Source organism: Hyaena hyaena, unplaced genomic scaffold (assembly GCF_003009895.1).
Source record: "Hyaena hyaena isolate Hyena2069 unplaced genomic scaffold, ASM300989v1 scaffold_61, whole genome shotgun sequence".
Classification (NCBI taxonomy): domain Eukaryota; kingdom Metazoa; phylum Chordata; class Mammalia; order Carnivora; family Hyaenidae; genus Hyaena; species Hyaena hyaena.
Window position 1 is genome coordinate 671,041 of NW_024080693.1, and position 286,912 is coordinate 957,952.

General features: G+C 50.1%; 2 protein-coding genes and 1 long non-coding RNA gene across 5 annotated transcripts; 1 reads left to right on the forward strand and 2 right to left on the reverse strand.

Annotated features, from left to right (window-relative positions):
- Nucleotides 1–59,070: 59,070 nt before the first annotated feature.
- On the reverse strand, nt 59,071–78,978 carry KCTD15 (potassium channel tetramerization domain containing 15). Of its 3 annotated transcripts, none has more exons than XM_039231941.1 (7): nt 78,960–78,978; nt 71,800–71,895; nt 70,138–70,230; nt 69,329–69,504; nt 64,297–64,441; nt 61,603–61,908; nt 59,071–60,498 (listed from the first exon to the last, which is right to left on the reverse strand). In XM_039231941.1, the coding sequence occupies exons 3-7, from the start codon at nt 70,201–70,203 to the stop codon at nt 60,340–60,342; spliced, it is 852 nt and encodes a 283-aa protein (XP_039087872.1). In that variant the 5' UTR covers nt 70,204–70,230; nt 71,800–71,895; nt 78,960–78,978; the 3' UTR covers nt 59,071–60,339. The 3 variants fall into 3 exon arrangements, with proteins under 3 accessions (XP_039087872.1, XP_039087871.1, XP_039087870.1); XM_039231940.1 differs by lacking the exon at nt 78,960–78,978 and adding an exon at nt 73,541–73,669; XM_039231939.1 differs by lacking the exon at nt 78,960–78,978 and adding an exon at nt 73,541–73,669 and having other exon boundaries at nt 71,800–71,898.
- LOC120231721 lies at nt 64,649–68,359 on the forward strand. The gene is made up of 2 exons (XR_005528391.1): nt 64,649–64,920; nt 67,405–68,359. It is a non-coding gene; the product is annotated as an uncharacterized LOC120231721 (long non-coding RNA).
- A 21,079-nt stretch (nt 78,979–100,057) lies between the features above and the next one.
- Nucleotides 100,058–225,170, reverse strand: CHST8 (carbohydrate sulfotransferase 8). Its single transcript, XM_039231895.1, has 4 exons — nt 224,905–225,170; nt 161,635–161,850; nt 102,204–102,241; nt 100,058–101,647 (listed from the first exon to the last, which is right to left on the reverse strand). The coding sequence occupies exons 2-4, from the start codon at nt 161,762–161,764 to the stop codon at nt 100,538–100,540; spliced, it is 1,278 nt and encodes a 425-aa protein (XP_039087826.1). The 5' UTR covers nt 161,765–161,850; nt 224,905–225,170; the 3' UTR covers nt 100,058–100,537.
- Nucleotides 225,171–286,912: the final 61,742 nt, after the last annotated feature.

The window sequence follows — 286,912 nt, forward strand, 5'->3', positions numbered from 1 at the left end:
GAGACAAGACCAAATGACCCCAAACCAAGAAAAGAAATAGATAATAGAAACTGACCCACAGGAGATTCAGTTATTAGAGTTATCAGATAGACTTTGGGATAACTGCTGATTGATATATTCAAGGAAATAAAAAGACAAAATGGAAAATTTCACAAAAGAATAGAAATTTATTTTAAAAATCAATGGGAAATTTATAACTGAAAAAAATAATTAAAATTAAGAACATATTAGATGAAAAGCACATCAGACACAGATGAAGAGAGGATTAGTGAATTGGAAGATATAGTGGAAGAAAATATCTGGATTGAAGCACAAAGAGAAAAGAATGGAAAATACAGAAAGAGTATGTTGTATTTTGGACAAAGTGAAAAGGTTTAGCATAATTGTAATTGAAGTTCTAAAAGTGGGCAGGGAGAGAAATAATAAAACAGAAGCAATATTTGAATAGATAGTGGCCAGGAATTTTCCAAAATTGATGAGAGTTGTACATCCACAGATTCAAGAAGCCTTGTAGAACCCTAAGCAGTACAAATACAAGGAGAGTCACACAAACACATATTATAGTGTAACCACCAGAAACCAAAGAGTAAGAGATAATCTTAAAAGTAGCCAAGTAAAGAGGTGCCTGGGTGGCTCAGTTGGTTAAGTATCCAACTCTCAATTTCAGCTCAGGTCATGATCTTGTAGTTCATGGGATTGAGCTGGGCTTGGTGCTGACATCGTGGAGCCTGGTTGGGATTCTCTCTCTCCCTCTTTCTCTGCCTCTCCCCCATTCTCTCTCTCTCTCTCTCTCTCTTTCTCTCTCTCTGTCAAGATAAGTAAATAAACATTTAAAAAACAAGTCACCAAGTAAAATGACAAATTACCTCCATTAGGGCTACCATAGGACTTATAGCTAACTTTTCAACGAACCAGGAAAGCAAGAAGAAAATGAAATAACATCTTTAGAGCACTGAAAAGTCAATCTAAAATTCTATGACCAATAAAATACTCATCATCATTTTATTTTATTATTATTTTTTTAATTGTTTATTTGAGAGAGAAAGAACCCATGCACATGAGAGGGGGAGGGGCAGAGAGAGAAGGAGGGAGGGAGGGAAAGGGAGAGACAGAAACAGAGAGAGAGACAGAAAGAGAGAGAGAATCTCAAGCAGGTTGTCAGCACTGAGGCTGATGAGGAGCTCAATCCCACAAAATGTAAGATCATGACCTTACATTGAGAGTCAGTTGCTTAACTGACTGAGCTACCCAGGTACCCCAGGATATTTTTAAATCGAGGGGGGAAAATGAGAATATTGGTCACCAGCAAATATGCACTAAAATAAATACTAAAGGAAATTCTTTGAGGAAAAAGGGAAATAAATGATCACAAATGGAAATTTAGATATGCAGAAAAAGAGAGAGAGAACTCTCTGGGGTCTTTTCTTATAAGGACACTAAGCATATCAGATTAGGGTCCTACCCTATGACTTTAGTTACTTCTAAAGGCACTATCTTCAAATATAGTCACATTTGGACTTTAGGGCTTCAACATATGAATTTGTTGTGAAGACACAATTCAATCCATCACATAATTTCTAGGGTATAGTCACTAAAAGAATGGTAAAAAGATATAACTAACACGCTAATAATTGTGGGGGAAATGATATGAAAATAATTACTCCAAAAGAAGGTAAAGAAGGTGAGGCAATCAGAAAAAGAAATCGAAACATTGTAGATTTAAACCCAAGTATATAAGTAATTAAATTAAATGTCAATGAACTAAATACTGCCATCCAACTACAAAACCTGTTAGACAGGATAAATAATCCAAACCCAATTACATGCTGAGACATACGTTAGGTATAAGGGTAAGGCAGGTACAAATCGCAAAGATGAAAAAGGTATGTAAGAGGCAGAAAGGTAAATATTTCTGATGTGACCACACAAATTTGCCACTTTCAATAGCAGTTAGTGGAGAATGTACTTTTTTGACTTTTACTGCATCAAATCAGCTGTTCCCGGATGTCTTTGAGGCCAGTCATTTTCTCAAAGTGGGGTCCTACTCCGTCTTACCCACATACCATCCACACTCCCATGGTCAGGTGCCCAGAGCCCGGCAAACCATGCTATTGGGTCTGGCAATCTGTGTGTAAGGAAGATACTCTAGGAACTAGACAGCTTCCTTTCTGTCCCCCCATATTTGCTGAGCTTTGCCAGAGCTCAGGCTCCATGTTGGGCAGTGCCTGACCTAGCAGAGCCCACAACCCCCAAGAGGTCTCGACGTGTGCAGAGAGGGCCCCCAAATCTAGTGTGCCCTGTAGGAAAGGTACAGGAGCCTGACAAGAAAGTGATCCACTCTCCCTGGAGAGCTCTTTGTTCCCTCCTTTCCCCCGTCTTCAGATGTTTATTGAATACTTACTAAGTGCCAGCCTAGTCAACATTTTCTTTCTAAGACCCATATTCTTTCTAAAATACTATGACATGTTAGAAAAAAAAGTGGGGAAGATCCTTCTCTCTGGTCAGTGAACTTTGTGAAATACTGGTAAAATTAAGAGCAGATGGGGGCATCTGGGTGGCTCAGTTGATTGTGTCTGACCCTGATCTCAGCTCAGGTCCTGATCTCAAGGTCATGAACTGAAGCCCTGAGTTGAGCTCCACGCTGAGTGTGGAGCCTATTTAAAACAAATAAATGAATAACAAATACATACATACATTAATTAACTAATTAATTTTAAAAAGCAAATGGGCAAATACAGAGGCCAAGTTAGGAAAAGGGAGAAAGGAAACCAGCCTCTACAGAGTCTCTGTTATTTGTTATCTCACTGATCCCATAGTAACCTGATGTTGGGGCTGTGGGTACACTTTACAGATAGGAAATTAAGGCAAAGAAAGGTTAAGTGACTTGCCCCAAGGTCCCAGTTTACAAATTAAGGAGCTGGTCTATAAACATCAAATCTTTTGGGGCACCTCAGTGGCTCAGTAGGTTGAGTGTCCAACTTCAGCTCAGATCATAATCTTGTGGTTTGTGAGTTCAAGCCCCACATCAGGCTTGCGCCTGTCAATGCAGAGCCTGCTTTGGATCCTCTGTTTCCCTCCTCCTGCCCCTCCCCTGCTTACGCTCTCTCAAAAATAAACATTAAAAAAAAAAAAAAACCCAAACATCAAGCGTTTTGAAAACTCTTGGTCCAGTGTTCTTCCTGGCATGCCAGGCAGCCAACAAGTAGATGTCCTGGAGATATTTCTCCACAATTGTGGAGACCCTGGGGTTAGGGGTAGCATTTGTGAAGTGGCATAAGGAGCCCAGGGGACATACTTCCGACTCTGCATCTGCCATACTGATGGGCTGAAAAGCCCAGATGTCCCACGGGGGGTGGAGCCTAGGGCCGCCTCCACACCTTGCTTACCCCGCAGCCTCCCTATCTTTGGGACTTGGTGTGAGCCCGTCATCTGCTGTTAAGTGATGAGATAGAGCATAGGGAGACTGGTGAATACCTTGGTTCTTGTGAGTGATCCTCTCGTCATCAGGGTCCTAGCATTTCCCTGACAGTTTCCAGGAGGTTCCATAGCCGTTAAGAACTCTGTGCAAGGTTCTCACCTAGTCCTTTGGGCTTGCAGTGTGGCTTCAGAGCCACAAACACAGCAGAAAGAAGAGAACCCCATTCTAAGGGTGTCTTAGCTCAGGCTGCCATAACAAAATACCAGTGGACTGCATGGCTTCAGCAATGAACATTTATGGTCTCAAAGTTCTGGAGGCTGGATGTCTAAGATCAGGGTTCTGGAATAGTTGGGTTCTGGTGAGAGCTCCCCTTACGGGTTACAGAGGGCTGGCTTCTCCCGGTGTCACCACCTGGCAGAGAGAGAGAGAGAGAAAGAGAGAGCGCAAGATGGGGCTCTCTGATATCTCATAAAGCCTCTAATCCCATCGTGAAAATCCCACCTCCAAATACTATCACGCTGGAGGTTAGGGCTTCAACATATGAATTTGGTGGGACACAATTCAGTCCATAGCTATTTTTTTTTTTTGCCTTTGGGCAAATCTCTTATTCACTTACCAGTGTAATGGGCATATTGTGATTCCAAAGGGGTAGCAAGTATGGGCTGCAGCCCTGTGGGCTATCTTTTCCCCCTGTCTTTTCAGAGGTCCTTTGGCAAGTTCAAGGCCAGAATCAGGAAGGGCCTCAAGCAGCTGCCCACTTTCTCCAAGTGAGTTGAGGGGTGAGGGGACATATGTCCCAGGTAGTGTAGAGCCTGTGTTCAGACACCCGGAAACCTAGAGGAGTTGGCTACAGCTCCTGCCTGAAGGTCAAGTCACTGATGAAGTGGCCTTTGTATCTTTTATAGCTTTCCAACTTAACTTTTTCTCAAACCTCCGAAGTTGGAAGCTTGTGGGCTCAGCAGCTGAAAACAGAGATGCTGTCAGAGGCTGCTGCCCCATTTTTCTCTCGGATGAACTTAGTTCAGTCTCCTTGACCCAGTGCCCTTCCCTTCTGCCCTCAGCAGACTCCAGCTACTAGATCTTTCTTCCTGGGTCTCTGGCAGGATCTCCCCCTGTGGACTTGAGGGTCCCAGATGGCCCAGCCATGCCCTGCCTTGGGTGCTGGGCCCGCACCATGTTTGGAGTGGGGGTGCCCACACCTCAGTGCTTCTGAGCCGTTGAGGATTCCTGGTGCTCGGCCTGGGACTGCTTCTGACCAGGCTGGACCTCAGCTTCCCCCTCAACTGAACACCAGGTCTGATGTCTGCTTGGTGATGCTTCTGCCCTGGTGCTCCCGAGCCACTGCCAACTCGTCACTGCCTTCCTAGCTGCACCTCTGCACAGCCCCGCCCCTCCCCAGGACGGGAGCAACTGTCCCAGGCCTTCCTGGGGCCCGAGTCTTCCCTTGCCGCCCTGCGGGGGTGTCTCTGTGACCACACCTGCCGGGTGGCTCGTGGGGAGGCCCGGGAGGGCAACCGGGCGGGGCACTTGAACAGAGCTGCCAGGGTGTGCATTGCTCTGCTGTGGCCTAGAAACAAGGTGTGAGAAATCTGCCCTGCACTGCACGTTCTCCCGGCCCCTGGAGCTTCCCAGCGGGATGCTGGGCTCACACACAGCATAGTAAGGAAAATCAGCACTTTGTATTTTGACTACTAGGCTTTGACAAAGTGGCACCGAAACAGCTGGATCAAGGAGGTACTCTGGGGCAAAAACAAGGGTTTCATGAATGCTCTTTTACATAACCTTCACAGCCACCCTGTGGGGCACACAGCACTGTCTCTCTGAAACCAAGGCTCAGAGAGGTTAGGTGGTTTGGCCATCGTCACACAGCACATCCATGACAGGGCTGAGGATGAGGCTTACAGGGCACTCAGGCTGGCATCTGCCTCATCTGTTCTCCTCACTGCGAAGGCCTTCAGCCGGAGTGTTCTGGCAGGTAAACAGACCAGCAATGTTGGCAGGCAATGTGTCTCACCCTGCCTGGGTGCCAGGAGCTGCCCAAACCCCACCCTGAAGGTCGAGACTCTGCCTTGATGCCCACCAGAGCTGTGCCCACCCTCAAGCCTAGGCAGCTGGCAGGTTAACCTTCACCTTTACCAAAGTGGCCGTGTATCCCAAGGGGTACATTTGCTCTAAACAGCACTTTCTGAGACCCCGTGCCCCCTCCTGAAGGGATGACACTGAGTTTCAGAGAATCTGGAGGAGGCTTTCTGGTCAGGCCCCTCCTGGGACAGAGCAGAAATCTGTGCTCGGTAGCCTCTGGACATGACTCAGCCCTCCCTCCCTTGATTGTTGAAATGCCCTTCCCCCCCACCCCCCAAAAGGGCCTTAAATCTCAGGCCCTCTGACTGCTGGCAGCCACATCTAGCCACCACTCCCAGCTTCCTGGCCGCCCCCGCATCGGGCGTGGGGCCAGGCTCTCTGACAGTGGCTGGCCTGATGAGGCAGAGGCCAGGGGATGGTGGCTGCGGCTGATTGAAGTCCCCGTTTCCCTTGTACAAAGGCAGCATAATTAATCAGGTAGTAATGAATTCAGGTACCACCGGCTTGTCACCTCGAGAGATAGCCTCTCTGAGAGGGCTGGAATTCAAAAGAGGGAATCAGGTCACCATTAGTACTTTTCAGTATTTAATGTTAATATTGAGTGGAAGATTTATTAGAATTTGACCAAAATTTGGTCTGTTGGCCTTCATGAACCGTGCCCATCCCCTCTCTGTCTTGAGATCTTGGGACGGGGGCACCCGCGGTGACTCTGGCCTTCCACCGAAGGCCTTCTCAGCTCAGGGATGTCTCTGCCTTGTGCACCTGTTACTCAGCATCCTCTGAGGTGGTGAAGAGCCTAAGTAACGTCATTTTGAGATTAAGGCCTCCATTCGGAGCAACCTCGGGCTTCATGTAGCCCCAGTTCCAGAAAAAGCACCTTCCCTGGAGGGCCTACTGGCGTCCTTCAGACATGTGCCCACCCTGCAACCCAGCAATTTCCCTTCTGCCGTAACTCCCCTCAAGAAATATATACCTGTATAGAGGGTCACTGCAGGAGACTTAGGCAGCAGAAACCTGCCTGCCCATCAATATTGGAGTGCCTAAGTAGACTGAATCACCTTCACAGCATGGAGTTTTATACAGCAATTTTTGAGATGGATCTATAGGCACGCAAATAGATTTCACAGATGTACCATTGAGTAAAAAAACAAAACAAAACCCCCAAAACCCAACATTCTGTACAATAATATATGTAAAGTCATCAATAACAATGAATACTACGTAGTTTTAATAGAGTCCCATGCGTGCTGTAAAAGCATTGAAAAATTCAGAAAGAACATACAGTTGACCCTTGAACAACAGAGGTTAGGGACACCAACATCCCTGCGCAGTAGATTATCCACGTGTAACTTCTGACTCCCCCAAAACCTTCATTACCAATAGCCTACTGTTGACTGGTAGCCTTCCTGATGGCATAAACAGTCACTTAACCCATGTTTTGAAAGGGAATTTTATTATATACAGTATGGTATACAATAAAATAAGCTAGAGAAAAGAAAATGTTAAGAGGGACACCTGGGGGGCTCAGTCAGTTAAGCATCCGACTTCGGCTCAGGTCATGATCTCGCTGTTTCTGAGTTTGAGCCCAGTGTCAGGCTCTGTACTGATGGCTCAGAGCCTGGAGCTTGCTTCGGATTCTCTGTCTCCCTCTCTCTCTGCCCCTCCCTGACTTGCGCATGCGCTCTGTCTCTCTCAAAAATAAACATAAAAAAAACAAAAGAAAAGAAAAAGAAAATGTTAAGAAAATCATAAGGAAGAAGAGCATCTGGATGGCTCAGTTAGTTGCATGGCCGGCTCTTGGTTTAAGCTTAGGTCATGATCTCATGGTTCATGAGTTCGAGCCCTGTGCTGACAGAGTGGAGCCTGCTTGGGATTCTCTCTCTTCCTCTCTCTCTCCCCCTCCCTGCTCATGGTCTCTCTCTCTCTCAAAATAAATAAATAAAAAGAAAGTCATAAGGAAGAGAAAATACATTTACAGCACTGTACTGAATTATTCGAGAAAAAAATCCATGCATAAGTGGGCCTGCACAGTTCAAACCCGTGGCGTTCAAGGGTGACTGTACACAGACTGAGAGCTTACCTTTGAGAAGGTTGAGAAGTAGGCTCCAGGGGTCCTTGAGCCTTCTGTGCAATGCAGTAGGTTGTTTGAGGCACGTGGGTTATTGTACACCATGTAGGATGGAGGTTAATTTTTTTTAATTTTTAAATGTTTTTTTTTTATTTCTGAGAGAGAGAGAGAGAGCAGGGGAGGGTCAGAGAGAGAGACACACACACAGAATCTGAAACAGGCTCCAGGCTCTGAGCTGGCTGTCAGCGCAGAGCCCGACATGGGGCTCGAACCCACAAACCGTGAGATCATGACCTGAGCCAAAGTCGGACACCTAACCAACTGAGCCACCCAGGCGCCCCGGATGGAGGTTAATTTTAAAGAGACTTTGTTGGGGGAGGTCCGACAGTGCAGGTAGGGCTCTTGGCAGAATACAAGGTGGAAAGCTGAGAGAATGGCCAAGAAGGAATGGAAGGGCACTGGGAGCACATTACCCTGTGGGGCTCACCTAAGGGAGAAAAGGACGGGGAGCCTGGCCACACAGACAGGACTCCCAGGGAGGAGGGAAGGTGAAGAGCCCACATTGGTGACTGTTTCCATGTTAGCCCCACCGAATTTTTGGCAGGCTGGAAGCTTGACAGAAATGCATTTCTTGATGCTTAAGTTTCTAGTTTTAACAGCCAATGTTCCTTCCCACACCCCTCCTATCCTCTTAAGCGGGAGATCTGTTTATCTTACTCCTTAGTTTTGATTATTATTGCACAAGGTTCCAGAAGTAAAAATCAGTGCTCCTGAAGCATCATCCAGTGGAAGTAGACTTCAGTCTTGGGCATGCCTTTGCCATCCAGGGCTGCTAGCGGGGCAGAAGAGCCGGCCTCCGCCCACGGCCCTGTGGATGGGGAAACAGCCTCTGCTGGGCGATGCTCAGGGCCCCTCAGCTGCGGAGCCCCAGGCTTACAGGGTGGTGGCAGTGGCATTGGTAGTGGAGAGCCTCAATTGCAGACACCTGGCCAACCTTCAGCCCTGGCTCAGAGTGAGGCCAGTGAAATGTGCCATGAGATCATGACTGGAGCTGAACCACCAAGGCACCCCTTCCACCCTGGATTTCTTAAAGTTGAAATTTCATTGTTTCAGAAATCTTTATGAGGGGCTAAGGCCTAAGAAGAGAGAGTGCAGTTGGCCTGGATTGAGAAGGGCCAGTAGGGAAACTGCTTCCAGCCTGTTAGGGAGGGAGAAATGGCCGCTCCTCCGCCACGTTGGCTGGTCCAGTCAGGGTTCTGCTCAACTAGTATAAGGCTAGGATCAGAGAGAGGTGGGCGAGGCACTTGCTGCTGGAAAAAAATTAAGAAAATGCCAAATACTCAGTAATCGAGATAAATATTTTAATGCATACTTTTAAAATAAGAATTAATGACAAAATTCTATGATGAACAAAATGTAGCACCTTACAGCTGGCTCCTAGCCCCATCTTACTGACCAATCAGCGGCTCTCAAGCTCCTAACATCCTCCTTCCCGGGCTCTCTGGGGCCAGCTCTAGGCCCCGGTCCAGGGGAAGGGAGCTGGGAGCTGGGCTCTGAATCTGGCCTCCATCAGCCTGGGTAAGAGCCGCGCATCCTTTCTGGATAAGTATCTTTTGACTGTGTATGTATGATTAATTTTTTAAATTTTTTGTTTTTTGGTGACCCTGTTGAGGAAATGAGAGATTTATACAAAACAAAGCATGGGAACAAGGGAGAGGAACATCAGAGTCTGCAGTAGAAAAGGCAGATTTGCAAAACTGTTCTAAGGAAGCCTTCTAGTTTCTGTCTGATCTTTCCCAGAAAATACCCAAGGGTTTGCAGAACCACGAGCGGTTTTTGAGTTTTAAGTGCCTTCCCGCCCACCACCCCAACAATGCTGTTACAATAAATAAGGACAGGTTCAAGTGTATATCATGTCTGCCCCTGTAGGATCTGAGCATTCTGTATACTCGGCTTGAGAGTTCAGTTGCTTGGCTCTCAGACACACAGCATTTTCAGTCGGAGGCACGTCTCTCCATCCCTGACCGATGGGGCTGTATGTCCGGCTGGCCAGCATATTTCCCCCCAAGAAGAGACAGGAAACACAGCAATCTAGATGTTCGTTTGATGAGACACTCCATTCGTTGGCTAAACCCCTTCCCAAAGGAATGGAATTAGGGGGAGAAAAACACCCCACAAAACTATTTCTGCAAGTTAGACGAAAACCATTTCTGTGGCAACAAAATATATTTTACCCAAACGAAATGAAGGATGACCATATACCGTATGCATTTCTCCCTGCATATTTTTTTAAAACTAAGTTGAGAATACTTAGAAACGAGGTAAGCTGTTTGTGGCCAATTATCTGTGGTATGTGTCTAACTGCACTGCCGAGGGGCCTCCGGTACTGTCAACAAGGACATGGGGGTGCTGGGTCGGGGTGGGGGTGGAGGAATCTGGGGGGAAGGACCCCACTTCCAAAAGAAAAGGTACCGTAGGCTGGGAGGTGGGCTTTTTGTTTCAAGCTTTCAGGCGAACACTGCTTTTTCGACAAATGGATTCTATAATTTGTTACATTAATGGTATTCTTTAAATTATTACTAAAAACGCCATATAAGTGAACGACAAGGTAGAATCCCTTTTGTCCTTTCCTTTAGCTGTTAGACTTCACTGTAGACTCCCTCTATTTTCAGCACCTCGGTTTTGTTGTTTTGCCAGAAAGTAACTTTTCTGTTCGACAGTATATTAATGCAGAATAGAAATAAAGATGCTTTAAAAAATTCTTTCAAGCACAAAAGGAGATGGTTTTCAACAGATAATTTTACATATTTACATATTTTACCTTAAGCATTTTGTAGTCTCTGCCTACTGGTGAATGGATCAGATTTTTACACTCTTTCAAAATGAACGAGTTTGGCTTCTGAGTCATTGCAAAGGACAGAAATGAATTCTAACTTTTTTTTTTCCAGTTCATTTTCACATCTTCACATTTCCTTATTTCACATGGTTTAAACTAAAGCGCCTCCAGCATTATTTTTCCTTTCTCAAGAGCAAAGCGAATGTGACTTTTCGGAGGGGTCACAGGATGCCCGGGAGGCCTGTGGGTGTTGGTGAACTGCTTTCTGCTTTCAGTTTGACTGAAGGGCTTGTCAGGGTTTTCATCTCCTAAGAAACGAGCCCCCGGCACTGGCCAGAAGCAGGAGAAGGCAGCAGTATGAGACCCACGCTGGTTCTTTCCCACTGACATCAAATCCTGAGGTTTTAAAATTAATCCCACACAAAGACAGCCCTTCATTGTGGTGCCTCTGTGAAATCAGACCAGCGATAATGACCTTTCTAAGATGTCTTGTTGTTAAGATAGCCCCCTGTTGAAGCTGAAAGGCCGCCAGGGGAGCCCCCCCCCCAGAGTGGGGGAGACGCCCCAATGGCCCGGTCAAGGTGACCGCCTGGCCTGGGGTGCTGCCGGTTGGCAGGAAGTGGCCGCTAGCCCAGATGGCTGGGCTGCCTCGGGCCCCTGTGACCCGGAGCCACCGATGCTTCTTAGGTCTGAGCCGGTGGCTGTCCCCAGCTGAGAACCCCTCTTCGCCTCCAGGTCAAACAGATTCCTTGAGTTCTAACCAGGATTTTCATTAAAGGGGACTGGAGACGTAAAGGGACAAAAACCAAACAGGAAGTAGAAAAGGTAAAGAAAGTAGTCATCCCTCCAAGGATGAGAAGTCCCCAAGGGACACAGAAGGGGAACCAGGTGGTCCTCTGCAGGACCCCCATCCAGTCCCCCTTGTGCTCATTTTGCACGGTGAGTTTTCTTCCCCACTGCAAACTGCCTGGCCAGGAGCGTGGCTGAGGTTGGGTGTAGCCAAGTGGCCCAGCCCGGATTCCGGCAGCTGACTGTCCCCTCTGAACTGGGGGGCAGCGCGGCCGCCCTTCGGCTGGGCACTGGGCGTGCATCCGTGGTCTCTGCAGTACCCGTGGGCTGGCTCTTCACACGGCGACTAAGAAAACATTTCCCAGGGAGAACAAACATTAACGGCAATGTCTCCGCACATTAAGAGTAACTGAGGAGTATTTAGAGCTTATGTGGTTTGAATGTGACCTTCTTACCAGACTGGACCGGAATAACAATTTAGTTATTCTCTATTACTGCCATGCTACTAAATAACTAGATACTGTAATCACTTCCATCAGTGACTCCGTCCGAAGCCCTGTCTCGGTTAAAATGGTCATTGTGCCACCGTGGCCTGCATGTGGGTCGTGGTCTTTAGAAACAGAAAGTGCCTGGTGCGGCGATCTAGTGTCTGTGCCACACACCGTGAGCGGCTGCTCTAATTTGCTCTGCGTGCTTATTTGGACGGTTCTGTGGTGTTGGATTTTGAGATTCCAAGGGTAACGTCCTCTGCGAAGATTTCATCTCTTGCTTCTTTTAACCCCTGGCTGCGGTTTTGAAGAGAAGAGGCATGCGAAAAACCGTCTGAGTATTTTGTAAACAGCAAGAGCTGATGTTTTTCAAGGGAGCACTTTTTACAGCCCAGTGGTCTCCGTCAAACTCCTTCCTCTCTTCTGGGCGCAAGAGAATGTGCTGGGTCTGGTCCTCGCATTGGGACAGTTAGAATGACGCCTCCTTCTCCGTTTTAATATATTTCACCTCTCTGAGGCAGACGGATCAGAAGCTCACAAGGAAAACCGATGCCCTTTCCCGCAGTGAAATTAACCAGAATCACGTGGAAAACAATCCAAGCCTTGTAGGAAAGAGGAGCCATTAAAATGTGCCCTGAGCGATGGGCTGCACCCAATCTTGCAGCCTCGCTCGGCGGCGGCAGACAGGAGGCTGCTCCCCGGTTTGGAGGGAGCCTTGTTGTAGTGCCACAATTAAAATCGGCTCCTCTGCCAAAAAATAAAAGGGAGGAGGGAAGAAGGAGAACATCAAAGACAGATTGAAATGTGTAGTTAGTAATAAGAGTGGTCTCCTCTTGAACCAAAGCCTGCAGCGATTCACGGCCCCCTTGTTAATGAGAAATTTTGACCTCTGGTTTGTAAGTTAAACTTGTAATCCCGGCTAATGAAGTAAATCACTTCCAACTTGAGTCTGTTGTTCCTCGTCTGCTTTGCACACTGGGTCTGAGAGTGAGGATCCGGGTCCGCACACACGCATGGAGGGGAAATATAATTATTCGGTGGCTGCGTGGTTCCTCGCGTGGTGAGGATGTGCTTGCGGTGACCCTTGCAGGCACGTATTGGGGACCTGTGTGTTATTTTATTGTAGGCTGTGTGTTGATAAGGGAGCCCGATTGACCCTGGGTTGAGCGGCGGGACTGAATGGCACTGTGCGGGGAGGTAAGCTGGGGACCCTTCGCACTGCATTTCTTCAGTTCTTTAGCAAACAGAAGCACGTCTTCCTCGGCTTCATGCATCTGAGCACGAGTCCAGTGCTTGCATATGGTAGAACTCAATGTGTATTTGCTGATGGAATCCTGCCGAATGAAGGAAAGGCTCTTCGGGCGATTTGGGGCTTGTGAGGGGAAGAAATCACCGATTAGGACTGTGAGTCCAAGAAAAGCAGGGCTGCGGAGTCTGTGAGCTCCTGACTTCCGGCTGCACTGAGAATTGGTAGGAGAAGAAAAGCCATTGTGTGAAACTGGATACAGCTGGGACGCTAAGGGCCTTTCTTCGTATAGTGACAGATTATAGCTGAGAGAAACAGGCTAAAAAATTACCCTGTTTTAATTGCGGGAGGGCAAAAGTAGGCATTAGGCTATTGTTTCGTCTGAAAGAGATTTCATTCAGATAGCTGTTGACATTCTGGCTAACACTCGGAGGGACCTATTTTTATTAGATTCCATGACAGATCACGTTCTGTTCCTCCCGGCTGGTCTAAATTCTCTCAAAAATTTCCAGATTATTTTGTAAATTATCTTAGGTTCTGATTGGGCAACAATATTTGTAATTCTCTGCCAGGACAGACAACTCAGCCACACAGCATGGCACCTTCCTTGGGGGCAGTTAGCTTGGGGCACGGGCCGTTTAGGGGGTGAATCTCCTGGTCTCTGGGGAATATTATCCCTCCCCACACACAGAGGATGCCTTTTCTGGAGCTCAGGCCGCCGGCCTCCAACCTAGGCCGGCTTTACCTGTGGTGGGGAGGTGGCAGCCCCTGGAGTCGGCTGGGACCATGAAGAATCGGTGGGTGTCTGCCCACCCTTCCCACATACGGGACCTTTGTGGCAAAATCCCCCGGTGGAAAATGGCTCTTGTTCAGAAAATATGGGGAAGCTGACCCTATTTTTCCTTCTCTCCTATGTCGGACACCCTTGTCCCTGTCATATTCCTTGACAGCTACAAGCCTAAAAGTTTCTGGAATCTTCTTCAAGCTGTCTAGGCATAAAGAGAGAGTTTGGAAGAGAAGATTTTTTTTTTTAAACCAGCGACTTCTGTTATTTCTGTTGGAGGACATTGAGCCCTGGTGCCCCTGTGTGTCTCTGGTTTTCCATTAGCCGAAGCAAAGCATTTGGGCATTTGTCCTGTTTGTATGACCCTGCAGAAAGCTCTGGAGTGACTCCCCAGGTAGGAAAAAAAGTCACTGGCCAGTGTCTGAAATCTGAGGACGTCTGGGGCCCGAGGCTGGGCATTTAGATGTACTACAAACAACAGCACATTATACATAAAGTGATTTGAATAATCTAATTTCTCCTCTAAATTCGAGCATGAATAAAATGTTCATTTCGTCAACAAGTGGAGAAGATGCCACAGCGAATCTGTTCTCAGACGGCATACCTGGTGTGTGGAGAAGCCTGTCGAGAGGGGCCCCGAACATAATCACGGTTTATTAGCTGCACTGGCTTTTTCCTTTGTTTCTTTTCATTTAATTCAAAGTGAAACAACTCAGCATGCAAAACTAAAATTAGCTGGAAAAAAAAGGTGTAAGTGAATACACAGGCAGATCCATTAGAGTCGATGGGTTATCGGATCCCTTTGCCGCTCCTCAGATAGAGGCCTATTAAAAGTGGTAATGTCCGCTGCCGGCGATGCCCCCGGCAAAGAAAGAAGACCGAGGCAGGCCCTATTTCACATGCATCAGACACAAGAATTAAATAGACCAATGTTCCCTAAAAGACTGAAGTACATCTCTTTCTGACGTTCATCTCAGGCAAAAATTCATTGATCTCAGTATGTCCCTTGGCAATTATAAAATATTAAATCCAAGTCACACTTTTTCTAGTTGGCTTAATTTTTTCTCTTTTCACAGCCTTCTATTTGATCAATTTTAACAAGTTAGGCATAGCATCTAATAATAAAAAGTGCAGAGTTTAAAAGTTTGTTCTTTTGACATTCTTTCCTCTTTATTTTGTTTTGGGATTTGCATTAACTTTGTGTGACATACAATGGCATGAATGGATGTTAACAAACGGAAAGAACCCGAGCGAGCCAGAAGGTTCTTTATTGAGAATGATATTCATTAGTAGGCACCCAATGATAAGGACAGCCTGATTTAAAGATTTTTTTTTTTTTTAGCACATGCCCAAACAGCCTTCTTATTGTTTTGTACTCATTAACAGAACGTTCCTTATTCCAAAATTACCATGTGGTTTGAGCTGGGAGTATCTGGTAAGGCTAGAGGTTTGAGTCTGTTCCACTGAGATTTACAAAAGATGCATATCCCTTTCCCCATTTTTATGCATATGTAATTTTTTAGCGTTTGATGTTTGTTAGCTCAGAATATACCATAAATGCTAGCACAGACACACATGATAAAAATGCAGAATTTGGGGAGCCCATTTTCATTTGAATATTAATACAGGAATTATTTGGGGGAAAGCCTTGCATAATAGTGATTCTACTCTCCAGTTCTCCTTGCCATAAACTAGGAGAACATTCTCCCAAATTTCTAAATTCCTTTTTATAATACATAGAATCATTTTTTAAGTTTCTTTATTTTGAGACAGAGAGAGCAGGGGAGGGAAAGAGAGAGAGGGAGAGAGAGAATCTCAAGCAGGCTTCGCGCTGTCAGTGCAGGGCCTGACACAGTGGCCCGATCTCACGCACTGTGAGATCATGACCTGAGCCGAAATCAAGAGTCAGACGCTTAACTGACTGAGCCACTCAGGTGCCCCGATATGAAGAATCGTTTTATATGAAGTAATGAACACTTTCTTTAATTTTAATTTTTTAAAATGTTTATTTCTGAGAGAGAGAGAGAGAGAGCATGAGCAGGGAAGGGGCAGAGAGAGAGGGAGACAGAGGATCTGAAGAAGGCTCTCTGCTGACATCAGAGAACCTGATATGGGGCTCGATCTCCCAAACCATGAGATTGTGACCTGAGCCAAAGTCAAGAGTTGGACACTCAACTGGCTGAGCCACCCAGGCACCCCATGAACACTTTTGAAACAATAAAACCTGTAATAATTTTCTTCCTATGTTTAGCTTTTCATATATGAAAATGCCCACCATGTACCAATTCTATCATAAAATATTTTGTTTATATTATTTCATTTAATTCTTACCACAAACCCCTGAGGTCATGGCCTTATCCCTACTTTTCAGATGAGGGGCTCAAGGGGCCCATGATCATCCAGCAACTTCTCTCTCTGGCCAGACAGTCCTTTGGAGTTTTATACAGCAGGATCAGAAAGAAAGGGAAAGAGAGAGAAAGTCACAGTCAAGAGGGAGAAGCCTAGGGGAGAGCACTGAGGACTGTTGAAAAGTATGTCAGAGAAGAAGCAGTAGAGAAGGGACAGGTTTCAGAAGCAGTGCTGTGGTCTATGTATCTCCTTCCGATCGTTGGAGAAATGTCAAGACTGAAGCTGGCTTAGTTTGAAATGACAGCTGACCCTTGAACAATTCAAACAATTGCACTGCACAGATTCAGTTATACACAGATTTCTTTTCGGTAAATACAGTACAGTGCTGTAAATGTTATTTCCACTTCCTTATGATTTTTTAAAATAACATTTTCTTTTCTCTAGCTTACTTTATTGCAAGGACATGGTATATAATGCAAATAGCATACAAAATATATGTTATGTTATGCTTATGTTATTGTTAAGGCTTCCAGTCAACAGTAGACCTTTAGTAGTTCAGTTTGGGGGGAGTCAAAAGTGAGACTGGGATTTTTGACTGTGTCGGGGGGTCAGCGCCCCTATAACCTGATATTATTCAAAGCTCAACTCTACATTTCAGTTGGTGGATTGTGTTTCTTTGTCTGAGACACTACTCTGTTCTTGGACCCCATGGGTGATGGCTTTATAAGTACAGGGTTGTTTTGAACAGCCAATTACAAATAACATTTCAAAGAGAATTCAGAATAGGGGTGGAGCACGGAACAAGACAGCTCCAAACCTGGTGCCTTCTGTGCTCCTAATAGGCCTTGCCTGGGTCTCTAACTGGCCTCTGATGAAGAATTTTCTGCGGTCTCATTGTGGCTGTCATTATCACTGTCTTCTTATCCTTGTTTTTCCTACATGCCTTTCCTACACTGCCTTCTCTCTCTTACCATGCAATGATTATGAATTGCATTTTCCTCTCTGAGAGGAGAGGTGATTTGACTCCTTGAGGAGATGATTAATGCTCAAGAGGCCCAAATTGTGCTGTGAGCCAGCTCTCATAGTGGTCCAAGCAACATGGGGGCCATCAGGGTGTACAACCATGGTGGCTCACCCACCTCTGAGTCTCTCATAGTCTCTCATAGTCCACTTTCTGAGTCTCCAGCCCTGCCAAAGTTCTTCCCTCATATGCATGCTGGGACCTCTGATCACTCCAGTACCTAGAACCTGGCCTGACACAGAATAGCTGGCTGGGAAGGATCTGTTGACCAGAAGGATGGATGGATGGATGGATGGGTGGGTGGGTGGGTGGGTGGATGAATAGATGGGTGGATGGATGGATGGAAGCGCAGATAGATGGGAGAATGGTTGAGAGTATCTCACAAACTCACATAAGAAACTGCATCAGAAGCATTTCAAAGAGCATCAGCATTTTTGGAAGACCTATGAAGGATGCCACACACAAAGAAATGTGACCTAAAATTGAGGTTTCTCAAGGTGTGCTCCTCTGACCACTTGATGCTGATCTACTGGAGGTAGTGTGGAAACCCTTACCTGTCTCTGTACCACCTGCTGTTAGCTGGGCTAACACAGTCCCAGGATCTGTCCCAGCCTCCTGGGCATGAGATGCCCTCTCTGCCACCTGGACCCATCTCTCTCAGCAGCAGGCTTCCTTACCCTGGGATCAGGGTGGATCTCTCAGCTTTGCCCTGCCTCCCTTACTCCCCACATTAAGATCCTCAGGTCCAGGGACCTTGTGTGGTGAGAGGCTCCCATAGGTTAACTATAAGCTTGTCCAATTCCCTCAAAGGAGGGAGGCTAGACCTTCCTTCTGAGATTTCATCCACTCCGGAAGGGGTTCCTGGAATATAGCAGCTGTTGTTGTGGACTAGCAAAGCTGTTTCTTCTTGGGTGGAACCTTAGTTATGTCATCTGTAAAATGGGAGTAAAAATAACCTCCTTGTCTCACTCAGAGGCTGCTTCACACCTCATCAATGCGAGAGCCCTTTGCACGTATTAAAATGTGCAAACCTGAAGCTGCTATGCACATTGTAACCTGAATCTTGAAGTTTATTTTGGGTGATTTCCTTCCTCCATTAGTGGAGCTGGGGCAAGTCTCTCTTCCTCCCTGTGTGTCGTGGTGGGGAGGGGGTGGGGGGAGTGTCTGTTGGAGATAAGTGTGCAGGGAAATTTTGCAAAGGCTTTGCAAGCAGAAGGATCTCCCCACCTTCCTATTCTCTAGTATTTCAATGTTCAATGTTTGAGTCTCTTGTTATACTAGGAATTTGATCTGGTTTGTCGTCACTGCACTCAAGTACCTGTGAAAGCAGTTGCCAGTACGGATGAACTGGTGGCTGTTTTGGGTGTGCATCCGTGCCTCTGTGTGTGTGTGTGTGTGTGTGTGTGTGTGTACGTGTGCGTATAATGTATATTCGAGGTAGGCAAATGGTTTACATATTCCCAGCCCATGTTAACATGATGTTCTTTCCTGAACATAACATGTGTCTGAAAATCCCCAAATCCTTCACTCGGAAACACAACAGCATTGTTATTAAAATGGTTCTGTTTATAAAGAACACTTGGGTGAACTTTATCTCCTTTTAACGATACACTCATTTTAAAGGTCATGGTGTTGAGCTGCCAGAGCAGTGACCCAGGAATAACCCCTGTCTGCTACCTGCGTTTCTGATCCGTGGTCTTAGCATTCGGAAATGCTCTTTCCCTTCCAGTTTCAGCAGCTAAATAAGTTGCAGCCCCTTCAGCTATACTCATAAAAATTTGCTTCCAGACAACAGGGTCTGTTTATTGTGTAATAATCGAAATGGCACTAAATTGCAGTGATTGCCGAACACTTAGGAATTGTATTAACCTCTTAAGTGCTAAGTGGCTTTCTGTCGTCTCCGGCTCAGGCGTGCAGCCGGACGCATTTCTATCACTTGGCTTCCCCCTCGGTCAGTGTGACCGGGGAACTAAGCGCCCTTAAGCCCAAGTCCTGCCCAGCTCGCTCACAGGCCGGCCCCTCGCTGGGCACCGTGCTACCCAAAGAGTGTCCTGCCCGGGGCCTGTGGCAGAGGCGGGAAGCTGTCCCTCCCCAGGGGATCCTGAGGCTGGATTTGCAGATCTCGGCTCACCAGGTCCCACTTCTGTCCCCTGGCTTTGGCGGTGCTGTGTGTTTTATGACAGCTGCTTTCTAGCTTGGTTTGAGAATAGATTCTTTAAAGCACATAGTGGATAGCTGGCCTTCCTGGGGGAGCCGCCACCTTGAAGAAGCCGCTCCCCGCCGGGCTGCGGTGGCCTGGGCGTCCCCGGGGCGGCCAGCCCTGTCCGCACGGCTCCCGCGCGAGGCGGGCCCCGGAAAGGAAGAGTTAACCAGAAATGGAGCGGCGCCGCTCCGGGGCAGGCAGCCTCGCTGCAGAACAGAGCTGCGTTCGTGCAAAGGCAAGTCATTTCCCGAAACACTGCAGACACACGGCCTCGGGCAGCCTAAAACCTTTGGAGACCAAAATGGCTCGCAGGGGTTGGAAGTAATAAGGTGTTTTTCCCTTCTTTCTCCTTCACTGAAATTCTGCGAGGTCGCTCTGCCTTGCTGGGGAACAATGGTGCTGTTTTTGTGTTTTCTGTGGGTCTTAAGATCCATTACGCGGTGACATTTTTAAGATTGGTTATCCTGTAGTTTGGTGTTAAATTGAAGTTGTTTGTTTTGAATTTAATTCTTTCATTTTTCAAATGGAAAAAGGCAGCTCTGGGGTGCGGTGAGGCTGGCTCGCTGAAGTGTGCCTGTACCGGTTCCGCAGCCGACCTGGCCGCCGATCCCGGACCTCAGCAGAATTCGCCATGGAAGAACATGACCTATTTCTCCACCGGAAAGTCTGCACGGATCCTTGGGGACGACTTTCCAAAGTAGGAACCAGGGGTCGTCTCCACTGTATCTCCAGAGAAACAGGGCACGAGCTGGGTTTTAACAGAACGTTCCAGCATCCAATCTGTTATGCCTAATGCAGCGCGCATGTAATTATTACTACTCTCCGTTGACAGCAGCAACAAAATCAGCTTCCATCCCACAAATGACCCAGCAGCAGTGGGCCAGCAGCCTCCGAGATGACATCTGTTAACTCTTTGTCAAATGTCCTCTCGTTGTCCCCTTCTCTGAAACAGCTCTGTGGTTAATTATGACCTGGGCATATGACACAGTCTTTCGAGGGGAAGAGAACAGCTTACGGCAGGGAGGAATCTAGCTCCAAGAAGGAAGGGGAAAAAAAAAAAAGCCATAGCAAATTGTTTTAAAGTAAACATTCATTTGTAGCACCAGAATGAGTTGTTGGAATATGTTTTGATTAAGTCCCAAGATTACAGGGTTACCGTATAGCATTGTGTCCAGAGGCCCAGCCCCTCGTGGAAAAAAAGAATCACATCAAATTCTTGTCAAACCATAAAAAAGTTTCCATCAGAGGCACATGGGCAGCCTTGGTGACTGTGAGCCGGGGACCTGGTCACACGTTTGTGCTGTAGTGATCAACTTTGTTAATGGTGAAAGGCAGTTTCATCTTAATTGGTCACTGGAACTTGGAAAGATCAATCTGATAAACCAAAATTTAGGCCCAGCCCCAACTAAGAGGTAAAGTGACATCTAAGACCTGCTGCCTGGGGCACTTGGGGGGCTCACTCGACCAAGCGTCTGGCTCTTGATTTTGGCTCAGGTTGTGGTCTCACAGTTCATGAGATCAAGCCCCATGTTGGGCCCCATGCTGACAGTGTGGAGCCCCCTTAGGATCCTTTCTCTCCCCCTCTCTCTGCCCCTCACCTCCTCATGCTCTCTCTCTCTCTCTCTCTCTCAAAATAAGTAAATGAAATTAAAAAAAAAAAAAAGTGCAGGGTCCTAGGCCTTCCCTTCTGTATGCTGGTGCAGGGCTGAACTTGTGCAGATCCAGTGTTCTAGATCTCTGTGTTCTCTGCCTGCTCATGGCCTTGAGTTCTTGCTGTGTCTCTGCTGTGATAGCTTACCAGCTTCTCTGCATGGGGTTCATCAAAGGATTGGCCAGGAAATGGGCTGAGCCACACACACACACACACACACGCACGCACGCGCACGCACGCACGCACACACACACAGAACCAGAGCAGCTCGAGCCTGGCGCAGACACCAGTCCTTGCAAAATCCAGAACGGCCTCCCTACTTTGCTCATCTGTGAAGGGCCCCAGTGGAGTGTCGCTGTGTCTCCGGTGGGTCTCCCAGACCCACCCAGCCTTGAGGAAGCTCCTGGTAGCTCCATTCTGGCCACAGCTGAACCTCTACCTTAAGACGGAGAAGAGTAGCTGGTAGCCTGGGAGAGTCCAAAGCTTCCAGGGTAAGACCCCAGGGAGCCCTGCCCTGCCTTGGGCGGAGGGGACCCTAGGAAGATTGTCCAGTCACAGACGTGAGCAAGGTCCACCAGTCACAGTCGTGAACAAGAGCTGGTCTCCAGTCTGTGGACAGGAAATGCAAACCCATTCCATGCTGACATTCTGAAATATCGCTTCCATTTCTTTGGTTGTTTCTGATAGAAATACATTTTCATATAATTCAAAACCCCTGGGGCACCTGGGTGACTCAGTCAGTTGAGTGTCTAACTTCAGGTCAGGTCACAATCTCACAGTTCACGAGTTTGAGCCCCATGTCAGGCTTGCTGCTGAGCCACTGAGCCTGCTGCGGATCCTCTGTGTTCCTCTCTCTGCCTCTCCCCCCACCCTCCACCGCCTCTATCTCACCGTATAATCTGCCCAATCCCTTCTTTTCAGTGTCATCCTTCGAGATGCTACCCCAGGTGGGTTCTGAGGGTGTTCCTGGCGCTTCCCAGGTCTGAGGCCTCAACTCTTGGAAGCCACACGGCTGGGAGGAGTCCCTGAGGGTCGCAGATGCAAGCTGCTTGTGTCAACCCTTGCTCCAGCACTGCCTCGGACATCAGTTTCCTCGCATGCCAGCATTTAAAAGTGCCTTTGCTCAGAAATCAAGGTCGGCGAGTGGACGGCGAGTTTCGTTGTAGACAGAGCCACACTGGAGGTGGCAAGCCTGGGGAAGGTGGCTCAGCATCCCCTTGTGGGTCAGTTCGCCAAGAGCCTGATTTGTAAGCCATACGAAGGTACCAGGTCCCGAATCAAAATGAAACACGTCAGCTCTGCCCTTCAGTGCCTCGTCTTCAACCTGAGTTTGTGTGAGTCCGGTTTTATTTTCTCAGTTTTGGTTATCAGTCCTTCCAAATAATATAATTACGTTCAAAATGAGTTATGGGACAGGAGCAGAATTTGTGGCGAGTATTGAAATGAGCGCACTGGCTCTGTTCCCTGCTGGCCTCTGCCAGCGAGGTGGGGCCGCAGGACAAGTTTCCGCAGCCGCGTCTATCACGCGCCAGACTTTCGGGCGAGATTGCATGTGGACTTGAGGCCCGTCGCAGAGCCCTGGGCCTGGGTTCTCCCTGTTTCCGTCCCACCGACGGCGTGTCCCCCGGGTGATTGGATAAACCGCCTCATGTCACCTCTGCTTGCTTCGGAGTTTCCAGACCTTGATCCTGCAGAAGGGGACCGAAGGCCCCTCACGCCCAGGCCCCTTCCCAACCCCATGCCTGCTGGCCTCCTGCTCTTTCCTTCCCGCCAGGGAAGTGGTCAGTGGGGCAGGGACAGACCCCCCTCCTGCCTGCTCAGGACACAGGTGGAGGGGGAACTCGCTTTAGGAGGGTCCCTGAGAGGGGGATCAGGGCCAGTCCTGAGGCCAGGGCCCTCCCCTGCCACATCCACGGGGCTGAGGACTCAGGACCTAAAGTTTCCTTTCAGACTCTGTCCTGGGGATGCACATTTGGGTTAAATTAGAGCAATATGTTTTTCTAACAGCATCTTGGCTGAAAAGTCAAGCAGATAAATGGAAACAAACACAGCTTTATGTGAATGAAAAGGGGATGTTGGGGGGCTGCTGCGCTTCTGCCTGAGGCACCCTAGCCTGCAGGGCTGTCCTCACCCCACTGTCCAGCCTCCCCCCTCCAGCCCTGACCTGTCAGCCTGACCCAGGAAGCCCTCCCCATGGGGCTTCCCCTGTCTCTCAACACCCCTCACCAGGCCCCTGCTCCAGCCCGCTGACTTCCTGCCTCTCCCCTGTGCAGTCCCCCCCCACCCCCCCCACCCCCGGCCCTGGCTGTCACCGTTGCTGTGCCCCGCCTCTCCTGTCCGGCACCGTGGTGAAAGGACCCGTTCAGGGTCACCGTGGGGAGGTCATTTACCCATTTCACCTTTGGTCTCCTCCCCTGTGAGTGGAGATGACCGTGACTCCCCTACAGGGCGCAGGCAGGACCCAGTGAGCTAACTGAGGTGGAGCCCTTTGCCCAGGTAGCACTCCTGCATCCCCGTGTCCTCACCCCCACCTCCACCTCTCCAAGTGCCACTCAGCCTCAGGGCCCAGCTCTGTCCCTGCGCCACTGACCACCCCCACTGGATGGGATCACCCCCTCCCTTTGCGATTCTTTCTGCACCTTCAGTGCTGGTTTCCCTGCTGGCTGCGGACAGGGAGCCCCCCGGGGAAGGTCCCTGGCAGGTGGCAGCAGGGGTGAAGAAGGCAGGGTATGTAGGGATACTTGCTTCGTGATTATGGGCTGTGTTGTTGTTTTTCATGGTGGGAAAGAGGGGACCAGGCTCCCCCACATAAGGCGGCTTGCATCTGCCCCTCCTAGGCCTGCTCCCTCGGGAAACAGGTGGTGACTTCCTGGCAGTTGAATGCCTAGTCACGAATGGATGCATCACGGGATGACCCCAGAATCCAGCGGAAGTGTGTCGTGTTTTTTTTCAAAATCATTTTCATGGACTTTCACTGAAGGAGCCCCTTCTGGTATAAGAAGAGCTTTATTGAAATCCCTCGTCTATGGCCTTCCCTCCTGTCCCCGAAAATTCCTCAGAAATCTTTCCCCCTCAGGGCGCCTGGGTGGCTCAGTCATTAAGCATCTGACTTCAGCTCAGGTCATGATCTCACGGTTCATGAGTTCAAGTCCCACATTGGGTGAGCTCCAGCCCCACTTCATGGAACATGAGCCATGAGCCCCGCTTCAAGTGAGCCCTGCTTTTCTTTCTCTCTCTCTCATTCTCTTTCTGCCCCTTGCTCACTTTTGACCCCTCCCTCTTTCTCTCAAAAAAAAAAAAAGAAGAAGAGCCCTTCCCCCAGATGGCCCCCTTCACCAGACATCTCCCAATAGAAGCCAATCTTCAGGAAGGCAGGGAAGGGGTTGTCGCCCACCTTGTGCACCTGTCCCCATGCAGTGGGGCTTCATGTGAGGCAAGTGCTCAGTGACTCTTGAGTGACTGGTATTCCTTACCCTGTGGTACAGAAAGACACAGAGGCCAGCTTTCAGGTGGTTGGGCGGTCAGAAATGCTCCTCTCCTGGCCCTCCCAGCTCTGCACCTGCACTTCTCTGCCCGACACACCACGTTCTCCTTGGAGGCAGGGCCCACGTCCCAGTCCTCACTGTCACCCTCCGCCTAGCACATCGTAGATGCAGCATAAACCAATGCTGTGAGTGAACACAGAGAGGGAGACAGATATAAAGAGTGAGGGAGTGGGGCGCCTGGGTGGCTTAGTCAGTTAAGCGTCCGACTTTCGCTTAGGTCATGATCTCGCGGTTCGTGGGTTCGAGCCCTGCGTCGGGCTCTGTGCTGACTGCCAGCTCAGAGCCTGGAGCCTGTTTCAGAGTCTGTGACTCCCTCTTTCTCTGACCCTCCCCTGCTCACGCTGTCTCTCTCTCTCCTAAAAATAAATAAAACATTAAAAAAAAAAAAAGAGTGAGGGAGTAAAAGATACAAATTGGTCTCTGCCCTCTAGGTTTCTGGCACAGGACTCCCGAAAACCCTGGTAATATCCTGGATGATGGGGTGTCTTTTGTTCTAATGAGGCAACTGTGGATGAAGGCTGGTCATAGGAAAGGCCAAGCCGTGATTAGAAGCTTGGCATTTTCAGCCTCACCCCCCATTCTCTTGAAAATGGAGTTAGTGATCGACCATGTCTATGTGATGAAGCTTCCAGAAAAATCCCTGAAGTATAGCATTCACAGAGCTTCCAGGTTGGCGCCCCCCCAATTCCACAGGCACAGACGCTCTGTGCCAGGGGCCCTCCCAGGCCTCCCCGCATGTATCTCTTCATCTGTGTCCTTTAGCATATCCTCCTTTTAAACACTGGTAATTGTAAGTGACTGTTTTCCTGAGTTCTGTGAGCTGCTCTAGTAAATTAATTGAACCCAGGGAGGGGTCATGGGAACTTCTGATTTACAGCCGATGGGTCCAGAAGCATAGATGGCTATAGGTGATTAGCACCTGAAGTAGGGGGGCAGCCTCGTGGGGCTGAGACCTTAACCTCTGGGGTCTGGAGCTCTTCAAGGTAGAAAGTGTCGGAATAGAGTTTAATTGTAGGACACCCAGCGGGTGTCACAGGATTGCTTCTTGCGGGAACCACCCACCCCCACTGCCACCGCAGACACATTTGGTGACTGAAAGTGTCAGCAGTGTTCTGTGTGAAAGCACAGGAGAGAGACACGGGAGGGGGAAGGACTGAGGTTTTTTCCCTAATACAGAGAAAGAGAGGGAGAGATATTGCTAAGAAAATGGCAATGCAGGTTTATTTCACTTTTAGGATATTGTCACATGGGTCAAGTGTGAGTATGAAAGAAAACAAGGGTGTGTGATAGCCCCTCTGAGCAGTGACCTTCAACGAGGGTGATGGCCTCCTCGTTCTCTCTCCTTCCTGTCTGGAGCAGAAGAATCCCAGGGGCTGGCCCAACCAGACACCAGAGGCAAAGGAGCCCATCCCTGTGGTCCCCAGAGTCCATCCCAGAGGACAGCCAGCCAGGTGGAGGGGGGGCCGAAGCGGAGAGGAACACATTTAGCTCTTGGGAGAAGGCAGGGAAGTGGTTCCCACTCCGCCGTGTTCTCTAATTTGTACAAAAAGAGCCTTCATCGGTTTTGTTGATCTGTGCAGCTCAGATACTAATGTTTTTAAATTCCCCATAGAAGACAGACAAAGACAGACTCAGCAGGGCAGGGTCGTGGTCAGAGACAAACCTCAGACACAGCCACCCACCTTCCCACACCCCAGCCTGTCTCCAGCAGGGGATCAGAAGTCACCAGCTTCACCCGCACACACACACTGGTTTGGGATTAAGGAGGTTGGAGCGCGTGGGAAAGAGGAAGTAGGGTTTGCTCTTCTCGGCTGGGAAAAAGGTGACAGTGTACAAATCACTCCTCCTACATGGATGTGCTTTTATGGAGGCAAAAGGCGGGTGGAAAATTAGGAAGTAGGGCTTGGGATTTTTTTTTTTTAAATACGGATTTGATGCTGGTGTCTTAAGAATCTGAGTTTATATTAAAAATCTGAAAATGCCAAACCTCAAAGCAAGTCCATGGAGCCAAAGTGAGTGGAATGGCAGTGAAGAAGAAAAACAAGGCAAGTTGAGATGCGGGGGCGGGGGGGGGGGACTGAAGGCCCTTTGGGTCTGCTCTTTTCGGATTCTGCCACGCGCGGGCTGTGGGATCACAACGCCTTCCATCTCTTTTTCATATCTTATTGCCAAGGGTGACACAGACGGGCAGCAGCATCCCACACATTCAAAAGACCTGTACTGCTGATAGAAAGCTTGTGCTGGGTCTCTGTTGGAAAGTCCTAGGGCCTGGGAGACGCCTTATGCTCCACAGGCGGTTGGCACCTGCTTACCCCAACCGCCCCCTTCTATGTCCATAAAGTGGGGATGCCCTTCTTAGCATCCTGCTAAACACCTCCCTTTCTGGGCAGCATATATCTTTTTGTAGCTTGCTTTTTTACTTTCTCTCCCTTTAAATATGCATGTTTAATATGAAGATATATATACTTTCTGGATCTTGTCACGTTGACATCTATAGATCTAGGTTATTTGTGTTAATTACTGACTATTCCCTTATGGGACTATACTGCCTTTTATTTATCCATTGCTCAAGTAGTGGAAATTTATGACATTTCCACTTTGGGACTAATAAACAATGCTGGGCTCAGCACATTTTAACATCTCCTTATGCACCTAGACTTGAGGACTCTGGGGTAGACAGTGAACTGTTAGGTGATGGGAAGTGCATCTTGAACTTCCCTAGCTCTGGCCAAATTCCTCTCCAAATTGATACACCTCCCCTCCCCCCTGGGAACACAAAACTGTCCCCATTTCCCCATGTCTTTGCCAACAGTTGGTGCTATCAGACGATCACATTTTGCCATTCTCATTTATTATTTTCCTGTTTAATAGTGAACTTGAATATCTCTTCTTAGGGTTATGGACTATTCAATTTTTCCTCACCTATGATTTGCTCGATGATCTCCTGGCCATTTTCCTATGAGATTGTTAGTATTTTTCTTATTGATTTGTAACAGTTTGTGAAATATTCTCGATACTAATCTTTTTTTCAGTTATATGGGTTATAAATATCTTCTCACAGTCTGTGGACTGTTTTTCTTTTTTCTTTCTTTTTTTTTTTTTTTAACATTGCTGGATTGCTGGTGGTGTCTTTTGATGTGGAGAGGTTTTGAATTTTAATGTAATAGAATTCTGCCTTTCCTTTGTGGTTTCTAATTTTTACATTTATTTAAAAAAACTTTCTCTACCCTCGACATAAAAATATTTTCCTATATTTTTCTTCTTCATTCAAATTGATTGAGGCATAATTTACACACAACAAAAGGCATGCATTCTAAATGTAGAATCTGACCACGTCCCCTCCCAGAATATATAGACAGCCCTGCCAAGGCAATCTGCCTTCCTACCCTTTGGCCCCACGCAATGCCTCATCTGCTTTTTGTCACTATAGATGAATTTTACTTTTTTTAAATTTCATTAAAATGGACTAATATGTCATCTTTTGCTCAATATAATGCTTTTGAGATTCATCCACACTGTCCCATGTACTGGGTTCATCCCTTTTCTTGCTAACTAGTATTTAATTGTATGGATAAATCAGTGTGTGTGTGTGTGTGTGTGTGTGTGTGTGTGCGCGCGCGCTTCATTTATCTGTTTTTAGACACTTGGGTTATTTACAGTTTGGGGCTATTATGAATAAAGCTGCTATGAACATTTGTGTACAAGTCTTGGTCACATATATACATTTTTCTTTCTCTTGGTTGGATACCTGGGTGTAGAATTTTCTGGATCATTTGTGAGTATATCTTGAACATTGTGAAAATTGCTAAACTGTTTGCAAAGTCGTTGAACCACCTTCCACTTCTGAGATGTTAGAAAAGCTGTTGCGTCACCAAGACTTAATATTGGCTGTCTTTTCAACGTGAACCCATTTTAAGTGAGTGTTAAGTGGTATCTTCCTTTTTTTAATGTCTATTTATTTTTGAGAGAGAGAATTGAGTGGGGGGGAGCAGAGAGAGAAGGAACAGATGATCTGATGTGGGCTTCTGTGCTGACAGCAGCAAGCCCGGTGCGGGGCTTGAACTCACAAACCATGAGATCATGACCTAAGCTGAAGTTGGACACTCAACTGACTGAGCCACCCATGAGCCCCAGGGGTGTCTTAACTTATGTTTTAAGTTATCTTCCTCTAATGCCTGATAATGTTGAGCATTTATTCATGTGCATCTTAGGGTGTGAAATGTCTGTTTAAATCTTTTGCCCATTTAAAAATTGGGTTGTTTATCTTATTATTGAGTCCTTCATAAGAAATTATACAAGTCCTTTGTAAGAAATGTGTATTAAGAGTATTTTCTCAGGGCATCTGGCTGGCTCAGTCAGTTAAGTGTCTGACTCTTGATTTTGACTCAGGTCATGATCTCACAGTTGTGAGTTCAAGCCCCATGTTGGGGCTCTACACTTTGCTGACAGTGTAGAGACTGCTTGTGATCTCTCTTTCCCTCTCTCCCTGCCCCTTCTTCATTCTCTCTCTCTCTCAATAAAGAATAAACATTTTTAAAAAAGGAGTGTTTTCTCCCAGTTTATGTCTTGAATTTTTAGTTTCTAACCAGTGCCTTTCAGAGAGCAGCAGTTTTTTCATTTTGATAGTCTAATTGATCAAATTTTTCTATTGTGAATACAAATGTGTCTTGTCTAACAAATCTTTGCCGACCCCGAGTACACAAAGACTTCCTCTTATATTTACTCCAAGAAGTTTTTTAATTTAAAATTCTACATTTAGGTTCTGTTTCAAGTGAATTTTTCCATAGGCTGTGAGGTAAGGGTTAAAGCTCATTTTTGTCCCTATGGATGGCCAATTGTTCCGACACCATTTCCTGGAAAGGCTTTCATTTTCCCACTCAAAAAACTTCAGCATTTGTGTCACAAATCAAGTAACGCTGTAAGTGTGGGTCTGTTTCTGCACTTCTGTTCTGATCTGCATTTCAGAATCTATTATCTACTGATCCGTCCTGAGATCAGTACCGCATGGTCTTAATTACTATAGTTTTACTGAACACCTTGACATCAGGTAGTAAAGTCCTGCAACTTTTCTCGTCTTTTTTTTTTTTTTTTTTTCAAAATTGTGTTGGCTGTTCTAAGCCTTTACACTTCCATAGACATTTCAGTGTCAGGTTCTCAATATCAACCCAAACAAACAAAGCTTACTGACATTTCTACTGGGATTGTGTTGTATCTCTAGGGATACCTGAAGAGCATTGACATTTTAGCAACATTGTTTTTAATCCAAGGATGTGGAGTATGTATCCACTCTCCACTTATGCAGGTCTTCTTTAATTGGTCTCAACAAAGTTTTGTAGTTTTAAGTAGAAGGTCTTGCAAATCTTTTGTTAATTTAGGCCTATCGAATTTCATGGTTTTAGAAGCTATTACAATTTTTTAAAATTTCTTTTCAATTCTTTGCTGCTATTATGCAGAGAACTATTTAGTTTTGTTTGTTTTTTCACATTGAGGTGGAACTCTGAGGCTTTACTAAATTTATTATTTCTAGAAGACTTTTGGACATTCCTTAGGATTTTTAAAATGTATACTATCATGTCATCTTAAAAACAAATTTTTTTAATGTTTATTTATTTGTGAGAGAGTGAGAGACAGAGTGCAAGTGGGGAAGGGGCAGAGAAAGAGGGAGACACAGAATCGGAAGCAGGCTCCAGGCTCTGAGCTGTCAGCATAGAGCCTGATGTGGGGCTTGAACCCAGAATACACGTGATCATGACCTGAGCCAAAGTTGGCCGCTTAACTGACTGAGCCACCCAGGTGCCCCTATCATATAATCTTTAAAGAAAGAAAAGTGTTCTTCATGTACAAGTTGCCTATTTTTTAAATTTCATTTTCCAGAAGCGGAGGGCAATGGGCAAAATGGGTGAAGGGGAGCGGGCGATATAGGCTTCTAGTTATGGAGTGTAGCATGGGGGAAGATATAGGCTGCTAGTTATGGAGTACAGCATGGGGAATATAGTCAATATATCATGACAGCTAGCATTGCATGCAAGCTGATGGTAGCTACACTTGTGCTGAGCACAGCATAACATATAGAGGTGTGGAATCTCTATATTGTATGTCTGAAGCTAAGTAACATCATGTGTCAAGTATACTGAAATTTTAAAAAATAATACATTTCATTTTTTTGCCTTATTGCATTGGCTGAGATATTAAACACAATGTTGAAAAAAGGTGGTAAGAATGGACATCTTTTTATTCCTGATCTTAGGATGAAAGCATCCAATCTTTCATGATCAAGTGTGATGTTAGCTGTAACTTCTTTGGATGGCCTTTACTGGGTTGAAGACGTTCCTTTCCAGTCCTAGTTTGCTGAGCATCTTCTTTTCATGGATGAATGATGAATTTTGTTAAGGCTTCTTTTTGCATCTATTATCATATGGCTTTTTCTCTTTCTTCTGTCAATACAGTGAATTACATTGTTTTTTTAATTTTTTTATTTTTTATTTTTTTTAGTGTTTATTTTTGAGAGAGAGAGAGAGACAGAGTGTGAGTAGGGAATGGGTAGAGAGAGAGGGAGACACAGAATCTGAAACAGGCTCCAGGCACTGAGCTGTCAGCACAGAGCCCGATGCAGGGCTCAAATTCACAGACTGCAAGACCATGACCTAAGCCCAAGTCAGAGACTCAGCCAAGTGGGGGTGCCTGGGTGGCTCAGCCGGTTAAGTGGCCAACTTTGGCTCAGGTCATGATCTCACGGTTCATGGGTTCAAGCCCCATGTTGGGCTCTGTGCTGTTTCAGATTCTGTGTCTCCCTCTCTCTCTGTCCCTCCCCAGCTTGTGCTCTGTCTCAAAAATAAATAAAGGTTAAAAAAAAAGAGAGAGAGAAAAGAAAAGGCGGCTCAGCCAAGTGAGCCACCCAGGCATCCCACATTGTTTAATTTTAAAATGTTAGACCATCGTTGTATTTCTGGGGTAAACCTCATTTGTTGAAGACTTATACATGAAGTATAGCAGTCTGGAGTTTTTTGTAATGTCTTTTTCTGGTTTTGTTAACAGGTTAATATTGGCTGCATAAATGAGTTGTGGGAATATCCCTTCCTTCTCTATTTCTAAAAGAATTTATGTATACTTATGAATGATTTCTTCCTTAAGTGTTTGGTAGGGGTTCCCAGTGAAGCCACCTTGGTTTGGATTTGTTTTTTTGTTAGAAGCTTTAAAAGTTATTAATTAACAAAAATTTCAAAAGCAAATGGAGAACTATGCAGAATTTCTATCAAAGTTTTGATACTTTGTATTTTTCAAGGAGTTTGTTCAGTTCATCTACATTTTAAAATTTATTGACATTAAAGTTTTTATATTTCCTTATTCTTTTAATGTCTGTAGGATCTTTAATGATGACTCTTCTTTAAACCTAATGTTGGTAATTGTGTCTTCACTCTTTTTTTCTGATCAGTTTAACTATAAGTTTGTAGGTATTATTGGGGTTTTCAAAGAATCCAGTTTTGATTTCATTAATTTTCTTTATTATTTGTTCATTTTTAGTTTTATTGATTTCCATTCTTTTTTATATTATTTACTTCCTTCTACTTCCTTTCAGTTTAGTTTGCTCTTCTTTTTCTAGCTTAAGGTTGTACAATGATCTAAAGATCATTGATTTTAGACTTTCCTTCTTTTCTAAATATATGCATTGAAAGCTCTTAGTTTTCCTCTAAGCACCATTTAAGTGCACTCAACTCTACATTAGATGTGTGCCGATAATTTAGTGTGTTGCATTTCCATTATTATTCAGTTAAGATATTTCTAATTTTTTGTGATTTCTTCTTTACTCACAGATTACTTAAAATTATTGTTTAATTTCCAAATATCTGTGAAAAAATATCTTCTTGTTATTAATTTTTAATTTAATATTTTGTGGTCAGTAAACATCTAGGATTTAAATCTTTTTAAATTTATTGAGACTTGCGTTGTATAACAGCAAGTAGTCTATTTTGGCAAATGATGCATATACACTTAAAAGACTGTGTATTCTTATTAAATATAATGTTCTATGTCAGTTATGTCAAGATGGTTGATAATACTGTTCAATTTTTCTATATACTTACTGATATTATATGTACTTATATTATTAATTATTGAGAGAGGAATATAGAAATCTTCAACCATGATTACAATTTTACATATTTCTCCTTTTAGTTAATTTTTGCTTTATGCATTTTGAGACAGTGTTATTAAGCATATATGAATTTTTATGTCTCCTTGATGGATTGATCCTTTCATTATTATGTAATGCTCTTGTTTATCTATAATAATATTCTCTCCTGGTGTCTACATTGTATGATATTAATGTAGCTACTTCAGGTTTCTTATGCATATTTGAAAGATATGTATTTTTCTTTTTTCTTTTTTTATGTTTAAACTATTTGTGTTTTTGCATTTAAAGTGTTTCTTAAATAGCATATAATTTTATGTTGCCTTTTTATACAGTTTGACAATCTCTGCCTTTCAGTGTTTCGATCATTTATATTTAAAGTAATTATTGATATAGTTGGTTTTAAGTCTACTGTCTTGCTGTTTGTTTTCTTCTTGTTCCATGTTCATTGTTCTTTTGTTCCTCTTTCCTGTCTTCTTTTGGATTAAGTATTTTTTTTATTATTCCATTCTATGTTGGCTAACTATGCTTCTTCATATAATTTTTAGTCATGCTCTAGGGTTTACTTTGTGCATCTTACCTATCATAGTCAGCCTCCAAGTATTATTATATACTACTTTATGTACAATGTAAGAACTATAGAATAGCATATTCCTTTTTACCTCTTCATGTGCTTTGTACAATTGTTATCAGAGTTTACTTCTATATATGTTATAAATATCAAATTTGCTTTAAATTATCAAATCTTTTAAAGAAATTTTTTTTTAAATTTTTCAAATGTTTATTTATTTATTTTTGAGAGACAGAGCATGAGGGGGGAGAGGCAGAGAGACACAGAATTCAAAGCAGGCTCCAGACTCTGAGCTGTAGCATAGAGCCTGATGCAGGGCTCAAATTCACAAACCATGGGATCATGACCTGGGCCAAAGTTAGACACTTAACCAACTGAGCCACCCAGGTGCCCCAAAGAAATTTTTTAAAAGACAAGAAAAGGGAGAGCTAATATTATCAATCTATTTACCATTTTCACTTCTCTTCCCTCTTTTGTGTTGATTAGATTTCCATTTAGTTAATTAGATTTCCATATTCCTTCAGATGTAGAACTTCTCTTACCTTTTCTTGAGACAAAGTCTGCTAAGTGACATATTCTCTGAAATGCTGAAAGAAAAAGACTCAGCTCTTTTTTTCTTAAATGCCTATTTAATTTTGAGAGAAAGAGAGAGAGAGAGAGAGAGAGAGAGAGAGAGAGAGAGAGAGGCAGAGTATAGCAGGGGAGGGGCAGAGAGAGACAGAGACAGAATCTGAAGCAAGCTCCAGGCTCTGAGCTGTCAGCACAGAGCCCAACACAGGGCTCAAATCCACGAATGGTGAGATCATGACCTGAGCCAAAGTTGGACACTTAACTGACTGAGGCACCCGAAGAAAGGTCAATTCTATATCCAGTAAAAGTAACCTTCAAAATTGAAGTAAAATAAAGACAGATTCCAACAAACACCTTTGCAGATTATCTTGTTGGATGTAGAATTACAAAGTGACATTTTTTTTCAGCATTTAAAGATGTTATTCAATTTTCTTCTTGATTGCTTTGTTTCTGACCAAAAGTCGGCATTAACTATTTTTTTTTAGCATTAGCTATTATCTTTTAAATCTTTGTATGTAATGTTGTAATGTACCTTTAAATAAGTGAGTAAGTAAATAAAATTTCTTCTTCACTTGCTTTTAGCTATTTAAGTATGATTTATGCTTATCCTATTTGGAGGTTTAGAGATTCTTCTATCTATGGGTGGACATTTTTCATCAGATATGGGATGTTTTGGATCATTATTTCCTGACAAAAAAGTCCCTCCTCCACTTTCTTCTTTGTTTCCTTTTATAGTTGTTTTAGACAGCTTGATTTTCTTCCACAGGTTGTTGAGACTCTATTCATTTTTTTAAGTCTCTTTTCTTTCTGCTTCTATTCTATGTATTAAAATCCTATGTCTTCATGTTTGCTGATTTTTATATTCTTGTGTGTTTATTTTGATATTAGTCCTATCTAGTGAAATTTTCATTTCAAATGTGAATTTTTCATTTTCAGAAGTTCTATTTGGCTCTTCTCTCTCTCTCTCTCATATGTGTGTGTGTTTGTGTGTGGGTGTATTCTCTTTATATATATATAAATATATATTCTCTTTATATATATATTCCATTAATTTCATTGTATTTCCATTTAATCCTTGAATTTTTAAAAATAAGTGTTTGAACTTTTGTCTAATAGTTTTATCATCTTTGTTATTTCTGTTATATTGTATTGACTCATTTTCCTCGTGGTTCTAGATCACATTTTCACATGTCTAGTAATTTTTTATTGGATGCTAGACATTGTTTAGTGCCTGGATTTTGTTGTCTTCCTTTAAAAAGAGTTATGTTTTGTTTTGGCAGCCAACTAAGTAACCCATGGATCATTTGAGGCATGTTTTTAAAAGTTGTTAGGATGAGTCTAGAGTTGTCTTTATGCTAGGGCTAGTTTAGCTTTAATATCACACTGTGTTCCTTCTGGAGTATCAACTGAATGGCCTCAGTGCTCAATAAATTTTTTCCACTCTGCCTATTAGAATTCCAAAGTCTCCCAGCTCTCTGTGAGCTCTGGGAATTGTTCCACTTATTACTCCTTAGTACTTGTTCTTTTCCCAGTAGTTGTTCCTTATCTAAACTCTTTGAGTCTCACTCTATATATGCACAGCTAAATACTGAAGAGGATACATATGCATATTTCTGGAGATTTTTCTGAGCATAGCTCCGTCTTTGCTTCTAATGTGTCCTGCAAACTCCAGTCCCCTTGGCCTCTCTGAACTCTCTTTGTCTTCTCAATTGAAAGGAATGCCATGCTCTGTTTGAATTCCTTCCCCTGTGGCACAGGCCAGAGGATGCCTCCAAGCAGAAAAGATGGTGGTTATGAGTCCACTTCATTTGTTTTCTTTATCTCAGACATTACACTCCCACACTGTTTGTGCAATGTCAGAAAACAGTTGATTCATATATTTTGTCCAGTTTTCTAATTGTTTATGATGTATGATGACCAGAAGTAGAAATTCACCTATGTTATCTTTTGAAAAGATTTTACATTTTGCTTTTTACATTTAGGACTTTACTCCTTCTGGAATTTATTTTTACATATAGTGTGAAGGTGGGAGGAGGTGATTTTATTTTTTTCTATACGTGTAGCCAGTAATTCCAACAGCATTTACTGAATAGTTTCTTTTCCCCACTAATTTTAAAGTCACCCTTGTGACATGCCAAGTTTTTATATTTATCTTCATCAGTTTATTCTGTTTTTCTTCCCCCCTTTGGCTCTTCTCTTCTACCCATGCTAGTACTTCATTGATTTAATTACCATAACTGTAATAAGCCCTTATTTCTGGTAGAACAAGTCCTACTTCTCTGTTTTTCTTTATGATTTTCTTGTCTATTTATTACCTTTACTTTTCCATGTAACTTCTAAGATCAGTGTTTCAAGTTTCACAGCAAAAAAGTTGGCATTTTAGTTGGAAATACATTGTATTGAATACTTATGTAGGAGAATTCAATGTTTTCATGATGCCATCTTTCCATCAATGAACACTGTATATATCTCTCCATTTATTTAAGTATTTTATTATGTCCTTCTGTAAAGTTTTTCTCCAAAATATCTTGCATGTATTTGGTTAAATTTGTCCCTACATACTTTATGGTTTTCTTGTGGTTGTGAACGGGATTTTTTTTAAATTGTTTTTTCTAATACTTTGTTGCTGACATCAGGTCATGCCATTTTTGCATACTGATTAGGTTTACAGCAAATTTGCTAAACGCCCATTAGTTCTACCTGTTTCCAGCTTTTCCCCCCATGTAGGTAATTATGATGCCTCCAATCCTTTTACCACTACTACTTCTCCTTCACCTCCTTCTCCTCCTCCTCCTCCTCTTCCTTCTTCTTCTTCCTTACTGAGGTGGCTAGAACTTCCAGTGCAGGGTAAAATAGGATCAGTGATAGTAAGCACCCTCATAGTGTTTCTGCCTTTAAAGGGAAGATTTCTGGGATTTTTCCATTAGCTATTATATTTGCTGTAGGTTTAGCTGTAGTACGTTTATCCTAATTTTTATAATGAGTGCCTATAGAATTTTATCAAATGCTTCTGCATCTATTCGGGTGATTATGTGTTTCTTTTTTTCCTGTAATCTATTTTTAGTTAATTGTATCACAACTTTCTAATGATAAACCTTCCATATATTATTGGGTTAAACCCTACTTGGTTTTGATGGGCTTTAAATTGCTTTATTCAGTTTGTAACACTTTATTAGTATTTTTGTGTGTATGTTCATGAATAAGATTGGCTTATAATTATGTTATTTTTCAAACCTGACTGTTCTGTTCTCATGGATTTATAGAAAAAGCAATCTGTTTTTCATTTTCAAGAATATTTCTGTCTCCATGGGGCACCTGGGTGGCTTAGTCGGTTAAGCGTCCGACTTTCGCTTGGGTCATGATCTTGCGGTTCGAGCCCCACGTCGGGCACTGTGCTGACTGCCAGCTCAGAACCTGGAGCCTGTTTCAGTCTGTGACTCCCTCTCTCTCTGACCCTCCCCTGCTCACGCTGTCTCTCTCTCTCTCTCCTAGAAATAAATAAAACATTAAAAAAAATTAAAAAAGAATATTTCTGTCTCCAGATTGTTCTATTTTCATGACCTCTTGTTTTTCCTTTTTAGGTGCAATCACCTCTCAAAATTATGAATATTAACTAACTCTTTACCATTTTTCCTGTTTCTTACCTATCTCTCTTGGACCACTGTGGGAGAAATCCTAAATCCTAGGGATTCCAGGGCTGAATACTTTCTTAGAAGTTTTAATAATTGCCTCAAACTTATCCTTGTCTTTAGCCTCTGAAATTCTGAGTTAACTGAATTAACTTTGTTCCACTCAGATCTGCTAACTCTCTACTCCTCAGATGAGATTTCTCTTTATAAGAAATTGAGAGCTAGTCTCACACCATTTCCTAGTTTATCACTATAATGGGGAGTTTTCCCTCTTATGTTAGGCAGTAGATGTGATCCTAGAAATCCATATTTACATCATGTTTGGCTGGCTAAACTGGGCCCATGACAATACTAGTGTAGATCATCCTTTTATCAGTCAGGACTCTATGTTGCAAGGCAACAAAAACCCAGTTCAAACTGCCTTAAGAGAGAAAAGGAAATCTGTTTGCTCAAATAACTGAAAAGCCCAGGGGCAGTGGAGCGGGCTGCTTCAGACAAGGCTGGAGGCAGGAGAGACCCTCCTCAGGTCTCAGACTCCTCCTCCAGCCCTCAGCTCTCTCTCCTGGGCATCTGTTTCCTTTGTAGGCTTTTCCAGAGGCAAGGAAGCTGCCAGCAGCTCCAGCAGAAGCAGGATCTGCCGTACACATACTAGAATTCCTTTTTGGAGTCACTTGGGTAGCATTTCCATCTCTGAAGCAGCCACTGTGAGTGGGAAGGTAAGGATATGCTCCCTGTCACTGCCCCTGGCCAGAGACAGGCTCACAGTGGGTGCCAAGAACCGAGACAGAGGCAGAGGGTGCCCCAGAGCATGTCTGTATACAATTCAGGAGGTCCCGTGTGCTGAGCCCATGTGAAATGGCCACCCTCTACTCTCATCTCAGTAACTGCTTGCATTTGTTGCTGTGTGTGCACTAGAACTCTTGTTTTGTAACTACAAGAAGAGAAAGAAGGTGGTGTGTGCCGTGATGAGGAAGAAAGAAGATGGCGAGAATGCAAAAAAGCCCGCCCCGCCAGCCCACAGATTGGGCATAGGCCCCTAGGTTTACGGGATGAGGACTGGAAGCGAGAAGTCTGCTCACCTGGAGATGTTAGCCACAGCCAGAAGCCTAAAAGGGCTGTGTGTGCCAGGGCTCCATCTTCTCTCAGGGCCGTGTGCCGGCTGACCGCATACCTCCCTGCCTCTTCTCCTGATGCCCTCGTGCCCACCATGACATTCTGTGTCTTTGGCCTCACCTGGTTTCCGATGCATTTCTCTAACAGCAGCCCCTCCTTCCCCCGGCTCGAGGAAAATGGGTGCACTCCTGGCACCCGCCTGCCTTTACTGAAAATGCCAAAGGAACAGACTCCTGTTTGGTGTTCTTTCCATGTTTGCATCGTTGGAGTCACATGAGCTCGTTCAGCAGATGTACACTGAGCACCTCATAGGCACTGTGCCAGGGGCATAGGATAAAATGGAGAGCTTCTTTCAGAGCAGGAAACAGAGCATGGACACTGGCCTCCCAGAGTCCGAGGAGAAACCCCACGGCATGCGGCATGAGCTCAAAGCCTCAGTTTTTGTTTTTATTTTTTAAATGCTTATTTTGAAATAATTACAGATTCACAGGAAGTTGCAAGAAATGTATAGGGAGGGGCCTACCTATGCTTCACCTAGTTTCCCCCGGTGGTGATATCTTACATAACTATATGCAATAGAACATTAGGAAACTGATGTTAGTATAATCCATAGAGTTTGTTCAGATTTCACCAGTTATACAAGCACTTGTGTGTGTGTGTGTGTGTGTGTGTGTGTGTGTGTGTATGCAATTTTATCACATATATAGCTTCATGTAACCATCACCCCAGTCAAGATAATGAACTGTACCATCACACTGGAACTACCCATTTATAGACATTCCCACTCTTTCTTCCCCATTCCCCTCATCCCTGCTGGCAACCATTGATCTATTCTGTCTCTATAGTTACGTTACTTTAACAATGTTATATAAGTGGAATCATGTGGTATCATCTTTTTGAGATTAACTTTTTTTTTCAATTTCCTCAGGTTCAGCCAAGCTATTTTGTGTTTCAACAGATTTTCTTTCTTTTTTTTTCTTTTTTTTTTTTTGCTGAGTAATATTTCATGAGATGGATGTATCAAAGTTCGTTTAACTATTTACTCACTGGATGACATGTGGTAGGTTCCAAGTTGGAGCTTTTATTATGAATAAAGCTTTTATGAACACTCATGTGTTTCACAACTTCTGCATGAAACTAAGTTTTCATGTCTCTGGGGAAAATACCCAGAAGTGCAATTGCTGTGTTGTATGGTAAGTCCACTTCTAGTTTTATTTTATTTTTTTAAAGTTTATTTATTTATTTTGAGAAAGAGAGAGGGAGGGAGAAAGAGACCCTAAGCAGGCTCCATGCTGTCAGTGCAAAGTTTGACGTGGGGCTCAATCTCATGAACTATGAAATCATGGCCTGAGCCAAAATCAAGAGTCGGACACAACTGTCTGAGCCACTCAGGAGCCCCCATTTCTAGTTTTAAAACGGACTGTCAAACTAATTTTCAGAGTGGCTGACCATTTTATATTTTCCCACTGGCAATTGTGTGAGTGATTCAGTTTTGTCATATACTCAGCAGCAGTTTTATTTTAGCCATTTATACATTCAGGTGTACAGTAATATCTCAGTGGGGTTTATATTTGCATTTCTCTAACAGCTAATGGTCTTGAGCATTCTTTTTTTTAATTCCAGTATAGTTAACATGCAGCATTAGCTTAGTTTTAGGAGTACAATATAGTGATTCAACACTTCCATACACCGCCCAGTCCTGAGCATTCTTTCATATGCTCGTTTGCCATATGTATGTCCTCTTTAGTGAAATGTCTGTGTGTTTTTTTTCCTCCATTTTTAAATTGAATTGTTTGAGTTTTTGAACGGTTGAATTTTGAGGGTTCTTTATATATTCTAGATACTAGTCCTTTGTATAAAGTGATTTCATAAGTAATTGATAAGTGATTTGCAAATATTTTCTTTCAGCCTGTAATTTGCCTTTTTCATCCTAAGTTTTATGCAGAGCGAAGGCTTTTTCATATTAATTTTTATGAGGTCTACTTTATCAAATTTTTCTTTCATGGGTCAGGCTCTTAATGTCATTCTAAGAATTTTTTTTTGCTTCATCCTGGGTCCTGAACATTTCTTCCCATGTTTTTTCTAGATGTTTTGTGAGTTTACATTTAAGTCTAGAATCCATTTTGAGTTAATTTTTGTATAAGGAATGAAACTTAAGTCAAGATTTATTTATTTCTTTTTTTGCTTGGGAATGTCCAATCACTCCAGCAGCATTTATTGAAAAGGCAAGACCTCCACTGAATTGCTTTTACTCCTTTACCAAATGTCAACTGGGCATATTTCTGTGGATCTATTTTTGTGTTCTCTACTTTGTTCTTCTATGTGTCTATCCCTCTGCCAATAGCCACACTATCTTAATTATTGTAACTATGTAGCAAACCTTAACATCAGGGAGAATGTTTTCTCCTGCTGTATTCTTTTTCAAATAGTTTTGACAAGGGAGGGCCTGTGTTTCTCCATATAAGTTTTCAAATAACTTTGCCTATGTCTACATAAAAATCTTGCTAAGAATTTGATAAAAATTGCGTTAAACCTATAAATCATTTTAGGGAGATCTGGCATTTTATGATGTTGAGTCTTTCAATCAATGAACATGGTATATCTCTCCACAAATTTATATCTTTTGATTTCTTTCATCAGCATTTGTAATTTTTATCACAGATTGTGTATGTCTTATTAGGTTTAGATCTCATTAATTTTTGAGCAATTTTAAATACTATTGCATATTTAAATTTTAATTTCCACTTATTCATTGTTAGTATATAGAAATGCAATTGATTTTTCTTTGATCTTATCTCCTGCAATCTACTGAACTCACTTATTAGTTCTAGAAGGTTTTTTTTTTTTTTTTTTTTATCAGTTCCTTTGGATTTTACTCACAGACAACATGTCATCTTCAAATATGGGATATTTTATTTCTGCCACTCCAATTTGTATACTTTTAATTTCTTCTTCTAGGTTCTTGAGATGGGAGCTTAGAGAATTGATTTGATGCTTTTCCTTTTTTTTAATGTAAGCATTTAACGCTCTAAATTTTCTTCTCATCACTTCTTTAGCTGCATCTCACAAGTTCTGAGATGTTGTGTTTTCATTTTCACTCAGTGATATATGTATATTTTTAATTTCTTTTGAAAGTTTGTTTCTTGGCCCATGGATTATTCAGAAGTATATTGTTTAATTTCAAAGTGTTTGGAGACTTTCTTGCTGTCTTTCTGTTATTGATTTCTGGTTTGGTTCCATATGGTCGGAGAACATGCTCTGAATGGGTTCAATTCTTTTATTTATTTTTATTTTGATTTTTTAAATGTTTATTTATTTTTGAGAGAGAGAGAGAGACAGACAGACAGACAGAGTATGAGCCAGAGATGGACAGAGAGAGAGGTACACAGAATCTGAAGCAGGCTCCATGCTCTGAGCTGCTAGCACAGAGCCAGAAATAGGACTGGAACTCATGAACTGTGACATCCAGACCTGAACTGAGGTCAGACGCTTGACCAACTGAGCCACCCAGGTGCCCCTCAATTCTTTTGAAGTTGTTAAGCTTTGTTTTATGACCCAAGATATCATCTATCTTGGTGACTATTTTGTTGGTACTTAAAAATAATGTTTTCTGCTGTTATTGGGTGGAATATTCTATACATGGCAATTAAATCTTGCTGGTTCATAGCTTTGTTCAGTTCTTTTATATCTTTGCTGAATTTTCTGTCTAGTATATTCATTGTTTGCTGATAGTGGGCTGTTAAAGTCCCCAACTATAACTGTGCATTTGTCTATTTCTTCTTTTAGATCTGTCAGTTTTAGCTTCATGTATTTTGAGGTTCTGTTGTTCGATGCACATACATTAAGGATAACTAGATATTCTTAGTGGATTAAGTCATGTTGCTCTTTGTGCTTGGTGACTTTCTTTGATCTGAAGTCTACTTTATCTAAGAATAATATAGCCATTCCTGTTTTTTTTTAATTAATTTTTACGTGATATATCTCTTCCATCATTTTATGTATTTCTTTTTATTGCGATATAATTGACATTTAATATTAGCCTCAGATATATGACATAAGAATTTGATATTTGTATATATTGCAAAATGTTCACCAGAGTAAGTCGAGTTAGCATCCATCATCACCCTCGGTCACAATTTTTTTTCTTGTGATGAGAACTTTTAAGATTCACTCTCTTAGCAACTTTCAAATATACAATATAGTATTATTAACTATAGTCAGCATGCTGTGCATTACATCCTCAGGACTTATTTATTTTATAAATAGAAGAACCACTGCCACTCATTTTCCCCAGCCCAACCACTGCCTTTGACAACCACTAATCTATTTTTTGTATCTGTGGGTTTGGTGTATTTTCTTTGTTTGCTTGTTTAAATTTCACATATATAAGTGAGATCATATGGTATTTGTCTTTCTCTGTCTGACTAACTTTGCTTAGTGTAATGCCCTCAAGGTGTCATCCATGTTGTCACAAATGACAAGATTTCATTCTTTTTTTATGGTGGAATAATATTCTATTATATAGCTGTACCATATTTTCTTTAAAACATTTTTTTAATGTTGATTTATTCTTGAGAGAGAGACAGAGCATGAGCAGGGCAGGGGCAGAGCAAGAGAGGAGACACAGAATCTGAAGCACATTCCAGGCTCTGAGCTGTTAGTACAGAGCCCGATGTGGGGCTTGAACTCGAACTGTGAGATCGTGACCTGAGCTGAAGTCTGACGCTTAACCGAGTCAATGAATCACCCAGGTGCCCCAACTATACCATATTTCCTTTATCTCTCTATCCATCAGTGTACACTTAGATTTGCTTCTGTGGCTTGGCTAGTGTAAGCAATGCTACAATGAACATGGGTGCATATATCTTTTTGAGTTAGGTTTTCATTTTCTGCAGATAAATACCCAGAAGCAGAATTGTTGGACCATATGGTAGTTCTATTTTTACTTATTTGAAGCTTCCCCATACTGTTTTCCATAGTGACTGTATCAGTTTACTATCCCACCAACAAGGGGATTGTACAAGGGTTTCCTTTCCTCCACATCCTCACCAGCATTTGTTTTATTTTTGGATGATAGTCACTCTAACAGACATGAGGGGGTATCTCATTGTGATTTTGATTTACTTTTCTATGATGATTAGTCATGATGGGCATTTTTTCATGTACTTGCTGGCCATCTCTATATCACATATCTTCTTTGGATCCTCTGATCCTTTTTAATTGTTTGTGTGCTTTTGTTATTGAGTTATATGATCTCTATATGTATTGTGGATATTAACTCATATAATTTGCAAATATTTTCTTCCAATTCTGTAGGTTACATTTTCATTTTTGTTGATGGTTTCTTTTCCTGTGCAGAAGCTTTTTACTTTGATGCATTCCCACTTACTTATTTTTTGGTTTTGTTGCCTTTGCTTTTGGTGTTAAACCCAAAAAGTCATTGCCAATTTTTCAAAAAAATTAGTGTTTGCATGATGTCTCTTTTTCATCCTTTTATTTTTAACCTACCTATGTCATTATGTTTGAAGTAAGTTTCTTGTAGAGAGTATATCCTTGGGTTGTGGTTTTGCTTTGTTTTGTTTTACATGCTCTGTCAATCTCTGTCTTTTAATTTGTGAATTTAGAGCATTTATTTTTAAAGCATTTATTGATATGTTAGAGCATAAGTCTGTCATTTTATTGTTTGCTTTCTGTTTTGTTTTGTTTTTTGTTTTTTGTTTTTTTTTTGCCTCTGATTCTCATCCTTCTGTTCCTTTGCTCTTACCTTCCTGTGGGCTATTTGAGCATTTTAAGTTTCATTTTGATTTTTTTGATTTCTTTTTTTAGTATATTACTTTGTATAGTTTCCTTTGTGGTTGCTGTAGGAATGACTATACATATATAACATATCACAGTCTACTGGTGTCAGTGTTTGACCATTTGAAGTGAAGTGTAAAAACCATTTGTTTTACTGGTTTTTAAATGTAACGGTCTCAAGCATTTCCTCTCTCTCTATTGAACACCACGTCAGATAATATTATAACTTTTGCTTTAACCACGAAATATGATTAAAGAAACTCATGAGGTGTTGAAGAGTTTATTGTATTTACCTTTATTATTATTTTTTTACACATTCCATTGTTTTCCCTTCTCTTCTGAATGTCTCAGCTTTCTTCTGTTATCATTTTCTTTCTGTTTGCAGAGCTTCCTCCAAGGATAGATCTGCAAGCAACAAATTCTCTTAGCTTCCCTGTCTGAGCTGACTTTATTTTCTCTTCATTTCTTTTTTTTTTTTTTTTTACAAATTATTGTCAAATTAGTTTCCATTTTCTCCTCATTTCTAAAGGATGGATTCACTAGATAGAGAAATTTGCACTTGACAGTTCTTTTCTTTTGGTGCTTAAAAAATATTAGGCCCACTTATTTCTGGTTTCAGATGAAAAAACCATACTCATACTAACTGATGTTCCTTAACAGGTAACATGTCATTTCTTTCTGACGTTTTAAAAGATGGTTTTCTTTGACTTTAGTTTTGAGAAGTTTGATTATAATACATTTTGGCACGGGACTGATTTATTTTTATTAGTTTTTAATCTATTTTTTAAGTAAGCTTCACACCCAGCACAGAGCCCAATGTGGGGCTTGAACTCAAGATCCCAAGATTGAGCTGCTGAGCCACCCACATGTGCTTATTTTAATTTCTTTGTAGTATTTCTTCAAGTATTTTTCAGCCTCACACTCTTTCTCTTCTCTTCTGGAACTCTGATTGTATGAAGGTTATATCTTTTGTTATTACCCCACAGAACTCTGAGTCTCTGCCATTTTCTTTTTCAGTCTATTTTCCGTCTGTTGTTTAGATTAAATAAATTCTGTTGACCTGTTGTCAAGTTTATTGTTTATATCTTCTGTCATCTCCATTCTACTGTTGAGTCCATCCAATAGGTTTTTCTTTTTGGTTGTATCTTCCAGTTCTCTTTAATTATGGCTACATTTTGCTGATTTTTTTTTCATTTGTTTCAATTGAATTTGTAAGCGTTTGGTGAAACACTTTTGTGCGAATGCTTTAAAACTCTTGTTAGATGGTTCCAACACTGATTCATGTAGATATGGGAGTCAGTTGTTTTGTATCATTCAAATTGTGATTCTTTGGAAAAATGAGTGATTTTCAATTGTATCCTGGACATTTTGGTTATTATGTGATGACACTCTTGACCTTCTGTATTAGTAGGCAGTTGCTCTGTTTAGAGTTAATGTATAGGTTTTGGTAAACATCTATTTGTGATGGTTTGGTTATCAGAAACCTTCCAAAGTGACTCCTGTCTTCTAGCGTTTTTCTTCTAGAACTGCTGGGGCTCAGTCTCTGTTGATGTTATCTGTTGGTGTCATTTACAGGGGCACCTGGTGTTGCTGGGTCATTCTCTTCAGTTGGAGGGCTGGGGGTGGGGGACAGAAGCTTCTGGGCCTGGGTCTTGGTATGCCGCTAGGGTAAGTAGACACAGGGCTCAGCTGATGCTCCTCCTGCATTTGGACCAGCTCACCAACCTGTACTGATTGTACACCCGCAGGGGGATCAGACTGCCTGCAAGTGCCTCCGTCACAGGGCAGCCGTTGAGGCTCCCCACTGGGTCTTCTTCGGATTCTTCCTTTTCTTGTCCTTGGTCCAGTGAAAGCCCGCTTTCCTGGTTTGCTTTTGTTTTTGTTTGTGCCTATTGGTGGTTCTGGGTTGTAGGAATCGTCAGTGCCCAGTCCTTGGGAAACCAACTCATTGTTGTTCCTCAAGTCCTGAGGTCCCTGGCAAGGCCACCTTCCACTTTCCAGCTATCGGAGTCTTCATCACTGTCTGTTAAATCCTTTCCAGGATATTTAGTTGTAGTTAGAGGGCAATGTTTTGAACACCTCTTCTTTACCCCCTTGGTGAGGGAGGGTGTCCTGCCCTAGGGTTGTGGGGATGGTTGAATACACAACTGATGAAACCGGGCAAGTGAGATCAATAATCACATACACTCATAGCCTGGAGGACACCATATGCCACACAGGGGCACATGAGGGTTGCACTTGGGAACAGAGTGAACAGGCAGGGGGTACAGGAGGCGGGCTACATAGTGCCAAGAGAGTGAGGGACCCCGGTTCTTGCAGGAGGATATGATCAGCTTGTTTGAATAATTCCACAAGCTAGTAGGGCACCGAAACCTGACAATCAGGGATGACTAGGAATTGTGCCTGGTCACGTTGATAAGGATAGCTGTCTGGCTGGACAACTTAATTTGAGTGCAAGGTGAGGTGGAAACTTCAGTTTAGCCACGAGGTCTTCCTGATGTCAAGGCCGCACATAATATTGAGCCCTCCAACGTGGGGAGAAGCAGGGGAAAGTATCATTTCCCCCCAGAACTGGAACTCAGGTGTTGTTTTTAAAATCCACGAGAACTGGGGCACCTGGGTGGCTCAGTTGGTTGAGTGTCCGAATTTGGCTCAGGTCGTAATCTCACAGCTTGTGAGTTCGAGCCCCATGTCGGGCTCTGTGCTGACAGCTCAGAGCCTGGAGCCTGTTTCAGATTCTGTGTCTCCCTCCTTCCCTGCTCACGCTCTCTCTCTCATAAATGGATAAATATTTTTAAAAAGTGAATTTGTATAAAATTCATGAGAACTTTGTATTCTGATCTAGGTTTGTTTTGATATAAAACTGCTCTTCTCCAGATCTTCTATAAAATTGTGGGCATCTTCAATGCTGTGACCATCAGCATGAATCCTGAGCATGCTACATGCAGCTTGAGATGATTTAGAAAGTGCAATTTAAATTATGTTTTCCTTGAAATATTTTAATTGAAAAGCAACGTAACCATATTACAGATAATTTGGGGAGTATGGAAAAGAAGAAAAAGCCTTCATAATTTTAACCCACAACCATACCAATGGTAATTTTAGGATGGTTTCTACAAGTTTTCTTTCCATGCAAAATTCAAAACTATAAATATAAAATGTATGAGGTCTGTTCATCTGCTTTTTCTGCTTGCTGTTTTATTACAGTTCTTCCTTTTTCTCTTTCTCTCCTGAACGGTTCAGGCCAAAATGTATTATGTGAAGCTGAGCAAGGGAGGAGGCTGCAGTGGTCCAAAGCTCAGCATTTGCACCCTCAATGGTGAGGACATCTGCACAAGGGAGGAGCTCAGAGCAGGGGTAGGGAGGCAGGGTGTGAACCCTCAGGGGATGAGGGGAGCATCTGTGCAGGGGTGTGACCTAGCACATGCGTCAGAGCCCAAGCAGGATGAGGAAGGCGTCTGAGTGTTTGTGGGGAGGGCAGTGACTGTATATTTTAAAACTATGGGAGCAATTTTTCTCACTGCTAGAAAAGAGAGTTTCAGATATGAAGAGGGGAACACTGGACTGAGACATGTGGTGTTGGATTGGAATTGGAAGTATTGGTAAGAACTCACGATTTTCTATATATATAGAAATAATATGCGTAAAAGCATGAGTATATATGTGTACATGCACACATGTATTCCCTGGCATTGGCCACTCAGAAGCTCTGGGAAAACTGACACCTCAATAATAATGAGTACACCTAGCCCTATATCTTGGCCTCTAAATACTATTTTCCATTAGTATTTATCCATTCGTATGCATCAGGATGAACCAGTGTTCTTTGCCAGAAGGACTGACTGAGGGTCTAGAGCAGGGAAAACACAAGATGAGCTTGTTGTGCCTGTAGGCAAGGAGGTACTAGCAAAGTGAGGAGGATGTGTCCAAAGAATATGAAAGCCAACCTAAGGGGGCTCCCACTGGCCAAATCTGGGGCAGGTGCAGCACCAAAATAAGTAATGAAAGTAGCAGATTATAACCCCCTGAATAGAATAGAAATGAATGACTAGAAGTCACTGACCTAAATAGATAAACGAATAGATGGAAAATTCTATGAGGAACAGGTATTGCACCATTTCAAAGTAGCCACCCACAGTGTGCTATTAATTACAAAGAGAAAAGAAGTGACTTATGGAAGAGAAACCTAGTAGACCCCATCTTAATCTAGTGATCAAAGCAAGCACCATCAGTAACAGGAGAAATAGAAATCATGTGCCACCTCATAGGACCAATGAGAAGAACAGAAAGATCCTTCTTGGATATTCCTGCTGAGGATGCATGATCTGGATCTTTTTTAAAACTGAAGTGAAATTTATATAACATAAATGTATCCATTAAATTTTTTTTTTAATTTTAGAGAGAGAGAGTATGTGTGAGTGTAAGCAGTGAAGAGGGCAGGAGGGTACACACACACACACACACACACAGAGAGTGAGAGAAACTGAGCTCAAGTAGGGCAGAGAGGTAGAGGGAGAGAGAATCTTAAGCACGCTCCATGCTCAGCATGGGGCCAGACACGAAGCCCAATCCCACAACCCTGGGATCATGACCCGAGCCGAAATCAAGAGTCAGATGCTCAACAGACTGAGCCACCCAGGTATACCCTAAATGTAACCATTTTAAAGTGAACAATTTAATGCCATTCAGTATATAACAGTGTTGTACAACTATCATCCCTATCTACTTCCAAAATATTTTCATTACTCCAAAATAAAACCTCCATACTCATTAAGCAGTCACACCTCATTACTCTCTTCCCCCACTCCCCGCCCCTAGTAACCACTAATCTGCTTTCTGTCTTTATGGATTTACTAATTCTGATATTTCATATAAATGGAATCATACAGTATGTGTGTCTTCTGTGACTGACTTCTTTTACTATACATACTGCTCTTGAAGTTCATCCATGTTGTAGCATTTATCAATACCCATTCCTTTTTGTGGCCGAATAATAGGACACTGTATGGATATACCACATTTTGTTTATCTTCTCAGCCATTGGTAGATGTTTGGGTTGTTTCCACCTATTGGCTGTTGTGAGTAGTGCTATACAAGTCTCTGTTCTGTCACCTGTTGGCAATCTTTAGGTATCTTTCTAAGAGTCGAATTGCTAGCTCATATAACCTGTTCTTACTATGGAAAAATATCAGACAATCCCCAAATTGTGGGACATGTTGCCAAATAACTGGCTTGTAATCATCAAAAATGTTAAGGACATGAAAGGGAGGGAAAGGCAGAAGAAGCTTTCCAGACAGAGGAACTAAAGAGACATGAGAGCTGGACACCTGGATAATAAGGATGCTACCAGAACAGTGGTAAAACCTGAATGAGTCAGAGGAGTATCAGTGTACCTTCCTGATGTTGATGAATGTATGGCAGTTACATAGGACAATGTCCTTGATTATAGAAAACACACACTGAAGTATCTGTGGGAGATGGAGCATCATGCCAACATGTTACTGTGAAATGGTTTGTCAAAAAAACAATTTTGCATTGTACCTGCCATTTTGTTTCACAAATTTGGGATTATTGCAAAATGAAACAAACCAATTTAAAAAAATTTTTAGGGGCGCCTGGGTGGCTTAGTCGGTTAAGCATCCGACTTTCGCTTAGGTCATGATCTCGCGGTTCATGGGTTCGAGCCCCGCGTCAGGCTCTGTGCTGACTGCCAGCTCAGAGCCTGGAGCCTATTTCGGAGTCTGTGACTCCCTCTCTCTCTGACCCTCCCCTGCTCATGCTGTCTCTCTCTCTCTCTCCTAGAAATAAATAAAAATAAAAAAAAATTTTAATGTTTATTTATATTTGAGAGAGAGAGAGGAGACAGAGCACGAGCAGGGGAGAGGCAGAGGTGGGGAGTGGGGGCGACAAAATCTGAAGCAGGCTCCCAGGCTCTGAGCCATCAGCACAGAACCTGATGCAGGGCTCCAACTCACCAGCAATGAGATCATGACCTGAACTGAAGTCGGATGCTCAACAAACAGCCACCCAGGGGCCCCGAAACAAATCTAATTTAAAATAAAGTTGTCCATGTGTATTTCATTTTTCTCCTGTTCTCTCTTGAATAATCTCCCTTGCTATCCTTGCCTCCTCATTCTACTTGACAGAACTGGTATGAAAGTCACTGATGAGCTGAACACTGCCAGATTCAGCCATCTAGCCCCAGACTGCATCTTACCTGCCTCATCAGGAGCATCTGGAAGGTTGATCCCTTTCTCCACACTCAGCCTCCTGGCCCTCCTCCCCCATCACTGGCTGTTCCTTCTGGACTTCTCTGCTGGTCTCATCTTCTCTCTTCTGACTTCTGGGTGTTGGGTGCCTGCGGCTCAGTCCTGGGGCTTCTGCTTTCCTTTCCACACTCCCTCCCTTGGAGCCCGCATCCAGTCCTGACCATACACGCCACATACCTAGTGATGACTCTCGACTTCTCCCTGCAGCCTGGACTCCTTTCTGAGTTCCCTGCTGGCGCATCTGACCATCTGCCTGCTGGGCATCTCCACTCACATGTCTGACAGGCATCTCAACCCAGCATGTCCAAAACTGAGCTCCCGGCCTTGTTTACTTTGCTCTTCCCCAACCCGTCGTCCTCATCCCAGTAAAAGGCAACTAACTCCGTCCTTCCTTTGGTCAGGCCAAAAACCTTGAAATCACCCTAGACACCTTACTGTTTCTCATATCCCACAGGTGAACAGGAGCCCTTCCCTTAAAGAGTATCCCCAATTTACCCACATCTGACTACCTGCGCTGCCTCTACTGTGCTCCAAGCCATGTCTTCACTCCTCAGAACTATTACAGTAGCATCTAGCGGGTCTCCTTGGTCCCCTTCAGCCCACATCAATTCCTCTGCTCACTCCTCTCCTTCTCACAGAAGCCCAGGTTCTAATAATGGCTCACAAGGTATCTTACATTGGGATGCTCTAGAAGCTGATACTGAGACAAGGGATTGTGTATAGCTAGTTTGCTTGAGAGATGATTTCTGGGAGCACGGGGGTGGGGATAAACAGGGAAGTGAGACAGGGAAAAGGAAGGAGGCCAGTACAGGGTGTGTTAATAGGTGAGATCCCTGGGGATCTCAGAGAATCTGCCTAGAGTATGCCTCACAAGTGTCAAACCCAAGAGCCAAGGCACCTGGGTATTTATTCAGCAACTCCACATAGGTTGGAGGCTACCCCCAGGAGCATTAACACCCTGGCCTGGTCCATGCACAAGAGTGTATGCCTGTGGCCAGCAAAGGCCCTCAGAGAGCTGCAGAGGCAGTAGGAAGCCATAGAGTCGGTGTGCATCCAATGGGGAGTGTTGAGGAGGTACAGGTAAAGGACTCACAGCACCTTCTTCAAAGGCCCTACATGATCTGATATCTGTCCTAACCCAGGTGTTCCAGTGACATCGTCTGCCACTCTACACTCTCTTACTCACTCCAGCCACGCAAGCCTCCTTACTGTTTCTCCAGCACATGCCTGCTTCAGCCACAGGGCCTGTACCACCTTCCCCAAAGTGCTCTTCCACCAGGTATCTACATGTCTCCCACCTTACCTTCTTTTGGGCTTTCTCTAAATGTCAGCTCAGCCAGTTATTCCAGGGAAAACAGATGGCAGCCTCCAGTGAAGACTATCTGAGGGGAGTTTAATAAAGTACTATTTACAAAGGTTTGGATAGGGAAACCAGAAGAGGTAGTGATGCCTCCCTGGGGATAGGAAAGGCAACCATAATTATCATCCTTAGGTCTGAAGGAGCAAGGAAAGGAAGATATTCTTGGAGCTGGGTGTTGGCTGTGTAGGAAAAGCTTCCTTCTAGGGGTGAGGCCTTTGGAGGAAGACTGAGGGATGCCGACCTCCCTTGCATCCCTCCAGTCTCCTGAAGGTGTTTCCCACCACCATGCCCAACAGGAAGCCAGAGGGTAAGGGGACCTCTTTGTGTTGTTAACAGATACCAACTGCCAGGCACAGGGCAGGAAGAGGTGCAAATTACAGATGCCCAGCACACTGACCAAAATAGCAATACACACACACTGCCTATCCCCTTCCCTGCTGTATCTTTCCCCTTAGCAGTTAACACTATCTAACTTCTGTTACATTTTGCTTATTTATTTTATTTATTGTCTGTATCCCGCCACTGCAGTGTAAACTCCATAAGGTCAAGGATTTCTGTCTTCTTCATTCACTGCTGTATCCCCAGCAGAACCTAACTGGCACATAGCTTGTATTCGAGAAATAGTTTTTGAGTGGATAAAGTTGCTACCTAGCTGTGGTAAACAGTATAATGCCCTAAATATGTTTACATCCTAAATGTAGGAATCTGGATATGTTAGGTTACATGGCAAGGGGGAATTAAGGTTGCAAATGGAATTCAGGTTAATAGGTTGACCTTAAAATAGAGAGATTATCTCGGATTATCTGGGTGGGCCCAATGTAATCATGAGTCCAGAAGAGTCAGAGTCAAAAAGATTTAAAGAGATTACACTGCTGCCTTTGAAGCTGGAGGAAGGGACCATGAATCAAAGAATGTGGCAGCCTCTGGAAGTTGGAAAAAGCAAGGAAACACATTCTCTCCTAGAGTCTCCAGATGGGGATACGGCTCTGCTGACACCATGATTTCAGCCTGATGAGACCCATTTCAGACCTCTGATCTCAAGAACTGTCTGATGATAAATTTGTGTTGTTTTAAGCAGTAAAACAGTAATATGTCACAGAAGCAATAAGAAGCTAATAAACTAGCCATTGTTTTTAATGGCCAGATCCCAGGCTCTGGAGACAGCTGCGGCTGCTTTTCTGGCCCTTGTTAGTTGAGGGACCTCACACCTTTCTTCTTCTGTGTAAATAGGACTATTGATTGTTCCTTCATCACGGGTGTGGCTTAAGGATTTGGGGAGCAGACGCGTGAAATGCACGTGGCTCAGAGCCTGGCCTCCTGCAACCCCTCTTCTTGACCAGAGGCCCTGCAAGCGTCTGACTGTAGACAATTTCTCCTGTGGAAGGAGAAATACATTTGATCGAATGACGTTCCTTTCCTCTGCTTCTAAGACACAGGGGTTTCTCCCCCATGTTATTTATTTATTTATTTTTTACTATTGTAAATAAAATTTGAGAATCTTTGTGCGTGCAGCTTTTTTTTTTTTTAATTATCTTCTACTTTTCAAAACAAGAGCCCATGTTGGCTGCAAGGCTGGTGCTCACACACACAAGATGCGCTGCCAACAGCTGCCTTCAGTGCCCAGCTCGCTGGGCAGTTGGGCACCGCGCAGGACGGTGAGCCCCCCGGGTGGCCTGTGGGGCTGGGGCTGGAAGGTGGAGAGGACAGAGGAGGCCGGCTGGAAGCTGTGTCTGAAAGCACTTTACAGAATTCCCTTCCTGGGCTGGGCTTCCGCTGGGCTCCTCCTCCAGGGCAAGGGACTAGGGGGTGGGGGTGGGGGGGGGACGCCAAGCAAAGGAGAACAAGGAGAGCGAGTGATGGTAATTGCCAGCATCTGAGCGGAGGAAGTCTCTCCCTAAGGAAGGAGAAGTGTCACGGGAAGTTCAGCAGCTCTGGTGGTGCTGACCAGGGTGAGCGTGTCCCAAGCACCCTCCCGCCTGGTGTGCATCCAACAACGGTGCCCTGCAGGCTGCACACCCACCACCTGTGTAGGGGGGGGGGCTTCCCCAGCTGCCTGGGGAGGGGTGAGAGACTGCGCCCTGAAAGGGCAGGGACGCAGGAAGCGAGAGCGGCAAGTTCCATTTTCTGCAGGGCCAGTTCGCCTACCTGTGTGCTGCTCGCAGCTGGTGCCCCTAAATCCCGCAGGACCTGAGTTTGCAAGTGTGAGGGGAGGAGAGGGTTGTGAAGTGAAGCCAGCAAGAGAACAAAGGAGGCTTTGCTGCAGAGGGAGGCACCTTCAGCTAAGGCCTTCGGGGTCTGGGGAAGTGACTCACTGGGCCCCGGGGGAAGGACCCACCCATGGGGTTCCTAGAGACTGAGAAAGCAGCCCAGCTGTTGGGCACAGACCCCATGGGGTGGGAAAGGTGGCATTAGTTGGGTGGGGCTTTCCCCTGGGACTCCTGCCCTCCCAGGGGGACCTGGTGTGAGTCCTGCCTGGGGGCCTTCTGGGGAGCCCTGTGCTCACTGGCCTGGCAGCCAGGGCTGTTGCCACCATCAAGGCTGGAGGAGGAGTGGGGGGGCGGTGGGCGCGCAGGCATGGGGCCCTGTCCCCAGTTCACACTCCCATGGGCCCAGCTCCTGGGGACCTGGGCTCCCCAACCCTAGGCAAGAGCCTGCTGGAGCAAGGCCATCAGTGCCACCCAAAGGTGACAATGTTGGCATCTGGCCCTGTCCCTGGGCTCACTGGACACCTGTGATGAGAACGTGGAGAACCCCGGCTTCTCGGGCTGTTGCACAACCTCCCCCAATTATGCTCCGTAGACTGTGTGGCAACCGGGCGAGAATTCCAGGACCTTGTATATACTCGTACAAATCTGCCTTCCTGCTGTTTTGCTGCAGGGCGAGGCGTGTCTCTGTGGGCCCCGGGAAATGGGGGGTGTGTTCGCGTCCAAGAAGGCGTGGCCCGCGTCCGGAGTGGGAGCGGCCGCCCCGCCCTGTTGGTGCAGACTGCTCGCCCCAAACCGCAGCTTCCTCGGGAGCCCTGGACCGCATCCAGGACACCAAAGAGGAAGCTCTGGTGACATTGTAGACACAGGCTTCGAGCAGCAGGCTTGGCCCGGAGCAGCTCGAGAAGTTGGCAGGTGGCGCACCTCCGGCTGTCCATGCAGGGACGTGGGGACCCGTGTTCTCCTGGGAAGGGGATGGGGGGCGGCGGGGCGAGGGTGAGAGCATCCTCCCAGGCGCTTGGCTTGGGCGTCCTGGCCCTTCCCTGGCTCCGCCCCTGCTCTTTAAGACTTTGTCCTGGTCTGTGATGTTTGTGTGAGGAGGTCTTAGGAGGCAAGGCCTGGATGACCCAGCTCCTATCACCCCAAGCAATGGCTCTGGGTCGAGGAAGAGCATCGTCCAGCATGGCCACCAGGCCCAGAGAGGGCTGTCAGGACTGGCCGGGCAGTTCTGTATAATGGAAATACAGACAAAAATCCAAACGCAGCTGACCTCCAGCTCTCTCCTTTGTGTTTCCTCTGGGAGTGTGCCCTCCTCTGTCACTGGGTCTCATTAGAATTTCAAAGAAGGCTTGTGCACCGTGGAGGTGCTAGCCTTGCGAGGTTGTTGGCTCTATGTGTGAATCAAGGAATTGGGGGTAATCTGTGTGATGCCAAGATAAACTTGAAAACTATAATATGAAAAATTCTCTTCCAGATAACTTTATAGAGCCTCAGTCCTCGTGGGAAAACAACTGTCTTCTCTCAGGTTCTTGGGCTGTCTTGTCCCCCAAGCACCCGCAGTGACTGGCACGTGCTGGCCATTCATCAATGGTGCACATCAAGTGGTTGGGGGAGATGAGGACCTTTGCAGGAAGCAGGGACCCTTCTGCTAGCCAATGTCCAAAGCGTGAGCAGCCACATCAGCCCACTCCTCAAGTCAGTTGCATGACCCTAAAATAGCACAAATACTGACCAAGATGTCCTTCCACAGGGAGGTGGGGGGGGGGGTAGGAGGGTGGGAAGAGAAACACAGGAGGCCTTTGTCCTGGTAAGTAAACAGCTGCAAGTGGGGGAGCCACTATTGCTGGCTGCCTGCCACTAGCCATGCCTAGTGACTCCCCACTCGCCTGCAGCTCAGAGATGGTACCTTGAGCTGCTCAGGTGGCTCAGGCAGGTACCTTGCTGGTCTGGCTCTGAGGTTCGAGGAAAGAGAGCTGACATTCTGTGTTCCCAATAAGATCGGCTACGAGCAGGGGATGGGGTTGGAAGGGCTGCCCAGGGGCTGGGGTCTCCGCTCTGCTGAAAGCTCATGGGGAAATGCACCTGGCCTTCCTGGGTCTTAGGGCAGGGACGGAGGCAGGGGCTATGAGATCCAGGGAGAGTCTCTGGTTAGCCTTCCCTTTCTGACCTTCAACTCTCACTGGGGTCGGGTTTCACTTGGGCCACTTTAGAACTCACCTGGCTCCCAGCAGGAAGCCACTCTTAACTGCTACCAATACCTTTCTCTTTCTCTTGCTCCAAAAAGGGTTACCTCATGGGTCCCAATCTCCAGGCAGGGCAAGGCTTCCCTCTACCTGGAGCTGCCCCCTTTGGATGGGGGTGAGGTAAGCAGAAAGAGGGGCAGCCATGTCCTCATAAGTGTTGTGACCTGGCCAAGGCCACCATTATGTAGCTGTCATGAGCTTTGTGGTCCACCCACCTTAAAGTCAAATGGAAGTTATGTATGGCCATCAAACTGGATAATAGTGTCTTCAACACCCCACGTTAGCCCAGGTGTCAAGCTCAAGGCCAGCAGCTGCCCTGTCTGGCCAACAGTTGTCCCTCTAACTGTCTAGATCTCCCATTGGGTTGAACCAAGGGTCCTGCCTCAAACAGAAGATCCTCTGGCTTCTCCCATTTTCGTATGTCCCATCTGTCACCTACTTAGGAGAAACTTGAATCTTGTGTGTCTTAGTGTCCTCCAGGGCCACTGTAGCTGTTTTCCTATTTCTGGAGAGTCAGGAAGGAAGACAGGGCCCAATGGGAGGGGGCCATCCTAGCCTAGACGCAGGTCTGCCTTCTGGATGGCAGAGAGGGTAATCCCCCAACCTCATCCTCATTAGGCTCCACTTGGCTCGGCCAGATTTGTCTTCCCTCGGTCAGGGGCTCAATGGAGATCCTGTTCCCACTCTCACATCTGTGCTTCTCTGCCCATTTTCCAAGTGTACTACTTTGTTTCACACACATGCACACGTGCACACAATCAATGTAGTGCACCCTAGACACAGGGATCAGGGCTGGGGGTTTGGGAGAGGTGAAGGAAGCCCATGCCTTCGCTGCCCTCATTCCCAGGTCTGCCAACATGGTGTAGGCTGGGCTGCCTGGGGACCGTGCAGCCGCTTGGGGCCCAGCCCTCCAGGCAGCTCCTCAGGTCAGGTCAGCATTTGGGACATGGGCTACTCAGGGCTCTTCACTGGCCAAGCCAAGTCCCAAGTGTGAGGAGTGCTTTCAGAATCATCGAAGCCACATACCTTCTTGTGGCTCCCTCCATGGATTAGACACAAAGCATTCGAGCTGTGTAACTTATAAAATAGCCTTTATTTATCCCAACAAACACAGTCAAGTGGTAGCTTAAAAAAAAAAAAGAACAACCACTTTTTAAAAGATATGTAGTGTTGTGACCTGGCTTTTGCTTTTGCTTTTCTAATAATTTTTTTAATGTTCATTTATTTTTGAGAGAGAGAGAAAAAAACATGTGGGTGGGGGAGGGGCAGTGAGGGAGGGAGACAGAATCCGAAGCAGGTCCCAGGCTCTGAGCTGTCACAGAGCCTGGTGTGGGGCTTGAAGTTAAGAACCATGAGATCATGATCTGAGCTGAAGCTAGACACTTAACCAACTGAGCCACCCAGATGCCCCTGTGACCTGGCTTTGAGCCCCATGTGAGGACAGTGACAGAAGCCACCTGATGTGGCTTGCCTCGTCCACCCTGCACTGGTAGAGGTTTGGCAGCACTGGCTTATAAGAAATAATCAGTTTTGAGGCTTGTGAAGAATAGAAGAAACGTTTACGCTGCTGGTATCAGATCAAAAGATTGCTTAGAATATATTCATTCCAGAAGTAAAAAATGTTTTAAAGGAATCAATAATGTGTGCTGTTCAAGGGACTGTATATATTAGAATTTTAGAATTACAGGAGCACAGTATTTGTCTACAAAGTCTGGCATTACCCGATTTATGTAAAATCGACTTTCTGATTTTATTCAATTGGTAAAGAATAGGAGTAACATTCAGTAAGGTAGTTACTCTTTTTGTTTTTTAGCACAATGGTTTAATCAAAAAGGTATTTTGCTTGAAAATGCCAGGGAATCTCCCACAATCAGTAACCGTACTGGTCATCACACCAGAAAAAAAATCCAGAAATGCACATGGCACTGAGCTATTTTCACAAGGCTTCTAATAAACACAACACTTTCTCCTCTCAGATGTGAGCCTCAGATGCCCAAATGCAGATGTGCCAACCGCAGGCGCGTTGCTAAGCAAAGGAAAAGGCTAGCAAGTCTGTCCAGCAAATTAGATTGTCTGATGGCGTCTGCTCTGTGGCCTCAGATGGGCTGAGGCTGCTCTGTGCTTCCTTCCGGCAGGCAGGTGGGTTGAAGCTGGTGCCCCTTACCGGGCATGGAAAAGGGTCCTCGCGGGTTAGAATGTAAGGACTTTACGGAAAAACACAAAAAGACTCATTAAAACAGGGGGCGCACCCCTGGACAGAGACCCAGCGAGGTCTCGCCCCGCGCTCCAGCGACCTGCAGTTCTCATGCTGGGGGCTGCGTGTACCCTGGCTGGCCACCTTCTACTGCTCTCTGGGGCTCTAAAGAGGATGCCAACCAACCTCAACCAAAAGCCAGACAGGGGAAATCTCAAACATTTAAGAGTGGGTTCAAAAGCCCTTGGACACCTTCTGTCTGCCTTTTCCCCGCTCACATCCGGTTAGGGGCTGTGAATCAGAATTCAGAATCTGTGCTGCCCAGAGGCGACAGGCACAGCGGAGAGGAAACACCCAAATGCAATAAATAACGGGCCGCTCAGGACCCTGCGCCTCCCCCTCCCCCAGCTACCACTGCAGGGTCTGCTGGTTCTCCCCAGCCCCCAAACCACCCCACGCTACGTGGAATGTGGGACACGGCTGCTGCTTCTGCACAGGACGGAGCCTGAGTCATTCGCTTTATAGCATCATTTATGGCATGAACTAGGAACGTAATGTGTTTACACAAACACACGACAATTGTACATCGGCATCTTTACAATATTAAAGGAGTCATATACAAGTCTACAGGCATTGTTACACAGCACGGTGCCGTTGGGGGCGCCCCTCCGAGGTCTCCCCACCGGGGGGGGGGGTTGGGGGAGATGGGGAGCCAGCGCGCAGGGAAGGGTGACAAGGCCGAGGTGTCCATCTTTGGGCCTGTCGTCTGGGAGGGAGCAGGTCTGTGAGGACCCCGGGGGCCAGTCCTTGTTGGAATCAGGGGCCAGCAGCCCCAGGTATGCCTTGTGTCCCAGTCTTATTGGCTGGCTGGAACAGTTTAATGCAAATTCAGTGTGCATATTAGTGTGGGGAAATCGGAGCTGGGGACGGCTTCCTGAGCTGGGGACCTGAAGAACGCTGACACATGGGCCCCTTTGCCGTGGGGCCCGTTCCTGAGGTAAGGATGCGGTGTGGCCCTGTGGCTGGTCTGGAAGCCCCTGGGTACCGTTGGGTCAGGTGACTCCCCAAGTGTGGCCTGCACCCTGGGTGGCAGCAAAGGTGAGGGTCTCAGATGGTTCCAGAGCCACCCATCCCCCCACACCCACCCAGCCCTCCTCCGGGCAGCCCTGCCCCCCAGGAGCCCTTCTTCAGTTGCTATGGTGTCGCCACTCTTGCATCCATCTCTGGAGCAGGGGCCAGGGGTCTCCCAAGCCCCACTCTGCGGGCCCCTGGGCCACGGGGAGCACGCGGCACATCCAGCTAAGAACTGAGCACCACATGAAGAAGCGTTGGTCCCTGTCGGCCTCTCTGGCTTGTGCAGTTAGTTACTTCCGTCTTAAATACTGTAGAAAAATAAGCCATCTGTGACGCAAGGAGGCCCGGCGGAGTCCGCCACGCGTGGAGAAGGATGAACGGCTCCTCTGGAGCGGGCCGGGAGGCCGCTGCCGACCCTGCCTCGCGGAAGGCTGTGCTGGGCCGGGGAGGCACAGTGCCCCCAGAAGCGTCCCCACCGCAGCATCTTTGGGTCACATCAACGGTCCTTCCGCAGGCGTGCCTCTGGCGTCCCACGTTCTGTTGCCGGGCTCCCTGGGGCTCCCTGGGCTGGCTTTGGACCCTCCAGCCCCACCCTCAGTCTCCTGCCCACCGCTAAGCAGGCACAGGCAGAGCTCCCCAGTGCCGTTTCCGGGGCCCTGGGGGGGACCCCCAGGGCCACATGGCCTCAGGTGGGCACTGAGGCAGGGCCTAGTCCAGGGGCTCCTGCTTTATCCGGACCGCAGTAGGGGTGGGCTGCGGTCGCCGTTCCTCCCGGCAAAGCACATACTCGCTGAACTGGGAGGAATCCACGCCGCCCCCACAGGATGCGGCCACGCTGAAGCCCCTCTGGAACAGCCTCTCCAGGACCTGCCGGGGGAAGAAAGAAGTGGTCAGCAACACCCCGCTGCAGGAGCCGGCCTGGCCTGGCCAGGACAAGCTATGCTCTCCTGACAGAGACGGCCAGGCGAGCATCCACAGGAGGGACAGGGGCAGCCAGACCCCGGGTCCCCTTGAGTGACCAAACCTGGGAGGCTGCCCCACCCTGCCACTCGCAGGGGTCCTCGGACTCCATCAGAGGCAGAAAGAGTCTTTGGGTCCCTTCGCTTCTCCAGGATGCACTGCCCCCTCTCTCTGGAGGCGTGGTCCCAGCCCCCTCCCCCACCTCACTGAGGCCCCACTCAATAGAGACCCTGCCCTTGGCCTCTGGGCAGCCACCTGCTTCCCCGAGCTGTGAGTCCCAGATGGTGTGAGGCCTGGGGGCTCATCAGCTCAAGGGAACTCGGGGTGGGGAGAAGGAGGAGCCCTCTTGGTGCCTTGAGTCTCTACAAGCCTCCATGTCCACAAGCCTCTATGAGGGTGGGGTCTTGTCACTGTGTCTGAGGCCTGTGTCCCACAGGTAGTAAGAGCTGACAGACTGTGGAATGTGTGCATGGTGGGGGAGGACGGGCCTTTCCCCCGCAGTGCCCACTCTGCCCGAAGCCTAAAATAGGAGTCTGCTCTTAGGGCTGGAAGAGCTGGTGCAGAATAGGCCCCATGCATGTGACACCCGGAACTGCCCTGTGCCGCCATCTGGGTCAGCAGGGTGCAGGAGGGGGGCTCCGGGCCACCTCCACTCAGCCCATCTGAACTGCCACTCCTATGGCCTGGGTTTAATGTGAATCTAAAGGAAGATTCTGGGTGTCAAATGAAGCACACTTTGTTGAAAATACTCTGGGCCATTTTTATAGAACATCCTTTTGGGGGAAAAAAAAAAAAAGCACAGATCAATTTTTTTTAAGTCCATCCCCCAGGCGCCATCATTTAATTATGAGCGGGACATAAATTATGCATCGACACATTGTTGCCTTTTCTGTGAGATGGCACAGAGGGCTTCACCATTTCCTGGACCGCGCCTCCCTCCACCCAGCCCTGCTGCCGGAGGGCTGTGGAGAGGCAGGGGTGAGGCGGGCGCGGCGGGCGCAAAGCGCTCACCTGCACGGAGTTGAGCCGGCAGTAGCCGTTGAGCGGGAAGCGGATGACGTGCGTGGGGTCCTGGTTCCAGCCAGCGTTGACGGAGTTGCACATGACGTCCCCAGTCTCGGGGAAAACCTCCTCGATGAGGGCCTTCTCGCCACTGAGCGCGATCCGCTCACCCAAGTCCGGTGTGACCCGCACCACCAGGCAGTCGCAGGCGCGGCTGCGGCGCCGCTGCTCCTGCTCCTGCTGCCAGCGCTCCAGCTCGCGCACCATGGGCTGCAGCTGGTAGTACCGCGCCTCCTCGTAGAGCAGGCTGAAGTCCTGTGGGCATGCGCAGAGGGGGTGGTGGCGGGTGGGGGCCGCTCTTTCCAAGGCCAGCTCCCCTCCGTGTCGCGGCCCTGCCCCAAGCAATTTCGTGTGGACTGGGATGCTTGTACCCATTGTACAGATGGGGGAAACGAGGCTCAGGTGAATGTGTGCAGGCACAGGGGTCTGGCCCTGACCGAAAAGCAGCAGTTGGTGTCCACCTTTGCCAGATACCTTGCACTCTTCCATGTGGCCCCAAGCCCCTGGAGCAGAGGGAGGCTTCTGGAAAGACCGGAGGGCTGGACTAGTGGAGCCTGAGGCTGTGCCTATGCCTGAGGACCTGCTGCCTTCTGAGAATCCCAGAGAAGTGAGGCTGGGCTGGGCACAGAGCACCCTCGTCTGCCCAGAAGGAGCTCACAGCCCAGCAGCGAGGCAGAGCCCACCTCCCTGGGTTGGATTTCCTGCATGCTGTCTCCCAGCCCTGAGGTCTCTGATCATCAGTTACTGACCTCAGAGCCTCAGTTTCCTTGTCTATAAAACAGACATAAAGACTTGGCTCAGAGAAGGGGGGAGGGCCAAAGGGCAACAAAATGCGCCAGGCACCGGGCCCACCCTGCTCTAGCAGGCAGGTGAGGAGGTGTCTGGGAGTGGGCAGCCCAGCTCATGCTGTGTCCCCCAACACATGTGCACCCATATCTGATGCCCCAGCCCTGAATAGCTCAGGACCCATGACTCGGGCCAGTCACTGGGACTCAGCTCAAGGCTGAGCTGGGAGGCCCAACCCCCAAAGCAGGGCCCATCCTGCAGGCCCTAAGTCCCTTCCTTCCTGCTGCTTGCCCCAGCCTCTGGAACCGGTCTGAGGGAAGCCCAATTTCGAGCCCCTACCCGGTCCTGTCGTCTGTCAGGAACCCATCCTGTCCCCCTCCACAGGGGTTCCCCAGGGTGCCGTCCTGGGCATCCACTCTTATCCACACCAGAGGTTTTAAATGGTATCAGCACACATTTTTCTTGATGGACCAGAACTTCTCCACCAGATGCCACATCACCAGTTCCATGCAGGAGTGAGGTGGACACTCCCTCCAGCCTGGCTTACCCCTGGGCCTCCATGCATCCCCCCAGGCCGCGAGCCAACGACCGGGAGGCAGCCTCAGGAATGCCCCCACCCCCACGGATTCATACCGCAGCGCTCTATGGCCGAGTCCTAATGTAAATCTAATCTGCCCCTTGCCTCCATCTTTGCTGCCTCCAACCTGGACCAAGGCCTTCAGGAAATCTCCCTTGGCTTCCTGCTCCGGCCCCTCACCCTCCATCATCTCCACACAGCAGCTATCTTTCTGATCTGCAGATCTGTCATTCGCTGCTTACATCCCTGCCTCCGCGTTCAGGGTAAAATGCCAGCCACATGGCGAGCTGGCCACCAAGATCCTACTCAAACAGCAGCCTCTTTTCCCGGCCCCGTTCCTATAGCCCCAGGCTGACACCTTCTCTCTGCCTCTGGACGGTACCACGTTTCTCGCCAGCCTACCCGCTCACCAAGACCCTCACAGCTGTTTGCCCCTGCTCCTCCTTCACCACCCAGAGCGTCCTTCCCTCTCACCCCCCTGGGGCCAGGCTCTCCATGCTTCCCCTTTACCACACTCGGCTTCTAGGAAACATTTGCTACCCCCCCCCCCCCACTTCCAGGGAATTCAAGCATTTTGTTGTTGTTCAACATCTGTCTTCTCACTAGATTGTAAGTGCGATGGGGACCCATATCTGCCCCAAATTTCACTGTATCTTCGGCCTGACTTTGGTTGTTGGGACCCAGCCTCAGTTGGATGGACGACAAAACAGCCCCAGGGCCATTGGTCCTCTAGGTATAGCAGGGAAGGAGGGAAGGAGGGAGGGAGGGAAGAAGGAAGGAAGGGAGGGAGGGAGGAAGGGACATTTGCTGTTTCGAGCCAGGCCTAAACTTCCTTCCTCTGGGATCCCGGAGCTACGGAGGGGCCCAGCACTGAGGTGAACCCCCGGAGCCAGGTCGGCTGCCCTGGACAGGCTCACTCCAAAAGGGGGTAACCTTTTGTTTAAAAGGTACTGGGTTTGCATCAGGCTTTCCCCTGTAAATTGCTGACAAGGAGCAGGCGTGGGAACCTCTAAGCCCCATATCTCTGGCGCACGACTGTCCTTCAACACAGCAAACGAAACAGGGTAAACGCCGATGCTTAATTGTTCTTACACCCTGATAAATAAGCTAAAAACGTGAGAAAACAAAATTAGTTTAGAAAAACTGATTTAGCCCTCGGCTCCATCGTTTAACTTTTTATGGTTGCCATGACGACCATGGGTCCATTTATGAAGTCACAGCGTCCCCTGTGTAATGCCACCGCACAGGCAGCGCTGGGGAGCTGCCGGCTGCAGACTTACCTTGAAGTCATCCGGGAGCAGCAGTTTTGACGTCCGCAGGAAGCTCAGGACGTAGCGGAAAATCTCCCCATCCCGGTCGATGAAATAATGTTGCTTTAAACTGTCCAGGACGATGGGCTCAGTGCCATTGAAGAGGCGGCTTATTCTGGGAGACAGAGAGGTGGGACGTCTGACGGAAGGGCCCGTCCACCTGCCCCGCCCCCAGCCCTTAGGGTCCGTCCTGCTGGAGGGGCCAGGGGCCTCACGTGGGTAACTCTGGGGCTGCGCCAACCTGTGACAGATGTGCGCATACACCAAGGGCGGCCAGGCCACAGTCCGACGGGACACTGGCACTTGTCGTATACTCAGCCTACACTCACAAGCCACAACCAGAGAGAGACGCACCTGGCTGCAGGCACCCGCCTGCGGATGTATGGAAGGCCTGGAAAACTACAGTGACTCAAAGACACGGCCTCCTTGCCCCATGCACACCAAGCCTTGACAGACAGACCCACCTGGAAAACTCCCACTGACCATCAGCCACCCCAGCCCACAGCCGCACACCCAGCCAACACGTGTAAGCCAGGCAAGATGGTCTTGGGTCCCGCACGTCCACCGCGCCCAACCCCCACGGATGAGCATCAGGTGGGACACACCTGGGCAGGAGGTGCAGGCTCACATGGTCCCCTCCCTTGCAACACGCAAATCACACGCAGACCCAGACACACCCAGGCACAGGACATGCCAGCCAACACGAACCAAGCAGAGACACAGCCACGTACCCTGGACAAACTCACAGGCAAACCATGCACTCACACGGGAGACCCTGGGGGAGAAAGGGAGGCAGGCAGGAGGGACAGCAAGTGCCACATCACACATACGCTCAACAGTGTGCCGTGTTTGCACACGCCGCGGAGTAAACCGTCTACACGCACCACAGTCTACACATATGCACGCCCTCCGGAGTACCCACACGCATGCAGACACAGGTCCCAGCCCAGCACCCTGTCCTCTGAAGGGCAGTGGGTTCTGAGAGAAACACAGGACCTGCAGGATGCTCGTGGGGAGCCCCCAATGCCTGTCCCCATCCACTCCAAGGAGGACCCCTGTGGCCTCTCTGGTGCCCAGGGCAACAGGCCCCATCTGGCTAATTCCCCCAGGCCCAGCTGTGGACAGTTAGGAGCCCCCAGAAGGGGTGGGGACAACCAAGAGGTTGACTCAGGAGCAGGTGGGTGGTTGGCCGGGTCCCCTCAGTGACGGCACCCCCAGACAGCCTTCAGCACGCAGGGCTCCACACCAGCAAACCCTGCCAAGGTGGCGGCTTGCGGGTACAGCCCGGGAGAAAGGTGGCCTGGTCTGGGACTGAGGCCTTCTAGCCCAGCCTGCATGAGCTGGTGCCTAAGCCTCCTGCCTCACCACCCCTACCAGCAAGCACCCTCCGGGGCCACTCCCCTGCCCACCAACAGCTCAGTCCTCTGTCCACTCCAAGTCACTGCTCCACTGTGTGCCAGGACACGTGAGCTGGGCAGAAGCTGGGGGGCTCGGGTCCTCAGAGCCTCTCTCAGAGCTTCCCATCGATACTGTCCCCCACTCCGGTAGCCTGGCACACTCAAGGGCCCGCTCTGCTGAGGAGTAGCCCTGCAGTCAACCGTTCTCACTCTGGGCGCATGGCCCAGCCCCTTCCCAGTGGGGCTGTAGAAAGGGCAAGGCTGCCTCATGCACGGGCGTGAGCAGCTCAGAGCCTATGCTAAGGCGTGGAGAGGCCCCAGCCTATGGCACCCAGGACTGCGGTCACCCAGACACGACTCATCTCAGGACTCCTAAGGCCATGGAGCCCTCTCACCTCCCCAGGCCTGGGGGACACAGCCCCTGCTGGAAAGCCTTACGGGCTTCATGGCCTGTTCCAGCTGCCAAAGTCCCCAAGACCAGACGTCCACAGAGCTCAGGCATTCCACTCTCAGAATGAGGGCCACCCAGCACCCCAGAGATGAATGGGACTAAGCAACACTGCCCGTCCCATGGGCAGTCCTCAGCAGCAAACAGCCGAGGGCCCAGACATGGCAGCAGCCACATGCACAGGCAAGCCGGCAAGCCCACAGCCTCAGTCCCCCTGTGGAACTTTCTCCACTGCTCCTGGCTGAGGTCAGACCTGCTGTGTGGCAAGCAACGTTTGAGGCTAGGCTCTGCCGCAGCTCTCCCTGATGCCAGGGCTGGCTGGGTTCTAGGTGGTCCCGTTGGTCCACAGCTAGAAGATTCTCAATCCACCTTACTTTAAGACTGGTTCTAGACCTTTCCATCAGTGTCTCTCCAAAGGACAAAGGCCCTTCACGCCCTCAGGGTCTGAGGCTACCAAGGATGTGAACAGTTTGAGGGCAGGTTAGGACAATTGCCACAAAAGGACACGCCCCATCACCCCCCATCCCCGCCATCGCCTACAGGGTTTCGGGAGCCAGCTCCTCCTTTGGGCCACCCTCTGAGAGAGGCTACAGGGTTTGGGGATGCCTCTGACCCCAACTGATGGAGGTCTTTTGTTGAAGCTTTGGCTCCAATTTCCTGGATGTTTCAGTGGAAGGTTTTATTAGTAATTTGCTGCTTCCCACGGCCAGCATGGACACCGGCTCAGGACAGTGATGGCAGCAGCTCACGGATGTCCCACAGGGATGAGTGAGGTAGCAGCTCAGGGAGTTCATTTCCAGCCCTGGGCAGCCATGCTCTGCTCTCTATGGGCGAGGGCTCATGGCTGTCCCTGGGCCACCCGGTGGCAGCACTTGCTCCCGGGCGAGCCAAGAACCAGAAGCCCGGGCACAGTCCTGTGGGCACAGGGTCCCGAGGGTGTGGGGGGCCAGCCCCCTGGTCTCACAGCACTGCCCAAGGTGGGACTTTCCTGATACCCAGATTCCCCCGGGGTGACCTTAGCAGTCTTACTTCTCCATCCCTTGGTGACTCATGCATCAGTGCCACCGGGTGAGGGATTGATCTCGGTTTCCGGGATTGGTGAAGAAACATTTTTTTAATTTTAATGATTCACTGAAAGAAGGATGAGAGAGATCTGAGGGGCTCCTGCCAGCACAGCAGCCCCACCCACTTCCCAGGCCCGGCCTGACCCAATGTCCCCTGACTGTCCTATAGGTCACGCCACCCGTTGGCCTCCAGCTGAAGCTTCAGGCCCAGGGAGCAGCCCTGCCCTGATCCAGAAGCCATCCAGGCAAGAACAAGAGATTCATCTCAGAGCCCCAGCCCTGGGGAAAGCCTGCAGGCCGCCGTCCCCTCCAGGCACATCCAGCCACTGAGGGTCCCACATGCCAGATCACTGGGCCACATGGCCTCCGCTCCCCGGCGAGGGGACCTGCCCCACCACAGAGCAGGATGCTGGGCAAGGATGAGCTGCACTGTGGGTACAGGAGGGGGGGCCACCCCTTATCCTCGCTGCTCCCAGGCAGCAGCCTGAGGACACGAACGAGGCAGCCACTCCCCTTAGGCCCGAGCCATGATGGCTCTGGAAAGGCAAGTGTCTGATTTTCAAGAAACACTCTTCAGAGAGGTTGTGGGCAAGGGTTTTATGAATTTCACTCACAAACGTCGTCAACCGATTAAGGGATGATCTATCTCAAGCAACTCGGGAATGCCGCAGAAGGCAAAATTGAAATTAAATAAGCAGAATCCATCTCCCATCCTAGACAGAGCAAGCAAGCTCGCAGGCCACCACTGCCAGTGTGGCCTCATGGCTGCGGCCCCCACAAGGCCCCAAGTTCACAAGTGCCTGCCCCAGGCCTCAGCCTCTGCTGGGCAGAGGGAATGAAGTCTCAACGGCCATCTGTACCCCAGACTCCCCGAATTCTGACCTGGACTCTCTATCCACCTCCGGCATCTGCTCCTAGAGGGAGCACTCCTGCCCCGATGGAGGGCTCCGCCCCAGCCTGCACCAAGCTGCCACATGCTACGAATCCGCCATGCCGAGCCAGCACGCCAGCGCCGAAGCGGAATGACAAGAAAGCTTCCCAGAGATGATCCCTTGGTGTCTGGGGGATTAATTAACTCCTCTTGTTTTTTTTTTAAATGTATAAAACAAGGGCGATGCCCCGCAGCCCTGGCCTCCTGATGCTCAGCCCTCGACGGTAGCCGCCTCGCTGCGCCAGGAGCAAGCAGCCGTGGGCTCTGCGAGCAGCACGTTGCATCCATCATCTCCAGGAGACGCTCGGAGACCCAGCCCAATCTCCAAATGAGCCCTGCTGCTTTGCCAACGGGAAACTGGGTCCCTGGGATGGACATGCCTAAGTGGCAGGAGCAGGGCAGCTGGCAGTGCCCGGCACCTCCCACAATAGGCCCAGAAGCTCCAGGAGCTGGGAGGAGAGCAAGGTGCACTGTTGGGAGGCTCCTGGTCAGACACACGTCATCTACTATCATGGGTATGAGGCTCCTGCTTATCCCTGCCCCGGGTATCCCTGAGCATCCTGGAATTCCTAGCTACCCCCTGCAACTCTCCCTACCTACCCCCCTTCCCCCCAAGCCCAAGGGAGTTGGCTGCTACCCCTGAGGGTCTAGCAGTGGCCACTCAAACACACAAAGATGGGAAATTGCAGCCCCACCGGTCCCTCCCCTTGCGTCCTTAACCAAGGGTTAGAGCAGGAAATGGGATGAAACGCTTCTCTTCGACAGGGTCCCGAGGAGTATGCAGCATGGCTCACAAATGATCCTTTGCAAAGGCCAGGCCTGAGGCTCACTCAAGGGGACCCTGAAGGTACCCAAGATTCCCCCAGCCAGCTGCTGGCCACTTTCAGGTGGGGCTGGCCCTGAATAGGGGGCTCCTGCCGGCGGGTCAGGAGCTCCATCAGGCATGTTGGATGCCACCAGCATAGAGTCACAAGTACCTGTAGAAAGCATCTTTCAAGAGGTAGACTCGGCCTCCCAAACTCTAGTTCCCCAGGTCCAGGAGAGGCGGGCCCTGGAGAGGCTGCATGTTGGCTGGCAGAGGAGACAGAGCCCCCTGGCAGCGGGCTGCAGAGGATGGCACTAACCACCGTGCGCTTGGTGCTCCAAGGGGCTCGGCTCTTACCTGGAGTCAGGGTACTTGGTGAGCGTGGCCAGGCTGCTGGTGTACATGTGGCCACCCACATCGATGTGCACGGGCGCGTTGGACTTGGTGAGCTGGGCTGGCAGTGGGATCCCCTGGGCGGCCAGGGGAGACACGGGCGACCGGGTAAGAGACAACCGGGACATGCTTCCTCCCTCCTGGAGATGGAAACAAGGCGAAAACAAGAGTTTCTCCACGACAGGACTGCACACTCCCTTTTATTGCCAATGTGATCACAGATCTAATCAGATCACTTCTGCCTGTGCCTGATCACATATTCAGCTGACAAATTATGGCCACCACTGTAATTAAGTGTATTTGCATCATTTTCTTCAGAGTACCAGAGGGAAAAAGAAAGATGCTTATTAGCAATAAGAAATCAAGAAAAAAAATTTTCAAGGTGTCAGCCTCCAGGGGCATAAAACAAACTGCAAAATTCTAATTAAAGGTCGCGGGCTTATGTGTTAGATGTGAAATATCCCCTGACAAACGAATCACCAATTTGTGAATTGGGATTCAGGGGTTTTTGCAAGTTTGTCTCAGTAACGAGACACCTCTAAATTAGTGACTTCCTCAGCACCTAAGGCGTTGAGTTTTATACATGTAGTAAATTTCACATCAAATTAAGAGCATTTTTGTTTCAAAAAATACATAATCGTACAGCCAGTCAACAGCCAGCTCTTGACTGTGGCGGCGGGGAGAAAGGGCGGCGGGTGAGCAGGCGGGCGCTGGGGATAAGGGCAGAGAGGGGGCCCCCGGCCGCTGCCCCAGCCCACCCTGCTGGCTCTCACCGCAGTGCCGGCGCTGCCGTGGGCGTGAAGCGAGGACCCGCTCGGCCGCTCCTTGCGGTGAGGCATCTAGGCTTCCATCGCTGCCCAGAGTATCTGTGGGAAGCACCGACAAAACCACAGGGCATTTACTCCTCAGGAGTCGTGGGCGCTGGGTCGCCCAGAGTCAAAGACGCCTGGCTTCCTCCTTTCTGCATATGTTCTCTGGGACCCCACACCACACAGCCCTCTCCAGATTCCACCCGCCACTACCCTATCCCCACGCTCCAAAGCCGTAGCAGCTTACACACACACATTCACACACACACACACACACACACACACACACACACACACACACACACGTGTTTTCTGGGCAGCCCCATGTCTGCTAATTCGGCTAATGACAGTGCTGAAACATATGCTCACCATTATTGCCCCAAAATGTTTCAGAACAAATCTGATTTTCCTGGTATTTTGGTTCAGAGCCATGTTACCAAGCGTGTCTCCTCTTGCATCAGCAGAGAGCCCTGGGGACCACAGCTCAGGGAGGATCCCCCAGCCTCCCGAGCCCAGGACCCTGAACACTGGCTCCACAGGGTTAGGAGGCAGTGTGTGAAAGGCCAGACACAGAGAAGCCTCTTGAGGCAGAAGCCAGGGCACAGGGAAGAGTGAAAGTCACTTAGGAAGCCACCTCTCCCCTAGGGCACCTAAGAGAGGAAACTTATCTTTGTCTGCCTGGCCTCCACCTCTGCAGTTTCAACCCAGACCCCCAGAATGGTCTTGTCTGTGCCTAATGTATTCCAGACCCCCTCAGGATCATACCCCCCAAGGCACTAGAGAGCTGGCCAGAAGGAAACAGACAGCAGTCAGCAAATGGACCCTCTGTTCTGCTCCTCTCCACTCACAAGCGACGTTCTTCTGTGCCAGACCACCTGAAATAAGACTGTCCCTCGTCACTAGAAGCCGCCCCAGGACACTGCAGAAGGGCGGGAGAGGTCTATGCAGCCCCCTGCACTGACTTGAGCCTGTCTCACGGGGCACAGTGAACCCCCTCCCACACACCTAACACACACGCTGGCTCCCACAAGCCTAACCTGGACTTCTCTCTTGCAGGTTTGACTTTGTGCCTTGAAATCCAAACATCCAATTTTAAAACGTGGACCGAGGTCCAATGAGCATCAATACTGCAAATTTAAGTGAGCTTACTCTCTCCTAGGATCTGTTCTGCCCTCAGTGTCCAGGCACGTTCCCTGACATGAAACTGGGGTGGGGTGGGGGTGCTACTAAACAGGGATGTTTAATTTATACTCTCACTGGGGGGGCTACTCAGGGTCTGTGGCTTTTGGCATGCCTGCCTTCTGGCCAGCTCAGAAAAGAAAGGCAGGTCACTTATCTCAAGGAAGTTCTGAGAAACCAAAACAGACCTCAGGATGGGTTATCCTGAGGCTCTGCTGGGGGAGGAGTCACAAGGAGAGCCACACGGAGGATAAAGTGTGCTGGAAGGGATTCCCGTGGAAATTCTATCACGGCGGACTGCGCAATGTTTTCCCAACTACGAGGACACTACTCAAGTGACATTTAACACCAAGTACCCATCACAAAAGCTGCTCAACCCTGTTCTCATCCAGCCTCTTCTCCATCACAAGCACAACCTGAGGTCCACCCGCAAACCAAAAAACTCACCATTGGAAGCCCCAGGCTTTACGCCTCCACGCGAACCTCCAGGGCTGCCTCGGGCGAACGCATCTGTGCTGGACAACGACCCTTTCCCCGACACCACTGCTGAGGTCGGAAGCACAAAAGTGGGTGCAGTAAGAGACGCAAGTTCGTTCCTTCAACACCACCGGCAGACCCACGACCCAGCCCCAGCGCGCCCCGGCCCTCCCGAGGCTCGTCCAAACCGCCTGTTGCAGGGGCCTCCGCGCTGGAGCGTGCTCCAGGGCCTGTGGGTCTCCAAACTGGTTAGGTGTTGACCCGCTTCCCTGAGCTGCGGTGGGAGCCCCGGGTCCCGCGCCTGCCCGCCGCCGCCGCCGCCGCCGAGCCCCGCCCGCCAGAGCGGAGGGAAGCGAGCAGAATGCCACGCTCATTTACACACAAAATGATTTTGTGTCCCATTGTGTTCGCAGTTGTTCAGCTCTCTGGGGGTGATTAAACTGGCTGAGCTGCGGCAGCTTGAGACGATTTCACTAAATCGCTTCTTCGTGAAGTCGCTTCTTTGCTAAGCTGTTATTTTAACCATAAAAGGTAAACAGAAGGCGCCTCGCGAGCTCCCTTCAGCTCTGCGCCCTGGGCGCCAGCCGCGGGCGAGAGTGCCAGGGGCCTGCGGAATTATCCGGGATGGAGGGGGGAGGGCGGCGGGCATGCCACCTGGTGCGCGCCAGCCCAGCCGCAGAGCCCGCCGGCCGGTGTGAACTTCGGGGCGGCCGGAGCCGGCTGGGCCGAGGCCGGCGGCGCCGCGGGGCGGGGGTGGCCACGGAACCCGGAGTGCCTGGCCGGGCGGGGAGGGGTGTGCGGCGGGGGCGGGGCGGAGGACAAAGTTAAATCAAGAGGCAGACACTTAGAGACCACAGATGGGAAGCTCGCCTAATTAAGGACGTAAAAGCGCTTTTGTTCTCAAAGTTTATTGTTGCCGGGATTAAAAAAAAATTAATTGAAACTAATGCTGTTATTCACTCGTGCAGTTAAATTCCTTCATGCACATTTGAGACACGGAGTGAAAACTTGAAGCTTATCTTTCTGCAGTCGAGGTGGGGGGGCAAGGGATGACGGAAAGGCGTTTCGGCTACGGGAAAGGGGCATTTCCGAATGGGTGCCCCGTGCGGGCGTCCAAGTCAGGGAGTACCCACCGGCAGCAGGCGCCTGAGGCGTCCCCGCGAGGCCCGCCCAGGCCCCCCAACCCCGCGCGCCCGGGACCACCACCAGCTCGGCGGCCCCTCCCGCCCCGTCTCGGACTCGCGTGGTGGGCGTCAGACGACGCACATCTGTCCCGTTAGAGACTTTTTCCTCTCTGATTTGGGCGCCAAGCCGGCCCTGTGCTCCCCGAAGCTCCAGAGGCGTGAGCCTGGTGCTGACCCCGGAAACTCGCTGGCCCTGCGGGGCGCTCGGCCCTGCACTGAGGCCCGAGTGCCGGGACCTGCAACACCACCCCCCCACACCCCGCCCCGCGCTGCAGGAAGCTCGGCGCCCGCCAGCGTGGGGAGGGTCCACCCGGGGCCAGGGCCAGCCCACGTGGGCAATCCCCCCTCCCGCGCCAGGCCTTTGTGCTGGGTGCCCCCGCGCCGCCAGCCCCCGGCGCCCGGCGCCGGGACAAAGCAGCCGCCCCCACCCAGGTCCGAACCCCGGCCGAGCGACTTTCTCGGTATCATCGCCACTTTGGGGACAGGGGTGCGCGGCGCTGAGCGGTGGCCGCCCGCGCTGGGCTTACCTCGGAGCCGGAGCGGCGGATCGGGCTCGGGCGCAGCCCCCGCCCCCCGCAGCCGCCGGTCTCGGGCGCCGGGCGCAGCCTGGCCGCCTATGCTCGCTGCGCGGGTCGCTCCGGTCTCGTCCTGGAGTTACTTTCTCTCTCGCCCCCAACCCTCCCCCCACCCACCCCTCCCGCCCCGGCCCCCGCTCCGCGCGGCCCCTCGCGGCGCGGCGCGCCGGGGCCTCCCCTCCCCGCCCTCCCCTCGCCTCCTCCCCTCCTCGCGGCCGCCGCCGCCGCCACCGCCGCCGCCTCTTCGCGCCGCTCTCCGGCTGCCCTCCCGCCGCTCCCACCTCCTCTCCTCCCTCCTCTCTCTCCAGCGGCCTTCCCTGATTGCTGGCGAGAAAACCAGCCCCCCGCCCCAGACCGTAGCCCGCGCCCCTTCGCGGCCGAGCCCGGACGCAAAGGGCAGCGATCCGGCTCCAAATTACCCAGCGCGGCGAGCGCGAGCGGGAGCGCGCGGCGACTCCTGGCTCGGGGCTCGGCTGCGCCGCGGGGCAGAGGATTAGAGTCGCAATTAGCTCCGCGCGCCCGCGCCTGCCGCGCTCGGCGACAAAAATGCGCCGTTTCCCCTCCTTTCGCCGGGCGATTCCCACCCGCCTCTCCCGGAGCCCGCGCCTTTCCGCCGGGGCCTCCGCCAGGACCCTCCCGGGAGCGGTGCGCCCAGGCCCCCGCGCCCTCCGCCGCCCAGCCCCCCGCCCCCCGCCGGCCGGCCACGCGGCGCCCGGGCCTCCTCCGGGCTCGGGAGGGGGCGGGGGAGAAGCTGATTTTAATCATTGTCATTTCATCTGATGTAATATTTCCCCGGGCGCTTTCAGCTGGGCATAAATTTTCGGCTCCCAAATAAGTAACACAGGGCACGTTTCTCACATTTCTTGACTCTTCGGTTACAAAGAGGAGAGCAGCCGCCGCCGCGGCGCCCGGGGGTAGGGGGCGGGACTTGGGAAGAAACTGGGCTGCGAGTCGGCCGGGGCTGGAGCAGAGCCGGGGGCCAGGGCCGCCCCTCCCCCTCCACGGCCTCCCTCCCCGGGTCTCGGCCCCGGCTGCCCCTCTGCCGGGGAGCAGCGCCGCCCGTGACGTCTGCGGACACGCGGTCGGCCACCGCGGGGGAGGGGCGCGCGGGGGGCGCCCGGCCTGCAGCCCGCGGCCAGATGCGCCATTTCCTTTCCGCGCGCGACGCGGCAGAGAGGTCTGCGGCCCAGGCTCGCCGCGGCCGGCGCCTGGGGCGCCCCTGCCGGGTCCCGGGGTCTTTGGCCCCTTCCTCCTCCGCTCCTACCTCCTTCCCCACCTTCCTCTCTCTCCGCTTTCCCTTGCGCCCCGCCCGCCCCCGACCCGCCCCCACAACTCCATTTCCCGACTCCTAGGAAACGGTGCGCCGAGTCTCTAGTGCGCCGGGCCTGCACTGCGCCCCCGTCCGGCTCCGGGGACGCCCGGGCCGGAGCCAGGCTCCCGCTGGAGGGCGGGTGCGCTCCGGCCGGGAGCGGCGCGGGGCCCCCCCTCGAGCTCCAGCCGGACCTCGACGCCCTCTAGTGGCCTCGCTCACGGGGGACGCTCGGGGCGGGGCCGGGGGGGGGATGGCGCGCGTGGCAGGGGGACCGAGGCAGGGCCTGCTTCCCTTCGCTAGGGCACCTCGCGCGTGGAAAGAGCGCACGGACCGCGCTTCTGTAACTTCTCCACGCGGGAATAAGCAGAAACTTTCCTCCTAAGGGAAGGTTTTATTTATTTATTTATTTTAGAGCTCGAACTACAGGAGAAGGGGGGAGATTTTCTCATTAAAGTTACATCCCTGCAGTTAGTTCAATTACTTGATATATGCAGAAGATGTTGTAAATTTATAGATTTAAATAGCTTACAAAGATGCCGCAGGCCCCATCAGTTAATTTCCTTAATTTATGGATTTTTAGCTGCTCCTAGAACGGAAAGGGGGCCTGGAAGTAGGTCAGGGATGTGTGCACCAGCGCCAGCGCGGCCCATGGGCTGCCCACTTAGCTCCCCACGCCCTGGCGCCCCGGGCTTCTGGGCTCCCAGCTCTGGCCTGACAGCACCACTCTGCCCTCCGCGCTGTGGCCAGGCCAGGCCCGGCCCGGAAGGTCGGCTCTGGTAGGTGGTGGAGAGCCCCAAATTTCTCCAGGGCTGCGCGGGGCCACGAAACAGCAAAGCCCCCGTCTACGCTCACCCAACCCGGCCCTGAAGGAATAGACCCAAAGAAGAAACGAAGCAAGTATCCAAATACTTTGATTTCCTGTTTCCTCCCTTAAATGCTGGCTGGGACCACCAATGGAGCAGGGTGTGGGTACCGCAAACTTATTCAGGGACAGAACTTACCCCCTTTCCAAGCTTTGCGGTGCTTGGGGGGAGGCGGAGCATGAGGAAAAATGCACCAGGCTGGTGTTTGAGGGGCAGCCCCACTGAAAACCTGTTTGTCATGGCCCTGGTGGCTCCTAGCGTCCCTCACTCCTCTCTCACTCTCTCCTAAGGTGGCTGATAGAGAGTCTTTGTTTTGTGTTCGATGTGGATGAATATATACATATAAATTCATACTTAAAAGATTGGTATAAACCAAACTGTTTTAGGAAGCCACATGGCAATGTGATTAGTATTGGTATTCATGATTTAACATTTCTTTTCCCACTAGATGAAGTTTCTAAGATTTGCAAGGTACATGTCAAGGACGGGTGTATAAATGGATTTTTATTTATTCACAACTCCAAGACTAATTGCTTCTCTTTGCCTCAAGGCCATGAGATTGGTTTTAATATGACACTTCAAAAGTATTCATGGAACTACAGAGATACTAAGTGTCATTGTTTAAGAGACAAATCTCACTGTGGTACTGGTGACCCTGAAAATAGGATGTTCCACTTTATTTTAAATTCCTACGTGTTTTTTTTTTAAGAGTTTCACTTTATACCAATGATATTAAAAATGCACGATTTAATCGAAACGAGAACTGACCATTTTGCAGGACCTTTATTTCCTTAATATCGCTGGGAACTTTGTTTTCATATTCCTGAATCCTTTTATTAAAGAGCTGAACTTTATGTGTGTGATTAAGAAGAGTGAGTTTGGGTCATAATTTATTCTCAAGTGTTTTAAAAGTTCCTGGCTAAATGTCAACCATCTTTTACATTGAGAGACTTGTGTATGGGTTGTGATAGGCATGTAATGATCTGTGGTATGTAACGCAAGGGTGAGGCTTTGTTTTGTTTTGTTTTGTTTTGTTTTAATTGAAGAGGTATAATTAGGACTGAAAACATATTGAAACATGTTGTGAAATGCATCTGGTTTCATTACTGTGGTCCAAGAGGCGAAATTGGATGTGAATCTAATCAGAATGTCACTTGCTCTATCAGTACATTGGACTAGAGCTTAAACCATTACAGTTTGTATTTTAAAAAGTGGGTTCAAGCCTGTGCTTGCTTTGAGGCCTCTCCGCAGGAGCTCATGTGAAACACGATGCAGGTCAGGCCCTGCATACAGGTGCTGCGGACAAGACCTCAGTCTCCAGATGCTTCCTAGTGGCTTCTGGTGTGATTTCAGTTGTGGCTGTTTGCAGACCGTGTTTAGAAACAAGGAGCTCAAGGGGCGCCTGGGTGGCTTAGTCGGTTGAGCGTCCGACTTTCGCTTAGGTCATGATCTCGCGGTTCGTGGGTTCGAGCCCCGCATCGGGCTCTGTGCTGCCTGCCAGCTCAGAGCCTGGAGCCTCTTTCGGTCTGTGACTCCCTCTCTCTCTGACCCTCCCCTGCTCACGCTGTCTCTCTCTCCTAGAAATAAATAAAACATAAAAAAAAATTAAAAAAAAAAAAAAGAAAGAAACAAGGAGCTCAATAAGGAAAGTAAAAGGAGATCCCGCAGTCTGCTGGACTAACTCAGCCTTCTCAGGAAAGCTGAGACCAGACAGCAGATAAGTAGGCTGAGACAGAGCTGCACAGCTGCTGCCCTGAAAGGGGGGGAGGGGGGAGGTGCTGGGGTTTTACAGTAGGGCTCCTCCCCCAACTCTAGGACCCCCACCCCCACCCCGGGGTGAAAGCCTGGCCCTCTTAGGTCTGTGACCACCTCGAGGCTCAGAGATGGCCCTTGACTAGGATAGGATGGAACTGACACCCACGTGGCCTCCACCCCAGAAATCCTCCTGGTTAGGACCTCAGAGAACCTGGAGACTAAACAGAAAGCTGAATCGTGGGATTTACTTCACACACACACACACACACACACACACACACACACACACACACATCCAAACTGGGTCTCCTGTCAGCTGGAGATCCACTCCTGGGAGAGCAGAGGTCCAGACGTGTCTCAGGGGTGGCACTGGGTGTGGGGGGGTGGTTGGTGGCCAGCATGCCCCTGCCTGTCCTTGAATCAGAAAATACAAGACCAGCAGCTGTCATGGAGCTCTGCCCTGTCCCCAGCACTATGCTCTGTGGGCACTTATGGCTTCTGGTGGGACGGTGAGCAGGGATTGCCTCAGGGTGCCGCAGACCACCCCGTCCTTCCTGCTTCCGCCTGTAGCCCTGGCATTCTGCTCAGAGCCAACCCAGCCTGCTTTCCCTGGGAGCCAGCAGCGGGCAGACAGGAATGACAGAAGACTGAGCTCTCCTGCCCAGGCATTCTTATGTAGTGGTGGCCTGTGGATGGCCTCTGGGGGACCAGGAACCACCTACCCAAACCCTGCAAATTGTTCAACACTTTGCATTTGAGCCTTTTTGCCAAGGGAAGTTTTAGTGTTTTTACCAGACTCTCCAAGGGTCTACCTGAATGTGGGTGCAGAAAAACCAAAGCTACCTCTGAATGGCTTCAAGATGGGGGAAGCTGATTCTCTCATGTAAGGGCAAGTGGAGGCTGAGTGGCCCTGGTGTAGACCCAGGGGCTTAGCAGAGTATTCAAGGACCCATGCTCTCTCCACACACTGATTGGCCTGCCCTCCTCTCTGGTCTCAAGATTCCCTCAGCTCAGTGCTTCACTCCTACTTGGGCTCTCTTGGAAGCAGGGAAATGATCCCATTGGCCAATTTACAAGCCAATCCCTGGGAAAGGGGTTAGCTTGGACCAATCAGATTTAGCCCTTGTCCTGCCTGGGGTTTAGTGTGTGTGAGCCCTGGGGAGGAAGAGGGGACCCTGGGCACAGTCAGGCTCTGCCTGGGGGAAGGGGGAGAGAATGGACTTGGTTCTGGGGCCTGCCAAACACTGAGCTGGAAGGAAGGCAGAAAGAAGCCCCAAACCCCAAAGGCACCTCCAGGGAAGTTTGAATCAGCAATGCCAATCCATGTCCTTCTAGGTCCCAGGAGACACTAGACCCAAACATGGAGGTGGCCCGGTAGAGCATGGCTACTTCCAGGCAGCCAAGCCGGGCGGCCGACCCCAAGGCCCCCATGCCTCCTCACCTTTAGGTTCCTCTAAGGTCTCATTCTTCTTTCCAGCTGCATTAGTGAAGTCCCAGGTCCTCCCGGCAGGATGGCGTGAGGGATGAGGCTGTTCGCTGTTCCCTGCTCCCTGGAGCAGCACCTGCTCAGTAAGGGAGTGTAGAATGGCCTGAAATGCCAAGCCTTGCCCCCAAATGACTTTGTGCGGCTGCCACTCTGGCTCTAAGCGACCAGTGAAGTGGCCGTGAGCTCACAGCACAAAGGGCACTTACTACAGATGGATTTGCACTGGTCCAAGGGTAAAAAAGAGTTGAGACAGTGAAGAAAGCAGCCTTTGGTCTGTTGGAAACCCTGCCCCAGGTCCCTTTCTCTGGCCAAAGCTCAGTACACTCTCCCTTGTCACAGGCAATCCCTTCTCCCTGGGTCTATCCTGTAGGGAGACAGTCAGGCCACTGCATGAACTTGGAAGTCTGAGTCCAACTGGGTGACCTTGGGCTCCATCTCTCTGAGTCTCAGTATCCTCCTGTGTACCAAGTACCAAGCTGACACCGGGAGAATTCAGTGCCAGAGCAGGTGCAAAGAACTTGCAACGTGTAAGAGCTCTTGAAGTGATGATGGTGAGCCTTCTGCCAGCTGACCTTCCAAGAGCCGCCAGCAGACTGTGGTTACACCCATCCTGACTCTGGTTGCAGTTGGCTAGGCATGCCCTCCCCCTCCTCCCCCAACAGGGGATGCTCGGGAGCCCCCTTGAATGGCCCCCTGGCTCCAAGACTTGGGGGTTAAAACCTCGTGATTGTATAATTAAGATAAACATATGTACATTAAAGAGGAGAAAGTAAAAGTTGCCTAACATTTAAAGATAAGACACAAGACTTCAGAGAAATTTCATGCTTGCTTCGGGCCATGCCCGTGGGGTGGAGCTAGGAAATGTCCTCAGGGCCCTCAGGGATAGATGGAATCCACCCTGCCAGGCTGAGGCCCCCGGAGCAAAGAGGAACCCTGGAGGGCAGCAACGATCTGCTGGTAAATTCTTTTCATTTTTCAAACTGTGAAAGTCTTCACTGTCTTTTTCAAAGTATTTTGAGATTTTAATAAAGAATATATTATCATTGTAAAAAAAAAAAAAAGCCACACACACACACACACACAAAGTGTATGAAGGGGAAACCAAAATCCTGTTTCCTTTTCCCAGAGAGAAATGTGTCAATGATTTGGTGTTTTCCAGCCAGTCTTCTTCCCGTTCATACACACAAAGGTGCACTAGCACACACAGACACACAAGTACACAGAATCACACACATATGCACACTCAAAGTCACAGACACAATGAGAGATGCGATCGCAGACACACATAAAGTTGCACAGATACCTGCATATAAATATGCAGAAGCACACATGTTCACACACAAGCAGCACACCTGAAGGGACACACAGCACACACACGTAATGTACACAGACACACAGAGCCACATAGAACCCCAGGCACGTGATGTTTAAACTATGGCATCGAACCATTTGTACTAATCAACAGCCTGTCTTTTCCCTACTGTATATTTCAAAATACAGAAAGTACGAAAAACACCCCTATACCCACTACCCAGATATAACAAATGTTAAACTTTTGAATATTTGCTTCAGATTCCTCTTTTAAAAATCAAATGAGGGGTGCCTGGGTGGCTTAGTCAGTTAAGCGTCACACTCTTGACTTCAGCTCAGGTCTTGATCCCGGGGTTGTGGGATCAAGCCCCACGTTGGGCTCTGCACTAAGCATGGAGCCTGCTTAAGATTCTCCTCTCTCTCTCTCTCTCTCTCTCTCTCCCCCTCCGCCTCTCTCCCCCACTCATGCTACTATCTCCCTGTAAATTAAAAAATAAATAAATCAAAATTAAACAATCAAAATCAAGTGAAATGATACAGACCAGTTTAAAATCCTTCCCTTCTCCCCTCCCTTAGTTGCTGCCCAGAGGTTGCAACACTCCTGAGCACATTTTTATACTTTTTGCAACATATGAATGCATTTATAAACACTGATAACTTCTATGTGAGCTTTAAGCTTTTAGATAAATGATATTCAACATTTATAGCTTCTTGCATTTTGTTTTTGCTACTCACTTTTGTCACATTACTGGGCATGGTGGGTGCCCTCCCTTTGTCCCTCCTTTGATGCACACTGGGCCTCTGCCTCCTTCCTCATCCCTTCCCTCAGCCAGCTCTTCTGTGTCTTATATGCCAGGGGCCCCAAAGGGCCTCTCCTGCTGCAATTGGGTCTTTGATGCATCTGCTGAAACCCGTGGTTCCTGACCACCTCAGTGTGGAGGGAAGGAAAGACTCTACTTCCCACCTCTCACCTCCCACCTCCTACCCCCCACCCCCAGGCTGCTTTTGGAAGAGGGCAGCGCCTGGCAGGTGATGTCCACTCTTTCCCTCCTCCCTTCTACGTCCTGCCTGCTCCCTGCGCTCTCTCCTTCTCCCTCCTCCTCTCCTCCTCCTCCGCCTCCACTCCACCTCCTCTCCCCCCTCCTCCCTCTCCCCAGCTTCTTCCGCCCTTTCCTCCCTCTCCCCCCTCCTTCCCTCCCTCCTCCCCTCCCTCCTCCCCTCCCTTCTTCCACCCTCCTCCACCTCTAGGCAATGCAAGCCTCTGGCTGAAAAGCTGGAAGGTCACCCAAGGAAGTGAAAAAAGAAAAGGCATCTTGATATATTTCAAAATATGCTCTCCCTGGGATGTTTTACGATTCTATTTTTACACTTAGGTCCCTTATCCTTTTATAATTAACTTTTGCTTATAGTGTGAGGTCAGGATCTAAGACAGAATTTGTTGTTTGAAGATGGCTAGCCAGTCTTCTAGGTGAAGCAACTAGTAAAAATTTTCTATTAGGATTTTGTTTGGGATTGGAGAGAATCAAGGTCTTCTTATTTTTGCTTTATTGCAGAAGGGATATCGGAACGCATGTATGTTGTAAAAAATTAAAACATCTATCCTTTTAGTATTTAGAATAATTACAAATTACCCCCCTCCCTTCAGCTATCTCATTTTCCTCCTAGGGGAGCCTCAGCTTAGTGTGTGATAGGTTAAATTATTGATTCCAATTTTTCCCTGCCCTGTAGGAGCTTTAGACATCTATACCCTTGTTACGGCTTCATGCTTGGCAGAATGTACTTTTCTGCTCTCTGATACGGGGCTGCACCAAAGAGAAGTTAGCTAACATGGCAGGAACAGAGACTTAAAATATACTCCTGTGGCTGTGGCTGCCTCTTGAACTCCTGGCATTGCAGAAGGAAGAAGTACTGATCTTCGAGGCTGAGCCCTGGAATAAGACCCATGGGGTAGGACCCCACCAGCTACCACAGATGCATGAGAAATAAATACCTTTTGTATACCACTGAGATTTTGTATTTCTTTGTCACACAGCAAAAGCTGACTGATACAGACTATATCCTTCTGTGTGTGTGTGTACACTCCCAATCTAACTTGTGTGTGAATGTATATAGAGCTGATCCTTGAACAACTTGAACAGCATAGATCTAAACTTCATGGGTCCACTGATAGCATATATTTTACAGCCTCGTACAGCAAATGTATTTTCTCTTCTTTTTTTTTTAATTTTTTAAATGTTTTATTTATTTCTGAGACAGAGAGAGAGAGAGAGCGTGTGAGCAGGGGAGGGACAGAGAGAGAGGGAGACACAGAATCTGAAACAGGCTCCAGGCTCTGAGCTGGCTGTCAACACAGAGCCCAAAGTGGGACTTGAACCCACGAACCGTGAAATCATGACCTGAGCCAAAGTTGGAGGCTTAACTGACTGAGTCACCCAGGTGCCTCTGTATTTTCCCTTCTTACGATAGTCTTAATATCTTCCTTTTTTACCAGCTGACTTTATTGTAAGAATATAGTCTACTGGGGGACCTGGGTGGTTCAGTTGGTTAAGCATCTGACTTTTGATCTCAGCTCAAGTCTTGATCTCAGGGTCATGAGTTCAAGCCCCGCATTAGGCTCCACACTAAGCATGAAGCTTATATCATACACAATGTGTATAAATTGACTGTTTATGTCATTGGTAAGGCTCCTGGTGAGCAGTAGGTTATTGGTAGTTAAGCTTTTGGAGAAGCAAAGTTATCCATAGGTTTTTAACTGTTGGGGGGCCTACTGTATGCCTGTTTACCGACTGGCACATTGGGTGCGGTTGGAATTCTTGGGCCCCTTGGAGCACTGTGCTGGAATCTGGTGCCCCAGGAAGAGCTGGCCTAAGTCCACCCCCTTTTCATCTCGCTTGACTCTGCCCCACACCTTCAGGGGCTTCATCCATACTGAATTCACATTGCCCACAAATGGCGGCCCTGTGGCTGGGATACACACGCTGGTGGCTGCTGTCCACCCTCAGGACAGGGACCTGAGGCATATGGCCAGGGAAACCCCAGGGTCTCTGGCGCACTGGTGCACACCGACGCATGTGTCCTCTTCATCTTGCCCAGTTAGTCTCTCCCTTTCAATAGATCCTCCCCCTTGGCTGCAACACATGTTCACATTCCCTCCCACTACAAGCACAAACAAAACTCTGCTCTAAGCCCCTTCCAGCCTCTTCCCTGCCTCCCTCCACCCATCCCAGCTGACGTGTCAGAAAGGATGGTCCACACTTCTTGTCTCCTACACACCTCCAGTCCCTCCTCAACCAATCCCAGTCACCTTCCAGGCTTAGTCCCTTCAACTCTCCAATGTCACCTCTTTCTCAGGTCACCAGGGACCCACGTCTGCTCGTTCCAAGGGCATTTCTCCATCTGCACGTTTCCCGGCCTCAGTGGCATCTGGCTCAGCTGCCACTTCTCTGTCCTCAGTGTGTTGGAGGGTAATGCCACCAAGTCCCCCCCCCCTTCTATTCCTGTGTGGGTTCCAGGACAGCACCGTCCTTCCCTGCCTCCTTTGAAGTTAGGTGAGGCCATGCAATGTGCTTGCCAGTAAAGTGTGGGATAGAGACCCAAGGAGCCAGCACGACTTCCCATGCCCCATCTCTGCCTGGGCAGTTATGGAAGCTGGTTGAGAGACGGAGCCTCCATCAACCTGGTGCCCGACTGACCATGATGAGTGAGTCCCTGCTGACCCACACAGGACCTGCACAGCTAGGGAGAAATAGACTTTTGTCTTTTTAGGTCTTTGAGACGTTAGGGACATTCGTGTCTGCATCATAACTTCACTTGCACTGCCTGTTGCACTTGACATCTGCAGAGCAGAAATCACACCTGTTCCCTTTCCTCCTACTCAGCTCGCTGTTTGGTTTGCTGGCTCCTTCCCCTCCCCTTCCCCTCCCCTTCCCCTCCCCTCCCTTCCCTCCCCTCCCCTCCCCCCCTCCCCTCCCCTCCCCTCCCCTCCCTCCCCTCCCATCTCCTCCCCTTCCCTTCCCTTCCCTTCCCTTCCCTTCCCTTCCCTTCCCAATCTGCATCTCTGCAGCATCAGTGACCCTCAGACTTACACCTGCACATCCCACCACCTGCCTGATGCCACCCCCAGGATGTCTCCCAGGCTCCTCAGACTCAACATGTCCCAACTCCAGCTCATGATCGTGCCCCCTCTGAGCCTGGCTGCCACCTCAGCGTCCCCATCTCACCCCACCACTCATTTGTGTGAACTGACACCCCAGATCCTCCCCCTTCCGTACCCCCCTACCCCGTCCATTCTCAACTCCAGCCTATCACCACCGCCTGTCCAGTTACTCCTCAGCCCCACCCACATTTCTCGGTCACCATACCCTGTCCAGCTCTCATCACCTCTCATCTGGATGTTGGCCGCTGCCACCCTTCTGGTCTCATGGCTGTCATTTTCACCCTCACGATCTGTTTTCTCCACAGTGGCCAAAGAGATCTTTTCAAAAGATCATGTAGTAGCTGTTGCTTCAAGCCTTGCCAAGGCTTCCCCCCATCTGAGGGCCCCCCCTTCTCCAGCCCATTCTCACAGCAACTTGGGAAGCAGGCTCTGAGGGTGAGGTTATTGCAGGTTTATTAGGGGGCGCTTTTCTGTGCCGACGTTTGTGAAAGGGAGAGCAAGGGAGGGGTGGGCCGAGGGAGAAGCTGAGCTCTCATACATTCCCAACAATGACACCATGTTTGACCTCACAAAGAGCATAGGATTGTCTCTCATTTGGGGCGAGCATGATGGGCCTCTGTGTCACCATATTGATCACTGGATGTGCCATGGATGGGGGTGGGACCTTGGGCGAGCAAGCACTCTTCACCTGGAGCCTTCTCTGAAGGGAGCTGATGGCAGAAGGCTCTCTGCAGGCCCCACCAGCTGGGGAGGTAAGTCCTTCATTACTGAAGGGGGATCTGGGTGCTGGGCCACAGTGTCCAACACAGTCCATCTCCTGCAAGGCCAGGCCCTACTTCTTCATGCATGTTCGGGGAGTAGCTCCCCGCCCCCCAGGATCCTGGTGTGCCTATCCCTGGGGGAGAGAAGAGGAAGCTTAGTGGGATTAAAACCTCCACTGCTGCATGAAGTCTGAGGCTACAGCTGGTACTCATGTCCTCTCACCATGGTGATCTTTTCAGAATTCCCCACCCCCACTCCCACCCCACCCCACCCCCCGCCCTCAACTGACGACTGTCCTGACCTCTGTGGCTTACCTGGTGGAGTAACCAGAACTTCAGCCCTGAGCGGGCTGAGACCCTGGCCAATATGACCTCAGTCTAAAGTTGCTGCACACAATTGTCCACTTACTGTCAAACTTGGGGAGTGTACCAAGAAGGACCCAAGTGGATTCACGAGGAGCCCCTACTGTGTGTGTGTGTGTGTGTGTGTGTGTGTGTGTATCTCACAACTATTTCTTTCTGATGACCAGGGTCCTTTACCTCTGCCATTGCTGGTCCCTTGGCACAAGTTGCCTAAAGTGCCCAGCCAGCATCCATAGCTTGTAGCTCATGAAACTTGCTGTGTTCATTGGCAGAAGCCAATGGAACCAGGGTTTCTAGACGCTTGGAAGCTAGGGGAGTGGGAATAGAAAGCACAAATTCCCCAAGTAGGTGGCTGGTAAGCAGGACACTCTTCTGCTCCATGGCTCCCAGACCCATCTTACCTACGATCTAGTATATTTGTTTCCTATTGCTACTGTAGCAAATTAGCAGAAACTCAGTGAGTTAGAACAACCTACTTTGTTATTTTGTATATAATTCGGGATGTCAGATGTCTGAAATAGGTCTCACTGGGCAAAAATCAAGGTGTAGGCAGGTCTGCATTTCCTCTGGAAGCTCTAAGGAAGAATCCATTTCCTTGCCTTTTCCAGCTCCCAGAGTCTGACTACTTTCCTTATCTGATGGCTCCATTCCATCTCAAAGCTAGCAATGGTCAATTGAGTCTTTCTCATACTGGATCTCTCTGACACTCTCCTGCTTCCCTTTTTCGCTTAATAATCCAGGATAATATCCTTACCTTAAGGTCAGCTTCATCACATCTGCCAAGTCCCTTTTGCCATGCAAGGGAACATATTTACAGGTTCCTAGAATTAGGACATGGACATATTTGGGGGAAAGAGTCATTATTCTACATATCACACATGAGTAGACCCATGTCAAGCTATTGTTGATTTAAAGTGTACACTTTGCTCTTGGGAAGCCTGGGGGGCTCAGTTGGTTAAGTGTCCAACATTTGATCTTGGCTCCAATCTTGATCTCGCAGTTCATGAGACTGAACCCTGTGTCAGGCTCTGTGGTGATGACGTGGAACCTGCTTGGGATTCTCTCTCCTTTCTCTCTGCCCCTCCACCCCCCAACTCTCTCACATGCTCATACTCTTTCTCTCTCTCAAAATAAATAAATAAACATAAAAAAACACAAAGTGTACACTTTGCTCTCAAGAATGGGACCACATCTTTGCAAAATATCACATCTGAGCTGGTACTTTAGCTGTGTTTGGAACAGCTCCTTCCATTGCTTTATCTGATTGGCAGATGCAGGGTGCTGTAGTAAGTGATCTGCCCAGTGTATCCTATGGTCGACCATCCCCCACACCCTGTGCTATAACCCTTTATCTAACATGTTTGTGGGGTCCTGTGCTGGTGCATCTATAAGTCCTTGGATGGGAGCCTGGCTGAGGCTTTGTGGTAGGAAAAGCAAACCTGTACCCAGAATATATGTTTATTCCTAATGAAATGAATTACTGCTCCTTCTAGAATGAAAGGGATCCAATGTGGTCAACTTGCCACCAGATGATCAGTTGGTGTCCTCAAGGAATGGTGCTGGGTTTGAGACTTAGTTTTGGGTTCTGTTGCTGGAAGACTGCACTCAGCACATCAGCTGATCAGCCTTGTGAGCAAGAGCCCCCACGTTAGACTTTCATAGCCTCCATCCCTGCCCCCACGGTTACTCCTTTCTTGTATTCTGTGCACCAGCAGCTGGTTGATGTCACTTGGCCAAGCCATTCTGTTGACTTAGTTGTTTAGTGCCCTTTCCATGATGGGTGCCCTCTAATGAATGTTCATATGTGAGAAAGCAAGCTTCACACTTTGAGCCAAGTCCCATCACCATGGCTGCCCCCCAGCCCTGTCCTTTCTTCTAATTGGTCTCCTTCTGGGCCCACGAGTACTTCTCTTTCTACCTAAGGGGATGACCAGGTGCATTGTCCAGAGCTCTACCCACTGGGGGGATCTCACTTTACCACCATCTCTCAAGACCACCCCTGAGTGGGGCTGTGGTGCAGACATCAGACATTTTTTAACTTGCTTCCACATCCCAAGCCGATACCCCTCTGAACCACAGTCTGGCTATTCCCTCTTTCATTAGCCGATCATATCCCCCAGCATGTGGCTATAGGTGTGAGAAAAGAGAGGCATTGTTGCAATAATGGTGAAAAAAAAGAGAGCCTGGGCTGTATCCTCACACATGCTGCATGTGGCTTCTCATCCTGCTCACACTTGGTCCTGGATGCACCACTTATGTCCTATGATGGATGCTGCTGGGTCCACTTGAACTTGTGGCTTGGAGGGTCTGACAGAGCTCAGTTGATGATGGGCAGTGTTCTATTCTGATGTTTAGGCCTCTCTTACTTAATTAAAAAAATTTTTTTTTAACGTTTATTTATTTTTGAATGACAGAGCACGAGCAGGAGAGGAGCAGAGAGAGAGAGGGAGATACAGAATCCAAAGCAGGTTCCCCTCTCTGAGCTGTCAGCACAGAGTCCGACGTGAGGCTTGAACTCACAAATTGGGAGATCGTGACCTGAGCTGAAGTCGGATGCTTAACCGACTGAGCCACCCAGGCACCCCTCCCATATTTCATATATTGATATCCTAACCCCCAAACATGGTACTGGGAGGTGGGGTCTTTAGGAGGTCCTTAAGTCATAAGGATGAAGCCCTCATTAAAGAGACCAGTGCTTTATAAAAGAGGCTCCAGAGAGATTCCTAGCCCTTTCCACCATGTGGGGACACAGTGAGGGAGTGTGAACTATAAACCAGAAAGAGGGCCCTCATCAACCTTGCTGGTGCCATGATCTTGAACTGCACTTCCCAGACTCCAGAACTGTGAGAAATATTTTTTGTTTCTTAACTACCCAGTCAATGCTCTTTTGTTATAACAGCCTGAATGGACCAAGACAGCTGATTACGGATGCATTTCCACAGTGTCTCATGATCATTCGGGTACTCTGTCTACACCAAAGTCCATAGCGCACCAGGAAGTGATTTTCAAAAGATGTGTAAATTTCCATGTGGCATGGCCTGGTGACAGAACCGTAAGAGTCTGCATTGTAATTCTCTCCTTAGGGTTTGCCCGCAACTCTCCATGGCGTCTTCCTACAATTGATACTCCAGTACCGTGGGGTCCTTGGTGTCATAGAGCCCAAGCCAGCACCTCCTGGGGCAAAGCCCTTTCCTACCCTGGACTAATGTAAAGCTGACAGGTTTTCATGTCTCCTGGTGTGTGGTTTGGAGTATTCCTGTACGTGAACTATGTTTTCAGAACCCTAAGAGATCTATCAAGCGATGTACTTCCTTCTTCGAGGTAAGGTACAAGATGCAACTATTTGTGCTTTACCCTGATTGTCCTAGAATGCCCCAGGCCACTGCAGCTCCTAAAATTTTTACTGATATGAGAGGCCCCAGAAACGTCACTGGGCTATCCTTTCTCCCACCGGAGTGCGTGGTTCTCACTAAGGCCACAATGCGCTAGGCTCTTCTTGCCCATTCTTTCCGACTGGCATGAAGCGACTGACATGGCAGACCGATGTGACATTCCTCAGGGCATCTAGCCAGTCCAGGTCTTTTGGGCCCATACTTGGGCAAAGGGCTGGAGAGTTGTATTTCTGGGGCAAGACTGTAAATGAATACTGTTACCCATTCCAACTGAAGGGAGGCTGGTGTTGACCCTCGTTTCTGACAGGGATAGAAAATAATGCATTTTTCAGATCCATGACCAGAGACCATGTACTGAGGTCATGATAATTTGGATTAGCAAGGGTACCATGTTTGGCATGGCAACTGTGACTTTGACCACTACTTGGCTAAGTTGTCTGTCCTCCATGATCTGTCTTGTTTTTGCAGGGGCTAACCTGGTCAACTCAATGGAGCTATACTGAAGACCGTTACCCTTGGGTCCTTTAAGTTCCAAGGGGTAACTCCAATATCTGCCGCCCCTCCCCCTGCCCCTGGATGCAATGCTTTTTAAAATTTTTAACAAATATTTATTTATTTTTGAGAGAGAGAGACAGAGACAGAATATGAGCAGGGGAGGGGCAAAGAGAGAGGGAGTCACAGAATCGGAAGCAGGCTCCAAGCTCTGAGCTGTCAGCACAGAGCGTGACACAGGGCTTGAACTCATCAGCCGTGAGATCATGATCTGAGCCAAAGTCGGATGCTTAATTGACTGAGCCACCCAAGCACACCTGCGATATGGTTTTTTTATGTACTATCTTGGAAGTGGGCAGAAGGCAGTTTCAGAGACTTTGTCTTGGCCAGCCCCACCACAGGCCAGAGTCAGTGAGGGAGCTGTGACAACTAAGTTGGAGATGGCTCCATCTCTCTTTCAGTCACTGAATTCCCAGCCTGAAAACTGGCTTACATCCAGAACTGGGCCTTTTTTTTTTCGGAGGATTACCCTCAGGCTCCCGATTATCCGTTCTTGATTTCTTTGATTGTACCGATTGAGTAGCACTGTTGTTGGCTTCCCATCTATTTTTGCCCCCAGGGAGCACCTTGTTCTAGCGACTGGCTCCCCGCCTCTCTACAGGTCCAGCCACTTTAGCTGCCACGCTGACCTGACCAGTCTCCACAGTAGCTGTAGCCACTGTGCTTCCGATGGAGAAGGACCACCACTAGCCCTCTCTGGTTGGGGTTCCCTTGGCCTCACTGCTGCTCTGAGAGCCTCTCCCACCAGCAGCCCTGGCCCACAGAGGCGAGCCGCCTCCCGCGCTTAGTGACGCTGGTGCTTCTCAAGCCAGCGCCCCTCCCCCCCTCCCCCATTGCTTTGGCAAACTGTGTCTACCAGGCCCTCCCAAAGAGCACACACTACTATCTCCTGGGCCTTCCATTCACTCCAGCATTCGCAAAGCCCTTTGAGACCCCTTCCACCATCTAACACGGAAGCCGGGACATTTTTTTGTTCACACTTCCGGAACACTCTGCCCCAACTCCTGTAGCCCTCGCTAGGATACTGAATTCTATATTGAGAAGCTATTTTAGTCTATGTGCTTCCGCCTGCCCCCCACCCCTCCCTGTCATGTGATCTTGGACCAAGCTCCTTCAGGATCTAGTCCCCCCTGGGCTCTCCGGCTCCTGCCAGTACCTGTGGGCTATAAGCCCTGGAGCGCCTTTGGGCCATAGTTATGTTCCTTCCTTATCAAACCCAGCACTTCTCTGGGCCTAGATATGCTGTGACTTGATCCCTGACTGCAAGTCTAGTGGCCAGGAGGAGAGGCGCGGCAGACCCTGGAGGAGCTGCACACTGTCTTTGCAGAGCAGTGACGTCTGCTCTTCGTCAAAGACTAGGGGAGCATTAGTCCTTAAGAAGGGAGACTGGCCTACTTTCTGTGGGCTCAGAGGGTTCAAGACAATCTTGAAATTTAAGACTCTGGGGGGCATCAGCTCAGATGTCCCATCTGAAATGTCACAGTGCCATTCTTTCCCAACCAGAGCACGACCTTGGCACAGCAGACCTGCTTAGGCCGTTCAGTCTTCTTTGGAACTTGGCTGCTCTGAGGTCCTCTGCTTTCTCGACCCTCTGCAGGTGGGGGGTGGGGGGGCCAAGGGGCAGGGCTCAGGTGGGGCTGAAGTCTGATGGGCTTTGAGAAGGGGAGAGATGTGGTCACATTTGCACAGCAGAAAGGACCATTAATGAGGCCGGGAGGCCATCAGTACGCATTCATGCATCCATCCATGTCAAAATTTCTTTTGACGTGCAAGCCAACACATTCACCAGTTTTGGGGATTAGGAAACGGACATCTTTGGGGGGCCATTGTTCTGTCTACACGTGCGGAGTTTGAAATTGGATAGCCCTTCAGAATTGTTGTGAGGACACAGGGCCTTTCTACTTCGATGTTGATTTGTCATTGGGTGTGATGTGACCTTAGGCAGAAAATTGTCTTTAGCCCAGGTGATCCCTTAAGGGGCCTGGCAGCGGGGCATCTGCCAGCAGCAACCCAGAGACTGGAAGTCTTTTTCCCCTGAAGGGGACCTGGGTGGCACATCATGGCATCTACCCCAGCCCCTCTGTCCCAGCCGCAGCAACCTCCTTCTGTCCGTCGCCTGCTCATAAAATCTTTCACCACAGGACATTTGCCCATATGCTTCCCATCCCCCCACTTGTCCTCATCTTGGCTCCACTGCCACTTCCTCTGGGAAGCCTTCCCTGATTTCAGTGTCTGGATTGCTTCCTAGCTCTTTGAGGGTCCTGATGTTTCACCTTTGGGTGAGACTATTTCATTAGACTCAGACTCCCCAGGTAGACTGAGCAGGGGTTTGTTCTTGCTCACTGTTGTGTCCCCTCCACTGAGCATGGTGGGTCTCACAGAACAGGTACTCAGAAGGTATCTGCTGCGTGAACGAAAGGGACTACTGCTTTCCTAACTAAATGGGCACAATGTAGCTGGCAGCCAGAGCCAGATCACACTGTTTCCATCCATTTCCCTGCTCAGGGCTATTGAGGCTGCTTGCAGACCTTTGATTGTTCACATCATGCTTCCGTGACCATTTTCCACACACCTTCATGTACCCTTGCCTGCAGTTTCTCAGGACAGATTTCTGTGGGGCCATTGGAGCCTCCTGGGGTCAGGACTGGGCACGGAGGGGCCAGTTCCTCCCAGGGAAGCAGGGCCCACGGCAAGCTCCCCGCCTGTGTTTCTGCTGTGGGCATAGAAAGAGCAAAGAAAGAGGGTCCTAATGGGACAGAGAAGCATGAAACATCCCACAAGGTGGGAGGGGGAGAGAGGGGAGAGCCCAATAGCAAAAGCCCTGTGGCACTTGGGGTCCCAGGCTCTGAGGTCCTGCTGCCCAGCTGTGTGCCCTCAGGAGGGCCTCCTTCATCGGCAGTTGGTGCCACTGATTTGTTCTACTTGTTACCGAAAGGGTCCAGCTGTTAAAAGTTCCAGTCCTTGTCGTTGGTGTCTAAACATGTGGCTGTTACATTCCCTCCTTGAAAACTGAGGGCTGTGTGTGTGTGTGCGTGTGTGTGCACATGTGCGTGTGTGTGATATAAGCTTTTGCACATATTCCAGAGGCCTCTGCAAAGACGGTGCTCCCTCTGTGGGTTGCAAAGTTATATTCACTCGAAATATAAGCATATTAGCATGAGCTCCTTGTTGGCCCCAGTGGGAGCCAGGCTGGGTCCCCAGGCCTGGCTTTGGGGCACAGGAGGTGAAATGGAAAAGTGCCCGTCACAGCTCAGTCCTGGCACCAGACACTGTGTCCGGGAGCTGAGATGAAGGTGGACATAATGGGTGGAGGGTGGGTGTCGCTGCACAAAGGGGTGAGGGACTGAGGGGGCACAACTTCTGAGTCCTGGCAGCACCTGTGGAAGGGGCTGGCGGCAGGCTGGTCCGGGATGGTCCTTTGTGACCCCCGCCCCTCCCAGTGTTCCTGCAGGCTCTAGTCTGCAGGCTCTAGACCTGAGTGGCCAAGGGCCGTGTGGGGGACCCCTGAGCCTCGCCATCATCCCTGACGCTGGACCCTGGTTCTGGGCCGGGAGAAGACGTGTGCCATCCCACGTGCTCACAGTGAGTGCCTCACACAGCACCTGACACCTGTGATTGCTCAGAAAACATGGAATGGATGCACACTGATGGCCTCCCGGCCTCATTAATCGTCCTTCCTGCTGTGCAAATGTGACCACATCTCTCCCCTTCTTAAAGCCCATCAGACTTCAGCCCCACCCGGAGCCCTGCCCCTTGGTTTCCCCCCACCTCAGTTCACCCCTGGGGACCCCATTAGGCCAGCAACCCTGGCTGCAATTCTGGGAGAGCCTAACCCCTGAAAAATGATGGTGAGCCCCTGTCCCCGTGTCATTAATTCTCTTGTGACCGAGGCCTTTCCCCCGGGGTGGGCACGGGGCTGAGGTGACTGATTGCACCTTCGTGGCCTATGAGGACTTTGGCCAGTGGGAGGTGTTGACAGCGTTTCCCAAGTGAAATGCCACATGGAGATTAATGACCCCTGAGCTGCGGGGTCTGGGTGCGCAAAGGCTGAGCGCCGCCGGGCCGGGCCTGCTGGGGCTTGCGGACCCCCCTGCTACACCCGGGCCCCTTGAAGGAGCAGGGCTGCGGGGTCTTCTCCTTCACCCCGGTACCCAGGATCTCCCAGAAAGGGTTGCCTCAGCCTCATGCCTGAAACCTCAAACACAAATAATTTTCAATTTGCCTGGGAGTTTCAATCGTACAATCCAATGTTAAATAATAGATTAGATGCCTCAGGGAGAGAAACAGGATTTAAGAAGAAGAAATAAATAAAAGGAAAAGTAAAATTCAGCACATGGGCTTGCAGAGTAAGAATGTGGCTTTCCCTCCTGGCCTGCACCCGCCCGCCCCGCCCGCCCTGCCCGCTAGGTTCTCTCTCTCCCCTGGGTCTGTGGGACCCGCCCTTGGTGCACCTGGGTCAGGTGCAGGCGGCAGCAGCCCTGGTTGCCACCCCTCGTCCCCGCTCTGGACCCCAAGGAGAGGCCTGACTTGCGGCCCTGGCAGTCGCCACCTCCCCAGGCAGAGCGGCTGAGCCAGACAGTCACGGAGCATAGTCGGGCAGACACAGGCTGTTCCAAGTGACGGGCATGATCTCATTTGGGTTAGGTGGCAAAACGGGTGTAGGATGGTGGCATCATCAGACCCCCGAGGAGGTGAAGAGGCTATGTCTGTGGGACATGACTCGTCTGCCAGTTCTGGAACTGAGGGCATCTCTGTCCAGTAACCTTTCCCTCTGCCCATCCTGGCCAGCCCCCGACCCCCATCCCCGGTCACGGTCTGCCTTTGTCACCACAGGAAACCACATCATCTCCAAGCTCACAGATTCCCAACTCCCACCTTCCCTGCATCCAGCAGCCCTTCCTTCTTGTCCATCCTAGATCCCTTGGGCCACCCTCTCTGTCCCCTTCCCTCCATCCACCACACAGGTCTAGGAGAGCCCAGCTCTGACCTCCACGCTGTGCGAAAAGCAGGATCGCACCAGGTGGACACCAGGGCCAAACTGCCAGGGTTTGAATCCTGGAACATCCTCTTAATAGCTGTGTGGGCTTGGGCAAGTTCCTCAACCTCTCTGTGTCTCAGTTTCCTCATCTGTAAAAATGAACCCTGTATCTAGCTTACAGGATTGCAGTAAGGATTACATAAGCTAATAGGCATACAATGCTTAGAGCAGCTCCTGGTAAGCCAGTGAATACCATGATTGTTTATTTTTGCTTCAGGAGCCTAGGCAGGAGATGTCAGCGGCTTGGGTTAAGATGACGGCGCTGGAGGGGGAGGGCAACACGTGGACTCAGGACTGGGGGGCAGAGAGAACGAGGGTGAAGGGGAGAGTCCCGGCTGATGCAAGGGGGGAGGGCTGAGACGGGAAGCCTGGGGCTGGGAGGCCTGCAGGGGAGAAATTTGGGGCTGGGAGGAACGTGCCCTTACACTTGCCAACAGAGGTGAGGGCTAGGCGGTTGGCCCCCTCTGTGGGGGTCTAGAGGTCAGGGGTCATATGGATGTGAGACCGCTGAGCCCGTCCAGGGCAAGTGAAGACAATGTGTCAAATTCAGAAGATGGGATAGTTGAAGGCATGGAAGCAAGCCGTTTCATTCCACGGGCGGTTGGACTGGAGGGCAGATCACGGCAGGTCCAGAGTGAAAGGCCAGTGGAGGCATAGAGCCGCCAGGCGCATTTTGCTGGGCAGGAGGTGCCAGAAATACGGCAAGAGCTGGAGGGGAGGTGGGGCTATGGCTTTGTCATTTCTTTCTTTATTTTTTTAAGTTTATTTATTTATTTTGAGAGAGAGCACAAGTTGGGGAGGGGCAGAATGAGAAAGAGAGAGAGAATCCCCAACAGGCTCGGCACCATCAGTGCAGAGGCCAATGTGGGGCTTGAACTCACAAATCATGAGATCATGGCCTGAGCTGACATCAAGAGTCTGATGCTTAACCTCTGAGCCACCCAGGAGCCCCTGGCTTTTTCTTCTTCTTCTTCTTATTTTTTAAAAGATTTTTTTAAACGTTTATTTATTTTTGAGAGACAGAGAGACAGAGCATGAGGAGGGGAGGTGCAGAGAGAGGAGACACAGGATCAGAAGCAGGCTCCAGGCTCTGAGCTGTCAGCACAGAGCCCGACACGGGGCTCGAACTCACGAACTGCGAGATCATGACCTGAGCCGAAGTTGGCCGCTTAACCAACTGAGCCACCCAGGCGCCCCTGGTTTCTTCTTCTTTAAACATGGGTTGTCGGTAGGGAAGGAGGGGTGAGTGTGTGAGCAGTGTCTCTGACAGAGAGACAAAGGGCTTGGATCCAGGAGTGAGGGAGGGCTGGCTTCCACAGGGCAGGAAGGAGAGCCCAACAGAGACAGCGAGGGGCTTTCCGGTCCTTCCTGTTTACTTCATCGCAGTGAGAGGCACGCCATCAGCTGTGCATCTTTCCGTGTGTGTCTGAGTCAGTGTGTGGGTGTGTGTCTGTGCCCATGTGCACCTGGGTCTGTGTGTGTGAGTAGGTGTGAGTTCACAAGCATGTGTGTGCATCCTCATCTCTGTGTCTGTGTGTGTGTTCACAAGGATAGGTGCGTGTGTGTGCACACCTGCGCGAGTGTGTCACATACATGCGTGCTGAGGTCACCCTGGGGGAGAGAGGAGAATGAACACAGCAGGTAGCTAATGGCCCGGTGGGGTTTGTGCTCTTGAGGGTTATCATTTCCTCCTGCAGTGTGGTGGTCGGGCTAGAGGGGGTTGGCTGGTGTGGGGTTTGCCAGGGGAGTAAGGCAGTGTTCAAGGTCCTGAGGCAGGTCAAGATCCACCCCCGTCTAAGGCTGCCTCCAGAGACAGGAATGGAGCCGGCAAGGATAGTGGCAGCTCCCTCCTCACCCGTGGTGATACATGGCCCTTCCCAGCTCCGTGTCCTCCCTGGGTCTGTCCTTTCTAGAGAATCCCGGGTCCTTGGGGCCCCATTAGGCCCATGTGAGGTGAGCCAGGTGGGGGGTGGGGAGACTGGGCCTGTTTACAGAGTTAGGGCCGGTGGGTCCTCGGTCTGCCCAGCGATATCTGGAGAGGCAGGACCCCCATGACTCCACGGGGGAGAAAGGGCAGAAGACGGACAGACTCCGACTCCGACTCCGGGGGCAGGCTGGGGACCGGTCTCCTGCGGGGCAGGGATTCGCCACCGCGCCTGGAGCTGCGCGGCCGGAGCGTTGCTGCCACCTTGTGGGCGGGCTGGGGAAGCCCGGGCCGCTGCTCAAGAGCGAGGACTTAGCGTCCCCTCGTGGCCGAGTGCTGCCCTTGCGGGCGGAGACCAGCGTCATCGCAGCGCCCAAGCCGGTACCGCACAGTCCTGGGGGGCGGGGGCGCGGTGATGGCACAGAGTGAGGGGTCCCAGCCCCACCGCGTGGGTGGGATCCCAGCTCCAGGTCCCGTTCCTATGCAGTTCTAGCAAACTCTCTGGGCTTCAGTCTCCTCACCTATAAAGTAGGGCGAGGCGCATGGCCAGGGCTGCTGGGAGGGCGTCTATGGGGGCAGTTACGGGAGAGGCCAGCACAGCCTGGCCCGCCTCCGCGCTTGATACAGCAGGCCCTAAGCACCCCTGGGTTGGAATGACTCGCTTCTGACCTCTGACCCTTGCCACTTGCCCTAGGTTTCATGTGATTTGGGGAGCTGCCTGCAGCCTGCTCTCTCCCCCTTCGCTTCAGGAGGCAGGCCCACAGGCGAGGGAGGGGACAGGAGCACCTGTGCCGGAGCGGCCCCAGCCCAGCGGACTCCTGGGTACCCTCTGCTGCCAACTCACAGGTGAGACCCCTGTACATAAAGGCCCTTCTGGGCCCCGTGAAGTCAGGGCGCAGCAGGCCGGGCCAACAGGGTGGAGCAGAGCTCAGGGCTCTCCCATGCTCTCCTCCCCTCCCCCTGCCGTTGCCTTCAACCGCCGCCGCCCCCCCCCCCCCCCCAGCTTGAGCAGTGGATCCGCCCAGCAGGAGCTGCGAGGCTAACACTCCCTCCACTCCCCACCCCTCCCCGTGAGTCTGCTCCAGGGTGCGTGTTTACTCTTCCTCTAGCATCACTGTGCCGTCAGCACAGCCCCTCCCCCCGCCTCCCTGCAGGGGGCAGCATCATTTCAGCCCTGTTCGGCCCCACACTATGTGCCCCCAGGTCCTGGAGACTACTGGGTCTGTTCTGAGGCCCATGGTCTCCCTGAGCCCCCGACGCCCAGCCCTGGGGTGGTGGGGAGACACCAGGAGGAAGTCCCCTTGAGGAGGCATGGGCGCTCCCCGGGGAGAAAAGGTCTAGGCCTGGGAGCTGGGGGAGCGAGGGCAGGCCACCTCCTGGCCCTGGGGTTCTCCTGGGGCTCCAGCCCCTCCGGTGGGCTCAACCCAGAGGATAAGGTTGGCAAAGGCATGGGAGGGGCCGTGGGTGCTGGCAGACTCTCCACCTCTGCCTCACCACGTCTGTCCGGGGCCCCCGGGTGTGTAGCCTGGCCTGTGGGATGTGGGGAGGAGAAAGGCTCGGCCACGTGTCAGAGGCCAGAGGTGCCTGAGTCTCCCCCGTGGCCACCTGGCTGGATTTCACATCCCCCCCTTCCCAGGGGACTCCAGGGTCTCTGGGACCCACAGGCCCCAGGAGGAACCACTCCACCCTGCTGCCCACCCACCCAAACACCCACATGGACACAGCCCCAAAGAAACACCCACACTCGTTCCTGTGTTGGCAGTTGAGTCCGCTGTCCTCAAGCTCTCAGGCTATATGAGGCTTGAGTCTGGGGTTGGGGTTCAGCCTCACCTCAGTGGATGCAGGGTGAGGTCTCAGGGCTGGGGTCTCTGGCCTGCAGCTGGAGGTCATGTTGGGGGCTGTCAAGCGGTCATTGTGATCGTTGCCTGGACTGTCACCACCCAGAAGGAAAGTCCCTCTTTGATGGATGTGTTGTATGTATACATCTGCCCAACCCAGCCTGGTGGTGTCTGAGCGATGGCAGGAGTCAAGATGTCTTTTTCTGCTCCCATTTCCCACACACATCCCCCCCACCCCCGCGCATGCGCACGCGCGCGCGCGCACGCACACACACACACACACACACACACACACACACACACACACCGTGGGCGGATGGTCCCATGGCGATCTGAATTGTCTCCAAGCAGCAGCAGTGAGTGAAGTGCCCTGCAGGCTGCCCAAGTTGGGTTCCCAGGTGTCCCCTTGCTGACCAGATGACACGGCGACACTGCCTCAGGCTTCACCAGAGGCATCCGTGACCAGAGACACCAGTTTTACGCGGTGACTTCCATCTCCCTTCGCAAGCACCACAGTGCAGGAGTGTTCCTGGGCCAGGCCCTTCCCTGCCTCCTCTCATACTGACCTGGCCTTGGCAAAGGGCCAGGTTAGCCTCTCTAGGCACCTGTCTCCCCAGCTCCATACCCGAGAGCCCCTCAGGCCCTGACCACAGGCTCCTTCTCACCTCTCTGAGCCCCTCCAGCTGGAACCTGGTGGGGGGGGATTCATCCTGTTCAGGGTTCCTGGATGCATGTGACCCCAAGCAGGTGGGAGGCAGCCTCAGTTCCTTGTCCCACTTTTATAAGTTTCCAGAGCCCCTGGTGGAAGCACGAAGGGGGTGGAGCAGCACATGCCTGAGTGAGCCTGGCTGGGCTCCAGCAGCATGCCCACCTCCTCCTGGGCCCCGGCCAGGCTCCCCCAGCAAACAGAAGCTGCCTGAGAGCAGTCTCCGGGGGAGAGCCGCGGAGAGAGAGTCAGAGGGCACGCTGCAGAGGCTGGCACAGACCTTTACAAACAGGCAGCAGTTTCTGTTACACACAGGACCCCCAACAGGCACGGCCACAGCCTCGCTCAAAGCTCCAACATGCTTTCAAGAATCACCCTGGCTTTTGACCATCTCAGAGCCAGTTCTGTGTGTGAAAATGTACACTTCTGGAGATGTCCCCCGCCCCCCATGGGCTTCTCCTGCTCCTCCCCCAGAGCATGATCCCCCAGGGGTGGGCAGTCCTGAAAGCTCTAAGGTGGTCTGGACAGGTGAATGGAGCCAGGGGTCAAGGCCAAGGTCATGGGGGGGTCTGCAGATGACAGAGATAAAGCCCTGCTTGGCGAGAGGGATAGCATCACTCCCCACCCAGAAATGCCGCACCCACTGAGACCCACTGTACAGTGCCACGTTGACCCGTGGGGTTGCCCAGAGAGCTCTGGCAGTCCTCAGGGGGCCCCCACAAAGTGACAAAAGGGACTCCAGTGGGCCTCCACAGGGATGGGTCTGTTTGCTCCTTTCATGATGAATGCGCTGGTACTGAGAACAGAGAACCCTGTTGATGGAGTCTTGGCCTCAGGAGACAGTGGGAGGTGACTGGGAGCTCCGGGCTCACACAGGCCACGCCCACCCCGGGCTCCCCTGGGCGGGGCTCGCAGGTGCCTGGCTCTGGCCGTCCTGGGGAGGGAGACAGAGTCCCCACAGCTTGGGGAAGGGTCTGTGCATTTCCATACCAACACAAAGCGTACACACCGCTACTCTGGAAACCATGTGCTTTATTTGGAACCTCATTCCAAGGGAACCTCCCCCCTGGGTCATAGAAAAGCTGCAAACCACGTGGTTTGGTACAAGGCAATGGCTAAGGGACTGCAGGAAATCCCTTACCCCTGGGGCCCTCCTCCTCTGGGCCTCAGAATTCCCTGGTCATCCTGACTCTTGGCTGAACTGGGTATATGCAGCTGGGACTCCTGAGGTCCTGCTCGGCCCCTGGCCTCTCCCGCAGCTGAGGAGTGAGGAAGTGGGTATGGAACAAAGGCCAAAGTCCCCATCCAAGGCTCGGGCCTCTGTCTTCCACTTCGGGCCAGCGGCACGGAGCAGCCACGGCCCCTCACATCCCCTGAGCCCTGTTGCTCTGGGTACGTCTCAGCTCTCGGGTAAGGGACCACGGAGAGTGGATGCCTCTGCAGACAGGTGAGTGGGTGGGGCCGGCCGCTCATGGCCAGCGGGCCCCGCCCATCAGTACAGGTCGGCAAAGGGCTTGGAGTAGTTGAACATCAGGTAGTCCATGTAGTAGAAGTCGTAGGTGCGCTGTCTCTGCAGGGCCGAGAGCTGGGTGAAGTACTGGTGGGTGATCTGTGCTGTGGTCCGCGCCTCCTGCGAGTGCCGGTCTTTGAACTGCGGGAAGGTCAGGTTCCGCGGCGCCCGGATGAGGCTCAGGAAGAAGTTGGCATCCTCCTCCATGCTCTCAAACTTGCCCACAAAGTCATAGTCGATGAGGCAGGGGCTGCAGAGCCGGCTGACGTGGTCCCAGTGGATGTCCATGCCCACGGGCCGGTGCACGTCCAGCAGGTACTGGGCGAACTCGGGGAACCGCACGCCGGAGCCCGTCCGCAGCGCCTCGCGAGAGGCATTGGCCCGGTAGCGGGCCAGGATGGCCTTGCCGAAGACAGGGTGGTAGTAGCTATTGGGATGCTCGAACTTGTCGCGGAAGGCGGAGACCAGCCTCTCGAAGGGCTCGCGGACAAAGAGCATCTTGGTGTAGGTGCTGAGGCGGTGAAGGATGCCCTGGCGGTCGAAGGTGTCCAGCCGCCTGAGGGCGCTGCCGTAGTGCACGGTGTCGTGCTGGATGTCGGCGGTGGAGGAGGCCAGCCCGGCCATCACCATGAGCACCCGCTTCCAGTTGGAGCAGCCCGCCTTGGGCACCTCGCAGTACAGCACGCGGTGGCGGTCTTCCACGAAGATGCGGGACACGTGTCGGGGCGTGACCGCCCTGCGGCTGCTGCTCGCGCGGTACTTGGCGCACGCCTCTCGCATCACCCGCTTGCGCTCCTGCTGGCTCCGGTGCAGGGTGACCCAGTGGCCGTCCGCGGCCCAGGGCGCCGGCCGCACAAAGGCACCGGCTGAGCTGTTGGCCGGGACGGCTGCTGCCGCAGCGGGCGTTTTCTTGATAAGCAGCCGTCGCCGACGCTGCCGGGGTCGCAGACGGGCCCCCATGTTTAGGGGGGCTTGAGGACGGTCAGGTACCAGCAGGTTGAGGCCTTTTGGGGCTTGGCTGGACAAATCTCGGGTGACCTTCTCCGTAGGTGACTTCAAGTCACCATCCTGGGAACTGCCTGGTGGGAGATCCTGGGGCAAGAAGAGAAATGGTTATCACGGTGGACAGGACAGCTGGGCACTGAGGGTCACACAGGTCAGGCGCTCACAGTGGAGGGGGTTCATACCCCCTCTGTGACCAGAGGTTTTTCCTGGTGAAGGAGGAGACCAGCTGACCCTGTGGGATATGACCCTTCTGGTCTGAGCCTAGGTCCAGTCCCCAAAAGCCCCCACCCCTAGCTGGCAATGGCCTTGAGGTCAGAGGTGCAAGTGTCTTTGCAGCCACTAGATGGCGCAGGCCTCCCAGGAACCTCCACCTGGCGAGGCGAGCAGGGAGGGAGCTGGTGGCCTGGGGAGCCCGGCTCAAATTTACTGCCTCTATTAGCACAAGTCCAAAGCCGCCATCCAACAGGAAAGGGAAATTCATGGGGCCAAAGCCCTGGGCTTTGATCCCAAGGCTCCTGGGAAAGACCGGACACATTTTTCTTTCCAAGAATGAACTCAACATGAGCTCCAAATTTTATCCCCTGCCCTCCCCAACCTTCCCCAGGCTGCCGGTGCTGAGATTTATCGGACTCTCAGAACTCACGTTGTAGGGCTGCTGTGGCCTGATGCTGAACTTTATTCCTGAAAAGCAGAGAGGACAGTATTAGCAGCAGAAGTACCACATGGCTTCCAAGGACCTGCTCATGGGCTCTTGATGGTGGATACCTGGACTGGAGGGTACTAGCAGTGGGCTCTGAGAAAAGGTAGTTCGGGATGGGGGGCAGAGAGGAACGGGCATGGCTCAATGCGAGTCCCCTTCCACTCCCCTACCCACATGGAAAATGAGGGTGCAGCAAGATGTGGTCCCACAGGCTCCCAGCTGATGACTTGTCTGTATCTTACCTCCCGAAGCGACCTGGAATGTCTCAAAAGGTGTCCTGTCCAGGTGTACCCACACATCTGCTCAGTGGAACAGCCAGGAACCTCACAGGACTGCTCCACACCCCCTCACAACCTCACACTGTCATTAAGCCATGGAAAGCTTTGTCCATCCCCTCTCAATGCCCTCGATCTAGTCGATGTGGACTTTCTGTACTTGGAATCCCACACACTTATACCCACACCTTTGCACACACAGGCCTGGGAGTGGAACACATGCCTTCCTTTGGATGAGTGCCTCCCCACTTGCTCTGGGAAGTCCTCTAACCTCAGCACCTACTTCAAAATTTTGGCCAACTCAGCTGACCCTGGGGCTCTGGCATGAGCTGGCCACATCTGCTCACCCTAGTCTCCCCCAAAGGGCTGAGCAGAGCCCAGGCATGGGGGTGACTGTCCAGCAAGCCCTTGGCATTGGAGGGAGATGGAGACAGATCGGTGCATTGCTGACCACACTCCACAATGTCCCCCCTCTTCCCTTTAGCTTGGAGGGGACCAAAGTCATCCAGGATAACAGGCTCTGGGGAAATGAACCTTTGGTCAGAGGAGAGGATTCTGCTTCATACTCTGGTTTGTTTTGAGGGAAGTCCTAGGAAAACAAGAGAATTTCCTTTGGGGGAACTTATTTAGGAATCTTAGCCTCCTTCCCCATCCCTGCCTGGTCACTGAGGCATCAGGGGCTCTTCTAGGTCTCGCACCATGTAAGTCGCTGTTTCTACTCTGAGGCTTTGTCAAACGCCACAGTCACAATCAGAACCAGGAACCCTTTAAACAAGTGAAGATTTGAACTTCCAGTTGGCACAATGGGGTACACCTGTTCTGGCTGCTGCTGGGCTGTGTGCGCGAGATGTCCCCTGCTGCCTCTGTATACTTGGCATAGGCCCAGTGCCTAGAGCCCAGCTGCTGAGAGGACATCCAGGTCCTCTGTCCCTGACCCAGAAACTCTGCCGATTTCTCCATGAGGTCCAGTCTTACAGGTTCAGCCACTGCTATGACCCTGACCTCATACCAGTCAGTCTGAGGATGTGCTTATACGTCTCCTTCATTCACCAGCTAGCGAGGAGGTGGGGACATAAGGTCACCCCTGGGCTGGAAAGTCGACATTCCCAGGTCCTACTGGGAACTTCTTTGAGTTCCAAAAGTGGCACAAAGGTGGAACTTGGGCACTTTGCATGTTTCTTTTGTTGCAATACTTCTTTTTGATCCCTTTGTGCTGGGAACAAGGGTGTGCCCTTCCCTGGGCAGAGGACAGAGTGTCCTTGCCTTCCTGGGCATCTTCAAGCATAAGCAGTATGTGTACAGGTGGGAGAGCCCTGAAGCAGGATAGACTCTTCCACAGAGGCTAAGGGGGAGCCCTGCATAGAACCACCCCTTGGGGCATGCAGTGGGTACTTGACCCTGAGATGGGAGTCTTTTCAAATTGAGTCCCTCATCAGGGTCCACTTCTCATCCCAGAGCCTACTTCCCTCCTGCCTCTACCCTGCTCCCCCCTCATTCCAGCCTGAGCTTCTAGAGCTCCTTTCTTTCTGACACATGAGGGTTTCCTCCTGCAGCCAGTGATCACAAATCCCTTCCCCAGAAGGGACCTGCCACACATTCAGTTTTCCTCCACACTGCTGGGTTTCCTTAATTATTTTCTTCTGGTGACGGCAGCTGGCTCTGCTAAATCACCTCTCCTCCTCAGAGTCTCAGATACGGGAATTTACTCTGCTTGTCAATCCAGTCAACTTGTCAAGGTCCGGTGGCACTTATTTATATTCCTTTTCTAGAGCAAATGAGTCATGCCAGATTTGGCCAAGAGTGGGACTCAAAAGCCACTCTCAAAAGGCACCCTGCCAGCCGGTGGAGCTGGGCAAGGATGTGCTCATGGGGATGTCAGCCCTCACAGCTGCGACCTCCCACTGGCGCTGTCCTCACAGCCTGGAGGGTGGCGGGCTGTGGGACCTGTCCCATTTCCTCCGTGCAGACTAGACAGAAGGGTGGTGAGCCTCAAGGGAGTTTCGAGGTTGGCCCACTTGAAGGCTGGAGAGAACATCCCTGCTGGACAGAGCTCGGGATGGACAGAGTCCCTGGCCTCTTGGCCACTTTTACCCAGGAAAGCCAACTCGGCTGCAATTGTCCCCTCTGACAAGAATAATTGTCTTGTGGAAAACCCAACAACAGATCTTATGTGGGGCCCGAGTTTGCCACTAGCTGTATGTTCTCAACCTTTAAACTTACCGCAGCTCATTTGGCAAAGACTGACCCTTTTTCCATATGCCATTTTGGAAGAAAGACAGGAAGTTAATGAAGGATATGTAACAGGCTCGCCCCCCTGCCAGGGGCCCCCGGCCCTACTTTTTCTGTGGAGGAAGCTATTCTTCCATGCACTGCTTGGATAAAGGCCAAAACAAAGATCACCCCTTGCTCTGAGCAAGTGAGGCTGTCTTGGGTGCCTTGAGGCTGGGGTCTGCATACCCCTCAGCGGGCTGCACTTCAGGACGCTGGACAGCTCTGTGGAGTGACCAGGGAAAGGCAGTTAAGGGTCCTGCCTCTGCTGCCTCCACGAAGAAGGTATTGGCACCAGGAGCCATCAGACTCAGTGCCATGGGGGACTTGTGTGTGTGTGTGTGTTGGGGGGGGGGCACTTGGCTACAATATAATCACCACCAGCCCCTTCCAAGCCCTCGAATGAACATGCAATCAGATAAAAACAGTGGGCTTGCTGAGCAACACAAGCCACATCCCTTAGCCTCCTTGTCCATCTGATGTCACCAGTGCTGCCACATGCCTCCGCTGTCTCCCTCACCCCCACCCTGAGGCAGAGGAATCCCAAGGCGGTCATGTACATGCTCCACATTCAGTGTCTGAGTTACCTGTCTTCTCCTTTCAACATAATGTTAACAATCTGTAAGGGAGCTCCGTCCCCTGCACGGTAAGGAAAAAACAACCACTTTCTCTTTCTGGACAGATGACATTTGCAGAGTGGATGAAACACACACTGTACAGTAAGAGTGAGCATTGTTGAGAATAAACAAGGCGTGAGTTATTGAGACTGCCAAGTGGGCTCCACACTGTGAACTCTTCATTGGCTGAGGGTTTTCTTCTGAGTGTTTGGCTGAAAGCTTGCTGTTTACCTGCCAAAGGAAGGCAAAGCCTGATGAGGGTGTACGTGGCCAGTTCCTTATAATTAGGCTGTGAAGCCTGGGTCTGGAGCAGAGCTGCGGAGGGGACTTTCATGGTCATGTGGGCTGCTGCCTCCTCCTCTCCGAGTCACAGGAGAGACACCTGCTGGGTTCAATCCAAAAGTCCTAATCTCTGATGCCCAGGACCCACTGGGGGTCAGGCTGTGTAGACCGGTGACACTGACGTGAGTCAAAACAGGACCCAAGTCCCTAGAAAGTGCTGGAAGTACCACATGAACCCTTGGTTGGTCATGTTTGAGGACAGTGACTGCTATTCTGGCTGCTCAAATCTCAGTCCCGGGTCCTGATAGTGGGGAGAAGGTCCTGCTGCTTTGAACGCTGTGGCCTGGGGGCAGGCAGGCAGGGCTGTCCTGGAGGAGTCAGAGCTGCAAAGGGAAACAGATGGGAGAATGGAAGGGGCCAGGAGGGCCACGGGGCATGGGTGGGAGTCCACACTCCCTGCTCTGTGCGGTGTTGGGCTTGTGGTTGTGGACCCTCAGAGCATCACCGAACTGTTTCCTTGGCCCCTTTTCCATATCTTGGATCTTCTGGTGGCCGTGTCTGTGTGGCCATGACCATCTGTTCTGTCTGTCCACAGGTCCGCTTCTGCTGCCCATCAGGCCAGGAAACATCCAAGGCTTTCTGGCCGGCCTGAGCCAGGGAAGACACTGAAAACGAGGCCCCCCACTGCATCTTGGTTTTCCCCCATGTGTGAGATATGGAGTCCAAGCTTCGGTCCCACCCCAGAGTCCCTGGCAGACGTGTCTGGTGGATGAACAGTGTTGCCCTGCTCTGCTGTTTACATCCTACTTAGAGAGTAGTAGCTCCCGCCCCGAACACATGTGCTGTGACCAAGGTCTCTGTGCCATGAGGCAGCTGGTAGCATAGAGGTTCTCACGCGGTGGTGACGAGACACAGGTGTGAGTCAGGGATGCCGGCAGGAGAAACTGAGCCAGGAGGGTGTGCTGCTCACTGGTGTCCAGGGAGGAAGCCCTGAGGGAGCTACCAGGCCCCAATCCATAGGGAGCACAGAAGGGCTCTGAATGAGGGGCTCAATTCGTCCTCCATGACTCAGATATGTATATGGGGGGATTTATTTTAAGCAATTGGCTCATGCAATTGTGGGGGCTGGTAACAACAAAATCTGCATGCTGGAGATGCAGAGAAGAGACCATGCCGTAGGCCGAGTCTGAGGGTCACCTGGAGGCAGAATTCCCTCCTCCTTGGAGATCCTCAGTCTTTTCTCTTAAAGCCTTCAACTGACTGGATGAGGCCCACCCACGTTATGGGTAATCCGCTTTACTCAAAGTCTACTGACTTAAATATTCATTACATCTAAAAACATACCTTCACAGTAACATCTAGACTGGTGTTTGACCAAAAATCTGGGCACTATAGCCTGGTCAAGTTGACACCAAATTAACTATCGCAAAGGGTATAATAATTTTTTAGGGCTTGTGGTAACAAAGCACCACCAAACTGGGTGGCTTAAAATAACAAACATTTAATTCTCTCACAGTTCTGGAGGCTGTATGTCTGAAATGAAGGTGTCGGCAGGACTGTGTTGCCCCCCCAGCCTCTTCTAGTGTCTGACAGCCCCAGACGTTCCCTGGCTTGTGGCTACCAGCCTCTGCCCCCATCTTCACATTGTTTGTGGCTCTCACTTCTCCTCTTCTTCAAAGGACACCAGTCATTTTGAATTAGAACCCACACTAATGACCTCATCTTAACTTAATCACATCTGCAAAGACTCTATAAGGTCATATTCACTGGTCCCAGGGGTTGGGACTTCAACATAATTTGGGGAAGGGGACACAGTTCAACCCATAACAGGGGGTAAGGTGACTTCAGGGAGTGGGCTTTAAGGGCACTCTGGAGGCAGGGCAGGAACAGCCTGGCGGAGAAAACATGTCTCCAGCTGATCAGTAGATCGTGTTCTCGATGTTCTTAGGCAAGGACCACGTCTTATTTGTCTGTGTGGGACAGTCTGGCAAAATGCCCAGCACACAGCACACAGCAGGAGCTCAATAAATGCTTGTCGAAAGGGTGGCGCTGCTTGGACTGAGACCTGCCCCTGGAGGAGCTTCTCCAGCTGGGTCTGGCAGCCTGTCCCCACCACCTACACTGTGTGGTCAGATCTATAATGCACCCAACTGGCCGCCTCCCTTGCCATCTGTGGGGCACCAGGCTAGGCCTGTGGCCCCAAGGCGGCCACACCTCCCTGGCTCTTCTCCCACCAGCTCAGGCTCTGCCCTTTTGAGGGGCAACTCACCCCCAACCCCCACCATCGGCCTCTGTGATGCCTCATTGTGAGCTGCTCCCTTCCTCTGGGCAGGTTGTTAATTCATGCAGATGAGATGCAAAACTGAAGTTTAAACACACTCAGCAATTAGAGGGCAGCCTGGACTCAAGGCACAGAATTCAGATGGAAGAAGCCTCACAGAAGGGTCTTAAATTCTCACTTGTGATCACAGGAAAATCCGACTCATTAAATTCTCTGCTTGGGCTCTGTGCACAGCCATGCCCGCCTCTGCTGGCCGGGGCCCAGGGCAGGGAGACAGGGATCCCAGCTGCTCTGAGGTCAGAGTGTGGACCTCGGGGAGAGGCAGGGGCCAGGCTGGGAGCGCCCCCGGGCAGGGCAGCGGGTGGCCCTACAGGACCCTCTCCTCTTGCCTCAGCCTCTGTGGGTGGGCTTCTTCTAGTTGTTCGAAGACCACCAAACTCATGGTGAGGCGACACTGGAACCCCTGACCTTTGGCGCAGAGCAGAGCAGGGCCTCCCCTCCCTCCTCTGGGAGACTCCACTTGGAGTCATAGCTTTTAACAAAGGGCCATGTGTTTTAAAAGAAAAGAGCACAGCTATGTGACCTGGGACAAACCCCTTGACTTCACCACACATCAGTTTCCTCATCTGTAAAATGGGATAAAAATACCCATCTTGCAGGTCCATAAATGTGCAAATGAAGCACGCACAGTGCCTGGCACAGAGACCCCGTGGGAGGGAAGCCGCCAGTTCCTGGGATTCCTATCACCGGGTCACCTTCACAGCGGCTGAGCTTCTCAGAGCGCAGCTCCTGTACCAGCACGGGGACTCCGGGACCTGTCTGCAGAGGAGGGAAGCGGGAATTTTCCCGTCTCGGGCTGATGGGCATCTGACGGCTCTGACCACTACTTGTTTTGTTTAGCGATTCCATTCCCTCGCCTCCGTGATTAGGATCCACGATTCAAATGGGTAGCCCTCTGTCAGCTCAGCCTGGGCGGTGAATTCCCTTACAGCTGTCAGAGCGGAGCGCCGGAGCTGCCTGTCAGTCAACCAGCCAGCCAGTTAGCCGGTCTGCAAACCCAACAGCTGTTGTGCTGCTCCACACTCACCCATCTGCCCATCACTTGCGGGAGTGGGGGGAGTCCCTGAGCATCTATCTCCCCCTCTCTCTGGTATCCACAGGGAGGGGTCCCCAGCTCCTGATCCAAAGGTCTCCTCTGTCAGAGCCTGGGGGTGATTCCTACTGTGTTCGGGGGGGTCGTGCGCACCCCCAGGTGCCATGCCCTGCACTGTACCTCCACGTGTGCATGTCACATGGAACTGATGAGGGACAGCATGCACACGGGGGGGGGGGCGTCACATTGCTTCTCCGTGCACACATCCTGCCGTGTGACACGGCGTGCTCTGGGCGGGGAGCGTGTGTGTTCATGTCCGTGTATGGCTTCTGAGAGTACGTGGCGTATGGCTTAGAATAGGTCATGCCTTTCCTGCCTTCCTGTGTTCTTTCAGCACACATGAGCCTGGAAGGATTTGCAGGAGCTTGTCAATGTTGCTGAAGGGGAGAAAGAATGAAGTTCATGACACTCACAGGCTAAGCCCCGGCGCCCCCTGGTGGCCTGTCTCTGCCTCCCCTGCAGGCCACAGAACACAGTCATGCTGGCCAACACCGTCTGTCCCTTCTCTACACGCGGATTGAGCACCTCCATGTGCCAGGTGGTCTTACACACTGGTGACTGTGTCTTGGCCATGAATGGGACAGTCGTGGCCAATGCCCTGGCGGAGCTTACGGTCTAACAAAGAAATGAGGCACTGAGCAATCCCATGTGTAATGGCTGCAATGCTGCATCAGCAGGCAGCATGTGACAGGGGAGGGGAATCAGGCGAGGTCTCCCTAAGGTAGTGACAATTAATTGGCACTGGGGGTAATGAGGGCATTTCTGGCAGAGATCGCCTTGCACCACAAGAGCATCCTTATGGGATGAAGGGGCAGAGAGACCAAAGGGTGTGGAGAAATGGTGGGGGGTGGGGGTGGGGAGCAAGCTGGAGGCCCTATCACCCTGACAAAGACCCTTCATCTTATCTCCTGAGGCCCAAGGGGCATCTACAAAGGCTTTAATCTGGGAGCTGTTTGGAATTTAAGGACCATTCTGAGATGAAGAGCTGAAGACAGAAGGAGAAAGCGTGGTGAGAGGTTGCTGCCACTGTCCAGGGAGGAGACGCGTGAGGCCTGACCGCCAGTGGGCCTGGCAGAAGGCAGAGAAAGACGTGAGGAATATTTCAGGATGAATGAGCAGAGCAGTGCACTGGCCCTCTGGGTGGTGGGAAGGACCGACTTTGCAGTGTCTGCTAATTCCCGTGGTGTAAATACTTCCTCCGCCGTCGATTCCAAGCTGGTACCGTGAACAAGGGCTTGGGCCCTTGTGGGCTGCAGGTGCAAGCCAGCTCTGGGTCAGTACCACTCGGGGACTGCCTGGAGGCACAATAAGGGAGATTCTGGTTTCTGGCTTGAGCAGGGGGACAGTGATGCCATTTCCTGGGGACGGGGTGCAGATCCTCATGGAGTCTGAGATGCCTACAGGATCTCCCAAGTATAGACGTCCAGAGGGCAGATGGAGGGAGAAGGGGATGAACTGGGCAGACGTTCGAATGCAGGAGCAGGGTCCACGGCCTGGGGCCATCCGGGGTCTGGGGAGTGTGCTGGAGAGGAGGGGCAAGCCAGGTGGTGGCAGCCAATCAAAGTCCGCCTATATCCAGGGCCCACACAGAGCCAGAGACTCAGGCTCTGGGTGACTGAGGCCAGGTCAAATGGGACTTCTCCTGTGTGGCTGTCAGGGGCCTGATTTGGTGTCAGTATTGGTGAATTCCTACCAGAGGTTTCTAAGAAATAAAAAGCAATGAGTCATGCTGGAGCCTGAGGCTGCCTGTTTGCAGGGAAAGTGCCTGCAACACCAACTGGCCCAGCCCCGCGACTGGCGCCTCATCACTGGAAGGCAGTCGGGCCACCAGAGGCTGCCGGCGGGGCAGCCTCATTACTGTGGTGGCCCAGTCACAAGATAATGATCGGCCCAGCTCTGGCTGGCTTCGGGACGTGTCGTTCCGGCTGCGGTGTCAATTACTGAGCTGGCCTGTGGCTGTCAGACCCGTCACAGCTGCTGCCTGCGATACCCTGAGAGCCACAGAAGTAAATCCATTCTAGCTGGTGCTTCCTTGAAGCTCCCCACTCCCCAGCCACCCTGGACCCGCTGCAAGAACCGCTCTGTCCTGAGGGACTCACTCCAGGCCCCCCGGGGTTGGGAGGGAGTCAGGCTGCTGGAAGTGGGACCGCACAGGGGCTGCCCAGGGGGCTCAGGGACCGAGGTGCCCCAGAGGCCTTGCATGGCGGTCACCGCTACTGCCCACCAAGTGCACCCAGAGGGGCCCTGAGCCCGGGCAGCAGGCCCTCCCTCCCAGCCTGACTCCAGCAGCTGCAGCTCCAGGCCCTCCAGGACCACGGAGGCCGCTGACCAGCAACTACATTTCAGGGATCGTCTTCCCTGAGCAGAACAGAGTCTCTGGCGACTCATGGGTTGCAGGGGTGAGCCTGGAGGTGCTTGGGGCACTGGGGGCAGGAGCTGGCCGTCAGTCCAGCCGATCCCTGCCACGGGCCTAGACAGCTGCAGTCCACATGTCAGAGGAGATGTGACTCCCAAGGCGAGGCCTTGAATGACGGGTCACGTCCAGCCAAGGACTGGGCCCCCAGCAGCTCAGGGGGCCTCTGGCCAACTTCTCTGAGGGGCAAGGCAAGTAACCTTGACCTTGGTGGATGCTGACTGCACGGGACACCATCATCGCTGGACATCTAGCCAAGACCCACCTCCTTTCCCTTCTGGTGGGCCTGCCCTTGGCTCTGCCCAGCCCGGCGCCTTGTCCTCCTACTGCCCCGGCGCAGTGTGCTGGACTGGGCTCCACACCCACGTGACACACTCACACTGACTCACAGCCCCCCGCTCGTGGACGGTGACCAGTTCTGGGGCACTGACAGACAGCATGGCTGAGCCAAGACGGAGGGCCCTGCTGGCGTATATTCGAACATCTTTCTGGAGGCAACTGCGGAAGGGCCCAGAGAGGAGTAAGGCCTGCAGGAAGGGCAGAACTGGTTAGGATTCTTACATCCTAAGCAGGTGAGGAATGGGGTGCCTGAGCGCAGGCAGTGCGGGGAGATGAGAAGTAGAGGGAGAGCTGGAGGGCTGGGTGAGTCGGGGTGTGAGGGGGAGGGTAGGAAAATGTTTCTCCCCCCACATGCGGTCACAGGGAGGTCTAGGGGGACAGAGGGGCCCATAGGGGAGAAGCCCCAACGCTGAGTCAGGCCATATTGACCCAGAGACACAAGACTTGAGTCAGGCTCCTGGAGAGAAGCTCTCAGTTGGCAACTGTGCAGGGTGGGGTGAGAACCGTCCAGACACAAACCAAGCAGCCCAGCCCCGAGCCTTCCAGCATCCTTTAGAGCACAGCTAACACAGAGCCGCATAACAACACCCTCGTTAGCTCTGAGCACAGGAATATTAAGTAGAACCAAACCCTGCAAATGTCATCCAGCATTTTCACAATTGTCATGTGCACCGAGAACTTGCCGAAGTCTTTAAGGCAACCTCTCAGCTGAGACCCTCGGTCCCTTCCCGCCCCCAGCGTCTCTGGGGGGCGCCTCCTATGAGAGGCCCCATCTGCTGGGAGCCCAATGCTCTTTGCCAGGGTGGGGCGGGGGTGCCGGGGTTCCCGGAAGGCACTGGCTGAGGTCTCTGAACCTTCCCTGCCAGTTCAGCAGGTGTCTTCTTGAAATTAGACCAGCCGGCCTTGCATATGCAGCGTGATCCCGTGTAATGGCTGCTCGAAGGTGGTGGGGGCTCTCTGTGAAAGAAGGAGCTGGAGACGACCGTGAGCTGTTCTCCTGCTTCCTTTGAAGTCCCACCGGCGGCAGCTCTCAGGGCGACGGGAGCCGTCACAGGCACGGAGACGACCCCACCCCGCTGTGTGCTTTTCCTGCGGAATTAAGAGCCTCCCGTCTCCCGGATTACCCGGCGTGTGTTTGAGGCACCTCTTTGCAGTCGTGGATGTGCTATTCCAAGAAACAAAAGCAGCCCGGCTTGTGCCTTCGGCTTTCCACGCCTGTGTGTGGTGCAGATGAGGGGTTGCCGGTGGAGGGGTGTATGGGCCATCCTCCCCAGAATTAATGATTCGCTAGCTGGGTGAGAGCTGTTCAGCCCACAGAGGCATCTTCTGCAGGATTAAACGTCATTCCTTCTAATGACTTGATTTATGTCTGGAGGTTTACAGCTCCAAACAAAATATTGTGATGATGGCAATAAATCACACCGGGGATGCTTAGAACGGCAACGAGCATGTTTTCTGTTTGTTCGGGAGGTGGTTACAGAGCGAGGAGGTGCTGTCTGATAGTACAGGGGGAGCCCAGGACACATGGGGTGTGGGGCAGTGGGCAGCGTGATCGGGGTGCAGCAGGCGTTGAAGGCCTGAGGCTCTGGGGGAATTTGTGATTGGAGATGCCAGAGATTTTGGAAGAGCTGGAGATGGCCAGGGAGGGCACTATCCCAGGTGCTGGGGGCAGTGCGTGGGTGGTGGACCTCCTGAGAATGTCATTTCCAGCTTTCAGCCGCTGTCTGACCTGCTGCATCCCTACCTAGGAGCTAGCTGAGGTCAGGGCAAGGAATCCTCCCAAGGATGACACCTTTCCTCTGTGCTCAGGACAGCTTCTGGAAGACACCGGGGCTGTTTTCCAGTCTGCGACCTTGTCTTGGGTGGGGAGAGAGCAGGATGGGCCAGACTAGAGCTGCTCTGCAGGGCTGAACCCCTCAGGAGAATGAGGACCAATCTGGCTGCAGACAGGTGGCCCTGGGCTGGCATCTTTCACACAGACAATCAGCAGAGAGTGATCGCTCTCCACCGAGACCTCACCCCGCTGAGAAGAGCTCAGAGGAACACTGACGTCAGCCTCAAGGTTCAGGAAGAAACTGGCAGCCCTGCTTCCCCAGCTCCCGTCCTTGGCTGAACTATTCTGTCAGAGATGCTGTCACCTGTGCCCCCAATATCTGGGATGGGCTGACCTTGTGAGGCAGGGCAGAGGCTGGAGAAGGTGTGGGGCAGGGGGAGGGGTGCACAATGCAACTGGACCATTCCTGCCAACCCAGCAACTGCTCTGTTCTGGCTCAGAGTCTGTGAGAGTATGAGCCTCCTCCTTGGTGAAATTACTCCTGTCCCTGGCATCTAAGCCCCAAGAAAAAGGATGGCAGGAGGCAGAACAGGGGTCAAGTGTCAAGGAGGGTCTATTCCCCCCAGGGGAACACTGCCTTTTCAAGGCATGTGTTCTCAGAAGAGCCCATGGCCTAAAATGCCCCATCAGAGACACTTTGCCTATAAGAAGTCATGTTACAGGGTGACTCAGGAACGCTGGGCACTGGGAGAAAGTGATCCGTTACTAGGTGTGTGGCCCCAGCCCCTGCTCATTGCACATTTAACTGGGAGGTGGGGGTGGGAGGTGTTGTACAAGGGGTGTTTTCTGCATCAGGTGTGATGGAGCACAGGTGATGGGAAGATGGCACATGGGTGGCACATGGATGGCAGCTGGGCTGGTGGGTGTGTGACAGGTGGATCATGAGTGGGTGACAGGTGGCAGGTGGGTGACAGACAGGTGGATCGTGAGTGGGTGACCGGTGGGTGGTGGGTTGGTGGTCCGAGATCCAGAGGAAGGGATTTGAGACAGAGGCTGGGCAAATGCGAGGGCTGGCAGGTGGGCAGCTGGAGAGGAGACAGGGATGGGGAAGCCACACAGCCACAGACAGGCTCCAGTCCAGCCCCACTGGCTAAAGCTGCAGCCTCTGGTTGTCCCTTCCCCGTGGGCAAGAGGGACAGGAATCTCAGGCCCTCCTGATTGTCTCTGGCTTTTCTGAAGGTGGCTCAGGGGACAGCTCCAAATTGAAGGTAAGCCAGGGTCCCTAGAGATTCCCTTGAGCCTTGAGGGTACATCTCTCGCTGTTGCGAAAATGGCCCTTCCCTTGTCACAAAATACCAGAAGCCATCTCCAATGTCCAATGACAAAGCTCTGTCCATCTTTGATTAAAACAAGGGCAAAAATGAAACCCTGTTTCTTTTCTGAAGTCTGGCACATTTTGATAATGAAACCTTTAGAACGTATAATACTGAAACCTTTCTAATTCCAGGCAGATAAGGAATAATGGCAACATTATTTCAACTTCAGGAGCAAGAAATAACCTTTTATCACCTAATTTAACCATGTTACTGGGAAAATATGTTAGGAGAATGTAAAATGCTATTTAAATGATAAAATATGCCATCTTGGATGGCAAGGGTTTTAATTACCACAATCAGAGTCCAAACACACTTCCACGCCAGCTCTGACAGCCAGTGCTAATGACAGTGTCCGTAACAAGGCACGGTGGAGAGGGTCAGCACTGACTTCTGCCATCTCCCCTGGGAACTGCCAAACCCGACAGCTGCCGGGCTCCTCGGTGCTCATCAACATCAATGCTTTGTGAAGTATGAATCGGTTCCGATATTAATATTAATCGGCCAACACATTAATATTAATCGGTTAATATATACTTCCCATGACAACAAGAGATAAAGGAATCTTATTATGTGGTGGATCAGGGAACACGGAATATCTAAGCATATTTCCTTGGGACGCACAGCATAAAGGAGCCTAAGCCTCTTAGGCATGTCGTCTCCGCAGAGAACGGACCTGGGGTGCACGCGTGGGCAAAGTCACAAGCAGGGAAAGTGAATTCCTCCCCAAGGGACAGGGGGAGTATTCTCCCCAGTGGGTGAGCAGGTTGGTGGGAGGGTGGTGGGTGTGGGCGGCCCCCACAACCCTTCCGCTTGGGGCATGATCTGCAGACCCTTCCCCGGGGACCAGCAGGCCCTACAGAACCGGCCCCCGGATAATGCACCACGGGACAACTCTGCCCTGACCTCCCACCCGCCTGGCCCTGGTGGAGGCGAAGCGTTGCTTCTGTATTTGTTCATTTGAGACCTGGTGCTGCTTGAGGACAGATGGGCAGCTAAAGGACTGATCTGGGCTCTCGTGCACTTCAGCAGGGCTGGTTTCACTCTCCCTGTTTTGCATGAGGGCAATGAGTCTCAGAGAGGTTGGGTGTCCCGCCCTTGCCCACACTGCTGGTTGGCTGGGTGGGTAGCAGAGCTGGCGTCCGGGCCAGACCTGACTTGGTGCCCTCATTCTAACCATCAGGTAGCTCTGGGGACAGTGGGCTGGCCAGGAGGCGGTCACAGGGGTCTCAGCACAGCCCTCACAAGTGAGAATGGGCACAAGGGGTTCCTCAGGAGGCCAGCCTGGCAGGCGGTGGGGGCAGGGGGCAGGCGGAGGCGCGAGGCAGCGTGCTCTCCGCAGAGGCTTGCTTTCCTGCATGCTTGCCTGCAGACAGCCTCCACAGGCAAAGGCACATCTGAGCACAATTAACATTTTAAGCACTAATTATTTTACTTGGATGTCTAAGTCTGAGGATCCTTCAATTTCAGGATAATTGGAGAAAAATGGTCATCAGTTATTGAACAGCAGGGGGGCGGCTCCATGCTTCCCCAACACCGAGCCGAGCCGAGAATCATCAGAACATATGGGTCCCCGAAGCAGCCGCCCAGCGGCCGTGCCAGGCGAGGGTGCGGTGGGCGGGCCTTGGGCACCCTGCCCCGCTGTCCCTGACATCTGCTGGGAAGGCTTTTGGGCCGAGTTAATTACTCGCCTTTTTATCTTTTCCATTTTGTTCCATTTTCTGCAACAGCATCTGTTGCAAGAAAACCAAATGCAGGAGGAAATGGGATTCATTATTAAAAGGAGAGCTTATAACGTCCCCTGCACTCCCCCTTGTACTTGATAATAATCTCAGCTCATAATGAAATCCTCGGGCCCTCCCTGGCACGGCTAGACGGGTGGCAGGGGTTGGTGGGGCTGCACTCGCCTGCTGAGAGACAGGTGCTATCCTGAAAGGGAGGCTCAGAGCGAGGGGCTTGGGCCCACGGCCCACCACCCCTCTCCTCTCCCTGGGGCGGCAGGGTGGTGGGCGCCTGGTGTCCAGGGTCTCGTGGGAGAACCATGAAGCTTTGGTGCCCAGGCATGGAAAACTACAAAGGAGGTTTTATTTTGCTTCGCCTGTTTTCTCCTTTGGTCTCCTCTGAGCAACCAATTAAGAGAATCAATAGTTCTGGACCCTAACAGGGAGACTGAGAAGGTGGGGCTCCTGCTGGTGCAGCGGGGGTGCGGCTATCTCTCTGGGTAGCCTCGGTGGACCGGCTGGGGTCTGAAGGTGGGGGCCCAGAGAGAGGAGTGGCCCACAACACAGGGGGAAGGTAACGCTGGGCTCTCCTCAGGGACAGGCCCTCAGGCCCAGGTAATCCCAGACGGCAATGAGCAGGAGGCTCTGAGGAGGAAGGGCCTGTCCCCCTTCGTGACTTGTGGGGGGCCAGAGCCCCTGATGAAGGCATCTAGTTTTGCATCCTCCCAACCCTCACTGTGACCCCTATGACCCCAATCACTGACTCCAAGAGGGTCTCCTAAGTGAACCATGCTGTCACCATCCCCCTCAGCACACCCAGCTGGGGCCCCATTTCTCTCTCAGGTTCCAGACCTGTTTGGCTTCTCCATCTCCGGGAGGGTCCCAGCTCCTCGGGCAGGCCTGATGCAGAGCTGCCTGACGCAGGGTCTGGGTCCTTCTGGGATTCACTCCGCTGGCCTGTCTCTGAGCAATGTGGTCCCTCGGTCACATCAGGGAACCTGGGACCTGGGGTCACCATGGGCACCAGCTCCGGGCTTCACAGAAGCCCTCCGGCCCTACAGGACTCACGCAACATAGCTCGTGAACAGATGGGGGGCAAGAACCACTCAGATCCAGGGTGCCTGCCGCGGCCCCTTGCCTGGCCTGTGCAATGACCCCAGCCCTGTCGTGACCCTGGCACCGCGTGAGCGACAGGCGCGGCGCCCTCCGCGAAGGCTTGTGCCTCCCTTCCCAGGAGCGTAAGCCTGGCCTAGAAGGCTGGTCTCCCGTCTCAGCAGCCCCGGGGCCTCAGGCAGGTGCACCCACCCATTGCACCCACGGGGCCTCAATGGAGAGACGTGGGCGAGCTGGAGCGACGCAGGCCTGCTTGCCCACAGAGGAGAGGCTGCAGCACCCGCCGGGGGACCGGCCCCGCCCCCTCTCTGCCCTCACACCGATCCAGCCGTCCTGGTTGGTGTAGACGGCTTTGATTCCAGGCCCCAGTATCTGCAAAGATCCTGAAAGCCCTGGACCCTTACAGAAGCCCATGAGCTCAGTGCGATCTTGACCCAACAGGACACACAAAGAAACCGAGATGCACGTGTTAAGCCACCCAAGGGTGCACAGCTGGTAGGTAGCTGAGCCAAAATTGGAACCCTGTCGTCCTCGGCCCCAGGGTCTGTTCTCTCCACCGGCTGCTTTCTCATGATGCTGGGCTGGTGGTGGCAAGCGGGGCCCTTCTGAGCGCAGGATGTGGGCTGCCCTAGCCTCCTCGCCTCAGTGCTCAGCACCCTCCTCCCCACAAGGCCTCTTGAGTGCTCCACTCAGGGTGGGACTCTCCTTGTGGCTCTCCCTCCAGGTTCAGCCTAGGCCTTATGAGAAACAGCTTCCGGAACTTCCCTGGTGCCCTCAGGTGTCTGTGTGGACATGAGCTTCCCAGCCTGACCTCTTTCCTTAGATTCTGTTCTCTGCCTTCAGCCCTGGCTGCCGTCACTGTGTGCGGCCCCTCCTCTCTCCACGCACCGGCCCCCAGTTAATGAAGTGGCCTGAGCACTCAGCACCCTCATGGAGCCGGTGGCCAGCAGCAAGGTTTCTGTCTGCAGCCTCAGTTTCACCATCTATACAATGGGAAATCGGTGGCTTTGTTCCCAAAGACAAATGTGTCTCCCAGAGGACGGGACGATGTGAACCACCTGGCCCGTGGGCTTGGTGAAGGAGCACGCAGGAATCCCTGGTGTGTTCACATAGTGAGAGCCCAAGGGGGTCCAGGTGTGGGCCAGATGTTCTATCTCCCCCTCCCCAGCCCAGGCTGCCAGCGGAAGTGGAAACTTGGGGAAGGTACGTTCTGTGAAGGCGCACACCTGGGCTGCTGGTGGGGGCAGAGCCGAAAGCCGTCCTGTCCCAAGTCGTGGATCTGCTTCCCACCGGGTTGGGGGGCCACACCCAGCACACATGTGGAAGACAGACGGGATGGCAGTGAGGATGGAGAGAGCTTCTCGCTCACCCACAGCAGGTGGGAAGCAGAGTGCCTGGGGCAATCTAGATTGCAGGTTTTCTTGTTTCTTTCTTTCTTTTTTTTATGTTTTATTTATTATTGAGACAGAGAGAAACAGAGCATGAGCGGGAGAGGGGCAGAGAGACAGGGAGGCAGAGAATCCAAAGCAGGCTCCAGACTCTGAGTTGTCAGTACAGAGCCCAACTCAGGGCTTGAACTCACGAACCATGAGATCATGACCTGAGCTGAAGTTGGACGCTTAACTGACTGAGCCACCCAGGTGCCCCATAGATTGTGATTTTTCAAGGTCTGAATGTGGAGTATCAAACAGTGGGATGGCCTGGGTTTAACAGCCCCACCAGGTCCAAAGAAGAATTGCATGGATGGTGGGGGGTGGGCAGGGAGGCGAGGCCTGGGCTCGCTCAGGCCAGAGGGCAGCTCTCCCCTTTGTCCTTTGTGGGAGGGGACACCAGACAATCCATGGCCCCTCATCTACTTCTTCCTGCTGCCCATCCTGAGGAAAAATGGCATCTCCATCCACAGACCACACCGTGGTCCCCCCATCTCAGAGTTCCTTACGAGTGTGAAGTTTGTAGCTGTGGCCAGCTCAAAATAGTCTTCACTTGGCTTCTGCATCTCCACCACAGAGCCAGGCCCCATAGATGTGTAGGTAAAATCAAGTTCAGAGCTTAAAGGGTTCCCTTAGAATTATTTTTGTCACGAAACATTTCATTCATGCAAAAAGAATACATAGTATACAAAATATACATGTAAAGAAATACACATGTGGGGCGCCTGGGTGGCTTGGTCGGTTGAGCGTCCGACTTTCGCTTAGGTCATGATCTCCGGTTCGTGGGTTCGAGCCCCGCGTCGGGCTCTGTGCTGACTGCCAGCTCTGAGCCTGGAGCCTGTTTCAGTCTGTGACTCCCTCTCTCTCTGACCCTCCCCTGCTCACGCTCTCTCTCTTTCCTAGAAATAAATAAAACATTAAAAAAATTAAAAAAAAAAAAAAGAAATACACATGTAAAGTATAAAGAATAAGAACAGAAACACCCAGATCTTCATAATCCAGTTTAAGAAACAGAGCTTTATCATATAGAGGAGGACCCCTCTGGGCCCCCTCAGACGTCCCAGCCCACTCCGACCGGGGGTACTCACTGAACTCTGTGTTAATCATTTTCTTGCCTTTCTAAATAGTATTATTTGCATGTGCTTATACCCCTAAGCAACTTAACATTTATTTACTTATTAGATTTTCTGAATGTTTATTTATTTTTGAGATAAGAAATATCTCAAAAATAATAAATATTTTTGAGAAAGAGAGGAAATGAGTGGGGCAGGAGTGGAGAGAGGAAGACAGAAGATCCGAAGTGGGCTCTGCGCTGACAGCACAGAGCCTGATGTGGGGCTCTAACTCACGAACCGTGAGATCATGACCCAAGCCGAAGTCAGGCGCTTAACTGACTGAGCCGCCCAAGCACCCCGTCATTTATTTTTGCAACATAGCTTAGAATTGGCCACAGTGGAAGTAATTACACTACAAAAACGAGCGAATGCTACCAACCAGGGCTTTGTTTGTCCCTTGCCTCCAAAGCACGCTTACCACCAAATGTCTGGTTGTAGACCACCTCCAGGAGGAAGGCATCACCTTCCAGAAGCAGCTCCTGTCAGCGGAGGTCAAGTCCCTGATTAAAGGTGCAGCTGTGAGCCATTAGTTGCCTGCACAGCAGCAGGAGGGGGGGGGGGGATGGGCACACTCACCAGGGAAGCAGAGCTGGGCAGGGCACTCACAGCATCTATTATGAGTGATACCAAGGTCCAGACTCCAAGTGACCCCACAAATCAGTCCACTCATTTTTTATTCTGGGGCTCAGTATTTACAGGCCACTCCCTGGAGTCAAGCACATGCTTACCAGAGCCCTTCCCAACCTGAAATTACTTATGACTCGGCATTCAGGGAGGAAAAGCAATTTTCTCAAAATGTCTGATGTCATGATATATTGTCCTTTTGACATGCATGTGCCAGAAACGATGGCTCTGCAGGTCTGCCCCTCAATTACGATTACCCTGAATTAAAAAGGAGAATTAATACTGCCTGCAGGATGCTAACTCAAGTAGCACCCAAAGAAAATGCCTAGAGCATCTTCTAGAAAAAGACATGCCTTGGAAGAAATTACAAAATGCACCAGGGCTTTGGGCAGATCATTGTTGCCTAGGGTTCCTTCATTAAGTAGAGACTAGCTGTTAGCCTCCCGGCTCTCGGGGTCCCGGCCACGCCTGGCCACACTGCTGTGTACAGGTCCCTTCTGCACTTCACTGAGGACAGCAATGCCTGTGCGCAGGTGTGCTGTGACAGTAAACTTTAGGAACACGCCCACCACCAGGGGAATGGATAAACAAGTTATGGAGTTTCCATACAATGGAATCCTCCTACCCATAAAAAATAAACAGATGTCAATATACACAGATGACAATGGGGACAATGCTAAAAACGTGCCAAATAAAAGAAGCCATATGGTCCATACTGTAGGATCTCACCCATAATGTTCTACCACCAGCAAAACTAAGCTCTAGAGAGAAGATAAGATCAGTGGTTGCCACAGGGGATGGGGACAGAAAGGGGCGAGCAGGCCCATGAGGGAATGTTCCAGGGTGAGGGAAATGTATCTCTCGAGTGGGGTCATGGTATACATTTGTCAAAGCTCACAATGAAGGTGTTTCCCTGTATATAAATTATACCTCAATTAAATTGCTAAAACATCGGGTGAGCGGATTTTAGAACTCTAAAGTGCTGTGTGAAAAATGCTATTTCAGTTTTGCAGACGTCGTACTTGTATCTCAGAAACCAAATGGCAATACCTGGAAGGAAAAAGCTTTTATAACACTGAAAAAAGAACCGAATTCAATAACATCAGCTACAGTTAACTTTCAATGATCCTTGAGTAAGCAAAGCAATGTGGAAAACCTGCCCCCGCCCAACCACAACCAAAGCCTTAGGCAATTCTTGTCACACATGGGACAGAGGGGCCGGGTGAGTGGGGGCTGGGAGCCAGAGGTGTAGGTCGCAATCATGAAACTGGGGGGATAATGGGGTGCAGTGACACGGCGCACAGAGGTCACCTCACCTGAGGCTGTATCTTTATCCTGGGGGCTGCCTGTAACCAACAAGGGGTTGATGTGGAGGAAAAAGGCTCAGCGCTCTTGCACCAATTCAGGACAAGTCTTCGGGCCGACCCAGCTCCAGACTGGCTGGCTACATCCCGGTCCGACTTCTCCCCCTGCCCAATTGCTTCCTTCTCTTTCCCCGCAGGTGTCCATCCCATGGGAACTCCCTCCTATACACTCCTCACACCTCCTCCGAGTCTCCACCTCGGGAATGTGACATTCGCTGCCAGTGGTCTGAGAACGCAGATGCTATGATGAGAGGTTAGACTTGAATCACCTGGCAACCAGCCACCAATGAGGACCCCAGACCCGGCTGTAGGTGGAGCAGACAGCCCCTGGCACGATGCAGTAATGTGACTGTTAAAATTTTTACTGCGGGTGAACTAGCATGGCACGCCAGTGGAAGGAAGTGCACTGGTGTGTCCCAAAATGTATCAAAAGGCTGAGAAATGTGGGGCAAATAGTAATTGAGGGACAATGGGATTCGTTGGCTGTCACCTCTTTGGCAGCCTATCAAGGGACTCTTGTCTTCTGCACTCAGAGGACTCTTAATGGTAAGAGGGGCTGAGCTGCCGAGAAGGTTAATTCTCAGCAGTGTCAGGCGCCTGAGTAAGAAGGAATGGGACCCTGAGAAACGGGATGGAGACACCCAGATTGCTGTATGCGAAGAGGGATGGGACCACACCCAGAAAGAGGTGCAGGACCTGGAAAACAGGTCCTGGCAGGAGCCAGGAGAGCTCACTAAACTTGATTCTGAGGGTGTCGGATAAGCAAGCAGAACACAGAGTTGAATACGGAGGAATAATTTATAGGAGAGCATTCTCCTGGGATATAGGGTTTAACAGCCTGGCAAGGGCCCTGGATGACAATGGTAACATGCTGCCAGGATGCTCTTAGAAACACAGAAGTCAGACGTGGCCCACACTGAACGAAGCCAGAAATGACAGCATTGCCGTGGCAGACGCTGGAGGAAGAGGTGTCTGCCACCAAGGGCTCTCAGAGGTGACCCACCACAGGACAATGTTCTGTGGGAGTCCCCCGTGGCTAACGCAATAGAGAACTCACTGGTGATAGCGACACCAGCATCGATGAGAAGCTCGGAGGCGGCTCTCCTCTGTAGGACAGAGCTGAATGTGGGAGACGCCACTGCAGACCTGGATGCCCAGATACGAAGGTGGGGGGACGACAGGATCTTGAAATGATAGAAGCCACATGGCAGTACTTGGCCATCATGAATGAATCTCAATGAGCAGCACCGTTGGTGTGTCGGTCAAGGGGAGCTGACCTGCAGTGAGCTATGAAGACAGTTACTAAAATATGACATCCCCAAGGGCAGGAAAGATGCGTGGCCAACAAATGTGTGTGTGTGTGTGTGTGTGTGTGTGTGTGTGTGTGTGTGTGTGTGAAGAGAGAGAGAGAGAGAGAGGAGAGAGAGATGTAGGGAGAGAGAATCTTAAACAGGCTCCACACTCTAACATCATGGCAAGTGTAAAGTTTCCCCAGTCCCTCCCCAAAGTGGCCTGTAGCCATTTATTTGGCTAAGTGTACACTGTGGGGGAAGGGGAGCACCCAAACGTTTCTAGAATTTTGTCTGAGCTGACATTTACACATGGGGATTTGATCCTTGGGGATCTGTGGAGTCACTGTAGCCTCCTGGTAGAGGGAGGGCATACAGAGGTCAGGTCAAAAATAGCCCAAGTCAGGTTCACAGACTCCCCCATCCCAGTGATCATTTCCCCGCAGTCCCTGGATGTATAGTTGACGGAACCCCCATGTCCGTGACCCCTGGGACAAGAGCTCTCATAGTTAGGAATGCCTAGTGGAAGCCTTGGAAATTTACCCTATCCCCTGAACCAGGATTCTGAATCAAAGGTAGTATTACTAGAGGAATGGCAGAGATTAGTACTACTTCTAAGGACCTAAAAGTTCCCGGGTGCCTGGGTGGCTCAGTTGGTTAAGCACCCAATTCTTGATTTTGACTTAGGTCATGATCTCATAGTTACAAGATCAAGCCCTGAGTTGGGCTCCACACTGGGCATAGAAATTACTTAGGATTCTCTCTCTTCCTCTCCATCTGCCCCTCCTCTACTTGCATTCTCTCTCTCTCTCTCTCTCAAAAAATAAAATTATAAAATAAAATAATAAATAAAATAAAATAAAATGTCACCAGTCTTGTCCCTACATAAGATGACAGATGACCATGAACTCTATCAAGTTGTAGTCTTAATTGTAACCACCATGTCAGGTGTGGTATCTTAGCTAGAAAAGATTACGTGGCCTCAGCTATGCGACCACTGGTCTGACAAATAGGTTCTTTTCCATTCCTGGCAAAAAGCGGTATCAGAAACAGTTTGTGCTGACTTGGAACGGACAACAGTAGACATTTATAATTGGCTCTGAAGTGAATTTAACTCTCCTCTGCTATAATATTTTCCCAATAAACTCCCTGCACACAAATCTCTCTCAGAGTCTGCTTTCCCAAGGAACCCAACATGCAACAGGCTAAAACAGAAATAAAGTTTTGTAGTCAGGAGCCAACCCTAGTTCAGAGGCCGCCAGCACTGAGGTCACACGCAGAGCAGATTTAGGCAGGATCATGGCCCATTGAGAAGCTCAAAAGACCAGATTCTGGCTGAGATCTAAGCTGGGCCAGGAAACAGAGAAATTAGCGGTTAAGTGATCAAAACCAGACTGAGTCCTGGCACCAAAGAATTCTCTGAGAATGGGACCCTGTGGAGCAGCTCGGCCAGCTGCAAGAAGCGAGGCTGTTTCAGGACAATGGGCAGCACCTAACCTGACTCTGTGGGGTTTAGCCCCATGCTCTGTTCTCCTGTTCCCAGAGGTCCTTGGAAACGGAAGATGTGAAGTCTGTCAACCCTGGAGAGCCTACGTGAGGTCCTGGCCATCATCGTGATTCACCGAAATGGCCATAGGCGAGTTTTCACATTATAGACAATTCGTCAAGGTCCACATCTAAGCTCAGAAGCCAAGATCTGCACACACACAAGATAGCAGTTCTGGGAGCTGACACCAAAATAAGTGATTTATCTCTAGAGAGGCTCACTGTCCAAGGAGGTGGACATGTAATGGCCTTTAGGGGTCCTTGACCCTCTTCAAATGGTGAACAAAGTGTGTGTGTGTGTGTAAGTGTGTGTGTGTGTGTGTGTAAGAGAGAGGGGTGGGGAGGAGAAAAAGTGAAGATCCACTGGTCTGGACCTTTGGCTGAAGCTCCACCCTGCAGCTTAACCACAGGAATCTGAGGATATGCCTTAACTGGCCAGTCTTGATCAGTTTCAGTGTGATTCTCTGCTCCCTGGGAAGACTGTTCCATAAGTTCTCAGTCTAGCAGCTTGTCTTTGTCTCAGACCCAACTTCCCATGGCACATGGCCACACAGGCTGAAAGTCCACAGGGAAACCCAAATCTTCTCAGCGTGGCAGGTGCTCAGACTTTGAACTTAGTATGGTAAGGGTTTCCATGAGACAGTTCTGCAAATATACAAGAGCCTTGAGAAAGTGGATCATTGGAGGGGTTCCCTTTGACCTCAGGGACCGGGGAGATCTACCGAGGAAACCCACCACCTATTGTGAGGCACTCTTGGAGGGAGCTGCTCCTAGGAGCCAGGGTGAGTTTCTCCACTCAGGGCTTCTCTGTCTTGCTGGATGGTTCTAGCACAGCCTCCTATTGGAGGCTGTAATTGCATGTGAGGCAATTGGAGGCATAAATGCATGTGAAGTCTTGGGAATAGGTGTTTTAGGGCTGATGGATGCAGTGAGTCTTGAATTCCATTTAGCACACAAGCAGATGAACAGTATCACACCCATGCATTTACAAACGTAAGTGCCACTCGAGTCTCACACTCTGATTTGCAGCAAAAAGTACATGAAGGACCTAATTTCTATTTAGGAACCAGTGCTGAGCACACAGCCCACCACAACTGTGTTGATTTGGGATGAACAGCTGTGTGGGGTGCCTGAGGATGATCTGACCCTCTGGGGGCGAAAGGAGCTGGTCACCCAGCCCTGATGGGAGGGAAGGGAGGGGAAGGTTTTCTGCTTGGATGACTTCTGGGGGATGGGTGAAGTCGAGTGGGGTAACCTTCTCTGCTTGATGGCCCTCTGCCTCGTGAGGGTGGAGACAAGTGTCAGGCAGCTCTGGCTGCTAAGAGTCAAGACTGGGGAAGAGATCAGGTGGTTGGAACCAAGTTCAAAGGAGTCTGTCTGTCTGTCTGCCTCTCTCTCAGAAATGGGAATGGAGCGAGCAAAGAGAGTCAAGGCAAACCCTGTAACTTTAAGCGGTAAATGGATTTCTGCAGGGGGGCAGGGATGGAGTGGAGAGCTTTGCCTGATCTCCTCAGACACAGCCCATACCAGGGACCGTTCTGGAAAGCACAGGAGGCAGGATTCTTGTGGCCTTAATTAATCCGGGCAATTTCCTCCCCTCCCGCTGTCTCTCTCCAGCCAGGGACAGGTCCTTGCACTTGGTGAGGAGCTTTGCCTCCCCTCTCTCCAGATGTCAAAGAGAACTAGTATTTACATCAGAATAATAGCACCAGGGTTCCTTACTGGCTTCCTGATTTATCTGGAGTCAATTACTCTTTGCTTCTGAGACAACTCAAGTTCTGAAGGAATATGGGAATGTGTTTAATTAATCCCACCGACTGGCTGGTGGCGGTTTGCTGAAAACAGGGATGGGGAGCTCAGAATGACCACGGGCTCTTTACAATGGCTGCCAGGAGTCTCCTGCCTCTGCAGCTCCATTTCCCCAATTAATGGCTCGGGGAAGGGCAGGGGTCAAATGCTGCCCAAATTTTTCAAATGTTTCCATGGCCAAGACTCTTCACTTGGCCTCTCCCATAGGCTGATGGTGACCCGGGGGCGGGGGGGATACATAGTCTGCACATCAGTCCTGGGAAGTTTTGAGCAGTCAGAGAATATGATATATTTATCTAGCACACTGTTCTCTAGCTGCATGTCATATCCTCATCAAGAATGGGAAAAGGGTAATTGGATTTAAATGTCAAGATGTTCCCAGTGTAGGGTAGAAGGCACATATCTATTTTCTCAGCTACTTTTTTTTGGTGTTATGATAATGAAGAAAACTGCAGATACTTGTTGCTGAAGATGACAGGAGAAAATTCTCCAGGACCTGGAGATAAGCACTGAGTCACAGCCCGGGGCCAAGTATATGGCTATCAAACGCGGAAGCAATGTGACGAGCGGTCATGGAGAGAGTGAGATGCTCAGGTCAGGCGAGGGGACTTAGCTGGGCAGGGAGATGGCACAGGGGGCGCCAGCTGAAGGGTCCGCTAAGGTGTCCGTCCTGGGAGGACAGCCAGCCTTCAGAGGAGAGTGTGACAAGCCCAAGCCCTTGCTCCCCAGAGTTCTGTTCTAAGGCTATTTCCCGGGTTTTGAAAAGCGGACCGTGAAGCCCTATGGCATGGGGGAGGTGAACTGTCTCCTCCATTCGTCTCAGCTCTAATCACGGCCAGGATGAATCCTACCCCTGCCAGTCCCCACTGCTGGGGACAGCTCTGAATGCACGTGCCACTGGCCCTGCACTTGGGTGTGGAATGATAATGACACAGCACACATTCTTTCACATGTGTTGGGGACAGGGTTGTGGGCTGTATCCTGTGGGGCCACAGACCCATAACTTCTATGGTATGGGGTTGGGGGCGTGGGGTGGGGGCCGGTGTGTCTGCTGGCGCTGGTCAATCTCTTAAAGAACAGGAAGGGAGTCTGGGTAGGACATTCCCACAGCCCCCAGGACATGGCATGCCCTGTAGTGCACCCTGTCTCTAAAGCTGCCCCCCGACTCATCTGCCAGGTAAGTGGGCGCCCCAGCTGGCCTGGGAGGTGCTGGACCGTGTATCCAGTCTGAGCTCAAGCAGACATCCCACAGCGCCCCAGAAGGGCCCTTCTCTGTAAAGGTGAGGTCTCACTCTCTGGAGATGGCGGTGCCAGGCTGAAGAAGCAGGTACAAATCACAGGCAGGGCAGGGGGGAAGCGGGCTAAGGAGCCGTGAGATCAGGACCAGGACTCCATTCTGAGTGGCAGGATCTGGGAGAGCCCTGTGTGATCCTGGGGCAGCCCCTCCCCCACTCCATTCATGCTCACAGTTGTGAAGAAAGACGGGGCGCTCAAGAGTTGGGGTGGAGTGGGGAAGACAGGGAGGGGTTCCCAGAGGGCACCAGGGAAGGCACGTGGGACCCCAGGGCAGCACCGAGTTCCTGGCTAATTCTTCACTGCCGACTTCCACCAAATGCCGACTCACATTCCTGCACCCAGAGCTGCCCCTAGCTGGGCCTCTCCTGCGCCCTCTTGCCATGCCCAGAGCACCGCCCTGGGAGCTCTGGCTTACCTGGAGCACCTTCCCTGCCTGCTGGGGCACCGGGAGTGGGTGAAGACCCTGTAGGGTGAGTTGGGGGGTGAGGTCCCATCGACAACCATGAATAATCCGTGGTACGTTCCCAAAACATCGCCCGCCCTCGGCATCAAGCCAAGGGGAGGGAGAGTGGGCGGTCTGTGTCCGAGGGTCCTCCTTGATGTCCCTGGCGAGGCCAGACACTGTAGCAAGTGTCAAGGCAGGGAAATCCCAGGCCCGCGGGAGAAGGAGGCATCCTTTAAAGGCATGAGCCTGCTGGCAGCCAGTAGAGCTAGGCCTGGCTTTGGATCAGAAAATGCCAGCTGCTGACAGAAGCCAGACAACCCCTGGAAACAGCCTGGCTGGAGAAAGCTGAAAGAGAGGGATGGGGAGAGCTCCGGGCCTCCTTCCCGGCTGGCACAAAGCCTCCCACCAGGGTGGCCGTAGCTTCTCAGCCGGGAGTGAGGGACACATCCAGGGGAGGCTTAAAGCGCCTCAGACACAGAGCAAGCAATTGAGCCAGAGAAGAGAGCTCACAGATTGATGGGGAAAGGCATCAGATGTGCCCCGGAGCAGCCGGAGAACGTGGATGGGAGAGGGGGTGATGCCTGCCTCCAGCCCAGCGCTTCCCCTGCTGACTCCCCAGCCTGTGGGCAGCCTGAGGGTCTGCTCTAGTGCATTCTCTCCCGCCCCACCCCTCCATGCACTTGAGCTTGCACACACACACTTTGCTTTCTACAGCAGCCATAGAAAACCATCCTCTCTCCCTGCGGCCAGAAGGATTGCTCACACCTGTAAATGGAATACAGGGGCCTCTCCCTGTTTCTAATTGAGGATAGTGTTTTCTCAAGTACCATCCCGCCACCTGCAAAGAGGACTGCTCCCTGCTGAGAGGCCATGAGTGGTCTCAGCCCAACAAAGCCAAGAACATGTGACCGGAGAAGGACGGGGCTGGGGGGTGGGGGTTGCTGCTGCTAGGATTGTGGGTCCGGCTCTCTCTTGGGAGAGCATCTTGCCTCACTCCCCTGCCTGGACCCTCATCTGGGAACTTCTTGGAGGCTGTCTCTAGAATCCTTGCCTGAGCCTGTGCTCCACTGGGTTTGGGAAGTCTCGCAGCACCCCGAGCTCTGCTCTCGGGCTGCATGATTTACACTCGTTCCTGTCACTCTCAGTGGCGCTCACTGTGCTGAGGCCTGGGCCCCTGGAAGGCAAGAAGGGAGGCTGGAACACGGGGCTCCTAGAAATTAAGTGTGACACACAGAGGAAGTCTCTGCTCTTCGATTACATGTTCTTTTGGAGCTGAAGCTAGAATCAGTAATGATTTACCTATCCTACTCCATCTTGGCATACAAGAAATGATAGCATAAATTAAAAGCGGGACTGATGGGAGAGGGAAAAACAAGGGGATGTAAATGGATTCGGAAATGAGGCTGAAAGTAGCGTTTCACTACGACACGTTCACTTGGGAATGGGCTGTGGTCTAATAAAGAATACAACCCATCTTTGTCTCCAGACTTCTGCCTTCTGGAGCTTCCAGACCCTGGGAATTTCTTGAGCGACAGGTGTCTTTGCCATGCTAATGAGGTGGCTGGGGAGGGGGCAGACAGTTTCAGGATGGGGGCTGGTTACCAGAAAGGTCAACTACTTGATTATAGAGGCTTGGAAGGTTCAGCGCCTGACTGAGGAGGGGTGAGGGGCTGGAGACTGAGTTCCATTATGCGGTCAATGATTCATCAATCATGCCCACCTACTGAAACCTCCATGGGAACTCCAGACAGCGAGGCTTCCCTGAGTTGACCGGGCTGACCGTGCTGGCAGAGGGATGCGCCCTGACTCCATGCGGGAAGGGCACGGAGAGTCTGCGTTCTGGACCCTCCCGAGAGCTTGACCTACGTATAACCTTCATAAGAAGACTAATTGTAAACAGAGCACTTGCCTCGGTCTGTGAGTCATTGCAGTGAATTGTCCAACTAGAAGGGGTCACAGGCACCCCTCCTTCCCTTTGTGGCCCGCTGGTCAACAGTGCCGGTGGCCTGGAGATGCCACTTGTGGCTGGTGTCCGCAGTAAGGTGTGTGGGGTGTGATGCTAACTCTGGGCTAGTTAGTGTCAGAACTGTACCGCAGTAACGCCCCAGCTGGGGGGAGAAATAGAACAAGGGCTCACACATCGGGCGGGAGCTTCCCAAAAGCCAGAGCAGAACATGCGTGAACGTGTTGAGGACCAGAGCATGGGTGAATGTGCTTGACCTCATCCCTCCAGGGCAATCAGGAGCCCCAGGGGCTGTTTTTCAGACGCACTCAAGAAAGAGGTGGCATCAGAACGGAACACACTCAGCTCTTAGCTGAACTCACGTGGCCTCGGCCCTCCGTGTGGTGGCAGAGCTGGCTGGGATGAAGTGGAGGCTGTCCCAGCCTGTGGATAAGGGACGCCCTTCACCTGTGCCCCAATCTCTGCCCATACAGTGGAGATCCCGAGATGGCCCTCCTGTTGCCCTGAGGCTGAGTTACTTCAGGTGGAAATGGGGCATTAGGCAGCCCTCAAGGAGAACAGCACGTCTTCACACCTCTCCTCTGCTCAAGCTGCGGAGGGCTGCGGCCTTCCACACAGGGCCCGGAGTGCCCCAGAAAGACCCTGAACCCTGGGGCGCCTGCGTGGCTCAGTGGGTTAAGCATCTGACTTCAGCTCAGGTTATGATCTCACTGTTCTTGAGTTCGAGCCCCGTGTCCAGTTCTTTGCTGACAGCTCAGGGCCAAGAGCCCGCTTCAGATTCTGTGTCTCCCTCTCTCTCTCTGCCCCTCCCCAGCCTGCACTCTCTTTCTCTCAAAAATAAACATAAAAAAAGTATTAAAAAGAAAAAAAAGAAAGCAGTCTCCAGTCATTGTCCACACTCACATAGACACGTAAAGACACCTCCAGTGACCTAAAGGGGCAGTGGCAACTGCCAAGCCCTAGGGAAGACAACAGCAAGTCCAAGTGTCTGCCCAGCCCCTGCCGGGCATGGTCCCTCATTATCTCACTGGCTCTCACGCTGCGCTCTGAGGAAGGCTCTATTACTAGCTTTGCACGCACCTTACAGAGAGGGAGACTTCCAGTGAAGTTTCTCCCAAATGGTCCCCTAGCTTCAACTCTTCTACACAGGGCCCAGAGCGGTCCTTCTGTACTGTTAACCAGAACACACCATTTCCCCCATGAAAGCGCCTCAATCACACCCACCTCGGGTAGCAGCCTCCCAGCTCACTGCCTGGTAACTTGCCTTTGTTACTCCCTCCCTGTGAGTGTGGGCCGACCACAGTTAACAGGATGGCATGTCGTTTCTGAGAACAAGTTAGAAAGACAGCCAGGAATGCCTCATGCGGCAAAGAACCGAGGCAGTTCTCGGGCCAATAGCCTGAGAGGAATGAATCCTGCCAGCAGCCATTTGGCTGAGCTTAAAAACAGACCCGCCCTCAGCTGAACCTTCAGATGAGATTTCTGCCCCAGGGGCACCTTGATGGAAGCCTGTTGCCCTCTGGGCCTCCACTGGCTTTCCCTCTAAGTTCCCCAGGAGCTCTGGGGATGCCCGAAAGGCAGAGCATTCTGGTACAGCACAAAAGTGGGCACATCTCCCCTCCCTCCCACTCCTGCGGCCCCTCTGTGCCAGAATGCTTTGTTGGCCTTTGGTGAGATGCCTTCTTCTCTGTTCCCAGCCCCTTCCACAGGACTTGGATGTAGTCCACTGAGGGCCAACCCAGAAGTTGAACTAGTGCGGCCAGTACCATGGGGTGTGTGAGCTGGCCTCCGTCCAGAGGCCAGAGTCTCCCTCAATGGGGCAATCCTGCCTCATGGTACATTCTCTTCCAGGGGGGGCCAGATCTGCTTGCCTTGAGCTCACAGCTACTCAGGGAGCTGTTAGGGGTAGGGTCTGCCTCCCTCCTCTGCTCTGGGCCCTCTCACACCTCTCTCCCCAGTTGCAGGCAGGTGCACATCTGGATGCATACGGCCAGGCCAAGGATGGCCAGAAGGGCATCTGGGGTGCTGATCAAAGCCAAGTATCAGGGCTGGGTGAGGAGCTCCCTCCTGGGACTGCATGAGGCCTGTGGGGTAGCTCTATGGGAGGTTTGGCCTGAATTTGCCCCTCTTCTTTGCCTGGCACCAGATGGCACTACATCCCCAATCCCATATGGGATCTGGCAGCTACTCCTGAAGGACATCCATTGTTGAGGGGTGTGACAGGTAGTCCTGGGAAAAGCTGAGGGACAAAGCAGCTGCTACCCAGAAAATATAAGGGCACCACCTCTGTCACCAGGGCCATCCCAAAAGCAGTATCTACCTACACCCAGATGGAGGACATGGACCCCCCACCCCCCACTGGGCCCCGTGCCCGGAGAGATTTCTGAAGTGGATGACACTGTCTTCATTATCTTGAATTCGCCCAAGAAATCATGGGTCAAACTGAATTTGCCTGAAAGAATAGCCAAGTAATCCGGCATGAGCCGGGCTGGGGGTCTGGAGCTGAACAATTAAAATCTACTCTGGAAATAAAAGTTCTGCCTGCCATGGTCACAGGCAGAGAACCTGTGTGGGGAGTGAGGGGCTGGCTGCCCACCCCCCAGGCCCTGCTCACCGCATCCCTGCATGGGAGCTCCAGCTGCCCCTAGCCCTGCCCTTGGCCCTAGGGGAACGGCACCCACTGTAGGGCATCCGTCTGTGCCCCACCCAGCCCTGGCTGGGTTCAGGGCTCAAGTGAGGCAGCCGGGGCCACAAGGGAAGGCAGAGGGGGCTTCGGAAGGGAAGGCACACAGGTTTGCATGAACAGCACACAGAGGCTGGCCTGGAAAACAGCCACCAGCCGGCTCTGGCGGGAGGCTTCCCCAGGGAGCGGATCCACTTGGCACCTGGTCACGGTAATTACTACTGAACTTTAAAACCTAACGCAGCAAAACCACAAATATTTAACATGTGCTACTCCCCCTGGGGGCCACAGAGGAAACGGGAGCAAATGGCCAGATTCACAACGTGAACTCCTGAGTCTGCTCACAAAAGGGATTAATAAAGAAGTCAGCCGCGACAAGATGCACAACCCCCCAACAAGTAGCAGCCCCAGTTCCCAGCACTGGCGGCCCTGCCCCTCGGGTGGGAAGCAGGAGCCTGACCAGCCACAGACACTGGGCCCCACTGCGGCTCTCTCCGGGACTGGGTGGCACACGTGTGCACAGACACTCACGGGCGAGGACCCACATGCCCACAGGCTTGTAAGAAACCCAGGCACTCACAGTGTATACACAGACACAGGCCCTCCCCACCTCCTGTCCCCAGCTCCCAAGTGGCAGGGACCCCTTGGATGGTGCTGAGAGCTGCTGTGGGAACTGGTCCAGGCCCCTGGAGGCTGTGAGCTCTACAGATGGAGGGCTTTCTGGGGGAGGTGTATGGATGCCCAAGATACCAGGTGTTTCCCCTGCAGGGAACACATCCTTGGAGTAAGGAAACACGGAGTGGCAGGCGGTGGGGGGGTGGATAGGTCATGACTTGTGGGATACATCTGGGAGTCAGACACATGGCCATCAATGGTCCCCAGGTGATTCTGGACAAAGTGCATCATCTCAGCATGTGCTGGAAAGGGGCCTCAGGTCAAGAGAAATTGGGGATCGTGGACAGGCTAGAGGGTGGGAGCCATGGCCCTGAGGCCCAGCAGATGGGGGGAGCACAAAGGCCAAGCCTGCTGTCACGTTTTCCTTTCCCGGCTTTGCTCACGGCCCTCAGACCCTGCTGCTTACCGGGGAGCCCCCTCCTTTGTGACAGGCGGGATGAAGAAGCAAACCCAGTCCTTCCCCTGCCAAGTTGGAGCTCAGCACTGTTGTTGAGAGGCACGTAGTTGGTGGCTCTCTCTGCTCCAGGGAAGCGGACCCGGATGTTTCCCATTTAAGTGGCTTGGCACTCTACGCAGCATGGCCAGGTCTGTGTGACCTCGTGTGCAACTGGCCTCGTCCCCTGCCCCACCCAACACCCCATCTTCTACTCCCAGTGGGCAGCACGGTCGCCTCAAGACATCAGTGGTCCCAGCCCCTCGGCCCAGTCCACAAAGGGCTCACGGTAGAGCTGGGCTACTCCACCCCCGGCCAACCGCCCTCTCCAGGTCCGAAGAGGAAGAGGAGAGAGAGTGAGGGACACCCCCTACCACAGTGGGCAATGAAGGATGTTTGGGCCCATCCTGGTGCCTGCTCCATGGACTCGCAGGGACAGGAGCAGGAGAGAGCCTAGGCCACTCTGGCCCGAGCCTCTCCAAAGCATCTAGCGTTACTGGATGACGGCACACAAGGGGACACAGGGGACAGGGAAAGTCAGGACCAGAGGTGAGGGGTGACCTGCAGCTGACTTCTCCTGCCTGGTTCTCCCGGCTCCCCTCATACCATGACCCATTCCCTCTGCACGCCCTCTACGGAGACTCCCGGGGTCCCAGTAAGGACAGGGGAGAGCTGGGGGGCAGGGCGGAATCCTGTCTCCAGCTCGTGTAGCATTTGGAACAAATGAGGAAGAGTCAGCCCTGTCTGCTAATGAGGAAGGAGGAAGAGTCAGGGGAAGGGCGGGTGTGGCCTCCAAGAGCCCACGCAGCACCCAGCAGAGAGCCGGGCCGGCCCAGGGCCCAAGGATGTGGCAGGTGGTCTTCAATTTTCACCTTCCATCAATGTCATTACCAGGAATCCCAGGTTGGAGGGATTAGGACTCCAGGCTCAGCTCTCAGAGCGAGGGTCTGGGAGGAGCCGCTGGGAGCAGCGGCGGAGAGCTTGCTTGGGTACAGGACACCCTGGAGCTGTCGCGGGTCAGCCTGGAACCAGAGGGAGATGCCCTTCTGGGGCCTCTTAGTCCTGATCGCACCCCAGACATGCAAAGCCACAGACATGCCGACTGTGTTCCCTCAGCTCCACGCCCAGCCACACAAGATGACACACCTGCACACACATACTCATGGCCCTCAGGACATCTGCTCCCCTTACCATGCACACATGAGCGCGCGTGCACGCGCGCGCGCGCACACACACACACACACACACACACACACACACACAGCTCCCTGGAGTTCAGGGCCATCACTACCTACCTGCCCCCTCTGCCCCTCCTCCATGGATATGCCTCAGAGCAGCCGCAGGCCAGCTATGCTCTAGCCTGGCCCCTGGCTGGGGTCTGCGCAGGGGTGGCACCTCCCTCTGGGCTCCCTTAGAGCAGCTGCCAGAGGAGGGGCTGCCCGGATGGCCCCAAGGCCGTCCTCCCCAGTCACACCCCCACCCGCACCCTGGAGCAGGCTTCTCCACGCACCCTGAGCCCCTGGGGAGGCTGGCCACGCCTGGGATCTGCAGCAAGCCCTCCCAGCTGACCCCTTCCTGCTCTAGGGGCTCTGCGGGGAGGGAAGTGGGGGAGAGAGGGCAGGGGGCGGGAGGCAGGCTCCGGCTGGTCTCCCCGGGCCTCCAGCGGCAGCGTCGTCCCAGGCAGATGGGGCCCACCCGGCAGCACTGCTTGGGCTTGCTCGGCACACGGTGAGGGAGGGGGTGTCCTCTACGCTGCAGGCGCACATTTAAGGTGATTTCAATTATTCATGGAGCATTGGAAGAGCGGCCTGCCTGCTGTGAGCTGCACTTTGCAGAACACTGTGACCCAGAGGAGTCGCGGTGTCCTCGTCTGGGATGGGGGGGGGGGGCGCCAGGGAAGGCGAGTCCCTCCCCCACTGCACCTAGGCAGGCCCCCACCCCCTTGCCCTTCTTCTGCGAGGCTGCTCGGGACAGACACTGCCTGCGGGTCAGCGTCAGTCAGGAAGGTGGGGCAGATGGATGGGGCATGGCCAGGGTTTGGGGTTCAGGGGCAGGAGCTAGCTCAGGGCCTGGGTGGCTGGAAACCATTAGAGCCTGTCAAGGCCATGTAGTCAGAGGCCAGGGTCGTTGGAAGCCTAAAGCCAGAATGGCTGGCCTCACCCAGGGCCTGCATAGTAGCTGCTGTGAGCCCTCGGGTGGGGCTGGGGGCACCAAGGAGGCAGGCCCAGTGCCCTTTGGGATGCAGCTGCCATGAGACTCATGGCAGGGAAGCAAAGTACTCCTCCAGGGCTTCTGAACACCACATCTCCCATTCCTGGCCCACCGTACCTGCTTTCCCCTTCCTGCTCTCGGACCCTGTGGTTTGGACGGGGTGACAGCACACATACCGCGAGGGGCATGTGATCCAGGCAGACCAGCAGCTTAGTCCATCCCTCAGCCATCGGAATTGGCTCAAGGAGCAACAGGTGACAAAGTTAGGGTGACAATGGAGGCTTGGAGATGCGAGGGCCACCCCTAGGTGCAAGGCTGCCTAGGAGTGAAGCCCATAGCGGGAAAGCAAAGGGGAGGAATGGAGAAGTTAGGTTCTGATGACACCAAGACAGCACCTGAATCCAGCCTGACCTGACACCATCCTTTTTGATTGAAATGTTCCTGTCAACCCAGGACCTGCCCTCCTCCGGCTGCTCTCCTCTCTCTGGCAGCTGCTTTCTCCAGCAGGAAAGGGACAATGAGTGAGCACAGGGTTCCAGCCCCCACTCCTCCCTTCCAGCCACCAGCTAGGGTGAGAGTGACATTGAGATGGCACAGGGTAGGACATCCTGCAAGAGAGGACTCAGCGGTCCCCAGGGGGCTGTAGCTTCTAGCTCATGTGTTCCTACATGCCTGTGCACACACACTCACACAGGTACTCAGATGTGCCCGAATGTGCACGCAGACACATGCACAGATACAGGTGTGCACATTCTCAAAAAATACAGCCACAGGCACACACTGGCCGAGGGGGCCCTCAGGCGTGTCCCTAAGGCCGGGTGTCCACCCTCCCGGTACACTCACACATGCGGATCTGCTCACGCTCACCGGCACATGTGTGCTCACAAGCCCTGGGTGGGCACAGATTCCCACTAAGCCTTACAATCATGAGTGACCACATGCTGGGAGTGGACAGGTGGCCTGGGGGAGCGCCCCAGGGGAGTGGGGCAGGGGCTGACCACCTCCTGGCTTCCAGCAGTCCTGGGAGCAGAGCCCACAGATCTTTGCAAGGGTGAACACCAGGTGGAAAATGATTAGCTGTCACTCAGCCCTTGATTGATGCAGCTTGCTCTTGGCGAAGGGCTGACACACCATTGATCCACTTAGTGTACTCATACCAGAACCCCAGCTAAAGACCGTAGGAAGCAGGGGGAGGAAGGGCCGTGTCCGTGTAAGGGGCAGGCTGTGCCTGCTGCCAGCAAAGGCTGGGCCAGCAGTTCCACTCGGGTGGGAAGCAGTAGTTTCTCCCCAGAAACCTCATCTCTGCAGTCACGCCCCTTCCAGTTTCCAGCCGTGAATGCCCAGTCCAGGTTGGAGAGGGGAAGGTTGTGCCCGGAGGACACAACAGGGAGGACAGAGCGGAACCTGATGACAAGAACACAGGAATGTTGGGCATGAGACCTGCAAGAAAATGTCGCCATCTGGGCCCTCTTCCTGGGGGTGTCAAGCGTTCTCTGTTTCCTAAGAGAATTTCATCCAGAACTGCGGCTATGGCTTCAGTCCATCAATAAACCTTTACTGACCTTTTCGTTCCTTCTCAGAATGCATTAACCTATCCAACTGTCCATCCAGCTGTCTGTCCACCCATCTGCCTTCTCATTGATCCATCCACCCAACCTCTGTCCATCTACCCAACCACCCAGTCATCTGTCCATACTGTCCAGCTGTCCAACCACCCCACCATCCATCTGTCCATCTACTCACCCATCCATCCATCCATTTATCCATCCAGATAGCCCTTCATGCAGCCATCCAACCTTTCCTCCCTCCTGATTTCTTCCTTTCCTTTTCATCCATCTGTCCATCCATCTATCCCTGCCTCCACTCAACAGACATTTATTAAGCACCCAGCATGTGCTAGTCCTGCATCCATATGGCGATGGGAGGTGGGGAGGTGGCTAGAGGTGGGCAGAGACAGGAACAGACCTGAGTCCTGTCCTGGGAGTGCCCAGTCTCAGAGGACAGAGGGCAGACTAGAATGTGGTGAGCTGGCTCAGGGCACCCTCTGCTGGTGGCACACCAAGTGCACACCTCCAATGCCAACAGAACTCTAGGGACCTTGGAAGTGGGTTTCTGAGGAGGGGCCACGGGGACCCCAGGAAAGGTCTCCAGTAGCCTTCTTGTCAGGACCCATCACTTCCCAAAGTGGTTTCATTCGTGGATGTGCGGACTCTGGGTTTCCGCTTGCCACAGACCAGGCATATCTGGGACAAATGGCCTTGAGCCTGGGAATGGCTATAAGTATAGGCCAAGGACAGGCAGAGAGCATCTCTGATCAGATCAAGCTTCGGCCGCCTGGCTTGGGCCTGCTGGGGTCCGAGTACCATTCTTCCCTGTGTTAGGTTAGCCCAGAGCACAGTGCCGGCTGCCTCTGCTTTCTGCAACGGTGGCCCTGGTCATCCTTGATGGGGGCTCTCCTGCTTGTGGCCCCAGCTCCCAGGCTAGGTTGACCCCTGCACGGGGAGAGGAATGAAAGGGTAGCGTTCAGGGTAAGGGAGCAGGGTCCTACCCTTGGAAGCTCTTATACGGCACTCCTTGCTGCTCCCCGCCTCCTGCATCCCCATGGCTTTGGGATGGGGAAGCTACCCGGTTCTCATCAGCACGAGGTGGTTCTGTCACTGTGGGAGCCCCCGAGGGGGTAAGGCGGGGTTAGGGCTGTCCCCGCTTCAGTGAGCACGTGCCAGGCTTGGCGGAAGATATTCAGCTGGGCATGACTCTGGCCGGTGAACAGCCGCCCAAGGGATGGTGTGTGTGTGCAGAGTGTGTGTGGTGAATGTATGGCATGTGTGTGGTGTGGTCTGGTGTGCACGCCACGGGGCCCAGACAGTCCCTCTCTGCGACGCTCCAACGTACCAGAAACCTCTGGGTCTTCTCCCTCCCCTGAATGGAAGGTTCTCTAGGCTAGGAAGAGAAGTCGGCTAGGCCTGGCTTATGGGGGCAAATTCCCAGCCTCTGCAGGAGTGAGCCACTGAGGCAGACAGCAGGATTGCCCTGTCACCGAAGTGTGCTGCCTGCGGAGAAAATAGTGCTGAAGCTCTCACAAAGGGAAGTGTCTCCTTTGTGGCCCCAAGTCTTCCCACAATCATCCAGCAGCCGACATATATGAATGTGTGTGCGGCTGCCTCGGTGGCACTGTCACAACACAGGCCGGCCGCCTGTTCCCTGGCACATGGTGTCACCTCCCTGGCTGGCTGGAGAGCTGCCAACGGGTGGAGGTCACTCACTGTATAAAGCCCGGCCTGCTGCGAATGGTTTGGGTCCCACTCCACAAGTTTCTTTATCTCTTGTAACTCAAATCGCTCCAGGCCCCATCCTGCTACGGGCAGCTTAGCCCCAGGCTCAGCCCTGTGCGGCCCCTCCTCCTCTCTGGGGTCCCGTGAAGCACTCCCTCTCCTCCCACCCCCCCTCCGGGCCTAGACAGTCTGGGGTGTCCAGGGAGGGCCCTCTGCTTTGGTCCTCCTTGATCACTGTAAGCAGGTGCATGCTTTACCCCTCTGGCATTGTCCAGTCTCCCCAGGTGCACCTCCCTGGGCCTGTCACCTGCTACCCAGGGAGCCCCAAACCCCCACCGTCTCCTTGCCTTGGGCAGATCCCATTGCTCTCAGCTTTGGTCATTGAATCCACCTTACGTCTTTCAAAGATATCTCCTCTGTCCCTTTTCCTTAGAACAACCCCTCGATGAGCTCAGACCTTCCAAAACAGAAGCCAGAGGTGGGGGTGTGGGGTGTAGCCTCAGATACAAACCCGCTCCCCTGCAAGGACACAGAGAGGCCTTGGGAGGGAAAAGTTCACGAGGGCCAAACACAGATCACAGATTACCCTGTAACTGCTGTGTGGCCCCTTCTGCCCTCCCTGCAGGTCTCTCTCCGTCACAGACACAGGGCGGACACCTCCCCCATCCCCAGGCCTGGGTCTCCCCCACACAGCCCCCCTCTATGTCCGAGGGAGCACCGAGGCCCAGGGCTGCTCTGATCTGGCTTCTCCAGTCTCAGGCGCCCCCGCCCGACCCAAGCCCGGCTGACAGAAGGTATTTGCTTCATACCGAGGGAAGTGTAAATGATTTTAAAAAACATTTTAGCAGCTTCAGCAACAGTTTGGAAAACACGTATTATTTTGGAGGTGTCAGACACCCACCTTGTCTTGGGCTTGAGAGTGTCACACCCATGACATCACTGGGGGGGGAGGGGAGAGGAGGCTGGCAGGAAGGCAGGTACCAGGCCCTGGGAACCTGAGCCTCCCAGGGAGGCTCCTTCCCTCTCTAAGTAGCAACAGGGATTCGGGATTCAAAGGGCAGCTCCACGGGCAGCACTCAAGCCCCAGGTGACTGCCACCCTCCCCACTGGATCCTGCTTCAGAGCCACCCCCCCCCCATGTAGGCTGTGGCTTATCCCTCTTCTTGGGGGAGAAGCCAAGAGGCTTGTGGGGGGACAGAGTGGACTGAACATGTACATCTGTCTCATCTTCCTCCTAAACCCCAGTGTAATGACAGCAAAGGAATAAAACAGACGCCCATGGGAACAAAGAGAACCAGGGGGAGGGTGGCACAGATCCCGGCACATTTTTGGAAGTTGGAAAGTGGGTGGAGGGTGATAGCAGATTCCACGGGGTGAAGGGGACAGGTAGCTGAGTGCGACTGAAGACAGGGCCTTTAAAGAGGCAATGAAGTTAACATGAGGTTGCTAGCATGGGTCCTGATCCAGTAGAACTGGTATCCTCACAACAAAAGGAAATTCAGATGCAGACAGGGACAGACCATGTGAAGACACAGGGAGAAGACACCATCTGTAAGTCAAGGAGAGAGTCCTCAGAAGAAAGCAATCCTGCCAACACCTTGAACTTGGATTCCTAGCCTTCAGGACTGATAGAATAGCGTCCCCTGTTTGAGCCCCCCACCTCCCACCCAGGTCTAGGTGGTTGGTGGTGGTGCAAGGAACTTAACAGTGAGATGGCTGACTCTTCACCACACACCACGAAGGCAAGCCCTGCCCTCCACACCATGTCACTCAGGTGCTTAGTGCCCCACCCTCAACTATGAATAGATATCTAAGGGCCACTAAGCATGTGAGGACAGCCTCTGACGTGAGAAAGACCAAGAGAAGCAAACAGAAAAAGATGACAACAGAGGAAATAGAAATGATTCATGAACTAGCCCCAAATTGCAAACAGCTTAAGCATAAATCAATCAGTAGGTTGCTGGTTAAACAAACCAATGATATACCATCAGCTGCTAAAAGGGATAAAACAAATCTACATGGATCAATGTGGAAAATGGGCTACCATGTAGCCATAGGTGAAAGAAAACAGTATGTGGAGTGTGACTATGTTTATGCAAATTACATGCACACAAGAAGGGTTTGGCAGAAGGTGGGAGGCAGGCTTGCAGTGCACATGTGTTGAGAGTATCTTCTACATGGGCTCCCATATGTGCTGGTAAAAAGTCCCCATGGACTTCCTGACCCCCAAGCTTGCCCTGGTACCTCTGGACCCCCAGAAACATTCCTGTTTGACCTGGAGGGCCAGGAACTCATGTGCCTGCCTGAAGAAGCCAGCCTGAGGCTAAGCACAAAGCAGGTGCTCAACACTGCCTTCTGGATAAATGGATGGATATGTAGTTGGACAGGATCATATGATCATGCAGGTAGCTAGGTGACAACCAAGGCCAGCTAATGCAGCAGGAAGGGGAAGGTCATCCTGAGTGCCAAGTTGTCTTCATCTGAAGATCTGCACACTCCCAGGGGTCCTGTCACCTCCTGTCTGAGCAGACACTGATGCTCAAAAAAGAAGTTGAACCTGTTGAGTTGCCAAGGCAACCAGAAGTGAGCAGGGATGCAGAGCTGACAGTCCCAGGAAGTACTATATTCTCTTTCCTAAATCACAGACCTACTAGTGCTCCCTCAAGGCCTGTCCCTATCAGTTCAGAAACCGGCCCTCTGGTCTACTTTCCCTTTCTGACCCCAGGCCCAGGAAAAGCTGCAACACACCAGCCAAGATCTCCATGTTACCTACTCCTGGAAATAGAGGCCTGGGTCTGGGCTCTTGTGGGACCCACACCACATCAGGGACAAGGCAAGGGATGACTGCTGGACAGTGGATCAGGAACTTCAGGCCATTCACAGTCCACCCATGACCTTGACCAAACAGCAGCCCCGGGTGAGAGGGGAAGGGAAGGACTGAGGTGCAGGGAGAGGGAGTGACTTTGTTCAAGGGCAAGGCTGGAGCTCTTTACTAGCTGGAGGCGGGAGGTGCAGTTCATAAGGCAGCTGGGCAAACGTGAAAACAGAGCAAGCATCCTGGATGAGTCATCTAGAGAGAAGTGGGTGTGCGGGAAAAGGTGATTATGGCCTTGATGTTGGGGTCAGGTGTCTGCCAGGGTGGACTGGGGGTGGTAAGCTGTGTTGGAGACGGTGCTATGCGCTCAGTAGACTGCACAGTTCTTCCCATGGGCTGGGCTGATTCACAAAGCTGAGTCAAGTTCAGAGGCTTGAGACGAGCCTAGGGTCAGGATCACACAGCAGGGTGGGATAGAGAGGGAAGAGGCTGGCGCAGGGGGCTTGGGGAGGACAAAGGGAGAGACACATTCAGCTGGGTCCTAATTCCTGAGAGTTGCCACCAGCTTTGTCATCTGGTAACGAAGACACGTTTACCTGTGATCCCCGATGAAGCTGAAAGCGTCTTCCCTCTCAGGTTTGCTAGGCCATTGAAGTCTCCTAAACCAGCATTTCTCAGCCTTCAAGTGCATTCAGACCACCTGGAATCTTGTTAAAATGCAGATTCTAATTCAGCAGATCTAGGGTCAGGCCACGAAAGTCTGCATTTTTAGGAAGCTCCCAATATATATACTTGCTGGTATATAAACCAGCCATATAAACACTTGCAGGTAGAAATGCAGGATTTTGGGCCCCACCCACATCCAGAGAATCAGAATCAGCAACTTCCCAGGTTATGCAAGTGATTTGCAGTTACATTAAAGTGGAGAGATGCTCTTCTGAATCCAACGGCGCTCAAACTTGCTTGCACAATGGGGTTGCCTGGGGGGCTCTCTCAGAGATTCAGAGCTGCTGGGTCTAGGGAGCGGCTGGGACATGGAGGGGGAGGGCGGTTAACGCCTCCACAGCCCTGATGAACAAGCAGGCCAGGTTGAGAACTGTTATCTAAGTAGCAGCTGCACCTCCTGGTTCTAGGCAGATGGAAGCTGCAAGCTCTCGTCTGGTTCTGCACTGCCCAGCCAGGCTCTGTGGGGGTTCTGTGGCTCAAAATAGCCAGCAGGTTCAAAACCCCAGTCCCAGCCTGTCCAGCAGTAATAACCCAAAATGTCTGGGTTTTTCCTGGTAGCTTTGTGCCTTGAGGAATGGAGACCCCAGGGAATGGGGAGGAATGTTTTGCCCACACACCTGCTCCTACACGCGCGGGGCATCTGCGACAGTGCCTCAGAGACGCCTGAGGCAGGGACCTGCTCCTCCTTTGCGGCTGGTCCCAAGCAGCGGTGCCCGCCAGGGTGACCAGTCGTCACTCCTACACAGGGGGGCAGATACTAGCCGCGGACCTCCGCACAGCCCTGTGGGCTGGGAGAAGCCACAAGTGGCAAATGAAACCTCACTTCACCCACCCACTGGACTGGTTCTGGAAATGGCTGTGAGCACTGCCAGGCTACAGATCCCCTGGGTCAGGGATGGTGGGCCTGTGCCAGGTGCCCTGGGGCTACCTGTGACAGGTAGGGGCTCTCAGTGCCAGAAACACCAATGCTGGGCTCAGGGCCTCATGGCTGATGCCTGGTCACTGTCCGTGGAGGGGGAGGGGGGAAGGGAAGGGGGTCACATGGCTGGCCAGTCTCCAGCTATGCTGGTTCTGAAGGAGGCACAAGGTAGACCCTGGGACTATGTCTGTAAACAAAGCTAGACAGACAGATGGTGGACAGAGGGATGGATATGCAGACAGGCAGCATGGAGAGGCGGAAGGTGACCAGGGCAGGATTCGGCACCCTAGATGGGGTTGGAAGAGTCCTGTGATGGAAGCCTCCTCTCCAGCTCACTTTGACCCAAGGCAGCCCCCACTCAGGATGACATGTTTCTACTCAGGCTTCTGTGAGACACTGCCACCACGGTATAAGGCCTACAAGTGAGGCCCAATGTCACGTGCTGCCATGATACCTGATAAAATCAAGAGGACCTCAAATGGTGATATTGCAGATTCCCTCCCCACTCTGCTCCTGCAGATGAGGTCCTGCAGCCAAACAACAATCCTCACCCAGACGAGACACAGTCCCTGCTTACCTGAGGACAGGTCTCAGTGCCCCAACAGTTCACGGAATTATTCAGACAAGAACCGGGGAGCACTCTGCCTTCCTGATTCTACTAGCCTGCCACCCAAAGCTGCCCCCTGTCGTTCACTCTCCCTGTGACCCTGCATGGCATGCAGTGTCCTCCCCAGGCTGTAAGCACACGTGACTCATCATCAACAGCTGCTGAGCTCATCTGTGTAGTACTGAGTGCTGGCCATCCCCATAACCACAGGCTGGGAATTCATCCCTTCTAGCGAGGCAAACACGAGGTGATTAAAGTATTTATTTATTTTTGAAAAGGTTGGCAAAACTGATAAACTTTTAGCTTGACTTGCAAACAGGAGAAGAAGAGAACACACAAGTTACTAAAATAAGGGGCAAAAGAGGGGATGTCACTAATGAATACAGGGAAATACTATCAACATCTTTATGCTAATGAATGAGATACTTGAATGAAATGAATAAAGCCTTAGAAAGACATAAATTACTAAAGCTGACACAAGAAGAAGTAGAAAATCTGAACAGATCTATACTAAAGAAATGGAATTAGTAATTTAAAAATCTTCCCACAAAGAAAAGTCCATTTCCAGATGGCTTTAATAGCAAATTTGATCCAACATTTAAAGAACAATGTCAACCCTACACAAACTCTTCCAGAAAAATAGAAGAGAGGGAGGAAATGCCTCCCAAATCATGCTGAAACCTACATTAATCTGATACCAAAGCCGGACAAAACCATCACAAGAAAACTACAGACAACTATTATTCAAAAATTTCCACAACACAATCCTAGTGAACTGAGTCTGGCGACATATAAAGAGAATTATACACCATGAGCATGTGAGATTTATCTCAAGAATGCAAGGTTGATGTATTACTGTAATACACCATATTTATAGACTAAAGAATGAAACCACATAAACATCTCAATAGAAATAGAATAAGCATTTGACAAAACTGTATATTCATAGTAAAAAAAACTTTTTTCAACAAACTAGCAATAGAAAAAAAATTTCTCAGACTAGCGAAGGTCACCTACAAAAAACGTATAGCTACCATTATCCTTTATGGTGAAAAATTGAAAGCTTCCTCCTAAGATTGGAAACAAAGTAAGAAATTCCACTCTCACCACTTCTATTTCATGTTGTACTAGAGGTTCTAGTCAGTGCAATCAGGCAAGGAAAAAAAAGGGATTCGGATTGAAAATGAAGTAAAACTATTCATACACAACATGACCTTGTTTTTTTAAGAATCCTGGGTAATTCAGATACAATAAAACTACTAGACTTAACATGTTACAGGGTATAAGATAATAGAATTAATATAGAAAATTCTATTGTATCTCTAGCAATGAACAACCCAGAAATAAGATTAAGGAAACAATTTAATTCACTATGGCATCAAAAAGAATCGGGGCGCCTGGGTGGCTTAGTCGGTTAAGCGTCCGACTTTCGCTTAGGTCATGATCTCGCGGTTCGTGGGTTCGAGCCCCGCGTCGGGCTCTGTGCTGACTGCCAGCTCAGAGCCTGGAGCCTGTTTCAGATTCTGTATCGCCCTCTCTCTCTAATCCTCCCCTGCTCACATTGTCTCTCTCTCTCCTAGAAATAAATAAAACATTAAAAAAAAAATGGCTTCCCTTATAAAAAAAAAAAGAATAAAATACTTAGGACTAAATTTAACAAAAGAAAAATGAGACTTGTATACTGAAAGCTACAAAATATTGCTAATAGAAACTAAAGAAGACCTAAATAAAAGGAGAGGCATTCCATGTTCATGGATTGGAAGACTCAATATTGTTAATTGTTGGATTCCATGCAACACTTACCAAAATCACAGTAGGCTTTTTGTTGGCAGAAATGGGCAAATCTTAAAATTCACACAAAAATTTACATGGTTTTCACAAAGACCCAGAATAACCAAAGTGATCTTGAGAAAGAAGAACAAAGCAGGAGGACTTATAATTCCTGATTTCAAAACTTGTAAAGTTACAGTAATCATGACATTGTACTATTGGCAGGAGGATGGAACAGCTCCACAGAATAGAACTGAGACTCCAGAGAGAAACCTTTATATTTGTGAGCAATTTATTTTTGCCAAAGGCAATACAATGGGTAAAAGTCTTCAATAAGTGGTGCTGGCACAATTTGATATCCACAGGCCAAAGAAAAATGTAGTTAGACCATTATCTCACACAAAACACAAAAATGAACTCAAAACAGATCACAGGCATAGATGTAAGAGCTAAAACCATATGTAGTATCTACTATATAGCATTATATATATATATGGTATATGAAACTATATTCTATACAACTTTTAGAGGAAATCATAGGAGAAAGTCTTTATGACCTTAGGGTTAGGCAAAGAGTCTTAGATACAGCACCAAAATCATGATCCAAAAAAAGAAAGCAAATTGATGGAATGAATTTCTCCACATTTAAAAACTTTTGCATTTCAAAAAACACCATTAAGAAACTGAAAAGACAAACCACAGATGGGAGAAATTACTTGCAAATTTAGTAAGTACTTGGATCTGTAAAATAAAGAACAACAACTCAATAAAAAGACAAATAACTCAATTTAAAAGATAGGCAAAGATTCAAACAGATATTTCACTGAAGAAGATATTCAAATGGCTAATAAGCACATGAAAATATGCTCCATATCATTAGTCTCTAAAGAAGGCAAATTAAAACCACAATGAGATATCCCTTCACACCCACTAGAATGACTATAATTAAAAAGACAGATAATACCAAGTGTTGATGAGGATGTGAAGAAATTGGAGTCCTTGTGCAGTTTGGTGGGAAAGGAGATGGTGGAGACATTTTGGCAACAGTCTGGCAATTTCTTTAAAATTTCAACATAAATTTGGGATACCTAGGAGGCTCAGTCAGTTAAGCATTTGACTCTTGGTTTTGGCTCAGGTCATGATCTCACAGTTTGTGGAATCAGGCCCCCGCATCAGACTCTGTGCTGACAGCAGAGCCTGCTTAGGATTCTCTCTCTCTCTCTCTCTCTCTCTCTCTCTCTCTCTCTCTCCTCTCCCCTGCTCATGCTCTCTCTCTTTCAGAATAAATAAACTGAAAATGTTTAAAACTTCATCATAGATTTACTACACAGCCTAGCAATTCTACTCCTATGTATCCACCCAAGAGAATGAAGACATATGTCTGCATGAAGACATGTAAACGTTCATAGCAGCATTATTCATTACAGCCAAAAAAGTCTAAACAATTCAAATGTCCATTAACTGCTGAGTAGCCGAACCACAATGCCATGTGATGGAATATTACTCAGGGCTAAAAAGGAACGAACCACACTGATAGATGCTACGACATGATGAATCTCAAGAACATTTTACTAAGCAAAAGAAGCCGGACGTAAAAGACTATGTATCGTATGATCACATTTATGTGAAATATTCACGTAAGGCAAGTGTACAAAGACAGAAGGCAGATTTGTGGTTGTGTGGGGCAATGCTGGGTGACTCTAAATGGGCATAAGAGATTTCTGGGGGGCAATGGAAGTACCCTAAAACTGGATTGTGGGGATGGTTGCACAGCTCTGTAAGTTTATTAAAAATCACTGAAGTGTACACTTGAGTAGGTGAATGTTACGGCATGTGAATTATACCTGAATGAAGCTGGTTTTTGTTTTCTTGGTTTTTTTTAAAGCCCTAGCCCCAGGCACCGAGGCAGGCATCCCCTAGACCTCACTGCTTCTCTTGAATCCTCATCATTTTCTGGCTTCTGGGATTTATCTTTCCTTTTTGGGTTTTAACGAGGTTTGAGGTCCCTTTTTACCTAGGGTGGGTGGTCCCATCAGCTCAGTCAGCTGTGCTGCTAAGGCTGACCACACTGTTGGTGTTTGCTTTCATGGGATTCTGGCATTTTCTGCTCCCTAAGGAGGGTGGTATATTCCCCTTGGTGAAGCAAATGGAAGAAATAAAAAACTGGCTGGGTGGAGGGATGTTCTGTCTTGACTGTGACTTCTGCTGTGGGGTGAGCTCCCATGACCCTCCTCCAGGACACAGGATGGGTTAGGTGGGGGCTGAGCTGCACAAATGCCCTTCCTGCTCTTTCTCTGATCAGCAGGAAGTCCTAGCTGGGTCCCAGGCTCAGACCTTAGTTTGCAAGCCCTGGAGTGGAAGGAAGATGAGGCATCCCAGCACTCCTGGAACACTGCTGAACGGCCAGCTCGGGAAGGAGTCCGGGTGGACACTGGGAATTCCCCGTCACCTACTCACTGTGAGTTCCGTCAGGGCCGGGACCGTGTGGTCCTGCTCTCTGCAGAATCCCAGTGCCCAGCCAGGCTGGAGTACAGTAAATATTTCTGAAATAAACGGGTGAAAGTGGAAAAGTGCCCCCAGCAGTGAGAACCCACCTCCTTCTGGCCTGAGGGCTTCTGACTGTCCTTCCCACTCCCCATGGAGATGAAAGGCCCACACCCATCTTGCAAGCCCTGTATATTTTACGTGCCCGACGAGCAGACTTGGTTTAAGCCCACAAATCCTTTAATTACTGCTCCTACTTCTGGCTTGGTTCTGGGAAGGAACTAATTCGAACAGCGATCATTCGACCTGAAATATTATGAATGTAATTTCATTATTTGGTCGACCCAGGTCTCAGGCAAGGGGGTTACAAGAACTGATTTCACGGAGTTCCTGCTGGAACGGCAATTCCTCACCCACTTCTGCGGCTGACAACTCACAGACCTCTCCCCCAGTGGCGCTGAAGTCCTCCGCCCCTGCCTGGGCCCTGACTGTATGCAGCCCGCACCTGCTCACGGCAGGTGTGAGGATCAGTGTGCACTCACAGCAGCCAGCCCCACACTGTCCCCCATGAAAGGGTTTCCCATGAGAGCTGAGAGCCCAAAGCACACACACTTGTACCCCATGGCTGTGCGTGCACACAGTTATACACACAATCGCAGATGAGAGCCAGACACGCACACGACATTCACAGAGGTCCCTTCCCTCCACCAGCGCACGCGTATGCACAGACCAGAAAGTGTCTGCAACACACAGGAATGGTGTACATGGCAGTGTGGTGCAGGCCCTCAGGCCGGCCTCCAGCACTGTGTCTCAGCTCTGAGTTGCCAACAGGGCCCTGCATCTTTGGGATCTAGTTTAGGCACCGCCACTTCCTGGCTGTGTAACCTTGGGCCAATGACTCCACCTCTCTGTGCCTCGGTTTCCCTATCTGTTGAAATAGAGACCTAGTGAAAGGGTATTGGTAAAGCATATAAAGTGCAGTGCCTGGTATACAGCAGGCGCTCAGCACTCATACCATCATCACTGCTCACACCACACTCCCTGGATGCTATCGGGATTCTCTGGAACTCTCTGATCCCACTCACAGCCCTGGTGGCATTGTCCATGATGTGGAGGCAGCAAGGAATGGAAGTCCAAAGTGTCCCATGCTGGGCCAGCCTCGGTCCCTCTCCCAGGAAACCCCTGACAGATGTGACTACCTAAGACAGTATCCCAGGAGGGAGACAAAGAAGACCAGTGTAGCCATCCCTGCTATGAGCATGGGAAACAGGACATCCATTTTAACCCAAGCCCACCCCACTGGGTGCCCACAGCCCACTCCCAGCCCTTTGGTGGGCCCATCCTTGCAAGAAGGTGTGTCCAGAAATGATCCTTTACTCACAGCCATAAAAACTTGCTGGTGCTAGGGGTACAAATATCTGCATATGAGTAACCGTGTGCGAATGAAGGAAGGTTTTCAGTGTGCGCCTCCCCAGACCCCTGCCCCCGGCCCTCGTCTCCCCCACACCTCTGCCGACTAGTCCCCCAGGCCCCGCGCTGAAGTCATGAACAGTTATCTGACAGAGCCCCTGGCCCCTGAACCAGACAAGGTCCCCTGGGGATCCCAGGACGTACCCAGAGAAACTCTGTCCATGACTCGCTTGGGATTTGGCTTCATGTAAGTCCTCCCAGGGCGGGAAATAGTTAACTGGTTCCCTCCCCATCGGGAAGACCCACTACCTCTCTGTCCTGGGGGGCAGGGGTTGCACAGGGAGGGCAGGAGGGGGCAGTTCTCAGCCCGAGGGAGGTATGGGACATCGGACAGACCCTCTCCTTCCTGTCCATCCAGCCGACAGGAGGTGCCAAGCACGGACTATTGTCCGGTTCTGAAACAGTCTTCTAAACTTCAAATCTTTGAGCTGCCACTTAACAATGAGAAGAATTCACAGGAATATGGTACAGTCTCCTAGCTTCTTTGGAAAATATAAAATAAAAGGGAGGGTCTGGGCACTCTGGGCCCACACTGCCCAGAACTTGGCTGGAGCTGAGCGGTGGCCCAGTTCCCTGTGGTCTCCCCTTGCTGGATACATTTTCTGATGGACCCAGTGACCCCACACAGTTTTCACTGACTTCCCACCTCATCCCTTTCTCTCCCCATCTCCCTCTCTTGGGGTCAGGCCAGACCCTAAGGGCAAAGGTCGAATGCATTCACAAACGTTTATAGGTTTCTACTTCCCAGGATGAAGCACAGGTGGACACACAACTAAAATGTGGTGAAAGGTGCACAGACCACCCCCTTGGTCCAACGCAGGTTGGGAACCACCTGGGCTGAGAACCACCGGCCAGGGCCTGGACTGTTGACCGGCTCTGGGTACAACCAAGCCTGGGGGGAGGAGGGCTTGGACGGGGGCCAGTCTACTCTATAGGTGGGCTTCAGAACCTTGGTGGAGGGCTGGAAGATGCCATGGCCAGGCCCGAGGGCTTGATGAGAAGCGGCGCTTGGTGTCCCGTCTGGACCCCAGACGGTGAGAACGGGAAGACCACCCTCCCCCCAGGTGCTTCTTACCCTCCATTAGGAGCCAGTGGCTGTGCAGGGGCTCCAGAGCCACAGCTATTGGGGGCAACAGAACCCCTTTAAGCTGGGCTAGTTTTCCCATCTAACAAAACATTGTAAATGAGAGAACCGTCCATTGAGCTCCACCATGATTGCAATTAGAGCCACAGAGCCCGGAAATAGGCTCTAACACGAAAACATCAGCAGATAGGTAACAGGGAGCTCCCGGCTTAGATGGGGTCCGCCTGCACTCCTGACTTCCTGCAAATGTTTCAGGAGGGAGAAGACACATGTTGACCCTCAGGCCACCAGAAAGGTGTCCCCATAAACAGGAGGGGCCAGCAGGTGGGGCCCCGGTGAGAGCCCCGCCGAGGCCTGACCCGAGGCACGTGGGGCCCCAGCCCACACCCATGGTGTCCCTGATGGGCTCGCTGCACCGTGGACCTGCATCGGCCTTCACACCAACTCCCCAGTGCTTCTGTTGTCATAACTACCACCGTGACCTTTTCAGGGTTTAAAAAACCAAGAACCACCCAGTGGCCATGGAGAAGGACAGCAACCATAGCAACAGCCCTGTCCTCGCACCCTTCTCTGCCTCAGAATTATTTCTCTGCTGCCCACATTAGCAACGCAGGACCTCAGAAAGGTGAGAGGGACCCCATGAGCACACGTTCGTACCCCACTGGCCCCTTCCCCATGTGGGCAGGGAGTGCAGCCTCCTGGCTCACTGTGTGTCCTGCGTACCTCCTCTCCCGCCATGGCCCCAAGACTGCAGGCTGAATGTGGCCGAGGGAGAGTCAAGCCAGGCTGAGGGGGAGTCAAGCCAGGCAGAGGGGGCCACCCCTTGGAGCCCCGGGCCACCCTTCAGGACTGGGTTCTGCTCTCTTGGCAAAACCACCCCTGAATCGAGTGGGGGGCTTGGCTCTGATGTCAGGTGGCCCTCACTAAGGATGCCTGGTTGGTGGATGGGGTCAGGGATGGGGGTGGGGGGGCACACAAGGAGGGAGAGGAAGTTCAGTCCTGGGAGTAAACCCCCTTTCCCCCCCTGACACCTGGCCTAGTCCCCCTGGGGCTCAACGCTGGCCCAGGTGCAATCGCAGCTTCCCGGACCAAATGGGATTCTGGGGCATCTCACACACAGATCTTGACCCCCTCCTCCTCCTCCCCCCAGGTCCCTCCAATCCATTCTGGGCTGGGCAGAGTGGGAAAAGGTTCTCTTCACACTTGAGCCCCGCTCTGGGACCGCCAAGCCATGACTCATGTAGCAGGTGAACAGAGCCTGATTCACCCCCCAAGTAGGGGGGCCTAGGGGAACAATCGGGGGCTGTGGACACACAACCTGAAACCGGGGCTTCCGGGAGCCGGCCTGAGCACCGGAACTGGCGGCCCTGCGCGGCCCCCCGTCCAGGCCCAGACACAATAGGAGACCCAGTTTTCCAGCTGGACTGTAATTTCAGAAGGTGGCTTTGTGTGGGCTTTGTTACCCAAGCTGCCAGAGGAGCCTTGGGGCTGGGGCTGCCGCTGGGGGTCATTTCTTTCACTTCGAAGAAATGGCAGGAAAACACCAGAAAATACAAGAAATGCAGACTGTGACATCAACTAGTAGCAACAGGCAAGGAGGGAAGAGTGAGCTGAGGAGGGGCTTTGCAGTCACGTAAATCTGGGTCTGAATCCTGGCTCGGGCCACTCTGGCCACAGGACTCTGGGCAACCACCTTACCTCCTCTCGAGTCTGAGCTGAGGACAATCATGCCTGCCTCACGGTGGAGGAATGAGCAAAGGCACTGGGGACAGTGCCAGGCACCAATAAACGGTAACTATCACCACGCTGCATGCACACGGAAGCTTAATTACATTGTCTCATTTAAAAAATTATCATCACACACGCATGTGGAGCTCTGTCGTTTTCAAAGCCATGTTTGTCCATTACTTCATTAGATCTACACAAAGATCCTGTCTTCTATTTTTCATGGTTTCCTTTAGTTCCTGTAAAACATAAGTCTTGCTCTTATTGGATACGATTGTCCCAATTTTCCGTTCTGCTCTCCTTTTTAATTTCCCCACCCCTAGGAACCTTTAGCATAACAATTCTGGGACCATTTTCTATTAATATCAATTTTCAGATTACAGCGATAGGATGTCTGTTTCCTAATTTAATTAGGTGATTCCTGTTATTAGTTCCTACATGCTCATTATTTTTCATTTAGCATATTTTTACGCACCAAAGGAAAGTGAGGTTCTGGCTGGAGACACCCAGGGTGTCTTCTGCAGGGAGGAGAGGAAACGTTTGAGGCCCAATTGGGGAAGCAGATGCTGGGAAGCTGCGGGCCGGGGGTGCCACTGCGGATGTCCCAACCTCAGTGTGAGAGAGTAGGGGACAGAGAAGGTCCCATTGTAGAGGCTGGGCCCACATGGCCTTCTGGGAAGGCCTTCATGAAGTCCCACCTCCAAAAGCAAACTCCAGATGCAGCTCTGAAGCCAGCACCCCAGGGCCCACCAAATCAGTGGGCTCCAGGTGCCCACACGTGAGGGCTGGATGTCCTAATACAATCCCCCCTTTTCCGGCACCTTTTGGTTGATTATCATGTGGGGAACCTTTGTCTGTCCCTCCATCAGTATTGCCCTCTGCATATCCAGGGGGCACCCTTCACCCCAGAGTCTAAGTCAGCACTACCCCAGAATTAGCACAGGACAGTGTTGAGTGGTGCCCCCGAAATATGCAGACTCTGCCTCAGTGCACCCACCCCATCAAGGTGGGCTCAGCCAACATGTCCTTGGGCTTCTGGCCACTTGGGTCTCCAATCCTGCAATTGTTGAGCCCACAGGTTTCCTTCCCCCTGCTGACACAGTGATGACTGAGCTGCCCAGCACACTGCCCACCCCGTGGCACCAGAAGGAACCCCACAGAGCTGCCCTGGAGATTACAAGGAAAAGTGGGGGGAGTAAAAAGCCCAAGGGTGATGCTTGTAAGGAGCACTGTTACAAGGATCCTGACCCACAGCCTTGACTTTGACCCCAGTGCATTCTGTGATGAGGAGGGGGTGCTCCGAAGAATGGGAAACTCAGCGGGTGGTTTTACCTAGATTAAATTTTCTTTGCTGCGGTCACAGAAAAGCGAGGTGAGGGAGGGTGAGGCGGCCCTCGCGAGCCTCCGGCGGTGTTTGGTAGGAGACTTTGAACACGCTGCAGGTGCATTGTTCAGAAACACCAGGTTCTGAGAGTCCCAGCCCTGCTGATTTTGCAATGATATATTGCCAGCTACTTAACAGGATGGATCACTGCAATTACATGTCACTTCTGATATTCACAGTCACAACAAGGATGTGTCAGCCTCGCAAGGTTTGTAGAAAATATATATGATGTTCTGCAATGCCGTTAGAAAACGGTTTCAGGAAACAGACTCAAGAGGATTCCGATAAAACCCACCTGCCCAGGGAAAGCAGATGGCTCCGAGGAAGCTGGAGGGGCAGGCTCCCCTGGCCTGGGAGGAGCACGGCTTAGACACCGCGGCTCCAGCAGGCTGCCCCTCCCCCAGACCAGCCTGGCCCAGGTGCCCCGAGGAGGCAGAGGAGGGACAGCCACCACACCTCTGCTTACTCCCTCAGCCTCGCAGCGGGAGCTTCTGAGAGCACCTCAGCAGTTACTCCTGTGGCCTTGACCCACCCAGGGCTTCTGGCCTGCCGTGTTCTCAGGGTTCCCAGGGGACATCCTGGACAAAGAGTTGCTGTAGAAACAAGACAAGTGTCAGCAGCGCTGTGTGGCCCTGGTAACCATGGGCCCCAGAGTGAGGGCCACACTTTCTCCAGCCAATACAGCCCTGCCTCCAGAAACAAAAGCAGGAGCCTTGGAGTCGGTCGGGCCCATGGGCATTGGAATTCTGGCGCTGCTGATTTTCTAGCGGTGAGAGACGGGCAAGATGCTCAGCACCATGTGCTCTGGAGAGACACCCAGGCTCCAGCACAGTCTCACCCAAACCTACTCACTGTTTCCGCTGTAGGTCAGCACGTGGTCACCTCTTAGCAACCACAGCTCCCTTCCTCCAGGCAGCCCTCCTGGCTCCTCCAGCCACGACTGTCCTCAGGTGTGTGAGACGAAAGGAATGAGTGTGTTCTGAGAGCAGAGATGCAGGTGGAGGAGGGGCGGGGGAGACGGGGGGTTGCTGCTGCTTTCGCGTGTTCCTGCAGCCCGTGAGTCCGGAATCCTGGGTGAGTCTGGAATCCAGGGCAACTCTGCCCAGCAGCTCAGGTGCCCCTGCCTAAGGGCAGAGCACGTGGTCTCCAGTCCCCTCCCCCAAACTGCTCCGCATCTGGTGTGTCTGCCTCGGTGAGTGGTATCCCCGTCCCGATCTGCCAGAGCCAGAGGCATCCTGAACTGAGACAGAGCCCCCCTCACCCTCATCATTGTCCCACCTGGGTACTTGATCCGGACCCCCCGAATCCACCTTCTTCGGTCCCTGCCCCCTCTCCCACACCGCTCTGTGCCTCCCTCCTGGGTTTCTTGTGCTCTGTCTCCTCCCCTGCTCCTGCCCACAGCTCCAGACATGCAGCTCCAGACATGCAGCCATTAAAGCGAGCCTTCTTACAACCGCCTCCACGTCAGGATCCCCAGGGCTCCCCGCAGCCTGCAGCACCAGCTCGTTCCCCTGAGATGCTCCAAAGAAGGGCTTACGCGCCCTGGGACTGGCCATGCCTGCAGCACTAGTCTAGATCCACGGGTCACAGTCCTGCCCCTAATCCATGGGGAGTTCCTCCCATGCCAAATTCCCTCATGCCTCCAAATCTTGACCCAGGCTCTCTCTGCCCAGGCTCTGCTCTGGGCCCAGAGCAGGCAATATAAACCATCACAGCAGTTAGGATGGCAGCAGATGCAGTGGCGACAGCCTGTTGTCTAAGGACAAATCCCAGCTCTGAAACCCAAGGCCGAGTGGCCTCGGGCATGGCTCTCAACCTCTTTTATCTCAGTAGTCCCATCTGTCAGATGGTGTGATGGTACTCAACTCCTGGGGTTCTGAAAGTGTTCAGTGAGTCCTAAATACACGTAAGCTGCCCGAGAGTGTCAGCCAGGATGAGCAGTGCTGCTGTGTGCCCACCCCAGTGACTGCTCGGCACTGCAGCTGCAAATGGGAATCATCAGGTCTTATGAGAATTATACGTATTAAAATCTGTAAAGTACTTGACACAGATCTGGCACATGGTAAAAGCCTGATCAGTGTTTGTTATTATTATCATCCTTGGATGCCCTTGTGCTGTGGAAGGAATGCTCTGGGCAGATTGCTGTAGACCAGGAAGTCACCAGGGGCTGTCCAGTCCCTTTGTCTGCACTCAGGGCTCCTGAGCAGGAAGGAAGCCCCCGCTGTCACCGTGGCTGTCTCCCCCCTCGACACTCCAGCATCAGCCAGTCCCCAGCTCCATGGTGTCAGGAAAGCAGAGAGCTACTTCTCTGAAACATGGGGTGGCCCTGCCTTAAGAAAACTCACTCTAGGAGCCAAACATCAAAGAAAGAAAGAAAGAAAAAAAGAGAGAGAGAGAGAAAGAACAACTCATAGTGTGCTAACAACAGAATTTGTATCATAAGGTCATGGTTTTTTATTTACCCACGAATAAACCAATCAATCCACGGTCATTTTGGCTTCATGGGTCACTAGCAACGACTTGCCTTGTCCCATTAAAACAAAATCCATCCCACTTAAAAGAATGAAGAGGGAAAAGGGGCGCCTGGGTGGCTTAGTCAGTTAAGCGTCCGACTTTCGTTTAGGTCATGATCTCGCGGTTCGTGGGTTCGAGCCCCGCGTAGGGCTCTGTGCTGACTGCCAGCTCAGAGCCTGGAGCCTGTTTCAGTCTGTGACTCCCTCTCTCTCTGACCCTCCCCTGCTCACGCTGTCTCTCTCTCCTAGAAATAAATAAAACATTAAAAATTAAAAAAAAAAAAAGAATGAAGAGGGAATGATAAAATCAGAATGCTGCACCGTGCAGCCCCTAAAGTATGGATAGGCCCAGGCGCATCACCAGTGGCTAACTGACGTCACAAAAGAGAGCCAGGCAGATGTGCGCCTCCTGAAGGAAGCACATATGGCCACATGTACATTCTTGCAAAAAAGAAAAGAAACTCCAAACCTCTATCTGATCAAGCTGCTAGATTTACTTAATTTATGGGAAATACAAGGAACAGAAGACAACTGCATCAACAAGTAAAACTGACAAAAATCCCAACGGTGGGCAACTCTGCAGACCCTGCGACCCAGTTTCCTCCAATAAGTAGCAAGAGAAAAATAAAGATGAGAAGAGAATCTTAGAGACTGAAAGAGACTTGAAAGACTCGGCCTCCGGAACACAACATGTGGGCTCTATCTGGATACGGGGCAAAACAAAGTAGAGATAAAGGTACTTAAAATATTTGGGATTCAACCAGAAATTTGAGCGCTGGATACTAAAGGATTGCTGAAAGTTTTAAAAGAGTTCTTATCTCTTAAATTGAGAAATACGTTGTCATATTTATGGCTGAATTGAGACGATACCAGCATAGGCTTCAAAACAGGAGGGACGTGGATGTGGCTGTGGTGGGGCCAGCCTGACCATATCGGAGAGTGCTGGTCCTGGGTGCATGGAGTCATTGTACTAATCTCATCTACTCTGGGTGTATTCTAAACCCTCTGTAAGAAAAAGCTCGTAAAGAAAGGCCATTTGTAAAATTTCAGTTTGCCCAGCCACACGTGTGGAGTCCATCTTCTGCCTCCCCAGGGTCAGCAGGCTGGGATGTGTTAGTCCCGGTTCTGGCCTATTTTCTGAGTCTTCCACTTAGAGAAGGGACAAGTTTAGTCTCTTGGGTCAAGAGTGAGTTTCCTGAGGCCTCGGGGCTTGGCAATTTTGGAGACTGGAAAATAATTTGGATAGGTGAAATCTCTGATACACACTGAAATCTAATCTTATCCGAAAGGTAGGTAAACCAGCAGCGATCCACGTTTCAAAAGGTTTGATTGATTTAGAATATAGCAAACATTTTGGAAAAATGGTTTGATTTACAAAAGTTAGCAAGTGCATATGATTCCATCGAATGCACTAGTCAGGTGGGGTTTGCTGTCTGGTTCCTGAGAACTCCAGATGCTATTAACACCTAATAACTCCACGGGAGAAATCCAAATGACACCCAACTCCAGAGGACCACAAGCAACTAAAGGCTCCTTCTCCCACTCTCAAGCTTATTTCTAGGTCTTCACCTGCACCCCCAACCCCTCTGCCCTCCGCCTTGGTCAATGCTGCCCACAGTGGCTCCCAGACACTGCGTTCCCAGGGAAGTCTCTGCCACTATGACAGCCAGCATAGCCTGTGTGGAATTTCCTCTGTAGATGGCATCCCCAACGGCCTTACCCAATCTGGGTGGCAGGCAGCCTCCTAACTCTGTACCTCCCACAGGCAGAAATCCACTGAGAGAAGGCTTGTCCAGGCCCTTGGGGCCACCCACCCATGCAACGGGATACATACACTTTGTAAGCACTGGTTTCCAACAGATAAATGTAATCAAGGTTTATATGCTCAGAGAAGCCAACAGGATGGGATTGTTTCACTTGAAAGATCAGAAGAAAATTGTAACTAATGTTGTGGAAAATTACTTTGATATTGCTTTCTTGGTACCGAATCACAATTAGGCTGCTGTGAGAAGTACAGGGAAAGAATAAATGAATAGTAACAAATCAACACAAACAGCCTGTGTCAGGAACACTTTGCTCAGGGAAAGTAACATAAGCATTACTTAAAGTTTTATGACTGTGTTTGATGTGATTTACGTAGAATGTCAAGGTTGCCTCTCACCTGCCACATGGTGAAGGTGGTCCAGCTCTATCTACAGCCAGAAGAACCCGGCTGGAGCCCCAAGTATGCTCTGTGCTCTGGTCTGCCACGCCCACACCATCCCCACTGCAGGGGGACACCTGCCTAAGCTTCGTGGCATCCACACGCCCTGCCAGCTGGAGGCTCTGAGCCCCGCCCCTGGCTCATCACTCCACCCCGGATTCTAGCTGTCCTGTGGGCCCTGGCCCCGTGAGTGATGGAAGAGATCTGCACGCGCATGCTCAGGGCCAGCTGTGAAGGGCAATGCTGGCTGGCGTGAGGGACAGGAGTCTACCACCCACAGAAGACGCAAAGGTCAAGCACTCTGCTTTGCCGGCCAGCTGCAACATGGCGGGCCACACCTCCCGGCGAAGATACCCAACTCTACCCAGGAATACAGCATCTGTCCCTGCAGTATACCATGGATGGGGGCATGGCCCTGCCCCACAGACATGCTCATGCCTTCCCTCCCAGGCTTGTCCCACAGAACACAGACCCTGAACTCAAGGACCCTCTGCCCATGCGTGTGCCCCAACCACGCACACACTGAGACAGGTACCTAAGATTCATGGGTCACTCCCAAGGATACACCATTTACCCCAAGCCATATCGGACGGAGGACCCTTGCTCAGGACCTCATTTCTGCACAGATAACATACAGCTGCGGATGCCAATCTCAGTCTGCCCGACAGCCCGATCCCATGGGGCCCGATTCTGCCGACACAGGGCCGCCAGGCATTCTAAGGCTCATGCGAGGCTCTAAAGTCCTCAAAGGAGCCAGCGTGGTCGTATGTCCTTGCTGCTTCAGAAGCCGGGGAGTAGCCAGAACCACTTCTGACAGTCACACCCCTCCCAACCCCGCTGTGAGGCTCTGGCCCAGGTGTGAGTCAGTACCTGTGCCTTGCCTGCTGTCTCCTGGGGTCCCACAGCTCTGGCTGCCTCTAGGAGATGAAAGAATGAACTCATTGGCCTCCCCAACCAGAGTCTCTGGTGAAAGCTGTTGGGCCCGGGGTCCCCGCTCCAGTCTCCTTATGCTCTGTCTGACTTTCTACCTGATGCCTGTGCTTAGGAGGGGTGAGGCAGCCAGAGCTGAGGGTGGGGCTGGGGAGGGGGCTAGGCGCTGCCCTCCCATATGTGAGCCCTGAAGGCAAAAGTGGTGCAGGACTTTCTCTGCCTGAATCCACAGCCTCTACTCCTCCATATTGTCTGTATCCTGGAACACATGGGTGTCTTCACGGACCTCCCTGCTAAAGGCCCCCAAACCCATGGCTCAGAGATGAGTAAGGGCGGTGTCCCAGCAGCAAGCACCCTGCCAAAGCTCCCCTCTCCACATTCTGCCTGCCTGAGGCTCCAGAACCATCCTTTCCCCGGTTCCCTTCCTGCCCCCCACCTGTCCTCAGCAGACCTCTGTGAATCAGGAAGGATGCTCCCCTCTGAGTGGCTCACGAGGGACGTGTGGGATGCAGGCGGGAGGTGGGGGCCGGCAGAAGCAATCTCAGCCTCACAAAGGCAGGAGGTACCTTGACCCTGTCTGCTTAGGCTGAGGGGCTGGATTCAAGGAGTCCCAGGGCTGGCAGAGAAACAGAGTCCCGTGGGGGACAGGGGCTCAAGGAGAAGCCATTCACCCTCTGGAGTCCCAGACCACGTGGGAGAGGCCCCAAGAGATGGCTGAATCCTCTTTAAGCCTCAGTGTCACCAATTTTAGTATATGTGCTGCCGAAGCGAGCAGAAGCCTCAGCATCACCAAAAGCAACAACTGGCAGAGAGACGGGCAGCCTGGCCATCACTTCAAGAGGATCTAGAGGGCAGAGGCCAGAGGCTGCTGGCTGCTGGGGCTCTTCGGTACAGACTGGGCACCAGGGCAGCTGTGGAGGCCTGCACTTTGGACAGAAAAGCTGGGGCAAGTGGGCGGCAGGGCCGAGCGCAAGGCCTCACCTGGCACCTGCTGAGGGGAGAGCTCCGTGGGGTCCTGCAGGCTGATGAAGAGCAGGAGACCTGCGGCTCCAAACAGCAGGATGGATGAGAACATGCAGGCCAGCCGCATCGTTCCGGCTCGTGGGGTCATCCGGGGCTCGCTCCGGGCTCACCTCTCGGGTGCGGGAGGTGCGTTCTTGCTTCATCATCCACACCAAGCGTCCATCAGGCCACAGTCTACAGGGCAGATGGGGAGAGAGATGGTCCATCACCAAGGCACAAGGCATCCTGCGTGGTCTGAGGCCCCAGTCACTGCATATGGCCAAGCACGATCCCTGGGTCCCTCCATCCCTTAGAACTTAGGTATGTCCCTTCCACCTTTTCAAGCCCAAAGAGGCTGAGGAAGTCCAGGCACTACCTGTTGCTGGGTCACCAGCTTCCCACCAGGGTCTCCGGTATCTGCACCCCCAGAAGAGCCATGGAGAGAGACACTGTCCGGCCTCTGCCTGGGGAAGCCCAGGCTGGAGCCCTGAGACCCACAGCCTGTAACGGGCCCTGCACTGTCCAGGCTCTCTGAGCTTCCAACAGAGCAGGTGTGCTCCCTACCAGGGGTCTACGCCTCTAGAAGGGGCAGCAATCTGGGCCTCTGTCCCTTATAACCAGCCTGATAGACAGAGAAGCTCTTGGATCTCTCTGCCCTGGCTCCTGTCTGCAGGATGCCGGGGACAAGTGTCTCCACAGAGCGAGATACTTTGAGAAGAAGCCTCCCGGGCCCCGAGGCTCCCAGGGATGGAGGCTCCCCGTCCTGGTTGCTCCCCTCACCAGCCAGAGCTGCGTCTCCCTGACCCACGGATGGGCTGGCGGGATGGAGTCTGTTGCATCAGTGAGGATGGACGCTCTGGCCCGATCATGGTTACTGCCACTATGAGGCCCTCTGGCCCAGAGCTGAGGCAGTCAGACCTGCATCTGACAGATCCCAGGCTCACATCCCTTGTGATACCTGTTGCTCTGGCCACTGCAGACCCAAAGCATGACCAGGTGACATGCCTTTCTTGCTGGCTTCTCCTGCAGGGCACAGAAAGAAATGCCAATATCCCCTTACCAACCAGTGACTCCAAATGGGCCAAGCTTGCGAGTCTAGAGGGGGGCACCCCAAGGCCATTTGCTCATGGGAAGGATGTAAGTTCCCGCAGTGGGGGGAGGCACGGGTGGAGCAGGAGAGGGATCTGCACAGGAAGCCATGCTACAGGGCATTCCGGAACGTCCCCTGTTGGTGGAAGGTCGCTCTGTCCCCTTGTCTTCACCCTTTGCTACTAGTCCGGGCTTAGAGGTACCATCTTCTCTCTCCCGACAGAGCCTTGCGAGGAGCTCCCGCAGCCCTGGCACAGGGCAGCACCGAGGGAGGCAGAGGCTGGGGGCGGGGGGGTGGGGGTGGCTTCCAGCAGCCTCTGGGATCATAGTTGGGTGGCGGGGACCCAGACCAGATTCGCTGCTTGGCACAGGGTCATTTCCCTTCCCGGGGCCTCCTCAGGCTCGGCAATTTGCTCTGGGAGCCCATTCCTGACCAGGCACCCAGGCGCTGGGGGGAGGAAGCCCCAGCTATGGTCCCTCCGTGTCCTCATCCTCCTGGGGGACAGGAGGCAGGAAGTGGTAAGAGGAGCCCTTCCCTCCCAGGCCCAGACAAAGATTCCCAGGGACTAGACTGTCCTCAGCAAAGCTCTGGTGCTGAGGAGTGTTAAATTGCAGGTTTGGGTTTCTCCCCTCTGCAGTCACTGTAATTATGTTTTCACTCAGTTAACTTTAATTAACCTGCCCCAGGCCTCTCTGCACGGGGAACGCGCCCGGGCGCAGGGCTCTCTGGGCTGTGCCGAGCAGGTGTTTCTCACGACCTCCCAGCTTTGATGTTTGGGAGGCAGCGCTGAGCAGGGCTTGGTTTTGTCTCTGGAGCTGGCTCCAGGTCTGAATTGGCCCCGATCTCCCTGCAAATGCCCCCACGCCCTCTGAGAAAGACTGCCGCTTTCTGCCATTGCCAGGGACACCACTGGGCTTGCAGAGGGTAAACCCCAAAGGTTCAGAGTCTGGAGTCTTTCGTTTGGGGAGACTCCCTCTGTGGCCTCCCCAGATGGGACTGTCCTGGGGACCTGGCACATCGTCCTGCAGACACAGATGCAGCCATGCAGGCCCGGGCCCCACTGAAGGGCAAGGTCACTCTCAACACTGCCCAGAGGATGCCCCGTGTCCCGTGGTCTCCCAAGCTCTTCCCTCTGTAATGACAGGCACTGTGTGCAGGGGCCACCCGGGCCAGCCCCAAGGTCTGGGGGAAGATGGGAGGAGATGGAGCAGCTCTCTCTGGCCCTCACTCTGGGCCTTCCTGCCCCAGGGCCATTGGCTTAACCCCTAGGGGTGCCCGTGCAGTCACAGAAAGGAGTCAGAAGAGTGGTATCAACATCACACACACTGATTCATCAAGGACAAGACCCTCAGACAGGGAGCAAGGGACGCAGCTCAAGGCCTTTCTAGAGCAGAGGTACACACACACACACACACACACACACACACACACAGGCACACACACACCATCAACAGGCCCCAGCAAGGCTCCAGCTTAAAGAAACTGCCACAAAATCCTGATGACACTGGCCATGGTGGTGGCATGCTGCCTGCAGCCACACCAGCCTCCTGAGTCGGACGTGGCCAATCTGACCTAGGGTGAGGGAGAGGAAGGAGGGGGAAAAGAACGGCAACTTTATGGCTGGGGCACAGGGCTGTCTGGTAAAACTGTTAATGAAATGCCACCCAATCTCAGCCCAGAGGCTCTATTTGATGAAAAAAAGGAGAGAGGCGGTGGGGGGCGGGGGGGGGGCGGGGTGGAGCTCAGAAGCACATGCAGTCATCATTGCGTTGTTTACAGTAGCCAGCACTGCACAAGTGCCTGCAGAAGAACTGGCCAGTCCCCTCTTCTCTCCAACTGTCACCGTATAAGCCAGTCCTGCAGCCATGACCTGTCCTTACCTGTTTCTATACCTTCCCAAACCAACCCCAGCACATGGGGCCAGGGTGAGGACCACATCTCTGCCCCAAATCTGGGGAGGGGGAAAGAAAACCAGCCCCAGGACCTGCACCTTCACCATGGCTGGAGCGTCAACCACTCAAGTGTCTGATTTCAGAGACTCTCCCCACAGGAGAATACAGCACCCTCTCAGTGCCCAGGGAAGCCGGTGTTAGAGCCATGCATGGCTTTCCCGGCTAGCCCTAAGCACCAGCCCTCAGCCTTCCTCTTTGAGACCCTCCTCTCAGCGTTTGCTCTCACTGGAGACCAGCTAACCAGCTAACTCCTTGCTCTGTGCAAATGGGAATCAAAAGGTTTAGCACGCCTCCCCTTCTGGGCAGCTGGTTTGCAGTCTGGCTGGATCTTCAATGCCCCAGGAGGGGACCAACATCACAGCATCTGTAGGAACCTCCTTCCTTTACAGGTGGAGGGTAGCTAGGAGATCACCAGACACTTCAGAGAGTGTGCACGTCTGATCCCCTATTGTTCCCGTGAGGGTCCTTGTCTTCAAAGTCACATGTTATTTTCAAGGCAATGGGAAGATGGTGGTCCAAAGGCTGCTTGTCTCCCTTCCCTGGGAGTCCAGCTGCTGCCTGGGTAGTGGACTCTGTGATCTGTCACAGGCTGGGACTAGGCTGCTCAGGGCCCCGTAAACACATTCACAGACGTCTGCTCCCACCTGGGACACGCCGCATCACACTCAGCTCCAGTGACAAGTGGAAGACCCCAACCCCCTGCCCCGCCTCCCTGCCAAGACCAACAGACAATAAGAAAATTCAAATAACTGCGGGGTGGAGTAGGGACGAGTGAGGCAAGAAAAATAAACAGCCCACTTAGTTTCCAGAAGGTCCTGTTCTCACAATCCCTCGTTTTCCCAGTGGCTTGCTCTCCCTGAGGCCTGAATGGCATCACCCATTTTTTTAGTGTAAGAAAAAAAAAAAGATCCAATTAATCTTGTAAACACCTCCTGGGACACAGGTCAGGGCCAAGGATTCCTCCCATTTCCTTATTTATCTGATTTAAAAATTTGTCTCTTGGGAAAATTCACTTTAGGGCACAAGCAAGGACTTGGGAATTCAGCCAAAACACACGCACCTCCAGTGGCGACAGGCCGGCAGGCAGATGGACGGATGGCTTCAAGGACACGCTTGGCTGCGGCTGCTCCAAGGCCTGGATGCTTCCCCCAGTCACCCAGAGGACCCCCTCTGGCTGTGAGGCCCCGCTCCCGGGTCCCACTGGAGGCAGCTGGAGGCGTCTGGCCAAGTGCCCCTGGGAGCACCCACTTGGTGTGTGGACCCCGGGCCCCAGAAAGTTCTCTGTCCAGTCAGTCTCCTCCTTGCACGGGCAGGAGCGAACAATGACGTCCCTCCCGGCTGAGGGCTCCAGGAGGAGCTGCTCATCGGGAGAGAGGCTGCTATGGCAACTTGAGGAGAATGGAGCCAGGCACTGCCGTCACCTTGAATCCGGCACCAAGCATTCCACGGGGCGGCAGAGGGGGCCGCGCCTCCCCGCTCTGCCCCTGCTGAGGATCCTGCGCTGGGGCTGACCTCCCGCCTTTCCTCCGCAGCCTGCTGGCCTCCGTAACTCATTTGCTCCTCACCGAAACGGAGCACACAGCCCAGTCCCCTGAGAACACCACCTCCATCTGTTTTGTCAGACGAGTTCTTCCGTGTGTGCGGCTCCTGCTTGCTTCTGAGATGGGGTTCTTCTTGATTTCAGCTCATTAAAATCCTGCAGCTAATTAAAACTGTTCTAACAGCAGCAGCGGCAGTGGCGGCGGCAAACTCTGGGATGAGTCCCTCCAGTTTTTATGCGTAGGCATAAAGTTGCAATGCTCTGTGAGGGTGACGAATGGCTGCAAGTGTTCAGACTCTGGGGCGGGGCTGCAGACTCCAGCCCTGCCTGACACAGGAGAGCGCTGACCTGGGTCCTGAAACGCCCTGGGCCCAGCCTCAGCACCCCCCAGGGCACACCCGGCTGCAGCCTACTCCTGTGGGAGACCATTCGCCCGCCATACTCCTCCCCACTACAAGGCAGGGATTCCGTCCAATCCCCCATGCTTTCTTTCTGCCGGGGGGAGAAAGGGAGCCCTAAGGCGGAGGCCAAGGCATAAATCAGGCTCAAACAGTCCCGAAGCCTTGTCCCCACGGATCCACTAGGAACGCAAAGGCAGTTTCCCACCATTGCTTACACAAAGAGGCTGAGGGGAAGACTGAAAACACACAGCTGCAGCGAGGCGGTCCGGAGAGCCCAGCCAAGGTGCCACAAGCTACAATGTCCTTGATTACTTTCAGGGGGTAGGACCACACCATGGATACAGTCTCTGCCCAGGACTTCAGGGCATTTTATGAGGCAGGGTAGGGGATAGTAGTAATTCAGCAGGTAGAGACACTGAATCCTACCCTGACAGAATCTGGGATGGGGATTCAGCACTCCCAATCCTGTGAACATGTGTACCTCAATTACAGCCCTTCTCCTACCACGTAGAGAGTGTTCCTACACCTATCTGAGACCCACAGAGCCCCGAGAGCACCGTCGAGGTCTCTCCTCATCTCTGTATTCCCTGCACAGTGCCTGGCACAGGTGATCAACGTAACCTGTGCCTCATGTGACGTGAGCATGGGTTAACAGATGGAGGTGTCTGGGCCATGTGAAGAGAGGAGCTCCACGAACCTGGAATTTCTAAAAAGTCATGCATGTTTCAGGGACCTGTGGGCTTGTTTTGATCAGGTCTGGGTTAGGTCCAAAGAGTAGCCCAATCCTGTGAGAAAAGAGGAGGCAAGGGAGTGAGCTAGAGAGCCTGATGGAGTCTGGCAGTTCCCACATACCCAGTGCACACTCACCACCAGGATGCCACTTTTGTTTCCTCATTTTGGTAGGGCAGGTTTCAAATCACAGGGCTTGAAGACTCTATCACTCTACACACCCATTATTAATGCACATAATATATATACAAACAAATACACAAGTCATTTAGATGCCAGAAGATGAGTTACACTAGGAAACTCCCTACACAAAATTAAAGTTTGACTGTGTTGCCCAAAAGTCAATGAAGAGAGTGGGAGAAGATAGTGGAGAAGGAGAATCCCAGGTTCACCTCCACCTGTGGACACACCAAGGCAACAACTACACGTGTGACAACGCACTCTGAAAATGACCTGAAGTCTGGCCAAACAGATCTTCTTGAGCTAAAGACATAAAGGGAAGGCCAGAGAGACAAAGTTGGGAACCCGGCCCTCTGTGCGGCAACCCACGAGCAGGAAGGACATCACAGGCACAGAGTGAGAAGACCCCGCCCCACACCAGGCACTCCTGGCCCTGAGGACCTGCACAGGGAAGATGAACCCCCGTGATGTCTGGCTTTGAAAATCAGCAGGGCCTGCCTTCAGAACAGGTGGGGCATTATAGGGACACAGATAACCAGTCTTAAAGGGCTAGTGCACTGTATCATTGGGCCAGAGACCCAGAACAGAAGTGGCAGTTTAAAAAGTGCCTGGGCTGGGGCGCCTGGGTGGCTTAGTCGGTTAAGCGTCTGACTTTCGCTTAGGTCATGATCTCGCGGTTCGTGGGTTCGAGCCCCACGTCGGGCTCTGTGCTGACTGCCAGCTCAGAGCCTGGAGCCTGTTTCAGAGTCTGTGACTCCTTCTCTCTCTGACCCTTCCTGCTCACGCTGTCTCTCTCTCTCTCTCTCTCCTAGAAATAAATAAAAATATTAAAAAATAATAAAATAAAATAAAAAGTGCCTGGGCTATTCATGAAGGGGGCTTACTGACTAATTTTAGGATGTGTGTTGGAGGGTTTCGGAGCTGCAGGAGTTTTCTCCAGGAACTGAAGGGCTGGCAGGCAGCCTTTTTCTTGTCTTCCTTCTGCCTTGGCCAGGTGCTTATGGGAGCCAGTTCTGACACTCTCCCTCTACCTTGCTAGCACCTCACCCTGCCCCAACATTCCCCTGCAGACTAGCCCCACTCAACCCAACCCACCAGCAGATGCCCCTCCAAAGTGGCTCCCACACTGGGCATTCTCATCTAGGACCTATCCCCTTCCAGATAGTGACTAACACCTGCCACACCCAACAGGCAGCTCTGGTCAGACCTGGCACACCTCCAGAGCAAATCCTGACCCAGGGAGTGGAGGAGTGAGCCCTACCAACCAGTATGCACAGTAGTTGATTGGCTCTTTCAGACAACAGCATGTGAGGCCCCAGCCTCCCAGTGCGCCTGCAGACAGTCGGGCTGAGAACTGGCTCCACCCACCAGTGCACCCTCAGAAGTCACCCCAGTCACAACAGCAGGGTGCTCACAGCCCATTTAGGGGAGTACTACATATTTCCATATGTAATAAACAGAGAGTCAGACAAAGTGAGGAGACATAGGCATATGATCCAAACACAAGAACAAGACAAAACCCTAGAAAACAAGCTAAACAAAACAGAGTTAAGGAATCTAGCTGATAAAGAATTCAAATTAATGGTCATAGGTACTCAACAGACTTAAGAGAAGAGAGGAAGAACTCAGTAAGATCTTTAACAAAGTGGTAGAAAATATAAAAAAGAAGCAGTTGGAGCTGAAGAGTACAACAAGTGAAATGAAAAATAAACTAGAAGACTCAACAGCAGAGTAGAGGATCAGTGACCTGGAAGTCAGGCTAATAAAAAAAAAAAAACACAAAAAAACTAAACTGAGCAGCACAAAGTAAAAAGATTTTTAAAAATGAAAATAGGGTAAGGGACTTCTGTGACAAGCATAATAACCAAGCATAATAACATTCACATGGCTGGGGTCTCAGACGGGGAAGGGAAAGAAAAGAGGCAGAAAACGTATTCGAAGAAATAATAACTGAAAATTTCCCTAAGCTGGGGAAGGAAACAGACACCCAAGTCCAGAAATCACAGAGATCCCCAAACAAGATGAACCCAAGGAAGCCCACATCAAGATACATAATAATTAAAATGGCAAAAATTAAAGAGAGAATCTTAAAATCAGCAAAAGAAAACCAGTTACCTACGAGCGAAGCCCCAGAAGGCAATCAGCTGAGTTTTCAGCAGAAACCTGGCAGGCCAGAAGGGAAGAGCATATTCCATATTCCAAGTGTTGGAAGGAAGAAACATACACCAAGAATATTCTACCCAGAAATGTTATCATTCAGAATGGAAAGAGATAACATCCTTCCCAGCAAACAAAAGTTTGCTCACCTGGCCTATAAAAAATGCTAAAGGGAATTCTTCAGGTGAAAGAAAAGACCATAACTAGAAGTAAGAAAATTATGAAAGAAAAAAATTTCACTGGCAAGAAAAAAACATATGGTAAAGGTAGTAGATCAATCACTTATAAAGCTAGTATAAAGGTTAAAACACAAGAGTAGTAAAATCAATTATATCTACAAAAATTAGTCAATGGATACATAAAAGATGCAAAGCAAGACATCATATAGATAAAATGTGTAGGGGGGAATAAAAAGTTAGTACTTTTAGAATGTGTTTAAACTTAAATCACCATCAACTTAATATAAACTGTTATATACATAGGATGTTATAGATGAACCTCATGGTAAGTACAAACCAAAAACCTATAACAGAGAAAGGGATCCAAGTATAACACTAAAAGTCATCAAACACAAGGGAAGAGAGCAAGGGAACAAGAAAGGAACAGAGAACTACAAGAACAATCACAAAAATAATTAACAAATGACAATAAGCAAGTACTACCAATAACTACTTTAAATGTAACTAGACTAAATGCTGCAATCAAAAGACACAGGGTGACTGAATGTATAGAAAAGCAAACCCATCTATATGCTGCCTACAAGAGACTCATTTCAGACCTCAGACACATAGAGGATGAAAACTGCGGTGATGAAAACATATTCTATGAAAATGGAAGAAAGAGAGAGGGAGGGAAGGAGAGAGGGAAAAAGGAAGGAGAAGGAAGGAAGGAAGGAAGGAAGACAGGAAGGAAGGAAGGAAGGAAGACAGGAAGGAAGGAAGGAAGAAGAGTAAAAAAAAAAAGCTAAGGTAACAATACTTAGAATAGATTTTAAAAAAAGACTATAGCAAGAGACAAAGAAGGGCATTATATAATGACAAAAGGATCAATCCAACAAGAAGTTAAAACAATTGTAAATATCTATGCACCTAACACAGGAGCACCTAAATATATAAAGCAAATACTAACAGACATAAAGAGAGAAATTGACATTAATACAATAATAGTAGAGGATTTTAACACTCCACCCACATCAATGGATAGATCATCTAGACAGAAAATCAATAAGGAAACAGTGGTTTTGAATGACACATTAGACCCAATGGACTTAACAAATATATACAGAATATTCCATCTAAAGACAGCAAAATACACATTCCTTTCAAGTGCACATAAAACATTTTCCAGGATAGATCATATGTTAGGCCACAAAAATAAGTCTCAATAAATTTAAGATTGAAACCATATTAGGCATCTTCTCCAACCACAATGGTATAAAACTAGAAATCAATTACAAAAAAATAAAACTGGAAAAAACAGAAACGTGTGAAGGTGAAACAGCATGCAACAGAACAACCAATGGATCAAAGAGGAGGTCAAAGAAATCAAAGAGGAAACCAGAAAAAATACATGGAGACAAAAGAAAATGAAAACACAGTGGTTAAAAATCTCTGGGACACAGCAAAACCACTCTAAGGTGAAAATGTATGGTGATACAGGCCTACTTCAAGAAGCAAGAAGAATCTCAAACAATCTAGCCTTACACCTAAAGGAACTAGAAAAAGAAGAATAAACAAAGCCCAAGGTCAGTAGAAGGAAGGAAATAATAAAGATTAGTCATAGCAGTAATAAATGAGATAGAGACCGGAAAGAAATTAGAAAAGATCAATGAAACTATTAGCTGTTTCTTTGAAAAGATAAACAAAATTGATAAACCTTTAGCTAGACTCATCAAGAAAAAGAGAGGACCAGCATAAATAAAATCATAAACAAGAGAAGTTACAATCAGTAGCATAGGACTACTAAAAAATGCCAACAATTGGACAACCTAGAAGATGGATATGCATAATAAGATTGGAGATGCATAAATTGCTAGACAGATATAATCTTCTACAGCTGAATCAGGGGGAAATAGAAAATTTGAACAGACTAATTGTTAGTAATGAAATTAAATGACTAATCAAAAAACTCCCAACAAGCAAAAGTCCAGAACCAGGTGAATCTGGCAACACCAAACAATTAAGGAAGAGTTAATCCCTATCCTTCACAAACTATTCCTAAAAATAAAAGAGGAAAAAATGTTTCCAAATTAATTCTATGAGACCAGCATTACCCTGATACCCAAGACAGACAAAGATACTCTAACAAACAAAAATTACAGACCAATATTCCTGATGAACATAGAAGCAAAAATCCTCAATGAAATATTAGCAAATTGAATTCAAAATACATTAAAAGAAGCATTCAGCATGATCAAGTGGGATTTATTCTAGGGAAGAAAGTATTGTTTAACATTTTTAAATCAATCAACTAAAGTCGTATGATCATCTCAATAGATGCAGAGAAAGCATTTGACAAAATTCAATATCCACTCATGATAAACTCTCAACAAAATGGGTCTAGAGAGAACTTATCTCAACATAATTAAGATCTATGTATGATAAACCCTCAGATAACATCATACTCAATGATGAAAAGCTAAAAGCTTTTCTTCTAAGACCAGGGACAAAACAAAGATGCCTACTCTCACCACTTTTATTCAACATAGTATTGGAAGATCAAGCCACAGCAATCAGACAAGAAAAAGGAATAAAAAGCACTCAAATTGGTGAGAAAGAAGCATGTCACTTTTGCAGATGACATGCAGATGATACTGTATATAGACTCCATCAAAAAACTATTAGATCTAACAAAGTAATTCAGTAAAGTTGTAGGATATGAAATCAATATACATAAATCTCTTATTTCTATATATCAGTAACAAACTAACAGAGAAATCAAGAAAACAATCCCATTTATAATTGCATCATAAAGGATAGAATACCTAGGAATAGATTTAACTAAGTAGGTAAAAAACCTATATTCTGAAAACTCTAAGACATTGATGAAAGAGGCTGAAGATGAGACAAATAAACAGGAAGATATACTATGCTCATGGATTAGAAGAATTAATATTGTTAAAATGTTCATACTACTCAAAGCAATCTACAGATACAATGCAATCTCTAACAGAATACCAATATTGTTTTTCACAGAACTAGAACAAAGAATCCTAAAATTTATATGGAACCACAAAAGACCCCAAAAAGCCAAAGTCATCTTGAGAAAGAACAAAGCTGGAGGTATCACAAGCCCAGATTTCAAACTAAACTACAAAGCTATAGTAATCAAAACAGTATGTTACTGGCTTGTAACAGTATGTTACTGGCTTGTAATAGGTACATAGATCAATAGAACAAAACAAAGAGCCCCAAATTATATAATAATAATTACCCGCAATTATATAATAAATTAATCTTCAACAAAAGAGGCAAAAATAAACAACAGGGAACAGTCTCTTCAATAAATGGTGCTAGGGAAACTGGACAGCTACATGCAGAAGCATGAAACTGGACCACTTTCTTTCACTATACACAACCATAAACTCAAAATGGCTTAAAGACCTATAAATGTAAGACCTGAAACCCTAAAACTCCTAAAAGAAAACACAGGCAGTAAAATCTTGGACATTGGCCTTAGCATTATTTTCCTGGATACACTTCCCTAGGCAAAGGAAACAAAAGCAAAAATAAACAACTGGGACTATATCAAACAAAAAAGCTTTTGCACAGTGAAGGAAACCATCAACAAAATGAAAAGGCAACCTACTGAATGGCAGACGATATTGATAAATGATATATCTGATAAAGGGTTAATATTCAAAATATATATAAAGCTCTCATACAACTCAATACAAAAAGCCACAAATAATCCAATGGGCAAAGGACCTGCATAGACGTTTTCCCAAAGAAGATATACAGATGGCCAACATATACATGAAAGCACTAATCAGCAGGGAAATGCATATCAAAACCACAATGAAATATCACCTCACATCAGTTGGAATGGCTAGTATCAAAAAGGCAAAAATACAACAAGTATTGGGGAGGATATGGACAAAAGGGACCCCCCTTGCACTGTTGGTGGGAATGCAGACAGTGCAACCACTGTGGAAAACAGTTTGGAGGCTCCTCAAAAACTTAAAAATAGAACTACTATATATGATCTAGCAATTCCATTTCTGGGTATTTGCCTGAAGAAAACAAAAACAGTAATTCAAAAAGGTAATCTACATTCACTGTAGCATTTTTTACAGTAGCCAAGACATGGAAGTAACTCAAGCATCCATCGATAGATGAATGGATACAGATGTTCACACACACACACAAGCACACGATGGAATGTTATGCATCTATAAAAAAGAAAACGATCTTGCCATTTGCAACAACAGGGATAGAACAAGAGAATATTATGTAAAGTGAAATAATTCAGATTTAGAATGACCAATATAATATGATGTCACTTACATATGGAATCTAAAGACAAATGAACACATGAGCAAGTCAAGGAACACAACATGCTACAACATGGATGAATGTTGAGGATGTTATGTTATGTGAAACTAGCCATTTGCAGTAGGACAAGCACTGTATGACTCCACGCAGTCAGATTCAGAAGCAGAAAGTAGAATAGTGGTTACCAGAGGCAGGGAGGGAGAGAGGAATGGGGAGTTGTTAATTAATGGGCACAGAGTTTCAGTTGGGGAAGTTGAAAGAGATTCTAGAGATGGGTGGTGGTGATGGCTGTACAACAATGTAAATGCATTTGAAGCTTCTGGACTTTAAAATGATTAAAATAGTAAATTTTACATCATGTGTATCTTACCACAATAAAAAAAAAATCAACAAAAGCAAACTAAAGGTTGATACTGAGCCCAAACCACCCTCTTCCTGTTAGTTTCACTCATGCCACACGTGACTGCATGTGGGCCCAGGAGTTGAGGACCAAAGAGTGGTCAAGTTCATGCTCTTGCAAAACACAACTAGGACATGGAGTTGGGGCTGTGGCCCAGGTAGCCTGAACAAAGCAGCTAGATGTCATGAGATGGACAGCAGGCTCAGAGTGGGGAGCCCACTCCAGGTTCTAGGTCTGGCTACCCCTCCAATCAGCTGTGGGACCCTCATGACTTGATTTACTAATCTCAGAGTCAGTCTGCAGCCAAAATATCCATTGTAGATGAGTTCTCAAGTTCCTTGCAGCTCTGGGGTGAGATAAAAGCATTTCTGTGAATTTCATTCATACCAGGCCTCTTTCGGGCAGAGCAGGAGGGCCTTTGGCTAGGACCTCCCTTACCCACACTTGCCACTGGTCCCTTACCACAAATCTGGATAGCTGCTGGGCTCCTGTGGAGCAAAGCTGCCAAGCTGTTTCCCTTTAAGACCACTCTGACCTCGTGGAAGGAGCAAAGGAATCCAATGCAAGGGTTAATCTAGAAATTGTGTTCTCAGTTTCTTTCTAAGCCACAAAGACTTGCTCCCCTGAGGTCTGCCTGGCTGAGGTGAGTCCCACCTGAGGCCACTCCCTCCCTAGATGACCACTGCTCTCTATGTTTCAACATCTACACTGATCCCAGCTGAGACAGAGCCACATTTTGTGATAGAATCCATTTCAAGGCAGAAATTACACAGGGTTAATTATGGGGATCCCACTGTATCTGTAGTCACCTTTGTCGTTTAAAAATCTTTAATTTTTAAAGAATTTAAAAGGGCAACATGAGGGACCTTTGTGGTGATGGAAATGTCCTGTATCTTGTCTGTATCAATGTCAATATCCTCATTGTGATATTATACTATAGTTTTGTAAGATGGACTGGGAGAAACAGGAAAAGTGGTATGTGAGATTTCTCTGTATTATTTCTTACAACTGCTATGTGAATCTAAAATTCTCTCAAAATGAAAGGTTTAATTTTTTAAAAATCAAGAACTTAAAAGTAAAAGTAACTGGCCTTTCAACTCATGCATAATGGAAACAAATTCTAATGTTGTGCATGTAAATAATAGATAACCATTTTCATGGATCAGTGCCACCCTTTGTTGTATAAGAAACATTTTAAAGTTAAGGGACTATGCCATTAATAGGAAAATTTGATGTGTTAGCAACTACTGGTTGATCTTTGTGCATTTTTCAATTGCAAATTGCACTTTAAAAATGCAAACAATTATTAATATTGATTTGGACTCAAACAATATTGAATTTCAATATATTTCCAGCTCTTTTATGAATTACCCTGTGGATACATGGTGATTATGATAAAAGAGCATTTGCATGCTCAATTTCTTTTCAGTAAGGAACCTTGAAGAGGGCTGATGTGATCCATGGATAATGAACTTCACAGGGACAAGACTGGCTCCAGAGTCCTCCGCCAGGCCCTCAAACTTAGCAGGCAGCACAGACTTTCAGGGCCACTTTCTCCAAGCCAGTATTACAGAGCACATAGGCTATGAACAAGTGCTCAAGATCTGGAATGGGATTTATTGTCATAGTTTTTAGGGAAAGAAAAGGAGAAGGAATAGACATGTATTATGCTTTATTAACCTTCCAGTTACCATGCTGAATACTATATAAACATCCCATTTTGTTTTTGAACAATAACCACTTTTTTTTTTTTTTAAGTAGGCTTCATGCCCAGCATGGAGCCCAATGTGGGGCTTGAACCCAACGACCCTGAGATCAAGATCTGAACTGAGATCAAGAGTGGGATGCTTAGCTGACTGAGCCACCCAGCTGCCCCTTGAACAATAACCTCTTGAAGTGAAAATCATTATCCCTACTTGACACAGGTTTGGTTCTCTGTGGGGAGATGCAGAGATGGAGTCTGGGGTGCAAGATGTTAATTAAGGATCAATACCTGTGAAGGGAAAAGGGAGAAAGCCAAAGCGAGCAGGGGAAGTCAGACCTTTATGCCTCCGCTTACTCAGAGCTAGACGGGGCATGGGCAGGGAAAGGCATGGCCCCAGATCAGACAGTTGGTGCTGCAGCCAAAGCAGATCCTAAAGGAGCTGGCAGCTGGGGGATGGTTGCTGACCACACGTCCCATGGGTGGTCAGTGTGTCCTGGAAGGGGATCTGGACAGCACATCTCCCAAATATACCACCGATTTACAGATGATGAAATTAAGACCCAGAAAGACTAAACATGGCCAAGGTTACACTCTCCATAAGCAATCCCAGACCTGCCTGGCTCAAATCTTGCCTTCTCACACCCCATTCACTGCTTCTCCCAAACAAAAGCATAGATCAGACTGTTCTGACCTTCATCTACTGAGACATGAAGGTCTGAAAGTCTCCAGGGGAACACGCAGAAAGGCTGACTGCGTAAGCAGATACCCTCACCTCACCTCTACTAACATCTCTGCAACATGCACATGCATGTGAGCACACATGCTTAGCTCTTGGTGATTATCTAACTGCTAACGGAAGGTGGGGGCATGGATTATTTGGGTTAAAGGTTCCCCTGACAGTACAGCCTGGAGAGCATCTCCCTTCCCCCACCCCCACAGAGCCAGTGGATCTTGCCAAGAGCAGCAGACGATGTATGATGTTGCACGGCCTTCTTTTACTTTTAGAAAGCACTGAGCTATTCACATTTTCCAGCTGCTCTGACATCCACAGCCACAGCAGGGAAAATTACAGGGAGGGAAAAAATTGCATATTTACTTCTCAAAATTGAAAGTTGGGGTATAATATGGACAGAAAGGAGTATATGAGTAAACCTAGAATGCCCTGGCCCCTGGCAGGGTACCGCTGCCTCCAAGCTGCAAACAGTAATCCACAGACTCCAGAAGAAGAGAGAATGGCAAGGAGGTTTGGCTTCCTTCCAGGGAATCCCTCTCCTTGTGGCTGGCACAGGAAGGCCCCAGAGGACCTGTCTTTGTGTTCCCAGCTGCTAATAATGCCTGGCACAGAGTAGGTGCTTGGGCAATGTGTGGTGAGCAAAGAGAGAGCTAGTAAGAAGAGGGAGATGGGGAAGGGATCCTTGCACACTAGGACCAGCTGGGTCTTTTGGGCTGAGGTCATGTGGAATCCAGCAGGTGTACCCTGTGGGTCTGCACAGTGCACATGCACAGCCATCTCTGTGGGAGCAGGCTGGCCTCTCTAAGCTGGCTCCATGGCTAAGCATCACATTCTTGGTCCCCACAAGTCCAGCATGATTTACCCTGGAGCTCTCCTCAGAACAGCTGGTGTCTTCCAACTGAGGGCTCAAAGACTAAGAGTACAGCAGAACAATCAAGTCTGTTGGTGCTGTCCTGGCTGTTCTGCGGAGAACTGAGTCTCCCTCAGGCTACTGGGTGGGAACCAGGGCTGTGAGTTATCTGGAGGTTTTAATGAGTGGCTATGCATAAGACCGGAGCCTGCTTCTGTCTCTGCGTCTCTGCCTCATATCTCTCTCCAGTGGACATCCTGTGCTTCAAGTCTCCTACCCCCAATGATCCTCAATGGCTTCTCCCTCTTTCACCACAGGGTGTTGGGAAGCCAGAAATTTGGGTCCACCCCAACCCTCCCTCCACATTCTCCTCACTTCTCCTACATGTGTTCTGTCCATCTTTCTTTTTCATCCCCTCAGTGAGGCTGGTTCAGCACTGGGAGCCTGGACAGCTCCCTACCTCCACACCAGTGCCCGTAGGACAGTAGCTGCCACTCCCTTGTTCAAAAGGGTCTGAGGGCTCCCCATTGCCCAGTGTTACAAGCTTGAATGTCTTAGCATATCTCACAAGGACCACTGAGTATCCACTGTCTGCTGCTCTCCTGCCTTCAGTCTCATTTCTCACCACCTCCTGTTGGCCCCCAGGCCATCTGTGGCACCCTCCTGTGGATTCCCAGAGCTCCTGGGCTTTCTTCTAACATGGGTAACAGTGAGAGACTAGTGTAGAAGAAAGAGACCTGGGCTCAAAGTGTTTGCCACTCAGCACTACATTCTCTCACTAGAAGACTTTAAGCATCATTTTCCATTTCTGAGCTTCAGTTTTCTCCAACAGTGAGTAGGTTCCTGCTGGACTAATACCAGAAGGCTATTTGTGAAGAATACTGCTGTCCTTGGGTAGAGGGAAGAGGCTCAGGATAGGTGTGTTGGGCCACTGGGTCCCAGTCCTCTCCCTGCAGGGCACATGCTCCTCTGGGTGGTCTTGCCCTTGTCTCCAAACAGCTTTGCTGACTTGTTTGCTTACCATAAACAATACACAAGGGAGTCTGGTTTTTCTCTCCCTGAGCCTCCAGCCTCTTTTCTGCTGTCCCATGGTCATGAGTTCTCACCTCTAGGCCTGAAGGACACAGGCAGAAATGTGCTAAGTCTTTAGTGATCCCCGGACATGGTATTCTATGGTATGTTTGCCAGGCTGGAGTGCTAGGGCAAGGGTGTAGGCAGCAGTCAGCTGACTGGGAGCACTCCACAGCAGGATGGCACCCACAGAGGTCCCACTCATGCCCTTGTGTCACCCTGTCAAATGAAGGGGCAAGTAAGCCCTAACTTCTTGCATTTGCAAGGAGAAAGATATAGGTGGAAACGCACATAGGTGGAGACCTAAAGTAGCCAATCATTGTTTTTCAGCGGACGCTTGTTTGAAGAAGCCCATTTCCAATACTAACTATATGACACTTTTGTAACAGTGAAAGTTATTTTTTAAATGACATGGCCAATGACCCTTGGTAGCAGATCCGGGCCTTCAGATCTTCCAGTTTGGAAACGTAGATTTTTAACCAGAAATTTCTTGATTCTCAAATTGGCAGGCAAGACACATTTTTTAAACCAACTGGAGCCAATCAAAACTCATGTCCAAGCTGGATTTGGCCTGGGGTCCACCCACTGCCACCATGGCCATGAAAAGCATAGCCCAGATTGGGGAAAGGCACCTGACCTCGGGATAAAAATGATTCAAGGAATTTTGTGCAAAATCAGCAGAGAGAGGAAAAGGCCTGTGAGTCAGCTGGTGAGGAGAGAAGCTATATAGCAGCCTGGCTGGTCGGGAGCTGTTTCCTACGGCTCTGTAAGTGGATGACATTCATGCAGAAGCACAGGCTTCCAGCACAGGGCATCCGCCTCTGGCTGGAGAACACTCACTGCAGTGGCATGCACGCGCGCGCACACACACACACACACACACACACACACACACTAATGTGCACCAGTTTTGGGTTGAATGGTGTTGTCCCTGCCAAATTCACACGTTGGAGTCCTAACCCCTAGTACTTCAGAATATGATCTAATTTGGAAAAAGGGTCATCGCAGAGATAATTAGCTAAGACGAGGTCACACTGGAATAGGATGAGGCTCTAGACTAAAAGTCTAGTGTTCTTATAAAAAGGGGAAATCTGGACACACAGAGAGAATACTACATGAGGATAAAGGCAGAGATCTACAAGCCAAGGAATCCCAAAGATTGCCCGCAAATGCCCAGAATCTAGGGGAGAGGCCTGACCACCCTCAGAGGGAGCCAAACCTGCTGATACCTTGAACTCAGACCTCCAGCCTCCAGGACTAAGAAGCAAAAACCTTTTGGCTACCGAAGCCCCCTAGTCTGTGGTATTCTGTTACAGCAGCCCAAGCAAAGTAACACAGCCCTTGTGGAGAAGCCTGAGCCCTGGCACGCACAGCACAGCAGCGTCTGGGGGGGCGGGGGGAGGGATGAGCGTGCCTGGCAAGCTGCCAGGAGGCCAGCTTTTGCCTGCTTCAGTGCTTGTCATCAGCTGTGTGTAGACAATGTCAGGCCAGCGTTTGACACAGGACTTGTGACAAGCAGGATGTGCTGTGGGAATCCTGTAGCTCCATAGTGTCATCGGGACCTGGGCCCTTCCTGAGGCTCCGCTCCTCTGTCCTTGGGCAGGTTTTATCCTCAGATGGCCTCTGCATGGTTGCTTGATGGCTACAGCCACGGGGCAGCCTACAGGCATCCTTGCTACATCCTGCAGAAGAGAGGAAGCCCTGTCCCTCACCATGGAGCAAGACTCCTGGACCCTGAGCTGACGACACCTCCCTGACCCAGTGCTGGGGGCTGGGAATGCCCCATGCTGGGGGGGGGGGGAGGCAGGTCTGGGACCAGTAGGATGAAGCTGCCCTTCTTGGAGCTGGTCTCAGGGGGTCAGTGCCCCCAAACTCAAAGACTAGGAGACAGGGGAAGGGGTGACACAGAATCAGCTACTGAGTCCCCTATGCATTCTCTCCTTTGCTCTGTACAAAAGCTGCATGAATAACTAACCCCCATTTTACAGATGAGGAAATGGGCTCAGAGAGGCTGAGTAACTTGCCCAAGGCCACACTGTGAGGAAGCTGTGGAGGCACATTTGAATTCAGGTCTAAGTCCAAAGGGAGCGCTATCTGCCACTCCTCCTGTTGTGTCCCAGGATTAACCCCGCTGCGTGTGACCCAGGAGGCCACACTCTGGACTCACGCCAGCATAGACCTGGTCTGTCAGCGGGGAGGGCCCGAGGGCCATACCATCCTTCTCGGAAGCCCTCTCTGAGCTTGCGCTGTTGGTCTGCCCTCCCCGCACAGCTACCTCCTGTCCACGGCACTGGCCTGCAGGTTCCCAAATGGTCCTCGCTCTCAGTGAGAGCTTGAGGGACCACAAGAGAGGGACCCGGGCTGACACGTGAGCCCATCTGTGGATGTGTGTGTGTGTGCACATGCATGTGTGAGCATGCAGATGTGCCTTTGTGATGACATCCTGTGAATGGAGAGGATGAGGGCTCGTGTCTGTGTGTCTGGGTGAGCATGCGTGTGATGGGACATGTGTTTGTGCGTGTGCACATGCATGTGGGCATTTCAGAAGCTCTCATCCCTCTGTCCCGTGGCCACCAGGACAATGACCATGAGAAGCTCAGAAGTGCCCCCCCTATGCCCCACTGCTGCTTGGGGTCAGCCCTCCTTCCTGGCAGAGGAGAGCAAGGCCCCCCTTTCCACAGGGGGTCTGGAGGGCAGGCGGGGGGAGGGGAGGGTGGGCCGAGAGGGGCTCAGAAGAGGCAGCCCAGCAGGGCCATCTGCCATCTGTGCCTCCCGCTCCACTTCCCCCTCTGTCCCCTCTCCGCCTCAGGGTGCATCACTCTGGCGACCCCTGGGAATTGGAAGCTAATTTTCCACGATCATTAGTGATGGAAAGACCTCAGGTTCTGCCTTTAATTAAAGTCAAACGTGGGGCTGAGGAGAAGCACGGCACGCAGGCGCCCTCTTCTCACTTGTAAAAGCCATATGCAAATAATTAAGCCAGGCATGGAAGCCATAATTAAAAATTTCACAAACCCTCTCATTAGCTGAGCAGTCTGCACGGAGAAGTGGGACCGCAGCCCTCCCCCATGCTGATAGCAGCTCCTGCAGATGGTTAATTGGGCCTGGGGGGAGAGGCAGACCGCACCCAGGTGACAGTGCACCTAGCAAGGCTCCTGGTTTCCCAGGCCAGGAATGATAACCTCTCACCTCAGCCCAGGAAGTGTCCAGCCAGGGGCCAGGGCTCCCAGAGTGAAGCGGGTGAATCCGAACATCCATCCGCCCACCGACTGCAGGGTGAAGAGACAGAACCCTGGTCCCAAATCTCCCAACCTCCCCTGGCCCCAGCCCCCATGAGCAGGGATGTGCTGTCAGAAGCAGGGAGAAGGGTCTCGGCTAGAGATTAGAGATTGCCCCAGCTGGACATCTTGAAGCCCCTCCCCCCAGTGTGCTCAGGAGGAAGGTGGACCCTTGGGTTGAGGGAGGCTCAACAGGTCCCCACTCCCCCGGGAGCTGTGTGTCCTCAGGCCCTTCAACCCCTATCCATGCATACAGATATCTCCAGGTGTGGGGGTCGCTGTGCAGGGAGGGACCCCTGAAGACAAAGGCCCAGACAGGATGCCCACACCCCATACACACAGGCAGTCCCAGCTTCAATCAGCAACTCAAGAACGGTGAGGGGTGGGATGGCCGGGAAATGTCTGACCTCACTGTTGTTGACATTCTCGGGCCCCTTTACCCCCAACACTACCCAGGGTCCCTGGCCGAAACCTCAGCCCCTACAGACATCTGATTCACCTCAGGTCCTGAATCAATCCCGCCAGGCAAGTCACCACACGCATAATGGCCCCTTGCGCATTGACATTTCCAAATGAATATTCACTCATCACAGTCTTGGCCACTTGTTTTCTGTCTGGCCTGATCAATGGCGCTGCTCTGAAGGAGTCGTGCTCATCAAAGGCACTGAAGCCACCCAGTGTGCACAGGGATGAGATGTGTCCGCCCAGCTGTGAGCCAGGACCGGCTCACTTCACCTGTAGACCATGAGTTTCCCCACAGCTGAGATGCTCACTCTTTCAGTGTCACAGACATTAGAGGAACGTGAGTAAAAACACATCCAGAAACTGGATTTCCTTTGGAGGATTTGGGGATCTGATGGGGTTGCAGGGTATCACCAAGCTAAGCTCTGAGTTCTGTCCTGCTCAGGTCAATCCCAATCCAGAAGAGTCCACCATCTGACATCTTTGGCCAGATCTCTGATCCCCTTCCAGTTCTGGCCCTGCCCTTCCTCGTGGCTCAGGAAACATCACTCCTCTTTCCAGCTCTCTGGCCAACAGAGGGGACACAAGCCCTTTGGCCAAGCATCATCTGACACCTGCCCCCAGGGACCCTGCTCTGGGAAGCTAATCCCAGACAGTTGTGATCCTAGCTGACTTGTCTCGTTTCTCATCTGTTCCTAGTATGCTTTGACAGTCAGTTCTGCAAGTCAGCTCGGGGCGCCCTTCACTGTGTTTACTTTCCAAGCCAAACTCCCCTGTTACAAACACATCTGCCTGAGCACCTCCATTTTCAGCCACTGACTCAAAATAATACCCCAAAATGAGGCACTATGCTCACATGGGGAAGGGGACAGTCTCACTTACACAAACCATGTAACAATCGGACTTCTTGACCCTGCTTAATTCTCCAAAACGTAATATTTCAGATATACAAGATATATATGTAAAGGGGCACCTGGGTGGCTCAGTGACTTAAGTGTTTGACTTCAGCTCAGGTCATGATCTCATGGCTTGTGGGTTTGAATCCCGCATTTGGCTCTGTGCTGACAGCTTGGAGCCTGGAGCCTGCTTCCAATTCTGTGTCTCCCTCTCTCTGCTCCTCTCCTGCTCATATTCAGTCTCTTTTTCTCTTAAAAAAAAAAAATATATATATATATATATATATATATATAAAGAATGGAGGGAACAACCAGCGTATACTCACTATCAACTTAAAGAATAAAACAATGATCAATATCTAGAGTGTCCTTTGTATCCCTTCCTGTTACTTCCCCCTCTCCTTCCCCTCTAGAGATAGCCAGATGTGTGGCAAACATTTAATGAGCACCTACTATGTGCTTGGCACCGTTCTAAGCAATCAAGATGCATCATGAACAGAGCAGATAAAGATCCTGCCCTCACAGAATTAAATTACAATCAGGAGAGAGACAGACAGTATTAGAAGTGCTATAAACAAAATAAATGAGCAAATTATTTTGACAAGAGAGAGTGATAAATGCTATGGAGAAAAAAAACAGAGCAGGGTGAAGGGGATGAGGGGAACTGGAGGCTCAAGACCTAAGTGTGTAGAAGGGGGCCTCACTGAGAAGATGATATTTGAACCATGTGGATTGCAAGAGAATAGTTTGGGCAAAGGCCCTGGAGTGGGAGCATTCCTCATATCCAGTGTGTCTGGAGAAAAGTGAACATAAAGAAGAAAGGAAGGAGACACAGTCAAGGAAGTAATGGGCAGCCAGTCATGTGGGCCACTGAAAGAAGGTGCCTTTTATTCTGAGTAAAATGGGGACATTATCTGGCTTGGATTGCAACAGGACCCCTTTGGCCACGTAGGTAAACAAGAGGAGAAGCAGGAAGGCCAGGGAAGAAATTAGTTTGGGTGGGAAATTTTGGCTATGATGTGAAAATACGTGTCTGCCATTCTTTTTTTTTTTTTTTTTAAATGTTTTATTTATTTCTAGGAGAGAGAGACAGCGTGAGCAGGGGAGGGTCAGAGAGAGAGGGAGTCACAGACTGAAACAGGCTCCAGGCTCNAAATACGTGTCTGCCATTCTTTTTTTTTTTTTTTTTAAATGTTTTATTTATTTCTAGGAGAGAGAGACAGCGTGAGCAGGGGAGGGTCAGAGAGAGAGGGAGTCACAGACTGAAACAGGCTCCAGGCTCTGAGCTGACAGTCAGCACAGAGCCCGACGCGGGGCCCGAACCCACGAACCGCGAGATCATGACCTAAGTGAAAGTCGGACGCTTAACCGACTAAGCCACCCAGGCGCCCCATGTGTCTGCCATTCTTATAAGAACTGGCATGTTTATGAAAGGACTTTATTTTGATGTTGAAAACTACATGTTTTTACTTTGATGCTCTGATATCAATGTCTTAGGTACACTTGCTGGCCATGAGCTTTTCTGATGTGAGTATTCTGGATCCTGAAAGATCTGTAAGTCATTATCAACACAAGGCCAGCCCTCCCAGCTTGTTTTCATAGCCGGAAGTTGCAGGAAGCTCAGTGGCTTGGAATACAGGACAGTGAGATACACAGTGATGGCTCGGAAGAGGGCCCTGGAGCCACCAGGCTGCCTGGGTCCAAATCCCAGCTCCATCACTCACTGACTGTGTCACTCTGGGCAAGTTACTTAAGCTCTCCATGCCTTGGTTTTCCCGCCTGCAGAATGGGGCTAATAATGGCTACCTTACCAGTTGTTATAAGGACTAACCAAGCAATAAGGGACACAGGGAGTGCTCTGTCATGTTAGTGACTACTTTGGGAAAGTGACCAGAGCTCCGGGGCAAGTCTATTAACCTGGGGCTGGAGCAACAATGCCCTCTTGCACATCACCTAGCAAAGCATGAAGGCCAATAAAAAACAGGAGCTGGGGAGGCTTCTAATGGGGGTCTTCAGGAAATATCTCAGGAATAGTCAGACCCACAGAGAATTGGAACATTCCTGGAAGGGCTTCCATGAAATTGGCCCTAGAGTGCCTCATCAAGAAGGGAAAGCAAGCAGCCGTCCTCAGCACTACACCTCTGCAGCCAGCGTGGGCCTTGGGCTACCTCTACTTTGCGTGAGCAAAGGAGCTGGTATTTATTTTGATGTTCCGTGTTTGCTAAACTACTTCAATCTTGTCTGCTGAGTATGCCAAGCAAGTCAGAAGGGTCCATTTTGAAAGTTGAAAGCATATGGTCTTTTCCCTGATAACTAAAACTAAGGTAACTGGAGCGTCCAGGTGGCTCAGTTGGTTAAGCGTCCGACTTTGGCTCAGGTCATGATCTCACGGTTCATGGATTCGAACCCAGTGTCAGGCTCTGTGCTGACAGCTCAGAGCTTGGAGCCTGCTTCGGATTCTGTGTCTCCCTCTCTCTCTGACCCTCCCCTGCTCACGTTGTCTCTCTCTCAGAAATAAATAAAAACATTAAAAAAAAATTTTAAACTAAGGTAACTTCTACCTTCAGCTCATATGCTCACCAAAGAACCTTTGACAATTTCAGTTCAGACCAAAAGAACTCAGTATGCACTGTGGACTCATGGGCATTCAGATTTTCACAGAATTAGGAAAACAGCATGGCATTTGATGCCTTGGGTTTGGGCGGGTGTTTTGGTCGGTTTCTGTTTTCTTTCATTTTTGTACGTAATTAATTACTTTGCAAGCAAGGTTGAAGTCTTTCTTAAAAATTGGCAAAATGTTAGAAGCTGAAGCTTTAGCAAGGAATGATGGAGCATATTCTGAAAATATTTGTGAGGTTTTCTTGTATATTCATACATATAGACACAGACACAGATACATACACAGTCCATGTCTTGATTTGGACAATGCATCAACACCTTAATGGAAGGCTCATATTACTTTCCAATTAAGCTCATTTACTTTGAGGAAATCAGACTCCAGTTCAGAGACATCACCAACTCTATCGGTGGTCTCCAAGGCTCAGACAAACAGCATTTCCTCAGATCACCTTTTTAGCCATGTGTCACCTGTACACAGGTGGCTGTTCCTGGGGCCCTTTATCATACACTCATTGCAACTAATAGCCAAATACTAGATTTGACTCTTTGTAAGACTTTCAATGTGCTCCTCTTGCTAAGTCACTACTTTGACCTTCTCAATGGACTCCACCAGGCTGTGTTCTCAGTTTCTTCCCCCAGGCAAGGTCTGGCTGCCCTCTGTGCCGGCTTCATGGGGGTTTCCAGTAGAGTGAGAGGGTCCTAAAGGACACTGAGGGGTTCGTACAGACAGGTGACAAGCGTTTCGGATCCTGATGATGTATTCCACTGCTAGCTCCTCTCCTGCAAAGCAGAGAATGGTGTTTTGCAGGAAAAAATAAAACCCACAGGTTTTAGAACACATTACATGTGATCTTGGTCCAATACTATTTAAGGGAAGAGGGCGGTTTGGCATCGCTGCCCCGAGCTTGCTAACACCTCAAGGAAGGTGTGCCTCATCTTTGCAACAGTCATACGCTGCTCTTCATCGGAGCCTCCAGCTCCATCAGCTAAACCGAAAGAAACAGAGAAAAGGAAAACCAAGGGTCCTGATGCTCGAATTTGGTTTGCAGACAGCAATGTGACCTCCACAGCCAGCAGCCGGAGGGTGGTGTGGCAGGCCGAGCATCCAGCCATGCCCAGGCTCCAAGAAGTAGGATGTATCTGTGGGTTTATTTAGCGCAAGAAGTCATGAGCACAGTGTACTGGCGCCTGCGGCGATGGAAATGATCCTACTTTGATTTCCAGCTTGTAGTGTTAGGACCAACTTCGACTCTTGGAAAGGATAAAACTGGAGATGTAACAGGCTCGCAGTCCCTTTTTTTGTGCTGCTCTGTAGTAAACAGAGAACTCAAACTTGTCCTCCAAGCCCACCCTCACCTTAGAGCAGAGAACGCTTATGTTTATGACACGGAGCGGGAACTATAGTACTACGCGGCAACATAAACACACAGTGATGGTCCACAGCGTAGCAGACGCAAGTGTCACAGAGCGAGATCGCAAAAGTCTTTTATTCTATATGCTGCAGAGCCCCACCCACCAGGATAAATTGTGAAAAGCTTTACTTTCTTTCTGTTAGTTTGAGTCTGAATATATAATTTGATGCTTTGCACCACCCCCACCCCAAGAATATTTCTCCAATTACAAAATGTTCTTTTTCAAGCCTTACAAATCCTGCTCTCCCTCCCCAGAGATTGATACACCTGCCTGATGCTCACCTGATCTGTTCCTCCTCCTCTGTCCCCTTGGAGAAGTCCTGCTGTGGACCACCACCTCTGGGAAAGGCGGTGAAACAGTGTCACTTACTTTTCCAAACCTTAATTGCTCAGAGACTTTCCTTCCCTCCACACAAAGCCAGGGCACCTCCTCCCGTTTCAGACATCTTGGTTGGGACCAAGCCCCAATATCCAACATAATAGAGGGTGGAGTTCTTGGAGGCTGTGTGTTCTCCCAGCCCATTGATGAAGAAGGCCAGGAAAGGCTCTCGAAAGGAAGGCAGGGCTTTCAGCAGCATGCTAGCATGGAAAACCTAGGGTCCCTGAGCTCTGAGCCTCCATCCCCTGGCAACAATCACTCAGATGCAATTCAGTTAATTCCCTTCCGCACTATCTGAGCGTTCATGGCAGCCTTCCCACACACAATAGCAGAGAGGGCAGAGTCATGGGCATGAAGGGACCTCAGAATCATCCTTTCTCAAGCAGAGGCAATCAAACGCCAAGCATCAGATTTGCTCCTTGACATGTGTGGGGTTATGGACACTCTCATTCTTTCCCTCAGGCCCCGTTGTTTTAGGATGATATGAAGTGACTCTAAAAATGGCCAATATTTCTCCCCCGACACAAGGGCATAAATCACTACATCTTCGGCGCTTTCTTTGTGGTATCGATTCTTCTGAGAATGAAGGCAGATGGTTCCGATATGGCATCATCTAATATTCACCCAGCATGATTTATAGATTTCTTTGTGCATTACCTGAACATAAACCAGTCTTACATTATTTCTTGCACACTTGTCAAATTAAGGTAAGATATTCTTGTTGACCTTTAAACCTAAAAAAAAAAAAAATTAAACGTGTCTCAGACATTTCCCAGCAAGCATTAAAATGAGCTGGGCCCTCAGATGCCAATTAAGAGGATGTAATTATGAAAGGGATCGTAGTCTGTGCTTCGGGTAATGATTTAATTTTAGTTTTAATGCGTTCACTCAATAGAGGAAAAGAAAATAAGCTGGTTACGAATAATCTTGTAAAAGAGACGAGGACAATTTGGCACCATTTGTTCCTTAATTTACCAAAATGGGAAGGAGCTGGGGGAGCTTGGCACCCCAGCCTCCCAGTAGGAAGGAACACGTTTTGAAAGGTGCAGAAAGAAGCTTCAGTGGCAAGAACCAAAATAGAGACGAGGCAGCCGTTTGCTGTGATGTTACCAAACAGAGCCAGCGCCAGCCTTCAAGCTGCGTGAGGGTGTGAATTGGATCTAACTTCCAGCAGGGGAGGAAATTCCGTTTGGGTGCTGCATTAAGGCTTTCTCCAATGTCATTTCTCCCACTGCCCTTCCCACAGCCAAGTCCAGACCCAGGGCTCTGGGCAACATCCACATGAGGCTGGCCATTGCCTGGCAGAACACAGGAAAAAAAAAAAAAAAAAATATATATATATATATATATATATTCTTCACCCTCCTTCTGTGGACACCATTCTTCAAGATGAAATGACTCTGCTATACCTATTTGGGCTAGTGTCAGTGTGTCCAAACCTAGATATACATAAATACACACACACACCACTGTGACCCCATAGAGCTTAGCCCTTGGGGCTGCCTTTGGCATCTCCGAGGTCCCTTTCAGAAAAATATCCACTTAATCCACTTTAATCATTCACAAAACTAGTATGAAGGTTAAAAGGCAGAAGTAGTAAAAATAAATATGATTACAATTAGTTAAGGGATACATTAGAAAAAAGATGTATAACCTAAGATATTGGGGGAGGAAGAATAATAATGTTGAGCTTATGATGGGATCAAGCTTAAGTTGTTATCGACTTAAAAGGGGATATAAGTTGTTATATGTAAGCCTCATGGTAACCACAAAGCACAAGAAATACACAAAAGAGAAAGAGAAAGGAATATAAGCATACCACTAAGGAAAGTGATCAAGCCACAAAGGAAGAGAGCCAGAAGAAAGGAACAAAGAACTACAAAAACAATCAGAAAACAACACACAAAATGGCAATAACCATATACCTGTCAATAATTACTTTAAATGTAAATGGACTAAATCTCCAATCAAGAGACATGAAGTGGCTGAATGGATTAAAAAAAAAAAAAAAGACACATTTATATGCTGCCGACATGAGACTCACTTGAAGGTAAAGGGGTAGAAAAAGATACTCCATGGAAACCAAAAGAAATCTGGAGGAGCTATACTTCTATCAGATAAAAGAGACTTTAAAACAAAAGCAATAATAAGAGACAAAGAAGGGTATTACATGATGATAAAAGAGATTAATCCAACAAGAAGATATAATATTTGTAAATATTTATGCACCCAACATATATGTACCTAAGTATATAAAGCAAATATTAACAGACCTAAAGGGGGAAATAGAGAGCATTATAGTAGTAGTAGTAGGGGACTTTAATACCGTACTTACATCAATGGATAGGTTTTCCAGACAGAAAATCAATAAGGAAATATCAGCCTTAAGTGACACATTAAACCAGATAGACTTAGGTATTTACAGAACATTCCACCCCAAAGCAACAGAGTACACATTCTTCCCAAGCGCACATGGAACATTTTCCAGGATAGATAGAAAATAATAAATTTTAGAGGACTGAAGTCATATTGCACATCTTTTCTGACCACAATTGTATGAAACTAGAAATCACATGAATAAAACTGGAAAATTCACAAATATGTGGAGATTAAACAATACTACTGAACAACCAATGTATCAAAGAGGAAATCAAAGGAGAAATTAAAAAATACCTTGAGACAAATGAAAACAGAACAACATACCAAAATAAATGAAATGCAGCAAAAGAAAGTATAAGAGAGTAGTTTATAGCAATAAATGCCTTCCTCAAGAAACAAGAAAAGTCTCAAATAAATAACCTACCCTTATACCTTAAGGAACTAGAAAAAGAAAAAGAAAAGAAAAGAAACCCAGAGTTAATAGAAGGAAGGAAATAACATAGATTACAGCAGAAGTAAGTAACATAAAGATAAAAAGACAATGGAAGTGATCAATGAAAAACTAAAAGCCAGTTCTTTGAGGATAAAACAAAAATAAATTGACAAACCGTAGGCTAGACTCACCACACAAAAAAAAGATGACTTAAATAAATAAAATCAGAAATGAAAGGGTTGATGTTACAACCGATACCACAGAGATACAAAGGATCTTAACAAACTACTATGAACAATTATCCACTAACAAATTTGACAGCCTAGAATAAATGGATAAATTCTTAGAAACATACAAGCTACCCAGACTGAATCACGATGAAATAGAAAATCTGAACAGACCGGTTTTAATAAGAAGATGCAATCAATAACTGAAAGCCTCCCAGCAAACCAAAGTCCAGAACCACAGGTCTTCACTGGTGAATTCTACCAAACATTCAAAGAGGAATTAATACTAATCCTTGTCAAACTCTTCCAAAAAATAGAAGAGGAAGGAAACCTTTCAAACTCTGTTTATAAACCAGTTCTCTGATTCTAAAACCAGGCAAGAATGACACAAGAAAAGAAAATTAGAGGCCATTATCCTTGATGAACATAAATGCAAAAATCCTCAACAAAATATTAGCAAAAGGAATTCAATATACATTAAAACGATCATACACCATGATCAAGAGGGATTTATTCCAAAGATGCACAAATGATTCAACATTCATGTGAGCTCATGTAATACACCACATTAACAAAACAAAGGAGAAAAATCATATAATCATTTCAACAGATGCAGAAAAAGCATTGGATAAAACTCAACATTCATTTATGATAAGAACACAAAAGACTCCCAACAAAGCAAGTGTAGGAACATACTTACACATAACAAAGGCTACATATGACAAGCTCACACCTAACATCATACTCAATGGTGAAAAGCTGAAAGCCTTTCCTTTAAATTTTGGAACAAGACAAGGATGTCCACTCTTGCCACTTTTATTCAACACAGTATCGGAAGTCATAGCCACAGCAATTAAGCAAGAAAAAGAAATGAAAGGCATATAAATTGGAAAAGAAGAAGTAAAACTGTTACTATTTATAGATGGCATGATGTTTATATACAGGAAACCCTAAAGAGTCCATAAAAAAAAATGTTAGAGCTGATAAATTCAGGTAAGTAGCAGGACACAAAATCAATACACAAAAATTTGTGTTTCAATACACTAATGATGAGCTATCAGAAAGAGACATTAAGACAATAATCCGATTTACAATCACATCAAAAAGAATGAAATACCTAGGAGTAAATTTAGCTAACATGTTGAAGATTTGTGTATTTGAAAACTGTAAGACAATAATGAAGAAAAATTGAAGAAGACAAAATAAATGGAAAGATATTCCATGCTCATGGATTGGAAGAATTAATATTGTTAATATGTCCATATTAGCCAAAGCAATATACAGATTCAGTACAATCTCTATAAAAATTCCCAGGCACGCTTGAGTGGCTCAGTTGGTTGGGCATCTGACTTTGGCTCAGGTCATGATCTCACAGCTTGTGGGTTCGAGCCCCTGCGTCTGGCACTGTGCTGACAGTGCGGAGCCTGCTTTGGATTCTGTGTCTCCCTGTCTCTCTCTGCTCCTCCCCAACTTGCGCTCTGTCTCTCTCTCTCTCAAAAATAAACATTAAAATTTTTTTTTTAAAATTCCAATGGCATTTTCTACAGAAATAGAATAATTCTAAAATTTGTATTGAACTCTAAAAAGACCCCAGATAGCCAAAGCAAGCTTGAGAAAAAAGGACAAAGCTAAAGCTATCATGTTCCCTGATTTCAAGCTTTATCATGAAACTATAGTAATTAAAACATTGTCATACTGGCATAAAAGCAGAAACATAGATCAATAGACCAGAGCAGAGAACCCAAAATTAAACCCATACATTTATGGTCATTTAATTCATGACAAAGGACCCAGAACAGACAATGAAGACAGTGTCTTCAACAAGTGATGTTGGACAGCCACATGGGAAAGAATGAAACTGGACCACTTTCTTTCACCGTACACAAAAAATAACTTAATATGAATTGAAGACTCAAATGAAAAATTGAAACTACAAAGAAAGCATAGGTGGTAAGCTTCTTGACATTGGTCTTGGCAATTATTTTTTTTTAATCTGACACCAAAAGCAAAAACAACGAAAGCAAAAATAAACCAGTGGTACTACATCAAACTAAAAACTTTCTGCACAAGAAAAGAAACCATCAACAAAATGAAAATGCTGAATAGGAGAAAATATATTCAAATCATATATCTGATAAGGGGTTAATGCCCAAAATACATAAAGAACTCATACAACTCAATAGCAAAAAGCAAACAATCTGACTAAAAATGGGCAAAAGATCTGAATAGACATTTTTCCGAAGAAGACATACGATGCCAACAGATACACGAAAAGATGCTTAACATCACTCATCATCAGGGAACTGCAAATAAAGTCCAGAATATGATATCATTTCACTATTAGAATGGATATTATCCAAGAGATAAGAAATGAGTGTTGACAAAGATGTGGAGAAAAGGGAACCATCATGCACTGTTGTTGGGAATGCAAACTGGTGCAGCCACGGTGGAAGAAAGTATGAAGGTTCCTCAAAAAATTAAAAACAGAACTACCATATATGATCCAGGAATTCTGCTTCTGGGTATTTACCCAAAGATGCATGCACCCCTATGTTCATTGCAGAATTATTTACAATAGCTCTGATGTGGAAACAACCTAACTGTCCATCAATGGATGAATGGATAAAGATGTGGTGAGATACACACACACACAGTGGAATATTATTCAGCCATAACAAAGAATGAAATCTTGCTATTTGTGACAACAGGGATGGACCTCAAGGGTATAATGCTGAATGAAATAAATAAAAGACAGGAAAATACCATATGATCTCTCCTATATGTGGAATCTAAATATACATAAATAGTTAAAAAAAAAAACCAAACAAGGTCATAGATACAGAGAACAAGATTGGTGGTTGCCAGAGGTGGGGGAACATGGGGGCTGGAAGAGATGAACAGGTTTTGTTTTTGTAGTTTAAACAAACTGAATTTTAGAAATACCTATTTCGCAACCAACCTCTAATTAACTCTATCCCTAGAGCTCACCAAGGGAACACAAGGAATCCCGTGGTAATGCCGAGCTGCCTGTTAGAGCCCGGTCCCCCATCCTGCTGCCTGGAGATCTCCCGTGCATGCCCAGCGGCCGACCCCCAGTCCCTTCTCCCCTCACACCCAGCTTCCTGCCTCCCCTGCACCCCTCCCCTCGCTCTCCTACTCCCTTCTTTCCTCCACTGTGACAACTCGGCTCTTCCTTGAGTAACCCTGTCCCCTCTTGTTCCCGGACCGGCAGGATTTGTTTTTCTTCTCATCACCCTGACTACACAGAGGCCTGGGAAATGCCGGACAGGCAGAATTCCCCTCGTGAAGCCGGGAGGAGGGGACGTTCAGGTCCCTGGGTGTTAGTGACTGCTTCGGGTCACACCCACCTGCACGTGTATGCGCATGCGCGTTCCCACACACGCGCTCGCGCGCACGCGGAAGGCTGCAGTGGGCGTGGACAAGAGGAAAGGCGCTCACTAGCGGTCGCCTGACCTTCCAGGTTACGCGGGGTGCCAGGTCCTCCGTGCCTTACGCAAGGGTTCCACCTCCAGCTACGTGTCTAATTAGCATGGCCTACGTGGCCTACATGAGCCCTTCCTGTCCCGCAGCCCGTGGGGCTCACCCTCGGCCCCCTGGCATCGTGAGGCAGAGCGGTCCTGCCACCCCACACGGCTCCCAGCATCCAAAGGCAGGGATGCCAACAGTCTCCCCCAAACCTGGCAGTGGCTCTCATCTGCCCCAAGTCTGACCCTGTCCACCGCCTCCCCCGGGCCACTGGGAGCCCTGTTCACGTGACCAAAGCTTGCTGAGGGCCAACCACGTGCAAGACGAGGCGCCTCTCAGACTTGCACAGGATCGGGGGACTGTTGGAGCCCTTCCGGGTGGTCTGCCTCCCCCACAGCCACAGAGAACGCACGTGTCCAAGGGCCTTTCTCCTGGGTTCCAGCAGCATCCCCACCCCCCCAACCCCCCCACCTCCGCCGGTCCAGCTGGAAGAGGCTGCAGGCCAGTGCTTGAGAAGAGCCACACCTTTTTTTTTTTTTTAATTCCGTGGCCCCTCAAACAATGCTTTCAACATGATAGTTCTGATTAAATTCCTAAAATATTTCCATTTGCCATTTTTCTCTATTTTCATACCCATCTGTGCCTTGAGGTTCAGTTAAACCCCTAGGGGTCAGCCACTATCAGTCCACAGGCCCAAACCTATCAGTCACCTGTTTCTATAAATAAAGTTTTATTGGGACACAGCCACCCCCATTTACCCTAATACCATCCGTGGCTGCCTCATGTGACAGTGGCAGGGCTAAGCTGTTTCAGCAGAGATCTTTTGGTAAAATATTTACTATCTGGCCCTTTAGGAAAAAGTTTGCTGACCTTTGACCTAAACTCTAAATGTGATTTATTTATCAATCATCAAATAACCATTGGGGATGTCCAATAAACTTTGGGTAAGGCACTCAACATGATTGTTTGAAGAAATAAAAATGAAAAGCCCAGAAGCTCAGGGTAAATCAGGAAGAGCCCCAATTACAAATCCACACATCTCTTTAAATTACACTCATGTGCGCGCGCACACACACACACACACACACACACACACACACACAGGAATACATTCTCAGGAAGAAAACCTCAAAGAGTACAATTAAAGATCCCTTTGAAAGCCAGCCCAATCCAGGCCACTCCAGACTGGGATAATTTGCTGTAACCGCCTCCAGACTCCTTTCTAGGTATGTACTTACAAGCATGTAAATAGTGAAGATATAGTTGTGGCGTTTTTATATCTATGTGTTTTTTAGCCATAAATGTTATATGTGTATGTATTGTCCACACTTGGCTTTTTCACTTAACAATACATTTTGGGGTCGCCCCGGGGTGGCTCAGTCGGTTAGGCACCCGACTTCGGCTCAGGTCATAATCTCGAAGTTCGTGGGTTTGAGCCCCGCATTGGGCTCTGTGCTGACAGCTCAGAGCCTGAGCCTGCTTCGGATTCTGTGTCTCCCACTCTCTCCGCCCCTCTCCAGCTTGCTCTCTGTCTCTCTCTCTCTCAAAAATAATAAACATTAAAAAAAAAATACATTTTGGACATGTTTCCCAGGCTGTACATACAGATCTACCTCGTTTCTTAAATGTCCACAATATTCCAAGGTGCAGGCGTTGCAAACTCTAATCTCAGCGAACACAAAGACCAGGAGTGGTTGCTCCAGCTGTCCTTCTTCCCAGGAGAATCAATAACCACCAGTCACCTTGGGAAGTGACCTTCAGCAGACAGATGGCGGGCCCCTGGCACACACCCTATTTATGTGACGAGATCCCCCCTACCCTGGGGACCCCTGGGTCCTCATCCACAATAAGCACCCTGTCAATGAGTCTTTGCATGACCCTCAGCCTCTCCTGGCAGAGCAGAGCCCCTAAGATCCATGACTCTGAAAACCCCATTCAAAGAAGCTATTTGAAAGGAGAATCACTGTGAATTTAAATGACTTTCTCAGAAGCTTGACTTTTAAAAAAGGAAGATGAATCTGGCCCTTGCAAATAAAAAACAGATTGAGAAGCTGAGCTTCGTGGAGTGACTTAAACAGGCATTCAGAGCTGGCACCCTCTGGGAACAGCGCAGCAAAGGCAGCAGGCGTTCGGAACAGGCAGAACCTGGTGCTTGGCTCAAGAGCGTCCTCCCCCACCTTTTCATCTGCTCCTCTTCCCCCTGCCTGTACCATCTCCCCACCTTCACCTCACCCCTTTGCTGCCAGCCCTCACTGAGCATTGCACCTACTGTGTGCCAGGCTGTACCGAGCGAGCATCGCACCTACTGTGTGCCGGCCTGTACTGAGCATTGCACCTACTGTGTGCCGGCCTGTACTGAGCACTGCACCTACTGTGTGCCAGCCTGTACTGAGTGAGCATTGGACATACTGTGTGCCAGGCTGTATCAAGCACCGCACTTGCTGTGTGCCAGCCTGTACCGAGCATAGCACCTACTGTGTGCGAGCCTGTATGTCCCACACAACCCACATGATTCCCAGTGATGTAGACAGTCCTTTTTTTTTTAATGTCTTATTTATTTCTAAGAGAGAGAGAGAGAGAGAGACAGCATGAGCAGGGGAGGGTCAGAGAGAGAGGGAGACACAGAATCTGAAGCAGGCTCCAGGCTCTGAGCTGACAGTCAGCACAGAGCCCGACGCGGGGCTCAAACCCACAAACTGTGAGATCATGACCTGAGCCGAAGTCGGACACTTAACCGACTGAGCCACCCAGGCGTCCCGCAGATAGTCCTGAGCATGGGACCACGGTGTGCGGCCCTAACCTGGGCAAAGGAAGGCCCCCATGCCAAGGATGTGTGATGTGGGGACTGAAGGAGGGGCAGTAAGGGATGGGGGTGTGGGCACCCTCAAACAAAGGTAGCAGGGGCATGAACCTCTCCCACCAGATGTATGCAATGTTTTTTAAGTTTTTATTTATTTATTTTGAGAGAGAGAGAAAGAGAGACAGAATGAGTAGGGGAGGGGCAAAGAGCGAGAAGGGGACAGAGGATCTGAAGCAAGCTCTGTGCTGACAGCCCCAATGTGGGGCTCAAACTCACAAACCATGAGATCATGACCTGAGATGAAGTCAGACGCTTTAATTGACTGAGCCACCCAGGTGCCCTGCAATTTTCTTTTAAAAGAAAACAACAATCCACCTTGGCTGCTGGTGGAGAAAAGATCTCTCGGGGGGCAGCTGTCCATCTGTCCACGCCACCCACCCACAGGCAGCCTAAGTAGCACTGGGTAAACACCTGGCCTATGCAGCGATGCCTATGTGGCTTGGGCAGGTGCTGTGCAGGCCACAGGGCACAATGTGGCTGGGCAGTGGGCACCGCCTCTCCCCTGATGGTGCAGCCATGGAGGGCAGACTGCCTCTCATGCAAAGCGACCCTCCCTTTGGTTAAGAAAGGAGCTCCAGGGAGTGCTAGCCCCACACCAGCTGAAATTCATGGGGTGGCCAGGAATAGAGGGCCTGCACGAAAATTCCTCTGGATCCCTGACTGGCTAGAAGACCACACCCGCGGGGTTGACCCTTGGGTTCCTCCTCATTAGCAGTTCTCTGGGCTTTGCCATAAGACCATACGAGGTCACACAGGAACGAACCCAACCCAGTGCTGGGCCCACCGGAGGTATCCCGCAGATGCCGCTGCTGGCGTTCCCTAACATCTCATCAGCAGAACGCGTTCCCGGGCCTCGTTAACAAGCCTCTTTCCTGGAATCAAGCCCAGGCTGTCAGCCCCACACAGCTTCTGTGTCCCCATGTAGGAGCCAAGGGTGCTAGAAACCTTCCTTCCTACCACGAACGCGTGTATAAATGGACAGCGTTCACTTGGGCACGTGGGCAGGCTGGAGCAAAGGAAGGAGATCAGCTGAGTAAGGGAAAGAACTTTCATGCTTGGAAAGGCACTACCAGAAGGAAAGGACTTCCGTGTTAAGGGCATGGGCAACAGGCACGAATAGCCTAATTCCTTTCCCACCCAATTTCCATTGAAAGGATCCAATAAATGTAAAAATGGGGTGGGGGCATGGAGCCGGTATTCACGGAGGAGAGCTGCTCAGCGTATAGCAGCAAAGCAGGCGTGGCCAGGAATCCGGCAAACTCAGAGCAGCGGGCACAGGATGGGTGGCGGGGCAGGCACTGGGACGTCAGGGCACCCGGCAGACCTGAGCGCCCATGAAGGAGGTCCGAAAAGGCTTCAGCGGACACTGGGGGGTCAGCCCCATAGAGTGATCTCTACAGGCACTGATGCATCTCACAACACAGCTTCAGAGTCTATAAAGCAAATGATAAGGTCAATAGGAGACTTGACAGATACCCGGTCATAAAGGTCTTAACACTTTTAAAATGAACAAGTTACACAAGCAAAATTCAGTGAGAATATTAAAGATTTGACTAATAAAACTCTGGCATTCTCTCTCATACCTTTGAACTCAGCAAACAGAATATAGTTTTCTCAATCACTCATAGAATAGTTAGTAAAACGGGCTTATATTACACTACAGAAAAAAAAAAACCCTCAGAGAAGTCATTATCTAACAGAATGCAATAAAAATAGAATCTGGGGCGCCTGGGTGGCTTAGTCGGCTAAGCGTCCGACTTTCACTTAGGTCATGATCTCGCGGTTCGTCGGTTCGAGCCCCGCGTCGGGCTCTGTGCTGACTGCCAGCTCAGAGCCTGGAGCCTGTTTAGGATTCTGTATCTCCCTCTCTCTCCGACCCTCCCCTGCTCATGCTGTCTCTCTCTCTCTCTCCTAGAAATAAATAAAACATTTAAAAAAAATAAAATAAAATAAATAAAAATAGAATCTAAGGGAAAAAAGAGAAAGATGAAAATGCTAGCTACAGCATTACTTTTAATAGAACAAAAAAAAAAGGTGGAAAAATATAAAATTCCCATCAGTTCCAGAAGGTTTAATTAAGTTTTGGTCCATCCAAGCACTGGAATCTTAAGCAACTGTTGGAAAGAATCATCCCATTCATTGAATGAAGAGTTTCCAAAGAAGAGAATGGGATATGGCAGGAAAAGCAATAAATTGATGGGATATGACTAAGAATGTTCCAGAATTGAAGAAATATATAATTTCTTATACTGAAAATGTACACACAGTGCTAAGCAGGGTAAAGATATAAAAAAAAAATCACCCATTTTGGTAAAACTTCACTATACCAAAAACAAAAACCTTAAAGTTTACCAGAAAGAAAAGACAGATTATCTACCAACAGTTTGACCAATAGGGGACTTCTTAGCATCAAGAGATGCCCTGGGCACGTGGGTGGCTCAGTTGGTTAAGCATCCCACTTTGGCTCAGGTCATGAACTCAGTTTCTGAGTTTGAGCCCCGCATTAGGCTGTGTGTTGAAAGCTCGGAGCCTGGAGCCTACTTTGGATTCTCTGTCTCCCTCTCTCTCTCTGATCTGTCCCTGCCTGCACTCTCCCTCAAAACAAACAAACATCTATTTTAAAAAAGAGAGAGAGACAGAGACAGAGACAGAGATGCCCAAAAGACAGTGAAGGAGCATATATTTTGTCTAAGTGCTATAGGTAAATAGGAGAAATTCTATGTTTTTAATGAAAAACTAAAAATAAATAAATAAATAAAAACACTTGGGTGTTTTAGGAAAAGACTACAAAAGGATACACTTCTGCAGGAAAAATGAGCCCAGAGAGAACTGAGCAGTATTAAAAAAACACAAATATTGATAGAAATTTGTCAGCAAACTGAATTAACTATTGACTCTGTATATTGATAATGCTTGCTTTGTATTAAGGTAAAAAAAAATCCTCAAATATAACCAAGAGGAAGACAGAGGGACAGACTAGCCAGTGTGTAGTCCCCGTCGTAAAGATCCTTGCTTGCTTTAAAGGATGACAGAGATAATAACTTTAGACATGCTAAAAAATGTATAGTTAAATATGTATGTTAACATTTTAAAGGTACTCAAAGGATAGGAAAAAATCTATCGTTTTCAAATCAACAGAGGGAAAAAAAAGAAAGAAAACATCGATTAGGCTGAGTACAAGAAAGGACAGAAGTAAACAGAAGTCACAAATGAGGTGATAGAAATAAATCCAAGATATCAGTGATGACAATAATTGGTAAGGGATTAAGCCCATCTAACATTTAGCCATGCTTGCTATATGCCAAGCCATGGCCTAAGCATTTTATGTGCTTATTTAATCCTCAAAACAAGTCCATGGTGAGGAATGGTTATTTTTTTTTAGTTTATTTATTTTTGAGAGAGAGAGAGAGCGAGAGAGAGCAGGGAGTGGGAGAGAGAGAGGGAGACGGAGGATCCCAATAAGGCTCCACACTATCAGCACAGAGCCCGATGTGGGGCTCGATCTCACAAACTGCGATATCATGACCTGAGCCGAAGTCGAACACTCAATCAGCTGAACCACCCAGGCACCCCTTATATACAAATATTTTTCAAATAATGTATTAGAGATTTTTTAATTAGAGATTAAATAATTTTTTAGAGATTTGTGACAATTTGAGAAATCTCACAGGTGAACCATGCAGCCTATACCAAAAACATTAAGGAAAAGTTAGGTACTATTGTAAGAATACAGTATACAATACATATACAAAATATGTTCATTGACTCTTTATCAGTAAGCCTTCTGGTAAACAGTAAGCTATTAGCAAAGTTTTGAGGGAGTCAAAAGTTATACTGAAATATTCGGCATGGGGGTGGGTGCCCCTAACTCCCGCGTTGTCCAAGGGTCAACTCTAAAGCAAAAAGTGGCAATGACAAAGATAACTAACAAATCTTCCAGAGTGGAAGATTTTAACAGGTCTCATTCAAAAATGGAAAAGATCAGGGCACCTGGGTGGCTCAGTCGGTTAGGCGCCCAATTTCAACTCAAGTCATGATCTCATAGTTTGCGGGTTTGAGCCCCAAGTTGGGCTCTGTGCTGACAGCTCAGAGTCTGGAGCCTGCTCAGGATTCTGCGTCTCCCTCTCTCTCTGCTCCTCCCCCACTCATGCTCTATCTCTCTCTGTCTCTCAAAAATAAATAAATGTAAAAAAAAAATATTAAAAATGGAAAAGATCAAGCCACTAACAAAAACTAGCAAGGATACAGAAAATTTGAAAAGCACTGTTTCAAGATTGACTTTATATACGTGTGTGTGAGTGTATGTATATATGGAATGTACAGAAATATATAGTGGGTGTATATATATATTCCTATAGCCAGCAAACAGAGAAGATAGATTATTTTCAAATACATGTAAAACATATATAAAAAACTGACTACATACCAGGTTCAAATCTATTCCAAGGAACTAATACATTAGGGGTCATATTCTCTAACCTCAATGTACTTAAATTTAAAATGAATGATAAGTTCCACCTTTCATACATTCTAAGATGTACTTTTTCACATCATCTCAGAAACAAGATACATTTTACAACTGACAGGATGTTAGAAGTGGCAGCTTTTTTTCTTTCTTTGTGGTACATAAAATAAGGGTATGAGTTACAATCAAGATCATTTTGATTTCACGAATATATGGTCATTTTTATCAAATGTATGGGATGTATTAGTATCTAACAAGAAATTAACAACAAGAGGAAAATGAAAAAGCTATGAAATACTCAAGGAGGAGATAAAAATAGCAATTTTCAGCTATGAAAAATTATGATGGTAACAACTTGCACACACGAAAATGTATGGAATGTGGCCAGAACTGTACTCAGAGGAAGTTTTATTGCTTTAAGTATTTTATCTTTAAAGAAAAAAAAAATGGCCTAGAGATTCAACTTAAAAAATTAGAAAAAGAGCAAGATAATAAACTTTAAAAGGGGATTAAAGATGACAGGAGGAAGTACCGACTTTCAAGAATTCAATAGCAGCATGAATAAATAAACTCAATAGCTGTTGCTCAGAAAGGGTCAATAAAATATACAAATCTCTGGCAAAGTCCAATCAAGAAAAGAAAGAGAGGAAAAAAACATTCATGGGAAAGAGATATAACCAGAGGTGCAAAAAAATTATTAAAATATAAGAATGCCACATGGCACTTTTATGCTAATAAATGTTAAGATCTTGATTAAACATATGATAGTCTAGGGAAGCAGAAGCTATACAAACCGATGTAAGAAGTAGAAAAGCCAACTAGAAAGTAAGTGTGGAAAACAATCACCTCTACCCCTAGAGGCATAGTCCTCAGACAGATTTCACTGGAAAATTTCAAACCTTCAAGGAACAGAAATTTTCTATGCTACTTAAAATGTTCCAGATGATAAAGAAAGGAGGAAAAACTTCCTAATTAATTTTATGAATAACGCATAACCCTGATACCAAAACCTGCCAAGGATGAAACAAAAATAAAATCACAGGCTAATCTTGCTTGTCACTCTAGATGTAAAAACCCTAAATAAAAGATTATGGCAGACATGGACTCCCCCTCCCCATCCTCATCATCCCCAGCTCCAAATGCATGGAAATGCTGGATAAAACAGAATATAAAATAATTAAATACATAATTGAGCTTGAAGGAAAGAAAAGGAAATCCTCCGGTGCAAAAAAATAAAGAGATGTGAGAGCTGGAGGCATAAAATGTCAGCTGGTGCCCCAGAGGCCTTGAGCAACAGATGGCAGAGCCCAGAGGCCAGGACGGGGGCTCCAGCGTCCAGCAGGGACAGGGATCCAGCCTGGGCTCTCGTCCCTCTTGTGACAAGAAGGTAAAACGGAGGTCTTGCACAAAACTCAGTTTCTAGAAAGCATCTCACTCAGTCAAATGGGGGTTGGAACACTCAACCCTGACCTGGGAAGTACAAAGAATCTTGGGAGATGGGCCATTTCCAGAAAGAATGGAAGTCCCAACCTTGCACCATGGCCAAGGAGTCCAGATTTACACTATCTGTGTGATGGAGAATCCACACATATAGAAATGATGGGGAAAATGGGTCCCAACTGACGCATCCATGGGGTTCTCAGCAAAAACCATTTTTGAAATGTTCTGAAGCAACACTTTTACAACTCAGAAAGCCCAGGGCTACCATAAAAAAAAAAATCACCAATCTTAAATTAGTTTGGATAATTTTTGCTTCCCTAGAATATCGTACAGAAATTATAATCTGCTCAAGGAAATGATTCACCAGGAAGGAAAATCAGCTGACAAACGATAAGGGCTAGCAGCGCTCTATGAACCTGTGAAAAGGAAAAACCCGAAAAGACAATATAGTTATGTTTTAAATGATTGAGTAAAAGGACTAAAAACAATGAAAGAACAGGAAACTATAAAAACAAGCACAGAGGTCTTAAAAATCTTCATAGAAGTTCTAGAAATAAAAAAAAAGAGTGATTGACATTATAAATACAATATAGGAGTTTAATAACAGATTAATTAGTAAGCCAGGAGATGCAGTGACCTAGACATAAATCTCACAAAATCACCCAGCATGCATCCAGGGAAAATATGACACTGAGGTTCCAGGGAAGAGAATAAAATGAGAAGTTCCAAAATAATGCTAATAATGATGGAGACTGGAAGAAATGCATCCCCAGGGACTGAAACAAAGTCAGATCCGTCTAGAAAACTCAGAGTCATGATCCGTAGGTAAACATGTTAGTGTCAGTGTAGGGTCTCTGGAGCATCTCAGGAACACCACTAACTAAGACTCACCTAGAGCTGGCCATGTGCAAGGAGCTCTTTTAATCACTTTGCAAATACTAACTCCTTTAATTATCACAACAACCTAAGAGTTTAGTAACACGGGCATGCCCAATTTATAGGTGAGAACACTGAGAAACGGAGAGTTTCAGTGTTGATTGTGCTCAACTAATAAGTACTGAAGTGGAGTCAAATCCATGCAGATGTCTGTAGAGTCCATGTTCTTACCCACCATGCCATACTGTCCCTTACGCATGTGGCTGGCATCTCAAAGGCTAACACTGAGAATAAAGGAAAGGATCTATTTGAAGAGATGATGACTGAAAACTTTTCAGAACTCAAGACAGCCATAAGATTGAATACATAAATGTTCAACTTCCAACCAGGGGAAATAAAATTATATACCTAGATATATCTGAGTAAAGCTGAGGAATACCAAAACAAAGAGAAAATCACAAAAGCAACTAGAAGGATATTATTCACGAAGGACTGGTGACCAACTCCAGGCTCCTCTGATGAATAGGGACCAGAAAACAGCAAACCAGGTCTTGCAAAGCCTAAACAAAAACACCTATCATCTGGGAGTTCTAGATCCAGCTCAACCATTCAGGGCAAAATCATATGGAAAAGAGCAAAGTCCAAGAGAGTTTTCACAGATCTTGCCTGAAAGAACTGAAATACTTTTTGTAGTATCCATTCTGTGAAGTAGTTGGAAAAGGAACCCAGAGAGAAGGGATAGGATGCAATGAACGAGAGTGAGCAAAGAACTTGGAAAACTAAATTATCATTAATTGTAAATAATAACAACAACAGTAATAATGATAAAAGATTGCAGAGTTTATTAACAATATGGTGCTAAAATTAGACAAAAGACATGAGGTGGGAATACGGTCAGAATTAAAGTGTTCTGTGATCATTGTGTTATAATGGAGGAAGGTAGAAATCTTGGTTCTATTCATACTGTATTAAGTCAAGTATGAACATTAAAAATGTAAAAGTAATCACTGAAAGACTAAAAAATAGAATGTGTAGCTTCCAAATCAGTAGAGGGGACAAAATAGGGGAGGGTGGAGGAGAAAGTCCAGTTAGTCCTTGAGAAAACAGAAAATATTTTTTAAGTTTTTATTCAAATTCCAGTTAACATAGAGTATAATATTAGTTTCAGGTGTACAATTTAGTGATTCAACACTTACATACATGCTCATCAAAACAAGTGCCCTCCTTAACCCCCATCACCTATTTAACCCATCATCCACCCACCTCCTCACTGGTAACCATCAGTTTGTTCTCCATAATTAAGAGTCTGTTTCTTGATTTGCTTCTCTCTCTTTTTTCCCCTTTGCTCATTTGTTTTGTTTTGTTTCTTAACTTCCACATATGAGTGAAATCATACAGTAATTGTCTTTCTCTGACTTATTTCACTTAGCATGATACTCTCTAGTTCCATCCATGTCATTGCAAATGGCAAAATTTCATTCTTTTTTATGGCTGAGTAATATTATGCCCATTAACTGATGAATGGATAAAGGAGATGTTGTATGGGGCACCTGGGTGGCTCAGTTGCTTAAGCGTCCAACTTCCACTCAGGTCATGATCTCATGGTCTGTGAGTTGGAGCCCTGTGTGGGACTCTGTGCTGGCAGCTCAGAGCCTGGAGCCTGCTTCGGTTTCTGTGTCTCCCTCTCTGTCTGCCCCATCCCCCACTCATGCTCTCTCTCTGTCTCAAAAATAAATAAGCATTAAAAAAAAATTTATAAAAAAAGAAAACACAGTAGAAAGCAAAAGAATGCAAATACACCAGTAACTGTAAAAAAAAAGATTAACTTGCTGTGAGAGACCCTTCCAAAACATGATGCAGAAATGCTGAAAGTCAAGAGATACTATAAAGATCTATCATGTAAATTACAAAGCAAAGGTTGTTTTATTTTATAAAAGTAATATAAATCAAAATAGAATTTAAGGCAAAAAAGCATCAATAGGGATTAAAAGAGTCATTACACAAAGAAAAAATGAATAATTCACTAACAAAATATAACAATCTTGAACATATACACACCTAACAATATAGCTTTTAAAAAAAAATGGAGTAAAAGTTGATAACATTACAAAAAAGAATTAACAAATTCATAATCATAGTGAGAAATTTTAATACCTCTCACTATGAAATCAACAAATTAAGCATCAAAAAATAAGGATATAAAAGATACAAGTAACAAGACTGAGCTAAAGATTGGATATAGATATAGATAGATGATATAGACAGGATTCAGCACCCAACAGTTAGAGGGTATGTATCATTTCAAATATAAGGAAAAAAAAAAGAAAGAAAGAAAAGACCATATACCAACCAGGACAGAAAGCAGTTATCAACTAAAATTAAATAATGAAAAGAAAAAAAAGATTCAAGAGTTAATAGCATGCAAACCACAATCTCTGAGTACAATGCAATAAAACTGAAAAGCAGAGAAGGAAAAAGTGCCCCTGAAATATTTAAGAGTCTCAATGTTTCATGAGTCAAAGAATCACAAAGGAAATTATAAAACTTCTGGCTATTAAACAGCAGTATGATAAAATAATTATGTACAGGTTACGATTAATCTAGAAATGCATTACAGAATTGCTCAATATTAGAATATCTATTAGTATTACTTATTGCATCAGTAGGTCAAAGGGGAAAAACTATGTTTCTCTCCATAGAGAGATCAAATAAATTTGGGGGGGAAGGAGCCCTTGATTATTTATAAACACAAATGTACAGGAATGTATTTATTTTTTAAGTTCTAAAAATTGTATTTCATAGCATCATGATTAGTGTTGAAACATTAATGTCAGGAATAAAACAAGGGAGACCCACTAGTATTTAATATTATCCTGGGAACACTTGTCAATTAAACCAGAAAGAAAAATTAAATAAAAACATGAATGAAAAAGCAGAAAGGAGTAAATCTTTGTGACCTTGGGTTAGGCAAGGACTTTTCAGACACAATAACAAAGGCACGAGCAACAAAAGAAAAAATGGGTGAGTCAGACTTCACCAGAATTAAAACTTTTTGCACTGCAAATGATACCATCAAGAAAGCAATAAGATAATACACAAAATGGGATAAAATATTTGCAAATCAGACATCTGATAAGGAACTTGTATCCAGAATACATAAAGAACTCTTACAATTCCATAACTTAAAAACCAAAATTAGTTTATGGGCAAAGGATCTGTATAGACGTTTTCCGAAGATACACAAATGACCAATAAGCACATAAGAAGACATTCTACATCATGAGTAATTAGGGACATGCAAATCAAAACTATAGTGAAATCAAATGCTAAATACAAATCAAATACTACTTCACACTCTACGATGGCTAGGAACAAAAGGAAAGACGATAATAAGTATGGGTGAGGAGACAAAGAAATTAGAGCACCCATCCAGCGCTGGTGGGAATGTAAAATGGTGTTGCCATTTTGGAAAATAATCCTCAAAAGGTTAAACATAGAGTTATCGATTGACCCAGAAATTCCGCTCCTCTCTACATACGTAAGAGAAACAAAAGCTTATGTTCACAAAAACCTTGTACACAAATGTGTACCTGGCAGTTTTGTTAATAATAGCCAAAAAGTAGGAACAACCCAAATGTCCATCAATAGATGAAATGATAAAAATAAGTGTGGTGGAATATTATTCAGCCATGAAAAGGAATAAAGTACCACAACATGGATGAACCCAGGAACTGTTATGCTAAGTGGGGATAAAAGCTGAAAAAAGACCACATGTTACATGACTCTATTTATATGAAATGCCCAGAATAGACACATTTATAGGGACAGAAAGTGGAAGAGGGTTTGCCTAGGACTGGGGAGGTATAAATAGGGAGTGGCTGTTAACATGGACAGAGTTTCTTTTTGTGGTGATGGTTGCATAACTCTGTGAACATGGTTAAAAGTACGGAATTGTTCACTTTAAATGAGTGAATGGTATGGTATGTGATTATATCTCAATAAAGCCAGAGTAGGTAGAAAGAGAGACAGAACTTCCAGTTTCCAGTCTCCATATTTGTGCTATTTCGTCTTCTTGGCTCTCTCCAGAGCTCAAGTGTCCGCACTCCCAGAGTCAGTTCCTTTACTTTCACCAACTTCAATACTCTCTTATCTTCTCGAGGACTTCACTCTGGCAAGCCTCTGCTCTCTCCTACAGAATTTTCCACCTTCTTCTATTGGATCATTCCCATCACCATAAATTCATGCGTGATTTCTCCCATCCTAAAAGCAAAAATGGAAGCCTCTCGACCCCCCTTCCCTCGGCAGCTACCTTTCCATTTCTTTGCTCTCCGTTGCAGTAAAGCATCTTGTTACCCATATTCACGATCTCACCTCTTCCCGTTCTTTCATAGCCCCACTCAGATCAGAACTTCACCAAAGCCATTTTTCCTAGGACACACTGTTGAATCTGTTGGCCAACACCAGTCCTCATCTGACTTGACCTGCCACCAGCATTTGGCACCAATGACCACACAGTCCCCCATGAGGCACTTTCCTCACTTGGCTTCTAGGACACTACACTCATACTCTCCTGGTCTCTTCCTACGTCACTGGGCCTCTGTTCTTAGTCCTTCTTCATCTCTCTGACTTCTTCCTGTTGGAATATTCTAGGTGTCAGCTATTGGTTCTCTTTTCTTCTCTTTCTGAAGTCATTCCTTTACTTACCTCAATCAGTCTGTGGCTTCAAAAACTGCATGCTGATGGCTCCCAAATGTATATATTCAACTCTTATCTCTCTCCAGGACTCCGCCCCCGTATATCCAACCAAACATCCAACATCTGCAGTTGCATGTGTGTTAGACATCTCAAAAGTCTATCCTTAACTGAACTTCTGGTCTAAACCCCTCCAACATCAGTTCTGCCCACTGTCTTTCCCAGCTCAGCTGAGGGTAACTCCATCCTTCCAAGTGCTCAGACCCAAAGCTTTCCTCATAGCCCATCCAATCCGTGAGGAAATCCTGTTGGCTCTGCCTTCACAATAGATCTGGAATCTGATCTATTTGATCCACGTTACTGCCGCCATCTTGGCTCAGACCATCATCTCTCACTGCCCCTCAGCATGGCAGTGAAAAAAGTGATCCTCTTAAAACATAACTCGATCACGGCACTCCTCTGTCCAAAACCCGGCAGTAGCTCCCCACCTCACTGCGAGCAAAATCAGATTCCTTACCTTGCCCTACAAGGCCCAAATCATCAGCCCTCTCCCCATTCTTTCCCACCCCCACCTCTGTGGCCTCATGCCCAGCTGCTGTCTCCCTACCTCTCTCCACTTCTTATCTCTTCCTTATTCCTGCCTTAAGACCCTTCACTAAGTGCCTCCCTGCCTGGCAGATGTTCTCCTGGATTAGAATTTCTCAGCCTCGGCATACTCAACATTTGGGGCCAGAGAATTCTTTGTTGTGGGAACTGTCTTGTACATTGTAGAATGTTCAACAGCATCCCTGACCTGTACCCAGTAGATGCCAGTAGCACCTCCCAAATTCCCCTGGAGGCACAGCTGCCTCAGGTAGAAAACCACTAGTCTGGATCATCTGCATGGCCCCAGCCGACATGCCCCTCAAATCTCATCTTTGCTCATGCCTCACCTTCTCAATGATGCTCCTCCTGCCCCCCCCCCCCCGACTTCCAATCTCCCTTACTCTGCTTGGCTTTCAAAGTAACTATCATGGTGGCTTCATGGGAGCTGAGATCTTCCTCTACTTTGTTTCCTGGTATATACCCAATGCCTAGAACAGTGCCTGCCACACGGTTGGCTCTCCATAAATATTTGTTGAATAAATGGATCACAAGACTCCATATGGCAAAATATGACAAACAAATATGTTAAAAGGCTGATTTATCTACAAATGTGTCCTAAGTTTATCTATAAATGAAACACAATCCCAACACAAGTCCTCTATGGGATATTATTTGAAACGACTCAATATTTCTAAAGAGCACCTAACACAATAAAAATGTGATATCACACAAGAATAAGGGGGAAACCCTTGCCCTCTAAGATATAAAAAAGGTGTTCATACAATACATTAATCAAAGTATGGGTCCTGGTCCTAGAATAGGCAGAGTAAAACGGAAGAGTCCAGAAATGGCCCCAGTAAATATAAGAATTAAGCAAGTGAGGAAGCTGTCATTTGCAAATCAGTCAGCAAAGGGTGAATGTTCCATGAATAGTACTGTGATAGCTGGCTGGCCATTTTACACCTGCAGTAGGCACGTTACGCAGAAATATAGAGGTAGTAATACATGGCGGGGAAGTGGCTTTAAGGGTCCTAGGTGGTTACCTCCGGGGAGCAGGACTGGGAGACATAGTAAGGGATGAAGTGGAGAAGTGTTGGGTTTATTATAAGCCTTTTCTTACGTATGCTTTTAAAACTATAGAGATATACTACTTTGATGAAAATTCAAGTTATTTTTTAAAAAGCAATAAGCATGCCCCTCTTTAACGTATGAAATTGACAAAGATTTAAAAAATGAAGATTCGCTGGTGTGAAAACGGCACACTTGTGCACCGCTGGGTCTTCAAGGAAGGTGATTTGTCGGGAAATATTAAAAGTCTTAAAGTCACGCATACCCTTTGAGCCAACAATTCCACTTCGAGAAATTTATCCTGAAGTGACACAAAGGAGTACAGCAAGAATGTTCGCTTCAACATTCTTTAAAATCAGAAAAAAGAAATGGAAACCACCAGAATGTCCAATGGGGACCTGTTTATATAAATTATGATAAACTCCTATGAAGCAATGCTATGCAGGTATCAAAAGCAGGATGGAAGAAGATCAGTTACCCTGGAAAGGCGTTTGTGATATATAAAGTGAATAAACAGGTTATGAGCATAGGCATAAAAATTTTGCATTTTTATAAAATGAATAGGACCCATGAGCTTATGTATAGAAAGAGATATAAGATATTCCTTCTCTGTAACAATGCATGGGAACCTCGGGTCCAGAAAATGCACTGAGTGGGTGGTGAGACTTTTATTTTCTTAGTTTTACTCTTTTACTTTTTTTAATCTTATTTTTATTCTTGTTAAAGCATTGTTGCAGGGGTTTTCTAGGACTAGGGAAGGTGGAGACAGAATTGCTGAGGTGAGGCCCCTCGGAGGTAGGGTAGGGGTCCACATGGGCTTCTCTGCTACCCACTCACCCAGAGAGCCCCAAGCTGAGTGGCCCGACTGGGCAGGGCTAAGCTAGTCAGAATCCAACCACACTTAGGGCCCAGCTGGCAGCCCAGAAGCCCAGACCCCACCAGGCGGGATCCCCTTCCCAGCAGATGAGGGGGCAGGACAGAGGCCACATCTGGGCAGGCCACAACTGCCTGCAGCCCGATCTCTGCAGACGTGGCCTGTGGTCTTGGCAATTCCTGTCCCTTTCCAGGGCTCTGGCCCTCACCCTCCAGAGGGGAGTCTGGCCATGTTGCCAATAAAGTTCTGGAGTCCAAATTCCTCCAGCCCAGAAGCCAGATGTGGTTCACAGATAACACTGCTTGGTCAGTGTGAGACTTTTATTTCAAATTCTGATTAGTCTCCATACTCTCAAGGAATAGATTTCATGCAAAAATCTGCCTATTCCGGGGCACCTGGGAGGCTCAGTCAGTTGAGCCTCTGACTGGGTCATGATCTCATGGTTTATGAGTGTGAGCACTGCATCGGGCTCTGCGCTGACAGCGTGGAGTCTGCTCGGGATTCTCTCTGTCCTTCTCTCTCTGCCCCTCCCTCCTTGTGTGTGCACACGCGTGTGCTCTCTCTCTCTCTCAAAATAAATAAACTTTAAAAATTTTTTTAAAAATCTGCCTGTCGCTGAACATTCAGATATCTGGCCACCCTGGGCCAAGGTTAAGGTTCCCGGCGTCCCAGACCTCACTTCTCTGTTGCCATGAGTTCCGGCAGCAGTGGGGGCTGAATCTGGGCCCTTCCTCCCTCCCCGCATCAGCTCTGGGAATCAGTCCCCACAACCCAGTGTCCTCAAGCCCCGCTCTGCCATGCCCCATTGGGACATTGTTGTTTTCATCACAGAAAATCCTTCCGAGTCTGCCCCCAACTCAGAGCTGCTGCTGTTCAAGTCCTACTCAGGGGAATGGCACCAAGGCCAGCGTCTGGACCAGCCGTGGGTTCAAGAAGGGGCCATGGAGAAAACAGAACAATGCTGGCCCTTGGGGACTCTGATTCCAGGGGAAGAGACTCACCCAGGAGAGGCTCGGTGTAGGAAATCCAAAATCCCTAAGAGCCAGTGCTGTGGGCCGAGTTCCCTGGGGAGGGTTCTGGGGAGACCCCCGTGAGGAAGTGAGGAGGGCAGGAGTGAGCAGAGGGACACCTCAGCTGGGCCACAGGGCGCTCTGGGGCCAGAGGACACAGGATGCGGTGTGATCTTGGTCAAGGAGCCCCTGCCCCAGGGCGAGGGCTGGGCTTATGGGGGTGGGTATTGTGGGGGGGAGGGGGAAGCAGCAGCAGATTTTCCCAGCAGCCCGGGGTTCTCAGGCAGTGTGAGAAGGCTGCCCTGTGGGAAAGGCCGGGAGGTCTCCCAGAGGCCCCCTCTCTCCCGAAAGCCCCCGCAGAAAAGGGCTAGAGACTCAAGACAGGAGAGTGCACTGAAAATTCAGTCACATCCCCGGCATTTATTTGAAACAGAACATTAATTCTGACTGTCATTAGAGTCCATTTCAATTCTGTAATAACATAAAAAGTTAAGAGTCTAATTTATTCATACAAATCTTGTTAGCATCCAATTTCCACATAATGTAACACATTCCTTAAAAAGCTGACAAAGCAGGAGAAATTAAAAACATGAAAGAAGACATCCATGGGCGCTCATTGCCACAGAACCAAAGGTGAAGAGGCGGAGAGCAGGGTGGCCCCAGAAAGGGCTGGAGGCTTGGAACGAGCCACGGTGGCTGGCTGCACCCCTTGAAGGAGCTATGGCTCCCATCGCATCCAGGGCTGCCCCCCCGCACCCCCCCTCCAGCTGTGGGCCCCCTCTCACCACCTCCCCAGCCACCGCGCCTTCCCGGCGCCTGGCCCTGTCCTGCTGGGTCCCCAGACAGCTCCCTCACACTTTCCTCAGCAAATCCATCCTCGAGAGCCTGTAACTCCTCTTAATTACACGTCTGCGGTGTTTGCATTAGATAGCTGTCACCCTGTAATTTACCCGTACACGGGTTTTAATTGTACATTAATCTTTCCTACACGCCACTCCTCTGCTAGAATCTGTAAGAGCAGCACTTTGGGCCATTTTGTTTATTCCCCAACCAAAAATAGCTGATGAAATGTAATTGCAGAGTGTCCCTCCCCTTCTTTTCCAGGATTACCTGCTGTGTGCTGGGGCTGGAGAGAGACTCCTGTCACCTGCAGGTTGCCTTTAAACACAATATTGGACTGTTTTGTGGCTGACATCAATTTCAGAGGAAAGGTCACAAGCAACAAGCAATCTTCCAATCACCTGCCATGTGCTCCCTGGGCGCCCCTGCTCACATCCTTTCTTTCAAGCTTCAGGCTGCTGGGTGCTGGAAGCGTGTCTGGGGACCGTTCTCGCAAGAGAGGATGGAGGGCAACGTGTGAACCTAAGGAATCCACCAGCATGGAGGTTCCAAGGTCACTTGGAGAACCACTAAGGAGAACTATAAATTACAAAGCCCTGGATGGCTGCCAGGGCCCCAGGAAGCTACATTTAGCATACCATTCTCTCAGCAGCAGGAGGAAGGCTTAGCTCCCTTTCCGAAGGAATTTGAATGGAATTTGTTACAAGAACATTGTGATTGAAATATCACCAATTGGCTTTTCCTGACAACTCAGCAATAGACTGCAATTGTGATGGCGGGCGGGCGGGCGGGCGTGTGTATGTATGTGTGTGTGTGTGTGTGTGTGTGTGTGTGTGTGTGTGTGTGTGTGTTGGGGGGTAGCTGTTGTGTGCTCCAGCTGGCCGAGGTCCATACAATATTTATGAAATCCAGATGAAGCCCTACGCTGGCAATGAGCTGATATCGTAACACAGACTTCAAAAACGTCTTGACATTTGCCCAAGATCAAATTTCCCCTTGTGAAAACCCATGAGGCTTGGTGATGCCGGCGCTCTGCACACGAAGCACCCCCCTCCCCCCAGCAACCTGCTTCATCTGAGTCCGGGTAATTACCACTGCACTGGGCAGCACTGGGGGGCTGGAGTGGTGCAGAGTACCCAGCACCACCAAAGTCCACTTTCCTTTGTGGAAACTATGAGCCGTGGTTTTCAGTAATGACAGACAGGAGTTTCAGTAATTTTCATCGTTTAGCACTTCCCGACGTGCAAAGTAAAGCTCAGTGATCTCCTTAAGGACCAGCCTCTGACATGTATTTGGACCAAGAGAGACATGCAGTAATCATCCATCACACATCAGCCCAGGAAACAAAAACGGAAGCTGGAGATGTATTTCCCTGGGGCCTCAAATCCCATTTGATTCCTTTTAGGTGAGACACCCCCCCCCCCATTAGGAAGAATGTCCCCAGCTTTCCCATGGCCCGGGTTACAAGTTATTTCCAAAGCGGTCCCTAAGGGTATCCTCCACCCCAAAGGGCTCCTCCTACCCCTATCCGTGCCTTTTGATTCCCAACGTACCAGTACCCGGAGTGGTGAAATATTGCACGGGAAATATCGCATGAAATATCGCCTGCGATCCAGGCCTGGAGTCCCCAGAGATTGTTTACGAGTAAAAGGCAAGGGCGATTTAGTTGGTTTTTGATAAACACTTCATACTGCACATCCTAAGAGAAGCAGAATACTTGTCAAGCATGCATCTTTATGAGCTGTCCGCCTATAAACCCTGCACGAAAGGTCCGTGCTTAATGTTGGTTTGGCAGTAAATTGGTGCGATGCACGGGTCTGCTGCATCAAATTAGCATCGACCCATAAAACGCTACTGAATGATTCTTCAAATCTGCCAAGTCTTCAAATCAATTTTGGAGAAGGCGTCAAGGGTTTTTTTTTTTAAACTTTGATAAACCTTTCATATTAGTTATCACAGAAGAGCATAAACCTTTCTAATCTGTCTTTCCACCAAAAAAAAAAAAAGGTGTTGTTTTTCCCTAACTGCTTTTAGCTCTTCCATCTTTGCACACCCGCCTCCACACTGCATAAACAATGTGTGTGTCATGGATTGTTTGTTGCCCCATTTTCAAGCAAACGGTATTTGGCTCACACTGTCCGTGCCCCCATGATCTTACAGTTTGGAGAGAACTTCTACAGGCACCAGGATAAAGTTTTCACTTTTGGCATTTGACATGCAGTCCCAAGCTCACCTCCTCCAGGAAGCCTTCCATAACGCAGCAATGAACTCTGATCATTGCTCTATGCCTTTGTGTGTTGGGTAAACTAGACTACGTCCTCATGGGGGCTCAATGCACTTCCTTTCCTGTGGACCCTCAGAGGTGGGGCTCACACTGTGTGGTCCATGAGGTACCATTTCTCCCTTCCCCATCTTTGAGGACCAGCCCAGGCCTCCCTCCTTCATGAAGTTCCCTTACAGATGCCCTTGCCAGAATCCCTTGTCCTGACTCCTCAACCTCAGAGATCTCAGTCACCCTAGCCATCCCCCTTGCTGGTGGCCTGACCTGAGTGTGAATCTCTCTCTCCTGGGGTGCAATGGCTAGGTCACAAAACCAAACAAGAACAGAACCTTGACTTGAACCCAAGGGGTCTGACCCAGAGCTCTCACCCCCCAGGCCATGCCGCTTTCCACAGTAACTATATCAGACTTGAGAAGAATGGGAACAAGCCAAACCCAAAGAAAGGGGGCTTTACCGAGGTTCCCATCAAAATGCGCGGATGAGGTGGTAGTAGACATGGCCCCTCTTGCCTTCGCTTGACTCAGGGCCATGTTATTTGTGAAAATATGGTGCTGAAAAAGCAGAGGAAGCTTCACGGTGCAGGAGTGGAGTGCTGCATTCAAGGGGGGCTTTCAGGCTTCTCCAGAGGGTCCCAATGACAGACAAGCCCATCAGAAATAAGGTCACCCAGGAAATGTTCCTATTTAGCCAGTGCCTGGAGCTCTGGGGGAACCAGCATAGAGCCTGGGGCCTATGACCCAAAGGCATTGGTCAGACTTGGCTCTGGGGATGAGGAGGTCACTTAGAGGGACAGAGCACCGGGCCAGGAGACCCTCCAAAGTCCAAGAACCCAAATTCCTTAGCCCTCCTCACAGCAGCCTATGTTACCAACAAATTCCCGTCAAGTCAGTTGGGGTGAGAGAGGGCAGAGGTCAACAGGCAGGTCTTCTGCTCCTTCATTCAGTGGGTATTCACAGGGCCCTGCTCAGGGCCAGGACTGTTCTAGGTACTAAGTCCCACAAGGGAACAGGATGGACAGGGTGGCCATGTTCATGGAATTTGTGAAGGGAAAGAAATATGAGTCACAGAGAGAACGATCACAAGGATTCTTTTGGTGACTGGGGGCTGGGGCAGAGGCCCAGCACCTGCATCTCTGACGGCTCCTGGGGTGATTCTGAGGCCAGTGGCTGGGTCCCCAACCTCATCCAGAGAAACACCTGTCCACTCCACCCATCGCATTCCAACGTGGCAGATTCAAACCCACCCCACAGATGGAACCAGATAACCACAATTTTTGGAGATGGAAGTGAATTCTCAAATTTGTTTAATAACGTTTTCGAGTTCAACATATCCTTAGCCCCAAAATAAAAAATAAACTGTATTAGTCATCTGGGAAATATAAAATTAAAACTACAGAGTGATAGCTCTACACACTCATGGAATGGCAGAAATGAAACAGACCGACCCCATGAAGGACCGACAAGGATACAGAGCAACTGGATCTCTCACATTTAACGGGTGTCGGCGTGGGGGGTTTAACCGGCCACTTTAGAAAACTGGCAGCATCTACACAGGACGAACAAATGCACATCCTAAGACCCAGCAAGTCTCTTCTAGGTGTACGCTCATTAAGACGTGTACAGATGCCCCAGAGACCCACGCAGGAATGTCTACAGCAGCACAGTTTCTGATGTCCACCCGCCAGAGAACAGACAGACACACCGGGGTATATTCACACCATGGGACCCCACACAATAACAACAGTGAACAAACCACTCACAGCAATGTGGGTGAATCTCACAAACGTGATGGTAAGCCACAACCCCAGGCATACAGACTTTCAATTCTACCAACATCAGGTTTTAAACAAGGATACCGATCAGTGCCCTTCCAAGCAAGGGCAGCGGTTACCTATGGCAGGGGGGGAAGTGTCTGGAAGAGGACCCAGGGACCCCTGGGACGCTGGTCATGATCTTTCTTTTTTTAAATAAATTTAACATTTATTTGTTTTTGAGAGAGACAGAGAGAGAGACAGACAGAGACAGAGTGTGAGCAGGGGAGTGGCTGTGAGAGGGGAGTGTGAGCAGAGAGTGAGCAGGGAGACAGAATCTGAAGCAGGCTCCAGGCTCTGAGCTGTCAGCACAGAGCCCAACGCGGGGCTTGAACTCACAGACCACGAGATCATGACCTAAGCAGAAGTCGAATGCTTAATCAACTGAGTCACCCAGGTGCCCCCATGATCTTTTGGTTTTTTAAGCTTGTGTATTTATTTTTGAGAGAGAGAGAGAGCATGCAAACAAGTTGGGAAGGGGCAGAGAGAGAGAATTGCAAGCAGGCTCTATGCTGAATGCACGGAGCCCGATGTAGAGTTCAAACTCCTGAACCGTGCGATCACGACCAGAGCCAAAATCAAGAGTCAGGTGCTTAACTGACTGAGCCACCCTGGCACCCCCAGTGGTCACGCTCTGGTGCTGCAAGCAGGCATGTTTGGCTTGCAGATTTTCACTGCACTGTACACACAATCTTGGTATGCATACTGTACTTAACAAGTTTTAAAATGTACTGAGAAAGGTATGGATGGGAACCTGCCCAGAAAGGGCGAGACTCTAGCGGGTACAAGCCAGGGGGCCACATGCTCCCTAAGCCTTTGTCACGTTACCAAGCAGGGTCCTGATCAACATGCTTCCTCGCATGTTGGAGATGGCAAGACAGACCCACTGGAGAAAGGCCGTTCACCATGCGCACTGAAGCAGTCATCCCTGCCTATGGGACTTTTGTGAGAAAAGGCATGTGTGTGGCTGCTGTGATGGCCGCCGGCGAGGTGGCGAGGACAGCTGACCGCGGGCGGCTTCTGCACCCAGAGGCAGCAGCAGGCTCAGCTAGGGGTGGGGACATCCCTCAGCTCAGCACAAAAGCCAGGGCGGGGACACCCAGGTGAGACGATAAGCATCACCAGGCCCCACATCCACACTGCTCCCAGCATGGCACCAGCCTCTGCTAAGGGGCTTGGAATAAGATGTGAGAAAGCTGAGAGAGCTGTCAAGAAAAGCTTCTTGGAAGTTGGATTCAAATTGGACCCAGTAGTGTGTCCAGGAAGGGGCTAAAAAGAATATTCCTAGCAAAGGAGCAAAAGAAGCCAAAACAGGCTGGCGGCCTCACCCTCTGGCTCAGCCAGTATAGACAGAGTACCTGCTTGGAGCACTGGCTCGAATATTTTAGACAGATGGTTTGCATAATGCAATGACTTGACCAGTGTAGACAGACTGCCTGAATTGTGTGCTGAGCTCAACCAGTACAAACAAACTGCCTACACCATGAGCTGGGCTCAACCGGTGCAGACTGACTGCACCGGCACATTGGGCTCAACCGCCTCAGCTCTGGGGCACAGAGCCTGATGGGCAGGGCCAGTGTCTGAAGGGACGTGGTGGAGAGCTCGGGTACAGGGAAAGTGCCCAAAGTCGCAGAGACTCCGAGGGCTCGGAACCCTACACAAAGTCCTGCAAGGAGCGGGGCTTGCACAGGCTAAATGGAAGGTCCCAGGGCTCACACCCGAGACTCAACCAGTATAGACAGACTGCCTGCGCCATGCACTGGCTCAGCTAGTGTAGAGAGAGTGCCTGCATCACACATTGGCTCCAGCAGTGAGGCCAGACTGCACAGTTTAGCTCACTCGGCCTGCCGACAGCAATCATTGAGTCCCTTCTCTAAGGCTCTTCGTGGCCAAGACAGCTAGAGACATGCGCACCAGCAGCGAGACCTGCTTGTACCTTCACTCGGCCTCCCCTGGCCTTCTCCTCTGTACAGGGAAGGACTGTAGTCAGTATCTGCTGGGTGCCTGGGATGCTCCCCTCGGGAGCACAGGAAGCAAAACCCTCACATCTCAGGGTGGGAGGAGGGTCTCAGTGCTCAGAGGCTTGGGCAGATGGGGCTCGTCCAGGGAGATGAGTCAGCCCCCAAGAAGAGGCAGCCTCAAAGGGGGAGATGACTAGTCAGCCAAGTGTGAATCAACCCAGGCTAGGGGCTCTCCTGTGCCGCCTTCCCCACTGATGAGCACCTGGGCACCGTGGTCTATGGTGGTGAGGCAGCAGCCAGAATACAGAGGGCCGCTCTGGGGACGCCACTCTCCAAGCAAAGGGTCCCAGTGTGGGAGGGATCAGCTCCCGAAAGGCCTGGCGCCCGAGGAGTAATCTGTACCTCCTAGCTTCCTCTCCTTGGCTCTCATCCCTCCTGTCCCCGAGTCTGGCCCAGCTGGGGAGGAGTTGGCTCAGACCCAGGCAGAGTGAGGACAAGGTGACAGCGACCTGGGCTGTTGCTTGCAGCTCAGCAGCCGCTCGGTGCAACGGGAAGCGGGGTGACTCACAGACCCGCTCCCCCCAGCCCAGCCCTGATGTCTGTGGGATGCTAAGCTGAGCTGCAGACAGCCACAGGGAACTCGCTGAACGTGGAGGGAGCTGGGGAGCTCTGAGCCTGGGGCAGAGCCCCCAGCAGGGGGCAGGAGCAGGTCCAGACTGGCCCAAGGGGAGGAGGGGAGGAGAGAGAGCTGGCGTGATGGAAGGGCACAGGAGAGGAGAGCCTTCTGGTGCTGGCCAGCTGCCAGGTCAGGTACAAGTGGGTGGCAGATAAAGTACTTACCAGGGTCCCAGGACGCTAAGGGGATGACACACAGGCCAAGGCCACCTCTGGCCAGCAGACTGGCAGGCAATCAGCTACAGAGGAGAGTGGGCATCAAAGTCCTCATTAGAGAGCATGGGCACTGGACCCTGTCACTTACTACCTGCTGGCGGGAAGGTAGTGGAAGGCCCAAAGCTTACAGGAAAGCTAGAAGTTGGGCCATGTGGGCAGGGGCACGGAGGCAGGGCTACACAAGCAGCCGCCTGAGCCCCAGCCCTGGAGGCCATAACCCAACCAGAGGGCACAGGAGCTTGAGACTCCTCGTCTGGTGGGGCAGGGCTGGGAGGGAGGCGCGGTGGCGGGGGGGGTGGGGGGAGTTGCCTCAGGGAACTGACAGCTCCCACTGGTGATCCAGAAGTCAGGGTCCCAACAGCCTTTACCACCCTCCCTCCCGCACTTAACCCAGCACCAAGCCCTAGCAGAGTCCCCTCGGTCTGCTCCTCTTAATTTAAGACCTTGGTCGCCTTCCTGCAATAGCTCCTTCCTCACCGGGCTCCCTCCTCTGCAGCAGCTGGTGGGGTCAAGTCCTAAGTTTCTCCCTGGCCTTCAAGGCCCTATATGGGCAGGGCTCTGGCTGTGTCTCCAATTGCATCAAGCCCTCCACTCTGCTGGCTACATGAGCCTCCCCAAGGCTCCTGGCCGGCCGGCCATGCTCCCTCTCACTCATTCACACGCTCCACCTGCCAAGCTCTCTCCCTCCCTCTGTCTGTCCCCCTCTTGCTTAGTTCTGGCTCCTCCTTCAGACCTCAGCTGAAGTGTCACCCCCTCAGGGAGGTTCTTGTCCCTCAGTCCAGCTCAGATCACTCTATTCGCATCTCAGAAACACCCAGATGTTTCCTTTATATGCTCCTCACAGCCTGGAACCACACGTGTAGGTTATTTGTTCGGTTATGGCATTGCCTGGCAGACCATGAATCAGGGAGTGATGAGCCAGTCATGAGGGAATGGCTGTCCACAGGGGTAGGGGCTGCTCTTTAGTTTGGTTCACTTTCTGTCCCCGGAGCCTGGCACAGAGACAGACACCTAACACCTGCTTCTCAAACATTCACTAATGGCAGAAAGAAAGACTGCCACAGTGAGTCTGACAATGGGAACGTGGGATGGGGTCATCTGGCTCCAGACTTCAATGTTGACAACTCCAATTTAGTTCAAATAACTGTTGCCCATCAGGGCCACCTCTGACCTTCAGTCATCAGCAGCAAAAGGCACTGATTTCCCAGAAATGCATGGCTCGCCTTCAAGGTGGGGAGCTGGGATGGGGAGACACAGCCCCTTGCCCCCGTGTGGACACTCAGGAATTCCCGGAAGGTGGCTTCTGAGAGGGAATCAGGGCTGTCTTCTGGTGTCACCACCCCCGGATGCAGGCTTCCCTCTCCTGCCAGTGGTGGCCGAGGCTGTATTTGGGCCAGCGGGTACATGCCACAGCCCCAGATCACAAATGACAGGTAGTTTTGTACAGGGTAAAAGTCACAACTTTTTCCCCACAACCAATTTGTAAGTTTCATCCTCCACCACGGTGATTTGCTGACCGCGAGGTCACAGGCCTTCCAGCTGGGGAGAAATGAGACCGCATCGCCTGTGTCCTCTGGCACCTGAGTTAATGCAGCCCTGTCCCCTGGTCGTTTGCATGCCGGGCCTTCCCTCTGCTTTTGGGCAGCCTTTTCCCAGGAAGGAGGGGACACGACTGCTCTGGGGTCAGACTAGTCCTGGCTGTGACCTCAAAGACAGTGCCAGGGAGCCTACTGTCCCCATAATGTCACCACACAGGCTACCTGCTCCCAGCAACCCTCCTGAGGGTCCAGGACACCATCTCCTGCATTCACATCCAGACAACCATCCTTGATTTTTTTTTAAATTTCTCACTGTCCCACAGCAGGGCCACATTGATCTCCCTGGGCCAGGACTACATAAATCTCCTATTTCTAACTCATTACCTTCGGATGAGCTGAAAGGCTGGGGCCCTTGTTTTACACAGTGTTTACTGGATCTAATTGCCACAGTTGTTCATTTAGGCACTGCCATACCCTTGGTCCACTTTCCTGCCTGTAGGCCCCCTCCCTGCTCCATGGCTCTCCTGTGTGGCTACCACACATGGGAAAGCCTGGGAGCCACTGCGGGTCCAGGTAGGGCAGGCATGTCACCCTTGAGGCCAGGCAGCAGGAGAGGCGGTACCCCCGCCCCCCACCGGTTCATACAAGACTCTGGAGCTCACCACTGGTCCCTCCAACAAGATGCATCAGCAAAATCACTATAAAAGCTTTAAGCACCCATCTCTTCGATCAGCAAAACCACAAAAAGCTTGTCAGTTTGCCACTGGCATAAACCCTCAGTGAAGAGCAGAGAAGTAGTCTGCGGGGCGTTTCCAGTCGGGAGCCTCTGACTTCCCACCTTCTCAGTGACTCCAAGGCACCTTCTGCAAGGAGCCCACCAGGCATACTTTCCCAACAACCATACGGCAAAAAAGTAGCTACCCAACTTTCCCAGACTTATTAGCTTACATAAACAGACATTTGAATAAATGTTTAAAAAATGAAATTCCCTTGATACTCTGTAATCAGTAAATGTTCATTATGGAAACAAAGCAAATATACATGAAATTTCCCAAGTGGCACTCTGGCTACAAGATTAAAAAGGCTTCTCGAACAGCAGGCTGAGTTACAAAGGATCCTCCTCCGGTCACAATCCGGGAAAGCCTTGCCAAGCCCAGGAGGTCAGACAAGCCTGCTCCTCTCCCAGCCGGAGCCAGGGAAAATCAGCCCATGCTCCTTTTGGCCCGCTCAGGCATTTTATAAATGAGCCCCCACATCAGCTGATTGATGTCTCTCTATAAATAATTAATCCTTGACCTTGTTTTAAGAAAGCCTTGACTTTTTAATTTGGGGTCTTTTTAAAAATCAATACCAGGGGAACATAATTCACTCTGTGGAGTCTGATTCCAAGTAAATAAATAAATAAGCTGTGCCATTGGTGTGTCTCAGGGTGAACGGGCTAGGCTCTGGGATGGGGCCTGACTTTGAGGTTTTCTGTGTTCAAATGCTTTTAAATTATTGATCACCCTAAGAGACTCCATCTCTTCAGGGTCTGCCTTTTATCCCTCCTGTGGGTAATCTCACAGAGGTAAATCTGATGAAGGCCCTGAAATGTATTTCCAGCTCCCCCCAAGGGAGCTCCTCAGCCCTGTCCTGCCCTCTGTGGTGGACTGTCTGGATTTAAAGAGGGTCTCCTATGGGGAGCAGAATGTCACCTCTTCCTGCAGCCTGTCTGTCTTGCCTTTGGGACAGGGACAGAGGGTGGGCAAGAGAGGCCATGAGAGTTGGGAAATGTTTTAAAAGGGTTCTCCCACTCCGTTCCAGAGGCTACGCTGTTCTAGGGAAGGACTTAAGAGAAGTTCCCCACCCACAGGCAAGGGTCAAGATGAACTGGGAGGTGACAAGTTACCCAAAGAAAGTGGGCTTGGTAGTGCGGCTTGTAAGCATCCCAGAAATGGGGAAGGGTCTAGTCTGCCCCTTATCCCTCTGCCACCGCCTCTCCCACCATGCACTCCACAGGGGGGCCACAGTCCCGTTGCTCAACAGCCTCCCGCTGCAGCCCTGTTACAGGGTCATCCGAGGACCGCCCTGCCGTCCAGTCTCCCTAGCAGAGCCAATCACTACGCAGGGTCCAACTGGGACGCGTCCCAAGGACCCGGTGTCCAACCCATAACGGAGACAGCTTAAGACACTGAGCTCCAGGATCGGCCCCTACTTCGCAGTGAGAACCCGGCAGCGAGCGCTCACAGCCGAGGGCGTTGTGAACCTGCCGCGCTTGCCCCGGGTCGGGTCGTGGGGCCTGGGGCCCAGATGTATGGCGAAAGTTGGGGCGGCGGGAATCCGGCGCCCGGGAGAGGCGAGGGGTCCCCTCCGACCCAAGCGTCAACACTGGCACTACCAAAACCCGCCAACGCACCTTCGCCTGGTCCGGCCGGCCTCCCGCGAGGTCAGAGCTGGCATGCAAACCTGGAGGAAGCTAGTAATTGGGAGTTGCAGCCGCCGCCAGGCTCGGCTGGGTCCCGCGGCCAAGCAGATCCTTCCCCCGCCCACCAGAGCCGCCCGAGGCTCGGACTCCCGCACTCCCCAACACTCGCACACACACACCTTCACACGATCACTGACGCACACACACTCGCCTCGAGTACAAAACAGGCCGGTGCCCAAGAGAGTCGCGGGGTGGGGATGCGCGCGACGGAGCGCGGGGGCACCTTCCGCCACTCGGTAGGAAGCCCAGGCAGCTCCTAACTCCTCCCCCGCCCCCGCCCGCGACAACTCGCCCGCGAGTCCCAGACCCGAGCGCGCGGGAAAGCCCTGGGCGCCCCGGGCGCTCCAGTCCGGCCCTCCCCGCCGCCGACGCTGCCTCCCCGCCCCCGGCACCCAGGGCTGGGAACAGCAGCAGAGCATCCGCAGGGACCGAGGGAGCCCGTGGGGCGGCAGTTCACAGACGCGCGGCGGCAAGCGAAAGCCATGGAGCAAAAGTCTAATTAAAGTTCCCGCTACTGGAGCCGGTCCCCAAAGCGCTGCCGGACCGGAACCCCGCGCGCCCTATCTCCGCCCGCGGATTCGGACACCTAACCCTGTAGGTTCTCGGCGCCGGGACGCAGTGCAGTCCCAGGTCCTCCTGGGACCCTTCGAGGCGCCCTTCCCAGCCGGGAGCCTGCACAAGGCGGGGACAGGGCTGGGGCAGGGGGTGCGCAGCGCACTTACCTGGCGCAGCCGGCGCTCGCGGGGCCGCGGGCGCCGCCAGCCGGGGCTCGGTACTCCACGGCGAATCCCCCGCTCCCGGACGCCCGGGCGGCAGGGCAGACCTCCGCCCCGGCTCGGGCCCGGGGCCTCCTCCCGCTCCAGGCGGAACCCGGTGCGGTGGGTGAGGCGAGCGGCGCGGGCCGGCGGCCGGAGCGCGCAGGAGAGGGAGGGGGAGAGGGCGCGGTGGCGTGCTCTTCCTCGGCCCCGGGCCCGGGTCCGTCCCCCGCCTCCCACCTCCAGCCGCCGCCTTCTCCTCTGTCCCCACAGCTCTACCGGATCCTGCTTGCGCGCCGGGAAGGCTCCCAGCTAAGTGCGAGCGGAGCCTCCGGCGAGGCTGGAAATAACGCCGCGCCCGCCCGGCGCCCCGCCCCCGGCCTGGGCCCCGCCCCGCCGTGGCTGTGGCGGCGGGGGCCGGGCCGGGAGGGGATCACTCCTGCGATCTGCGGGTCCCTCCCGGGAGCTCGCGGGAGCCGCGCCCACGCGCGCTCTGCGGCTCCCGCGGCCCCACGGGCCGCGCGCTTCGAAGGAGCCGCTGTTGGGCGCGGTCCAGCGGCCGCGGGGGTGGGGGCGGTCGTGTTGGGGGCCGCGCCCGTATCCCAGGTTCCCTGAGAGCCGAACTGGAGGCTGCCACTTGGCTCCAGAGCGCGGCCAGAGTGCTGCCACTGCCTCGGTGGGTCGCACGCCGGCGCCGACCTGGGAAAATGACAAGGCGTCACCGGAGCGGGCCGTGACCGCAGCTGGGCAGGGGCGCACGCTCAGGACCCGACGCTGCCGGGGCGCGGGGTTGGTGAAACGCAGAGGACTGATCCCTTGGTACCTTCTGGGGGAATCCCTGGGCCTCACCCTCAGTGGGATCTGGTCAAGGTCTTGGGCGGCCTCGGTCCTGAGTGTCTTCACGTTCTCCAAATTCCTGGGGCTCTGGATTCTGCTGAAAGGACCTGTGACCCAGGCTTTCCCTCGAGGGCTACCTCTTGAAGTCCTTGTTGGATCACATCCTGAGATCTCGTGGGGGAGGGGAGTCGTGCGAGGTCAACCTGGGTCAGGGGGCTGCTCCCTATACATGCCATCAACACATAGTGGGGAAGTGACAGGTCCACAGCCACACAGAGTACCAGGACAGAGCAGGGATGAGAAAGGAAGAGCCGGGGCTCTGACTCCAGTCCTGTTTTTCCGGAGAACAGGCAGCCCCCACCTGCAGGGGGCAAGCAGGTTCTGGGAAGGCAGGCAGGCTGGCTTCTCACAGGAACTTGATGAAACTGTAAATCAGTCACCTCTTGATCTTTAGGGGACCCCAGTATTTTGAAAAACCTGGGGAGAAACTTTAGTAAAATAAAGGAGGTTCACCCTCCTCTCATTGTATCTGCTGTTTGGTTGGTCTGATGTCTCCACCCTGCTGACTCAGAGTGTAAGATGGAATTGGCGGATGGCGTGGACTCATGGCCTTTGATTGACCAGAGAAGAGATGGCTGGGGGCAGACCTGGCAGGGAGCAGAGCCACTCCTGCGGAAGGCCAGGGACCTCCTGGCAGTAGGGCTCCCGAAGGCCTGGGTGGTGCCCAGGCTGCCCAGGGCAGCCCTGAGGCCTTCTTAATGCCCCAAGTGAGTTCACGTTCAGAGGGAGAACAGGAAAGGTGAGAGGACAAACTTTAGCAGACCAACACTACGATGATCTTCTTTAATTCTTGCAACAACAAAGTAGGCACTATTATTTCCGTCTTATGTTTGAGGGAACCAAGATACAAGGATGCCACCAGGTTGCTGGAATCCACACCTCTGGAGGGTGGCAGAGCCAGGGTGAGGCTGCTGATTCCAAAGTGGAGAAGGTTCAGTGGGGTTCCCTCTCCAAGATTCTGAGCTCAGAGACTGTTCCAGACCTGATTCCCATCCCCTGAGCCCAGCAGTATAGCCAGGAGGAGGCTCCGAACCACAAGCGCTTCCCCTGGATGAGTCCACACAAGCTCTACTTCCACGGGATGCGTCTACACAGGCTTTACCAGGACCAAGCTAGCAGCAAGTAGGGCCCGTCAGGCCCTCTCAGCCACCCCGTGCATCTGTGTGCAGTGATCCTCCTGGGAAGGACAGTTTTTCCATTAGCACTTCCAACTGTACTTATTAGCACTTATTTGCATCTAATATTCAGGCAGACATTGCTCGGAATCAACAATGCTGCATTCCTTTGACATAAGCTACATTTTCAATTTGTCACTCAGACTTGCTTCTTATTTTGAGAGGCCCTCAGGGAAATCCCCAAAATGGGCCCGAGGCCCCTGGCACAAAATGCCCTGTGCTTTCTCCTCGGGATTTGCCAAGGGCTGCGTGCCCTTTTTTGAAAGTCAGGTTTGGCCTCTGCAGCAAGGGAGGCGGAGAAACGCTATAAATTCCCGGCATGAAGCCCTGTGTGCTTGCTTACAGTTTCTGATACGTGTGTCTCCACTGAAAGATTAGTGGCAAACTTCTCCCTTCATCCCAAGTAAGGTGAGTAGACATTCCGTTAGATCCCCCCATGAGTCCACACCCCAAGCCCCAGGGGAGGTCACAGAGAGGTTCAGAAGCCACTCTGTTTGCTGCCAAAGAGGCAGAAGGAGGGGGCCCGACCAAGTTTGGCTGGAGGGTGGCAGGCAAACCATCCCCTCCCTCGGCTCCAGGTCCCTGGACCATTCCCTTGAGGGAAGATTCTCCCTTACCTTTGGGTGGGGAGCTGAAGGCAGCACAGAGGGGCAGCATCTTGTGTTTGATGAAGGGCATGTGAACCCGGAGGCAAGACTGAGTCCTATACCTTCCATTCTGTGAGAAGCTTCAGAGCAGAGTTCGGGGGAAGGGTTGGGAGCCGCCTGGAGCAGCAGACCCAGGAACACCTATCTCCCTGCATCCCATGGGAGAAAGAAGAGAATAAAGGCATGGCCCAGGGGGCCTGTTTCTGCTCTGCAAGGCATGGGCTGGGTGGTCTTGAGAGTGTCTCCTTGCCCTTCCCAGACTGTTTCCTTATTTGCAAAAATAGACTTCACCCTGCTCAGGGCATCAGGGACCCACAGGTAAGGTGAAGGGTGTGAAAAACATTTTGGAAAGTAGAATCGCAAGGGTGGCCTGCTCTGGGTCACTCAGATCAGCCACCTCAAGATGGGTGTCAAGCATCTGGCCCTGTACTGGCCTCTGAAGTACTGTGACCACAGGGTCTCCCAGAGTTAATTCGCTGCACTGGGACATGCTGACCACAGCATCATTTGGATGGGAGACCCTTCCCTGGGAACACAGCTGTCTGCCCCAGCTGCCTCTGCTGTGCCTTGGTGTGGGACTATGACCAAGCCTTTCCTCCCCATTTGAACAGTAAGGGGAGTGTAGCCCAGGCTTTTGAGGCCCCTCCAGGCTTGCATTGTGATGCCACAATTCTTAAAACTTCTTCCCGTGGACAGAAGGCTTAGAGAGGTTCCCTTGGCCACGGGGGACCATCTTGGATGAATGTCCCTTCCCTGCCCCTTTCCTCTTCTCCCTATGACCCAATTCCTGTCACTCCCTGGGCTTTGGAGAAGTTGGAAGGAATGGTCCCTTTGTTTCCTTCTTTGTTGAGTGGCCAGGATGCTGGTGTGAGCACCCTCTATGTTAGCAATGTTGCGGGGGGGTGGGGGTGGGAGGGTGTCCAAGCAATCCCACATCCCAGACACCTGTTGTAAATTCTGAAATTCCACCATCATGGCAATAGGTCCCTTGTAAAGAGTAGGTTTCCACCTCAGGCTAAGGTGTTGCCAGTGTCCACCCTCAACACAATGAGAGTTGGTGAACAGATAGGGTTTTCTGTGTAGCATGTAATAAAAACCGTGGCTACCTTGAGGAAAAAAGAACTTCTTGAAAGGACACTGTGGTGGGGGGGCATCTCACAGGGCCACATGGGGACCTGAGCATCCAGAGGGAGGACGGCAGCACCCAGGGCAGAGAGCTAGAGAACCCCTGGGGTCTCCAGGAAAGGATGCCCTCCTCCCCCCATCAAAGTTGAACAGGTCTACAGATGTGCCCCTGTTGACCTCACAGCCCAGGAGGGAGCCAGGCCCACGTCCAAGTCCAGCCCATCCATGCAAACTGGGCTCAGAGCCAACCTGGCTTCACTCTTGAGGTCTTGCCAAGCTCAAGTTCATTTTGGCGCTTCTTAATTAAAAAACAAAACAAAACACAAAACAAAACACACACAAAACACCACTGGGCTGGTCTGCTGCCCCTTGTTCCTTCAGTTCCCGCAGATCCTTGAGCCCAGTCCTCCTCCGGTGGCCTCTCTGTGATGAGGAGAGGACACTAAGGTGGGGGATTCGCTGCAGGAGGGGGTCCAGGAGACCCTGAGCATAAGCGGTAGAGAGATTTTTCTTTTTTACTTTGGGGTACAGAATTTAAAATTCTAGACTATATGTCACAATTCGCTAAGTGCTATTTCATTTGGACCAAACTAACTCAGCATCCATGTGAAGCAGGGTGGGGCTGAAGTTGACTTTTTCACCGTTCCTCAAAAGATAGAGGGAAAGGCTTGCAGGGGGGCGGTCTCCTCTTTCTAGATGGATAACAAGTTTGACTTCTCTTGCCGCTGTGCTGGTTCCACACATCTATCTACATCCAAATACGAACAAGCTCATTATGCATCATCCTCTATTCCATCAATTTGGCATGGCTGACCCTCCTTTCTGGGCTATGTGTTGTTCATTATTAACTGAGGTGACTATTAAAATAAGGAGATTACTGTATGAAATCAATTCATGGCAATTCTTTTTATTTTTTTTTTAAAGTTTATTCATTTATTTTGAGAGAGAGAGAGAGAGCAAGTGGGCAACGGGCGGAGAGATAGAGGGAGAGAGAGAATCCCAAGCAGGTTCCACGAGGTCAGTGTGCAGAGTCTGATGTGGGACTCGAACTCACAAACTGTGAGATCATGACCTGAGCCGAGATCAAGAGTCAGAGTCAGACAGTTAACTGACTAAGCCACGCAGGGGCCCCGTGGCATTTCTTTTTAAATGCTGCCTAGTTGGGAGGGGTTGCTGATTTCCTAGGACTCCCTCTGGCCTCGCCCAGATCTGCACAACTGAGCTTGGTTTCATGGGCCAGCTGGTTGCTCCCCAGAGCAACAGTGGCTGCTGGGTTCTCAGCATCACCGAGTGCTCTGTGGGGTCTGAGAGGGGCCGAGGGGCCTCTCAGGGCAGGATCTCTGCTCCAGCATCATCAGCCCAGAGCGCATTTTCAAAACTCCTCTGCTCTGACCAAGGGTTATAAATCCACTCACATCCTTCCATCGTGTGGTAGGAAAGTGAGGCTTAAGTGTCTTCTGAGTTCCTGAGCTAGCTAAAAGCATTTTTTTTAATGCAAACTTGAATGCTATTCTACATCTAATGCTTAGTATTAAGAATTGGGCTTGAAGATTTTAAAAAGAAAGGATTATTTTGAACAGAACAAACTATTTCCATAGGAACACTCCAGAAACCTTTATCAAATGCCACCGGGAGCATGCCATGGGGTAAGGCTATGCACCCTGAGACTTCCCTGACTTGGGAGCTCAGAAATGTGACACAAAGATAAAGGTCACACACATGGCAATTTCACAGCCAGGCTGGGGACCTCATTCTGGAGGAGCCCCGGGTCTGTGTCCTCAGAGCTGGAAAAGCAAAGGGGTCACGAAGCTTGGTAGTGATTGTTGCTTGCCCCAGCAGAGACCTCCTAAAAATGTCCCCAAAGTGGTCAGGTCTGCTCAAGGGTTTCTCAGACCCCGTTAGCACAGGCAGGGTGTGCCATAATCCACGTGGGCGGCCTGAGCAGAGACTGAAAACAGCGACAGGTACCTCCCGGCTTCTCCAGGCGATCCTGAGCAAGTGGTATTTTCACACTGTGCCGGGAGCCCACACAACGCCTGGCGGCATGAATCTCTCTACCGGGACTCAAAACAAAAGCCTGGTGCATGATGCATCCAAGGAGACGAGACCAGAAGGAGCCCGTCAATCAGGCGGCGTGTCCCTCAGAGGGACGCACAAGGGCAGAAGATCAGGAATGCCTGTCCCCACTCCTCTGTGCGAAGATGCCTCCATGGGAAACGTCCAAGTCATCCTTGGAGAGAAGCACCTGTGGGTCCCCTCTCATGGAGAAACCAGAGAAGCCTGAGAAGGTTTGGTTCTACAGACCCTCCCAAGGGTTTTCCAGACGGGAAGCAGGTGATGCTAAAATGTACCATCTGCTTCTCCTTTCCCGTGCCCACCCCATCCCTGAAAGCCAGCCGGCCACCCAGGAAACTGCCCTCCCAGCCTTGCCACCCCTCAGTGCCAAGAAGGCCCCAAGGTCACCAGGCTTTGGAAGCAGATGCCACAACGTGCAGAAGGTTTGTGAGGCAAGGGACATCTCTGGCTTTCCCAGGATTCCTGGGTGCAGGGGGTGTTCTGAGCGGACATCCTTGGAGACCTGGAGAAGCGAAACCCCGTCACTGAAAACAGAAGGCAGCTGCAGCAGAAACTGAGTTAAGCAACTGCCATTTCGTTGCTGAGTTCTCCCAGAGCCCAGGAAACTCCATCCTGCAGGCAGAGCCCGAGATGCTCTGGAGTTCAGAGCACTGCCCAGTGGCGTCCTGTCGGTAGCTATGGAAACACCGAGCCATTGCCTCCCTGTCGGCTTTCGTGCTGGAGACATCTTGCTGTCAATAGTGTTTAAAGTTAGGTTAAAAAAAAACCCAAGACAATCCAAATCTCCTCTTTTGACACCACACGAAGGGCCCTGTGGCATGAAGGCAGCCAGGCAGGTCTCAGCACGGAGCTGTCACACTCTGTTCCCTATCCCTGTCCTCAGACAGAGCTTGCCGTCTGCTTGCTCATAGCGGGCATGGCTTGGGCTTAAATGAGTCCGCCCTCTGTGCCTGTTCCAGACCTGGTGACTTGTCCCAAGATCAGGGGAGCAGGGCAGGGGCCCGGCTCGGCTCTGTCTCGGCGTTTGCTGAGACAGTGCACCGGGTGGAGGCATCCTAGAGGGTGAAGCCTCAGCCTCTTTTACAGGTGTCTGGACCACCTGCCTTTAGGCATAGACTGTCCAGCAAAGCTTTTGTTGAGGGACTGCTCAGGTCAGGACAACGGGGAGGCCCTGGGAAGAGCAGTCACAGTCAAGGAGTAAGGCAGGCAGACAGACAGACAGACTAGAATGCAAGGGAGATTATGGTGGAGGCATGAGAGAAGTGGCTGAACGCCACCCCCCACCCCCCCGGGGCACCAGGGAGGGCTTCATGGAGGAGGTGGCATTTGATCTGACCTATCTCACCAGGCCTGACATCGTTCATAAGATTTCCAGCCACAAAGAACCAGGGATGATAATTCAATCTACATTTGGTTACACACAAAGGATACTCTGTGTCTACAGATAAAGGACTCTCATTTTCATGTCCAGAAAAAGGGTAGACTCTACAATTAGAAAATAGGATTGCTGAACTTGAGAAAACAAAGCTAGCATTTAGGAAAGACACTGTCTAGAGGAAACAGCTAATCAACCAGGGCCCTTTGAGAGAATAAGGAGGTGTGTAGACAGGAAAGACAAGCATTTCGTTTGCGCAGAATAAAAATATCTCTCACCAAAGACTATTGAAGATATTAAGCTAACATCACTCCGGTTTTGAAAATCACAAGCACTAACGAGAGATGTTGGAGACAGGCAAGCCTCCTGGAACACAGTTTAGTGTCTGTCTTGGGTTGTATTCCCCCCAAAGCAGACCCAGGACAAGCATCCAGGCTCAGCTACCTTATTTGAGAGTGATCTCAGGAAGCTCAGGAAGCATAAAGCAAGCCAATGTGCTTCAGTGGTTCCAGGGAACGTTCTAGAGGGAGAAGAGGAGAGATGTAGAAGCTCGGGTTTGGAACTACCTCCTGGGTTGAATTCAGACGTGCTGAGGGGATAGACTGGGCCTGCTACAATGCCATGAGCAGCGCAAGAAACTCTACACGAATTACCGTTTACATAGTTTTTCTCCTCTGGTCTGGTTGTGCTAAAGCACGCCTTGATGGTACTAAAGTGATGTTAGAAGTTCTCCCTGGGGTATTACTGAGGAGATGGTGACAGTGCTAGTGGATTATAATTTTGAATATCCTTGAATCCTCTAATAAAAACAGACACCCCGACTAGGTAGGAGGACCAAACACCTGTGGGAAACATTCACAATAAAACTCGTGGACAATGTATCTCCCAAAACATCAAAATGGTGGCAAAGGGAAGAAACGGGGTGCTTCTCATGCCTGAGAACAGAAGCACCCCGAAATAGCCAACAGGTGCTCACTGGAAAGCCCAGAGCTCTGGTTTTAAAATAGCAGCTGAAACGAGGGGGCATTTTGCCCACTCTGATAGCTTGTAAGTGCGAAGGGTCGTCAGGTAAGAACACTTAAAGGGGATGGAGCAGCCCAGCTGCTGGGAACTCCTGAGGCTGACCAGCCAGGTGCTCCTTCCAGGACAGGGCCCCACACTGGGGAGACCCTGCTGATGGAAGGATCAAAAGGGAACAGAGCCAGAACAGAGAAGAAGCAAACAGAAGAGCCAGATGAAAGTGGGGACCTGCCTTTCAACTGCATGAAACGAAACAGGGAGCTTTGTGAAGTTAGAAAGTTGGAAGTTAGAAAAGCTATCTCGAACAAAACCTCTTTTTAAAAGCCCAGAAAAATTAATTTCACCTTTGCAAAAACAGGCACCAGAAAGGGATCAAGGTCATATCCCACACAAAGTTGTTTTAAGAAAAAAGAGAATGAGCCGTAGAATGCCATCTCTTCTGATGGTGAAAAGCACACCAGAAAGGCATGCCTACCAAGCAAATAAAAAGCTATAACCTACTATTTCAAAAAGAGCTAGAATAAATTAAGGAGCTGATATACGAACAAACAGCACAAATCAGAAACAGACCAGCTCAGGAGTGAAATGACAAACTGAGGAAAGAACTGGGTCTCAAAGAAGTAATTTTGAGAAATTAAATTAGAATACAAATATGGACACACACAACAGAGAATGTCTTGGGAGGAGTAGAGGATGGGGGGTGGAAATGGAAGAGTTTAGAAACCAAAAAGAAATGAACGTGATACAAAGGATTTAAGAAAAAGTGACAAATCTTAAAGCTAGGTAAAGACCACCCAACACACAGAAAATAGGAGTCCCTGAAGAGAAGGAAGGAAGGAAGGAAGGAAGGAAGGAAGGAAGGAAGGAAGAAAGGAAGAAAGAAAGAAAGAAGGAAAGAAGGAAGGAAGGAAGGAAGGAAGGAAGGAAGGAAGGAAGGAAGGAAGGAAGGAAGGAAGGAAAGAAAGAAGGAAAGAAGGAAAGAAGGAAAAGAACAGAACCAATAACGAAAGCCATAGTTCCAGAAAACCTTGCAGGAATAAGAAAGGGTTGAAACTACATATTGAAAGGTTGCACCACATTTCTGAAAATAGTGACCCAGAGTGACCAAAACCAAGCCATAATTTTAATGTGCGACTTTGGAGAAAAAGAACCCTTCGAGTAGCTAAGCGAAAATAGCACGATTTAGAAAATTGGATTACCATCAACTTTTTGACGGTAACACATGCCACAAACAAGAAGAATACTATATTTAAGATACTCAAGAACATAAAATATGAACCAAGGATCTTATATCTACAGACACTGACTCTCAAGTGTAAAGGGTATAAACTCATACCAACATGCAAAAGTTCAGGAAATACTGTCCCCATGAGAACTTCCTGGGGAATCTAATAGGAAATGAGAGCCAAAGAGGGACATCAACGTAAAGAGGCAAACATTAAATTTAAATTACCTATAGAAGAGGGTGCCTGTGTGGCTCAGTTGGTTGGGCCTCCAACCTCAGCTCAGACTGTGATCTTACAGTTTGTGAGTTCAAGCCCCACGCTGGGCTCTTTGGTGTCAGTGTAGAGCCCGCTTTGGATCCTCTGTCTCCCACTGTCTCTGCCCCTCCCCAGCTCATGTGTGTGCACGTGCTCTCTCTCTCTCTCTCGCTCGCTCGCTCACTCTCGCTCTCTCTCTCAATAATAAACATTTTAAGAACTTTATCTAGGGTTGCCTGGGTGGCTCAGTCAGTTGAGTATCTGACTTTGACTCAGGTTATGATCTTGCCGTTCATGAGTTCGAGCCCTTGCATCAGACTCTGTGCTGACAGCGCAGAGCCTGGACCGTGCTTCAGATTCTGTGTCTCCCTCTCTCTCTGTTCCCTCCCTGCTTGCTTGCTCTCTCTCTCTCTCTCTCTCTCTTTCTCTCTCTCTCCCTTTCTGCCCCTCCCCTGTTGTCTCTCTCTCAAAAAATAAATACACTTAAAAAAATTAAAATAAATAAATAAAAATTAAAAAATAAAAAAGAAAGGATAACAGCCATATGCTTTGACAATATAGGAACAGTACAGCTATTTATGAGTGGAGGGATAAGAGAATGAGGCAACACAGGGAAAAATGTTACCTGTTTTCGATGATGGTGCTGATTGAAGAAGCAATGATGTTTTACCCTGAGACTGTTGTGTGTGTGATACAGGGTAAAATAAGAGTCATTGCTGGGTATTCTAATTCTGTCATCTCCTGTGCTGTGAGTCTTGGGGGAGAGAAAGGAATTCAGGTATAAAAATGGTTAGGTAAACACCTAATAACTCTGAATTTGAATTTAAGAATCAGTATACATTCATGGAGTTTTTAATCTTTTTTTAGTAATTCATAGAATTTATTTTTTAGAGCTGATTTAGATTCACTGCAAAATTGTGTGGAAAAGGCAGTTTCTCCTAAATCCCCTCCGCACACACACAGCCTCCCCTATCATCAACACCCAGCGTCGGTGTGGTACGTTTACAACAATCAGTGTCCGAACATTGACTAACATCCACCCAAGTCCATTGTTTGTATTAGCCTTCACTCTTTGGGTTGTATGCTCCATGGGCTTTGACAAATGTATAAGGACACATATCCGCCCCTATAGTGTCATACGGAATAGTCTCACTGCCCTAAATATCCCCTGTGCTCCATCTCTTCATCCCCCCTCCTTCCTTCTCTCCCCATTAACCCCTGGCAACCACTGATCTTTTTTTTACTGTCTCCATAATTTTGCCTTTTCCAGAATGCTATATCGTTGGAATCAGAGGGATGTAGCCTTTTCAAATTGGCTTCCTTCACTTAGCGATATGCATTTAAGTTTTCTTCGTGTCTTTTTGTGGCTCGATAGCTCATTTCTTGTTATTTCTTTGGATATTTGGGATAGCAGGCCTTTATCAGATATGTCTTTTACAATGTTTTCTGCCAGTCTGTGGCTTGTCTTCTCATTTTCTTGACATTTTATGTTTGTTTGTTTGTTTGTTTGTTTGTTTAAAAAAGAGATGGCCTGGTAATAGACACCATGGAGACTTCTTGGAGATATGGTTGATTTCTCCAGGTCTGACTTCTCCACGGCTGATTGCATCTCAAGTCTGGAGTAAGAAATATGTGAGATGAGCCAGGCACATCTCGTCACACCAGGTAGCAAGGAGGATAGCAGGGACTGAAAGACTGGACACGGGAGCCGTCTGCGAGAGGCCCCTAGGGGCCAAATAAGAGACCGTTTGAGCTTCAATAAAGATTATAATTGTAATGGATTAAACCCATCAGATATATTTAAACCCTTAATTCATAACACTTCTTAAAACACCACCGCCTTCAGAGGATAAGAAACAAATGTATTCTCTCAAAAACGGGTAAATAAAAGGAAAGAAACATTTATGCTGCCTTTATGATGTGAACTGCACCACTGGGTAGCCACATGGTAGACTAGTGGGAGCATCTCTTTATAGAAGTACTCAAGTTGATATATCAAAAAGAAGCGATAAAATTAGAATATCACCATTCCGAAACCCCCAGTGAATGAACAGATCTAGGCATTGAGCAGCACCGGCCGTTAACTTCACAAAAAGAGAGGTGAACAGACATCGCGTGCCTCCCGATGAAAGAACACGCCACCACCTGTGGTGTTGCCAAAATGACTGAACCTGAGGCTGCTCTAACCTCTGGATCCAGCTGCCAATTCGCAGGAAATGCAGAGGAATGCTCTTGAATGGCATCCAGGGTATCAATCAGCAGAACCCCAACAGAGGGAAACTATGAGGCTCAGTTTCTTTAACAGATACGTTGGAAAGGGAAGAAAGGGAGGGAGGGGGGAAACCTATAGGTAAAAAAGAAAAACAAAAAAAACCCCTCAAAGGATAGATCTGATTTTTTAAAATGTTTATTTATTTTTGAGGGGGGGGGGGCAAAGAGAGAGGCAGGCTCCAGACTCTGAGCCACCAGCACAGAGCCCAATGCAAGGCTCGAACTCACAAATCGTGAGATCATGAACTGAGCCCAAGTCAGACGCTTAGCCACCTGAGTGGCTCCTAAACAGTTGCCCCTAAACATTTATTTGTTTTTGAGAGAGAGAGAGAAAGACAAGCACGAGCTGGGGAGGGGCAAAAAGAGAGGGAGACACCGAAGCAAGCTTCAGACTCTGAGCTGTCAGCATTGAGCCCCATGCAAGGCTCGAACTCAAGAACCATGAGATCATGACCTGAGCCAAAGTGGAATCCTTAACCAATTGAGCCACCCACGCATCCCTAGATCTGATTTTTCTTAATGAGCAAGACTACCTCATAGTCTAGGAAGGCACACTCAAGTGAGGCACTATAAAGAAAGCCAGAGAACAGAGCAAGACTCAGCAGGGGGATCACTTCTCCAGGGAGGAAGGCAATTGAGATTGATAGGCGCATGATGGACTCCTGGGGACATTGGTGACATTCTATCCCTCCATCTGGTGATGGCCTCCATAATAACTCCTTAGGCTATACATTTACTTGGCTTATTTCTTTCTGTCTGCTTTATTTTACGATAAAAATATTTCTTTAAAACATTTTCTCATTCCACAGCTGCTGCTTCATTCTCCACAAGCCCAGAGGCAACGGTTGTGGCCGCGGCAGATTTCCCTTAGGGCTCTAGCTCCAGAGTAAGGACACAGCGTGTCTAATTAGAAGGCCCTGCTGACCCACCGGAATATAAGCTCTGGAGCTTCAGAGACTGTGTCTGCCTCATTCACGGCTGAATTCCTGGCTTCACCTGGCATTTGGTAGGTGCTCAATATTCAAGTGCGGCAGAGGTTTCACTTTGATGGGGTGAAGCATAGAGTATCGCCAGTCATAGAAAAGACACGGAAAGGCCACCACAAAAGCTTGGCTCCTCTCTGCTTCTGAATGAGTTGTATCTTTATCTCTGAGGTCGCTTTCTGGCCCTTTTGGATACTAGCCCTCCCACCACCTGGGCCAGGTGGCTACGGAGCTCCAGGAAGCTCCTTGGAGAAACACTGCTGTGAAGGATGCCTTGCTGCTTCCAGAGGAAGACCAGAGACAGACTGGCCCAGCCAGGGGAGGTGCTGGGTAGTCCTTTCGCCTTAATTTTGAGCCAGTTTGGTGACATTTCAGAGAAGCAAGGACTATGGTCAATCCCCAGTTCCCTTCCATGGGGAAGCATTCGCCATGATGGCGACTCAGAAGAAGCAAGGACATCTGTGGGCTCTGGGGCTCAAGATGGTTCATCCCCAAAGTACCAGGGAAAGAGAACACAGGTCTGTGCTGGTGTGTGCAGGCTCTCTGCTGCTCCTGTTTCCCATCTAGGCCCCAAATCCAGCTCCTGGGGGCCCCCAAGAAAACTGTAATGTGGGGTGCACCCACATAAGAACATGAGGTACTACTTTCATCCTTGCAGACCCAAATTCAGGGCATGTTTGGAAGGTAGCATCATTTAAGGCGATTTAGACGAAATGCAGATTTACACAAAATTGCTGAGAATTATTTGCTTCCCACAGCCTCCTCCATCCTGGTTTCTACTCATTTAACAGCTAGGACAGCAGAGGCCAAAAAGTTAGTCATTACCACCCCAGTTGGAGAGGATTAAGGGCTCTTGAGGGTGATATCTCTGTTTCCCATTTAATGTACACATATTGAGCCTGTCCTGGGCAGGGATGGTCCCTCTCCCAACCAGTACCTCCCAAACTTGACTTTGGAAGGGAGGAGCATGTAGTTCATGGGAAAGGAGGCAGCTTTCGCTCACCAGGTTATTGTTTGCCAGCTCTCCCCAGACCACAGACGCTGCTCACCACTCTACACATACCTCCAGCCCCTTACAGAAATCCCAGGGACTCCAATTCCCTACTTCAGATCTCTGGGTGGTCTTTTCCAGAGAGTCACTCGCTGTGACTTCTCTAAGTGCAGGGAGCTGGTGATTCCTTCCACTTCATCATCCTAGTAAGTGTCAAGGCACAGAGTGAGCAAGCCCAGCCCGGACCTTCCTCACACAGCTTATCACTTGGGCAGCGGGCATTAAAACCTCTGCGCCTTACAACTTCCTCAAGTGGATAGGGGTTCCTTTGCCTAGAAGGAGAAGGGAGAGAAGAAGGAAACGGGTTAAATCCTATTTCTCCCAAGTAACCCTCTTCTCCATCAGTTTACGTACAGTAAACCCATTTTAAGAGTATCGCTCAGGAAGCATAAACTTTCTTTCACTGCATCACATAATCCCCTGTAATAGAAAACCAGTAATGAGGATGCCAGCAGCAGGTGCAAAAGGCAGTTTTACATCAATAGGAAATTCAATTCTAATTAATCTCTTCACAGCCAACATAATTGAGTCTTCACGGGGACCCCTGGACTCACCCCCACCCCCACCCCCACCTCACTGTTCCCTGTGACAGGCCTGTCTTGCCCACTGCTGTGCTGGAATTTGCCTGGAGACAAAGGGAAAGGCAGTGGCAGTGTCTATACCATCTCGGGCGATGTGGGTTTGCAGTAGTCTCTTTATTTCCATCACGAGTTATTACTGACATCCAAAGCACTGAGCTCGGTCTCAGAGGCCTTCCCTGGATATGTAAATAGCATCCTGCTTTGTTATTTATTTCTTAGCTCTTCTGTTTCCTCTCCTGCCCTCGGGGTTGGTTTTTTTCTATCTTCTTTTTCCTTTTTTTTTTTTTTTCCCTCCAAAGACATCATCACAAGGGTCACATCTCTCTTCGCTATCACAGTGCTCTCCACTTTTGCAGCATAAGAAAGAATTATGAGCCGGGCGAGTGCCCATGTCCTGTGTGCGGGTGTATGTCTTGTCTGCCTCCCCATCCTCCCAGGTGGAGGCGATCATTCACGCATGGGTGACAGCCAGTTTAAAAGCCATCACTGTGAAGCCACAAGGAAATGCACAGGATTCATAAACTCCCAATATTGCCTCATCCGATCTATCTCCTTCATTGCTTTTTCTCTCCTGATGTTAAACTGTGATCATCCTCAGCACCAAGCAAACTTGCGTCAGCCTAATGTTTCAGACCAGCTCTGTTAATTAAAACGCTCCATCCATGCTGATTTCCAATAGGCTCTCCTCCCAGCAAATGTGAACGCATGGAAATAAAGCCGACACAAGACTTGGATTGGTTCTTCATGTCCATTGTGAGCAACCAGCCAGCCAAGCAGAGATGGGGTGGGGGCATGGCCCACCAGCCAAGATCCGTCACGGAAAAGGGGACTGCAACTTTGGTGACCTCCTTGAGGCAGGGCCCAGGATCCCCATAATCAGAACGAGCAGCTTGCAAGGTGAATGGCCTCCCACCTTGTTTGGAGTCTGGTGTCTGCCCAAGATGAGTTGGAAAATTCTACATTTTCTTTTACCAGAGATAGAGCTGGGTTTCTGCCCTGCCCATGTGAAGCCTAAGCACCACCAGGTGGGGTTGCTGAGCACCAGCAGGCGTGGGTGGAGCATTGTCAGGTGTGGGCGGAGTATTGCTGGGTGTGGGCGGAGCATTGTCAGGTGTGGGTGGAGCAGTCCTGCCCTCCCAGCAGCCCATCACCTGCATCCTTACCAGGTACCATTTTGCCACCTATGAAATCAAAGTTCCAGGCAGGAATCCAGACCTGGACTTGGGGAGAAAATCCAGGTTTATCCCCTGTCCACCATCATTCTTGGGCTTTGGTGTCCCAGAAGCCAGGGACATTTGCATTGCTCTCATGCTTGTGTGAATCAAGATGATGCAGGGCAGGCAGACCCAGCAGAAAGCCCAGCAGAACCAGGGTGAGGGTTGGAAATGGGGTCCAGGAAGGCTCCTCACCACCAGGGCTTGGGTGCCTTAGTGGAGCTTGGGGTCAGGGGAACAAAGAACTCTCCACCAGGGCTATTCCTTCCCCATGTTAATTTCCCTTGAGGACTTTGAGGTGTTCCTGTTTTCCTAGTCAAACTCCCATTTTTAAGCACACGGCCCACTGCCCAGACTCCTTACAGAGCCCCCGCCAGAGCCCATTAACCTGCTCCCCTGTGGCCCCAGGGCTGTCCCTTCTCTTCTTACCTATTAGTTGCCTATTTGCTCCTTGTTGCCCCTGCTGCTATGGGTGTTGAGCTGGCTTCTCCTCTCTAGTCTCCAGATGGGGCTCTTCCTCTGACTGCCTCATGCCCTTTTGCTCGATGATGGAGGATAGGGAAGAAGTCTGATGGCTGCTCTGAAAATACTGGATGGAGGGGAGGTAGCGGGGAAGTACTGGTCCCACATTGGTCACTGTCTCCCAGGCCTGCTCGCCAGCCATCCCCACCAGCCTGAAGATGACCACTGTGACCCCAGACCTTTATGGGGCTGAGCCAACCAAAGTCAGATGTTGGAGGAAGGGACTGGGGAGGCCTTGACCACAGAATGAGAAAGTCACTACCATTGATGTGTGAGATGGGTTTACCTTAAAGGCTGGAGCCCTATCCCTTTGAGTCCTGGAATCTTGAGTTTTTACGGTTGCTATTTATGTTACATCCAACAATTAATAATAAAAACAAAATCTAAATCCACAAAACTCCACCCCGTCTAGAAGGTATAACAGAGAGTGTAAATTCACATTCTTCTGGAAGGTGAGACTGGAGGGGGTACAAAGCCATTAGCTTGGTTCTGCCAAACCTCTTTAGGAGAAGCATGAACCTTCTTTTTGGGTATGCTGCCCAGGCTCCAGGGGGCTCCAGGGTTTTAGGACCTGATCCAACAGAAGACCTAGTGTCCCTCATTACAAAGACACTCCTACCCAGCTTCTGTCCTTACCACCACTCATTTGATGACTCCTGAGGACTTAACTGGTCATTCTGTCTGGGTCTCACCTGCCAGGGGTGTACCTTCCACCACAGTCTGAGCCGGGCTTCCAAAACACAACCTGGCCACGCCAGTCTGATGTCCACCATTGCTAAGTCAAATCCATAATCCTCACCCTGGCATTCAAGACCAACATCTCTTCTCTCTGCACCATTCTCTGGACACAACATCACTTTTCTTCCTGCAAACTCCCACTCATGTCCGTTCCACTGAAACGTCTCCACTGCCACCCATGGCCGCTCAATACTCTGTCGTGCCTGGAATGCCTGTTACTGGACAGTGTTCTGAGAGGCTTAGTCTCTGCAATAAATCAAGAACAAAAATAGATATAATGATGGAAAAAATAGAAAAGGAGGCAATTGTTTGAAGACATGTTTTTTAATTTTTTTAAACAAATTTTAATGTTTATTTTTGAGAGAGAGAGTGCAAGTGGGGGAAGGGTCAAGAGAGAGAGGGACACAGAATCTGAAGCAGGGTCCAGGCTCCAAGCTGTCAGCACAGAGCCCGATGTGGGGCTCAAATTCATGAACCGTGAGATCATGACCTGAGCTAAAGTCAGATGCTTAACTGACTGAGCCACCCAGGTGCTCTGAAGATATGCTTTTTTTTTTTTTAAATGAAAACCACTAGAACATCAACAACACAAGAACCGAGATCCATCGTTTCCCTATATACAAATATAACTACTTAAATATAATGAAAAAAATCCCATTTACCATAGCAACAAACATATAAAATATCCAGGGATAAAACAAAAGAAATCTATAATACCTATATGAAAAAATCTACAAAACTGTACTGTGAGATATAAAATAAGAGTTTAATAAATGAAGATACATGTTACAGCATAAGAAGCCTTGGTAATAAAAATATTTCAATTCTCCCTAAATTAATCTATAAATGTAACTCCAATAAAAATCCCAGCAGGATTTAGGCGGAAGAATCTGATAAAACTCAATTGGAAGAATTCCAAATGGCCAAGATGAACTAAGAACTTTTTTAAAAAAAAAAAAAAAAAAAGAACAATGAAGGTCGACTTGGTTCATGGGAAATTAAAACGAATATAAAGCGATGCTCATTACAAATGGAAAGAGACAAAGGAAATGACCGGACAGAAAGGGGTCCACAGTGGATTGCTTTGGGAACACTAAGAATAATGATAGATACTTAATAATGGATACTTCCCATGTACCGGGCCTTGTTCAAAACATATGACATGTATGAATGCATTTAATGCCAGCAATAGCCCTGTGAGGTTGGTTACTCTTCCCATCCCAAGTTACCGATGAGGAAACTAAAGCACAATGGAAGTCATGTAGCTAGCCCAAGGGTACATGCCATCACATGATAATAAGGGTGGCAGGTAACATTGGTGTAAGAAGGATGGCCTATAAATACATGTCATTGGGACAAAAGGAAGAAGCTGGCGTTCAATTTTTCACCTCAAACTGTGTACAATTGAACCCCAGATGTGGACAAACTTTCAATATGAGAAGAATCAAGAATCCTGGATGCTCATAGCAGCGCTATTCCTAAAAGCCAAAAGGTGGAAGTAACCCAAACGTCGCCAACTGATGAATGAGTACACAAAGTGTGGTGTGTCCACACCATGGAATTTCGTTCTGTTGTAAAAAGGAATGAAGCACCAATCATGTGCCACAATGTACACGAAGCTTGAAAACATGATGCCAAGTGAAAGAAGTGGGATGCAGAAGACCGAATGTTGTATGATGCCGTTTATAGGAAACATCCTGGAAAAGTAAATCTATAGAGCTAGAATGCAGTAGTTTCCAGGGGCTGCATAGGAAAAGATTCAGGAATGATTGCTCAGTCAGTGGGTATGCGTTTTCCTTTGGGGGTGATAGAAATATCTCAGAACTAGATAGAGGTGCTGCTTTCCCAAAGCTGTAAATATACGAAATGCCACTGACTTGTGTACTTGAAAATGGGTAATCGTTAATTTTATGTTGTGTGAATTTTCCCTCAAAAAAAAAAAAGGTACTAGAAGACACTGTAGAAGAGTGATTTTTAACATCTTACAGTAGATTGTTACAATAGTGTCCTCCCGTGAATCTACCTTCCTGTGTCTGTGGCCTTTTGCCATGTGGTTTGGGTGTTCTTTCCATCAACAAGTGTAGTCTCTGCCTCTCCAGCCCTTGAATCTGGGCTGGCCTCATAATTTGCTTTGGCCAGTATAGTGCAGGGAAGTGTCACTGGGCCAGGTCTGGAGCCTCTGCCTTCAGAGATGTTGCAGCTTCTACTTGGCCCTGTCATAGCCAGAAGACCACTGTGTCACGATGGAGGCCAGCCTGGGTTCTCGGAGGAAGACAGGCCATGTGGTAAAGAAACAAGGCATCTGAGGCAAAAGCCAGAACCAACTGCCAGTCTTTATCACATGAGTGATCCTTGGTGAGACCAGCAGGGAAGCCACCCAGCAGAGCTTTGCCCACATACCATCCAGATAGTCATAAAAACTAATAGATATTTATTGTTTTAGGACACAATGTGTGGGAGTGAAGTGTTGTGCGGCAATAGATAACTGACAGATTGGGGCTGAGGAAGGCTTTTTCTTAATGCAGTACAAAAGAAAAATAGAAACAGGACAAATTTGACTACATGAAAATTTTAAATTTCTGTAGGGCAAAACACAAATAAAACACCACTAATTACTGGTGTTCATCCTTGGGGTATGACAAAACTGCCCGGGGAGACTTTCAACATGCATATGCCCACCACAAACCAAGGAAATATTTCAGATTCTCCAGGGTTTAGAATAAATGAATGCGGCATTAGGTTATGATTAGAGCAAGGACTTCATAGCCAGGCAATGGGCTTGAGTCCTAATTACTGATTGTGTGCCCTTGGGCAAGTTATTTAACCTCTCTGTGCCTGTCTCTGCATCTGTACAATTGGTACAATACTAGTATATACCTCACAATACTAGTATATACCTCCATATTGTTGTATGGATTAAATAATTTAATATATGTAAAGCAATGAAAACAGTGCCTGGTATATAGTAAATACTTCATAAATGTACCTAACACATGTATGGTGAAGAATTTCCAAATGATTCCCATATGCCATCCATAAAACTTTGACGGGGAGTGTATATGGGAAGTGATTTGCAATACATTCTATGAGCAAAAAGTTATTGTCCTCAACATATAAAGAGCTCTTAAAAATCAATAAGAAGACAATGAAAAGACAAATGCAGTCTTCCAAAAGAAATGCAAGTGCTCAATGTCATTCATCATCAGGGAAATACAAATCAAAACCACACTGAGATACCACCTCACATCAGTCAGAGTGGCTAAAATGAACAACTCAGGAAACATGCTGGTGAGGATGTGGAGAAACAGGAACCCTCTTGCACTGTTGGTGGGAATGAGAACTGTGCAACTGCTCTGGAAAACAGTGTGGAGGCTCCTCAAAATATTAAAAATAGAACTACCCTACAACCCAGCAATAACACTATTAGGAGTTTATCCAAAGGACACAGGAGTGCTGATGCATAGGGGCACATGTACCCCAATGTTCATAGCAGTACTTTCAACAATAGCCAAATTATGGAAAGATCCTAAATGTCCATCAACTGATGAATGGATAAATAAGATGTGGTTTATATATACAATGGACCACTACTTGGCAATGAGAAAGAATGAGATCCTGCCATTTGCAGCAATGTGGATGGAACTGGAGGGTATTATGCCAAGTGAAATAAGACAGGTATCATATGGTTTCACTCATATGTGGAACTTGAGAAATTTAACAGAAGACCAAGGGAGAAGGGAAGGGGAAAATAGTTCCGAACAGAGAAAGAAGGAGGCAAACAATTAGAGACTCTTAAATACAGAGAACAAACTGAGGGTGGATGGGGGTGGGGTGGGGGAGAGGGGAAAATGGGTGATGGGCACTCAGGAGGGCACTTGCTGGGATGAGCACTGGGTGTTGCATGTAAGTGATAAACCATTGGAATCTACCCCCAAAATCAAGAGCACACTGTATACACTGTATGTTAACCAACTTGACAATAAGAACCCCAATAAACATTAAAAGACATTTAACTTTAGTGATCATTAGACATATACATTAAAACAATATGTTTCTGAGGCACCTAGGTAGCTCAGTCAGTTGAGCGTCTGATTTCTTGATTTCAGCACAGGTTATGATCCCAGAGTCATGGGATAGAGCCCTGCGTTGGGCTCTGTACTGAACATGGAGTCTGCTTTAGATTCTCTTCTCTCTCTCCTCCTCTGCCTCTCTCCCCCTCTAAAATAAATCAAAAAAAATTTTTTTTAAATTAAAACAATAAATTTCTGGCCTTTCATACTTGCAAAGAGCAAAAAAGAACAATTCCCAATGCTATTGGGAAAAGAGGGACTTTCATACCTTTTTAGGCAGATTCTGAATTGTTACCATCTTTCTGAGACCAATGTAGCAATATGCATCAACAATTTTAATGTAATCCAATTCTTGAAATTTATCATAAGTTAATCATCAAACAGGTTAAAAATAAGATATAAATAAGGATGTTTATAGTAGTCCCTGTGATAAAACAACTCAGATGCCAATTAAAGGAGATTTATTTTTTTTAATGTTTATTTTTGAAGAGACAGAAAGAAAGAGACAGAGCACAAGCAGGGGAGAGGCAAAGAGAGGGGGAGACACAGAATCAGAAGTGGGCTCCAGGCTCTGAGCTGTCAACACAGATCCAGATGCAGGGCTCAAATTCACGGACCGTGAGATCATGACCTGAGCTGAAGTTGGACACTTAACCCATTGAGCCATCTAGGAGGCTGAATTAAAGGAGATTTATAAAGCAAAAGGTATTGATAAAGGACAAAGCAGCTTTCGGAGCAAAGTGAGTATGGTATGATCCATTTTTGTAGATGCTTATGCAGGGGGGTGTCACTAACCACTGCCCCAGCTGGTAGGGAGGGGATAGGTGGTGGGTGTAATATTAGGAAACCCCACAGGGGCTGCAGATCCTAGGGATTTCACATCAGCCTCATCAAAACTGAAGCTGACAATTTCATCTCCATCTGCCTGATTACTGAGTTTTATTGTTCAGTTGGTTCAAAACTTGATGGGGGAGAGAAGGGTATTGTTTATTGCTCACCTCAAATGCCAACAAACCCCTCATCTTCTCTCATTCTTTCACAATAGGCTTGATTTGATGAGCCATTAAGCCCATCATTTAGCAGCCAAAAACCTGGTTACCCTTTCTTTCCTCAAGGGCAGGAAGGGCTTGATATGCAAACCTTCCCGCAGGAGAGATGAAATATTTGCATTCCGTTTCTAATGCGACAGAGAAGGAAAAAAAGATCAAAGACTTGAGATTCTCTAATAAAGCTGACTGAGGATTTACATTGTGCTATGACATATATATAAAATTTATTATAAATATAGAGAAAAAAAGACTGGAAGGATGTTCACCCAAGGATGAAGTGGAGGAGGGGGCAGGAGAGTTGAACACCAAGCTGTTAATGCTAATTGTTTCAGTCGGTGAGACCAAGGATGTTTCCTGTTTTTCTGGATTCAATGATTTTTCTGTAAGTCACATATATTTCTCATACATATAGAAAAACAAACTTCTATTCCATTAGATTTTGTCCATCTTTGAGAGGTGTCTTCTCAGCTCAAAATAATCTCCAGTCATAGCCCCTTATTTTGACAGAGTTGGTGAGTGTCTAGCACTCATCTTGTACAGTGTGCCTGTCTTCTCCCCAACCCTCAACCTTACCTCTTGGCCTGAGGGGTTGTCCCAGGGGTGGACACTAACCCAAGCTAGGCCAGTCAAGATCTTCTGGCCAGGAATTTGAGAAAGTCAGTCCTTCATGTGGTTAAATCTATAGCCTACACAGCCAGGAAAGTTTGGCAGCCATGTTTTCAACCATGTGGCAATGGGAGTCCAGGCTCTGAGTGGTGGATCTTTCTGATGCCTGCATTTGTTCCCTAGTTCTACAGCCTTTAAAAAACTATGTTTTTGTTTAAGCCTATTCTAGTTGGACGGTGTAATCAGAAGAATAGTAACAGATGTCAGCTTTGGTACCAGAAGTGGAGTTGCAAATAGACAGTCCTTGAAAGACAAGGAGCTGACTGAGGCAGGCTGGGAGTGAGGGAGTCAACAGTGAGGACTTCACACCTAACACTGAGAAACCCCTCAACATTAGAGGGACTATATTTGAGCCCCTCTAATGCTTCTTGGCTCTTGGGTCTAGGACTAAGGGCCAACAGAGAGTAAAGCCATAGGGGATAACCCCACAAGACACTGGGTTGAGAATTCCCCTCATGATCTTGGGTCAACTGGTGGCCAGAGAAGCAAGCCACCAGAGAACTGTGGAAGGCAAGAATCCATTGGTCCTATCATCGCCATATTCCTCCTAGGCAGGAAGAAATGGTATCTGCTTTAGACTGGCACCTGAGTGGGGGTACAGCTCTGTTCTAGAAGATTCTTAACATGTCACCTCTTCTAAATGAAACCTACTGCTGTCCATGGGTAGGCACCACAGGAGCCGGGCACAGATGGAGTAGTCAAGTGACTTTCACCCTGTGAAAGGAAGGTGGGCTCTGAGAAGAGGAGCCTAATGATTGCCAGAACGAAGAAGGAGAGCACAGGGACAGGTGGATTTTAGACATTTTCCATTGGGAGGAAGTCCTCTGATCTAGGATGGGGACAGCTGGACAGTCAGGAAGGGCTGTCCTGTTAGTTTTGCATCCGTAGTTCCAGGCCTTTCAACACCGGCAGCTCTCCGGCCCTTGGGCTCCATGGGTGATCACTACATCCTTCAAAATAGCTGTCCCCTTATGCTCAACTTAGCTGAGTTGTGTTTTCTTGCTTGCAACTTACAGAGTCTTGAATTTTTAAAACTAATTTCTTTTTTACTAAAAAGGTCATAGCTACACATAATAAAAAATTCAAATAAGTCAAAGGGCATTCAGTGAGAAGTAGATCTCCACTCCAGATCCCTGTCTCTCCCTCTGGAGGCGACCACCATGAATGGTTTGTAGAAAGGCTCTCTATAAACCCTTTCTGGAATTGTCCATGCATATAGAAACACTTGCATGTCATTTTCTAAACAAATAAGGGCTTATTATACACACTGTTCTGCGCTATGTTTTCTTATTTTTTGTTTTTTTTTAACTTAATAATATCTTGGCAATCATTTCATATACTAATTCATTTTTAATTTAAAAACCACATAAATAAATAAGCAGTGCTGTGATAATTAGTTAACTGTTTATGAAAAAACATAATTGGTTTCCTTCTCTATACCATGCACCAAAATAAATTCCAAGCAGTGGATTAAAGATTTAATTATAGCAAGTGAAGCTTTCAAAAATCATGGAGGAAAACGTGGGTGAGCCGTCTTCACATGGTGGATCCTTGAGTGGGAGAAAGTTCTTCCCTACCTGACACAAACGTGGAAATCCCACAGGCCCACAGGCTTCAGTGTCTGCATGTCGATCCTCTCGGGACTCCACTTTCTCTCCGATAAGAGAAGAATGTCTGCTGGCGGGGTGGGGTGGGGAGGGGGCTTCTCAGGAACAGACCCCAGGTGAGCACCCAAGTACTCTCAGGGACAGGCTGGAAGGAAATCGCGCAGGGCAGGAAAGAAGCCAGACGCTCGGGCCAAGTCGCAGCTGTTGCCATCTTGAAGCAAAGAGCTGGGCTTTCACACTCCTGCCCCGTCACTGTGGGTGGGCCTTGGTGGCCCTCCCTCCCTCCCCCTCCTCGAGTGCCCAGTTGATGACAGAAGAGTTTGGCTGCCCCCTGCAAGCTGTAAGTCGGGGATTGGATGACGCTGACCCCAGGTTGGTTGGTTGGTAGTGCACTGTGAGAGCTGATTTCCCTTCCAGAATGTTTTAGCTACAAGATATTAAATGCTTTGTTCTAGTGTTTGTAAAACGACAAACCCCTAAGGGCCACCCAAGGGACATGAACTCCCAGCGCCTGCGGGCAAAGCAGCTCCAGTCCCCCTGGGTTAGCCCTTTGAGAAGTTGCTGGTGCAGCTCCTAGAATCAGGACACAGATGCCCAGATGTGCAAAGGGAATCACAGAGGGTCTGGGAGGAGCGTCAATAGTGTCCATCACTGAGGGAGACTTTCACAAGGTGGTGAGCCAGGACTGACCTGTGGGGGTCAGACCCATGCCTTGCTCAGCTGGAGGTCAAGACCTGGAGTTACAACTCTGAGCTTGCAGTGAAGATTCCAACATGATGGGAACCCACGCCCCTCATCCCCACGGCCCGCTGGCCCCAAAGCCCAGCAGCATCTTAGGCTGAGTTTCTTGGAAGCAGACTGAGGTGGAGAGTTTGGGGCATGGGGTTTACACTGAGGGCTCTCAGGAGGGACCCCTGTAAGAATGTGAGGGGTGCAGGAGCGGGCAGGGGGAGAAGGGGGGTCACAACTGAGGCCCACAGCCAGTCCCACAGAAAGCTCCAGAGCTGCCCTTCAGAGTCAACCCCAAATTGAGACAAGGAACAGCCCTTTGTACCCCCACATCATCCAGGATGCAGGATCAGCCCTGAGGGGTGTACCCTGGGAGAGGGGCATACCCTGGCCGCTGAGATAATTCCAGGGGAAGCACACAGCAATATTCCCAGCCGAGGTGGGCGGACCAACCCTGGAGAGGGGTCTGGATGGAGCGCCACGGTGTCTACTCCATGGGGGTGGAGCCATCTCCTCTCCTGCAGGTTCCTAACTGCTGTGACTCAGCAAGGAGAGTGGCTGAAGGGAGCCCAGGGAGCAGCCGATCTGGGGCCATTGGGTGGACCCACCCCACTAGGAGGTCCCCTCCCTAGAGCCCTGAGCAGGTGGGGGGGCCCACCACGGACTCTGGGGACTTGTGTTTCCCAGCAAAGCTGCCTACGGCAGAGATATCAGAGATGTTCCCAGAAGCTTGGTAAGTGGGAACACTAGAGGTCGGTCAAATGTGAAGCCCAGGAGTGGGGCTGTTGTTCCAACCTGGGACCCGTCTCCCCAAAGCTTTGCTGGTTTGATGGACTCATCAGTGGGCTTGAGCAGGGTGGACTACACTGAGTGGCCTGAGCCTCTCTGGGCTACTGCACTGGCGGGGGACAGCGTCATCCGCTTGAGAAGGCCTCCCACAGAGGGCGGTGATCTGTGGCCGCGAGCATGCGGCTTCCCTTTCCAGCTCCTGGATCAGAAGGGCAGACACAGGTGTCCACGGGAGAGAGCCTGGCTGGGCTTGGAGAGGTCGGCTTTGAGGAGCTTTGTGTCTGGAGGTCTGTAGGCACCACACCCTGATCCCAGTCACCCCAACGGCTGTTGCTATTAAACAAATTGTCCAGAGAATGCGAAGGGCAGAAGGGTGTGGGCAGCTATGGGTCCGTGGGTGGGCGCTGGAGGAATAGTGTCACCCCTCCACCCCCTTTATGGGCAGCCCCGGAAGTCCAGAGAGGCAATGGGAGGAAAGCAGGCCAATGCAGGGCAGGGTGTGGCTGGCTGCCTGGGGAGGGGTGAGGACTCCTGCACAGTTCGGGTCCAGCGAGGAGTGGGGTGGGCAGTGAGGGCAGCCCTGCACCACTGCCAGTCCCCACTCTGCCCAGTGCTGGGCTGGAGCCAGGGTCTCAGGTCTCAGGAGGCCTTGGCTTTGGGTCTGGTTGCCAGGATACAGCACGGCCATGCCTAAGCATCCCTGGAAAGCCTGTTTCCCTGGAACACCCCCAACCAAGGCTGGAGCGGAAGGGCCGAGTCTCATTATGGACGTGCAGACGTTTCTTAACAAATTGTCCCCGGCAAGTTCAACAGACAGGGATATGTGGGCCGCTCAGCTGCATCAGGAGGTCTGGGGAGGGTCCAGGCACCTGGTGCCGGGGGGGAGAGGGGTGAGTGTGCCCCCTAGATCGGGGGCAGCCAGGCTCCTTGCTGGAGAGGCTAACAGTTAGCTCAGCCTCTTGCTCCTCCTTGTTCTCCCTGAACGGCCCCCGGGACACTGTGCCCGGACCCTGACTGAATGCCCCACTCCTCACTATCCCCAGAGCCACTGGAGAGCCAGAGATAGGGAGCCAAGCATTATGGGTTATGCTCTAAACCGAGGACAACTGGCAACTCAGGACGCAGCTCCACTCACATTGGTATTGATCCCGGCCCTGCGGTGGCATGGAGACCAGCGAGGACCAGGCTCGCTCGTGGGAGGAGACAGCATTTCCTGCTTCCCGGACACCGAAGGTTCCAATCGACACAGAGCATCTCAGGACAGTAGGTGCTTCCCCGCCATCCTGTTCTTCGGCCAGGGCGCAGTGCTGGCTATGCAGGCGGTCATAGCTGGTGTGTTTGAGGCGCAAGGCCAGGCCCCCAGCAGAAGGGGATTTCTGTGGACTTGGGCAGGGGCTTTCCAGGAAGTGGGAGGTAACAGTCCTAGCCCATCCAGCTCAGGAGAGCACCAGGGGCCCAGCCCAGTGCCAGCCCGACGCACGTATCCTGCCTCAGTGGGGGGACCCGGAGGGCACGCCAGCCCACACGCCCCGGGATTCTGGTGATGTCTGCAAGACTGACCTTCTCTGGGGGGAATATTCGAGATGTGGATGTGAGGGGACTCTGGAATGTCATCCTCAATGACTCCTGGCTCCCCTTCCTCTGACTAGCGACACTTGAGTTTTCTGGGGGCCCTGGTGCGGTGGGGAAGGGGGTAGGAGTGTGGAGGCTGAGCCTAAAGAGAGGACTAGTTCCAATGTCCTTCAGGGCCTCATTCAGGGAACCTTGGACAAGAGGAGAAGGCTGTGTCTGCCCGGGCAGGAGGGGCGTGGGGAGGGAGGGTAGGCAGATTCCAAAGAAGGCAAAAGCCCCAGTATGTGGCATCTAGAGGACAGGTTCAAAGATGATGATGCCCATGGAGATGGCCCAGGAGCTGGGACAAAAGGCCAAAGCCCCCAGGCCCCAGACGGAGCCCGAGCTGCCTGGGTGTGCCGGCCTTTGTCCTCTTTTATTGTCGTAATCCTGTCCTCTGGAGTCCTAAGGGAAAGGCCATGCGTCCACACTTGGGTGGAGGTCCGTGTGGCCAGGTCAAGGTGTCACTGGTTGTAGCCAGGAAGCTCACTTCATTGTCAGTGTCGGAGGTCTGGCTTTACCATGGGGGCTGATTGTTTCCGTGGAGCCCTCCCCTGCCCTCTCATGGCCCCACACGGCAGAGTAGAGAAGATCACTTCAGTAGGGGTCACATGGAAGGGCAGTGAGTCCTTTCCCACAGGCTGCCCTGTCCATGGGGAGACTTGCAGCTTCATCCTGGTGACAGCCAGCTGGAGGCAATACCTCTCTGGAACTTCTTTCTGGATGGTGTCCTCGGGGAAGCCAGAGGACCGAAGGTGGGCCCTGGCCACCCCACGAAGAGGGATGAGACTCCCGATTTCCCCAGGGCTGTGATAATGCCGCCGGAGAGATGGGAGAGAAGTTCAGAGTGATGCTCTCCACGAGCTTGGGGTAATGCTGTGGGCACAGAACTGTTCTTCACACAGAGTCCTTGGCCCACGCGGGAAGGAGCCTCTCATCAGGCACTGCAAGTCCTTTCTCAGCTATTCTGGGTGAATGAGGCACAGCACCTTACACCTAAAACTTCTGACCACAGGCTTCCTATCAGGATCCCACCAAGTGAGTCATTCTGAATTTCTGGATCACGGAAATGTAAGTGCGTTAAGCATTAGTCTTGTGTTGGGTGAAGGTGGATGGTGGCCAGGCCGCCCTGCGTGGCTCCCTGCGTGCAAACACGCAGAGCCTGGGGATCGCCAGCTGCCAGGGAAGAGCTTTGTTACCGTCACGTAGTCGGACCACCGTGAGTCACAGCCCACAGTCACTGTTATTCTTGTGCTTGGCAACGTTGGGGGGATGACGTGTAGTGGAGGAAAAATTTGCTGCTTCAAACCACCACTCTCTTCTGGGAGGTTGGAGCCCAGTGAAAGAATCGTTCCAGGTTCTTCTCAGAGGGTCTGCTCTTTGTGCAGAAGCTAGTGTGTGTGTGTGCAAGTGTGTGCGTGTGCGTGTGCACCTGTACACGGCCGCAGTAGGCCTGGGGCCAGGCTCCTGGGGGCTAACGTTGCTGGCACGGGCTTGGGGTGGGTTTCGGGGTAAGAGGACCAGCTGGAGTGGGAGAGCCCAGGCTTGGTGAGGAAGAAAGGGGTGTCTAATCAGCACCCCCCCTTCGAAGGTCCACACATTCACACATTCACAGGCTTTGGCCTTGTTGACTTGGAGAGGCTGGGGAAGCTGGGGAAGGCGTGCTGGGATGGCGAGCAGAGGACAAGTGAGAAAAGCAGCCGCCGGGGCCTGGGGAGCTATGAGAATAGAATCCATCTCCCCTACTCTCGGGCTCAGAGCTACACAAATCTCGGGAGAGTTCCTAGACTTTCTGCTGCATGTGAAATATTATCCAGATCATTAGGGGCATCTGGGTTTCATCTGTTAGGTTTTAATATTGTTTTGTTTAATTTTTAAATGTTGTTATCAAAGCAATGCACGCACACAGTTCAAAAGTCAAATATTACCAAAAGATTTATAATAAGGAAAAACATTCTACTTCCCTACATCCCAATCTTGCTCCCAGAGACAGCGCTTTTACCTCTTACACCTGCTCCCCCGTGTTCCCCTCCATGTTTCCCATCCGCGGTCACAATCCTGGCTCTGTCTTCATTCATGGGGTCTGTTGTTCTGTATTAATATCCCACCGTGTGAATGAGTTTCTGGCATTCCTAGAGCCCCCCTCACCTTCTCCTTCTCTACCATCCTGGGTCCCTCTTCTGGTTAAGACTAGAGTCAGTGCTTATGTTATTATGACTTTACAAGTATTGTTTGTTGTTGAGTCAAGAAGTATAACATTGCCTCATCTTCTTTCTTGTCCAAACTTTGCTTTCCCTCTTGAGTTGGTGATTGCTTCACTTTTTTATTTGCCTGGTGTTCAGTATACCCGTCATTAAGGGAGGGGCAGAGAGAGGGAGAGAGGGAATCTCAAGCAGGTTCTGTGCTGCCAGTAGCCCCTAACTGTGAGATCATGACCTGAGTTGAAATCAAGAGTCAGACCCTTACCTGACTGAGCCACCCAGGAGCGCTGCTCCATCTTATTTTTTTTAATAGCTGGAAGATTGTACCTTTTAAGCCCCTTTACCTTTTTTGTGGAGAACTAGACATTCTGAGTATTATGTTGTGGTAACTCTGAAACTTTCATCCATTCCCCAAGCAAGTCACCAATTTTAAACTGGAAATCCAGGTTTTGCTATTCTTCAACATCGTGTTTCAGTGCAAGGCAGCATCATTACCGGTTGACTGTCATTTTTTTCCTCTACGTGTTGGCTCTCATGGTCGGGCAGAAAGTCTGCAAGGCTTTTCCCATCAATGTGGCCAAGCAGCAGCAAGATGGCCAGCCCCAGGCTGCATTTTAGGGGAAGGTGAGTCAAAGTCGAATGTCTGGAGGCCCCTGGGCACATTATAAGAGGGGATATGGCATCCTGAGCACGTCAGACCCAGCTCTTCTGAATTCCAAAGCGGCCCACTCTTGCGGTTTTGTTCTGAATACAATCCACCCTGAACTGAGTGCGTGAATAACGGGCACTTCTGATGCTGAGGGGTGTCCAAACAGTCAGGGTCCACGAAGAGCAGTAGGCCTCTCCTCAGAGCAGGGCTCGGGCCCCCACATGCTTTCCCATGTGTCACTGCAGATGAGTGTCAATAACCCCCACAGGCCAAGGGAAGGCACCTCCTTTTTCTTTTCTTTGGTGCTTAATACTGAGTTTCAGCCTGGCTCATGATCACAGCTGCTGTCAAAGGACCTACAGGAAAATCCGTTTTTATTGAAGCTGAAAAGGTCAGTTTCCTTGGACGTCTCCATGGTGAAAATAATAAATGCAGCACATTCATACCCTGTATGATATTTAGGCTCTCCAGCTGGAATGACCCTTGGGAAAAGGCACCTGAGATTTTAATTATGTTTCTCGTCCTTCTGGGCGACAGTTGCTGCAGAAGAGACTGGCGGGCAGGCCGTTTCCTCTCTGGGTCAGAGCATAGGTAGGTAGATCGTCAGGGATGTGGCAGCCCTGCCTGGTGGCATCTGGCTTGGCCTGGGCCCACTGACTCAGGACAGCAGGTCACACAACCTGTTTGGTCTACAACGTGCCCTAACAGTTATGTGTCTTCTGCTGTTCAGGGCTTGTCCATTGATTGATCCAGATTTAAAGAAGAATGGGCCTTTCCCCTCTGTCTACCCAGATCCCACTTGCAGATAGGGGTCCTGGTCTGGGAAAGTCTGACTGGCCAAGACTCCGCCTTTTGGGCACTGCCAGCTTCTGGTCCCTGAGGACTCGTCTCCTACCTGGGGCCTCTGGGCAGCCCAGGGGCAGGGCCAGGAGAAGTGCAAGTGTATCGCACTGAGATTAGTGATGATGGGTTGAGAGCAGGGTCAGGGAGAGCAGAGAAAGAGAAGCCTAAAGATTAGGGCAAGGCTCAGTCCAAGGAGGACAAGAACGTAGACGATCTAAGGCCAGTCTGGTATGCGTGTCATGGGAAGCCCTTATTCTTCGTTAATCCAAGAACTTAGATCATTCCACTAACCATCCTCTGATGCTTCTTCGTTTCACCTGGTGTACAGTGGATGCTTTCAACGGACAGGTGTCAACTATCTCAATTAAGCAAGTTGCCCTCTTCAGTATTTTTGAATGTTTTTCTTTTCTGCTAATTGTGTTCTATTCTGCCTCGACACTCCTCACCCTTATTGGAGTTCCCATATCTTGTCTTCAAAGGTGTCGTCCCCTCTCTGATGACCCCTACCTTGTCTGGTCCTTTTTTGCTGCGTTCTGAAAAATCCTCTCCAACTCACTCTCCGTGTCGCTGAGTCAGTCGTCCATGGGGCCTCTCAAGACATTTATTGTCACCGGAGTAAATATTTTTAAAGTTTGGGGTTTTTTCCCCCTCTTTCCTTGATATTACACAGTATGGTTTTCTATCCCATCCACCTTCTTTTCAGCTGTTGTGTGGCTGAGTTCACCCTCACTCCGGGTCTCTGCCTTGGAGTTGAGGTATGAGCCGTGTGAGTGAGGCACATCCCTCTTGTTCGGGAAAGGGGTTCCCAGAACAGATAAGCCCACGGCAGTGGGGAAGGGACAGTTACAAGAACCCGGCTACAGAACTCGACCTAGTGAGGACACTCAGTCTGTCCAGGCACAACTGCCTCATGGCTGGTGGTCCCTGGGCACCAAAGGTACTCCCACTCAAGACTTTCCAGCCCACCTGTCTGAGTTAGAGAGTGCTGGAAGGAGTTCTTCCACACCAGTTCATGCCCAGGTTAGATAATCCGCCCAGCACCCAGCGCTTCTTCCTGGTGCGGCCAGGAATGTGCTCAGGGCCCTGTGGCTGGGACCCCCGAGGGCCCTGGAGAGGTAGCAGGTACTGGCCTCCACCTCCTGGTGACTGCGCTCACCGTAAGCCTTACCCCGGAGAGGAGAAGACACATATCACATCCTCCAGCATCTCCTTACCTTCCCTGATGCCACACTTTCCTTTCACTTCCTCCCACACCCAGGAAAGAGGACTCTGGGTCCACGCCAAGTAACTACCGCGCAGCATCTCAGCTGCCCAGCGCTGGGTAGAAACTCCTCGGAAGTTTGCAAAGCACAGCTGTGGCTTCTCTTGAACATCAGCAGGGTGTTCCAGTCTGCGTTTTTACATTTTCCTCATCTCAGGGAGGGCTCCAAGGCCTTCGCCTTCCACTACCATCTCCACACACACAGCCCATGCCTGGTAAGTTACGTGCTCCATCAGCTTTGACCCTCTGAATACTTCTTCAAGACATGCACCGATGGCTAGAGTTTGAGGAGTCATTCCCCCCAAGCTCCCATGAAATGGTAACAAGGGACAAACATATTTCTCTAATGATAAAATCAGTGGTATGTCTCTAGGAAATTTGGAGATAAAGAAGGCTCTGTTTCTTTGTCTGAAGACGGGGAAAAAATAACAGCTACTTCAGGCTCCACGGCTTGAATTCATTAAGACAATGAACATCTGCAAAGCCCTTGATCAGCACCTGGTACCCGGAAGAGATCGGTGAGTGGGGCTTAGGCTTTCTTTCTCAGAATAAAAGTTGTCACTCATATTCCTGCTACAAACTGACGTCCCTGCTTCAATCCTATGTTCTGGTGAAATCACATTCTGTGTTTCCATATTCACAGTGAGGGATACACACAGCAAGTATCGAATATACAGGAAGCCTAAGGTTGGGATTATCTCCTTCCTCAAAGTCAAGCTTTTACTAGGGAACATTGGTGGATAAGCATACTACTTCCAAGGGGGAAAACCGTCACTGTGCTATTTAGGTTTATCTTGCAAAACTAATCTTGTCCCAAACTCACCTAGAATTATAATACTTGATGTATATACACACGTATATGCATTCACACGTATACATTTTTTTAATGTTTTTTAAAAATTTATTTCTGAGAGAGAGTGTGAGAGACAGCGTGAGCAGGGGAGGGTCAGAGAGAGAGAGGGAAGATACAGAATCTGAAACAGGCTCCAGGCTCTGAGCTGTCAGCACAGAGCCCAACACGGGGCTCAAACCCACGAACCATGAGATCATGACCTGAGCCAAAGTCGGATGCTTAACCACCTGAGCCACCTAGGCGACCCCGTATACATTTTTACACACAGATATGTGCATACATATATTCATATGCACACACACACATATACACACACCCTGAGTAGTGACTTTAGAGGGACTGATTAACACCTAATATTTTTATCCCTTTACAAAACTGAGTATAATTTGGGCTCCTGCTTGGGACACAGAGTCAGACTCTTCTTCCTACAGAGCCTCTGAGATGCAGCCTCACAGCCCAGATATCTGCCCACCACCTCATTAGTGCCTTTTCCTAAAATTCAGAGGAAGGAATTTTTTCCCCCTCTCTCAGAGCATGATATGCAAATGTTGATAGTTCAGCAAATGGGACCTGGGGCCTGGGGCTGAGGTGAAAGGAAAGCCTGTGTCCTTTCCAGCTTACTGCCCTGCTTGGCCCTACCACCTGGCTGGAGTGACAAGAGAGGAGGGCTCCATGGAGGAGGCGGCACCATGGACTCAGGGGATCTCAGCGCAGGATACAGCTCTGAGCAGGCGTACTGAGTGGCCACAGGCCACTGTACACATCTCTGGGCTTCGGTTTCCTGCCTGTGAAATGAGCTCACAACCCCACCACATCTGCGGTGAGAGGTGTCCTGTGGATGGGTCAGCTCTGCCCATCCTGCCCACTGGCTGACTCCCCTCTGCTTCTGGCCCGGCGGCTTGGCAAGCTGTCTTCACTTTTGTCTCTGTCTAGTGCATCCCAGATACTCGGCCCACTCAGGCTGCTGTGTCACAGCTCAGGACACTGCTGTCACCAAAATCAGCAAGTTCCACTCAGTCAATCTCCCAATCCATCAGCCACACCCCGGTTCCCAGCCCCTCACCTGCCCCAGCCTTGAGGAGGGAAGAGGAAACAGAGCTCTCGTGACTTGGCCACCCAAGAAAGACTCCTCAAAGCGAATAGTGACCCTGTTACCACAGGCTCTGTCCACTAACCCCCAACAAGCCAGCGGAAAGAGCCCAGGCCTCCAGTGTGGGCCGTGATTTCCTGTCCTGCCGTGGCATGGTGCCAGGTGCCTGGGGTTTGTCCTGAATGCACGGAGCAACCTCTCTGTTGCCTGGGCAGCTCTGACACTGGCGGGTCAGAGAGCTACCCCCCGTCCCCACTGTCCTCAGATGCGACTTTGAGTAACTCTGCAGTCAACGAACAGAGTTGTTTCTGGATTAGGGAACACAGGTCATGTGTGCGCGTGCGCGCGCGCGTGCACACACACACACACACACACACACACCCTGCACAGATATGCACATGTACACTCTTTGTGAAAAATGCTTTATTTATTTATTTAGAGAGGGTAAGCAGGAAAGGGAAAGAGAAAAAGGAAAGAGAGAAAGAATCCCAAGCAGGCTCCTCCCTGGCAACACAGAGACCAATAAGAGACTCAGACTCACGAACGGTGAGCTCGTGACCTGAGCTGAAATCAAGATTCGGACACTCAATGAACTGAAGCTACCTAGGCGCCCCTGCACATCTACACTCTGATGTATGTGTGTATACACACCCCACACACCCATGTGCACATACACAGATGCTCAGGTGTCGGGGCCCCTATCCTGTCTTTAGGGGCCCCAAGGCCTGGGTGGGCTCAGGTGGGGGGGGGCCTGTCTGGCTATCCTTAGATGTCCCCTCATCCCTCACCTTCCCCCGAGCCAGACGTGGGCTGTCCCTGGGGCAGTGGTGGTAGTCGTGAGATGTTTGCTTCCCATCACCAAGGAGTCGCCAGCAACCCGAGCTGCCCCAGGGAGCGGGCTGTGTGCGTGGCTGCACCAGATTGGGAAGCGGCAGTGCTGGCGTGAGACTGTGCTGATTCCAGAGTGTCAGACTTCATTAAAACAACTCCGTGTCTGCTCTAGACACAGATCCTCTGGTGAGCGTGCACACACACACACACATCTCAAATGCACGCATGGGCACGCATTGACACAGCATGCACGCTCACACAGGAGAGAGACACACACCACCACCCACCCACACACTCACACAGGTGTGAGCACCCTGTACACATGTTTGCACACATACATACACACTGCACAAACACAAATAAGCATGTAGAGGCGTGCACCCACATGGGGCACACGTACTACACACACAGACATGCACACAGGTGAACACACACACAGAAACAAGACTGCATGTGCACATGTTCCAAAGCTGGCTTGGGATTCCTGCCGCATTTCCTTCTGCCTCCCCCGTTCCAGGACTGGGTCCTTGGTCGAGTGGACAGGAGACACCCTGCTTGGCTGACCCCTAGGGGAAAGGCAGCAGACAACACTGACTCCACCTTCTCCCTATTTTAAACAGGTCCGTCTGCTGGCCCGCCCCGCTCTCCAGCCTCCTTCCCTGCCTCCCATCAGAGCCGCCTAAGGGTCTCTCTGAACCCCAGCCCTGAGCCGCAAAGCTACCCTCCGAAACAAGCCATGGCGCGTTGCCCTGACACTCCACCTCACCCCAAATCGCCCCCCTGTGCTCCTGGCCCACAGAGTCCCCTTCCCTTCCACAGCCCTGGAGGTGGTGGGTGCCTGCAGCGAACTCTTATGCTGGCTTGGATGGCCCCTTCCCTGATGCCCCCTCCCCCCGCCAGGCAGAGCTGGGTCCTCCTCCTCTGCTGCCCCTGAGCCGGGCAGCCATACCTCCATCACTGTCCCTGTCACGCTGTCACCTAATGGGGCTCAACTGTCTCTGCCATCCCCATTTGGCTCCTTTTGGAGGCTCAGGCTCTCGAGACTCTTCGTCTGAGTGTTCCAGGAGCCCGGCCCCGTGGTAAACCCTCAACAAATATATGTTGGCAGGATGAGTGAACAAAGGAATGCACCAAAGGTGCTAAGTTTGTCAGCTCTGTTCTGTTTGGAGACGAGGACCCCGCCGGAGGGAGCAGCGATACTATTTCTGAGCTCGGCTATGTCCGCAGAGGCAAGGATCTTCGTGGAAAACTTAGTAAGGGAAACGACAACTGCCAGGCCCACAAATCAGCAAATGCCCACCATCCCGGGGAGGCTCCATGTTCTCGGTGAAAGGGGAAGTCGAATCAGATGTCCAAATCTCAGTGGATTTTGGATCTTGCATCCGCACTTTGTATTAGCAGCCAGCTGTGGCTCAGATGAGAGGTCTGGTGGCACAGAGAATGGGTGCATCACTCAGAAGGGACGCGCCCGGTAACAGAGGAGAAACAGTCCCGCCGTCCTGCAGCGGAGGCTGCAACGGGAGAAGCTCGTGACTCCGGTTCGGTTCCACAGGCTGAACTTGTACTCGGTGGCACCCGAAGGTGGCTAGTCCCCCCAGTGCCAACTGTTTGTAATTTAGTCTTATCCCCCGTGCCCTGCTGAGGTCACCCTCCCCTTTCTCCAGCCCCCTCCCCTAAATTAGGTCAGCTCATCCCAATCTTAGCTGAGGTTTTTGCCTTTTAAAGACACGTCAGATATTTTGATTCTTGAGTTTCCACATTTATCATTAAAGCAATTATCAGCTAAAAATGCTCTGCTCCCTAAAACAATGAAATCAGCCAAGCAGGAGCATATTTGAAGTTATAAATAACTTCCCTTCTCCTCGCTACTTGTTTGCAGTGCTATATAAATCTTTAGGTGTGTGAGTTTCATCATTACTAATGTTCTTTAAAGTGTAATGAAACTTTTCTCATTAAAAAAGCCAGCCAATCAAAATAAGCACCTCACAGACCCTCAGACTTAGCGGCACGGTATTTGCATTGCAGAACAACTTGTAATTTTATTCATGGGTTGGCATAGCCGCAGCCCATCAGTAATTAAACACGGAACAGCTGTCACTCTGCAGCATCCAAGGCAGACAGGATGGGATAATGAGCCTCTGTCCCTGGGCTCAGCACAGGGGGCTGGCGCGGGGAGGGGCTGGCGCGGGCAGGGGGCAGGGGCCGGCTAGGGTGTGGGACCGCTGGGCCTGGCCTCAGGGCTGTCCCTGGTCCCCTCACTCCGGACTGTCTCCCTTCTTGCTGCAGGAAGAAGGGCGTAAAGAGATGGTGTTCATTTGCACAGAACACCTGGCACCTAGTGGAGCCAGACCGGGGGTGGGAGGTCCTTCTTTCCAGCTTCCACCTTGTATTTTCTGTGCTGTTTGAAATAGGTTAACAAGCCGGCAGGTATTACTTTTGTAATTGACAGAGCTAATTTAAAAAAATGATCCGGTGCTGACTCGTGAGAGGGGAGGGGACTCTGGACCTGCCAGAGCTCCTGCTAGGCTCCCAAAGCCTCAGAGGGAGGGGTCCCAAGTCTCTGGTTAGCCAGGCTGGAAGGGGCATCTGCAACCTTCTGGCTCAACACCCCCATCCTGCAGATGGAGAGTGGAGGGATGGAGAGGTGCCGTGGTTTGCGGCAGTCGCTGGCGGACTCGGAGTCCAGAGGTCTGGGTTCTGAAACACCCACGGCCCACAGTGGAACCTGGAGCAACTCCACGTGCCTCAGTTTCCTCCTCTGAACAAGGAGTGAGGGAGGGGCGACTGGGCCGCTCAGTCAGTTAAGCATCCGACTTTGGTTCCAGTCACGATCTTGCAGTTCATGAGTTCGAGGCCCGCATCAGATTCTGTGCTGACAGCTCAGAGCCTGGAACCTGCTTCAGATTCTGTGTCTCCCTCTCTCTCTGCCCCTCCCCTGCTCGTTAGCTCTCTCTCTCTTAAAAATAGACATTAAAAAAACTGAACAAGGAGTAGGGACGGGGTGGAGTGAGGTCTTTAGCACTGTTTGCACAGTGTCTTAAGGTTAGTATTTAGGGTGGACCTATTTATCTCCTTTGGTGCCCAGATGTCGTCTGTCTGTCCCCCTAAGCAGCCTCACCTGGACCCCCCTCGCTCCTTGCCAGCTCCCAGTCTGCCTGGCAGCTTCCCCAGATACCTCTGAGGGACTCTCAGTCTCTCTCTCTCTCTCTCTCTTTCCCTCCCTCTCCCACTCTCTCTCCCACTCCCTCCTACCCCCTCTCTTCTACATCTTTCCAGGTTGTCTGTGCTACCCTTCTACCAGCAGGGAACAAGAATGGTATCTCCCAAAGCCCCCTGAGGGGTGCACATTGGACCCCGAAGACAGGACCTCGGGGCTCCACATTCCTGTAGGCCCAGCCCTCTGCCTACCGCCTGAGGCTGCACACCCTCAGGCTCTGGCTGACCATGACCCAGGTCTCCTGCTGGGCTGGAGGCCAAGGGTGGAGGCAGAGGGCTTCCTCCATGCAGGCTTCTTGGCTTGTCTGGGCCCACAGGGCACCCTTGTCTTTCTTGATTCCTGCACAGCTGAGTCAGGGGAGAGCTGAGCAGGCCTGGCCGACCAGGCTATTGGCAGGACACAAGGGTCCCAACTGGTGGAGCTGCACTGGAGGCGCCTGGCTCATTGACACTGGGCTGGAGAGGCGAGGGCTCCTGGGAATGGCCTCTCAGGTGCCTGCCCACTGCAGCGTCGAAGGTCAGGTAGACTCGTGTTGTGCATGCTCAGTGACAACGCAGGGCATGGGAGCACTACCCTGTGCTTTGATGGGGGCACTGCCTGTCCTGGGCGAGCAGATGGTTGTGGAAAGTCGTCCAGGAGCCCCCTTGTCTGGGTGATGGCTCTGTGGGAGTTGGTAGGTAGTAGGGGGGAGTCCCTGAGACCATCGCTGGGGGGAAGGGCTGCCATTGCTGGGGGAGGGGTATGTGCACTGCCAGGCTGTGCCCACTAGGACCCAAAGAAGGGGAGGCCTGTAACCCAGACCTAGAGGTGAGGGTGCCTCCATTTCTCTCTCTCTCTCTCTCTCTCTCTCTCTCTCTCTCACACACACACACACACACACACACACACACACACAACTCCAGGGATGGGTTGTACCAAAGGTCTGGGTCTGCATCTCTTCCTGAGGCTGTGGGCCTGGGGTCCTCTGCACTTCACATTTGGGGCTGTGAGGGTAGCTGGATTTTCAGAGCTGTCTGTGGCACGTACGGGCTGACCACAGGGAAGAACAAAATCAGGGCTCTCTGGCAAGGCTCCTGTGGCCGGGAAGTGAAAATGTCCCGTGGAGAAGGTGAGCCCAAAACTCACAAGGACCAAGGATGCTAGTAGCTACCACCTCCCCGTCAGGCTGGGGACCCTGAGGACTGGAGAGAAGCGGGTGGTCTCCTGGGCTTACATCACACAGAGCCTGGGGCGCGTGGGTGCCGTGGAGCCTGTAGAGGGGCACCGGCTGAACTTTCTCTGCTCTGGTGCAGGCGGCACAAATAAGAACATTGGGGCATCTGAGCGTGCATAGGTGTGCACACGTGAGTAGGCACATGTGCAAGCATGAGCCTCTCCACTGAGCCACGCGGTGGGGGGGACTGGGGTGTCCCAAGGAGTGTTCCAGCCGCAGCACTCCTCTTGGCCCTTCCCCAGGCAGTGGCCCCAGCAGAGAAGATCCGGGATAGAAGGCGTTGCCCCGGCCAGGTGGCCTTCTCCCTGTTTAAGACCAAGATGGTTTGAGTCCAGCAGAGCGAAGGCTCTCAGGCAGGGTGCCAAGGCTCCCGCCGTCTGTTAGCAGCTTTGACAAATGTGGCTTCCTGGGGGTGTGTGTGTGGGGGGTGGGGAGCAGGGCTGTTGTGGGAGAGAGAACCTGCTACCACCAGCTGGGAGTTTAGATTTGCTTCTGGGAGTACCGTGAGGCTGGCAGGTACACACGTCAGGCCCTGCTCAGCTCCAAACGCAGGGCCCAAAGGGCTTCACAGCGCTCACCGGGAGTGCCAAGGCAGCCATCAGTTGGCTCTGCTGAAAGCTGAGAGATGCTGAGGAGGAAATGGGAGACGCAGCCTAGCGGAGGGCTTCCAGTGGCCCAGGGCCCTCGGGCTGAGCACAGCCCATTCAGGAGGCCCCGAAGAAGAAGGCCAGGGGCACAGCCAAACCACGGAAAATCTGTTCCTGCCTCCCATGAACACGTGGGCCAGAGCCTCCCACCAGACCCAGAACCCTCCTGGGTGGCAGTGTGCCCTCTGAGCCTCTCCCTATCTCCCTGTACCAGTGCTGAGTGCTCCGTGACGCCCCTGGCAACAATGACAGCCACTGCTGAGGGTGGGGGCTGTGCCTGGCGCTCACGTGACTCATCTCCGTGCATCTTTGTATGGACGAAAGCTATTGCTCTCTCCGTTATGCAAGTCACAGCCATCGGAACTCTTTGGATCATAGGGACAAAAGCCCAGCGCAAACAGGCTTAACCCAAAATGGGACATGCTGGCTCATGTATGTGAGGAATCCAGGGACAGCCCTGTGGCTGCGGGCCTCTGAGTGGTTAACACGCTTAGTTAACCCTGAACCGGCTGCCACAGTTGGAGAATACTACGCTCCGGTGGACCTGCCCCAGAGCTAGAGGACAAAGGGTGGGGGGTCCCCAGACAGGAATGGGGAGGCCAGAAGGCAGATGACTCCTTGCTGAGTGGTGTAGCGCAGATGTCCACCCTGAAGGCCAGATTCAGGTCACAGTCTGGGCAGGATCCAGAGAAACCCCCTTTCTGCTTTCCTACAGCACTCTGGGGCTGCCTGCCCTCAGGTCTTTACTCATGTCTTCTGGAGGCCTTGGGGACACATTTCTGTCAGTGTCACCTCTGCTCTGGAGATGCGGAGCTGGGACAGGGCTCCTCTGGCACAGACCGTGCAAGCTAGAGCCCTGGGGTCCCCAATCAGATTGTGGCTGTGGTTATGTAACTTAAATGTATGGGATGTAATTATTTTTTAAAACATACCAATAAAATTGTCTCTGATTATTTTAGTCACAATACAAATAGCCTCAATTAGAGCAAAAATAGGGTGCAGGTTTATGGCTCCCATGAATCTGAGAGTAACCTAAGTTCTGAGGCCGAACTTGCAGCCCCCACCCAGCCCCATCATGAATCCTGTGGCAAAACGTCCCTGATTCCAACATGGGGGTAGCAGGCAAAGGGGGAGCAAGAAGGGATGCTCCCTGGGTCACTCGTGCAAGGCCCCAACTCCAACTGCAGATCCCAGGCCGATCAGGAAAAGGGAGTCTTCCAGGTTTGCAGGAAAGCCAGATGCAAGGTTGAGGACACGGACCCACTCACTGGTCCGTGCCCCCTCCCTACAGCCTGTTTGTCTGTCAGTCCCTCTGTAGCAGGATGAGTGGCCTGAGATGAGTGGCCTGCTCTGGACCTCTCTCCCTGGCTGTCCTGGGCTTTCAGCTCTGGTCTGGCCTCTCCCACCCCCCCAACCAGCTGGACATCTGCATTCCCCTTTATCCGAAGGCAGTTTCCACCTGCCAAGAAAGGGGGCCCTGATAGAGAGCCCCAGTCCCTGACATGCAGCCACGCCCCTCCCCCCCCATATTACAGATGGGGAGACCGAGGAACGTCAGGGGCAGAGTGGTCCGGGGTCATGACAAAAGGAGTGGCAGACCAAGGCGATTCGAGGCTCCGCCTCCCAGTCTCAGGAATCCCAGGAGAGGGTCAGGACAGAGATGGGGTCCTCTGTTCCCTGACCTACTTGCTTCTCCCCTGCATGCCTGCACAGTGCTGGGAGCCCCGAGGGCCCAAAGGGACGTCATCACCAACCAGCCATCCTCACTGGTCTAGACTCTGCCATGGGGTCCCCTCCCCAGGCCCACCACCCTTTCCCCAGAGAGACTGTCACCTTCCCATCGCAGATTCAGAAGACACTGCTGGCAGCCCCGTCTGTCCTGGGCCACCCACCCAGGGGACAGCACCAAGGCCAGAGGTCACAGAGCAGGCACACCCCCAGTGCCCGAGGTGACATGCGGCTGTGTGAGCAGAGCCGTCCATGACGTCCCTACAGGGCTGGGGTGTGGCAGAAGCACATTTGCTGTGTGTGTGTGAGAGGGGGGCATTGCTGCTCATGCTCTTTCTGATGAACTTGGTGTGTTTTCCTCTCAAACTCCGGTGAGTTTGTTTTGGGATTTTTTTTTCTTTTTTTTTTTTTGTAAGTGGAATTGTAATAAAAACACAGATGAACATGGAGAGAGCTAGAACCTTCACCATAACAGGTCTCCCCATCCGGAAGAACCATTTCTCTCCAACCAGGCACACCCTATTGTCCTTGTTAATGTTGCACATTTTCTTCGTCTGGGGCCCCCATGGGTCACGTCAAGTTTATATAATTTGTAGCTTCATCAATGTTGTCAATGAGGCCCCTTTTTCATTTTCCAGTCGGCCCTTCACTGGTATGTGGGAAGCTGCAGATGTGTCCCAATTTATCTTCCAGCAAACCACTTTCCCAGGCTCTCTCAGTGGCTCTAATTGTTGTGCAGTTAACGGGTGCGGATTTTCTAGGTAAACATAAACATATTGTCTGCCAGGAATGATAATACTGTCTCTTCCTTTCTAATCTTTGTGCTGCTTTTCTTTTTCTTTATTTGTGGTCTTATTATGTTGGCCAAGAACCCTTGTTTAAAAAAAATCTGTGGGTTGAAAGAGGTCACCTCCAGCTTCTCAGGGAGCCCCCAGAGATGGGTCACTAAGAGCCCCCAGAGCATGTGCACCTGCTAAGACTCACTGCAGGGCCCCCCAATAGTGCTAATGTTCCTGTTCTGTTTCCTGGGGGGACCCTCTCTTCCTTCTCCTCCTCCAGGGCCAGGCTGGGGGTGGAGGCAGCCAATCTGTCCTGCTCGGGGCAGGGCTGTGGGGTATCCTGTGCAGGGGGCTGCAAGAGGGATTTTCCTGGCCTTTCTCTCAACTCCCCAGGTGCTCTCTCTTGAGGACCCCCACACCCCTGGGGGCCACAGCACTGGCCACAGGGAAGAACCTGTTTCCTGACTTAAAGCCCGTTCTGGACATTTGCTAACAAAGGCTGGCAGTCTCCGAGTCCCGGCCTTAGAACTCTCGTCCCACTTCCCAGTGGTGCTGTTTGATGCTCCCCCCAGTAAGTGTTAACAAGTGCCCATTGCTCGCCACACTGGTGTGGCCACCGGGGGTCCAGGGAAGACCACATGAGGGTGGGGAGGACACTCATCTCCACGCAGGAAGATCGGCCTGTGTATGCGGTTTAGGAATCAGGGGCTGGCTGGGATGCTGCTGGGCTCAAAGGTGAGAGCAGCCTCTCTCACCAGGCTCTGTGTGTGGGTGGGGGGACAGGTCAGGGTTACCTGGTGGACATGCCAGGTGAGGGAACAGCAGCCCAGAGGTGTGAAAGGAGCACTGACCACCTGTGGGTAATAAGCTTGGGAATTCCCTGAGCTTGCACAGATGGGTTAACAAGGCGTAAAGAATTGGAAAGCCATAGGATGCTCAAACCCAAGTTTGGGTAAACAAGATTAGGTAAATAGAGAGGGCGGGGCAAAGGCCCCAGTATAGATAGGGCGGGGCAAAGGGCCCAATATAGAACAAAGGTGTATGAAGTAAACAAGATTAGATATTCAGGGCAGAAATGCCCCCCCAACTTAGTACAATAGCAGAAAGCTGCTTTTACCGGAAGGAAGGACCAAATTAGGTAAACAGGTAAATAGGGTTAGAGACCCATGTAGGGTGATGTTACCCAGGACAGAGCTAATTAACAAAAGAAAGGTCCCTTGTTGACCCCGAGATAGCATACTCTGTCTTTCTTGTCCCCTAGACCAGTTTAGGTAAACAGAGGTGGTGCCTCTGTCTGCTGTAAACTACCTTCTGCCCAGTGCCAGGATTTTGTTTGGTATTAACCCAAACCCCTAACCCCACATATCTTCAAAACCCCTTTTCCCTCATTTCCATGAGCTATTGTTCACGGTTTCGTTGTCTCTTTGTACACGTCTGTCACCATGTTTGTAAGCCTTTTGATCCTAATAAAACCGGAGCAGGGATCCTTAATCGGGGCTCTTATCTCCTCCTGGACATTAGCCTCTCTCAAATTTTAATCCTGCATCCTCCTTTCTTGCTGGACAAGAAAGAACTCTGGAACCCAGAGTCTACAACAACCACCCAAGTCTGAGGTCCAGTCAGGGCAGGATTTGAGGCTGGACCAGAGAGGACACAAGGCTGCAGGCAGATGGGGGCTTCAGAGGACTGAAGTAATGGGCTTGAACTTCATCTAGAGGATCTCAGGCTGAGAGTGAGGGGCTCAGGCATGCCCATAAAATCACTGCCATTGGGTGGGACCTGGGAGCTGAGGCCCTTCTGCGGGTTTGTCCACTCCCCTTAACTTAGTGGCATTTTGATTTGACCAGTTACAAATCCCAGGTAAAGTCTGCCCCACCGAAGGCGAGGGAAGAAATGGACAACCAACCCCCTTGGCACTTCCACTCAGATAAATCACCACCATGGAATTATAGCACGTACTAGAAGGAAAACCATGTAATTATTAATTTGGAAAACAAAGTTCGGGTGGGCCAGGTTTCAGTGGTGACAGCGGCTGCTGGTAGGATGCCTCCTTGCTCTCAAAGCCCTTTCCCGCTTCTCTGGGAAGGCCTGGCTCTCCCATGTTCTCAGCCTGCATGCTGCAGGTAGAGCTATGCTCTACCCAGGACAGCATGTGACCCACGGCCCACACCCATCAGAATCCTGGTCTCCCGGGCCATGGTGATTGGCTCTGGGGCATGCATGTGACTCTGGCCACACAGGTCCTACTATAACTAACCTCAGGTAAGGGGCAGCACTGTCCACCATGTCCTAATGGGCCTGCACTTAGACAGGTGCAAACAGCTACCTCACCACCACGGGGGCCCAGGAATGTTACCAAGAGAGTCAACTAGAGCCCAGAGCCCAGAAATAGTGGCTGAATCCAGCCCTGCCTGAGACCATCCTGCCCTGGACAGGCTCTCCTCCGCCCACAGTGGTTGGATGTTCTGTGCTTGCCACCCCATGAGACCTCTCCATGCCCAGTCACGACTCTTCCAGTCAACCTGCCCCTCTATCTGGCTTACGTTAGCCCACAGTGGTTTCGGCTGCTGGGCAGAGCCAGCCCGCCCCAGAGGGCTGTATTGTTCAAGTGAACGAGAATAGAAAGCCTCAGCTCTAGGAAAGCCCAGGGTTCTGACGAGTACAGGGACAGATAACCCAGCACTGTCTTTTGAGGGTAGGAAGCATGTGGGAGCTCTGGAGACAGATGCAGGGACAGGCCCCAGGAAGGTCTGGGGCAGGATGCCCAGGAGCCAGGTGGCTTGAGCTGGTATTTGGATGGGGGAGGGTATGCTAGTATGGGAAACCCAGGGGCCTAAGGCTAGAGGCAGGATGAAGAGGCGGGGCCTGCGTCCTGAGGTCTGGTTGGAGCAGAGGCAGGTGACTCTGGCAAGCAGGCTGGGGAGTATGGATTTGACACCCAAAATATAAGACGTCACTGCAATATGATTTATTTCAGATGGTGATCATTGATTTAGGACTCCTGACAGGTGTGCTATTCTGAAACCTGACAGAGAGAAACATTAAGTCCAGGAGTCCCCATTTTGCATTGAGAAATGCATTTCTCTGCGCTTGGCCAATTCTACAGCCAAAGCACTTTCATCCCCTGGAGGGAGTCAGGGTAGATTTGAATTAACCAGGAAGTTCTTTGATTGCTATTTTAAAACTTCTCCCTGCTACCTGGCCTGACATAATAATTACTTGCCTGTGATTTATCTCAGGCAGATTATGAGTGATGATAGGGTTTGGGGTAATAATTGAGTGTATCCAACACCTCACCTCCTCTCTCGTCATTCAAGCTGAAGCAGCCGTGATTTTCCCTCTGGGCCACTGGTGTTCCCCACCACCTTGCCAGGAGTGGGGCATTTTGCAGTGAGTCTGGTCAGCTCCACATAGCACCCTGCTTGGGCTAGCTGGACAGGGTGTGTCCAGCCGGGTCTTGGTTTAGCACCTTGGAAGTCATTCCTGAGATGGAGACTTATGGCCCAAATGCTAAGCTAGTCCTCTGCTCGCTTGGGCCTTTACCAGATGTTTACTGGGCTGGGCTGTCCGTCCAGCACTGCGCTGGGGACATGTCAATACCCAAATAGAAAGAGCCCAGCCCTCAGGAAGCAGGGAGGGAAAGTGGATAGGCAGAGCCCCCACAGACACATAACCAAATAGACTTCCAGAAATAGTCATGAGCTGTGAAGGAAATGCAACAGGGGTCAGGAGGGCCCCTCTGAAAGAAAGCCCAAGGAGCCAACCATGGAAAAGGCTGGAAGGAGCTGTCCAAGCAAAGGGGGGGGGGGACACAGAGGGGGGGGGGAGGGTGGAAAGAAGGCCAGGGTTTGATGGGCAGGGAGTGAGGGGGAAGCAGAGGACTGGAGCTCAGAGAGTCTGACAGACAGAGGCATGAAGGGTGATAGTCTTCCACTTGCCCTGTTAGACCCTCCTGCAGCTGTGGTTGCCCCATCTTCCCCCAGATAGAGGCCCCTTAGAAGGGACCATGGTGCTGTCAGTAGAGAGATTCAGTGTAAATTCAGACTGTAAGCACCAGCACCATCAGTGACCCCTGGAGGTAGGGCTATGTTATTGCAGGGCCCAGTGCAGGAAAGAAAAGAAAGAAAGAAAGAAAGAAAGAAAGAAAGAAAGAAAGAAAGAAAGAAAGAAAGAAAGAAGGAAAGAAAGAAAGAAGGAAAGAAAGAAAGAAGGAAAGAAAGGAAAGGAAAGGAAAGGGAAGGGAAGGAAAGGAAAGGGAAGGGAAGGAAACGCAGGGCCCCTGGTTCAAAGAGCAGGATAAACTGCTTCCTTTCTTCAGTCTCTTCCTCTACCTATCTTGGTGGGTTTTTTGTTTGTTTGTTTTTATTGTTATGCTACTTAATGCCTCCTTCCCTTGGGTGTGGTGGATATTTGTGGGGTGAATGCAGACCCTCACAGGCCCCCAGGCTCCCATCCTGCAGCCCAATCCTGACTACCACCCCCTATTGCCTGGTGCTCAGGTCCCCAAGAAGTGGAGGGGTGACACCAGTTGCTGGGTGGGGCTGGGGAGTAGGCATCTGGGAACCCATCCTGGGATGTGGGGAGGTGATGAAAGTGGGGCACCCCAAGCCCTCACCACATGTTCCATTGTCACTTTTTAAAAAGACTACTAATTTGTTAAATTTTTATTTATTTATTTGAGAGAGAGAGAGTGTGCAAGTGTGTGAGTGGGGGAGAGTGGCAGAGAGAGGGGGAGAGAATCTTAAGCAGGTTCCATGCTTAGCATGGAGTCTGACATGGGGCTCAATCCCACCACCCTGGGATCATGACTTGAGCTGAAATCAAGAGCTGGAGGCTCAACTGACTGAGCCACTCAGATGCCTGCCATTGTCACTTTGGACTTGACTTACAAAATAAAACACAAGTTCAAGGATAAAAATTATTAGGAATTCAAGACAGGGGGACACAGAGATTCAGCCCCAACCATGGGGTCCTCTTTGAGCATGGGGCTCTTTGCCATTGTCTTAGTTGTGTGCACATAAAGGCTAGCCTTCCGGAGGGGGGGGGGTTCATAATTTCTTTAAAAATGTTTTTTCAATGTTTATTTATTTTTGAGAAAGACAGAGAGACAGAGCATGAGTAGGGAAGGGGAAGAGAGAGAGGGAGACACAGAACCTGAAGCAGGCTCCAGGCTCTGAGCTGTCCGCACCGAGCCCGATGCAGAGCTCGAACTCATGAACCGTGAGATCATGACCTGAGCTGAAGTCAGACGCTTAACCAGCTGAGATACCCAGGCACCCTGGGCTTCATAAATTTCAAGTTCTAGGCTCCACTCCAGGCCAATTTCAGGGATGAGATCCTGGCATTGCAATTTTGAAATGTGCAGCCAGGGTTGAGGACCTCATGGTCTGCTGTCACTGTGAGTGCCGGAAGAGCCACCAGAGGAGGGTGACCTGATGTAAAACATAATCAGGCCCCTTCAGTTCCAGGATGAGGAGCAGCCTCACAGGTATTCAAGCTGAAGCAGGCAGACCAGCAGTGGGGCCGCTGAGACGGGGCTGACCCCGGGGCATGCAGAAGCACGGGGTTTTCTGGCTCATTCCTTGGCATCAGGGCAGGGGAGGTTAAGGAGAGTGAGTAGCACTGACGTCTGAAGTTTTAGATTGAGCAGTGGGGCTGAGGGTGGAGCCATTTGCTGAAAGAGGGAAGTGGGGGGGCTGGGGAAGAAAGTCTGTGGTTGGGGAATGAAGTCACCTGGTGTCCGAGCTTCTCTTCAGAGGAGTCAGTTTTCCATCTGTGGGACACGCTGGCATCAAAAGCTTTGCCTTCACTAGTTCTTAAAACCCAAACCAGAAGCGTTTCTGGACAATCATGGCCGGTGGGAACAAGGCCTGGTAAAAAAAAAAAAAAAAAAGCAGCCACAAAATCACCTCCCGTGTTGTGTCACAGGCAGTAGGGCAGGTGGGAGTGAGAAGACACCTCTGTGGGTGACAGGTAGATGGCCCCGAATGGCCCTGGGAAGAGTAGGGGAATGCTACAGCTTTCTGACTGTTAGAAACCGGAGCCACCACATCTAAGTGGCTTCTCATTACCCAGCAAGAGTTTCATGATGTTCCTGAAGACCGAATTGCTGCCTGTTGTCCCTGCTCACGTTTCCCAGGAACAAGAGCTTTGGCCAAGGCATAGCAGGGACCTGGGGCCTTTGACAGGCCATTGTCTCGGTTGGTGGCAGAGTCATTCTTCCAGAGAATGGGAAGGGAACGTGTCCCAGAGTCCTGACCAATGGCGGAAAATGGCATCTCAGCAGCTAACAGCCAGGCATTGCCCACGCTTGACCGGGGCCGGGTCTGGGCCAGGCGGCCCCTCATTGGCCGGTCTCTGCCACGTGCCAGCCACATGTCTCTGGGAGTCACTGACCTCTCTTGGCACAGGCATCTGCATCTGTGAAATGGTCACAAGGGCTGCCATGAAAGTCCTCCTGTCCCCTTCAGGGATTGTCATTGAGCGGCCAAGAGCTTGCAAGATGCAGGCAGGCTCTTCCGGGGCATCCGTCGGGTGTGACTGAGCACGCAGGGGTACTAGGACCTGGTTGTTTGGGTCCATGCGGGGCTCCGCTAGCGGGCAGTGTTTGCTCTGGGGCTCCCTGTTAGGTTGGCTGAGATCTCGTCCCACCTCTGCTGGGATCTGAGGATCTCCCTGCCCAGCCACTTCCTCCCCTGCTATGTCTTGCAGACATTGCCCCCAGTAAACCTGTTCCACCCCTAACTCCATCTCAGCTTCCACTTCCTGGGGGACCCAACTGGCCCAGATGACACGGGGCTGCAGGGAGGGAGGAATGAGATAATTTAATGTCGTGATGTAATACGTAATAATGTAAATGAGAACGCCAGGCTAGGATATACAACCCCCGAGGTCACTGTGCCCAGGAACCGAGCACGGCACTGCCCAGAGTTGCAACTCGCACTTGCCAGACACCAGGTGATGTGAGCTGAGCTGGATTCTCTGAATCAAAGCACATCCTTTCTTCTGTATCAAAGACTAAAATGCCCCAAAGCCAAGGAGCCGGTGAGCTCCCAAGCCAGAGACCTTGGGCCATGGCCTGTTGGTATGGGTGGTCATTTGCAAACAGGACCAGAGGCCCAGGTGTGATGTGGCAGGGGGTGTATTTCTCAACCAAGTCTTAGGAGACCTGGACTCTGCCTTGGTTCTGCATGCCCTTAGGAGAGGCATCATTAGCCCAGCCTGACCTGAGTGTATTTATCCATAGAATGGGCATAATGACTTCTCTGTTCCTGGACTGTAAAAGGCCTGGTCTCTTGCAGCTGCTGGGCTGAGGCTGGACTACTGGGTGGCTGGGCCTATGTGGCCACATGCTTCAAGTTTCTAGAAGCCCACAGGAGAGGGAAAGAAAGAACAAAGGATAATCTGCAGCTTTCGGGCTCTAGGGACAGAATACTTGGTAGTTGTACCATTTATCAGGATGGGGAAGTGCAGGACGGAGAAGGAAAAATCTGGAGTTGGGGTTGGGGTATTATAGGGTCTGGGGCAGCCCCGGCTCACCATGCTTCCCTCCACATCTTCTTCTAGTACTCGAGCTTGTGCTTGCTGGGCAGAAGAGGCTCTGTGGTCCAGAGTGGGCTGCAGCTGACTCCTCCCCCTTGCTTCAGGGGTGGGATGTGACTCAGACCTGGCCAGTGAGAGGACCTCATTCCCTTACCCATCCTGGTTGGTTTCACGATGTACATGTGGCCCATGCCAGCTGACCAGAGTCCTCCCTAAGTTTTTGAGGGGAATGAAGTACTCTCTTTCTATGGGATCACAAGCTGGTATGTGGAAGTAACTTTGGAAATTCTCATGGCTGTCTTGGCTGCCATAAGGACTCAGCCTTCCTGAGAAGGAAGGCAAATACCACAAGAAAGTAGAATCAAGGATGGGAGGGTGGGCTCCTAATTGTACTATTTGGACCCCTGGATCCAGCTGTACCTGATGCAAGACACACATTTGGACTTCTTGGTTGCACAAGTCAATACATTCTTTTTCTTTTTTTTAAATTTTACAAAGAATGCTTGAGCGCTTAGTAAATGCCCAGCGCTACATTGGGCACTATGGAAACAATGTGAACGAAACAGACATGATTGAGCTTTTCAGGAACTTGCAGGTTGATCAGGAGAATGTTTCCTCCCTCTATGAATCTAACAGGAGTTTGTCAACTGGATCTTTGCAAAGATCCTTGCAAGGAACAACAGAGTAGATGGTGTCTGTGAGAGCAGTTTTATGGAAAATGCAGAGACGATCTACATGTTTGCATTGTGATCCTCGGCAGAAACCGAGGGCACAGTGTTAAGTTGTGGGTTGGTAAAAACGGCTCTGTGTGAAAGTGCAGGAATGCAGCACTGGTGTGGAACCTTCTGGCGATCTGAATTGAAATGGGGAAGTAGGACTTGCAGAATCTGTGAATGTTTGGCTTGTTCCCTGAGCCACCCTCTTCTGAATGATAATGATCCTCCCAGTACTCTTGACAAAAGCAAGTGGAGAGATAATTTTTCAATGTTTAGCTTTTTAAAGATAAAGATAACATCAGCGCATTAACGAACATTTGGAAACCAGAGAAGAATGTTCCTTTTAGTCCCACAACCCTAATACAACCATTGTTGAAAATGGTATTTGGGGACCGTCATGGCAGTCTTTGGTGTTGTCTGATAAGCCTGTGTGATGTGTTCATTATGCCATTCCTGGCTTGCCCTGGGCCTTGGCTGAGGTGGTAAAGAGTAACTTGGAAGCCAGACCAATCAGGTTGGAAGCCCGCCTTATTTGTTGAAGAGCTGTGTGATCCCAGGCTAGCTATTTAGCCTCTCTGCGCCTTAGTGTCTTCATCTATAAAATGGGAATACTAATGGTACTTATGTCATCGGTGCATTATGAGACCGAAATGAGATAGAACTGAGTGACTGTCGGTACTCTCCTCCACCCTCCCCACACCCTCACCACCCCCACCCCAGTTTAGCCATTGCACAAACATGGCCACATCCCCTTGATTGTGGCTGCACTCCATGACCTGAATACTCCAACAAGAGAATGTGGAAGGCCCAATCCTGAGTATTGGCGTCATCCCCACACACAGGAAAGGTCACATGTCTCAGGGTAGAGGTAAGGATGGACAGGTATGCGCTCTCTGTACACCTTAGGACGGGTCTGGGGTCCATGCAAGTGTCCTGGGAACGAATCTCTTGTTTCCATCTGGGTGATCTCTGCCCCATGGGCTCCTGCAAAAACGAGTTCCGTAATATCCTGTGTGGACATCAAACCCCATTGGCAGATTTCTAGGACACCTTGCTGAGTGGGCTCACAGCCCCACCCTTGTGCCCAAAGGACTCCTCACGGTGTCTGGCTTACTGCATCCTGCTCTGTGCTTGGTCACGTGTATCATCCTCTGCTGTCTGCAGGGGACTCAATAGGTGCTGGAAGAAGCCGTCTGCACAAACTATGGTGTGGACAGGACCATCTGGGAAGTGTAGGGGCTCCCCAAGTCACACCACCTGCTCAGTTCAGTCACATCCCGTCCCCAGGCACACCCAGCCACTCTTTCTCCCCCTTCCAAGGCTGGCATATACAGGGGGATACCAGGCTCTCTGAGATGCGAGCAGGATGCACTGCAGTTCAGACTCACAGTCCCGGAGCCAGGCTGCAAGGGTGTGGGGGCTCATCTTTGCCTAGAGAGATCACAGTGAGTGGAGGGGCAGAGCCAGGCCTCGAACCCAGGTCTTCTGACTCTGAGCTGAGTGTTCATCTTTGGAGAGGGGTTGACGGAGGATGGGAGGATATGTCTGCTGGAATGTGGGCATCTCAGACTCTCTGTCTCAGGCCCTCCCATACCCCCGAGACCTTCCTTGCCTGGCCCTCTCCCCCATGGGTCTGTCTTATCACCCTGGTGATGCTGGTTGTGAGTACCAGCAAGAAGGTGGGTGCCTGCCATGCCCCAGGTACGGTGAGTTGAATGGCGGTCCCCCAAAGGCATGTCCGCCTGGAAACTCAGAATGTGACAAGATTTGGAATAAGAGTCTTTGTGAATGTTATTAAGTTAAGGGTCTCAAGATGAGATCCTCCTGGATCCAGATGGGCCCTACATCTGATGATGAGTGTCCTTACAAGGGACAAGAAGGCAGAGACACAGCCCTGGGGAGAAGGCCATGTGAGATGGAGGCCAAGACCGGAGTTGTGCCACCACAAACCAAGGAGGCGGAGGGCTCCCGCGGCCACCAGACGCTAGGGAAGAGGCAGGGGCGATTCTCCATCAGAGCCCTCCAGGCAGCCTGAGTGGTGCTTCTGGCCTCCAAAACCACAAGAGAGTGAATTCTGTTTTTTCGAGCCACCCTGGTGCGGTGCTTTGTTACAGCTGCCCTTGGACGTCAATACCCCCGGGGGTGCCCATTTAGGGGCAGGGACACTCCCTCCTGAATGGGCTTGGCCACGAGCAGCGCCTGGGGCCTCAGATCCTCATCAGACAGGTGGGAACCAGCCTGCTCACATCCTGCCTGAGTTTCTTTCAAGAATAACTAGCGGCAGAGACAGAGCCCGAGGCTAGGTGAAGGCAGTAATGACAGATCTCAGTAGCCACTACTAAAGGAGAAAGAGCTGAGGGTATAACTGAGCTCAACTCCTCTGGGTGGAGGTGACTGAGGGTGTAAAGGGGGAGGCGCGGGGAGGGCCAGCAGGCAGGGTTGCGGCTGTCAGGGAAGTGCAGAACGGCCAGAAGCAGGTGGCTGTGGCTAACCGGAGCTCACTGAAATCGGCTCCTGTCCCTCAAGACACTGGCAGGAGCAAAGGGCACATTTCTTTTTTTTTTTTTTTTGTGTGTGTGTGTTTTTATATCTACTTTATTTTTTTTTTTTACAAATAGTTTATTGTCAAATTAGTTTCTACATAACACTCAGTGCTCATCCCCAAAGTGCCCTCCTCCATGCCCATCCCCCCCTCCCCCCCGCATCCATCAGTCCTCAGTTTTTGTCAGCATTCAAGAGTCTCTCATGGTTTGCCTCTCTCCCTTTCCCCCACCATTTCCGCCCTTCTTCTCCCCCTTGTTCCTCCATCAAGTTCCTCCTAATCCTCCTATACGTGCAAACATATGGTATTTGTCCTTCTCTGCCTGACTTATTTCGCTCAGCATAACACCCTCAAGGTCCATCCATGTTGCTACACATGGCCAGATTTCATTGTTTCTCATTGCCATGTAGTATTCCATGGTATAGATAAACCACATCTTCTTGATCCATTCGTCCGTTGATGGACACTTAGGCTCTTTCCATGTTTTAGCTATTGTGGAGAGTGCTGCTATGAACATTGGGGTACATGTGCTCCTATGCCTCAGCATTTCTGTATCCCTTGGGTAAATTCCTAGCAGTGCTATTGCTGGGTCATAAGGGAGTTCTATTGTTAGTTTCCTGAGGAACCTCCACACTGTTTTCCAGAGGGGCTGTACCAGTTTACATTCCCACCAACAGTGTAGGAGGGTGCCCGTTTCTCCACATCCTTGCCAGCATCTCGAGTTCTCTGATTTGCTCATTTTAGCCACTCTGACTGGCGTGAGGTGGTATCTCAGTGTGGTTTTGATTTGTATTTCCCTGATGAGGAGGGATGCTGAGCATCGTTTCATGTGTCTGTTGGCCATCTGGATGTCCTCTTTGGAGAAGTGTCTGTTCATGTCTTCTGCAAAGGGCACATTTCTAAGGCAGCCTTCAGCCTCCCCAGGCAGGAGCTTAAGGGAGGAGCTGTTAGAGATCATGCCAGAGTGTGCTCAAGTCTCTCAGGGCCGGGGGTCGGTGACGTTGTGCCGAGTCTGCAGCCCTCACAGGCCAGGGCTGAGGCTTTGTCGAGAAAGGGGCTCAGAGGAGCCAGAGTTTAGTCAAAGAGAGAGTCTCCGTCAAGGAGATGGAGGCAGATATGAGCTGTGCCCTCCCGGCACACAGCCCCAGTGGGGAGGGCAGACAGCAGGCCTCACGGGGAGCGAGGGGTGAGGAGGAAAAGGCCAGGGCAGGGGACACCCAGGGAAATGGCCCCTCAGCCGATGGGAGGAGGAAGGAGGGAAGGAGGGAAGGAGGGAAAGAGTCCAGGTTGTCCCTGGAGGTGGTGGAGGGAAGACGACGGTCCGCGGCTGGGGGAACAGCATGCTTTGTGTGTGGGGGCTGGGATCAGACGCGCCAGTGTGCCGGGAATGTGGAATTAGGGAAGGGGGGCTGAGGTGGGCACAGAGAAAGGGGGGACTGACAGCAGGAAGCAGGAGAAGTTGTGCCAGGGTTTGGGGTCCCCCAACTGGGGTCAGTTGGGGTTTGGGGGTGAGGCGGGATACAACACTGGTAAAAGCTCTCCAGGCGATTCGAAAATGCAGCCCTGCCAGACACATCCCTGCGACGGCCTAAGGGTTAAAGTGCTGTGAACAGGCGGGAGGAACAAGATTAGATCTCTTTTATTGAAAGGATTCCTGGGCAGATGCTGGGAGAGCCTTGTTGAAGATTCCAGCGATAACCCTGGTGAAGTGCTAGAGGGAACTTGTTCCAGAGCGGTGGGTGTGGGAGGGGTGAGGATTCCAGAAATATTCAGGGGGAGAGCTGGCTGCATTTGGTGACAGATGGCATGTGTCCATAAAGGTGAGGGGACACCAGATTTCTGGCCACACGGCCATTGAGATGGGGAATAACAATGGAGGCTAAGGAGTGACCGTTTGAGGCTGTTTGTCTTGCCTGGTGATCCCCGAGAGGCCATGATTCCAGAGGGGATCACAGAAACGGAACCGAGGGAAGAATCTAAGCTGGAGATGAAGCTGCTGTGGCCACCGGCGCACGGGCAGCCGTTAGAAGGATGTGCGGTCTGCAGCAGAGCCCTGGGGGGCCCTCGGTGTGAGGGCTGGGTTGGGTCTCCACAGAGGGAGGGCAGGGGGGAGACACAGCAAGGGAGAGTTTCGAGGCGGAGGGAGTGGTCCCCAGCACCCTATGGTGTCAAGAGGCCACGTAGGATAAGGTTGAAAGGCACCCATCGGATCCTGGGGGGACCAGGATCCCGGGCTGGGCTGGCTCTCCTCCTGTCCCACCTCCCAGCACCTAGGTGTTAGGGTACAAGGTGACTTTGGGGGCTCAGAGGGACAGATCCCTGCAGGATGCAAATATTAGGCTGACTTTAGAATGAACCTGACAGTTTAAGCTCTTTTCCTTTCCTGCCTTAGTAAGAGGGATTGCTGCTGCTTCCCCCACCTTCTTGGAGGGCAGCCCCGTCGATGACTGCGACGTTTCATGTAAGTTTGGCGCAAGTGTACACAAGCGTACGTCGGGGAAAGTGCGTACACCCCCCTCGTGCATACAGCCCATGTGTTTTCACAAACGGAATACGCCCATGGGATCCCCTGGAGGAATTAAATCCAGCATCACCACTGGGGCCCAAAGCTTCTCCTAGGCCCCCTTTCAGGCCCTATGAGCCATTGGTGGCCATTATTCGTATTTCCCACAGTTTAGATGAGTTTTTTGGTGCTCTTTTTAATTTTTTTCATTGATTTTGCCTTTATTGTATTTTTTTTAAGTAAACAGGCCATACATTGATTCATAAGTTCAAAAAACCAATGTGAAGAGCACCTGGGTGGCTCAATCAGTTAAGCATCCAACTCTTGACTTCGGCTCAGGTCATGATCTCGTGGTTTGTGAGTTTGAGCCCCACATCAGGCTCTGTGCTGGCAATGTGGAGCCTGTTTGGGCTTCTGTCTCTCCCTCCCTCTCTGCCCCTCCCGGGCTCGTGCTGTCTCTCTGTCTCTCTCTCAAAATAAATAAAAACTTAAAAAAAAAACAAAAAAAAACCCAAGTGTTAGTAAAGAGGGTACACTTTGTCTTGCTTCCCTCCTGTCTCTTTCCATTCCACCTCCCATATGGGTCAGGAGTTGGCAAGTTTTTCTGCAAAGGGTCAAGTAATAAATATTTGAGGCTTGTAGGCCCTGCGGTCTCTGTGGCAATTACTCAGTACTGCAGAGCGCAAACACGGCTATGGAATCATCCAGCATGTGCTCTTCTGTGTCTGGCTGATCACACTCCTCACTGTGGTTCCGAGATTCCCCCTCTTCCTGGCGTGCGTTCCTCTGTATGAGAACACGACTTAAGTTATCCAATCTATCATTGACAAGCATCTGGGCCATTCCAGTCTTGGAATATTCTGAGCAGTGCTGGTCTGTGTCACACTCACGCTTCCCCTTGGGTGCGAACCTGGGAGTGGGGTTGCCGGATCAGAGGCGAGCAGTGTGTTTTAAGGATTTGGGATTTCGGGGAGAGGGCCAAGGAGGATGAGGAGGCTGGGCCCATGGGCAGCCTTCCGGAAGCTGGAGCAGAGTCGAGGGAGGGCGGTGGCCCCAGTGGGGAACTGGTTGTGAAGTTGCTCGGGTGGCCCCAGTGGGGAACTGGTTGTGAAGTTGCTCGGGTGGCCCCAGTGGGGAACTGGTTGTGAAGTTGCTCGGGTGGCCCCTTACCCTACCATCCCCATCAACAAATCTGGGGAGGACTATCTCAAAGCTCTCTCAGTCCTGACTTTCAACAGTACCAACCAGGGAGTTTTAAAAAAAAATCCCAGCGTCCTATCTCCATTCCTAGGAATTCTGATTCAGTTGGTCTGGGGCGAAGCTAGCCACTAGCTTTTAACGACTCCCTGGAAGATTTTTCTGGAAGCTGAGGCAGAACACCAGGAGGTCTTGATAGCGGCTGGTCCCTGACATTACAATGGATTCCCAAGCATCTAACTGCCAGCGGAGACCACCCACCCAGGGGCACATGTGTCAGGCAGGGCTCTCAAAGGTGGACTTGAGCAAACAAAGGTGACAAGGACCTCACTGGAAGGGCGTGAGGCAGCTCTCGGAACTTGCTGGGACCAGGCTGGGGGAGGACAGCCTCTGCCTAGCGGCCCCATAGGTATTCACTCCCTTTGTAGGCCACGCAGCTGCTCACCCCGGCTCTGACTGTGGTGCTCCTGCAGCCCGCTGGAGCTTTTCTGGACCCTGGGCAGGGCGCTGGCCTTGGGGTCTGCATGCCTAGTAGTGCTCAGAGAGAAAGGATGTTGGGGTGCCGAGCAGCCCCAGTGACCATGCCCCATGAGCTCTGGCAGGATGGGAGTGTGGTGGAGAATGTTCTGAACCTGTTCTGAAGGGGCTGAACAGGGCAGGATGGATCCCCCAGGTGAATGATGGTTAGTAGTTCTCCATCATTGGCTCTTCTTACTTTCTCTCCGGTGGTCCAGATTCTGCAGCTAGCACTTTGAGCCCCAGGAACATGGAACCCCAGTAAGCTCTCTGCTGCCCTCCCGGGAGTCCAGGTGCCCCTCCAACCTCAGGGGTCTCTGGGAGGAGAGGGTCAGGCAGGTGGCCCTGAGGGAGACTGCCACTGAGCAACTTCCCCTGCTCTCCCCTGGCTGTTTGGGCTGCTCCATCACTCCCCGCCCCCTCCCTCTGGGCTCAGGTGCTGGGAGCAATCTTGGAATCCATGGAAACCACAGAGAAAGCTGGAAATCAGAAGGGAGGAGGGGGCCTGAGCCGAGTTTTGCAAATCCTGGGGAGGGGGAGGAGGAGGGAGACTCCCTTTTTTGGTGAATAAATGCCTGAAACACTGTTTCTCTTTCGCTGGCAGCCATTACACCAAAGGATTGACTCCCGGTTTCTCTCAAGGGCTATAAAACAAGGGCGGAAGGATTCTTTCTTTGGGAGGAGTTTGCAGGCCCTGGGTTGGGGGGCAAGGGTCAGGATAAGGGGGTTGGGGGACGAGGATCAGGTAGTGGTTGGTGTGGTGGAGGTGCGGGTAAAGTTCAGGGGTCAGGGGTGGTGAAACTTTGAGGGTAGGGGCTCCGTGGCAGAGGCAGAAACTGGGAGATGGCCTCAGGAGGGAGCAGGCGGAGATTGGCAGGTGGGGTGGGGAGTTGTGGTGGGGGGCAGGGGGGGAATGGGGTATGGGCTCCCATGAGCCAGAGCCGTCCCCCCACCCAACAGCCCCAACTGAAGTAAGGAAGCTCAAGGGACTCAGTTTTAGAAAGGCTGCACCTCTGCTGTTTTTCAGTTAGGTCCCATTTACTCATGTCCCACATTATGCTTCTGAATAAGCAGGAAAAGCTTTGTTCCCACCTCAGGGTGGAAAGCAAGGAACTTAATCATTCTTTGCGTTTTATCTGAGGCCCCAAACACCTGGTAACATCTAAGAAGAGCCAGATCCTGGTCCTGTTCCAGGCCATTAGCTTCAAACAAGCCTCAACTGATGCTGCCATCAATACCCCTACCTTCAGTACCTTATGGAGTAACACCTCTTGTTCACCTGACACTCACCGTTGATCAGACCCTACCCTGGGTTCCTGGAGGAACACGTACCCTAGACCTTCCTCTAACATAAACCCCCAGCCCCAAGCAACGATGAGACTAGTTTTCCTTCCCTTTCCAAGTTTCGCAGATACTCCGTGTGCTGTTCTCCGCCTGGCACTTACGCTCTTCAGTAAACTCTGTTTTCACTTTCTCTGGCTTGTGTTTGATTTCCACCCTGAGTGAAGCCCAGGATGCTCTTGGCTGGTCCTGTGGGACCCTCCCCTGGATTCTCGGACCCAACTCACTGCCGGCATCACAACTATTGTCTTGGCACTGCCCTGGAATGTTCTGCATATGATCCTCGTAAATGATAACCAGACCTTTTCCTTCAAAACTCAAACCGGCCAACCTCCCTTTCCTGGCAGAGTCTTACTGTGATTTCAGAGGTAGGAGAGGGGTGGAGGGTGGGGCGGGGGCCGGGGGAAGAAGACTGGTGGTGCTGGGCCAGGATGGGGGGTGCTGGCACCAGCTGGGAGGTTCCAACAGATTCTGGATGAAAACAATCCCCCCAGTTTGCAAGGGACCCTCACAGTTTTCTGTGCATCCTCGAGATAGACATTTTCTTTTTTTAAGTGGTTTTATTTATTTCTGACAACATGAATGCATGATTATGTTCTCCTTTTTAGGAACTTAGACCACTAAATAAAGTTGCCTTCCCTTTCAATTTCTCTCTCAGCCCACCCCCCACCCCCACACTCCCTGAAGACAACCTTTGGTTTTTATCTTCTTCCAGACCTTGTAAGTGCTTTTACAACATAAACGCGTGCCCACAGAGAATTCACAGAACAGTCTATTGTTTTATGGGTTTGTAAACATTAATGGCATAACAAGGTATGCTCTGTGCCTCCACTTTTCACTCAACAAAGTGCTGTTGAGATTTCTCCACATGGATACCTGTAGATCTAGAACATTCTCTCTAACTGCTCTCACGGCACGCGAGCCGATGAGAGTTATGAACTCAGATTGCTTTCAATTTTTCACTATCACAGATAATTCTGCATTGAGAGCGCTGGCTTCTATCTCATGCTCATGTGGAGGGGAGCCTTAGGGTAGATCATGAGAGTTGCAATTATGGGTCAGAAGGCTTCGTTTTAATTTTTTCAGTTTTAATAGATATTTCTAAAGTGCTCTCCAAAGTAGCCATTTCAATTTATTTCCCCACAGCCTCTTAACATTTGTCTCAGCAAGCTTTACTCCATGTCAGTCTTGGAGGGGAGTGATGGGCTAGCGGGCTCTTGGGTTCCCTGGGGGTGCCGCCGGTGTCCAGGCCAGGCCAGCAAGCTTTCGTGACTAGGCTGTGGGAAGGGCAGGAATGGGCCTCACGGGGAAGTGGGACTTGAGAGAGCTTTGGGCATGAAGAGCCCTCACTGGGGGGACGGAAGGGGGTAAGCGTGTGGGTGCTGGAGGCTGATGAACGCAGGACTGATGGCCAGTGCCCACGCCTCACCCCTGCAGGGGCAGCCTACAGGGCCCTACCTGCCCAGCGAGCAGGATCTCAGAGGGGTGGCCTGAATGTTACCCGCCTCAGCATCCCCGCCCCCCAAAACCACACAGAAGGAGCTTGGAGCCTGTACCAGTCCCCAGAGGATGTGAACCCCGCAGAAAGGGCCCATAATTCTCACATAGCCAGTGTCTCCTAGTGACAGAAGTGACCGAGTCTGCTCTTGGTACCAGATCCAAAGCTAAAACTGGTGTTCCGTGTGGCCAGTTCTGCAGACCAGAGTTTGGGGAACAACTGCAAGGATTCCGGGAGCTCTGCTCAAGCCCAGTTTGGGCCTCTTTGTCCCTCACACAGAGGTGGTGCCCGAGGCAAGTTTTCGGTCCCTTCTCCTCCCAGAGTTCTGTGAAGAAAGGCCTGGCCGCCGCCCCCAACTGGCACTGGGGCTGCGGCTCAGGCCCCCGCCCCCTAGACCCGGCACTCAGCGGACAGCTTGGTCCTGCAGGTGAATTCATGGTCTGGGACCTGAGAAGAGGTGCCTCTTCGGGGGAGTTGCGCGGGCGGAAGCTCTGCCTCTGCTGTTTCCACTGCGAGATGATTTCCAATAAATTCTCTCTCCAGCCCTAAATATTGATCCCTAATATTTGGAAATAAAACTGTGATTTCCCAAAGACTGTTTGAATGGGAAGTTTAGAAAAAATGGGGAGGGGACTGAGAGCTCAGCCGGCTTATCAGAGTATTGGTGAACTTGACATTTGATCCAGAAACCATGCTACTGTCTGGACTGAGCACAGGAGTGGCCACTTCTGGAATACCTATCAACCTTCGTCACAGATGCTCAGAACATAACGGCCAGCGCTCAGAAGAAAAAGAGGTTGCTAAGCTTGGACTGTCCCCGCCTTGGACTTGGGCAGGTGTCTCTATAGCAGGACCTTTGTCTTCATATGCTTGGCTTTTCAGGAAGTTTGAATCTGTCTGAGCAAGGCTAACCTAGGGGTGAGCTCCCTGCTGACTGTTACTTCTCAGGTACGCATCCAGGCCACCCGGGTACAACCCCATGTTGTGGGCGCCCCACGCCAGCCTTGCTCTGGGATGTGACAGTGAGGGCCAAGCCCCCAGGCCAGGCTCACTGACTGGTGCATACGTTGTTCCATCCACAGAATCATTTTGATTTAATTGGCTCTGGCCCCATCTCTATTCCATGGACCT

What these genes read in the sequence shown, in the direction of transcription:
- KCTD15 (XM_039231941.1), bottom strand. Translation starts at nt 70,203, where the DNA reads ATGCCTCACCGCAAGGAGCGGCCGAGCGGGTCCTCGCTTCACGCCCAC. An exon ending in ACCAAGTACCCTGACTCCAG is followed by an intron (nt 64,442 to 69,328) that starts GTAAGAGCCGAG and finishes TCTGTCTCCCAG; the next exon opens with AATAAGCCGCCTCTTCAATG. An exon ending in GCCGGCTCAACTCCGTGCAG is followed by an intron (nt 60,499 to 61,602) that starts GTGAGCGCTTTG and finishes TTCCCCCGGCAG; the next exon opens with GTCCTGGAGAGGCTGTTCCA.
- CHST8 (XM_039231895.1), bottom strand. Translation starts at nt 161,764, where the DNA reads ATGACCCCACGAGCCGGAACGATGCGGCTGGCCTGCATGTTCTCATCC. An exon ending in CTCCCCTCAGCAGGTGCCAG is followed by an intron (nt 102,242 to 161,634) that starts GTGAGGCCTTGC and finishes TCTGCTTTTCAG; the next exon opens with GAATAAAGTTCAGCATCAGG. An exon ending in GGCCACAGCAGCCCTACAAC is followed by an intron (nt 101,648 to 102,203) that starts GTGAGTTCTGAG and finishes TTCTTGCCCCAG; the next exon opens with GATCTCCCACCAGGCAGTTC.